General features: G+C 34.1%; 17 protein-coding genes, 1 long non-coding RNA gene and 1 other non-coding gene across 30 annotated transcripts; 10 read left to right on the top strand and 9 right to left on the bottom strand.

The window, feature by feature from the left end:
• Window positions 1-3,759: 3,759 nt before the first annotated feature.
• On the bottom strand, window positions 3,760-115,448 carry LOC125060736 (bone morphogenetic protein receptor type-1B). 4 transcript variants are annotated; one of them, XM_047665766.1, is made up of 3 exons: window positions 115,353-115,448; window positions 5,777-5,964; window positions 3,760-5,561 (listed from the first exon to the last, which is right to left on the bottom strand). In XM_047665766.1, the coding sequence occupies exons 1-3, from the start codon at window positions 115,354-115,356 to the stop codon at window positions 4,305-4,307; spliced, it is 1,449 nt and encodes a 482-aa protein (XP_047521722.1). In that variant the 5' UTR covers window positions 115,357-115,448; the 3' UTR covers window positions 3,760-4,304. The 4 variants fall into 4 exon arrangements, with proteins under 4 accessions (XP_047521722.1, XP_047521720.1, XP_047521721.1 ...); XM_047665764.1 differs by lacking the exon at window positions 115,353-115,448 and adding an exon at window positions 9,313-9,524; XM_047665765.1 differs by lacking the exon at window positions 115,353-115,448 and adding an exon at window positions 9,185-9,292.
• Window positions 23,429-23,516, bottom strand: LOC125061063. Its single transcript, XR_007118969.1, has one exon. It is a non-coding gene; the product is annotated as a U6atac minor spliceosomal RNA (small nuclear RNA).
• On the top strand, window positions 60,082-66,196 carry LOC125060735. 3 transcript variants are annotated; one of them, XM_047665761.1, is made up of 2 exons: window positions 60,082-62,052; window positions 64,932-66,196. In XM_047665761.1, exons 1-2 carry the CDS (start codon window positions 60,315-60,317, stop codon window positions 64,934-64,936), a joined length of 1,743 nt encoding a protein of 580 aa, XP_047521717.1. In that variant the 5' UTR covers window positions 60,082-60,314; the 3' UTR covers window positions 64,937-66,196. The 3 variants fall into 3 exon arrangements, with proteins under 3 accessions (XP_047521717.1, XP_047521715.1, XP_047521718.1); XM_047665759.1 differs by having other exon boundaries at window positions 60,087-62,060; XM_047665762.1 differs by lacking the exon at window positions 64,932-66,196 and having other exon boundaries at window positions 60,096-61,272; window positions 61,914-62,060.
• LOC125060738 lies at window positions 85,473-86,311 on the bottom strand. Its single transcript, XR_007118914.1, has 2 exons — window positions 86,035-86,311; window positions 85,473-85,836 (listed from the first exon to the last, which is right to left on the bottom strand). It is a non-coding gene; the product is annotated as an uncharacterized LOC125060738 (long non-coding RNA).
• A 320-nt stretch (window positions 115,449-115,768) lies between the features above and the next one.
• LOC125060902 (60S ribosomal protein L34) lies at window positions 115,769-117,188 on the top strand. The gene is made up of 3 exons (XM_047666018.1): window positions 115,769-115,875; window positions 116,003-116,074; window positions 116,862-117,188. Exons 2-3 carry the CDS (start codon window positions 116,010-116,012, stop codon window positions 117,154-117,156), a joined length of 360 nt encoding a protein of 119 aa, XP_047521974.1. The 5' UTR covers window positions 115,769-115,875; window positions 116,003-116,009; the 3' UTR covers window positions 117,157-117,188.
• An 89-nt stretch (window positions 117,189-117,277) lies between these two features.
• On the bottom strand, window positions 117,278-118,922 carry LOC125060901. The gene is made up of 2 exons (XM_047666016.1): window positions 118,591-118,922; window positions 117,278-118,522 (listed from the first exon to the last, which is right to left on the bottom strand). The coding sequence occupies exons 1-2, from the start codon at window positions 118,631-118,633 to the stop codon at window positions 117,831-117,833; spliced, it is 735 nt and encodes a 244-aa protein (XP_047521972.1). The 5' UTR covers window positions 118,634-118,922; the 3' UTR covers window positions 117,278-117,830.
• A 3,771-nt stretch (window positions 118,923-122,693) lies between these two features.
• On the top strand, window positions 122,694-124,786 carry LOC125060599 (serine/threonine-protein kinase RIO3). Its single transcript, XM_047665542.1, has 2 exons — window positions 122,694-124,132; window positions 124,237-124,786. The coding sequence occupies exons 1-2, from the start codon at window positions 122,804-122,806 to the stop codon at window positions 124,657-124,659; spliced, it is 1,752 nt and encodes a 583-aa protein (XP_047521498.1). The 5' UTR covers window positions 122,694-122,803; the 3' UTR covers window positions 124,660-124,786.
• LOC125060600 (40-kDa huntingtin-associated protein) lies at window positions 124,766-126,847 on the bottom strand. Its single transcript, XM_047665543.1, has 6 exons — window positions 126,572-126,847; window positions 126,250-126,499; window positions 125,943-126,156; window positions 125,679-125,757; window positions 125,458-125,573; window positions 124,766-125,370 (listed from the first exon to the last, which is right to left on the bottom strand). The coding sequence occupies exons 1-6, from the start codon at window positions 126,634-126,636 to the stop codon at window positions 125,201-125,203; spliced, it is 894 nt and encodes a 297-aa protein (XP_047521499.1). The 5' UTR covers window positions 126,637-126,847; the 3' UTR covers window positions 124,766-125,200.
• Window positions 126,848-126,941: 94 nt separating this feature from the next.
• LOC125060598 (general vesicular transport factor p115) lies at window positions 126,942-135,055 on the top strand. The gene is made up of 9 exons (XM_047665541.1): window positions 126,942-127,154; window positions 127,425-127,559; window positions 127,681-128,627; window positions 129,405-129,726; window positions 130,018-130,162; window positions 131,234-131,482; window positions 132,290-132,465; window positions 132,945-133,295; window positions 134,869-135,055. Exons 1-9 carry the CDS (start codon window positions 127,077-127,079, stop codon window positions 134,959-134,961), a joined length of 2,496 nt encoding a protein of 831 aa, XP_047521497.1. The 5' UTR covers window positions 126,942-127,076; the 3' UTR covers window positions 134,962-135,055.
• Window positions 135,056-136,480: 1,425 nt separating this feature from the next.
• LOC125060874 (vesicle transport through interaction with t-SNAREs homolog 1A) lies at window positions 136,481-151,850 on the bottom strand. The gene is made up of 6 exons (XM_047665984.1): window positions 151,563-151,850; window positions 151,029-151,087; window positions 150,682-150,802; window positions 150,147-150,352; window positions 149,387-149,549; window positions 136,481-137,274 (listed from the first exon to the last, which is right to left on the bottom strand). The coding sequence occupies exons 1-5, from the start codon at window positions 151,654-151,656 to the stop codon at window positions 149,400-149,402; spliced, it is 630 nt and encodes a 209-aa protein (XP_047521940.1). The 5' UTR covers window positions 151,657-151,850; the 3' UTR covers window positions 136,481-137,274; window positions 149,387-149,399.
• LOC125061050 lies at window positions 138,787-143,227 on the top strand. Its single transcript, XM_047666189.1, has 5 exons — window positions 138,787-139,083; window positions 140,012-140,222; window positions 140,602-140,819; window positions 141,121-141,339; window positions 143,169-143,227. The coding sequence occupies exons 1-5, from the start codon at window positions 138,969-138,971 to the stop codon at window positions 143,225-143,227; spliced, it is 822 nt and encodes a 273-aa protein (XP_047522145.1). The 5' UTR covers window positions 138,787-138,968.
• On the top strand, window positions 146,895-149,512 carry LOC125060872. Of its 2 annotated transcripts, XM_047665982.1 has the most exons (3): window positions 146,895-147,105; window positions 147,438-147,655; window positions 148,020-149,512. In XM_047665982.1, exons 1-3 carry the CDS (start codon window positions 147,083-147,085, stop codon window positions 148,706-148,708), a joined length of 930 nt encoding a protein of 309 aa, XP_047521938.1. In that variant the 5' UTR covers window positions 146,895-147,082; the 3' UTR covers window positions 148,709-149,512. The 2 variants fall into 2 exon arrangements, with proteins under 2 accessions (XP_047521938.1, XP_047521939.1); XM_047665983.1 differs by lacking the exon at window positions 146,895-147,105 and having other exon boundaries at window positions 147,306-147,655.
• Window positions 151,851-153,110: 1,260 nt separating the features above from the next.
• LOC125060679 (tyrosine-protein phosphatase non-receptor type 13-like) lies at window positions 153,111-156,810 on the top strand. Of its 2 annotated transcripts, none has more exons than XM_047665672.1 (2): window positions 153,111-153,291; window positions 153,577-156,810. In XM_047665672.1, the coding sequence occupies exon 2, from the start codon at window positions 153,581-153,583 to the stop codon at window positions 156,749-156,751; it is 3,171 nt and encodes a 1,056-aa protein (XP_047521628.1). In that variant the 5' UTR covers window positions 153,111-153,291; window positions 153,577-153,580; the 3' UTR covers window positions 156,752-156,810. The 2 variants fall into 2 exon arrangements, with proteins under 2 accessions (XP_047521628.1, XP_047521629.1); XM_047665673.1 differs by having other exon boundaries at window positions 153,570-156,810.
• A 1,032-nt stretch (window positions 156,811-157,842) lies between these two features.
• LOC125060680 (heat shock protein 60A-like) lies at window positions 157,843-159,931 on the bottom strand. The gene has a single exon (XM_047665674.1). The coding sequence runs from the start codon at window positions 159,778-159,780 to the stop codon at window positions 158,062-158,064; it is 1,719 nt and encodes a 572-aa protein (XP_047521630.1). The 5' UTR covers window positions 159,781-159,931; the 3' UTR covers window positions 157,843-158,061.
• A 305-nt stretch (window positions 159,932-160,236) lies between these two features.
• LOC125060681 (adenosine kinase) lies at window positions 160,237-169,998 on the top strand. Of its 3 annotated transcripts, XM_047665676.1 has the most exons (7): window positions 160,245-160,296; window positions 160,366-160,420; window positions 160,884-161,048; window positions 161,681-161,824; window positions 166,870-167,059; window positions 167,646-167,816; window positions 168,769-169,998. In XM_047665676.1, exons 2-7 carry the CDS (start codon window positions 160,410-160,412, stop codon window positions 169,129-169,131), a joined length of 1,044 nt encoding a protein of 347 aa, XP_047521632.1. In that variant the 5' UTR covers window positions 160,245-160,296; window positions 160,366-160,409; the 3' UTR covers window positions 169,132-169,998. The 3 variants fall into 3 exon arrangements, with proteins under 3 accessions (XP_047521631.1, XP_047521632.1, XP_047521633.1); XM_047665675.1 differs by having other exon boundaries at window positions 160,237-160,420; XM_047665677.1 differs by lacking the exon at window positions 160,366-160,420 and having other exon boundaries at window positions 160,277-160,296.
• A 1,942-nt stretch (window positions 169,999-171,940) lies between these two features.
• Window positions 171,941-183,525, top strand: LOC125060678 (histone acetyltransferase KAT6B). Of its 2 annotated transcripts, none has more exons than XM_047665671.1 (11): window positions 171,941-173,110; window positions 173,680-173,841; window positions 174,530-174,672; window positions 174,895-174,971; window positions 176,378-176,558; window positions 177,083-177,480; window positions 177,565-181,480; window positions 181,679-181,797; window positions 182,076-182,269; window positions 182,576-182,684; window positions 183,157-183,525. In XM_047665671.1, exons 1-11 carry the CDS (start codon window positions 172,571-172,573, stop codon window positions 183,435-183,437), a joined length of 6,120 nt encoding a protein of 2,039 aa, XP_047521627.1. In that variant the 5' UTR covers window positions 171,941-172,570; the 3' UTR covers window positions 183,438-183,525. The 2 variants fall into 2 exon arrangements, with proteins under 2 accessions (XP_047521627.1, XP_047521626.1); XM_047665670.1 differs by having other exon boundaries at window positions 174,895-175,793.
• A 2,159-nt stretch (window positions 183,526-185,684) lies between these two features.
• LOC125060964 (F-box/LRR-repeat protein 15) lies at window positions 185,685-187,204 on the bottom strand. The gene is made up of 3 exons (XM_047666096.1): window positions 186,875-187,204; window positions 186,337-186,803; window positions 185,685-186,253 (listed from the first exon to the last, which is right to left on the bottom strand). Exons 1-3 carry the CDS (start codon window positions 187,076-187,078, stop codon window positions 186,100-186,102), a joined length of 825 nt encoding a protein of 274 aa, XP_047522052.1. The 5' UTR covers window positions 187,079-187,204; the 3' UTR covers window positions 185,685-186,099.
• Window positions 187,205-193,074: 5,870 nt separating this feature from the next.
• Window positions 193,075-203,621, top strand: LOC125060978 (cytochrome P450 4g15-like). 2 transcript variants are annotated; one of them, XM_047666108.1, is made up of 11 exons: window positions 193,075-193,164; window positions 193,715-193,862; window positions 194,200-194,289; window positions 196,022-196,132; window positions 197,824-198,009; window positions 198,565-198,758; window positions 199,124-199,180; window positions 199,658-199,854; window positions 201,567-201,712; window positions 202,422-202,598; window positions 203,351-203,621. In XM_047666108.1, exons 2-11 carry the CDS (start codon window positions 193,715-193,717, stop codon window positions 203,509-203,511), a joined length of 1,467 nt encoding a protein of 488 aa, XP_047522064.1. In that variant the 5' UTR covers window positions 193,075-193,164; the 3' UTR covers window positions 203,512-203,621. The 2 variants fall into 2 exon arrangements, with proteins under 2 accessions (XP_047522064.1, XP_047522063.1); XM_047666107.1 differs by having other exon boundaries at window positions 199,124-199,184; window positions 199,659-199,854.
• Window positions 203,622-207,967: 4,346 nt separating this feature from the next.
• LOC125061049 (odorant receptor 67c-like) lies at window positions 207,968-211,747 on the bottom strand. Its single transcript, XM_047666188.1, has 4 exons — window positions 211,699-211,747; window positions 210,675-210,870; window positions 208,729-208,931; window positions 207,968-208,662 (listed from the first exon to the last, which is right to left on the bottom strand). Exons 1-4 carry the CDS (start codon window positions 211,745-211,747, stop codon window positions 207,968-207,970), a joined length of 1,143 nt encoding a protein of 380 aa, XP_047522144.1.
• Between the last annotated feature and the right edge of the window lie 32,046 nt (window positions 211,748-243,793).

Here is a 243,793-nt window from a genome sequence, read left to right as displayed (position 1 = left end):
ATTCTTAAATCGCATAAGCTGTTTATGTAGATTAAGAATAAGGTCGGCCCCAGAACACTACCTTGTGGGACCCCATATGTGACGTCAGATTGTTCGCTGATGTATTGACCTATTTTAACTGCTTGCTTTCGTTCACTGAGGTAATCAGCGAACAATGTGAGTGGAATACCCCTAATACCAATGTTCTCTAGTCTCTGCACCAGAATAGGGACAGAAACCGTATCAAATGCCTTTTTTAAGTCGATAAAAACTGTGATACATTTATTACCTTTATCAACTTCATTAACAATATGACAAGATAGTGAGGTAACTGCATCTTCGGTTGACAGACCCTGTCTAAAACCGAATTGTGAGTCTGAAAGTAGACTATACTTCTGGAGGTAGGTAATTAGTCTTTTATTAATTAATTTTTCAAGTACTTTTGATATGGCAGTGAGAACGGAGATTGGGCGATAATTTGAAACATCTTCTCTGTTACCATTCTTGTACACAGGTGTAATAATTGCTTGTTTTAGCGCAGGTGGAAACACTCCCTGTCGGAAGCAGAGATTAACCAAATGAGTAATTATGGGCACAACTAGCTCCCTAGTATATTTAAGAAACTTGGTGCTTATACCATCCCAGCCAGGAGCACTGTCAGTTTTGAGACTCACAATAGTCAGGTATACTTCATGAGGGTCAGTTTCTAGAAGCACAAAAGACGAGACCTGGGAACAGTTGGGTCTAATCACATCTGTTCTATTATGTAACGTCGTAACTGGAATTATCTCTTTAGCTAAGTTTTTACCAATGTTTGAAAAATAATCGTTTACCAAATTAACCGAATTTTGAGGAGAAACATTTAAATTTAGTAATTCTAGATTTTGCGTTTTAGGTTGGTTACGATAAGTGAGGGTATTTATTTTCTTCCACAAAGTTTTCGGGTTTTTTATACTCTTAGCAAGGTCTTCTTTTTCATATTTACGTTTGACTTTCTTTATTAAACTATTGCAGAAATTCCTATATCTCCTGTATGTAATTTTAAGAATTTCATTATGAGGATCAGCTCGGAGTTTTGCTTGCATAGCATTTCTATTACGAATACATCTAACAATTCCTAAGGTAATCCATGGTTTAATAAGGCGTTCCTTATTCGGGATAGCTCTAGTGATAGTATTGGATTGAATACACTGCTTTAAAATAGATATTAATTTATTAGTTAAGATTATAGGGTTATTATAGTAAATTAGATCATTTATGTTGCTGTTTTTTAAATAACTTAAAGCGCCTTCCATGTTGATTGAAGATTTAATTTTCGAGGTATTGTAATTCGACTTAGCGAGGTAGGATAGTTTTAAGAATAACATTTTGTGATCAGTAACTGTAGAATCAATAACGGTAATAGACGCACACGTACCTATGCACCTATCAAGTTTTAGTATGAAATGATCTATGCAATTGCTATCTCGAGTAGGCAGTGTATGACCCGGGAGCAGGCCATGCATGGCTAGCATATTGAGGTAATGTAATCGGTTCGAGCGCTCCTGAGATGGTTCACTGGATTTTTGTATTAGATTTATGTTGATGTCTCCTGTTATTATAATGTTATTCTGAGTTTGTAAAGTTACTAAGTGACTATTTAATGAATCTATAACATTTTCAGCGTTAAGGTTAGACGGGGAGCGATAAATACACAACATAGTATAGTTACCTACTTTGACTTGTAAGCAAGATGCATGTTTTAAATTTATTTCTTGAACGATAGTTTTATGGTTGCATTTTATGTAGACAACTACGCCATCACTACGATTTAGATGGCGGCTTGTAACGAAGTGAGTGTAGTTATCCATTTGGGGTATAGGCTTGTGTGGATCGATCCATCCCTCGGTCAGTGTTATTACATCAGCTTGAAATTTGAACTCAGATAAAGTTATTAAAAGATCATCAAAATTATTGTAAATGCTTCTTATATTTTGTGATATTATCGTGAAATCAGATTTTTGTATGGTTGTCTGTCTTGAAAAGTCATTTATAGTATGGACATTAGATTGGGCTATTTGTATGTTATCTAATTCGTACATGATTGTAGTCTGACTATCCATAAATGAGTAACCAGATACTTTCCGTACACTTCGAGAAATTATAATTTACTTGGGATAAGAAATTCGCAGTAAAGCCGAGATTGAATAAATGTTTATAATCACTTGTGACGTGTTTGTAGCCATGAGCCATGAGATAAAGTGAGATCGCACTAGAATAGTGTTTAATATATGTGAGTGTATCAGTGCGTGAGTGTAAATAGTATATGTAGTGTAAAGGTTTGTGACTATTGTTTTTTAGAAAAAACTGTTTAATAATGGTATAACAAGAAAAAAATTTTACAAAAAAAGGACAATAGTTAAAGAGTCATGCCTGCATGAGGCTGTGTACCTGTGATTCGTTTTTGACCTTAATTACCGGGGTGTTTTCATTCTTTCTTAGGTAAACACGTCCGTAAGAAGTCCAACAGAACTTGTAGTCTTTTGATTTAGCTAGATCGCGAGCGAGAAAGTGTAGTCTAGCGCCTTTCGCAGTGAGCTGCTCGGAGATAAACACTGCAGTTTCTTCATTTTTAGTAGCTCCCAGATGCTTCGCTCGTAGCTTTTCTTTATTTTTGATGTTGTAGGTTTTACAAGATTTTAGTAAATCTGATTTAAGAATCGAGGATGATAACTCAACAATTATTGGAGTATTCGTTTTATTAGAATCTCTTTTCCCTTTTAGCCTGTATATGTCTTTGATATCATCTTTTTTAATACCGCTATTCAGGGATTTTGATAAGCTTACAACCATGTTTATTAAGTCTTCCTTTGATTCTGTGGGTAGTTTTGGCATATTTTTTTATTTCAATATTAGCCTTACGTTGTTCCCGCTGCAATTCCTCAAGCTTGTCCTCTAAAATTATAATTTGTTCTCTGTCTTGCTTTAAACGTACTTCAAGCTGTTCTATTTTCTTCCTAAGGTCTTCATGTTGCGATGAGAGGAATGCAAGGCTACTTTCTATGTTGGTATTACTCTCTCTGATCTCTACTTGGGCAGACGTTATTTTTTTAAGCTCTTTTTGTTGTTCCGCAAACAATGACTTAATCATATCTTTCATCTCTTTTTTAAAACTTAATAATTCATCCTCAAATCCATGCTCTCTAGCCCTTTTTTGACGTTGTTGAACATAGCTCGGTGGTTCATTGTCACCGTAAAGGTCTGTGTGAAAAGTTTCCATTTTGTCGACGTTTGGCTCAGAAACACTTAAATAAACACTTAAATAAATACAATACACATATAATTTTTTATTTCAATTAAAATAGACATCTGGGAAATTTATTTCTTAAAAATAACATCATCCAGGTGTGCACCATTGCGCTGCAAACATTCCTCGAATCTGAACCTCAAATTGGTAAAAACTTGCTGGCACATTGCGCGGGGAATAAATCAGCTAAATGACTTCTGAATTTGCAAGCGTGTCGTGGTGTCGCGTGTTGGTAATGTGCACGATGGACATCGGGTGTCGACACGACACGTCGCGTCGCGTTTTAGTAGTATGTTTCCGCCTTAAATGTTAAACTATTTCTTCCAAATCAGTATTTTCAAATATAGTGATAATTTAATGTAAGTGTTGCATCATGATTCATGAATAAGGTTGACTTACCTATAATTATTTGGTCTCAATTTTCAACTTGTTTTATTAGTCGTGGGCTTAATCTGGTTATTCGTAAAGAGGTGTTTTGTGAAATAAATCAAAAGTTTCTATATAATAAATTTTATTGTAACTTATCTAGCAACATGTATTTGATACTAAACTAACACCTATATATACAAAACAATGTACATTAAATGCTTCGTCTGCCTCCGATTCGACCTTTGAAAGCGATCAAGTTCTTTTACAGTGGAATGTTTGGAAGACAAGAAAACTTTTAAACAATTCCACCTAAAGAAGTTACGTATTATATAGCTTTTAAGAGCTTTTTTCCAAGGTCTAATCGATCGCGCGGCGACCACAATACAAAATAATACTACTCGAAGGCATCCCAAAACTCATACAATAAACGTCTGCACGCCATTTTAGTCTTTTTCAAACACCTTTTAAGTACAATCCTTAGAATTATCCGTCACTGACTTGAACACTACCGCTTTTCGATTCAGGTTCTATAATACGACACCGAGTTTAAAGTTATTGTCGAAATATCACAATCGTCTCGAAAGCGGACTTCTGTCCACCCCGCTCACCTGGCGGGTGACAATAGACGCGCGGAGATTCCGGAGAGAGAGTGAAGAGCTCGCAGCCGCGGTCAGACGAGCTTGGCGGCCGGGTCCGAGTGGTACTTGGCCAGCGTCTTCTTGACGCGCAGCGCCGTGAGCCGCACGGGCGGGTTGGCGTGCCAGCACTCGGCCATGAGCGTGGTGAGCGTGGCCAGGGGCTCGGCGCCCATCCAACGCGCGGGCACGGGCGGCCTGACGCCCTTCTGGACCACGACGGCGTGCATGTCCTCGAACGAGGGGTCGGGCGGCACCCACTCGTGGTAGGGCAGCGCGTAGGGCTCCACGTACTGCGCCTTGTCGCCGGTGGCGCAGCGCCGACACATCTCCCACAGCACCAGCCCCAGCGAGTACATGTCGGCCATCTTGAAGGCCTCGAAGTTGGCCACGTCGAGCCTCTCGTCGAGCACCTCCGGTGGCATGTAGCGCCTCGTGCCCACCCTCGTGTTGGGAGCGATGTCCACCTCGTGCCGCTCTGCCACGTACCGCACGGCCAGCCCGAAGTCGGCGATGGCGCACTGTCCGTTGCGCTTCACGAGGATGTTCTTACTCTTGATGTCGCGGTGGGCGATCGCCGGTTTGCCTTTGGTGCCGAAGATGTCCATGTGCAGATGGGCGAGGCCGCTGACGATGGAGTAGGCCATCGCCATGAGCCCGGGCGGATCGAGCACCACGGCCTGGAGGTGGTCGTGCAGGGAGCCGTTTTCGTGGTAGTCGGTGATGAGCAGCATCTGCGTCCACGAGCCGGTGCCCTTGATGTCGGCGGCGATGAAGCCGAGGATGTTCTCGTGCCTCATGAGCACGGTCTGGTAGATCTCGGTCTCGCGGAACCAGGAGGCCTCCTCGGTGGTGAAGAACACTTTGACGGCCACCTTCTCGCCTCGCCAACGCGCGAGCCACACTTCGCCGTAGCGGCCTTTGCCGATGGACTCCACCATTTGAATCTGCTTGGCCACGGTGCGCTGCACGAGCAGCGGCAGCCCCGACCCGGAGCCGGATGAGGCGTCGACGAGGGGCGCGGGCGCCGGGGGAGAGGGCGGCCTCTTGCAGCCACCGCGGCGCTTGCGCAGCAGCAGCCAGAAGGCGGCAAGGAAGGCCACCAGGGCGACGCCGAGGGCGACGGCCACGAGGGCTACGGGCGGGCCGGCTTGCGTTGGCAGCAGGGCGGGCGTCTCGGGCACCGAGGGCGGCGGCTCTGCCAGTTGCGGCCTCAGATGTCGATTACAAAGGTCCTTTTCGCAGCATTCGATAACCTTGGGGTGCTGGTGTGGGACTTGCGAGCTTTTACACTGAAATAGATACAATACTCTCATACGTGAAAACGTTCGAATTAGACTTTTTCAAATCGCATCCAGAACGTGAATCAAACTATTTATTTCCTTAGATAAATAATCATTTTGGAACATAGGCTTTAGTAAAACAAAAATAATATTCTTACGATATGTTGTTATATAGTTCATATTTATTAGACCAAAATCTAATATTATAAGCGCAAAACAATTACCTGCATAAACCCAGACTCATCGGGTGGCAAACAGCCGGCGGTCCTCTCTAGCACTACGAGACCGGCATCATCCAGCACTTCTTCGACGGCGACGAAACAGTATCCACCAGGTTGCGTGCTGCAAGTGCCGTTAGAGGAGCCGTCGGGGCAGGCGCTCGCGCCCGCGCACTCGCACACGATGCCCCGACCTGCAATGCAAGATATTCATGTTAACAAAATTGCACAAAAGCTACATTAAAACGATCATAGAGCAGATGTTTAAAAACCCCATTTACAAACAGAATCAATAAAGTATAAATCAATATTACTGTACCAAAGTGTACGTAATGCAGTAAACTCATTCACGTCTCGTTTCATTATCGACATCTAACAGAACCTCAGCACGAACACTGCACACAATAAGAGCGGGGCCTGACCTAGGCAAACTTGGAGTAGTGCCACACGGGCGGAAGTGCAAACATATAAGACAAACAACGGGCCATTTCGCTCATTGTTATCGGACTATATTCCATAACTAATGTAATCGGTTTATCATTTAAATAGTTATTTTTAGATCGTATATTGAAATAAACAAAACATATTGATAACGTAGTTACGATGATAAATAAAAAATAGCACTCACTCACTATAACAAATGAAGCTTTGTGAGAAATAATTGTCCCCGACCTCCAATACAAATTCGATTTCCTACCTTAGCGGGCATTACTCTCATATTGGATTGTATTAAGCTTATTAAAGGCAACGTAAATCTTGGAATAAAGGTGGTTATAATGCCTTCTGTTCTTATATAACCTTATCAGTTATCTTTCTACTATAACAGTGATCTGATATCATTATCACCAAAGCCCTGCACAAGCTACTCGTATACAGAAATGTAACTAAAAAGTCGAAATAAACACGATTTATTTTTAGAAAAAGAGGCGCCTTTATGTTCTACAGAAATCAGATGAGTAGTTTTTGAAAATACAACGAACTCTTGTGCATCAAAAGAAGTAGGTATCTTGGAAAACAATCTTAGTTTATGAGAGGAAAACCATAATTGAAATGCGTCATTCAAACTAATGTGAAAATTTATGAGAAACATAAGGATAACTATGACTAATTGTAATCAATTATTCCAAAGGATTTAATAGAATTTAGAACTATTTCTGAATCATTATTAAGATAGCCTACTGCTGTCGATACGACTAATCCTTAAAAAAAATACTCCTTGACGATTTTGTAGAATTAACATTCCTTTATCCACCATAAAGAAGGTGGATAGAAGAAATAGAAGCGTTAGCAGGAAGCGAATGGAGAAAGAAAACCATATATAGAGATAGTTGGAAAAGGCTGGAAGACGCCTTTTCTCGTGAAGGGGTTCCGATGTGCAGGAATTAGGAAGGGAGCAGGAATATTCAACATTTGTATAGATTGAAAATTAATCGTGCTTTTATTTTTACTATTTACATTCCTTTAAAGGATGCCCTCCTTCATCGGGTTCAGGGCTCAGAACAGCAGAGTAATTATTTATTTATTTATTTTATAAGGCACACTCACGAAACACATACCAACACTTACAGAGAACACACGACATACAAAAACATAATACATGTGCATCAATGACAAGTGTACACAACATTTAGGGAGAAACATTACAATGATAAAAAAGAAAAATTAAATTAGCACGTAGTGTAAATTAATACGCTGATTGGAAGGCTTTGGCGAGGAATGTGTAGGTTCGTTTAAAATGACGTAATTACAGGTTGCATTAATTATGAAAGGAGCGGTATATAAGGTCACCGGCATTGCTTTAGGTAAAAGAATTGTCTGTCAGAACTTTACATGTAGGACCAAGTAAGACTATTCTATAACTCACTTGAAAAATCAAGGAAACTCTTGCGATCCTGTAACTCACTTTTCGAACTCTCGCAGCGGTTTTCGCAGCAGCGAGAGCAGTCGCGCTCAAATCAGTCGTAAAGCAGTTATTTTATGATTTGGCATTCTGATAAGGGGGGAGCTTGTAGTTTATTGTTTATCAGAATGCCAATTTTCTTTAGAAGTTACAGAATCGCAAGGCTGTTGTCGAAAACATCCCAATAATAATTTAATAAAAATGTCCAATGAAGTAGAACTAAGGGTGTTTTAGGATTTCTTACACTTATTTTGAAACTTGATAGATTTCCGACCTATCGTAACCATGTAAGCAATTACCAAGGTAGATATTATCGCCTCTTGATAAAATTTTCCACTACGTCTAAACCAAACGCTATTAAACGGATTTCATATCTCGTGTTATTAAATCAATTACCCTATTTACCGAATTATCATTACATTAATATTCTGTTAATTGTACCAATGTAGTAAATGTTTAGTGCCCCGTGATTGGAGAATTTCACGAGAAAATGATACTCCCTATCTGAATCTCCCTATATCACCAGAAATGTCATGTGGAACATGGTGTAATGGTTGCAGGCTGCAGCTCCTTACAAACGTTGTGTAAAAAAAAAAACTTGGCGATTAAAAAGAGTGGCGGAGAGTTTATTGCTAGTTCTTCTCTTCCGTTCTACGCCCTTGATTTGAGAACTGGCAGTAAATGTAAAATTAGAAGCATTTAATGTATATTTCTTTTTGACGTTCATAAGTGTACATTGCGTTACCTATATGAAATGATTTTTGACTTTGAATGATACAACCAGGTGATGAATACCAAATCGAACGAATTCTCTAATACGATCGTTTATGTGCAAAACCTCAAATTCCCTCGGGAGACGTCAAGTGGAAACAGTTTCATAATTTCTATTAATAACACACGTTCCAGACAGAATGAATAGGGCTCAGGTTTTTTGGCACGTTATACAGGTACCCGAGGCCCTTCGAGTCCCGACCCATATAAGGGACCAACTTATATCTTAAAAACAACAATAGACCAAATGGCAGGTAGGATTTGGAGAACATGTGTGATACTCGAACTTGCTAATTTGATCATTACTCAATTTTATTATAGTGTTTTAATACGTTTTACTTTTTAATTCACTTCATAGCTATTATTTAAATTATTACTGGAATTGAACCGCACATTGCCGTAGCAATTTTTGTACGAATTTTCCATTTTATTCATCTTTAAACTGTACAGAAACAATTAACACAAAATACTGATTAATAAACCTTTTAATTACAAGACAACATCCAATTATAAATAGTCATTAGTAAGAAATGCTAGCAATGTAGAATAGAAGCGGGCTATTATAAGATATAAACTGTTTTAGTGCTAGTAAATAACTGATATCGGATGTAATGTGAGATACATCGTAAATGTTACAAATAAACTAGCCTTATGACGCGACTCCGTGATAAAACTGAATGAACTATTGTCATTGCATTAATTCTTGGTCATTCGGACGTCAAGCATAAACTAAGCTTACTTACAAATCATAACCGACTACAAAGACAGGAAACGAACAACCACTTAGCCATAATACCACTCAACCATACACAGATCACAACACAAGCACGTAAAATATATCAACGGGACAATCTGAGATAAAATCACGTACTTAATCTCATGTCGGAGTAAATTCAAGAAGATCCAGGCGAAGCGTCCGCGCTATCATTTAAATTTAACTTGAGACAGCGCCGTCTGTCTCCGGCTATATTTTTATACGGCGTATAACTCACGACGTACGCAGTCTCAAATTGCTCCGCGTAAAACTGTACGCGTGCGTCACTCGCAACGGATGCGGTGAGAATGAGTAGACTAGTGCGCGCGTTGTAGGCTGTCCTCCTCAGGCCTCAGTCGCCACGTATCTCCCCCTCGCTTCCCCTCTACCCCGGTGCAGTATGCAACTACAGCCTCCACATGGCCGAAGCTGCGCCGGTCGGTACGCTAGCACGCGAAAGATTCATTGACTCGAGATAATAGCAACATTTTGTACACGTAAACATTAGAACGGGGCGTCCGGCCAAATAATAAATAATCAACTCTAATCAAAGATGCCGCGCTGCGAGTTTGTTTTGATGTTTGCTTATTTAGGCCAGTGTCAGACAAATTAAAACAAAGCTTTGCAGTCTATCGTATATAGTAATGTTAAACAAAAGAAGAATTTAAACTTATACATTAGTCAACGTAGTTTTATCTAGAACGAAATAGAATTAAAAAATTACAAAAACAAAAAGCCCATATCCCAAACAAGGAAGATGATTTCATCAATTTATTTTCGTCGCTATCGACAGAGAATGATTATTTAATAACACGAGTGGCTTTTGATGAAAAACAGTGTTCATTGTGAAATTATAAATTAATTGATAAGAGCCTCTTCGGTAACATTAAAATTTAAGATTAATCATACTAATGTTCTTTTATTAGATTAGTCGATCACTAATATATTGTTAATTAGTAATCATAACAATCTAATATACAGTATATTTTACAATTTTCTGAACCTACAAAAAATAAATAAATCAGTAGCGCTACAACCTCTAGGTCTAGACCTCAGATTTCTGAATCTGTTTCATGATCATTTTTCAATCTATTAAGCAAGTAGGTTATCAACCTTTAATGCCTGACAACGCCGTCGTATTTTTGGGTCTAAGGTTATGGAATGTTAAATGAGCACATAGAAAGCAAGTCCAGTGCACAGCCGGGGATCAAACCTACGACCTCAGGGATGAGAGTCGCACGCTGAAGCCACTAGGCCAACACTGCGCCATCTGTTGTCTTAACCTACCTACCTACATAGTAATGATAAAAATAATTAAAAATTAATAAAAAGATAATTAAAACAAATGTAAAAAGTTTGGTCCCTGTGGCAGTGTACCTTTAACGCTCGCAGCATTTCCTCGCTGTATTGCGATACTTATGCGTTGAGCGAAGAAAGCACCAGCCAGTACAATCTACCAGGCGCCAACTTAAATCTTTAATTAGCGCCTGTGCCCAACCCCACGGCCCAAGAGTCTCTACTCCAAAGGGAACAAAATCGAAGTTGTAGGAAAGACACTTAATTCACTAATTAAGTTAAAAACATATAACTTAAATTCTTATTGCTCTCTACCCCAATGTCAATCTAATCATGCGGCCATTAGCGTTTCTTTTACTACTGAACCATTACTTTTATTACATACGTTTCGGGCTACGGAGCGCATCACCATACAGACTTTGATGTACGAGTCAAAATAGTGATACATACTTCAATGTAATAGAATATATGTTGCAGTATTAATTCGTTACAAATTCATTCCAAGGTCCGCTCGGACTTTGTTATGACCACTTTTATGAGGTTAATTTGAAACGTATGTGTCTGATGAGGTTCCAATTTCTACATAATAATATTTTATCTTTACAAATGTTGAATATACAGTTTTGATTTGTTATTATATACACTTATTTTTAATTGTTAGTCGATATCCTTTACCACCACTTCCTCCGGTACCATTGATCGGAATCTATTTCTATCCATGGCTCTCTCTCTACATGTTGGAATAAAGTCAAATTCACGCACAGTATCGATCGATTCCACACAGCCCTGCGATTCTGTAACTCACTTTCCGAACTCACACAGCGGTTTTCGCATCGGCGGTCGCTCTCAAATCAGTCGTGAAGCAGTCATTTTATGATTTGGCATTCTAATAAACAATAAACTACAACCCCCCACCTTTTCAGACTGCCAAATCATAAAATGACTGCTTCACGACTGATTTGAGAGCGACCGCCGATGCGAAAACCGCTGTGTGAGTTCGAAAACTGAGTTACAGAATCGCAGGGCTGGAATGCTAAAAAGCATTGCATGCAAAAAATATCCCTTATATAGGCCACAGTGTAAAACAAAGTCAAATCATTTATTTCAATTAGGCCTATTAAAAAGGCACCTTTGAAAGTCAAAATTAAGTAGTTACATATGAAGAAGAATGACCAAGAAACTCCATACTGACTCTTTTAAAACAGTTTTTACATTCCATTCTTTCAGACCTCAATAAGTACTATGACTCAAACTTTTTGAATTTTATATTCAGCATAGAATATTGTATAGTATTTATAAGTTACCAAATATTTTGATTCACTGTACTAGGTTTATATATTATTAATAACGTGATCCGTTTAAGATGTGAATCACACTTAAGATTTATATTCAAACGGCCATGAATTGCTTTGGAGCCGAATTGGAGTGTTCCATCATTTAGGACAATGCGTTTCGTTTATACACATTGTTATATGTATTACTTTTAAGGCAGAGCAGTGTTGGCCTAGTGGCTTCAGCGTGCGACTCTCATATATGAGATCGTAGGTTCGATCCCCAACTGTGCACCAATGGACTTTCTTTCTATGTGTGCATTAAACATTCGCTCGGACGGTGAAGGAAAATATCGTGAGGAAAGCGGCATGTTTTAGACCCAAATAGTCGACGGTGTGTATCAGGCACTGGAGGCTGATCACCTACTTGCCTATTAGATTGAAAAATGATCATGAAACAGATTCAGAAATTTGAGGCCCAGACCTAAAAGAGTTTGTATCGCCACTGATTTATTTTATTTTTTTACTTTAAAGGCAAGGATATGGTTTATTTAGAGCGCTTAAACTCACAAAAGTGGATCGCCAATTCAAAAACCCACCAATTCAATAATAGTAAAATGACTGTAATTCCAAAAAAACATTTAGAATAAACGCATGATTGAGGGTGTGTTATGTAACCTGCGTTTAACCTGATACAGCCCAATCCTAGCCACAAAAAATGCGGGAATCCAGTTTAGAGGCGACGCGCCCGCGCCACACTGCCGCCGAATAAATTATACTGTGCATCACTAAGCCTCACTAACTTTTAGGAAAAAGCTTCAACTAAACAGGTTGTAATTTCTCGGATATTAAAGTACAATATGGATCAAACTTGAGGCTACTTGGTACCCATCGTTACGTACGCTTATGATTCTTATTAATTCTCGCTAAATTGATTTGAAAAAATAAGGATTTGTAGAAATCACTTTCATTCTAGTTATTATTTGTGCTATTCATTGTTCATGTTAGAAATTGGACTCCGGAGGAATGAAACGCGGCATTCCACAATTTTCTGACGAGCATAATTGCTTTAAAGGATTAAGAATATCCAAATCACCTGCATCATGAGCTCACCCCACATACACACCCTCACTTTCACACCATCACACAGCACAGCCGAATTAGGTATTACGTATTTAATTTAAAAAAAATCCTTTAGTATTTACTAAAAAATAATTATTAATTATTTATTTGAACCTTTTTGTATATATTACGTATTCCATCTTTAGCTATTTCTTTAGTATAATTGTTTTTTGTTGTATTTTATATGTTAGCTGTAGGATTACGAAATAAATAAATAACTGATGAACATTACGACATACTCTGGAAGGTCTGTCTCTTGTTACCGTTCGGCTGTTGTCTGTCTCGTATATCATATGAAAGTAGTTAAGAGTAGAAGACGTAAGCACCTGCACTGACGAAGGGTCAGTTGAAATGACGATGGCATTTGCAAGAGTCACGACACCGCCGATAACGGGAGCGTTATGTGCACACTGCTTCCTAATTAGTCTCAGTTAATTTACCGTAATGTACAGTTTACCTTTTAACCCATTTTGCCTAAGAGGCAGCACATTATTATAGAGATCGGCATTGTCATACTAGGATAGAGATAGACTTTTGACTTTTTAGAGTGAATTATAGTCAAAGTCAAAAATCATTTCATATCTAGATAACACAATGTACACTTATGAATGTCAAAAAAAAAATACATTAAATGTTTCTAATTTTACATTTACTGCCAGTTCTCAAATCAAGGGCGTAGAACGGAAGAGAAGAACTGGCAATAAACTCTCCGCCACTCTTTTTAAAGTTTTTTTGTTTTACACAACGTTTGAAAGGAGCATCTAAGTAATAAATATACGCTTGGTTTAATCAATAAAAAATATTAAGAATAATAATAACTTTATTCATGACATAAATACTACACTACAGCCCCTGCGTTATGGGTAACGAAAAAAAATATTCCGGGGTACATGGTACATGTTTAAAACAGTTTTTAATACGTGAATGTTAAGTATATGGATTGTGGATGTAAGTGTGTGCGTATAATATACAAAGATTGACTCATTTGAGAGTGTGGCCGAGAATTGTTAAGCGTGCGCTATCTGTGTTAGTTTTGCAGAATCGAAATCCAAATCGGCTAACATATAGTATGTACATGTGTTTTGAGAGGTTATATATTAAAAAATTATAATCGAACTTTTATGTCGAACAGATGTAGCCTTTAACATGAGAAAATCACTTCATTCGAACTTAATAACTAAAATTGGTCAAACTATAAATGTTGCGTAAATCGTTAATATACCATTTTAGTAAAAGTGTTAAAAACCCAGATTGTACAGTATCAGAAGTTAAGCACTGTAGTACCTACTAGTATAATACCCACATGAACAACAAGAAAATATTTTTTTATATTTTCTATAAGTTTGGTAATTGTAGGTATATTTTTTAAGTGTTACTAGTAATTTAAATGTTGATTAGGATATGCATTTCTTGCAATTTAGGCTTAGTATTCCTTTTTTTATTTTTCAGTTATTTACTTGCCTCGAAGAGAACGCTAGTTAGCGATAAGGCCGCCCGTTTCATACCTAATAATGTATTATTAAGATTAAATAAATGAAAAATGTTCGATCTTTCTATTACATTACATACAAGATTTAAAATAACTGACCTAACATGTGCTAATAGAGATAATAAGATGCGGAAAAAAAAATTAAAATTTGTATAGTGCGAGAAAGGAGCGGCTACCGAATACCGTGCAGACTTAATTTTTACTAGATTATTTGTTTCTGTTTCATAATCAGATAGCGACGCCATTACTCTACTGATAACGTCTAATGATAACGTTTATCAACCAGAGACAAACATAGGAAACATTAACCTCTTTAACGCTTTAACGACTGTCTAGGTGATTGAAGGGATTTGAAGTCTCTTATTTTTTAAATAACACACTTTTTTACCGGATTGAAGTTATTTTTATTATGTAAAATAATTATAAGTTTATAACAATACATAACTTCAATCCGGTAAAAAAGTGTTTCTTTAAATGTGTAAAAGTTATGTTAATAAAAGACAATACTATTATTTTTTATTTAATGAGGTGGAAATGCGCTTACGCAGGCCCGCGCCAAGGATGTCGAGCTTGACGCGGGGACTGTGGGGCTGGGTCTACACTCAAATCCCTCTGCTGTTCAGAGGGGTAGCTAGACCCCACCCACTAAAAACACCTCAGCCCTTCACACGCCCTTAAGATGGGCTCTGAGGGTTCGCTAGGCATTCTACCCAAAGAAGTCTCTTATAGTCAAGTCAAGTGAAAATATCTTTATGCATACAGGTAAACAAGTACACTTATGAACGTCGGAAAAGAAGTTAAATTAATTCTAAACTTACATTTACTATAGAAATTCTCGTTTACTTCCAACAGCGTGTTTGCAATAATTAAATTACTTAGACATATTTGTAAAAAATTCTAAGTACATATTTTAAAAAGGAAATTAAACTACGTATATTTAAACCATTTTATTTATATTTATACACACACTTGAATAAAATTATAGGACATCATTTTTTTACATTATTTGCGAGTCTGTGTAAACACGACTAAAACGATGACACATTTTACTGTTGTAAGATGTTTATGGCACACAAAATTTCATAGTTTTTATATATTTAAGGCTGTTTTGCCGCGCACCACCACTATGTGGAACCAGCTACCCACTGAAGTATTTCCGAACCAATTCGACTTATGGTCGTACAAGAAAAGAGTGTACCATGTTTTAAAAGGCCAACGCATCCTTCTGGCATTGACAGTGGCCATGGGCGGCGGTATAACTTAACAGCAGATGAGACTCCTGTCCGTTTAAATCTATTTAAAAAGATACAAAAGTCGCAAACAACCACCGAAATTTAGTATCAATTTACGAAAGTACATTAACCGCTTTATAATAGTTATCTCATTCACAACACTCCTGTACTTCGTTCAACGTTCTTCGTTCGGAGTTCAACGAAATCTCGCAAGTGAAAATCAAATATTGACAAGTACACATTTATCTGCAACGGTTACCTTTCGTGAGAATTATTACTGTGTTATCGGTTAACCGTGGGTTACACGGGAGAATTTATACCGTAATGTTCAAAGATTTCATTATTTATTTATTTAAGTACACCACATAATTTATTTATTTTTTCATCATATATAATGCTACATCAGCAGTATTAGTTACAAAAAATTCAAAGTAAATTAATAAAAATATTACACTTTAGATTAATACAGATTTCAACTTAGCTTAACGATAATCAAAAAATTACTAGTAAATAGCAGATTAGGTATCACACAGGCACATAATCTCTTTAGTTATAAAAATATTAAAAATATTACACTTCCAATTTCAGTTTTTACTAGTATTTTTTCGCTCAACAATCCGCATTACCAGATAGACGTTTAACGACACTATAAGCGCAATATCAAAAACGTAACTACTTTAGGCTAAATTTAAAAAAAAAAAACAGTCTGCAGTTAGCAAGGAGATTCTAGTTTTAAAAGTCAGTCAGTCTATTATATAAATAAATTTAGGATTTTTGAACAAAAATTATTATACAAATAAATTTATGATTTTTGAACAAAAATTATTATACAAAAAATGTGCGTGTACTAGTGTACACACGTTAGAAGTGAAACTTCTTTATGACCTTATTTTTCGAAATTTATCTATATGCAACTTTACAGAAATTGGTTAAATAAAGTTAAATTAGATAAAGTTTAACAAAAGGCTTTTAATATCACAGACTTGAATACAAATAATACAATTATTTCATTTTACCTTATTACCACTAAGATTATTACAGAATTTCATAAATTGTAATAGAATTTTTAGTATCATTGTCATCGTTATTATACATTTTTGTTATTCATGGTTTAGAATCTCTTTGAATCAACCCTGGTATGGACAAGAAAAAGACGCGCGTAACGGTCAAATGTGACGCGTAACCGAAACATGTGACGCGTAACCGAAAAATGTGACGCGTAACGAAAAAATGTTACACAAAAAAATTTTCCAACCCCGATAAAGAAGTTTCACTTCAATAAATTTAGGATGTTTGAACAAAAATTTTTACTACCCAAAAACAAATTTCATTAATCAGCACTTATTGTAATTGCGACACAATTAAAATCCAGGTCAAGTCGCAAACAAATATTTTATGTAATGTTATCTCTCTGTTATCGTGTTATAGTGATTACGCTATTATAAGTGCTAATTGATTCGATTCATAGACATTTTTAGATTCGATATCGGCTAGCAGGTAGCGATGACCTAGAGGTTCGCTGGGCGAAATTACTTTTTCTTGAATAATATTACCTCTATATATTTAATAACAAGAAATGTGACGAACATTATAACGCTCAAGTCAGCAGAATACTAAATTACACAAACTGTGTAACTATTTAAAGGAAAAGCGCATTTTCAAACTCAAACTCAAACTCAAAATATCTTTATTCAAGTGGGTAACCAAGTACACTTTTGAATCGTCAAGTTAAATTAATCGTTAATTTACATTTACTACCAGTTCGCAAGTCAAGGGCGTAGAGCGGGTAAGAAGAACTGGCAAGAAACTTTCCGCCACTCTTTTTAATCGCCAGGTATTGTCATACAAATTCTTTGAACTGGAGCAATTCAATCCCAAGGATTTTAATGTAACATTTGATTGATTAGCCTTTATTGCTGACACCCATACAATGTAATAACAATTATTTAAGTTACATAAAAAAACACTTAATTCTAACGCATAAATAAAATAAAACTTAATCTTATGCATCATATGACCCGCTTTTGGTGATCAGCGTGTCCTGTGACACGTAGGCCTCTTCCAGCTGTTTCCATTCTTTTCTGTTATTAGCTCTTCTTGTCCAAGTTGTGCCTCCTATTATCTTAATATCGTCTGCCCATCTCTTGGTCGGTCTTCCTCTTTTCCTTTTTCCATCACGTGGTTGCCATTCTGTAATTATTTTTGTCCATTTCAACCTGCTATCTCTCGTCATGTGCCCAGTCCAGCGCCATTTCAACTGCCTTATTTTCTTTATAATGTCTTCTACTTTGGTCGTTGATCTGATCTCTTCTGCTCTTTTTCGATGTCTCAGTGTTACACCCACCATGCTTCTTTCCATTCCTCTTTGGCATGTTCTCAACTTTAGAAGATGTTTCTGAGATAAAGCCCAAGTCTCGCAGCCGTATGTAACACATTGTAGGATACATAGATTGAACACCTTTTTCTTAGCTACTATTGGGAAGTCTTTACTTTTAAGTACTTCCTTGAGTGACCAAAATCTCTTCCAGGCGCTAGACACTCTTCTTTCTATCTCAAGATCCATTTGGTCATGAAATGATATTATTTGCCCTAAATATACGTAGTGATCTACATATTCGATAGCATCTCCTCCTATTTGTATCATAATAGTTTCTCTATTTGTCATTATTTTCGTTTTAGATTTGTTCATAGAAAGCCCAACTATCTTGCTTGCTTCTGTCAGCTGTTGCAGCATAGTTTGAAGCGTCTTTGCGTTATCTGAAATGATCACTAAATCGTCTGCGAATCTTAGGTGGTTCAGTTGTCTGCCGTTTATGTTTATGCCGACCTTATCCCATTCCAAATTTCTAAATAAACTCTCCAAAATGGCTGAGAAGAGTTTTGGGGACAAAGGATCGCCCTGTCTCACACCCCTGGCTATAGGAAATTCTTCACCCGTTGTCTCTAGTTTGATATAAGCCGTGCTACTTGTATATATATTTCTAATTATACGTATGTATTTTTTTGGTATACCTTGTTGTATTAAGGCTCTCCAGAGGGAATCGTGCTTTATAGAGTCGAATGCTTTACTGTAGTCTACAAAAGCGATGTATAGTGCTTTTCCGTATTCTTTGCACTTTTGTATTAGCTGTTTTATAACATGTATATGATCTACAGTTGAGAATCCGGATCTGAATCCAGCTTGTTCCATGGGTTGTTGTTCATCCATTACCTTCGTTATTCTTCGCAGGATCATTTTGGAGAAAACTTTATACATGTTGGACATAAGGCTTATATAAGGTCTATAGTTTTCTATGATGTTCCTGTCACCCTTTTTGTGGAGCAGTGTAATTATGTTCTTCGTCCATTGAGAAGGTATGTATTCCGTTTTTAGTATGGTATTGAATAGTTCAGTAAGTTTTCTTAGGTTCCCTGGTGCTGCTGATGATACTTTGATCATCTCATTAGTTATGTGATCTGGTCCAGGCGCTTTTCCATTTTTTAGGCTTTTGATAGCATGCTCCGTTTCTGAAAGGAGAAATTTAGGTACCTCTTCTTCGTCTTGTTCAAGATTTACTGGATTCTGTGAGGTATTATCAGTCTCTAGTGAGTAGAGGTTTCTGTAGAAGTCTGTTGCAGTTTTCAATATATCTTTTCTTTTTGTCTGTTGTTTGCCTACGTAATTCTTAATGTTCGGTATCCATTGTTTTGTTTCTACGAGTTCATTTAGAGCTTTTTTAACTCCTCCTGTCTTGGTTATATGGTAATTAAGTGCTTCTATTCTTCTTTCGGTTCTTTCTTTCTTAATATTGTTACTAATTTTCTTACTTACTTCTGATATCAATTTTAGATTTTGCTTGTTTTTTCCAAGTTTTAAGAGCTGTTTTCTTTCTTCCATTAGCTTTTGAGTTTCTTTTCCAATTTGTTTCTTGTTAGTTTTTGGGGGATTGCGACTTAGAGTTCCAAGTATTTCATTTACTTCATTGATATATTTTCCTTCTATCTGGTTTTTGACTTCATTGTCAGGGATTTGTTTTACTATCATTAGCTTTGTTTTTGTGTTGTATTTATTTCTACTTTTCTTTGGTTCGATACATTTTATGGTGGCTCTTACTAATCGATGATTGGTGTTGAAGTTGAGTTGATTTAATACACTAACGTTCTGGAAGGGTTTCCTATTGTTGGTTCCGATGGGCTTGGGGCTTGGGGTGGTTAGTGCGTTTTGTCTGTTGTTGTTGTGTTTGAAAGAATTATGTTGGTTCGAGCGGTCGGGGGCGCATGCTAGTTTTTTTGCTGTTTCGGCGTTGAATTCGAGCCATGCGCTTCGTAGTAATCAAGTAAGTTTATTTTTTTACTTGTTGGTTGGGGTTGATATTGTTTCGGAGATTCTGAGAAGTTTCTCTTTCTTTTTTCAGATTTCTCATGCGTATTCTCGTATATAACGAGCTTATCTTTTTTAATGTGGCAAGTTTTCCCTTTAGCACGTTCAGCTTTTAGTTCGATTTGTAATAGTTTTCTTTTTTCTAATACTTCTTTGGAAAAATCTTCTTTTACATACATGTTAGATGGGAGTTTGTTTCCATTTTTCAGTACCTCGTATTTTCTCCAAAGGCTAGTGAAGTTAACGAGGACTGGGCGAGGATTTTCACTCTTTTTGCCCAGTCTATAAGCTGAGCTTAGCTCTTTAGGGTCCAAGGATAAACCAGTTGAATTATTTATCAACTTCAGCATGTGTGTAAGCAGGTTAGGTTCTTCTTGTTGGTTTTCATGTATGCCAAAAAATACTAAATTATTTTTCCTTTTCCCATCTTCAAGGAATTTTACTTTGTCTTTTAGAACGACGATCTCCGATTTAAGTTTCTTGTTTTCTTCAGTTAATTCTGCTAACTTCACATTTATACTGCTTACGACGGACTTTGTTACACTTTCTGTTATAATTCTCGTTGATCTTCCAACTTTTCGCACAGCTTTTGGTGTATCGATTCTATAAGGTATTCCATTTCTTTTTTGTCCATACTTTGAAATGTTGTTTCTAATTTTTTTTTTTTTATTACAGAATTATTTTTCCTTTTATATTCTATCCGTTAGAGATAGATTAGATATCTTCAAGTAAAATTATAAAAACAAAAATTCGAAATTAATTGAAGTGTCAATATTCCGTGTCTAGGTTTGAACTCGGGCCGATACAAATGTTCGATTCAGGAACACAGCTTATCTGCGACGCCGAGATACTGTATGACGAAGAGGACGAATTACTTGAACAGTTTCTTTCTTGAGTGACGTTTACAAGGAGTGACTAATGTAATATTAGGTCGCTGCAAGTCACGTATACCCGTTTAACATCACTGTTACAAAGTCGTAGTTTTTTCTTCTTTTTGTAGTAATATCAACAAAAATTGACTGATCCTTGTTCCGAGTCACTTGCACTAGATTTGTACACGCACTTTTAATTGTTTTAGTCAAAACGAAAAGTCACCGTTGCAATAACACAAATTAAAACGTGAAAATGTTCTATTTTTTACACTAATAATGAGGCAGATACGTTTGCCTATGGTATATCTTCTCCTGGTTCAGTTTGATATTTACTTTTTATTGTGTATTCTCACTTATTTCTATTTTTAATTGGTTATTTTGTGAGGACTCGATATTCAACTTGCGCCTACCCGCCTTAATGTAACATATAGCCACTTTATTATAATAACTTAAAAACTTAGCTTCTCTCAATGTTAAATCAGATTTAAGAAAAGTTATAACATCCGCAAGCTTGACCGCAACGTTTGCGGAAATATTCACTATTATTGCTCATACTGTTTAACAGGCATAACTGAGACACAAAAGTCGAAGTGGGTCTGAGATATTTTTATAAAACAGGGGGCAAACGTACAGGAGGCTCACCTGATGGTAATAGATACCGCCGTGCATAGACACGCACATTGCCAGAGGGCTCGCAAGTGCGTTGGCCTTTTAAAGATCGGTACGCTCGTTTCTTGAAGAACCCTAAGTCGAATTAGTTCGGATATACATCGGATAAGGCTGCTCGCTAGTAAATAGCTTATAAAAACTCATTATGATTAAGTAAAATCGATGTACATGCAAAGAGAGTATAAAGATTAGCTCAATCAAATGTCCAAGGGCGCTCGATAACGAGGATGTAACGTTTTCATTGTAATGACCCAACCTATTGACAATATCGAGCCAATTTACCGCCACAGCAAATAACGATGTATTCTCTACAGTATTCATTTACATTTTATTCAGAAGTATTCGTAATAATCTTAGATAAGGACAAATAGCTTTATGTCTTTCTTTGACAGTCTTTGACTTTAAACCATTGCATTGGTAGGTCCTATTGAGAAGATCCCTACCGGGCGTCGATTCCACTAATCGCTAGTTCGTAAATTGTGAATGAAAACATCCGATTATCTAGTTGATAAAAGGGCCTGGGACTAGTGCTAGACAGGCTACTTCTAATTAATTTGCGATATTTGTTTTAATAAGTGTTGTTTGATGATTTGCTGTTTTAAAAGAGTACCGAGAGTTTTTTACGCCGGCTTTTTCTCTCGGCCTACCCCCTCTGTCTTCTTTGCCGATGAGTAGGGATGCCTTCAAATTTAATGACGTGGAATAAGTGATACATGTATCTTATGTTCCATAATAAACATATTTTATTTTTATTTATTTAACACAGCGGAGCTGCAACGTTTGAATCTTGAAGATTCTTGCGATTATTTCTTTGATACTTTTGGTTTAAGGCAACTTTGTCAACCTGCTTCGATGTTATTCTTAAGCAGGAGCAAGTTAAAAAAAATACAACACAGAAATATCTACATAGCTACTTTTAATATCAGCAATATTATTATTATAATTAGAAACAAAATACTTCAATTAATGCAATTTAGCGGTGACATTAACACAGAGTCAACACTGAGTACATTGTTTTCCTGAAAATTTAAAATTAACTGCGCAAAAACGTTATCTATATCTGAAATGTGATAATCTTAATGAGAGGGGCGCGGTCACATTCGGTTACGTCCCTTATCTGATAAGCCATTGCTACCTGTCATACACTGAGATGTAGATAACATATTTCCATAAATATGAAAATGCATCTTGATAATATTTTGATGTTATTTATTACTCTCAAAAAATCTATTATTCCAACACAAAATTTTTCTCGTCTTTCAAAAAGACGGTAGCATCGGCATCAATTAACACCTATCTTCATTAAAAAAAGTTGCTATGAGTTATACAGTAAGTTTTCTACTAAATTATGTTTCTTAGTTTTGCCTCAATACCTAACAAGTGTTAGATGCACTCTCATATTCAATGAATTCGATTTATATATTAAAGTAGCTGTCAGATTAGTGAGCAGAGATATTTTACGTAAATTAAACAATAATTATTGTCTAATAATAATCTATTATCTCTATAAAATTATTCCACGTCTTCCCAAATAACGCCCAAAGCGATTTTCCTCAAGTTGGTAGGCGTGAGAGGCTGTTTGAAAAGTGGTTAGGCGTCAGGCAGTGTCAAGTGGGACGTAAGTGGTTGGAGAGTTGTGATACAATGCCCGTGGGCGACATGAAGCTGTTTCATACACATGTCCATATATTACAATAGCATTTACGCGTCACTTGTTGCTATGGATTAGTTAAAAGCCTTAGAGTGTTGTAATAAGACCTCTTTTTTTAGAAACCGTGAGGGAAATGCCTCTTGCACATTTCCACTCAAAGCCCTCGAGGATTAGTGGGACTCGACTCAAAGCATACTAGCTACTCAGAGAACCAGATGAACCACTAAAATACCGCATAACTACTCCCGGGGTCGCTTTCGTATTCTACGGGGCAAAACTGTAGTCAAGTTGCCTTAAGAATTTTTGGGGTTCCATCTTCGTCGAGGGGATTGCTAAGCGTATCTCCTTTCAATTGACACTGTAACAAAACCGCTATTTGCAATACACTGAGGCCAATTCTGTAGAACTACAATTCCAAATAGCCTATTTAAATACAGCACTAAAATATATATTCGGTGGCGCTGCAACCCTATGCACACACATATGTTTCTTTCATAGTTTTAATTTGTGCCTTACACGAGTTTTGGTGAAGATTTAAATATTTTTAAAGTGGTTCTACCATTGTAACTATCACTTTCATGGCACAGTTGTTGATACAAAAGATCTATAATGTAATGAATCTCTTCATGAGGCTGGTAGTGAATTATTTTTACGCTTTGTAACGACTCCTCTTTTCTGCAAGTCAAAGTCGAAATCATTTATTCATATAGATAACACAATGTACTGCCAGTTCTCAAATCAAGGGCGTAGAACGGAAGAACTGGCAATAAACTCTCCGCCACTCTTTTTAATCGCCAAGTTTTTAGTTTTACACAATGTTTGTCATATAAAACGCAACAAACGGAATATTATGAAATATAAGGCTTTCGCGGGGACTTCCCACGTTGCTACTCATACTATGCGTATATTTAGAACCGTATAAAGATTACATTTGAATTAGAAACAACATCAGTAAGTGAAGGACGTTAAACAATTACTGTCGCTCAAGTCAAAAACAAACAAGAAACACGTATATGGCCGACTCGCATTTTTTATGCGTACACATTTGTTACGTACTCGTACATGGGAACTTGAAATACTCTTTTTAAAAAATGAACTTACTTAACTAATTGTTGAACACTGAGAATTGCCTTACCGTGCTCCCGCTTGGTAATTTTTTTTTTAAATATTTTCTAGACAATTCCCCGACTATATTTTTGCGGAGGTATTAAATAAATTGTATATGTACAACTTAAATAAATGGTATTGGTAATCCGGATACTAGGTACCTATTTTTTTTTACTTTTTGTATAAAATTTACAGTAAATTCCAGAAAGATTCCTCTTAACCTATTGTTAAACATTTTGTTCCTTTAAATTCGTCTCTGTTGCTTTTAAGACTGCCCTTTGATTACTTAGAATATTAGTTACATGCTAAAGGTATAAACAGTACGAAGAAGAATTGCAGAGTGCTGTAAGCCCTTCAAAAGTAGCTCATAATCCACCACATTGGTCAAATACCAGTTGGTCGATATACTGATAGAGATTGTTTGATCCCAGTTAAAGCTTAAAGTTACTAGGCTAACACATCTCAGTATTGTATTGCTTTTATTTATTAAATAGACTCATAAACGCGGGCTTACTAGTGTGGGCGAACACCTGTTAGCTAAAAATGAACCTTATCAGTTTAACAATACTGAATAGAATTAAATGCTTCACTTCGGATTACCAGATTTAGAGAAATGTATAGCGTTTAATGTAGATATTTCGCATAAATTAATAAGGCACGGCCGCCTACGATCGAGAAAGCAGGGCCCGAGGTGCTTTCGATAAATGGACTTTGCTGAGGTCAATGGTTAATAGTGTGGTTTAATGCACATTCAAATAATAAATGACTGTATGTAACAAAATCTTGTATTGGTCCAATGGCTAAAGCGACGTTCACACTCCAGACACTCTGGTCATGCGTTTGAACCCTAACTCCGCACCTTTCTCTGAATTTCTTATTTGGTGATTACGTCAACAGTAATTATTAACTTTTTTTACACATATGCATATACTGTCTATGCTTGAAAAAGAAATGCATTTCCGAGGATTCCTACAAAAGATTAGTACGTTTATGTACTATTTTTTTTAGAGCTTTGGTTACTTTTGCTGACAAGAGGATGGGTGGGGGATAAATTGCAGTAAATCTGCTTACGTAATACTTGACCGACCCGCAGGTAGGTTGATATTATCCTATGAAAGAAAAAACAGATGCAAAAATGTGTCTGCTCCTTGATATTAACGCTTATTCAAAGTTTAACGGTTGGGTCAATTTAAAATTATTACCAATATGACTATTCATAAAAATGCAGTATCAATATCCATAATTGGCTTTTTAATATCGAAACATGAATTATTCAGTGTTCATAGGAAACATTCCATACAATGCCCTAACGAGCTCAAGAAATAGACAAATAAGCTGTACATAACATAAGAAATGGATAATGTATGACGATTTAACATACAGAATAGACAATTCCAACAGTAAGTTAAATGCTATATTTCTAGCTTTTTTCATATTTAAAAATATAGTATTTTTTGAAAAGCGCTCGAGTACCTACTTAGTTAATTCTTTACAAACATAAAAGCATATACATCTTTCCTTTTTATAATATATTTTGATTATGCTACATACGCATTTCCCAACATTGATTTATTTATCGTTATCATATTTGGTTTTGATAATTACCGTCAAAATTATTTATATGTACTAATGAATTTTCAATACAAAATAAACTTGAACAATACCGATGAATAAACACACTATATGTGTTATAAATATATTTGTGTAACATTTATTTTTCAATTCTGTCTTTTCAGTTAAAATCACTCACATAGAATCTGCCTCGGATTTTACGTATTTTTTTAAGTATAACAGAAAATGCCTTAATAAGTTTCAAAGGAAGTAAACAATTTGAGTTACTGATAGTAAACCTACACGACGTCAATAAGCGAATTTTTCCAAGCACGCGTCACTTGATCATAAATCAAATACGTTAAGATAAATGCACTGGACCACCGGCGGTTGATATAATATACTATAGTTTGTACTCGTATTACGCTTTACTGTGAGAAAATCTCTTCCCACCGTAGACGCTGAGTATGCACTATGTAAACAACCATCTTTAGTTTATCTGACACCACAGTTATGGAACATAAACAAATATTAGCGAGAAAAACACCATTTTCAATAACGCGGTAGACCCGAACCGCGTTATAGGAAATGTCGTATTACCCGAATTTTATAAAGTTACTAGGTGACTCGGCAAACGTTGTTTTTCCATGTAATTATATTATTTCTAGGAATATTTTTTTGTAGTTTAATAAAAATAACTATCTACTATAATAAAAAATAGCGGTTGATCGTGGAGGGGTGACAAAGGTTATATGTATTTTTGTACGCTGTATCATAAAAAATAAAAACAAAAAGTTTGGTCTATAAATTAAAAATTAAAATTAATAAGAAAACGTTGGATAGCAGCAAAGCAACTTTTGGAACGAAGTTCCTTATCGCGCGTTGTGAAAGGGGGCTAGACGGAAAAAATTCTTACGAAAAGTTGTCACGACACTTGCCTGGGACCACCTCGTGATGTTGCCTTTTTTTTTCGTCATAAGATTGGTGTCGAGAAAATCTATCATACTGTTATGATACCAATTAATATATAGATTAATCGAAAGGAATTTCGTTCCATCTGGGTGTCCCTTGACACCACTGAAGTTTTTTTTTATATATTCGAGATGAAAATGCATTTTCACATCCCCTTGCTCCGTAAGTAGCAGGGGTATGTGGGACCACTTCTATTCAGAGACTGGGTGAGTATTACCCGCTAAATCACCTCGGGCCTACCCGGGTCCAGGGTCACTCTAGCATTCTACCGGGACTTAGCAAACCAACTAAAGATTAGTGATTCTGCTTCTAAATCGAGTGACATTAAATAGAATACACAGTAAATTAATAAAATGTCTATAAATATCATAGCGGAATTATTTTAACTTATAAAAGATATCTATAGTCGCGGTCCTTAAAAAGAACATCCTGTGTAAATACTATACTAAATGTTATTCCAAACCGCTATATCTTTGAAACGCGAAATGTCCTTTCAGCAATATTCTGCATATAAGATTCAAGAACTCAAACTATGATATCCGTAAATTAAGGAAAATACATCAATCTAATTGTAATTGCGTCTATTATCTTTCCCAATACACAAATCAAGTTTACGGTTTAATATAGCTATTAATACGCCATATTTATAGCCTTTCCCATTTGTTCTGAACGTGATAATAAAAATAACAATGAATTTCGTCAATTTCGATATCGTCGAAGAATGTGCGTGGGTGGGGTCAACTTTTGACCAAAACCTACGCTTGTAAAGACAGTTATCTCATTTCCGCTACCGTTAAAGACATGACAGATACTTTATATAAAAGAAAGTAGTTTTATACTTAATAATGACCACCTCCGCAACTGACCTCGGGGTCTTGTATTCGCAGAGACATAATATGTTTAAAAACTGGGAGCGGCATTATCCTATCTGTCAGTGAATTATAAACTATTACTATTATTATTAGATTCTAATTTATTTATAATTCAAAATGATAAAAAATCAGACTCCGTCAGCTCTTTTTTAAAAGGCCGGCAACGCACTCTCGAGCCCTCTGGCATTGTGAGTGTCCATGGGCGGCGGTATCACTTCAGGTGAGCCTCCTGCCCGTTTGCCTCCTATTCTATAAAACAAATATGCTATATATATATTTGGCTCATAAAATAAGCGATGGATTTAAATATAATAGCAAATAATGATTGATTGTTTTCTACACCTGCAAAATAATTAATATCAAAGCCGTTAATATAATTTTTACAACGTCGCCTATCCATAAAGTGAAACCTAAAACCGAAAATCCCCAGCTGCCGTCCGATAATGAAAAAAATACACAAATTGGAAATTCGATATGAATACGTCGCTCGAATTACAATATCAAATTGTGGTAATAAAAATCGTATTCATTAGTGTTCATTTGTTTTTACAACACCACCCACTGCGGTCACCGAGTCTGACGGAAGAGACGGCTTGTTCAGCAAAACTATTGATGATGCAATAAAATATAGTAAACTATGATCTTTATCAGAGATTATGAGCTTCAGGTAATAATACTTAAAAGGCCGGCAACGCACTTGTGAGCCTTCTGGCAATGTGAGTGTCTATTGTTCCACATAAGCCTCCTGTCCGTTTGCCCCCTATTATATATTTAAAAAAAAGGAAATCTAAAGCTTTCCTAGACCATAAAGGAATTGGATAATCGCAGAATCCGTCAGACTTAACAATCGTTTTTTTCTCATAATACAGTGGTTGCGATCTTATCTCCGTGGATGTTCAATAGAAATTACTTAAAACATATCAAAATTAAAGAAACTAATTAAATCAAGGTTTGAAGGAGAAAACCGCAAAAAAAGAAGAAAGTGCTGTTGCATCAAGACAGTGCACCGTGTCGCAAATCAATGAAAACGATGGCCAAATTCCATGAATTGGGCCTCCAACTTTTTCCTGCACTTCACCTCAAAAGAATGCTCACGGGACAGAAATTTTGCGCTGATAAAGAGGTAATTGCCGATACTTAATTTAGGCTAAAGGCAAATCGTATTATAAAAATGGTATCGAAAATTTTTATGACCTCCATCGTTGTATCGCTTTTAAAGAAGATATTGAATAATCAAATCAAATTCTATCAACAAAAAAAGTTACATACGTTACATAGTAAACCTATTATCAACGCACCGAAGATTCTGTTCCCAAACAAAATAAGTAAAATGGTATTACGATTTAAAACAAAACATACATTCGCCCGTCGCGTGACCTAGTCATATACAAAATTAACACAGTCATAAAAATCAAAAGCACGATTCGTTACGACACATCGGAAATAAAAATCCGCCCACAGACCACAGCCAACCTTTTTATAATCGCACGTATCTAAGATAAACACACATTTAAAATAACAACTGGTCAACAAATTAATAAATTGTATATTAACAAATCAACGCACACAGACGGAATAGTTATGCTAAAGAAATGTGTTATGCCAAAATGTCTTGACAAAAGACGCTTTCAGGTCAGCCAAATGTCTTACTAAAATTTAAAAAAAAAGTACGTGCGTACAAAGTACACATGTCAGAAGTGAAACTTTTTTGGAAAACTAATTTTTAAGTCTTGCTCATATTTATACAAATCTAAAACTTTAGATTCCCTTCTCACTCTCTCTCTCAATCGGTCTCAATCGCTCTCTGCCTTTTCTTCGACAAAAACGCCGCACATCATCGTTACGTTCCGTAAAACTAGTACCCTCACGCGCAAAGAAGTTTCACTTCAAAAAAAAAGGATACCTACAGTTGGAGTATCATTACCAAAAATAATGAGACTGGATAACAGTAGTACGAGATCAACATAAATGCTAAAGTAAATTATGTCTGCATCATAATAAGTCTTGCAGTACTTCTGATACCTCCTACCTGGGTCTTAAACAAATTTGACAGTCGGTGCGCAAAACGCACAAGAGATATATAAAAACAAAAGAATAATTTGTTAATGCGAGATGAAGACAGCTAGAATATTAATGGTTGAATTGGTAGGTATATCTTAAATATGATTCCATTTTCTTTTTTAAAAGACAATTCACACTAATTGACCTAGTCCCATGCTAAGCTGGTGAAGCTTGTGTTATGGGTACTAGGCAACGGATATACATACATATTATAGATAGATATACATATAAATACATATTTAAACACCCAAGACCTAAGAACAACACCAAATGCTCATCACATCGATGTTCGCCTCAGCCGGGGATCGAACCCGGGACCCATGGATTCGCAGTCAGGGGTACTAACCACTAGACTAATGAGTCGTCAAATTTGCAATGAAAAACAACGGGATTGAAACTACCAATGAAGTCTTAAGTATTTTTTTGATATGGGTAAACGTACCTAAGGGACACCCTAAAAGTGCAGTAATCGCAGCCAATGTACACCTATTTTAGTAGGTGCGTTACTAGCTTTTGAGGGAGGAGCATGCTCATTTTACAATCTCCCAGGGAACCCCATCCAAAATAAAATGCCATCCGGGGAAGACGGTAACGTGATGCAGATGTTTTTAGTTATATTTACGCTTTCAATTATATATTTGGTATATAATTAACATCGATCCAAAATTCAATAAGGCACACTGAGTTACGAAATCGGAAATGAAATCCGCCAACGCAGTCTTTTCTTATTATCGGATGGATCTAAGATTGCGATAGTCATCCCACGCCAGTTAGAGGTCACAATATGATGTAGGCTGTATGAGGATAATTACAAAAGCATCTTACAGTTGCACAATTTACATAAAAACCAGTTATCGCTAGCCTTGGTCGTCTTTGCCGTAATAGATAAAGTCTTAATGATATTAATAATTTATAAATATGTATTGGCAAACAGAAAAGATTTTTATTGTGGAAATCAGATATTTCTAGGTCCCGACATTGAGTCTGTAACAGGCGCTACGGACACTTTTTTACGATAATTTTTCATATAGGTAATGTAATGTACCTACACTTATGAACGGACAACGCCACAACTCAAATCGAGGGTATTGAACCAGAAGAACTGGCTATAATCTCTCTGTCACTCTTTCAAATCGCCAAGGTTTATTGACAAAATGTTTGTTAGCACCTGCAACCATTACATCATGCTCCTCATACCAAGTTAAAGCAGTTGTTGTAATTAAATAAATAGATAATAAAACCAAAGGTTTCAAGCTCTATCAACAAAACAATTTGAAATAAACGCAAATACGTAGTATCAAGGTGATTAAAGTTAAGAGGAATATTTTACCTAATATATCTTACATTAAAATATATATATATATATCTTACTTTAAAAGTAAATTGCAAATTCAACGAAAGAACAATCTACTGTTCTTCTTTCATAAGAGCAGCCTATAAATCTTTCACCAAAGTCGTACAAAAATAGTACTACAAAGTGTTAAAAAGCTCCTCTAGCTTTTGTTCAGTTTGACATTACTATAGCTATGTGTTCCTAAACCAACTATAATAATAAGTAATAAAACAAATGAACCGCACTAGCTGATACATGTTGGTAATAAATTGAGAATATACACACAATTCCAATTTCAAACGTAAAAGCCTTAGATCCACTTGTAATTGACCTTAACACGACTTGCAATTGCTTGTAATACCCTCAATAAATAAATGAAACCCTGCAGTAACAGCATTCTGTGTCGGTTGTGTAAACTAATACTATCACTGTGATTTATTCGCCAACTTCACATAATCAGATTGGTACAGAAACTAAATTATATTCAAGGCTTTTCAACGTAACCTCCTTTATAGGCATTATAGTAAAAATAAAGTCTGATAACGAAAAATCTAGATTAAAGCTACTGTCCACCCTTTCAAAGATATAACTGAAGAATTAAAAATGCACTATAAAAGTTATTCTCCCGGAATCCCTTTAAATTTCTAAGTATACTTTGTCGAAGAAAGCTTTGTGCTGTCGTCACTTGACCATTAAACTTCGAGTCCGAGTTTTCCTTTGTTACATATTGGCAATTGTTTTGTACGCCTTTGAAGCTTTGGACAATTAAATAAGATACCCGCCGGCGCTTAGAAGCATTTAAGATGTGTTGCTATCGTCGCACGTTTTGTATAAGCTGGATAAAAGGTCCCAAACAAGAAGGTTCTGAAACGAGTTTGAATGTCGAGTAAACTTATGCAGAACATTAAACAACGGAAAGTTGTGTACTTGGGCCACGTGATGTGCCATGACCGCTACCACCTCCTTCAATTAATTATAATGTGTATCTTAAACGGCGTGTTGGTAGAAGGAAGAAATCATGACTTCACAACGTTAGGGAGTGAACGGGTATTGCAACTGCGGAAGAGTTGCCGCATCTGTCACAGAACCAGACACGCTTCAAGAGACTGACAGCCAACCTCCAGTAAGAGAGGCACTAAAAGAATTAAGCCTTACTTTTTCACAATATCATAACTCTGTTATTCATAACCGTACAATAGTATTTAAATGTAACATAAATAATCCTAAGCAGGCTGGTATCATTTTAAAACTAAAAAATGTATGGGCGCATTAGTAACTCGCATCAGAAAGCTGTACCTTATTAAGAATATTTAAATTGATGAAATCGGCAAACTTTAAGTCTTAAGGTTAAAAAATTCCGAGATAAAACCGTCGCGTGCCGGGTCATAGGTGGGCGACATATTCGAGCATAAATAAAAATAACCTGCCTCCACATAAACGTTTAGGACGTGTCGAAATCGTTTGGAATTTTTATTTACGTACTGTGTCGACAGAGGCACAGGTTGATAAGATGATGAAAAATATGTTGGACCATGTTTAATTTTAAATTCAAGATAATGTGTTTTAAAGAGCTTTGCTCTTTCATCTGTCGTGAATAAACTATGAACTTATTCCTACCTATACGCGTGTTAATTGTATATATGTAATAATGATATTATTATAATTATTTTCTTTAATCTTACATAATTATGTATTTACAGTGTATATTATGTGATGCTTGTCGGACCCATGCAACTTCTTTAATACAAAAGTTGTGTGAGATATAGAGAGATAAGAGGTACTCGATTGAGAGGAAGTTGCATGGGTCTGGTTAGCACTGCGCCTTCTTAAGTTCTCTTGTTATTTTCACACATGTATATCTTTTCTATAATATATATTCATAAGAATCTTATTGTCCTCCTTGTAACATGTGTGATGTTTGCGATCAAAAATAAAATCTGAGATCGAAATGACTTTACACCAGAGCAAAGAAGAAGCTGCAGCCCACACATTGTACATAAGACTACATGATTGTAATACATTTACAAAATCTCATAGCCACGTATTATTAAGATGAACCAGATAGAGTCTAGTGGCGATGACCGAGAATCAATTAATATGTATGTTGGCCCCTCTGACATCGGAGCGTCGTTTGACTTTGACTTTTGATTACATAAAAAAATACATATATACATTTATACGGGTATTACAAATTCCAATTTCATATTAAATAAAGTATTTAACATACAAAATGGGCGAGCAATAAATAATAGTGGGAAAACAGTAATAATGAAATCAGAAGGAAAGTACTTTAACAACTACATATTTTACTATAAAATATACTTCTTTTATGCGGGCATCGAACCTGCAATATCCAAAATATATTACAATCGCTATTACGTGTTTACGGATCAATTCTTATATCCATGCTGAACTATACAACAAGAGATTAATGAAATCTAAATGTAATGTAACTTAGTGGCAAGCATAGTGTGGAGTTTTAAATCGCTTCCACCAAACTTCAATAAAAAATATTATCATCACTTACATTAATTAAGATTTGTAATAAAGCAGGTAAATTATACGATACAAGAAACTTCAATTAATGAGTCAGAAATGAGGCTGGATCGCGTGAAAGGTGTTCTCCACCTAAAATCACCTTATTTGGCAAATTGGTAAAAATCGTTGCGTCGGGTGCCATGAGACACCTGCTATGCGAAAACATTAAGAAATTAACACTAGTCTAGAGAACTGGTTTTCTAATTATCCATCGCTGCTTGACGCGAACTTTTAGCGAAGTTTGCATTTTAATAATGAAGCAATTAAAAATGGTCAAATATTAATATAATTTATAAATTTGCAAGTATTTTATATGGTAGTATTTTTAAATTAAGAAATGAACACTAGTCTAGAGAACTGGTTTTATGATTATCCACCGCTGCTTGACGCGAACTTTAAGCGAAGTAACATCATTTTAATAATGAAGTAATTAAAAATGGTCATCTATTAATTTATAAATTTGCAAGTATATAATGGTAAAAAGTATTTTTATGATTGTATTGGTATTTTTACTAATATAATAACTAATGGTTGTGTGCATGAATAAATAAATTATTTATTTCGTATTCCTACAGCTAACATAAATTATATACGACAATTATCCTAAAAATATAGCCGAAGATGAAATATCTAATACATATATACAAAAAGGTTCAAGTACTTACTATAGTAAAAAATCAATAAAAATTATTAAATGCGTAATACCTACTTCGACTGTGGTGTGTGAAAGTGGGGGTATGTTAAATATTATATTATAAATAAGTTTTTGAATTTGTATAAATTTAATAAGAAAATATCCCCAATATACTTTAGACAATTTAGAGTGTTACATAGCTATCGTTCGCTATATCAAAACTGGTATCGACCTCATAGCCCCCAGTTAATGAATGAAGATAGCCCACGAGGCAGATTATGCAAAGCGGCCATTGACGGCCATAACGGTACTCATCTGAGCACCGTCACTCATAATATTCATTGATAAAAATCGACAAATTATTTTTATGGCAGTTACGTGAGACTTCCGCTACAATTAGTCTGATCATAAAGATTTAAATAATTAATTGGCTACAGGATGTGAGTAGATTGGTGCAATCTAACGCGTATCTAAATCTAATTAATCAAATACAATTGGGAATCCAAAATACCGTAATATATAACATTGTAATGAATTTTAGTTTTTCTATATTTAGAAGCCCTAAAACAAAATGTATGCAAATACATGCTGATACACATACAAAAAATACGTCACAACTTTTACATACATACACACCAATTATATTAGAACATATACCAAGCTAGGAAGGAAAATTACAAGCAAACAGTAAAAAACTAAAACTGGAACTTACAGTATATATCCTTGAGTATATTATGAGAAAAGAATTAAAATTTCATATTTATTTCGACTTAGATTTTCATATACGTACACAAATTGTTGTTACATACGTGTCTTTCTCTTTCTCTAAAGCTGCAACCATTACACCATGTTCCATATGACATCTTAAGTTAATTAATAATTAAAAACAAATATTTGTCCTCTATCAGCAGTAGGCATGGTGAAATATGAGCACGCACTTACATTCTCGTGAGAACAACACAAATACATATTCGAAATAACTAACATATTTCGTTTATCAATGTAATCTGTTTTGGCGTTGTACATTGTCTGTGTTTTATTTTCTAATATGGATATGTAGCTGTAAGGTTAGTTATAAATAAATAAAATTACAATTTTATTTCTCAGAAATTATCTCCTACCTATGCAATAAAAAGTCAGTGAACCTGTCATCAGCCGTTTCTCAACCGGAGTCCATAAGAAATCTCCCCACATACAACAAAGTATCAACAACTTGCAAGCTCTCACAGTAATTTCCAGTTGATTGAGACGCAACTGATCTGACCGACTTGTACCGGAAACATTTGTCACTTGCAGACCCTAACGAAAGATAACAGCTGTATTGGCATCACGCCTGTCTTGAATTGTCGTCAAACTTGACCGTCAATTATAGTATCAAAGATAAGGTAGGAGAAATCTATTGGATGTTGATATTTCCTGACATGAACCTATCTAGATAAAAATGTCTATAGTTAATCTAGAAATTAAATTATACCTTTCTATTATATGTACGTAATACTTTCTTTTATTTGTATTGTAAACGCTAATTATGTGTTTTCAACAAATTATACAATAAAAATAATACCATTTTTTATGCATCACAATGTTGGGAACACTTTTAAGTAAAACTGAGCAGTGTTGGCCTAGTGGCTTCAGCGTGCGACTCTCATCCCTGAGGTCGTAGGTTCGATCCCCAGGTGTGCACCAATGGACTTTCTAGATGCGCATTCGCTCGAACGGTTAAGTAAAACTGGAGGCTGATCACCTACTTTCCTATTAGATTTAAAAATGATTATGAAACAGATTCAGATATCTGAGGCCAAGACCTAAAGAGGTTGTAGCGCCACTGATTTATTTATTTTAGTATAATAATATAAGTCTAAATTTAACTAAAAGTGGCATCATTTGAGACGAATCTGCGGGTTCAAAATATAAATTTGCAAACAGGAACTAGGAAGCTATTATATATTTCATCTTCCCGTACCATTTATGCTAAAATCAATTAAATACATGAATTATCGGGTCAATGGATGTTATATTCAAAGCTAAAACCCAAAAATTGTCGCAAAGTTCCTTGGACTGTCGGGTCATATAACGCTAAAAAATCGCATCTCAATATTCTCATGACAGCTCTAATCATAATCTGCAAGCGAAATTAGAAGTTGCATCCGGTGTTTTCGGTGTGTCTGTGGGAATCTCATCGTTCTCAGATGAAACTAGTTTGATTTTAGCGATAACGGATACGAATATTAGCGCTGAAGATTGATGGCCGATTAAACACGTGATCGATGTTGGTTGCGACGTATCGCTATTAAATTAGAAATTATTGATACCGTCGAGCTTGTGAACCTTGTTTGATTTATACGCACACTGGTTGACTATTTCACAGTAATAGTTCGTCTCATGAGTTTTTTATATAAATTAAATTTGTTTTTATTGTACAGATACCGGCAAGTATCTTGAACAAACGTCCTTGCCTGCAGAAGCGATTTTTATTTATCACTGGGATAGTGACGTGTCGATCGCTTGATTGGTAAATCAGTTGACGTTTGTCTCCCGCGATGCGCAAACTTTCCTCCACTCCCTTGTTTAATGCTCAAAAAGTTTCCGGTATCTGTACAATATCTGTGTTAAATGTTCATACATTTTATGTATACTTTTTACAAGCACCTTCAACTAACCTCCACCTAACTAACACCTGCAGACGCACGTATTAATTAAAGAATCTTCGTAAATTGTTTGGTCCAAGAAGCACCAAGTATCGTTCAACGGCATCCAAAACCAAAGGAACCCTGATAACTGGCACCTTCTCCTCTTTCGAGAGGAGATGGCACTTTAGAAGTTAGCGAGAAAATATCCAATAAAGGCAATTTCGTAATAATTATTACTTCTTTTACTGTATTAATATAATTTTGTAGAAAATCATCCGGAATAAGCCCTATATGAAATATCGTCATAAGTGCCACTGCGTGTCGAGGGACTTCCTTTAATATTGACGTCAAACGTTCAATGTACACATTAATAAGCGGTCCACGCAGAAATCATAACATAAATTCCCTCACATGCCAATGTGCATTCAACAAATGCTACATTAACACTAACAGTTCCACTATCACGCAATGTATGACGCAATGACGCATTTCTCATTGGTAGAATCAAACTACAAAAGGACTTCTTAAATCTGTCATATTAAGGTCATTTATTATATGATATTTTGTGACTACCCGACGGAATTCGTACAGGGAATAAAACGAAGGTACACATTTAAACAAAAACGTGTGTGTACTTATGTGCACGCATTGAAAGTTATACTTCTTTGGCGTAACAAGATAAAAATCTTTTCATAAATTTTATCCTTCGCCTTATTCTACACTTGTAGAAACGACACTAACTATAGAAAAAAGGTATTTAATACAGTTTAAGTTTTATTATAACGCATTATCTAGTTAAATAAAGTTTATTTAAATATCATATATAAATGGACATTTTTTAATTTAGCATGCAACTTATAGATATTGATATTTACTATTTAATTCACGTCCATTGGTTGGAGTTCAGTTGACATGTGAGTTACAAGAGGCTTATGATAGCTACAGTATGATACAAATATTCTTGTAGAAACATTGTCAAATATCGTACAAATACAGCATCAATAGTTGTATATACTATAGCTAACTTCAGGGTGTCGGATTTCGTGACGGTGTGCGCGTGCATCGTAAAGATTTACTCTCATCATTTTTCCCCGACGCGCCAAAAGAAGCCAAAAACCACTTTACCCCGACTAAATTGGTGATTTGAGAATTACTAATTTCATTAAATAATCAATATTTTCCCTCACTGTGCATGTAGCACACACACATACAAATTTTCCGGTCGCATCTGTGGCGATAATTTCTAAAATAGCCATTTGCTTTCTACAATTTAATCTTTGCAAACTGCCGGATATAAATTACAAATAATAGATAATAGACTAGACTTAAGAACGCTTCCACGCTAACGGTCTTATTAATAAAGGTACTTTAGGTAAATAATGTTTGTCCCGTTTATTTGTTTTAAAGTCATACGAGAGTCGTTAATTAAAACTGTGTTACAAGATTGAAATTTATTAATTTGGGGATTTGTGGAACATGTGCGCCTCAACCTAAAAGTATTCTGAACTTTAAAGCTAAAACACAACACACAAGCACAGACAAAGACTGCTTGAATAAAACTGTGTGACAAGATTTATGTAGATTGAATATTTTTTCTAGGCTGTGAAGAAAAGCGCCTCAATCTAAAAGGACCCATAACCAGTCTAAAGACAAACGTGCCTGATGGAAGTCCCGCCTGATAAACTACGAATTAGTAGATTTTATTTAAGATTCGTCCAACCTCATTTGAAGATTCATACGTTGACAGTTTGTGTCTAGGAATTGATCTATTTCGGTATGTCTACGTGTGTATAACCTGTTGTATGACAAATTCACACCCACACAACTAGATATATAAAGCCGCTCTTCCCCACTCTATAATTAACTATTTCAGACACAATAAGAGAAGCTAGACGATTCGACGCGGTCGCTAAGTACTGTCGCATCGGACTAACGCTATATCAAATATAAAAGCTAATAAAATATAAGCTGACAAATTTTAGAAAAATTATTTATCAATAAAAGTATTGCTATTTTATTTGGAATTTTTATATCAGATTGTATCCAAATATACCGTTGACAGTTGAAGTTTAAATAATGCATACTTTTTTCGATCCCCGGCTGTGCACTTATGGAATTTCTTTCTAGGTGCGCATTTAACATTCGCTCGAACTTTGAAGGAAAACATCTTAAGGAAACCGGCTTGCCTTAGACACAAAAAGTCAGCGTGGTCAGGCACAGGAAGCTGATCACCGACTTGGCTATTAGATTAACAAATTACCATGAAACAGATATAGAAATCTGTGGCCTAGACTTAAAAAGGTTGTAGCGCCACTGATTAATTTTTACATACTTTTTAAGCGTATTAACAAACCAATAAATTTTTTTTACAATTCAACTTATTTAGTATATAGTAGCTTTTTTATATTACTTTATTAGTTATTTATCGCCTAAATATCAACACACTAGCTGATGAACTATCTATACTGCAACCTACGCCCAAGAATTTACAATAGATTCATGAGAAATATATAATAAACGTGTAAAACAGAGTAAACTTTGATTACAATATCGCACTCCGCTCAATCCCGCTATATTTACACAGATTTTAGACACAATAAGACAATGTAGTGGACATTCACACGTGTCTAATTACTGAGACGGCCCGGCGCGAATGTTCACTTTGATTAGAGAGAATTATTGAGTACTGAGGGCCTGTGTTGCCAACACACCTACGCCAACGCCCACAAAACATAGGTACCAGGTAGAATCTAATGAGAGTATAAATAAATTGTGGAACGTTGAACAGGACAGTTTTAGTGCTCAACAGATATCGTTGCAAAGATTACGATCTCTATTTGATTTTATACAAAGCTAGCGGCTTGGTACACCTTCGCAAGACTAGATTTTTTTAAATAGGGATACTGTAGCATTTTGATAAACATACAACATTAATTACGTATTTATGCTATAATATGATGTATGTTAAGCTTTAAGGCACAGTTGCTGCTTTTCTTTGTTTCAAGACTAATATAGCATATAGCATTTTTATATATGTTGCTAAGCGCAAAACTCAAAGACAAAAAAAAAACAATTAGAGTATTTTTTTAAATATATTCCTTGAACTCAGAGAAAGCCTTTCATGTAGAGAAAAATTTGAAAACTTGCACAGGAAAACCTAAAAACCAGTTTTCCTTTTCTGTTATTGTGAACGCAACTATGTGTATGTGTTCAAGTGTATTAAAAAATGGTTTCGATTAACAATTAGATGATTTTTATTTACGTATACAGGATAACGTCTGTACCGCTAGTAGTTTATAAAATTGAGGTTATAAGTGTGTAGGAAACATAGTATCATTTGACTACCAGGACGTCGAACTTTTATTACTATTTCCGTATATGAAAACAAATGTTCTTCACATCCGGAAGCATATGTATATATATAATACATATATGTATATAACACTGCAATAACTAGATATTTCTTCGATAAATAAATAGTTAATTCAAAAAATAAATAGCAAATTCTCAGAATATAAGTTTTTGTTAATAAGACTCAACAACCAGGCTTTTATAGAAAATATTTCACAAAGTTAACGCATGATATAATTTCAATCACGATTCCAAAATCTACTAGAAAACTTCAAACGCACCTGATTCAAACACAAAGGCAGAGCAGGTAAGCAATTTGGACAATATCGTCTATTATACAGAGACGACACCCAGTCTGCCAGGTGTCTATTGTATTTTCCATATTCTGAGAAACTGCGATCGCACATGTGTTTAATCTTATATAAAATGTCGACATTACAATAATCAACTCTAGTGTGAAGAATATACAGTAGAAATTGCATTGCACAGAAATGCATTGTTGCCGGTCATGCTTTTTAGCTCATACCAAGTCGTAAAAGTCCTTTGTAAAATATACGTGATCTCTGAATAGATCTCATACATAAAAGTCCAACTTTATGAAGGTTTAAATTGTGTAGGAAAGGAAGTATTAATAAAGGAACAACTTTATGCTTTTATTAACGAGTTCCATTATGTTGGTTGTAAGCATAAGCTCTTAATATATAGTAACCTATAATTACACGAGTTTTCATGAGGCCGTTGGGCAGCAGATATAAGTCTTACTTTGAAATTAAAATATAGAATAACCTATAAAGCCTGAACTATAACGCTTCTAATAATAAAACATCTGACGGAAATTGTAGAAAACATTCTTATTCCTGACCATTATTATACTATGAAACAATTATTCTATATGTATACGTAACTTTTTTTGAAATTAAATATACAAAACTGTGTTTTTTTTTTGATTCACTGTCTACAATTGCTTTAATTTGTTCCATTCTGTTTGTCTAAATAATGATATATGTTATGTAGTTTTGCACTTCTTGTCTTATTTAATTTTTAAAAATCCTCACAGTGGTTTCCTGAAAGAGAACACTCGAAAGCGATAAGGCCAGTTGCCCTCCTTTTTATTTAATTTTATTACTTGTACTATATTTCTGTATTAGTGCATCGGATTTTTCGTTAACATTTTCTTATCCTCAGATCTATAAAACACTTGTAAGCAAAACGAACAATCTTGGCTGTTACCCTAAGTTTATTAATCAAAAACAAGATTACCGCTTAGTCTGATTCCTGTACGTCAAAAATGTATATGACTTTGACATTTCTGATATTCTAAATCGTGACTTAGCGCTAAGCATGACCCCGGTATGTTGTAGGGTAAGTCAAGCCTTGCAATCTATGAATCCCGTATGACAAAATCCACCAAATACCCTTACTGATTAGTAACTCATATTACTCTGCGTAACATGCACCTCAATAGGGTAACGAGATATAGCTATAAACGAGCCGTTGAACCCGTAAATCACCACATGCCCTACAATTCGGTAATTAAAGTTTGCATGTGTTAACGTATCATCATACCAATGACGCATCATCAATATGATACTACTGAAATGGAGGAGTACAAAGGTATAAAGGCATGTAGTTGGCCAAATACATGGTTGTACGTAGACGAATATAAAGGAAATTTCTTCTTCAGCAGCCCTAATTATTGCATAGACTTTTCTTTACACGAGTACTACACATTTAAACAAAAATTTGTATTCATAACATTATTTACATATCTGGGCATTTCAATACTTTTTATCATAATTACCTAGTTATCGTAAAGAGTCATTGCTGAAAAGGGGGTAGAAACGTTGTTATGTAATAAGTTTGTGTTCGATAACGGCAATTAGCGAACTAATGTCTGACCTGAAGCGATCATTTGCCGAGAATTGAAAGCAGTTTTACGTAAGAAACCGAGTATTTTACGATAAATTACTGATCGAGAGACTTCTAAGACTATAAAATCGCATTGAAATATTTTTTCTGTTATATACAATGGGAAATCCAAATCTCCGCTGCGTTCCCTTGCTTGCCTTGAATCTTTTATGTTTGTAAGACAACGTCGTAGAGACGTTTCGCGTAAGTGATTACGATAAGGATCTGCTTGTTTTGAGACGGGTAAATATTAACATTGCCATAATTGTTTCTCATGTTCCATCCTGTTTGACACATCATCTCTATTACATATTTGTTGAAAGTAACTGATGGACAAAGAGATTACCACAGAGATGGATATTACGAGATATGAAAAGAAGGAGATAAATTAAAAGAGGGGCCGTTCAAGTATTACGTAAGCACTATAGGGGTCTTTGATTTTCTTATTTAGTGATTAAGTCCACAGCAATTATTTAATTTTTTACACATATTACCCATGTTTGAAAACGAAATGCATTTACGAGGATTCCTACAGAAAAATAATACGTTTATGTACTATTATTTTTGAGAGATTTTCTTACTTTTGCTGACAAGAGGGGGGGGATAAATTGAAGTAAATCTTAGCTTACCCTAATTAAAAATAAATAAATAATTTTTTTGTTTGGTTTTTTATATGCCCCTACGGGACGCCCAAAAATAACAGTCATCGCAGCCCATTGACACTTATTTAGTGGGGCGTTGCCGGCCTTTAAACAACAACAAACAAGCAGTACAAGTTTTTAAAAAAATCCGACTTAAAAGGTCTCTGATATTTTTTTTAGAATTTCTAAAATTCTAGTTCTAAACTATAATCTCTTGATCTAAAATAAATTTGTGTATGTTGTATTTAAATACATATAACTTTGGCAATGCTCCCTTTCGGTTTCCCCATTCATTATTTTAGAGTATCTATGACACGTGATCCAAATGTTGGCTCGCCACAAATAATATTGGCATCTGTCTCAGTCTGACTAACTTTGATATATCATTCAACTAAAATTTCTTGTCTTAACTATTCTTGATTATTTCGTGTCTACAAGCTGCTCTTTTGGGAGGAAACTACATAAAGTAAATATAGAAGTCGTATTAGCAATCGTCTCCGAGATTCATCTAAACCACTTACGGTCCAATAAGAAGCATACCAATTTTTAATAGGCCGACAACGCACTTGCGAGCCCTCTTGCACTTGCACTAACATAAGGTGAGCCTCGTGACCATAAACAAGATTAAATGCTTTATACGCATCTGTATAAGTCACGGTTTGACGGCATTAACATGGAAAGGTTCACCAAATACAAAGCCAGTTAAAAATAGTCACAAAAAAGATTTATAATCCCGGAAGATCCGTGACCCGTGATCCAACTTTAAGAGTGACAAACACTGACAGCTCACGACAATCGCAATTTAACAGGAACTACTCGGGGCTCAGAACGGGCCCGCACAAATAGATATGTCGCCTATGTGTTGACAGGGTTATGCAATGTGTGAAATACCGAGCATACTTTAGCGATATATATTTAGGCTAAATACTTGTGAATCGAAAGTGTAAAAATCTAATACGAAATTCAGTAACCCGTATCACCTCGACGTCGTTTCGTTCAACTGAGCTTTTTTAAATGCAGTTTTTTCCGCGCACCACCACTGTGTAGAACCAGCTGCTGATTGTAGTATTTCCGAACCAATTCTTCCTTCATGAAAAGAGCGTACCAATTTTAAAAGGCCGGCAGCGTATTTGCGAGCCTTCGAGCGGTGTGAGTGTCCATGAGCGGCGGTACTTAACATCAGGTGTGAAGAAAATTACAATTACGGTCAAAAACAATATCAACACTGTATATTTTTAGTGCTTTTCGTACATTCAATAGCTTGTCAAAAAAAAAAACTATAAAATTTTATTTAACTGCAAGAAAAACCGTTATGTTACGAATACTCTACAATCTCTTTACAAAATCATATAATAACTCAAAATATCGCATGAAATAAGACACGCGAATCGACGAATTAATGTCGTTCCCAAATTAGAACGAGAGATTTATGAGAGATCTTATTAAATTTGGAAGACCATGATTGATTGCTTACAGAAATAACCAACAAAATGGACCAATATTCATAAAGCGCATATAATGTATGGTAAAGAAATAATGTTAACGGATTGATATTGACGACATCTTATAGAACCACGTATTTATTCACAATTGAATGATGCAATCAAAACTATGTTTTTTCCTTGTTGAGCAACTTCAAATAAGAAACAGTTTTGCAGCCTGCCACACCAGGTAGTTCGGCATCCCATGAAATATAGTCCCAGCAAATTAAAGTTTATACTATCATAAAGTCTCTTTCGGTTTAGGGTATAAGTAAAGTGATAAAAAAAAAACTACAGTTACATAAAAAGATTTTTTCAGTCTTTTCCACGACCTCAAAACAATTACTATTATATCAGAATATAGTTTATTTGGCTCTTCAATATGGCATTAACAGGACATGATGATGCTGCAACCTTCTTCGTGAGAGGCTGGTGCCTATAATAGGGCTATACTATTCCTGAGGTGGTGTCAACATTCCGTTGCGGATAGAAAATACATATACAAATACTACTACGACTACATACTCTGACGGAACTAAAATAAAAAAAATGTGCGTGGAGTCCCTCTGCGCGGAAGAAGTGTAACTTCGCAATGGGGAAATGAAAATAGGAAACATTCACCCTCACTCTGTCTCTTTCTATTCCCCCACCCCAGGAGTGTTAAACGTTTAACGCAACCGTTGGAAGTCGCATTGGAAGTTTCACTTCAACAAAGTAAAACTAAAGCATAAGTGGTTGTGGGTGTGTGAATGTGTAAGGGTGTGAAATAAACGTGTGTAAAGGAATTGAATTTATCTATATTAACCCCATATCATGTTAACATTAATGTACAAGAAATAAAATTTTATAAAACATAATAAAATCAATTCGTTATCAAAACGATCATGTTTAATGTTAAACCACAACAAAAATCGGTGACCACGTTCGGTTCGCTTTGATGCACCATTAATTATATTCACACCTTCGCACCGTTTTTTCCACTTCTCAGAAAGCACAAAAAGAGCACGGCCACATGACATTTGAGCATCTAGACATCCTTTGTTCGTTAATCTTAGAAATACGAATTCATGTCGAATTTTGCTTTGAAATAGTTTTTGTATGTTGTATTTTTTTAATCGTCTTTATTAAACTGCGAATTATGAATTGCTGTTTGAAGAATTCACTTTGCTTATTATTGTACTTTAATATAATAATTATAATATATTATAATTATAAAGACCTAACCGCTGCATTGCTTACTTTGTGTCTTCACATATATATGTAATTATTTAACTAATTTATACAAAATATTGTAAAACCTACGTAAATTTTAAACGTGTAAGTGTGGAGTTTCTTGTCCATTCTTTTCTACACGAAACTACCTTTTGGTAGGGGCAACTAGAATCATCTTTATATTTTATTTAACGTTCTCAGTGCCAATTCAGTTGGTCTAATTGGAATAAATGATTTGACTATTTTGTCTATTTTTGACTTAAAAACAGGTTGTATAATTTCTCCAAAGCCGCAAATACGCGCGTTTATTAAACTGTTACTGAGTTCATCTATATAATAATAATAATCGAATAAAATAATCAAATTTAATATATATTTATTGTGTGTTTTATCGTGTTATGATCCGACAAATGATATACGAAACCTCTAATTACCGCGTTTATAAAATACATTCTAACAACCTAATTAATACATAATCTTAATTACTTAAAACTTGATACACTTATCGCCATGTTAGACGGTATAACGAGCCGAATGCGCATAAAATTAAGTCGCGCGAAGGTATATTAGGAAATTCCGAGACATCACGACAAAGGCTTACTTCTCTGAACTGGTATCGGGGCTGGTGTATCGTGACTTTTTTGTTACAAACAAACATTTCACACTTGAGAATGTTATACATTTGAGCACACGTCGTTCGTGGTTTCTAATTGGTTGTTTTTTTAGTTCTTTAAAGCAGAACTGAAAATCCTTATCAGAATTGGATAGAAAAAAATAAATGTTTATATAGAGGACTATGGAGTACATGCTATTTGTGGTGGTAGAAGTGAAAATAAGATTAGGTTTATATTTATTTTGCCGAATCATTAAAAAAAACATCCAAAAACAAAAAACTTAATTTTGGAGTGTCCCCGGTGGGCAATAAAATTTACGACCCATTCTCAAATCTACCAATTTTAAAGCTTGGAAAAAGCAGGAAATAGGGAACAAAACCACGAGGATTTTATATTTTTGAGTATAAATTTATTAAAGTTTACCACATAAAACTAAGGCTTTAGAAACTATTTCATCTAAAATGTATGAAAGTTCAGGTAAACATAAATGTAACAAAATAAAAAATATATACAAGATAAAAAAATTACCATAAATTTTTGTTAAGCAGAAAAAAATAATATCCATACATTAATCCTGCGCCTGTCGAAACGTGAGCCGTTTTGAAGATAATCCGGTTGAATTAATTAATTCTAAAAATTAAGGTCCAAGATGAGGCCTCCAAAAAACGGGTGGACATAATCCGACTGCTCTTAATTTAATAAGTTTGAGTTTAAGAGGATTGAATGTTCAATGAGTCAATTCGTGTTCGAACTATATTGCCTTTAGACGACATTTTTATGGACTAAGTTAATTAATTGATATTAGGAAATTATATATATTCTTGCTTCATTGATATATTATGTCTGCCATTATAACCCTGGTGAATGGTGGTAACAAGGTGAGGGGAAAACACATTTTTTAGTTTGTTTCTTTGATCTTGTTAAGGTTATAATATATTAGCAGAATTTTACATTCGTTTTAGTATTTACTCCTTCAACAAACAATGAAAAATAACTTACTATAACGAGACGGAATGGTCCGATTTATCTGAACCGAACCATACCGGCCATGGACACTCACATTGCAAATTGGTACACTCTTTTCTAATTGGTTTGGAAATACTTCAGTGGGCAGCCCCACATAGTTCCTCATAGTGGTGCGCGTTAAAATTAAATGAAATAATTGTGATAAATAGATCTTGTCCAGGCCCCAATGATACACTTAATAAATTTTAGTTACGAGAAACTATAGAACTTCACAACTCTGATTACGGAATTCGAAACGGTATTAATTACCCATTCGAGCTTCTAACACAATCGCACCGTGAAGTAAAAGGTTAATATAGCAATAATGATGTATCATGGTGACCATTGGAGCGGGGAGCTGGTGATGCGTGACGGGTCGATGGCCGTCACGGTCTGTTGGTGAATAGTTTTCAGACAGCGTGTCTTTCATAGAGCCAGATAACGTATCAAAATATAGAGTGAGAGATTATTTACAAAGTTACATTGTTTATTGTACGCAAGGACTACTTATTTCAATAAATCTTTAAAAACGAACCACAGAGAGGTTTTTATTATTTGCATTGCTTAAAAACCAGGTAATTGCTTTAAGACTGCAACTAGCTTCATTCTTAATCATTAACTTGCAGTTCACAAGAGTATATTCCTAGACTAAACTATCTATTTGCGTAAAACTGTATCAGTGGAGCGGACGCGCAATATCTTCAAGGAAGATACGCTACACAAAATATGTTGGTTAATGTCTTTAATAAAATGTTTCCGTTTCCAACAAATAAAACAGCGTAAATTATTTTTGATGTCATTACTTCAAAGAAATCTGAAATTGTAAATCAAGAAAGTTTTAAGCCATAAATTTAAGGTCGTAATTAAAATCGTTTTTCGTGACTATAAATAGCCAACTCGTGACCGTGCCATCTGACATAATAGGTTGAGACAGCTTTATGTTTTGTTACAAAAAATGACTTAATTTATCCAGACCAATAGGCATTGCGTGGCAGTGGGAACAGTATCCCCAGTACAATAGTTGAATGTACGCAGTCGAAAATTGTTAGGCAGTTTGTGCGTACGCTTTTAATTTTCGCCTGTTTATTTATTTAATATTTAAATTATTTTTAATTTTTTGTTAATTTCGGTACTGAGATTAGTCTTCAAGTTGTACTAAATAACTATTATCTTAATGGAATGTATTAAAGATAAAAAATAAAAACTTTATTCATGACAGAAATATGGTAGTGAAAAAATTTATCCCCATCTCTAGAGTCCCAGTGTTCTGGGTAACTAGATTACAATTATTCCGTGGTACATGGTGGATGTTTAAAACATTAAAAAAAAGTAGTCTTAGTGTTATTATAATTATTTATTTATATTGACGTGATAACGTCTTTAAAATCGTTTTAGTCGGGTGACATGTTCAGAAACTTGTGTCACACCAAAACCTCACGAGCGCGATCGCAGGTATAACGAGAGAGAGACGGACCGATCTCCCGTCTCATCTCGAGCGCTGCCAGTAATTCCGTGAATGTATGAAGAAAAATGTATATCATAGTCGAATAAGTAAACTTGTCATTTTACACCCGAAATTTATCATCAAAAGTGTGAATAAAACGATAGATGTAATTTAAAATTTGAAAAAATTGTTATCTTCATTAATTCCTTACTTCCCAAAAACTTATATCACCAATAAGACGTTATCACGTAAACATCTCGATCGTAAACCTACTTTACAAACAACCAATATTTTTTTTGTATATTAATCGAATCAACTTAATACAGCACCGATTTCATAAATTCGAATAGAATACTTCATTATCTCAGACCAACGTTTAATAAAAATTAAAGTAGGCACTTTTAAATTAAGAACATCCTCACTGATCGAAGCTATACTAGAAATAAGATTATCACAGTCATATATTCGCAAAAAATGTCTTTAACTAAAACATCTAAAACCACTGATTTTTTTAATCGGGTAGGAGGCTCATCTGATGTTAAGTGATATCGCCGCCCATGTATAATCACATTGCCAGAAGGCTCGCAAGAGCGTTGCCGTTGGAAGGCTCTTTTCTTGAAGGACGCTAAGTGGAATTGTACCACATAGCGGTGGTGCACGTGATGGAACGACGTACGTCGATATTGAGCAATATGTATATTGGTCAAGTATTACTGCAGAAATCCTAAGAACTTCGAGGAACTAGACAGGAATTAGCAAAACAAGTAAATTATAGATTCCATATTTCTAAAGTATAGAGGGAGCTGGGAGCACGTTTACGTGCGTTTAGTATAAACGGTACGTAATGATGGTCATTACTTACCACTTAGATTAATTACCTAAAGCTTGCAGTTATGTTTAAACTCGGCATTAAGTAACTTTATAGTTACAATATATTACAAGTCGATTTTTTCGATGTATTAAAGAGGGTATGTTCAAAAGCGAACATGTGTGGGTATACCTGCACATCTATCTCTGTTATATATGTAATTTTTTTTTAAAGATTATTATTTGTCAGTCGACGCTACAGTGGAAAGATCAATTTTAAATATACTTCACGTTGGTCCATCACATGAATTTTAGTTTAATTTTTAATATATTAGTAAAAAAATAATAAAACAAATGAGGTTATACAATTTGTGTTTTGCTCCATACTTTAATTGAATATTAAATTATTAAAAACGAACTTATTTCTTCATTGATACGAAAGGCCGTCTTCTACATAGAAGAGAGCAAGTAGCTTTCTTAAAAGTTTTTCTAACTATGTCAAATATACATATATAATCAACTTAACTGTACTCATTATGATAATAATTAATATGACGTTTTTATGCCTATTATATGGCTGATTGTGCTATGGCTGATGTATTAATCAATCTGAATGTACCACTTTCTTAGCAAATAAACTATTCATTGTTAATATTGAATATGGATACAAAGAATTATCTATGTTTTGAAGGAACAAAGAAAATACTTTTCCATTAGGTATTTTATGACACATAAAGCAATAACAGAGTCATTCGTCACACACAAACATACACCATTCTTGCACGTAGCGATCTGTTCCGCATATCATAAAGTGCATTAATTTATAATATCTATCCCACGATGACCATTCAAGACTAGAGCTAGCTTCGAAAGCCCCTTTTTTTTAAAGAATATTACTCTTCTTTTGAAGAAAATCAGAATTTTAATATGTTATAAATGTGTTTTAAGTGAAAAGTTATGCAAGGGAGGATATTAAGAATATCCATAGCGCAAAATCACCAGCATCATGAGCACACCCCAATTACACACCTTCACATACATTCCCTCAATTTTACGATCACACAACACAGCCAAATTAATTGCTTAGTTAAATATATTGAACAATTTTTATCCTTTTTTCGTATTTGTAATTGTTTAAACCTTTTTGTAAATATTATGTATTCCACCTTTGGCTATGTTTTTATTATAATATGTAGTTTGTTTTTATGTATATTTTTTGTTAGCTGTAGGATTACGAAATAATTAAACCATATTTTTATCAGATAAGCAATGTTCGCCTTGTGGCTTCAGCATGCGACTGTCATCCCTAAGCTTCGAACCCCGACCAATAGACTTTGTCTATGGTACGTAAGAAACCGGCAAGCCTCAGTCAATTCGATAGTCTGTGTCAGGCACAGAAACTTACTTGTCTATTAGAAATGATCATGGAACAGATACAGAAATCTGAGGCTCAGACCAAAAAAGACTGTAGTACTGATTAATAAGTTAGTTATTATCAACTTTTGTTGTGTCGTAAAAGTTTTTCTAACAAACAATTGTTTTATTTCACATATTAAAAATCTTTAATAAGACTATTAAATAACGTAAATCAGTTCATTACTAACCAAAATAGACGCGGTTTTTACATTCTATACATGGTGTGCATAATATTCCCACAGCAATGAAATAAATAATAAAAAGCCGTCCTTACCATGCGGTCGTACTTGGGCACGATTTAATAGCAACGTGTCAATCTCTCGATGACCTTATAAGGGATGTGGAGAAAAAGGGCAAAATGATATGTCAACGACTATGAATAGGAACACCATATACCATAACTTTAATGGACATAGTTAAATATATGTGTTGTGATGATTATAGGTTTTTGTTTGTTGTGGTAATAGTGGTTGGTACTCGGTCGACGCTAGAAAGGCGGATCAAGCCAACTAAAGCAAATTTGTTTGGTTAGTTTAGCTGATGAATAAATAATTTATATTGTAACTGGTATTTTTTTGTGTCTGTTGTTTTCTTCCCAGTTCATAATTATGTATTTATATTAAATCGAAGTAGTTATACATATATTAATAAAATCTAATTGGTGTTTTAAATGAGTTTGTATGTAAATTTTGAAATTTAAAAATCAATGTTGTTGGTTAGATGTTATTTTCTTGATTTGTGTAATATCAATTCTACCATCACTTTTTATTAAATAAATATGATAATATGCTATAGCTCACATTTACAATATGGATTATACACCTAAACTGTTATTTTTTATTAAATAAATGTAATTAATGGCCAAAAATTATTACAGAATGGCAACCACGTAATGGAAAAAGGAAAAGAGGAAGACAGAGCAAGATATGGCAGACTAATATAAAATATAGTCTGCCCATATCTTGCTCTGTAAGTCGAAGTTGTGCCACCTATTCTATAAAGGGAATAGGTGGCACAACTTTGACGACTTCGACTAAGTTAGGTTATGTAACTTAAATAAGAATTAATATATTATATTGGGTAACTGCAATAAAGGCTTAATAATAATAATTTGTAATTAATAAGCTTAGAACATTGAAGATGTTTTTTATTAACTCTACATGTTAATAATATTTCAAATACAGGTTTAACCGAGATGCGTCATATTTAGCCATTTCATACGAAATCTAATATAAGTTTTAGCAACACCTTTAAATATTATTTCAAAATATGGTATTGTAATGGTGCCTTGTTTCAGGGTAAAAAAATTATTGCAGTGTGGTTTCGACGGCCTAGATTACGGCCATGGCCAAAACATATATAATATTATCGTTAAGGAGTTTTTAAGAATGACTTATATTTTCTACTTCGTATGTTTTAATAATATGTTTTGGAATTGTATATTGTGCAATTGTTTTTTATATACATATATGTGCAGCTGTAAGATTACTTATAAATAAATAAAACATGACAATCGAAAAGTTTGGCTACATTAAAACTTATCCCACGTATTAGAACTCCATATGCACTCTACTCAAAGATAATAGAGGTAAACAGACACCGACTCGTTGGTCTCGACAAACAGACAAACGTACTGTTTGCTGTGCTCGGTCACACGGACAATATTTGAACACAATTTGAAGGTATGGACAATTAGCGTGTGTCCAGGAGATTAGTATGAACGTGTCATTTGTTCGTGTACTGGGATTATTTACGGAAAATACTAATATTCTTAAACAATAAAGCAAAAGTATACTTTTATTTCGAAGCTTTAAAAAACACGCTTTATTACCTTAACGTTTACCCAGAAGTTATAGATCACAACCGTTTAGTTCAGGGGGATTAGATTTTTAAGGGAAGCTTTAATGGGAGTGTTTAAGACCATACGTTTTGACAACAATTTTAAGTATCGTAACTTATTATTATGATTATTAATATTTTTGCATGTCTATTTTATATAACTGATTAGCTGATTCTGCTGCTTTAAAAAAAACCAACTTGTACCAATATCTTTGCAAATTAACGATTTATTATTACAATGTAAACTCAATGTAACGATTTTTTTTGTTATAACGAATGATGTTATAAACAGATCACACTGTATGTAACAATCAAGACTTATTAACTATGGACTCATGTATGTGAAAGTACGTTTTTCACTGCTCCACCGCTTGCTGGTTTACATTGTCGTGTCTATTTTTGTATTAATTATTTATATTTGTGTAACTCATACTTTTATTAAAAAAATATTATGTATGTATTTCTTTACATATCTTGTGATGTGTCTGTCATGTTTACTTATTGATAAATAAATAAATACGTAAAAAAATTATAGTGAATGTCGCTGGCGGATACAATCGCTCGGTACAGCTTTTCGAAAGTCTTCGCGTTGCTAGTAAAATAATAGGCATAAAACCCGGTTATCTATACATGGAGACGACCAGTTCTAACTTGGCTTTCAAACTCTCCCATAGACTCAATATGGAGTGACACAGACCCTCTTTGGAATGATATATGAAACTGACTAAATAGCCAATATTTCAAACTAAAAATGTACTTCAATTAAACCGACTTCAATTTGTCAACATTATATACTTGGGATATAGGAAAACTCAGAAATCTGACATATTTCGGAATGACAAATTTATGTAATAATAATATTTAAGTCACGTCAAGGCAAAATACCAACGGCTTGGTCGAGCAGGAGGAGGACCTATAGGAGGTCCTGATTTGTGATATTTACTTCTAGTTCACGATTCCCATAGCTTGAAGGATCTGCTCAACAGCGACATCCCAGCCAGATCCAGCTGCCCACTGAAGTAAACAATTCGACAAGAAAAGAGTGTACCAATTCTTAAAAGGCCGGAATGGCAGCGCGCTAGCGAGCCTTCTGGCAGTGCGAGTGTCCATAGGCGGCGGTATCACTTAACATCAGATGAGCCTCCTGCCCCTTTACCTCTTATTACATAATAAAAAACCATTCAGCCGTAACTTTGGCTTCGCTAGCCTCTGTTTCCGGGTCTCTTTCCAAGAATAGTATTATATACTAAAGTAATAGTAAAGTTAACTAAAGCATCTCTTTTTTGTGCCAAAATGAATAAAGAAAAATAATTTGTTTGAGCTTTCATTACATTATAATGTTATAATCTTCACTACTTTCCGTAAGTATACGTTCATCTTGATAACGGGCCGCACACAAGGTTTTATTTGCTATTCCATGACCGCTGGTACCGCGGCGCCATACTCAATGTTAATCGCAAGACAATACGAAGGGAATAAAAACACAAGGACAAATATCATACCGGTCCCGATACAATGGAATTGATTTTGTAATAAATTCTCGACTAAGATCCCGATTTTCGATTTCAACCCCGGCGCCCGCCTTATGTCTGTCTTATAAAAGCGTATTTTGACAGTTGAGCAGCTTTCAAATCAAAGAATAAGCACCTAAATAAATTATCATTATATAATAAATTTCAAGTTATACTTCTTTTGGCGCGTTAAGGAAAAATTATGAGAGTAAATTTTTACGATGCACGCGCACACCGTCACAAAAAACCGACACCCTAATGTTAGCTACATTCAACATTTTAGTTTTTTCTATTGTTAGAGTAGTTTTTTCTACAAACGTATAATCAGTGTTTTGAAAAGATTTTTATCTTGTTACGCCACAGAAGTATAACTCCTAACGCGTGTACACAAATACACGCACGTTTTTATTATATGATTTCTACTGTGGAAGATGTTATCGTCTGATTAGCCAAAACCAAACACGATACAAAAGAACTTCAAGTTGATTGAAGTCTGAACGCTAATCTGTCAAACAATTTCGCAACAAGAATTCATCTGTTACAATTCCCACTTGAAATCGAAGGAATCGAATCGCGTTAAAATTCCAACGGAGGCGAGAAATGGCGTCCGAGAAAAACATTGTAACACAAAAATGTCAGAGGCAAGAGCAAAACCGTGTCGCTATGTTGGACAACGCACTCAGGGGGCGAGGGACGAATTGAAATGCTTTGTACCCCGCCGATAACATTACCATATAAAAACCATTAAGTTTTTAATTTCCCACTACGGGCGAATCCCTCTTGTAACAGTGTACAAACTGAAAACAGATTTAGATGTTTAAAAAAAGTTATTTACATTATTAATAATTGAATAAACACAAAAACCGATTAAAAAAAAATCATTTACCGTTAATACATTATGAGTAACATAGGAAATACAGTCAAAATCTGTTTTAACGACAAAGAATTACTCATATATGGTCGTAAAAACCGATAGTCGTAACAGCCGATGACGTTGTTATTAAGAACCTATATAATACATAGAATTCAGCCGGGAGCTTTGATTTTGGTCAATATAACCGGTATGTTGTTCTAAACGATGTCGTTTTGACTGAATCAGCCAAATAGTTTTAAGATTTATATCCAGTTGTGCGCAGCCGGAACAGACCGCTATTCATTAGTCACAGTTTTGAGTGCTTTTAAGTAAGAGGTAACTACAAAAGCCTCACCTTTCAGTGTCGCGATTTAGACAAAATATCTACCATTTTTAAAAATCATCAGGATACCAGCCACCAGGGAAAAGACAGAGAGATCACCCTCTTGCACAGTGGGCTAACGAGCTTTAAGAAGGTGAGAAGGGAATATTGGGAGAAACATGCTCAAGATAGAGAGAAATGGAGCCAATTGGAGGAGGCCTCTAATAAGAGGTCCTTGAAAAATAATATTATTTTTCTATAAAACTTAAACAGTGTGTATCATTTGTAAAGATGGATGATAGATTCAAGGAATAAATCAAGCATTATAAATATCTCAAAATCCAATACATAATACAAGGCGTCGCAAGACTATGGGACTTTAAGGGAAAGTACCTTAAATATCGCAGATAGTATATTTTGGTGAAAAACTTTATTTTGAAAAGTATTCCTGCATTCAATGATTTTCTAAAAATTACTAGTCTCGTCTGGGAATCGAACCGACTAGTTGATGTTTGATGCCAATCAAGAGAATGGACAAATAATAATTATAATTTTTAAGTAACATAGTACGCAGACTTAGCGCTAAATCTCATTTCAGAATATTTTTTTTAATATATAATAGGGGGGCAAACGGAACGCCCAAAAAGGGCAATCATCGCAGCCCATAGACATCCATTTTTAGTGGGTGGTGTGAGGTGCCTTTGAGGGAGGTGTACACTGTACACTCGAATTTTGAATAGTTGTAAGTCGTACCTCTCAAGGAAGACCCCCACCAAGAGTCGATTCCACAGTTCGCTAGTTAATAGTCGCTAGAAAATAATAAGAAAATCCTATATCCTTTAAAGAAAATTAATTTCAACATAATTCTCGCGTAAAGCAAAAACAACATTATTGCTTTGTAACAAGCGATTTAGCTTCAAATAACTCTACTGTTACGACAACTGCTCCAAATCAGCATATTAAATGCGGCGATTGTCTTTTTTGGTTTACATAATTCCACATTCCAGCACTAAAAGCTTGATTTAGAGATACCGAAACGATTAAACAATATGGTTACGAAATCTTTAATAGAGAATTTTCATTGTACAGAAATAGCCAGTCACAAAGTCCAAACGATAAAGCTTTATGGATTTACATAAAAGGAGCTGGCCGAAAATGGAATTGAGTACACAGCATTTCCGAGCATATGCATTGTTGCATTCCTGATCCACTTCCAACATATGCATGCGTATAAATATTAAACGCTTGCGCGGTTACTAAAGAGCCATTTGTCTATGGATTTAATCTCATACAAAAACTAACTATATATGTATTAATAAAACTTAGTGTAATTAATTCAATATAATCAAATTTATTTAATAATGAACGTCAATATCAACAAGGAAGATTTAATAGCAGTTCCCAAATCATAGACCTGGCCTGCGATTCTGTAACTCACTTTTCGAACTCACACAGCGGTTTTCGCATCGGCGGTCGCTCTCAAATCAGTCGTGAAGCAGTAATTTTATGATTTGGCATTCTGAAAATGTGGGAGCTTGTAGTTTATTGTTTATCAGAATGCCAAATCATAAAATTACTGCTTCACGACTGATTTGAGAGCGACCGCAGATGCGAAAACCGTTGTGTGAGTTCGAAAAGTGAGTTATAGAATCGCAGGGCAGGCCAGAAGAAGTGGAAAGAGACTCCGCTACACTTATTTATCACCTCTCACAAATATGCAGAGAGAAGAGTTATATTGCACTAAGCTCTGAATAATTAAGAACCATCGTGATGATACAGACACTTACTAATTGTTTTACGAGCTCTAAAACAGAAATAATAAATAGGACTAACTCATTTATCTTACGAAAAAGTTCGTAAGATAAATGAGTTAAATCGTATAAGGCGAACACGGCGGGAGTTATCCCCGATTATGGCAACACTGGTGGGAGACAGGACAATAGCGGATTTATTGTGTGGCCCGCTGAGCTACTTATGTTGTTTCGCACCATCATTTTACTCCCTTGCTTTTTTAACAGAGCAGCAACAATTTGAAAATAAGTAAATATGTGAGGAACATGTATACTAACCTTTTTTTTTAGTATAATAGTTGAATTCTAGGAGTACATTGCCTTCACATATAATTATTTAACTAATGTATACAAAATATTGTAAAACCTATTTTAAAAGAGTAAGTGTGGAGTTTCTTGCCCATTCTTCACCACACGAAACGACCGTTTGGAAGGGGCAACTAGAATCATCTTTATATTTTATTTGACGCTCAAAAGTGCCATCTTAGGTGGTCTAATTGAAATAAATGATTTGACTTGACTTGAAAATTAGCTTTTCTTTAAAAAAAAATTATTTGATTTACCTTAGAAAACGCTATATGAATATATCAGAATGTAGACAATCTTATCTGTGCCCTCCCAAGCCTTTTACCGTATAATGTATTACGTATTAAGTAACATATTTTGTAACATTTATGCCAAATGCTTTTCACCTAACAAATTTTTATTTAATAAAATATAGTTTGTATATTTTTACACCATACACCATCACTATCACATCAGTATTCCTCTTTTTTTATAGAACAGGGTGAAAACGGGCAGGAGGATCATCTGATGTGATACCGCCGCCCTTACGAGGAACAAGATACAAGGTTGTTTATATTTATATTTACGTATTAATAATTTCAGAAACACGTCCTTGGTCTATTAATTTAGAAGGTATCCGGACGTGGCTACTAGAATAACCTAATCACAATATTAGAAATTCAAATTAGCGCATTGATTTATCATCGACCACCTGAATGTAGCTGTCATTCGTGAATTAGTTGCTGCACTTGAGTTTTGCACCAATTTAAATCGATATGCATTTACCAATGTTGCTAAGGGCTTCAAAAAGAGAAATGTCTTTGGAAAAGACAAATCTAATTCAATTTTCTTTTCTCTCACTCGCTCTAAAGTTTGAGTTTCATCTTAGTAAGATTCTGTTCCTAAATTAACTATTGAATGATTCATTCTTATCGCTCTGGTGATATTTTGATAAGAACTGTTGCTGTGTTAATCTTTAATTATTTTCTTTATTCCTACATAATTATATATTTACAGTGTATATTCGCGGATGCTTGGATCCATGCGACTTCTTCAATACGAAGAGTCCCCTAGTGAGATGTGTGAGATATGGCGGGCTACTCGCTTGTGATGAAGTTGCATGGATCTGGTTAGTACTGCGCCTATTTTCACACATATATATCTTTTCTATAACATATATTCATAAGGATATGATTGTCCTTCTTATAACATGTGTAATGTTTGAGAGCAAAATAAACACATTCTTTGGAGTGGCAAAAAGCCTTTTTAACCATCAACCGAAATTCAAATTTAGAACTATTACACTGTATTATTTCTTTAAACGTAATACCCAACACATGAGATGCATGAACTGATATTAAGACTCCAACCGCCCCGGGTTAAACGAAATTAGGTATCCAATGAATTCGCTTAAATAATCTTTAAGGTCCCAGAATTATAACGCGTTGAGGTGTTATTAATCACCATTAAACTTTATTAGCATTGAGCGTGCAGACTCGTAATAATACACGGGAAAGAAAGTTGCAAATGATAAGTTTCATTTGCTCAGTGTTCATTATTAAGACTCGTTACTTTCTTCCCTTTACGTACGCATTTCTATTTACAAACTAGTTTTTCCCAGCGTTATAGGACCCGTGAACATGATATTTTACCTTTATTCTATTCCAGAGTTATTTTTAGAAATCAACCGTCTGTTCATTAGAATAGGAATAGTATATTTAATGAAAAAGAAACTTTTTTTAAAAAACAAATTTTGTCGCCAAATAGAAGGTTCCTATAAGGGCTTCCACATGGAATTGATTAAAGAGAAGTTTTTTACAGTACTTCGTAGTACGAACGAATTACAAATTAAAATACATTGCTTATAAAAATGTGCTAATGATCGTATACGCTAAAAATGCGCCATTCATTGGCAGTGAATGAATACTTCAAAATCTTCTTTGATCTTGATCTTCAAAAAAAATTTTTTAAATTCTTGTAGTCAGTTTTATTACAATATCGAAGTTACAAAAAACATTAAAAAAAGAACGAAGTTAGGTATGGACTTTAGTCTTTGTTGGCAACATAATATAGTTTATTTTTTGTTATCTGTAATTTTTCTATGTTGTATAATTTATTTGTCTATGGTTTTTCACTTCCTTCCGTTTTCCATTCGTTCTTGTAAAAGTGTGCTCAAATAAAGTGGTTAGTGGTGTGTTAATATCTAAAAAATAAGTGTTTTTTTCTACGCCTGACCTCATCTGCAAACAATTAAATACAGTCCACGCTCTACCACTGGAATAAACGTGTGTGTTGGGTATTTACACTAGTGCCCTACATAATGGTCCTTCTATGATGCGCCATCGCCTTGTCTGCACGTGCCGTCTTCGTTAAAGAATTCTCCCGCGAGCCGTCTTCGCCTTTAAGAATTCTCCCGCGAGGGCAGCAAGAAGCTACAACGCAGAACCCAGGACGCAGAGGTATCCGTAGAAAGAAAAAGCATCAACATCAAGTTAGTTACCGACTCATCTTTATTACATACGCCCGCCATCTTTATTACGAAGCCCTCACAAAGTCTTCAACATACTACCAAAGACAAAGAGGAAGGAGCACATCAATCAAACAAACAAGCGAAGCCGGACCGGAAAGAGCGAGTCGATAAACACAATAGCTGTCTGTCAATGTCAACTGCGATTCACTTCCTTCAGTTGGCACCACAGCATACGAGCGCCGAAACCACGAATCACGTACGAGTGTCGAGTGCAACCAGTGTCCAGTAGCCAATCACTGCGCGCCTCACCGTAGCAAACGACGCGGTCGCCGACAACGATTCGTACTGCGCCTAAGCAAGCATCAAGCGTCATTGAACTCCACCATTTTGATTTTAGTAGTAATTACTAATTACTTGTAACAAAATACACATAGTTTTAAGTATTTTTTCGGTTCAAGTGTTAACTAACATTAGGAAAGCTAGCAATATATATTATCCCTATTAGTGAACATGGCCGACACAAAAGTTAATATTGCAAAAAGGGGTTATGCAAAGATGTCTATTACTAAAATTCATAATGCACTATTGTCAGGTGAGTTGCAATCACGCTCGCTAGAACGACTTATAGTTGTAAGAGATAGGGTCGTCAGCGTTTTTCAAGAATATAGCGATGCTTGTATCCAAATATGTGCACAAAATCCTGAAGATCCGGAGGATTTTAGTAAAATCGAAGAAATATACTTCGACATTCTCTCTAATATCGATAAGACAATCAAAAAACACAATTTGAACACTAAAAATGAGACGCTTAACGACTCAGATTGTAAGCAAACTTCGAGCATTAGGTCAAAGCTTCAATTACCTAACGTAGTCATGTCAACATTCACTGGCAAATATACAGAGTATTACTCGTTTATAAACCTTTTCAGCGCAATGATTGACAAAGATGAGTCTCTGTCACCTGTTCAAAAGCTATATTATCTTAAAGGTTTTCTAAGTGACGAGCCAGCAGCTTTAATTAAAAACCTCCCATTAGAGGACGATAGTTATGCTGAAGCAATAAAATTACTTAAAGAGAGATATGATATTAAAACTAAAATCATACACGAACACATACATACACTGTTAGATTTGCAACCCATTACTCGTTCTACTCCTAACACAATCCGTAAACTAATTTCAGACGTTAAACAGACACTCGCAGCTTTAAAAAACCTCGAGGAGCCCGTCGACAGCTGGAGCAGCTTGCTTGTGTGTGTTCTAGTGAGGAAGTTAGACAACCTTACACGCTCTGCATTCCAGATGGAGAGAGACAACAAGTGTTTACCCACAGTAGGGGAGCTTTTAGGTTACCTGGAACGTCGAGCATTGTCATTGGAAAACGACTCCGTTCCCAACAAGCAACCTCAACCCCAACGGTTGACTAGTATTGCAGTAACTGCACCTGCTTCTACCTCCTGCACCTATTGTAAGTCTCCGCACAAGCTTTTCCAATGTCCAAATTTTAAAATGGCAGCACCCACAAAACGTCTAGAGTTTGTATTAGCAAATAAGCTGTGCAAAATATGTCTGTCTTTCCATAAACGCAACTGTAAATATCATTTTAAGTGTGGTGAATGCAAAAAGCCTCATAACACATTACTGCATCAAACAGATCAACAGCCATCGAGCCCATCTGTCAGTTTGTTATCGAGCGCTCCTCGGGGACAAGTGCTTTTGCCTACTGCTAGAGTTAAGCTTATTTCCCAGACAGGCACGATTATTTACGCACGAGCACTATTGGACAGTGCCTCACAAGTATCATTCATCACTGAGAAACTTGCCCTTATATTAGGCAAGGTTCCCGACAACAATGCATCAATTATAATTGGCATTACCAACACTGAGCAAACAGTTAACTTGCAAATAAACCTTGATGTACACTCTATAGTATATCCATATACGGTCAATGTTAATTGTCATATTGTTAAAACGATAACCACAAAGTTGCCTCAAGCACCTATCGACACTTCCAATCTAACATTTCCAGCTAACTGCAATCTAGCTGACGCTACCTTTAATATGCCTGGTGATGTGCATGTATTGTTGGGAGCTGATGTCTTTTTCCAGGCCCTGTTGCCACTCCATGAGTCAATAAGTAACGAGGGTCCTGCAAAAACGGGCTCAACAATCTCCGAGCAACCATCTATAATTCACACATCATTTGGGCACATAGTAGCGGGACGCAGTGCCTATGACACTGCCAACAGTAAGCAGGTTATATCTTTATTTTGTCAGGAGTGTGATAGCAATTTAAATGAGTCATTGAGTGCATTTTGGGACACTGAGCGAGTGTCTGAAATCTTCCCCGAGCAATTGCCTGAACAAGAGTATTGTGAAAAGTTTTTTAATGAGACTACAAAGCTTGACAATAATACATTTCAAGTTTCGATGCCTATTAAAGTCCCGTTACATCAAATAAACTTAGAACTGGGAGAATCATTTCACTTAGCCTATAAACGATTTCTTAATTTGGAAAAGAAATTACATAAAAACACAAACCTTTTCCACGAATACAAAAAGTTTATCGATGAATATATTGAATTAAATCATGGTGAGTACATTAATATGAATAGCTATAATTTATCGAAAGATCCTATTTACTTTCTCCCTCACCATGCTGTAATTAAAGAGAATGCTCGTTCTACAAAATTAAGAGCAGTATTCGATGGCTCAATGCGTACGAACAAAAGAATTTCATTGAACGATCTGTTACTCAATGGCCCTGTAGTACAGAAAGATTTATTAGAAACACTTATAGCTTTCAGATTAGGAACCTTTTTCTTTATCTGCGATATACGTAGGATGTTTAGGTGCATTAGATTAGATCCTAGTCAACGTTCACTTCAAAACATATTATGGCGCGAATCACCAGATGAAGACATCAAGTGCATACAGCTGTCCACTGTCACTTATGGTCTAAAGTCGTCATCTTATTTAGCCACTCGTTGCCTGATTGAACTTGCCAATAGATATAAGGAACAATTTCCATTAGCATCCTCTATTTTAATTAATAACACCTACGTCGACGATGTATTAGTTAATAATAATAACAAGCAAGTACAGTCGACTCTCGATAATTTGACACTCGTTAATTTGAATCTCTCGATAATTTGAATATTTTTTCCGGTCCCTTGAAAAATACTCGATAAATTGAATAAAATCAATGATAATTGGTCCCTTCGGTAATTTGAAGTTGAAAAAGTATTATCTTGCTCGCCAACATGCGATAATTTGAAATCCGGTCTTCCCTACTCTCTATAATTTGAAGCGTTTATCATGCACATACCTGTCGTTTATTTACATACATGCACAGACTTGTCAATTGTTTACATAAATGAGTCACTCACTCAAAAAAACATACAGACTTCTTTTCAAAATAAAAATTTGTGAATAATTGTTAATACATAATAAGAATATAGAAATAATAAGTAACAAATTTTGATCTTATTCTTATTTCCTTCCCCCTCGTGGTTATTCAAACACTTGTTATTTTGAACTCTTGATAATTTGAAATTTATCTCTGGTCCCTTGAGTTTCAAATTATCGAGAGTCGACTGTATTATTAAAAATGCAGACTGAATTAGTAGAGTTACTTGCTCTGGGAGGATTTCAGCTCCACAAGTGGGCTTCCAACTGTGACTCAGTACTCAAAAATGTACAAAATAATAATTTCAACCAAGAAAGCGAGGTTGATTTAAGCAAAACTGAAACATCTGTAAAAACTTTAGGTATTGAATTCGTTATTAATGATGATACCTTTACAAGTTCATGTCCTGAACCTTACACTAGTGTAAATGATAGCAAGAGAGACATACTTAGCTATATTAGTAAGTTCTATGATCCACTAGGGTTAATCGGTCCAATTTTTGTTCGTGCAAAGGTAATCATGCAAAAACTGTGGGCTTCTAATACAGATTGGGACTCTCCTCCCCCACAAGACATACGTCAGATGTGGATAGAATTTGTTAGGGACTTGTCACAGATGGAACCTTTAAGTGTACCTCGATGTGCCATAGCTAATAATTGTGTAGTCATTCAATTATTAGGTTTTGCCGACGCATCCTCAGTTGCATATGGCTGCTGCTTGTATTTGCGTTCTACTGACACACAAGGCAATGTACACATCCAATTGTTATGTTCAAAATCTAGAATTAATCCATTAAATAAAAGCCTTACTACTCCCAGGCTAGAATTAAATGCAGTCTTGCTTCTTACGAAATTAACTGTAAAGGTACTCAATGCATTAAGTGCCAATAATATAAAATGTGATAATACTCACCTATTTTCAGACTCACAAATAGTTTTAGCATGGCTCAAAATAGATTCCGCGAAACTACAGACCTATGTCGCGAATAGAGTAAGAGTAATAACAGAGCTCTCTCATAATTATCACTGGTTATATGTAAATACTGATGAGAATCCTGCAGATTGTCTCAGTAGAGGCCTTCATCCTAATGAACTTAAGGCTAATAACATGTGGTTGTATGGTCCATCCTTCTTACATGATAAAGATTATAAATTTTATTTGAAGTCAGAGATAGTGACACAATTACCCGAACTTAAACAAAACATTACAAGGGCAGTATGTGTCAAAGTAACAGCCATTGATTGTGATATTAATAAAATGACTCGTGTACTTGCCTATATACTTAGATTTTGTACAAATATTAATCCTAACAAAAACAACAAAATTAAAGGATTTTTATCAACCAAAGAGCTAAATAAAGCACTAATGTTAATTATAAATAATGAACAACACATATACTATGCGAGTGATATTAAATCTTTACAAGTTCACAATCGAGTAGATAGCAATTTAAAACCTCTGACACCGTTCATAGATAAAGATGGCATTATAAGAGTAGGCGGACGTTTACAAAACGCATCAATCCCCTACTCTAGCCAACATCCTGCCATATTGCCAAAGGAATCAGTGATAACAGCCTTGATAATTAAAGATGAACACATTAAGCTATTACATGCCAGTCAAAAACTATTATTAAGCTCTATTAGGCAGAGATTTTGGATCATTGATGGTCTAAGAACAATAAAAAAATTTATTCACAAATGTGTAACCTGTTGCAGATTGAAAGCCGCTGCTGCAGCTCAGCTGATGGGTTCCTTGCCTACGCAACGCGTAAACGCGTGCCGCGTCTTTGAAAAAATTGGTATTGACTTCGCTGGGCCAGTTTCGGTAAAAAATAGCCGCATTCGAAAGCCAACTATAGGCAAAGGTTACATTGTATTGTTTGTATGTTTCGTCACTAAAGCTATTCATCTAGAGTTAGCCTCAGATTTGACAACCGATACTTTTCTCGCATGCTTTAAACGATTCATTGCGAGACGAAACCTGCCCAGCGACGTCCACTGTGATAACGGCTCGACGTTCAAAGGGGCAAGGAACCAATTAGATGAACTGTATCGCTTGCACGCTTCTCGAAGTCACCAATGCGAAGTACAATCCTTCGCGGCTGCTAGAGGAATCAATTTCCACTTTATACCTAGTTACAGCCCGATATTTGGTGGACTTTGGGAAAGCGGTGTAAAAAGCGTGAAATATCACTTGAAACGTGTAGTAGGCAAGGCGTTACTCACGTATGAGCAACTCAATACTGTTCTAGTAGAAATAGAGGGCGTTCTTAATTCTAGACCGCTCACCGCAGTTACTGCCGACCCAAATGACCTCAATTACCTCTCTCCAGGTCATTTTCTGACAGGAGCACCTCTTAATTCTTATCCAGAACACAATATGTCAGATACACCAACTAATTTACTTAAATTTTGGTCTATAACCGTAAGTATGAAACAAAACTTTTGGAAATATTGGAGTAAACATTATTTGTGTCTTTTACAAAGCAGGCCCAAATGGCGTGACGTTTCTTCTAACGTAAAAATTGGTAGCTTGGTCATATTACGTAGTGATAATAGTCCTCCTTTGCATTGGCCTATGGCTCGTGTGTCCAATATCTTTCCAGGGAAAGATGGCCAGGTTAGAACTGTCGAAGTTACTCTTTCAAACGGTCATGTTCACAATAGGGCATTATCAAAAATATGTTTGCTACCTATCGATTCATAAAAGTGTTTGATTCTAAAATGTATAATTTTAATATTTAAGTATTCCTATGTCTACACAACCTATGTTGTAAAATTTATGCTGTATTTGTCAATTAAATTTTAAATTGTTCATTTTGAGGGCGCAGCTTATGTTGGCAACATAATATAGTTTATTTTTTGTTATCTGTAATTTTTCTATGTTGTATAATTTATTTGTCTATGGTTTTTCACTTCCTTCCGTTTTCCATTCGTTCTTGTAAAAGTGTGCTCAAATAAAGTGGTTAGTGGTGTGTTAATATCTAAAAAATAAGTGTTTTTTTCTACGCCTGACCTCATCTGCAAACAATTAAATACAGTCCACGCTCTACCACTGGAATAAACGTGTGTGTTGGGTATTTACACTAGTGCCCTACAGTCTTTATATTTGTCTAAGACGACAGCGAAAAAGAATTTGTCAATTCTCAGACAACTACAAGTGACGTTACGCCTTTTTTCAGTCTGACTCCTATTCGCTTGACCGACAAAGTTGGGGCGGTCAGGTCCAGTACTACACAGGCGCGAAGGCTTGCCGAAGGCAGGGGGGAATGGAGAAAGATACGCAACACCAATATCACCATCAGTAATGAAGAACGCGACCAAAGAAGAAGGTTTTTCCACACAGTTCTAAGCCACCTGAACTGCAATTCCACACAAACTAAATTGGCACACAGTGAGTTTGAACGCACCTTCAGTTCACGACAGCTTAAACACACTATATTTTCTAATAGAGAGTTAATGATATATATAGATAGAATGAAACAGCACATGTGCATTCAATAAGAAGCCAGCCGCACCCAGCATTAAATTACCGCCATCCGCCACCTATAAGGGTAATCACGCCAATTGGTGCAACTACATCAATCTCGGTCCATCCCGCATTACCAATTGAATCGGAGACAATTGGATGACCAGGGAACCGTCCGTCATCGTTGGGGAGACAGTCAATTGAAATTAAATTGGAGCAATTGGTAAATGGTTAGTACTCTAACCTGACAAACGTATAGAATATTCTTAATTAAAAACCATTATGAAAAGTCATAAATTATACATGACACTTCAGAAAGAATTCCCACACTGATAACGACATTATTTAGCGATGCGTTTAGTTTTCCAATAAAACACTTGCTATTATAACGAGTAGTTAAGTTTTTTTTTTTTTTAATTTAGAACTCGATGTGAAACTTTTTCTTCTCTGTAGTTTTGCTGATATTTTGTATATTTTCTTCAAACACATTTATTAATTATAAAAGTTCATATCTATAAAAAATGTTCTTAAACCGGTAGAATACGGTAGCCACGTCAAGTTTCCTCAGTTCCGAGTAATAATAACTTACGTGATTGATGATACTCCAACTCAGCCAAATTGTTTATTAAAAAGACTCCGTTAGCAATTAATCACCGCAAATTATATATATTAAATATATACCCATATATAAAGTTGCTCAGCCTATGTGTACAATGAGATAGTCTATGTTCGAGATTCATATTTTTTATTTAATAAATTTTAACTCGGCCGATCGTCACATTTGATTCACTTTTTGTTTTACCTATTGCTAGGTATAATCCAAACGAATTTTGATTTTATTTATTAGTTACGACCTCAATTTTATAATTCATTAGTGTATGTTATTATAGTATCAGTCTAACGATTGACAATTGTGTCTTTCTACGTGTTAAGGATATATCGAGGCGAGGTATGTACTCAGGGCTTATTATTTTAAACTAAAATTGTGTAATAACGGCCACCAAACCGTTCCTTGTGGTAGGCTTAACTTTTTAAATATTTGGATTAATACTTAATGTTATTTAATAATATTGATAAACACAACTGTATCGAACTTATTGTAAATGTTATTTTCAGCTGTTTGTATTAGCTAATTATATATAGTAAGTAAAAAATATCATAATGATATTCCCGTATTTAGTGATCTTCCAGTTCTTGCTAGAAATAAAAAATTTCCGTAATTCACAAGTTACACTTTTGATCTAGAACCATAAGGGTCATAAGAGACGTATGCATAAGAGATTTTTAAATAAGATCCTGTCACATTTTTACCCCATTCATTCTCAAAACATAGTAGTCAACCCATAAACATAAAATTTTTCATTAAAAAACCCAGTCATTTAACCTATAAAAAATTATTTTCAAAAAAACAAATTAATAAATTATCGGAATTTAGCATAAATATGTTCATAATACGAGTTTCTATCACTAAATTAACCTAATAAATTCCGTGTAAGCAATCAAGGAACGACAAGTTTTCATTTGCAAATCTCGATAATAATAATTGGATATAACCAACGGCTGTTTTGTATTAAGATAGGAATTTCTTGTATTAAATTGTATCTGCAGTATTCTAAATAACCTAAGACAAATATATTATACGAAATAATCTAAACATAATTTTATACATTGGCCACTATTTTTTATATATTAGCCATTGCGGAAGTTTTGCATCCTCTGTCTGGACTGAGTCTTGCTTTACATTTTTGTATGCATATATTTTATGTTTATTACCATTTTTTATAAATTTCCTCTTGACTTGAGAGTCTAGCTTGAGACTAGTTATAACCAAGCAAAATTTTAAACGCTTACTTTAAATAACGAATGAATCACCTGGTTAACTTTCAAATAGCGTAATAATTTTACACGGACATAATTATTATCAGATTATCATGCTTTTAGCCGTTAAGTTTTTGTCAAAATTAATACGAAAGACACGCCCTGTGGTAAAAAAATCGTCTAATACACTCACTACAACTTACTTTATCGAATCACCATGGCAATTAGATAGCAGATTGTTGTACATACCTGAAAAAAAAGATAAAATTTACACATTTTTCCAAAAACGTATCACTTATCAAACCCCTAATTATATGCAGTAAGCAATAATAATAACAAATTAACCTAAAAAAGAAAAAAACCTTATATATATACATAATATAAAATGACAGTTAATAAGAAAGTGCGCTAGCCGCCACACTAGAATTCCCTGTGTCGTGGGTAGCTAGTCTCTTCCATTTGACATATTAATAACACTTACAATATTATAATTAAACTACTCTTGCACTAGAAGAATACTTTCCGTTTCAGCCTAGAACAGGTTGAGAAGATGTTTGTGAATGTATTTGGTTATGCACTTCTTGTACTTTACCCTTAATATTTCTTTTTTAGTTTTTTCCTTACTAGGCTTGCCTGGAAGAGATCGCTTGTTAGCGATAAGGCAGCCCGTTGCATATCTTATAATTTGTTTATCTTTTAATGTTATGAAGTAAAAATAAATAAATGTATAAAGTTTTGAATCGTTAGTGAAATTTTTTTAAAGCGGTTTTTAGTGGCTTCTGAATGAGAAAAAGCGTTAATTGTAGAAAGTGTCTATAACCCGAAATTCCTGAATTCGACTCCAGGCATAATAACAGAAACAGGGGTGACGAGAGTTCTATTAGCAGACATAAAACCTACATTCCTACAGTCCCATAAAGTGAGATCAAAGTGCATATAACCATTAGACAAAGTCAAGAATTCGTATAATTCCGCCGCTCTCATCTGCAATTCAGATTATTAACTGGCGGCGATATTTCGGTCCGTATTCAAACGTTACTCAAGTAACGCTCAATCTAATTTTAATCAACTTCAAAGTGAAAATAAATTAATAATAGCGTCATGAAAAATACGCAGTATCATCGGGTGGTGAGGGAAATTCATGGATTTATTAATTGGGAAAATATAAAAATCAGGTAATTTTTTAACTTTACCAAGACTTTTGCTGATACATTCAGCAATAAGACATGTCGAGACGCTGTAAGTATTCTGATATGATTTAAAAAAAAATTGGCAATTTAAAAGACGGATGGTCGTTTTACTTGCTTCGAGAACTAGCAAATTTAAATTTAGAATAATATTTTTACTGACGTTTATAAGTGTACATTACGTTACATACTGAATCTCCGACACTATCGACGTACATATATGTTCGCAGAGTGAATTCACAATAGCGATATTATGTATATTATGTGTTTAATATTATATCCTTTATTTTATTTATTGACAACATTATCGTTTTGGCCTAATATCTAAGAATAATGCATGTAATTCTGTTAAAAAATAATGAATGATTTGGATTTGAAACCAGCAAATGTACATTTGCTGAAACCAGCAAATGTACATATTGTGCACCATTTTTGTACAAATTATCTCATAATTTGACCTGATATGATTCAAATAAAAAATAACATTAAAACTAGCGCATTAGTTCAACAAATTTCATATTGAATATGTTAACAGAAGTTTCATATTATAAACTAGTTTTAAGTTTGATTCGTGATACGGGCATCGGTAATGCGTGGGTTGGGCGACAGTTTATAATTTTGTCAACAATTATCATAAGCTTAGAAACGTTTTGAATTATTTACATATTATATGTGTTTATTTATTATTATTTTAAACAAATCGGTATTTACAAAGTGTGATAAAGTTTCTTATTAAAATATTTTTATACAATTTATAGCTACGATTACCTAGTCATTATGATATAAATTAGACTAAAAGTAACACGTCATCTTATTTATCCAAAACAAATGTAAATAAATAAATAAATCGGTGGCGCTAAAACCATTTTAGGTCTGGGCCTCAGATTTCTCGATCTGTTTCATAATCACTTGTCATTCTAATAGGCAAGTAGGAGAAATTCCATTCTTTTGGTGCCCAGCCAGGGATCGAACCTAAGACTTCAGGGATGAGAGTCGCACGCTGATGCCACTAGGCCAACACGGCTGGACCGATTCTTATGAATTTTTTAATGCATATTCAGTAAGTCTGAGAATCGGCTACTATCTATCTTTCAAATCCCTAAGTGATAAGGGGTGTCCACCCCAAAAAACATGTTTTTATTTATTAGACAATTTTTTTTGTATTGTCTTTGATTAACATAACTCATAACATTAAAAGAAAAATGCTTTTTACCGGATTAAAGTTATGTATTATTATAAATTTACAACTATTTGACATAATTTTAAATTTATCCGACGTTTCGCGTGCTTTACAGCGTGCGTGGTCACGGTGACTGAAGACAAAAGATGAAAATCTCAAAAAGAAAAACAATCCGCGAAAATAGAGGACACCGTGAGCCATTTTTGCCAAAACCCTCCATCTTTTAGTCGATACCAACTCCGGGGAAATAAATACAGATAATGCAACTTTCTCTGCAGCTGTGATACTTTTTGACATTCAACATCTTTTGTCTTCAGTCACCGTGACCACGCACGCTGTAAAGCACGCGAAACGTCGGATAAATTTAAAATTATGTCAAATAGTTGTAAATTTATAATAATACATAACTTTAATCCGGTAAAAAGCATTTTTCTTTTAATTTTTTTTGTTTTTATTTTTTATGATACAGCATACAAAAATATATGCAATCCCTATATCTCCTATAAATAATAAATATGGAAAAACAAACGTTTGCCGGGTCACCTAGTAATACAATAATATAATAGAATATAGGTAAAATTTGTTACTTTATTGCACCTAAAACTTCAACACAGAAAAAAAAATTGAAATCTAGTCTAGAAACATTATCTCAGTTTAACTACTGAAAATGTTTTAAATCTACTTACTTGCCGTAAGTTAGTATGTGATATCAATCTGCGCACGTGCAAAATCGCAGTTGGAAACCAGTTATAAACAGAAGACTTGTAAGGACACTTAACACATAAATCATACTCGCCTCAACATCGTAAGAATAAAATGTATATTTTAAATTCAGAGACACGATCTATTTAACGAATTGTCTTTTATCACAGTATAGACACACACATGTTTATAATCAAATGAAATTAAACACAGCACGCACACTGTTACATTCTTCTTTTGGTGCCTCTCCGTTACTGGAGTTTGGCCGACAGTCTCGTGAAGCGTGTCCCGTTCTGTGACAGACGTTTAAAAAGTATTTAGATGCAGCCTATGCCTGTCAACTCAAAGCAGCAGAAATCGAACTGAACATATGGAGATACGGCATGGATACGGTACAATGTCCTAAATACTGGATTTATTTATAGAACAGGGGCAAACGGGCAGAAGTATCACTTGATGTTAAGTGATACCGCCGCCCATGGAAACTCTCAATGCCACAGACTCGCGAGTGCGTTGCTGGACTTTTAAGAATTGGTACGCTCGTTTCTTGAAAGACCCTCTGTCGAATTAGTTCGGAAGTACTTCACTGGGCAACTGAGTCCACATAGTGGTGGTGCGCGTAAAAAACTCCTTGAACAACTCCTCTGAACACTCTCCGTGGTAATTACGGTAGAAGATGCTGAGTGACCCCACATCTCTACGCAACACCAAGGGATCAAACCGCTCGGAAAGGGACTGGTCGTCGACGATTCGAACCGCTCTTCATTGAATACAGTCAAATGGAAGGAGCTGGTACCCAGAGGTAAGAAAACAGTACTCAACGTTGGGCCGAAATTGCGCTTTATAAATTAAGTCTAAAATGAGATCCTTTAGTAACTATCATACTCTACAACTTTCGATTGTTACTCATCTTCGCAGAATTGCTATACTTAATACTTTGATAAGAACACGGTGTTTCATCTAACACAAATGACCGGCACCAATTTATAAATAAACAATTCAACATAATCAGAAATGACACCATGTGTTCATCAAGCGCGGCTTTCTTTGTCATTGTACACCTTTCCGCTGAGCCCACGTAACCCTATACTTTATTGGACGGCAAAGTTTCAACAATATCTTATTCTGTCAACGCTGTTAATATATAATTAGGTTCTCACAGGTATATCTGCTTCTAACTTGAAGTTTTCAGTTATGAAACAGGAAAGCTTTCGAATATCGGTCTAATAAGAGTTAGCTTTATATCCCGATGCCGTACACATATTCCAATTCAAAAGCTCTATATACGTATATGAAAGATATTTTCCATAGGAACATAAAAATAAATCATTAATCAGTGGCGCTACAACCATTTTAGGTAAGTATCTGTTTCATGATCATTTGTCAATCTAAAAGGCAAGTAGGTGATCAGCCTCCTGTGCCTTACACACGCTGTCGACTTTTTGGGTCTAAAGCAAGGCGGTTACCTCACGATGTTTTCTCGATAGGAACATATTTTTATTAAAGTAGCTAGTTGCCTATCCAAATAGCTTACATTTTTCCCGTGGAAATGGTTTTCAATTCATTATTTCACGGAAATGGAACTAGACTTTGTCTCGCCACCTTGACCCACCGTGCCTACATTATACCTTCATGCATTCCATTATTAATATTACATTAACACACATTATTTTGAGGATATTAGGTAACTGAAATTTGTTACAAATCAAAAATAAGAGTCAAACTTCACAACATCCTGTTAATTCGAATAACCTCGATACAGTTATTAGTAATAAAACCAAAGAACGCGTCTTGGCCAATGCGTTTTATATCATATTCAAATTAATGGCCCCGTTGGCAAGCTTTTGCCCTTCAAACATACACTTTAATGGTATGAAATACAAATTTCCATTTTTGGTAATACATTTTTGGCGCTGACTCAACAGTTTAAATTACAAACATAAATTCGTGTTTATCCTTATGTTTTATGGTCAATAACTCTTGGCTTAAGTACTACCAATTCGACTTAGGGTCCTTTAGCAGCGTACCAATTCTGAAAAGGCCGAGAATGTGCTTGTGAGCCTTCTGTCAGTGTTAGTAGGCATGGGCGGCAGTATTTGTTACAATCTGGTGAGCGAAAATCGTTCTTATAATAATTATTGCTAGCATATATACAATTAAACAAAGATAGTGTTTTCACAATTTTAAAGATTTAAAAAGTTTAAAAAGTTTGTAAGTTTTTATAATATTTAATAGTATAGATAATGTTCGGCTTAGACCATCTATCTATCTAAATACAAATGAATTCCTATTTCCCTTGGTCACGGCATCACGCATGAACGGCTGCCGGCTGGACCGATTTCGCTAATTCTTTTTTTGTTGGGTTTGTTACTCAGGAGAAGGTTCTTATGTAAGAAAAAATTAAGAAAATTGCGCGGAAAATTTGAAAATTTAAGAATACTCTATCATACAATTCATACTTTTTTGATGTAACCTTATGGCGTTTGACATAACATTGACAGAATGCGTGGTGCAAATATCGTCAAAGAGGATGTAAGAAAAATGAATAACTGAGCGCTGCAGTTGGTTCTATCATACTTTGTTTAATATACTAATAGCTTGAAATATCATGCAGGACAACGTCTGTCGGGTCCGCTAGTTACAAATAAATTCACTTAGCACTAAGCATAGCTAGTCGCTACCCTTTGTCAACGTATTCGTCTAGTTTAATAAACACGTTTTCGCCGTGAATCAAACACACAACCCTTTCTCATACCTGGACTTATATAGTCAGTGTGTAACAGACGAAATATTTAACGTTAAATAATACTTTAATAAGATTTATCTTTCATATTAAAGAAACAAATAGAAGAACAGTACAAAAACGCTAAATCCAATTTTGAAATTATTCGTACTTAATTGTTTACAGCAAGACAATGTAACGAGGTCGCTATGATATTACCTATTTACTAACTCAATACTAATTATGAACCTAACTATTAAATATCACACGTAAATCGTTGCACAGTCTCGTCATCAATATCTCAAACAAACTACAATTTCGAAGAACGAGCCGATTGTTCCGAGTGATTAATGAACAAATTCTAAACATTTTCTAACAATACCTTCAAACAAAGCTGCTTCGTTTGATACAAAGACCAGAGTGTGAAGTGCTACATACAGTTGTTAAAATACGACAGATTTAAAAATATATTTAATTAAACTAATTACTTTATCCATGACAGAAATAGGTTGTGACAAAATTCATCTATCGCTATTCCCCACACCAGTCCCTGTTTTTTAGCTTTATAGTATTTTAGTTGAAAAACAGATGAATATTTTTACCAGATTAAACCTATAACATATATTTTTCTATCTTTTTTTATCTTTAATTATTACATTTATAATTAATAAAATCTAACTTTTAATAAATGCAACAACATTCTATGTTAATATGTATGTATTAAATGTTTCTCGGAGTTTAAACTGAAATTTCATAATAAGTCAATGAATATTTTATTTCAAATAAAGCTCCTATTTAAATCACATGACAGAATGAGAATAGCTCAAAAATTACGAGATTGTTCTAATAATTAAATTCGTTAAAAATATGACTGTAAAGTTATTGACAGACATACAACTGTGGACAGATAATAAATCAATCCCAGCTCAATACAACGTGTGCCGGTCATTGATCATAGCCGATCGACGACAGATCAATAAAAAGATTGCAGACTTGATATAAATCGTCCGACTCCTATTAACTTAACGCTAAAAGAAATCTAGAACTTTGTTTATACCTACTGAGAGGCAGGAAATTAACATTGAATAAGCGTTGAAGTCTCTTAATAAATAAGAATTTTCATATCAATGTATATATACGTATAACATATACTTAAGGTACTTTATTCTATATATAAAAAATTTCATCAGCATCACCTTGTTGGCTGGTCTTCCAAGGTTCGTTTCACAAGACATTTTCTTTTGCGAACTAACGAACTGTGGAATCGACTCCCGGTGGGGGTCTTACCTGGGAGATACGACCTCCAACTGTTTAAAGAAATCATATTCTCCTCCGTCAAAGGCCGGCAACGCACTCACTTATCCTATAAAAAAAACTAGCCAGCTCGTTTGGCTCCTGTCTTGGAAAATAAAGCTCAAACTTCCCCTAAGGTTTTAGTTCGGATATCATCAGTTAGATTTCTTTGCTAATCAATGCTAGGGCTAAGAAATGGGTTAGGAAAAGGTAATAGAAAAAATATATCTTGCTGCTGTTGCGTTTTTAGTATGTTTAGTTAATATCTCTTTTATATTATTTTAGATTAAGGTTCTATATTTTATTATATTTATGATAAGATAGAGGTTATGCACTTCTTGCACTTTGCATGCCATTGTATCCCTTATAATTGTTATGTATTAAGTTATTTGTTTTTGTATAAATGTAACGAAGTGTGAATAAATAAATCACCTTACCCAAAAGGAAAATGAGAGTAACGAGTTTATAATAAGCTCCAACTCGACATAAGATGTTAATGTAATTGAAAACGTTTAAACATTGTTACATGATGTAAGATGGAAAACGATTTTTTTGATTACTACGAAGTATCATGACGTTTTGGCATTTTGAACACTAAGATTAATCGGTCAAGAAATGCATCAGTTATAGATATCACATCTAACACGTTCACTGGTTACGTCAAAATCCTTTTATCCTACGCCTTTCCCTTTGAAAACAACCATGCCAGTCCAAGAGAGATGTTTACACGCGGGCTTCTTTGATACTTGCTTTTGATGTTTCATTGTATCAGGCGACAGTTTCCTGGTAACGTCATTTCGTGCTCATCAAACGTAACATAAAGTCTATAACGAGCTTTAGTAGATATACAAAGTTCATTTAAGCAGAAATAAGATGTTTGCCTTGGGTTGCCGCAAACCGTGAGGGCCGATTTTAGGTACTGTGTTGTTTTAGTTGAGTCGCTGCCCCTCTGACTGGCTTTGAGTGTAGTCCCAGTTCTTAATCTCTATGTCAAGTTTGAGATCCAGGTCGCATGGGTCCATTTCCAGATTTAGCTTAAGTTCATTGGAATAATTCATAGTTCAACTTTAGAAGTCCACTCTCTCCGATTGGATTCTCGCTACCTGTTTGACCATCAGTAAAAGACTACGGCATACAGTCCCTACGGTATTGAAAAACCGAGTAAGAGCAAAAACGCAGAGTTGTGCAATAATATAATCCAAATAGACCAAATGACGCGAGAAGTTGAGAGAAGAATAGATCTAGTCTCTCTTAATATGTAAAAATATACTAAACTTAGTAACACTTTATTTTGTTAAGTCACTATAGTATAACAAACAATTATCAAAATATTCGAAAGCTTAATAACACATCTAAATTTATAATGAGCTGTGATGTTATAGGTCCACGATAAAATCTAATGTTCCAAATGGCACTGATCATAATAATCTCATTAACGCATTGTGAAATCGATTATAAACGAAATCGGCACACGCGTTTGCCCTTTGACATGACCGTTAAGAGCCAACGGCGATCAAGATAACTGCTTTTCTCCTATCTTGGGTATCTTGTTAATAATAAATTTCGCTTCCTTGTACCATTTTGAGTGTAAAAGATCAGTAGTGAAGAATTGCGTAAAAATCTTAAATTTGTGTATAAGTCTGCGAAAGAGACGCAGATATATGCCCGCCCTATACCCCATATTGGGGCAATGGAATTACATAAACTAATAAAAATGCCAGTGGCGCTACAACCTATAAGGTTTGGGTCTCAGATTTCTGTCACGTGATTGTTTGTTTTTTCTAATAGGCATTGATCAGTCTGTGTCTGACATATGTCTAAGGCATATCAGTTTCCTACGATGTATTCCTTCACCGTATTATGCGCTGATATATATGCGCAGGTGGACAGTCCATTGGTGCAGCTGGGGATTGAACCTACGACCTTCGGGATAGGACTTGGAAACTGAAGCAACACTTACACGAAAAACCTGATTAAAAACTGTCTTTCATTACTCGTTTTGCTGTTTCCGTTACTAAAACTATTTGTGGGCGGAAAGTAATAGACGTTTTATTATAAGCCCGTTGGATTATTTTAATGATCTCGAGATAACATCTTAATTGGTAAAATTAATGTTTGGAAAATTAATTAAATCAATTAAAGCTTACAGTAATTTTGTAATTACCGCTTAATTTCAATTTAATCTGTATGTTACATAGTTTTTAGTAAACAATATTTTATCTACAACACTTAAAATTAAAGATGTTTATACTTTGTTTTCTGGCTGTTTGGGTTCGCTGAAATAATGTTAACTTTAATTTTTACTGTAAGATATTTACTGCCATCCACTGAAGAATCCATGTTAGTTCCAAGAAGAATTACGAAAATAGTACTACGTTAACAATGCACATTAATTAAAGTGTTCTACTAAAACTATGTATTACTAAATATACGATTTGAAATATTTTTTTTGCAAACCTACACACGACATTGATTAATGCACTGTAATTGAGCGCTTCGGTAAAAAAGCTTTTATTTTTTGGTAGATAACCAAAACCTATGTATCCCAAAGATCCATTGGTTCATCAAATCCTGGAGAGCCCGAATATTCAAGCTTCAAGAAAAAAAAGTGAACAGCTTTTAGAACATAAATTAGTTTAAATTATTTCAAAGATCTATTTTTCAAAGTATGGAAAATACATCTCCAAAATGTCAGAGATCTTACATACGTACAATTTAATTAAATAATAATACATAATTACAATACATAAGAAATAAATACAAGATATATAATGCGTTAATTACGCAAAAATAGAATACATAAATAATTGTATTTATCAAGAATACGTAAGGTAAACAAACAGTTTTCTATTTGCTTAGTAAAATAAAATGATGTTGAATTCTGAGAAAAATAAAATGCTCTCTTTATGGCTCAGTAGTTACAGCATATGACTCGACTACAACTGCAACTTGGAATAGGTTAATCTACAATTTATAGATATTCTTAAGGAGTAGGTGATCAGCCTTCTCCTGGAAGCAATGAATACCTATTTCCCTGGATATCAATCCTAGAACCTTCAGGTTACGTTTTTCCACATTTAAGGGCTATCTTGAGTTCTGTCTTGGTTGTCTAACGACTGGACATTTTTGTTATTTTTGTAATTATATATTTTCAGTATAAGTATTTTTTAAATCGTTGTACTTTTTGAGTAAATTACATACAATTACTACTTTTAAGTTCAGAAATATAGATAATAAAACGTAACTACTAGTCTTAATTAAGAACTCTAAATAACATAAAAACCCTAATTAATCCACAATTATAGCGGTTTTGGTTGTCCTATACAATTTTTTTTAAATTTTGAAAATAAATATTACCAGTACAGGTAATATTTAAATATATATTATTTATTTGTTGTAAACAAAAAAAATCTTTCGACTACATAAGAAATATAGATAATATAACGTACTAGCATTAATAAAGAACTCTTAATAACATAGAAACATTAGTTAATGGACAATTATAGATCATAACGACTTTCTCGCAAGATAAAAGGCACGAAGCGACATAGTGATCGGAATAATCAATGAACACAAATAATTTACAGCCACGATACTGAGATAACCTAACCTAAATCGTACAATTGTACTCTTAATCACCTTCGACTTGCGATATGTTCATTGAAGAGACATCAAATAGAAAACTGTGTAAACATTCTCTACGTACAACGCGTGAGCAGTCCAATTTTACAACCCTATAAGATTATTGCCACAATTTTTAGCGAGTACTGCACATATGATTACATATATTGTTTACTTGCTTGAATGCAGTACAGTGTAAGGAAAATGTAAGGAGTTTGTTTACTTGGGCTCCATGGTGATCAGTGATAATAATCCCAGCCGAGGGATCAGTCGACGCATCATGATAGCAAATCATTTGGCCATAGTAAATATTTCCAATCGCGACTTCTCAGAAAGAATACCAAGCTTCTTCTGTACAAAACTCTACTACGACCAATGCTCACTAATGGTCCTGAAACCTGGACCCTTAACAAGAAAGACGAGCTTGCTCTGCTTATTTTCGAGCGGAAGATTCGTCGTAGAAGTCTTTGGCCCTGTTTGCGACGACGGTGTTTGGCGTATTCGCTACAATGAAGAACTTTATAAAATACTCGACAACGCCAACATCGTCCAATTCATAAAATGCAGTCCCAAATGGTTGGGACATGTGCACCGAATGGCGGAAGATACCCCAAGGTCCTAACTGAACTCACAACCTGGTGGAGTGTGAGAGAAAGAAAAAAACCCGGTAGACCGAGGCTACGTTGGTGGTATGCAGTTGTCAAGGACCTCAAAACAATAGGGGTTCGAAGTTGGACGCAAGAAGCACGAAACAGAATGCGATGGCGAAATATACCACACACACAAAGCCACAAGGGGCTGTAAAGCCCTTGATGATGATGATGATGATGAATGCAGTCGAGGTTAGCGCGGACATTCACTATTCTAAACTACTGCTTAGGATAGAGCACAGCAGATTGTTTTGTCTTCAATGTCTGTCAGTTTAATCTTATTGTACGACTTTTCATAACATTCACAAGTGTTGCAGACTAACACTGAAAACAATCAGAACAATTATCATGATATCACGTATCAAAAAATCAGGCAATCAACCCTGGGTCACGTCCATCAACAATGTTGTCACAGATACAATTACCCAGTCCTCATACAATACCGTTTACGGAAACCCGATCTCATCTACATACACCTGACCGCAATGAAAGATCCTTTAAAGGATAATCAACTTTATAATGTTCTGTTAAGGTTGTAATTGCCATAACTAGCGCTTTTATGATTTTATGATCATTCGACGCGCACACACCAAGTAATGTTCAGTGGAGCATGAATTGTTTTCTTGCATAATATGAAGGGATTGGAACTACTCATGTATAGTTAACAGTTATGCAGAGGGATGCCAATCATTGACAGCAAAGGTCATATTTTCCTTTCCTTTTTCGTTTCTTTGTAAGTCAAAAAAAAATTCAAAATCATCTATTCATATAGGTAACAATGTACACTTATTAACGTCAAAAAATAAATATATTGCTTCTAATTTTACATTTACTGCCAGTTCTCAAATCAAGATGGTAGAAAGGAAGAGAAGAGCAATAAACTCTCCACCACTCTTTTATCCTAGAGTTACTAGAACTAACTTCTATACGTGCCTCCTCGTGCCCAGCTCGCTTATCTGCTACTTTTAATGGTCCAGTGAATAGGCTATCTCGCTCTTACTTAACTTAATTGCTAACATTGATGTAAATATTGATATATTTTACAATAATCTTCCTTCTTACCGTAACTTTGTTTATCACGCTCTTAGTGACGTTTAAGTTTCTATTTAGTTTATTTTTTAAGATAACAAGCAACCATAAGGTTGCTTGTTTAATTTTTCCCTCGCTAGTATGAAATTTTTATGATTTTATATAATTGATGAGTATGTGTGTAAAATTTGTGATATTATATTTTCTTGGAGAATTCTACCTTAGAGAAATGGCAGTCAATGTAAAATTAGAAGCATTTAATATGTATTTATTTATTTATTGACGTTTATAAGTCGCAAGTACATTGTGTGTTTTGAGTGACAATCAGTCGCTATCCATCAGAATCATCAAGCCTTCAGTATGAACTGCTTCAGAACCCGCTGTCCACTAAAGTATTTCTGAACCAATTATCCATGTCCTTCAAAGAGGGTACCATATTTTAAAAAGTACTCGCGAGGCCTCTGAAATTAAGAGTGAGGTGAGCCTCCTACCCGTTTGCCCCCAATATTAATTATAGAACATATAAACAAAAAAGCGCTCTCACAAACTAGTGTCCCTAATAGCTCACTAGTAATGTCGTTTCCTAGATACTTTTTCCTATTGATATGGAACGCAATAAATCGCAATGCCCATTTAAATGCACCACTGCCTTAACTAGCATTAATTGGCTTCGAAGTGAATTTATGCGACCAGCGTCATTCACGTACTCTGAATACTGTTCGTAATAATGTATTGGTCGCACGGGTTCACTCCAAATAGTTCACGTCACACTTAAATAAAAGAGTATCTAGAATGGAAGCCGATAAAATTTCAACATTTTTGAAGTTATCCTTCTTTTGGCGCGTTAGGGAAAAATGATGAGAGTAAATATTTACGATGCTCGCGCACACCGTCACAAATAACCGACACCCTGAAGTTAGCTATAGTCAACATTTTAGTTTTTTATTATTAGTGTCGTATTTTCTACAAACGTAGAATCAAATTTTTGAAAAGATTTTTATCTTGTTACAGCAAAGAAGTATAACTTCTAACGCGTGTACATAAGTACACACGGTTTTTCTTTTAGAACTGGGCGACTATACGACCGCCGCCCATGGACACTCAATGCCAAAGTACTCGCGAGTTGCCGGCCTTTTAAGAATTGATAAGCTCTTTGAAAGACCCGACGTTACCGGCTTTTGATATATATTATATATTATAGTTTATAATGTGTAGATTTATGCTAGTCGCATACATTTAAGTAAAACTCTATTAACGGATATAAACGATTTTTTTACATTTGCGAATGACTCGCGATTGGTGTTGTGCACTTGGAACTGTTATACATATAATATTTCGCGTTTATATATAAAAGTATTTGTATTAAAATGGCTAGTTCTTGTAAAATAAATGTATTATTGTTACATATGCACGCAATGTGCTCTAGAAAATAAAAAATCTTATTCGCCCATAGCGAATGCTTTCTCCATATAAGAGCATCCCGACATAACTAATGATACGTATCGTGTTTATATTCTACCGTGTTTGTTTTTTCTGTATTTCTAGGTATTTACACCCTTTATGAGCCTACGTTTCCGCCAGACTATCTTCGGCATATCGTTCTCCTTATTCCGTTGTATTGTGAAGGTAGTTTCAAAAATAAATACTGATATTTAATTACTAGTGATGCAACGAAGATTTTCCGTATAGTAGATATTTACCGAATATTCGTATTCGCCCATATCAAACGAATATTAATTAATAACTGAACGTAATTAATGTTTGACTTACATGACAATTAAAATGTTTGACATGACTCCATGGTTCTATTAAAAAATCAATGGAGTTACAATCTTTTTAGGTCAGGGCCTCGGATTTCTCTGTCATCTGTTTCATGATCATTTGTCAATCTAATATGAAAGTAGGTGATCAACCTCCTGTGCTTGACACGTCGACTTTTTGCGTCTAAGGCAAGCCGGTTACCTCACGATATTTTCCTGCATCGTGCGCACGCACAAAGTCCATTAGTGCATTGCCGGGAATCGAACCCACGATCTCAAGGACGAGTCGCACGCTGACGCCACTAGGCCAACACTGCTCTTTTGGTTACTCAATAACTGGAATTCTATGTGGCAATACGCTCTGCGTGAAGCTATTTATAAAAATAAAAATAAAAAACTGGAATTCTATAGGTACGATACAAAACAATAACTAAATGTTTTTTGGCACTAATAAAGGTCATATGCATGCTTCTTTAAAACCCCGTAAACCTTGAAAAAGGCATGAATATTTTTAATGAGAGTCTATCTGAGCCCTAGGCGGTGCTTCGAATATGAAAATTACCGAGTAGAATGACTGTCTTTGCTTATTATCTTCCAGTGTTTACAGCTGTGCTCGTGTGTCCTGCGCAGGCGCCGCCAAGTCGCCAACACGCGAGCGCTTGGATAATTCATAAGAACCTCGGAACTAAGGTTGTCAACCCTACTTACAACATTCTCCGAAAGACAACATAATATACTTTCCGCAATTCACTGGAAAGTAAGCAATTTTCATTCTGTCAACGAACATAATATATACTTAGTTTTTTAGGAATATTATCCAAAATATTTTACATAAAATGTGCCATTTTATTTCTTTTGTACAGAACTCTATTATGTGCGTGTGTGTGTAAAATATGATTAGTAAAAAATATATTAATCATATTATTATAATAAACATGTTTTTGCCTGCATCAGAGCTAAGGTGTCTTATAAAGTCTCGTCGAATTATTACAACCTAACTATTTACCTAACATTATGCATAATAACATAACATATTAACATATAATAATTAACTAACATTATGCGTGATTATATTACATCTTTAATATACGAAAAACACCTTTCAAATTGACCACGTGCCAAAACTTGTATTTCTGACAACCCTACCCGCACGGGTCCGATTTGTTGGTGACTTCCGGCTGCCTTATCTGCCTTTATTGCTCACCTAAAATGGCAGTAATAAGACTTCAAAAGTCATTTATCACCTGGGTAGCGGTATTTAAAAAGTAATATGTGGAACGCGTACCACTACTTAGAAAATTGACAACATAATAATTAATAAAAAAGTTATTCATGAATCCGTGAGTTTAGATTTTAGTTTATTTTACATTATTTTTTGTATTATTTTACATTAAGTTTGGTAATTCTATAATTTTTCAATGTTGATTTGTACTAAGCATACTCTTTTATTTTTTAGTTTTTTCTTTTATACTAGGGTTGCCTCAATTAAGAACGCAGTATTTTCGCTAACCTATCAAGTTATATTTCTGTAGTGTGAAATTTATAATAATTTGTCAAGTCCGTAATTAGTTTTGCGTACCTTTGCACATGTTTCAATTATGTTTTAAAATTAAACTAAATAACTTTATTTAATTCCTATTCATGGTTTTTTAATTGTCAAAAAACGGTTTTACGAGAATACAACGCGATTTTCTATAACGCGGTCCGGTCCTAACACGTTATAGGGGGATTACTGTACACCGAACAGTCTTCCGCCGTCACCTTCATTGACCAATTACACAACTCAGTAATGTCCCACTAAGTGACCAGATTTTAAACAAAATTCGCCATTTTGAAGTCATTTAAACGTTCACTTATCATACACAAACAATACATTCCATTGTAAATTTTTTCCATTAAATGATTTATTATCATTTTAATTGACACTGTATAACAATTATTAAACATTTAATTAATCTTAGGAATAAAATATTGATATCTGAATTGGAAACAAGATAAAAAAATATTGAGCTCAAATTTCCAACAACTAGCTGTTCTCAGAACATAAGAAACAAACTCTAAACAGTTTTTTAACACTGTCAATAGATCAATGAAAATGGTACGTAAAATACATTGGTTATCAGATTTCCATAAGAGCTTAGGTTCGAACTCCACTAGCCATACACAAATTTTACTTCTTAGTCAAATCTGTCCAGTCACTTAATGGCGATGATGGATCAATAGCTGAACGCACCTCTCACTAAATGGGGCAGCTAAACTTTAGACTTCATACTTTTACGTTTTCATACTGTGAAATGTTTTGTCTTGGCCATTTCGCTTCAATCACTAAAAAAATGAAGGTTGAAAAGACTTTTCTGATATACCTAAAATTCAAATTCTTCTAACAAAAATTCAAGTGACAATCCAAAACTCGGGTCTTTAACCACAGACTAACTAACTCAATATAACAATTAAATAAAACGTCATTTTTGACACATGACAGATAATTAACAATCTAAAAGAAATATAATTACTTATAATAACATGTATTAAATTTTATTATTCTCTATATTATTACATATATATCTATTTTATATGTATTTATTCTATTATCTTTCCAAGTTTCCTAAATGTTTGAACCTTTTTGTAAACATATTGTATTGTTGTTATATATAATTTAATTTAGTACCAAATAATGTCGTATTCAGTATATAATTCAATAATTATCAAATATATGGAATATTTCAATCATTATAAAAGGACTCCATTTATTGCAATCAATTATAAAAACTTGAGTCGTTTGAACGATGACCAGTCTCGACTGGCGCTTATTCTTCCTAACAATGATTTATAAATCGTAAAACATTTAAATATAACGTCAAGAGATATGAACATGGTTTCACACAAAGATTTTCAGAATTCATAAATCGTGTGTTATTCACAGTATTGATCTTATTTTTATCATTGCTTATAACTTTATATTTCATGAGCATTCTTGATGGCTGGTTGGAAGTGTTCCATTGTTCCCTTTACAAGGGACTTTCTTTTGCAAACTAGCGAACTGTGGGGTTTTCCCTCGGAGATACGACCTCCAATTTTTTAAAGAAACCGTAAACTCCTCTCTCAAAAGGCCGGCAACGCACTCATGTGGATGGGCTGCGATGACTTGATTTGGTGACTTGATGACCCTTTTGGGCGTCACGTTGGACACCTATCCAATAAAAAAATCAAAACAAACTTGATGAAATGAATGCAATATTAACAAAGACTAGGTATACACTCATTCCGAAGTCTATCTACGAATCTCTTTTAACGTCTATTACCCCTTGCCCGACTAAAGTTTGCAGTTACTCCATCTCGCTAGTTAAATATAATTTTATCGAGAATAATCAATAAAAATTACGCGTACCTTTCCAAATTTCTCAAAACCCGCCAAAATGAGATTGCGATCTTGCGATCTGCGCTTTCTACGTAAAAATTAAACATTCAATGTCCGTACTCCTTTGCAAATGTAACTGTCTTTGTATCAATATAAAAATGTTGGAAAAAGCAGCTTTAAATCGTTCTCGGTAAACGATCCATTCGATGTCTTGTTTCATGGTAAAAAATGTCGTCATCCTAATAAGGCACCAGCTACGTGCTCGGACACTACCGTTTGCGATTATCTCACGGACCGAACCGGGTCACACTATAAACAGAAATATTATAAATAGATAGAATTTATAGTTCTTCATACAGGGAACTTTTATGTATATTTATTTTAATTATATTTTTATCACACATATATGCATCAATGTATTACGTAATTTTCGTAATTAGACTCTGAGTCTGAGAGTGTCAATCACCCCAGTCTGGTTAGACATACAAATTACTTTAAAAAACTTTAATTTCGTATGTTTTTTGCAACACTTTACAGGGTGTAATCCAAAATTGCAATCAAAATATAGAAGTACATAAAAATAAATAAATCAGTGGCGCTACAAACTCTTTAGGTCTTGGCCTCAGATTTCTGAATCTGTTTCAAGATCATTTGTCAATCTAATAGGCAAGTAAGTGTTCAGCCTCCAGCCGCCGTCGACTTTTGGGGTCTAAGACATGTCTTATAATGTTTTCCTTCACCGTTCGAGCAAATGTTAAATGCGCACATAGAAAGTCCATTGGTGCACAGCCGGGGATCGAGCCTACGACCTCAGGTGTGAGAGTCCCAAACCACTAGGCCAACACTGCTCAGAGAGAAGTACATCAGTCGGTAGAATTTTAATGTGCGACCCACCAAAACTTTGCAAAGTCTGTACCGTTCACTCGTGTGGGAATAAAAATACTTAATAAACCACAAGTCACGGCCCGGAGTCGTGCGATGCAAATGATAAGTTTTAGATAAAAAGCTAGAAACGTGGATAATATTACTTAACGTTATGGAACTAGTTGGTAATAATAGTGGCTGCGTGCACATAGTTTCTATAATTATTACCCTCAGATGAAGAAAACTTACGGCGTCGTAACCATAGAAATATAAGGCACAGCACACACATGATATATCGTATGAAATTGTAGGACATAAGTAATGGAAATCGTTATATTTTAAATACATAAGAGATTAATATACTATAGTACAAACATGTCTTCCCGACATATAGTACGCGATGGCACGTGTTCTACAAGTAACAAATGTTCGTTTAAATATCTCCGCACAAACATAAGTTTTTATAAAAACAAAGAATCCTATAATAATCAACAGGAAATGGCTAATGGCTTATCAAAATAATTAAAGAAAGTGGATATAAAACTTGCACTAGCTTTTTGCTATAAAATTTCATTTATAGCGTTAATACGACATCAATACCGGGTACCTTAGTAATTATCCGCTAACGTATCTTAATACGCGTAATAACAAGCCTAGCGGCGAGTTACTCAAGTTATAAATATTAATCACTCGCCTGACGCCTTTTTGACCCTACAGTATAGGAAAGTAAAATCGTGAATACTTTTAAAAAACATTTGTTTTTATTACCATCAGATTAAATCCGAGATGCCGAGACACATAAACGAAAAACGGACCGGTTTATCGATGGCCAACCGCGATAGGGGGCAAGGCGCCTGCCCGCCGACCACCGCCGTCAGAATAATTGGAAGCCACAGGACTTCACACCATCCTTGCAACCATTGACCCAAACACCTGTTGCCTCCCTTTCTCACTTAAGCGACGCGCTCGAGTTGGAATGAAACGGACTAATGATGTATCACGATAAATGGTTATAGCACTTGACGATCAGAATCGAAAATTAGAATCAACATAATGTATGATACGAGAATGGAATTTGGGAACGGGAAATGTAATCGAAAGGGTTAATCTCAATTTTAATGAGGCCTAGAGACATTTAACTCTTACAATTTACTATGTTTTATTTGGATTTTATTTTATTTTTGCTCTCAAACATCACAATGTTAAAATTAGGACAATCAGATACTTATGAAAATATCTTATACTTATAGAAAGGATATACATACATTGTTATAGCACTGATTCATATGTTTTATTAATCTTTGGCGCGGCAGTGAAAACGCATCGTAAGTATTTTTTTGTTTTTGATTACGTAAACAGTTATTATTTACTATTTTACACATATAACCCACACATTGACTATGCTTGAAAACGAAAACGGCCCCATATGTAAAAATGCAAGAAATGTTACGTACAAGAGTCAAAGTCGTTGGTTGTGTTAGTATCGTCACTGAATCTTACCCTTAGAAGTTCAAGAGAAGATTTTTAATATAGGAATTGCAAGTTCGTCGACCGAGACAGTGTGGAATCTAGCGACTGAGTATTTCTGTCCAAACTCGAAACGGATGCGCATAGGCTTCCTCACCAGTAAATCCACCAACATATAAATAACTGGATCACGCGTTTTATGACAGATTACACTGGTTCTCATTTAATAATAACGAATGAGGTAGTTGTAATTGCCAGAAAGATATCACTACGTAATAATCATCGTAAATCGTTTTCATATTGTGAAATTAAGTGTTTAATATTATTTTTGGCAATTATTCATGGCTCTCTGCTTAAAGGAAATAATTAAGAGAATAAAAAACATCTATCTATTATTATTTCTACTATTGTTCTATCTATTAAGTGGAGTTTTTTTTTTTTAAAGAATAGGGGCAAAAGGGACAGGAGGCTCACCTGATATTAAGTGATACCGCTGCACTCTCAATGCCAGGCTCGCGAGTGCGTTGCCGGCCTTTTGAGAATTGATACGCACTTTTCTTGAAAGACCCTAAGTCTAACGGTTCGGAAATACTTCAGTGGGAGCTGGTTCCACATAGCGCGCAAAAGCTGTCTTAAGAAACGCAGTTGTGAAACGACGGACGTCGAGGTGATCCAGGTGGAATTTTGTATTCTGCCTCGACGTCCGATGATGAAACTCAGCTACAGGTATTAATCCGAAGGAGTTGCCTCTAAATACTCTCCATACTAAATGCGGTAGATGTAGATGCAAATGCAGATGCATTGTTTTTAGGTCACTGTTCACCATAATTATATCTTATTTTTATATAGAGGTTAGGTACGCTAGGTAATATATATTAAAATAAAGTATTAGCTACTTTATTTTCACACAATTTTTTAAAAAAAGCTCTCTAATGAAAGAAATAGGTCAAGTAACTGCAGCTTTGTATCAATATGAAAAATCTCTCAAGCTCTTAAAAAATGTTGCCACTAGCAAAAATATTAACTAAACCATTTCAAAACCTAAACACAAACACAAAATGAAATTACTCGAAGAGAATAAATCGATCATGGTTCAACAAAATTACCCAAGCAACAAAGTGATATATTACAATTTACTAAGAACTAAGCAAAACGAATAAATACAAATTCCACTTCGAACGTTATTCACAGAACTCTTAATACCTTTAGTCGTATCGTAATATACAAGCTATAAAATACTAGTGGTGCTAAAAAAATTTTTAGGTCTGCAACCCAGATTTCTTTAATAATTTCATGATGATCTTTGTCAATTTCACATCTTTTCATTTTCAAGGACCCTAGATTAATGGGAGTAAACTATACCATAGATATTTGTTTATAAGTACCTAAATATAAAGCAAGATTTTTAGTTTTTTTTATGTAATAGGAGGCAAACGGGCAGGAGGCTCACCTGATGTTAAGTGATACCGATGCCCATGGACACTCACACTGCCAGTAGGCTCGCAAGTGCGTTGCCAGCCTTTCAAGAATTGGTACGCTCTTTTAGTTTTGCTTCTTTTAGTTCTGCTATAAATAACCTGCTTTAACAGGAGTTATTTAGAACTCCTGTTAAAGCAGGTTATTGTTATGTAATATGTATTGACCTATAAATAAAATGTCAATACATATTACATATACTAACTGGTTTCTTGATAAAACAGTGAATTTTAGGAAAATAATTTTTACTGATCATTCAATTCAATAATCATTTATTAATTTAGGTAACACAATGTACACTTATGAACGTCAATATATAAATATATATAATGCTTCTCATTTTACATTTACAGCCAGTTATCAAATCAACGGAAGAACTGGCAATAAACTCTCCACCAATCTTTTTAATCGCTAAGGTTTTTGTTTTACACAATGTTTGTAAGGAGCTGCAACCATTACACCATGTTCCATATGACATCTTAAGTAGTTATTAGTAAAAGAAATGGCACTAATACACTGGTTTCGCAATTAACATACTACACTTACTTTACAAAATTAATAACCATATAAATCAGATTTAAAGCTAACAGGTCAATAAAAAGATAAAAACGCAAAAGGAGCGATCTCAATAAGTGTGGGAGTAATCAAACGATTGTGGTTTGGAAGCTTCCTACTAATTAAAAAGATTTTGTAAGCTGTCAACTAAAGATAATCCTGGGCTTTGATGATACCGTCATCTAAAAGCTCTTTAAGCTAATTTAAATAATCCAATTCAGATACACCGGTGAATTTTTAATGACATTCACCGACGATTACATTTTATGATAGAAAGTTAACGTTAAATGACAATTACTTAATTTAAGGAGAGTTAAATTAAGTTATAAATTATTTTTAAAAGCAAGTTATGTAAGATCACATTCAAAATACTTTGACACAAACCGAAATTAAACTAATGTATAACAAACATTCAGTACAAGATACGATAAAATGAAAGTTTAAAAAAAACCCATTTGTCAATTCTCAGACAAGTACAAAGGATCCCAAGGTTGTGGTTACCAGTAAAGTGGAAAACACAACACTTCGAGGCCGACCAAGTTAATGTCGCTAAGGCCGAAGATAGGGGGGAATGCAAGAAGATCTGAAGAACGCGAGTAAAGAAAGCAAAAAACCAATACGTCAATAAGATTTATAGAATATTGAATTAAATCCGTCGGTCAGAATACAATGCGTTAGTTAAAGAATCATTCTCTGGTAAAGAATAAACGCAAAACCTGCATTACCATACCACCTATTGTCACCTTAGTTAACGATGTATTGAGGTGATAAATAAACGAAGTTTTTGTTACAATAGACCTCTAACGAAAGGATTCGGTTCGGAGTCGGGTCAGTAATGAAGGCCCTTTGAGACTTTCCGAGCCTCGGCGATCGTTATTCAACCGTAACTAAGGTACAGTCACGACGTTAAATCTAAAACTTCATATAATAAAAACGGCGCTGATGTATCGATCATAAATTATATTTATCGCCCTCACTTTTAAATTGTATGAGACTTTTCTCGAGTAAAGCAGTCTTCGAGAAAAGTGCGTACCAAATCTTAAAAGACCGGCAAGGCATTCGCGAGCCCTCTGGCATTGAGAGTGTCTATGGGCGGCGGTATCACTTAAAACCAGGTGAGTCTCCTGCCCGTTTGCCCCCTGTTCTATAAAAAAAAGTGTAAGCCTAGAGGCTTTAGCGTGCGACTCTCATCCTTGAGGTCGTAGGTACGATCCCTGGCTATATAGCAATGGACTTTTTGTCTATATGCACATTTAACATTCGCTCGAACGGTGAAGGAAAACATACTTGCTTTTTAGATCATGAAGCACAAACAGAAATCTGAGGACAAGACCTAACAAGATAATAAATGACCCCAAATAATCGGTCGTGTAGATTTGACATTTAATCAATATCAACTTTTGTAGTTGAATGTACATTAAATTTTTTAATTTACAACGTGTCCACGGTTTGTTTAGAGTGGACGTTACGCCCACACTAACTTTCATTTCAAGTTTACATGTTTCTAATAAAATTTATGTTATATTTTTGGTTCAAACAAACAAGATTTTAACGTAATTTTTTAAAATAAATCAAACAACCAAGTAATCTAATATATAAAATTCTCGTGTCACAATGTTCGTTCCCATACTCCTGCGAAACGGCTTGACCGATTCTTGTGAAAATTTTTATGCATATTCAGTAAGTGTGAGAATCGGCTACTATACCTATCTTTCAAATCCCTAAGTGATAAGTGGTGTTCACCCCAAAAAAAAAATATTTTTTTATGATACAAGCATACAACCCTTAATTTTCACCCCTCTACGATCTACCCCTATTTGTTATTATTGTAGATAGTTATTTTTATTGCACTAAAAAAATGTTGTATGTTAAAATAAACGTTTGCCGGGTCAGCTAGTTTCTTTATAATATTTACGAGAAGCCATTCTGAGAATATATAACAAAAGATGAAACTGCAACTTGTTTAATTGTGAATAGGTATGTGTCAAATCGAAGACAGGTGATACCCACCTTTGACTCTCGACATCTAGACTTCATATTTTACAATCGTTACAAGTAGGAGAATTTTTAGATAATAGATGAAAATTATCGCTTAATAAATTCAAAGCCCTCATTAAACATAAATTAATAACTTAAGCTTTTTATAAATTTGACGAATACTTAAACGATCCTAATCCTTGGGATTGATTTGCTCCAGTTTAAACAATTTGTATGACAATACTTGATAAAGAGTGGCGGAAAGTTTCTTGCCAGTTCTTCTTACCTGCTATACGCCCTTGACTTGCGAACTGGTAGTAAATTTAAATTTACTATTAATTTAACTTCTTTTTGACGATTTATAAGTGTACTTGTTTACCTATATGAATAAAGATATTTTGAGTTTGAAAACCATGCGAAATAATCACCACAATCTCTATATATCAAGACGAAAAACAAAAATATTAACAACTAGAAAGAAGTTAAAAACCCTTTAGTGTGTAAAAGATTTGGGAGGTACCCAAGTAAATGATATTGCGTTCGGTATTGTACATTACATTGTTATTAAACGCTTAATCTTAAAACCACTTTTAACCCAAACTAAATAGAATGATCCATGATCTTACCAAACTGGCGCCTCACGTCACTCATTATGACTGACAGACGTACAAATGAAGATTGACTTGGATGAAAATTTGTTAATATGGTAATATCTCATAGCACAAAGAACATAATACAAATCTATTCGGGATGTTAAAAAATTAAATATACACACTACTGATTCCTGAGAAAACGGAAAGCCGGTTAAAAAGCTGGCAACGCATTTGCGAACCCTCTGGAATTAAGTGTCCATATATTTAATAACCGTTAAGAGTTTTATTAAAATGCTACTAGCATAAATCCAACAGAAACATTATATAATATATCAAAAGCCAGCAACGCACTCGCAAACCATTTGCATTGATTGTCCATGAGTGACGGTATCACTTATCATTAGGTGAGCCAGCCTATTGCCCTTTGTTCTATAAAAAAAATACGGATCACTCTACGTTTTCACACTAAGCCCCACTATAGACTCCTCTATCACTAATAAATAATAAATTTAACACCTACAAATGGAAATCTGGCATCACGATATCATCATAAACGCCCACAAAATTTTAACACCGCTGTTTGAACGAGTTTTATTCCTACAGGAATAATGTTAACAGTAAAGTTGAGCCCACGATTTTATAACTGCTATATATTTATATTGCTATCATCTTAAATGTTCTAATCACTTCTGACTACTACTCCACCGTTGTGTCTTTATGTTGAAGCTAAACTACATTCAGGGCAGAAACTCTTACCGAAAAACTGTATAGACAGGGAACAACATAAAACATTATAACATAAACAACTTTTTTTTTATTCTTTTTAGATACAGTAAGAGAAGTGTTGCCTAATGGTTCCTCCGTGCGACTCTCCTCCCTGATTTCGAAGGTTCGATCCCTTAATGCACAATGGTAAGACCATTGGTGCACACCACTCGCTCGTACGGTGAAGGAAAACGGCGTTCGGAAACCAGCACGCCTTAGGGCTTAGACCCAAAGTCGACGGCTTGTGGAGGCACAGGCTGATCATCTACTTGCCTATTAAAACAAACAAATTATCATGAAACAGATAAAGAAATCTGGGGCCCAGACCTAGATTGTTGGTTATATATTGCCAGGCTGGAAAGGTCTTTAGTACTGTAGAAGTCAAATTTAACAAAAACTATAAATAAAAAATACAAATTCTTCAAAATTTATTCTTCTAAACATTTTTAAAGCATTTGTCGAGTTAAAAAATCAATTATTTATGTCAAATTGTAACTTACAACTTGTATTGTGTGTTCATACTTGTTTTCAAAACGTCAAACAATTTAACAAATTAATAATTCATATTGTATACCGAGCGTTCTCGAAGGTAAGCTAAAGGACAAATCATGACAGTCTGAACTCGGGTAATCCTGTCCATAACAAATTCCATCTATTATATTAATCTGATTTATGAGATCTAATATATTTTAAATTATAAACCTTTAGTATACATTAAGTTTTAGATGTTTAGCGGTATCGTAAAACATTAAATAAGCTTCTTAAATAAATATGAGTGCCTTTTTAACCGACTTCACTTTGACATTTTTGCCCTAAAAATTTGCTTTTTTCATTTACAGTTGACCGGGAGATTCCAACAGGGCTTGCTAACACACAATATTTCTGTGTGGTGCTAAGATACTTTTAAGTCAAACAGTTTTAAAAAAACAATTTAAGAGACAACGTTCTAAAACTTGCTATCAATATAATACAATGAGTTTTTAACAGAAATACACAAAGGCCGGCAACGCACCCACTAAAAATGGGCTGCCCTTTTTGGTCGTCCCGCAAGCACGTTTGCCCCCCTATTATATAAAAAAAAATACGTAATACTATTATTATTTACGAACACTGTATATATGCGCTAAAGATAATACCAATGGCGTTACAACCATTTATGTCTGGGCCTCAAGATCTGTATCTGTTCCAAGATCATTTCTAATAAGCAAGTAGGTCAACCTACACAACACACGCCGTTGACTTTTGGGTTTAAATCCGGTTTCCTCATGTATTCCTTCACCGTACGTATAAATGTACATATAAATTCGATTGGTGCACAGCCGGGGATCGAACCCTGGAGAGTCGCACGCTGAAGCCACTAGTCCATCACTGCTTATATAAGTTATACCTAGTAGGAGATTAGCCACTAGAAATATATATTAAAAAAACATATCAGGTGATTATTATTACATGCTTGCAAATCGCAAAGATTAGATGAAACCGATGCGGTCCAAATATTACAAAGCAAAAAGCATTGAGCTATTAAAATAGATTTGAAATCAAATTCTCCATTAAAACTACACAAAGTGGCATGCCAGTGATATCGATACATTTATATTGTATTCGAGAGGGCATTAGCAACCCACGTAGCTTTGGAAGTGATCTAACGTCAATCACGACATTCATGCATCCTTCATATAACTCATACATAGGTATGCTTTCGTCGAAATGTTATATTCGTTTATTATTTATATTGATTTACACTTCGTTGTAGTAATACAGAAATACTGTATAATTAAAAGGATAAAAAGGGAAAAAAAGGAGACCTTCAATGACTCTGGTTCGTACTACGAAAAGGAATTTATGAATTAAGCCTTTTAAATTTTCAATAATCTTGCTGTAAAATGCAAAATTTTATAACAGATGTAAAATTATTTGTCACTTATAATATATGTGAGTTTTCTATGTTATATATATAACAAACATAATGTAATGAAAACATCTTGCGTATAACGTTTCATTTCACGTGTAGCGCCATCTAGTTTATTTTAGTGAAATTAAATTGTATTTGGAATGTGATAATAATAGCATGATTTCCATTTCCTGACAGATAAACTATCCCTATTAAAAACAAAAATAATCTTTGACATTAAACCAATATAAAACTTTTTTTTTTTACTTTAAAAAAATAATGGGCCACAGATAGTTGATCTAGGAACAACACGAATTTAAAATGCTGTTTTATGCATTCAAATTGAATGCACCTTATTCAAATAAGATTCATGATTGCATCATAAAATTTATATTCAAAATCGTTTTAAATCTGGGCATGAATTAAAAAGGGCGCTTACAGTAGTACACTAAGTCGTTAATTAAGAATTAACGGTTACTTAAGCTGTTAAGTAAGGATTTATACAAGTTTACCACAACTCTAACCGGAAGCTCAAAGACCCTACGTTTAAATTAAACTAACTAATCGGGCATTAATATTCTTAGCTCAGTTGAACCGTTCTTAATTATTAATCCTTAGGAAAAAAATGAATGACACAGTATGCCTGTTAGATTAACGCAAAAAATGGGTAGGGTATAATGAATTATGTATTTAAACTATAACAATAGAAAATTTACCCGACACGTATAGTAATTACCCTACTGACTATAATAATTATGAAAATTAAAAAGGTATCATATTTTTTACACTTTTAAACAAGGGTTCCAGGGGATACGTGACAGTTCCATGCAATTAATAAAGTGTAGTTAGACTGTATTTATTTTTGTAAAAATAGTGATAAGTTTACTATAATAGAACATACGCTCAATGTTAATACTAGGAACAAACGCAGGCTGCAATTTCCCCGTACTAGACTATCTAAAGTAAGTTATTCTTTTTTGGGAAAAGGGATACTCTTCTTTAATAAAATCCCAGTGGCTCTTTAATCTCTGCCTTGTAAAAAATTGAAGAAATGTATTAAAGAAAAGCTGTGTAAAAAGGCTTACTATAAAGTTAACGATAATCTAGTTGATAAAAGGGTCTGGGACTAGTAGAACAGGCTTTTTCTACGGCCTGTGGACTGAAGTGAACAATTCCTTCCTATGCTATTAAACCAATATATTATAATAACAATTTTAAAAGAAGTATGATTGTCTTAAGTTTATTAAAATACCTTTGATTCTGCCGACGAATTAGCGAAACAATAATTTTATAACGTAATAATTGATTGCAGTTTCTTCAAGCTTGGGATGCTCAGTTAATCGGCAATTAAATTTTATGTTGAAGCAGGTAGCTATTAATTAGATAAATATCGTGATGAACTTTGTATAAAAGTATACATTAAATTTTATCCGTAAATTTGTGTTACAATTGTTGGAAGATGTTTTGTTATTGTCTTCTCTCTCTTCATTAATTCTAATGCTAGATGTTGATACTTTGAATAGAGTTAAAAGCAATTTTACGACAAAGAGACATTTTGACCGTTTTTTAACAAACAGTCGCTTAGCTACTTTGGCCATATTACCAGGAGATAATTTTCTTTTCTTTTTTTTTATAGAACAGGGGCCAAACGGGCAGGAGGCTCATCTGATGTTAAGTGATAGCGCCGCCCATGGACACTCTTAATGCCGGAGAGCTCGCGTAAGCATTGCCGGCCTTTTAAGAATTGGTACGCTCTTTTCTTGAAGGACTCTAAGTCGAATTGGTTCGGAAATACTTCAGTGGGCAGCTGGTTAAAATTGGTAATGGTAGGGAGGAGTGGTAGCAGAAGTCGGGGTCAATCGCCTATCCGTTGATCTGACCAAATTAAGACTTGTGCTCTACGACAACCTGAGGTGTAGTATGGAGGGATCGAGTCGACGTATGGGTTAGGGCTAGACAGGCAAAACCTTCAGTAATGACTACGAAGAATAAGAATAAATTAGGAGTGTTTTATTTTAATGAATAATCAGTCTTCCTGCGACGGCTGTAACATTTAAAAAAAAAACTCGGCACTCAAACACGGAAACCAAATTCCTTAAAGCGGTAAATTCACCTATATTTAAAATTACTTGACACAAGAATTCGCGGCACTTGTGGTCAGTGGCCCTAAAATGCGACACGGCAAATCGAAAGGCACAAATACCTTGAATAATTCACCTTTAATACTCTGCTAATTAAGTTTAGGTTTTAAGGGCAAACGTTAAATATATTTGCGGAATTAACTCTTGTTCATCGGATAACGGCTTCAGTTAAACAGATATACTTAACAATTTATTTTGATAAGGAAAATAATACTTTTATCTATTTATTAATGGCATTTGATTAGTCCATATAATAATAATAACCAATTAAAATTCCTAACAAAAAAGTTACGTTGGATGGCTCCATAGGCTTTAGAAGATAAACCACTCCTATGGAAGTTGTATTTGTTTTTAAAACAAACTCCCAAGCGAAATTAGATAAATATCACGGAACAAATTCAAAACTCTCGTTAAACGTAAATTAATCAATAAAGCTTTTTTATAAATTTGAAGATTATTAAAATTATTCAAATCATTGGGATTCATTTGCTCCAGTTCAAACAATTTGTATGACTCAAAACTTGGCGATTAAAGCGTGGCGGAGAGTTTCTTGCCAATTCTTCTTGTCCGCTCTACGCCTTTGACTTGCGAACTGGTAGGAAATGTAAATTTAGAATCAATTTAACATCTATTCTGTTGACGTTCATAAGTGTACTCGGTTACCTATATGAATAAAGTTATTTTGAGTTTGAGTTTGATGTATCTCTTACTCATAATAAATAAAACAGTCTAATTACACTGTTATCTTATCAATGGCCTATTTCTAACAAGCTATGAAGAAAATAGACAAAACATTTTTAGTTAATGAAACTGTTTTGGGAGTGGGTTTCTTTCAACTCAACTTGAAGTTAAACAATATCCAATACGTCTCTAACAGGTCAGACTTAAGGCCGATTTACATTATCTTAGTGTTTAGGAGAGTGCTTTAGGGTGGTACTTTAGTTGAAACATGTAAACGCTACTTGCTTTAGTAAACGCTAAGCTAAAGAACTTGCCTTTCAAGTTGTACTAAAGCACTCTCCTAAACACTAAGATAATGTAAATCGGCCTTTATGGTGAGATACGGGATTCACACTTGGCACTAAGTCTCGTTTCTGAGTCTTACTTTAAATGCATGGTTTATAAGATGGCACCACAACTTTTTTAAACGCCAAGATACTAATGAATACGGAAAATAGCAATCGCAAAGGGCCATATATCATTCGTTTTGATAATTATGTATATTAGTGTAAAAACACACACGTTCATATTTGATTTATAGACTTAATAAAAAGGTACCTTACTACCTCGAGTTACGGACACGGGCGAGTCTCGGGGCAGGCGCCACTCGCATTTTTTTAGTCTGAGATTTTATTTTATAATTCGATACGGGATCGGAATACCAATTACGGGTCTACGGTCACAGGTAGATGCGGTCTGTAACCATAACGCGATGGTAATGTCATTCTACTCATTGCTTTGTAAAAACTGTGCGCGTTGCAACAAAATCTATGAAATCGTTTAATTACAATTCGTACAAAAAGTATATGAATGACAAGGATTGAATTATATGAATAAAATAATATTGTTTCGTACAAATTCATACCAAGAGTAAATTGTAAAATATAGCTTGATTCCTTGCAGAAAAAAAAACAGTGGCGCTACAACATATAGGTCTAAAAAAGGTCGGGACCTCAGCATTATATTTGCTTCATGATCATTTGTCAATCTAATAGGCAAGTAGGTGATCTGCCTCCTGTGCTTGCCGTCCACATTTTGGGTCCAAGGCAAGCCGGTTCCCTCACGATGTTTTCCTTCGTACGAATGTTAAACGCGCACAATGCACATAGACAGAAAGTCCATTGGTGCACAGCCGGGGATAGAATCTACAATCTCAGGCACGGGATTCGCACGCTGAAGCTACGCAACATAATAAAAAGTACAAAGGAATACAGGCTGGTGTCGCCATCTTCATTCGCCAACTAGTCACTATTAAATCAGTGATTAATCACATAACTCGCATATTCAAGTTTTGTTCCCTAAAAGCTTCATAGTAGCAAAAGCTTCATTATAATAACTATAATAATCCAAATGATATCTATCACTGGATCAATTTTCTCATATTGTCAGCGTACCCTCACATTAGAGCATCGAAAACCTTCGAACCGTAATTTTATAATTTAACAGTAGCCGCTCCGTTTATCTGAATTCGGATGGTCATTTCGTTTTTATTGCTCCCATTGTGAAGCAACTTTGAAATATTAAATTTGATCCATCTATTAGGGTTTTTAGGAACAAATTGTTTATTCAATGGGTATTTCTATTTAATATGAACTAGGTATTGAGCAGTGTTGGTCTAGCGTCTTGAGCGTGCGACTTTCATCCCTCAGGTCGTATGTTCGATCGTTGGCTACCCTACTCACCAATAGACTTTTTTCTATTTTAACATTTTCTCAAAATCAAAGGAAAACATCGTGAGGAAACCGGCTTGTCTTAGACCCAAAAAGTGGACGGCGTCAAGCACAGGAGGCTAATCACTCGCCGCGTTAAAGTCCGGCAACGTACTTGCGAGCCTTCGTACAACGTACTTAACATCAGATGAGCCTACTGCCCGTTTGCCCCGTTATATAGATAATAAAATCGTCGCGTATTGAGAGGTATTTCGAATATCGTTTGATACACCCTTGTCTATTACGCGAGGCAATACTTATCGTCTAGAATACAATTTATCGCACTGTCTCATTACTATATCTTACACAGTCCCAACACGGTGTTAATGTTTTTTTATATAACAGGGGTCAAAAGGGGCAGAAGGCTCATCTGATGTTATTTGATACCGCCGCCCATGGACACTCACAATGCCAGAATGTATTGCTTGTATAAATCCGTAAGCTTTAAAACAAATTGAAACAAGTACCAAAGATCCGTTTATACGACACTCACGTAATCACCGTGGTCTAGAATAATAAAACTAAATTACAATAATTAATTAAATCCAGACCGAGATAAGGATTGAGGCCGCAATTACATTAGAAAAATTGCCATTTTCGCTATCAATAAATAGAAACGAGTACAAGAAATGTTTATGTGTTTTCTCTTTTCTAAAAGTATCTATATTAATGAAAGAGGTCACCCGGCAACCGCTAAGCCCGCTAGAATAATGCCTTCTATCTATCTTCTTAGGAGCTATCTGCTGTGGAATTCTGTTTTGCTAGGCTTTTTATCTTAGAATCTGTCTCAGTGTTTGTACTGGCTTTAGCTTACTTTAGAAGATTGCTTCTTCAATTTGATTATTTATTTATTTACACTTAGTAATCTTAACTATACATATAAAAATGTGAATGTGAAATAGTGATTAGGTAACGACAAGGGTTAACAAGCGATTTATTCCTAAGAAACCCTAATATAAAAAAATACCTTCTGAGGATATACAAGAAGTACATCAATAATAAACAAAAAAAAAAACAAAAAATTACAAGTAACTGAAACTAAACTCAAATTTGAAAAAGTAAAGGCTTAGGGTTAATGAGTATTTAAAATAATGATAAAGTAGTATAATATTTATTATCATCGTAAACAGTACATTCATAAAACAAGACATTTCTGTACCTATTATGAGTTTATTCTTACAAGATACTATAATAAAGAATAGTTGTTTTACGAATCGGTACTTAAAACACTTGTTGCTACACTAAAAATATTATTTCCGTAATCGACATTCCGCCGCCCAAGTTAGGACCTCCTTATAATTAATTTATTTAACTCTTGTTTTCGCGAATGTGCCCCGCGATAACAAGGTCAGCTGCGCCGGCGCCGGCCGTTCGTGCACGAGCCAGTGGCAAATTACTTCCAAGCGTCGCCTTCAACGCTGCGTATTTCTAATTTATGGATAGATAAATTTGGAACAACACCCAATTAAAATATACCTTAACCTACTCTTATCTTGAACATTGTGTCATAAATTATGTACGAACTAATTCTGTATGGAGTTAAAATAATGACAAAAAGAACGTCGTATAAATTCAAGCTGTTTACTAAGCCATCTAGTAAAATAATAAAACTCAAAATATGTAATTGGAAACGTCCCAAGCGATTCGCGCCAAGAAAATAAAACTCGACAATAACAATCCAGAAACGAAAATTCTCATCTCAAACAGAAATTTAATCAAGGCCGATGATAATCGATTGTCAACGGAGCAGCAAGTAAAATTAAACGACACTTTGGGGCGGACAAAACACCAACGCAATATATCGTTCGGTTCCGACACAAAAACACGCCCAAAAAGAGTTAAGCGTTCGGGAGATCGTCGAATACAGATTACTGGGCGCAGGTGTTAAATAAAAATAATAAACTCCAACGCGGCGGAGGTAAAAAGAAGAGTGGACGCGGCCGTTCGGCGCCGAACGAGGCATAATTTCGTTTGCAACGCCCGAACAACAAAAAACGATATGTAGCAACCCATCGAGTTAACGAAAGACATATTTTGCCGCGATATTCGCCATTGAGTCCTTTACGATAACCATTAATACCTTACAGTTTCAAAGTGCGCTTATAACTTAGCGTCGACGGCTCTTTAGTCTCCATCTCCTAATAGGGTCTATCGAGAACTATATAATCTAATAAAACTCTCGTGTCACAATGTTCGTTCCCATACTCCTCGGAAACGGCTCGAACGATTCTTATGAATTTTTTTTATGCATTTTCAGTAAGTCCAAACAGGCTACTATCTATCTTTCAAACCCTAGGTGCCAAGGGGTGTCCATCCCAAAAAAATATTTTTATTTTTTAGACTAATTTTTATTTTTTTATGATACAGCATACAAAAATACATACAACCCTTAATTTTCATCTACCCTCTGCGATTAACTCTTATTTTTTATTTATTAGTTAAGAACTTAATTTGAACTCTGAGGTTTATATAGAGAAAAATCACAGAAAAACCTAAAAAGTTTTCATTCCGGAAAATCGAAAAGTCTCTGGGGTAGCATAGCTAAATGTTCCATGTTGGTATGTACTAAAAAGGTAGGCTAAGTAAAATCACATTAAGGAGAAACTAAGTTCGTGGGGGCAGCTAGTTGTCCTATAATAATTTATCGGGAAATCGCATAGCACCGCTAATAGGCTTTCATCATATTTATAATCGTAGCTTTAAATATCAAACAGTTGTAAATATTTCGAGGGGAGAAAATTACAAGGAGTGAGCGAGTTGCGAGCTGCAATTAGGGAGGCAATCACTCCTCTCACGTACAGACAAATTGCAGGCAATAGTCGGCCCTCGATGTGTTCGACGGCAAAAACTGCTCGCAATTCCTAACACGCACAAACGCAATATAAAAGCGCTCGATATTCATATTCATTATAATGTCTCTGCATATAGGCGTGCCGATTGAATAAGGCTATGTTCACATGTAACGCGCGTTAACGCGCGTCAACGCGCGATCGAATTCGAAGAGCGTTCAGATGATGAGCGCTAACGCGCGTTGCGAGAGTACTCAGTCAGTCACTCTAGTTCGGTAGAACGTAGAAAATGGAAGTGGACGTGGAAGAGGCTATTATTTTGTGGTTATATTATAAAGAAAAATATAGAAAAAGAAAACGTACACATTGGGTTCATCCAATTTTGAAAAAAAAAAATACAAATTATATTATATTTTTTTAAATATAGCAAAAAATATAATATAATTTGTTATATTTCAACTTGCTGACCTTTTTTCTACTTCATCGATTAGTAAGTCTATGTCAATATCTTCTTTCACTCATTTTAAATGCGAGAACAAAATATAATTACGAAAATTAACAAAATTACATGCGATCGCGATGAAAGCGCGTGCTCATCTGTACAGCAAACGGACATTACAATAATATCAAAGCGCGCGTCAACGCGCGATCACCTGCGTCTAGAGACTTTTTCTCTGAGCGCCGCGTTGACGTGCGTTACCGCGCGTTGACGCGCGCTCATGTGAACAGTTGTATGAAAATACCACAATGTCTAGTCGCGCGATTTGAAAACGCGCGTCAAGTTTTTGCCATCTGAACATAGCCTAAAGCATTTTTCAACCGCAACTCGAACGAAATACGCCACGATTCATGGCATCCAAGATTGACTATCAGAATCGTTAATCGATTATAGAAGATTAAAATAAGCTCACCATACATCTAATCGGAATCTTTAAAATGGTGATTCACTGTCCCATGATTTCTGACAAATTTGAAATTCAAAATCATTTATTCATTTAGGTAACACAATGCACACTTATGAACGTCAATAAAGAAATACATATTAAATACTTTTAATTTTACATTTACTGCCAGTTCTCAAATCAAGGGCGTAGAACGAGAAGAACTGGCAATAAACTCTCCGCCACTCTTTTTTTTAAACGCCGAATTTTTTGTTTTACAGCACCAGTTGTCAACTAATCGGTTATAAAGTCGTAGCCGAGTTACTATTAGAGATAATTTATTTATTGCATTAAAAATGCAATCTCATAAATTACTTTATTGTACAAATAAATACATCCTAAAATATTCAAATGTCTAAGGATACAATCACGAGAGATGGTCGGATAATCCGAAAATTTATTCCTATCCAGTTGAACAAACTTCTCAAATATCCAAAGGTATTTTTATAAGGTTTCTCGTAATCGTCAGATGTTAAGCTTCATCTAATGACATGTTTCCGTAGAGCGGGGTTTAGTCTTTGTTATTGAAACGCATGTGGAAAAATAATAGTAAATCCCACAAGCTTGGAACACGATAAAACTGTTGATGCATTAACTCTACACCATAACGAATTCAGTCTACTAATACTTATAATACCAGGAATTAGCAGCTCAGACAGCAACCGTAATTTATCATAAATGTTCACGAAAAAGCGGTGATAATTTTAAATACTTTGTATATTTAATTAGACAATATACGGGATTCAACTATGGAATTCGGCGTGTGACTCTAACATAAGTATCATACAGAGGGTTCAAAATTACATCTTAAAACAAATATCCAACTGTCCGTGGTTTATAAAAATATCGGAGATTCATGAGCACCTCAAAATCAGGACTGTTAAAGAGGAGATCAAGACCTGGAGTATGAAATACAGAAAAAGGCTAGAAATGCAGCCTAATAAGCTTGCCACGCAACTAACCATAGCGGACCTAATAAATAGGCTTAAAAGGCGACAAATCCTAAGTCTTGATAGACACGGTTGAAAGAGAGGAGCAGTCTCGATGGAGCTTTTTCTCTAAACGCCTATTAAATTGTGAGAAATATTTTATACTGCACATCGAATCAAACTATTTTCTTTTTCAAACTAATTTACAAGTCACGACAATAGACAAACAAAACGGCACACCCACATTCAATGATTTTAATCTTGCACACTTTGTATTCCAGTTAATCATAAATATTCATTATGTAAAGAAATAGTATGTTTAACTTTTTATAAGAGTGTGTATAATGTTTTTATTAAATGCTATATACAAGAACATGCACTAGAAAAAGGTTTTATGATCGGTTCGAATAATCAAATTACCTAAATCAAGTGACTAATTTCTATTTCCAAATTGCATCAAGGGTGCCAACAAAATCCAGGAGCCTTCAAAATCAGCACAGGCGATTATTTATTTATTTACACTTTGTTGCATTATAATATAAAAATTTAACATAATTACATGTAAAGGAAAGGCGGCCTTATCGCTTTCGAGCGATCTCTTCCAGGGAACCACTGTGAGAAATGATAAAAAAAAGAAAATGTATTAAATTACAGAAAGTACAAAAATACATGTATTACTTAATCAAACAAAAAAAAACTAATCTAATAAAGGATACATGAAAAAAAAAAAAAAAAGTGCACATGAATCATAATAATTTAATTTAAGATCAGTCTCACGTCAGTTAGTAGGTAGGGGAGCGCGGGGCTTGTTGTAACAGGGGTAAATAGTAACAGATCTTTTTCAATAGGAATTTGAATTTTATTCACGTTTTTTTTTTAACTAATCTTAAACTTATATCGTGCCACGCCACTTTACCACAGCCAGGGTCCCACGAGACTGCGTAGTGAGTGGGTGTGTGCAAACGCTTTATTGTTGACAGGTAACCTATAATTTTACTTATGTAAATTTTTGGTTAGTTTTACTATTTTCGTAGCTTTGAAGTTTTATGTATTTTATTTTATGCTAAAATATAACTATTTATGATGATGTGTAACAGTTTTCGAGATTACTAAGTTGATTTAATAGTTATCGTGATAAATATTAAGAACTATATCTAGGGGCTAGTTGTAACAAAACCTCGGGGTTTGTTGTAACATGTTACAATTTGCCCCCAGATTGCTGTAAGTTACTGACGACCGATGTTTATTTTTCCCCGGCTTAAATACTCAGAAATGTTGATTCGCGGTGGATCTCAAGATTGCATTGGAGCTGGCAATTCTTCAGGGTGGATGACTAAAAAAGAATTCTTGATTTTTATAGATCATTTTATCAAACACGCGAAACCTACCATAAAAGAGCCAGTTCTGTTACTGCTCGATAATCATGGCTCACGTATGAATATTGCAGTTGTCGAAAAAGCCAAAGAAAACAATGTTATCATGTTATCGTTTCCCCCCCCATTGCTCCCACAATTTGCAACCTATGGTTGTAGGAGTCTACGGCCCTTTTAAAAACCACGTGAACAGAGCACAGACTGCATGGATGTAGAATAATCCAGGAAAAACGATGGCAATTTATGACATCCGAAGTGTAATGAAGGAGTCATTATCACTTGCCTTGAACCCTGCAAATATTATCAGTGGATTTAAAGCTTCTGGTATTTGGTCTTTGAATGTTTATATTTTCCAAGATAGTGACTTTGCGCCCTCTTATGTTACTGATCGTCCAGATCCTACAGAACAATCAGAAAATGTTCTAAATGAAAGTGAAAATTTATCGTTGAATCTTGAACATCCACAACTATTTATTAGATTCTGCTCCTGAAGTGGATATCAGCACAACAGAAATATACGCCACATTGAAACTGCGAACAAACCAACTCCAAGTGGCTCTGGTCAAAATCAATTTTCCCAATGAAAGATTAGACCATTACCAAAGGCGCCACCACGAAAAACAAATATAATTTGCAGACGCAAAAGGAAGTCTCCTATTCTGACAGATACGCCTGAAAAAGAAGCTCTGAGAGTAGAATATGAAGAAAAAGCAAAAAAAGATGATAAAGAAAAGCGAAAGGGGAAAGGAAAAGTTAAAAAATCTGCGAAAAATAAAGATTGAAGGTGTCACATTTTTGTTTTTTTTGTTGTTACTACTTGCCCCAACAGATGTTACAACTAGCCCCAACCACGGGGTAAGTTGTAACACTTTCCTTTTTTCAAAAAAATCATAATTGTGAGATAGTTACCTGTAGATTTGATAATATTTCAATTCGACTTCATAGATTAATAGTTAGAGTATCGATAAAATTTTATTTGGTAGTAATTTAGCCAATACACTTCATGATATTCAATTATTTGTTAAAATTGTTACAACTAGCCCCTCGCTCCCCTATTATTAAAGTTAGGGATACGATGATAAGGAATAACAAAATAAGAATCTAATTAAGATATTTTGAAGTAAATTAACGCGTAAAATCTAATACAAAACAGGTCCTTACAATGTACTATTATAGTTTTATGTTTTTGCAATCACATACGAGTTTGTTTTCGTGTAATTACTACACCCAATACATGAGTAACGTTTGCGTAGAAATTGTAAGGAAATCCATTTGGAATGTGATATTGTATTTTAAACAATGATTGTTTTACAACAAATATCCAGATTTAGAGGGGTAACGCCCTAGATCGTAAACTGTATTTAAAACAATACGTTCTTAGTATTTTATGTGGGGGTCGTCGACATGTAAACAGTCGTGATTTTCGTACGAGTTTGTACGGTGTCGTAATCATGACGTCGACTGTAATGCGAATCGACACACAGTCTAAATCGAGCTTGGACATTTTTTCCTGACTATTCTCTTTTCTGTCAGAGATAAGTTATTGACGCGATAATTAGAAACTGGCGATTACTAAATAGAAAAGAAAAAACTTAATTTTACATAATAAAAAGGATATTTAGGTTTAAAAAAAGTGCACTAGCCCCCACACTAGAATTCCCTGTTTCGTGGGCGGCTACTCTCTTCCATTTGACATATTAATAATAATAATAATAATAATAATCTTTATTTTCTTCTCTCACATACATAAGGTTTTTATGATTAAACTAAGATTAAAACATTAGGAAGTGTATGTGAGAGACTGGTCTCTGTAACAGGAGACCTGAGTGACAGATAACCAGCCTCTCCACCACCGGACCGGAACGCGTACAATCATGTCATTGTCAAAGGTTACAATAGAAGAAAATAAGTATTAAGTGCTAAAGAAAACATTGTGCAACGGAGTTTTAAAAATAAATTTGGTGTGTGTTTGTGTGTGTGTGTGTTTGTGTGTGTGTGTATGTGTGTGTGTGTGTGTGTATGTGTGTGTGTATGTGTGTGTGTATGTGTGTGTGTATGTGTGTGTGTATGTGTGTGTGTCTCTCTCTCTCTAAGTGTGTGTATGCGTGCGTGGGTGTGTGTATATGTGTGGGGAAGTGGGTGAGTTACAGAATGACAGTTATTAGATCCTCTGTTTCATCATAACTCAACGTCTTCAGCCAAGTAGTAACCTTTTTTTTACATTTGTATTTGGGTAGTGGGTAAATGTTAATTTTTCCGTTTAATTTATTATACAAATAAATGATATTAGGTAGGTACTAGACGTAATTATTTCTACATAAGACTTACATTTTATAATTAAACTATTGCTGCACAATGGAAGTAATCGATAAATGATAAGTTAACTGAATTAAATTTCAGATTATTATTATTAATGTACTAAAAACGAAACGCGGGCGTTGCGGCAAAATTCAGTTATGTGACTCATCTTAAAGGAAAAACTGAATAGAACCCAGGCTATCTGAATTAAACCCAAAGATGAAGTCTTAATTTCATTACTAAAAATTTTTATACAAATATTTTTTTTTTAAATTAATCGTAAACAGTGATGAGTGATTTGAAAAGAGCTTAGGGTACTTAATCTTGTGATATTCTAGCTTAAAAGCTTTCTGAAACATAATCGAATGATATCATAAAAAGTCTTTGGGGAAAATATCGAGTAACGTATTCTATTAACCATTTGTTTTGTATGTTCGTTTCGAAAATACTACTGAGCAGATTTAAAAGTTTGTCTCTACAACAATGTTTAATGTTAGATGTGACTCCACTATTAAAATGCTTTTTTTTTAATGACATGAAAATACGCTTACAGGCCCGCGCGAGGTCTATGGGGCTGGGTCTACACCGAAAGCCCCCTGTTATTCAGTGAGCTAGCGAGAACGTACCCACTAAAAACAGCCTCAGCCCTCCACATGCCTTTAAGATGGGCCCTCGGTATTCGGCAAGGCATTCAATGGACACTATTAAAATGCTACATTATAGTAACGTTAGCTAAATTCATTTCATAAGACGTCTACTAATCTACCAAAATATTCCTTTGTATGGATTCCTTCCTTCACAATTTCTGTGAAATTACAAGAAACATAAAGCTTAATCTTTTCTAATAAATTGTATCCCAGGCGCTGATAAAAACAGCTTACCTAATGTGAACGAATCGTGTAATTTTCGCCGTGACCAATCTCAAACTACTTTAATGTGTCTGTGGGACTATTTCATTTTCATGGCGGATATTTTTTATTTAACTAAATAACGAATAATAAATGTTTCACGCATTTGGTATCACGACTATAAAATTTTATTAATCGATAAAGATCGCGTATCAAAGGGACATCTTAGGGCAAAGTCCAAATTGTATGGGATTTTGACATATTCCAAGTTTTCACCCGATGTTAAGTAATGCAACTCGTGACACTGTCAGTGCCAGATAGCTCGCGAGTGCGTTTCCGGCCTTTTAGGAATTAGTACGCTCTTTTCTTAAAAGACCTTCAGTCAGTCAGAGGGACAGACTACTACTACTTCAGTAGAGTCTTCTAAGACCCGTTTTTTAATCTTTCCCTTAGCGCAGAGACAGTGAATTAACCTTTTTTAAATTCAAAAACGCAAAATAGAAGCTGGAAGCTTTTTTCCTCAATTACTAAACTTTTTATGATATCATTCGATTATGCTTCGGAAAGCTTTTAAGATCGCATTTCACAAGATTAAAGTACAAAGCCCTTTCAAATCTCAGATCAGTTTACGATTAAAGTTTTTATTTCTTATTAATGTTTAAATAAAAATAACTAATAAAACTAAGATCTTACAGTTTTAATGACTGTATCTTTTGGGTTTGAGAATCATTAATTGAATAGTTAAACAGGGAAAATTATAGAATAACTAATTTTCAACTGCAACGTGTAGGTATCATTTCGATTTCGTGTATTGGAAGATTTCTTACAAACTTTTAAATTTTTACATACAATACATTAATTATTATATTTCAGTTAATTTAATTACCGTCACCTACATACCCTCTCTTTCACACCACCACACACCCGAATTAGATATTACTTAGTAAAATATATTTAATATTTTTTATTGAATTTTTCATTTCTGTTTCGTAAATGTTTGAACCTTTTTGTATATATTATATATTACATCTTTGGCTACATCCTTAGTATATTTTTTTGTTATACATAATTTAAGTTATCTATAGGAATAAATAAATTATACACCTTTCTTAACACTCTTAGTATCAATGTTCGCTTGTTTTGGAGTTCATTCATAGGAAACATAGAAACCTATAATAATAGTATATGTAGAATTCCTCTCCAACATCTGCAGCCCACAACTTCAGTCCACACAACCATCAAACAATTAACTATATTGTATAAATTGCGTTTCCGTTCAATAATAGTTCCATCAAATAATTAATCACTTCATATACGAAACAATATATAGAGAAACATACAATTCAAATGGTTCATCTGATACGAGAGTAGAGAAATCTATCACCGCCTTTAGATACAGTTGTAACATAAACCTTGGGCGTAGGACGATGCGTTATCGACCCACGTTTCTATCTAATGAGAGGTGTTTTGTAATTTATAGGCGCAAGCATTGATTACTAGATATATCTGTATAGTATGGTTGAACTACACTAGAGGTGTTTTTGAATTACAAGAACCATTTACGTCTAATAAGTATAATCTTTCCGTTTCATTTTATGAAGGAGAAATATTTGTATGTTTGTAACGTACAACCTCAAAAACTGGACAGATTTAAAAATATATTTCCTCATTACAATGCTACTGTACATAGGACATATATAATTCAAAAATTTGTGAAAACGTGCGACGGCAGAACAGGTCGCTAGTAGAAGTCGTAATTACGTAAGAGAAATTGTTAAGAACATAAATTATTTGCTAAATAGGACCGATCTGGATCTAACAGAGCCGTCGGGCTGGTATTGTACACTGGATGCCCTTTGCCTCATCTGGGGGGCATAGGACCTTAAGTAAGTTATGTCGGGACACTTGATGTTTAATTAAATACTTTTAAAATATTCAGTCAAATATATGCTTTAAAATACTAAATAAAAATAAATTCGTGTTTAATCATTTTTAATTGCTTAACAAATTTAGCAAGGTATTAAATATATCAATGAGTGAGTGTTGGCCTAGTGGCTTCAGCGTGCGACTCAAATCCTTGAAGTCATAGGTTCGATCCCAGGCTGTGCGCCAATGGAGGTTCATTCTATGTGCGCATTTACATTCGAACAGTGAAGGAAACATATTGAGGAAACCGGCTTGCCTTAGACCCGAAAAGTCGACGGCGTTTGTCAGGCACAGGAGGCTAATCACCTACCTGCCTATTAGATTGGTAAATGCTCATGAAGCAGATACAGAAATCTGAGGCACAGACCTAAAAAGGTTGTAACGACATTGATTTATTTTATAAAATATATTTATTTTGTAAAAACTACGAGTATTTCACCTTATTTATATATTAGGTGGAATATCGACCCACCTTCGTAGACCAGCTAGCCTACTATTACAGTTAAATTCTTACTCGGACTCCCCGGCAGAAATAAATTGAACAGACTTTAAGTGCAATTCAAACATTTATTAGTAGATTGTCGAAGAACAGAATATCTCGTTGAATATCAAAGCTCATCGAACAATGGCGTATCTCAAGGGCACGCGTATTGTCATGAGGTGTTGGTCGCGTCTTCCAAAATAAGAAAAAGACCCGCCTTCTGCTCCTATCTATTAGGGTTGCCGCATCATTATTAATGAAGATCATTTCTTTAAAAAAGCGGAATCGCTAAACTTTACTATTTCATTATTAGAGCCAAGTGATTTATTTTAAAATATGATTCAATTTAAAACACTTAATTGGATACAACATTTTATAAATACAGTTTAAATTTTTTATAACAAAGAGTTTTCGTTATATGGAGGGTAGAGAAATAACACCAAATTTAACCAATTACAATAATTTATATATAGACAATAGATAGGTGACAATGGTACGTTTAGTAACTGAGACCAAAATTTCAGTGTTAATGTAATTAACAATAACAAAGGCGAGAAAGCTGTTTATGACCTCAGGTGTCTTTCTTAAAAATTGTTGTTGATGTCTAAATATGAAAATATTTCTTCGTTATAGAGAGTGGCTGTTGCGTTATAAAGAGGGAAATAATGTATAGGTTTTGTGTTACAACAAACAAATTTAATTATAGAGACATTTTCCTTATAGCGAATGAGGTTATAAAGGGTTTCCACAGTAACAACAATAATCTTACCAAATGTAAAACATTTAAACTTCCATATAATGAGGAAATTCCTTTAGCATACTTTATGAAGTAACAAAAGCTAAAAATAACGTAAATGAATAAGCGTTTGAACAATAAACGCTAGTAAACAGCGAACATTGTTATTCATTAGTGACACAATTAACTTCATTCATAAACGTTACACATTCATAAGAAAAGCATTCGTTCATTTTGTTCCTGAGCCTAAAAATAGTTATGAACGCAACGCTAATGTTTATGTCAATAATACTAATAACAATTACTTTTAAATCGCTCGGCTAAAATTCGTGAACCGAATTCATTTGATATCAAGGCCGTATTAGTGCGGTTATGGTACGGTACATAATATACTAAATTAATATTATAAGCACACAGTCAGAAAAATTTGATTAAACTACAATGAGTTCTGTAGCGAGCTTTCCCACTATTGGTGAAAACTGTACAAAAATCCGGCCGGTAGTTTATCGCGTTCCTACGGCGATAGCCGGACAATTCTCTGAACCATCCGAATTATTTTACGTTTCAAAAAAGATTTCCGTATAATAAACGTAATATTCTATTTGTCATTTCATACTTTGTTTTATATCCTAATCGCGTGAAATATCATACAGTACAACATCTATCGGATCCGCTAGTATGTATATAATATGTACAATGTACATCTATTATATATGTATAAATACCTATAGAAAAAACGTTTTGGAACTCGTAACATATGTTTATATATTATAACGTACTGAAACTGTATAATTTATTATACTATATTAGCAAGGAAAAAGCCAGGCGTTATTTCAAAACATGACCCTCAACCCTAGTGCACCGCTATTGTTATTTAAAAATGACCCATCTCAATGTCGAAGTCTTCCACGAACCGGCCCGACTTAAGCGCCTTTGAACGCTTATAAAGGCTTATTTCTGACACCTCCAATGAAACATGGCAGCTACATAAAAACTCCCTCCGAACCTCTGATTTGTTACGATCGTTTTTATTCGTGTTATTTTTGTTAATACCTTCATAAAATACGATTATGTACAGATATAAACGCGTTATCTACAAAAACATAATCGACGATACTTCAAACTGACCAAAAGGCTAGATGTAAATACATATGTATGTTACATGTATTAAATTTTGAATACATTTTTTTTCGTAATAATTATCGTATTGGCTTTAATTTAAACTTTGTGAATAAATCAAATAATTATTATACAATCTGTTCCCCGTGATCTCTCACATTATTTTAATAACTGTAGTATCTCTTAAGCTATAGATTGAATGCATTTTTTTTAACCGTTTACAGTACACAACGAAAGCTTTTAAAAATGAATATTTTACGTAGTTCACTTTGATCCTTTTCGATAAGTTGAGAAGAAAACACGAAAATATTTTTTCAAACAAGTAGTTCCTGAGATTTGTGCGATAAACATATTTTTCAGCTTTACAATATAAGATTTAATTAGATAAAATTAAAAAAAAATGGAAATCATATCCAGAAATGTTTTATGACGAAACACTATAATCATTGCGAACGTAAATACGGTGTTTGAAATAATTACCATTAAAATAATATGTCTGATAGTGATCATAAAAATATTGGATTAATATTCTTTAATGCAATTTTTCAATATATGAATTCTTGGATAATTTATAGAATTATATTTTGTCTTTATAAGTTTATGGCGATAATTTTGAGAAAAAAGGTTTGACCCTAATTAAGTAATCAAAATGTATTGTATAGCATCCTATTTTATAAACATTGTTTTAAAATTATTACACAAATCTTTCACACTACATAATTGTCAGATTAGTACAGTATTGCATTACATTAGTAGATCATGATTGTGTTTTTTATTGTAGTGCCAGCGGATTTACTTTTGGTTAATTATAAGCATTGACATTATTCATATTTTTAAATGACTAGTAGAAACAATGTGCTATATAATATTTTAAATAATAATTGACTCAGTTTACAAAGAAAGAGTGAATAGACTTTATTTTAAACTTCTAATGAATGTCTGCCTTACTGCAAAATAAGCTAAAATATGATTTAACTTGCTAACAAACACAATATGAATAATTATGTAATGCTCTGCACTGGCAATGATAATAAATGAACACAATAATTAATATAACCACCGGCAACAGAGTTGCGAGCGTTCTGGTATTGTGAGTGTCATGACTTAACATCAGATGAGCCTTCCGTCTATCTAACAGGGGCACTGTTCTTGAAAAAAAAACAATATTTCGACCACTGTACATCATATTAATTATGATTAACATATTTCTCTGTAATTCTACAATATAAAAAATATCTTATATTGCTTTGCACTAGCAATTAATTTAAAAAGCATTAAACCTAAGACTAATTGTTGATGCTTGTTATTTTATTGGGTCTTATCAAAAGACTGATATAGTCTTCATTCATAACTTAAGAGTGTGATGCAGGTCATATTTAACTTTATCTCTGAATTTGAAGCATGGTTTAATATTTACTTTACTAAAGTATATGCAACAGTAAATTCTTGTTAATAATTATTTTCTCTTCTAAAACAACTAATAATACAACAAGTTTTCGTTCTAGACAATGATTGGTTGTACGCGATAACACCAGATTTTTAAACCCCTAATGAAACAGTCGCTAATATACGCCTAAGCAGCAGAAAAGCAATAAAAATAGAATAAATTTCTATCATGTTGTTATCTGATAGGTAGGTAAAAATTCTTGTCATCTGCTACAACCCCTATTTTTAAATTGCAAATATATGTATAAGACATAGCAATTGATTTAAAAAGTTTAGATCTTAGATTTACTAAACTGACACTTACCCATTTTGTTAAAATTTTGATGAAAACACGAAAATTTATTTCAAAACACAATCACTACAAAACATTACACAAAAGCGGCCATCTTACTAAGTTTTTCAGGGTTGCAAGAACAAAAATTAAATTTAACAGCTGCGATTATTTATATAACGTCGATGTAGTATAATATATACATGTGGTTGGTCATTAATGTAAAAAATAGACCTTTTATTTTCGAAACCTTATAAATTCATCTTTAATATAAGATTTATTTTTACTAATTGTATGTATATATAAATTAATATTTTATTTCATTTAAATATGTTATATGAAATATAGTAGTACCTAGGTATTAATAATTATAGTTATTTTTAATTTAATATAAAATAATTAATAAATTAATAGACTGTTAGATTTATCAAAATAATAATAAAATATGACGTATACTTTATCAACAGTATTAACTTGACAGCTGACAACTGCCAGGGCTGCCATTAGGTGTATATAGAAAATTGTTTTCCTTTTCTTGTCATCAGCTGTCAAATAGGTACGGGTATTGTGTGTAAAATAAAATAAATCTATTGGAATCACAATAAATTTAATGAAATTATAGTCGGCGTATGGTGAAATAAGTTTATTTACTAGTGTTTAGTATAATTTCTTTCATATTTCAGCTTCAAAATGGTACAGCGTCTAACGTTTAGACGACGATTGTCGTACAATACCAAATCAAACCAGAGAAGAATGTGAGTAAAATTTATATTATATTTGATTATTACGAGTAGTGAATAAGTAAATTAATACCCTAAACGCATTTTCATAAACAATCAACATAAACCACTCTAGTTTACCACAACATAACCTAGTATCCTAAAGCCTTGTTTCTAACCTTATTCTTTGAACTTGATTTTGTATTACTAAATAAATACTACAACGATTAATTCATTTTCTAAGTTGTCGCCTTAATAATACTGCGATTGTATTACCTTATAAAATTTACACAATTCGTTGTTTACTACATACGCGATATCGTAGTGGTCCATACGAAATTCAAAATTAAAGTGTTTACTTCAAATTCTTGTAGTCGTACAAGGTTTCTAAAGATTATATAAAGAAAAATAGAATGTGTTGGAATACATTTTTATGTATGCTTAAGTGGTTCAAAATCTTATATTATTTAATGATTTAAGACTTAGACTTAGTATCAATGCTGCTGACTGTTTACAAATTTTGATTAGTAATGTGGTTACGTTTCTCAGTGTTATTTAGTTCATAGCATATAAATTTAATCAAGATAACATAAAAATCCTCTTCTAGTGTTACCTATACAAGCATATTTGTTGTTGGGCTAAGAATATGCATTATTGATGTGAACATACAACTAGTTATGTTAAGTGTCGCACTTATAATGTCATGTTAGAAAGCATAGAAAGAGCCTTAAAAGCAAATTTTATCATTAAGACATCTTAGGTACTTAGTGTCTTAATCTTTTTATATTACTATTACAAAATAATATTATTTGATATTTTTCAGAGTTCGAACACCTGGTGGACGCCTTGTTTATCAGTATGTCAAGAAGCCCAAGAAGATCCCAAGATGTGGTCAGTGCAAAAGCAAACTCAGAGGTATTCAACCTGCTCGCCCAGCTGAGCGTTCCAGACTTTGCTACCGCAAAAAAACAGTCAAGCGTGTATATGGTGGTGTACTCTGTCACAAATGTGTAAAGCAACGCATTGTCAGAGCATTCCTCATTGAAGAACAGAAGATTGTTAAGGTTCTTAAAGCACAGCAAGCCACAGCAAGAGTTGGAAAAAAGCCTGCGAAATGAGGGAATCTGTAAATTATAATAAGTAAAAACTCTAAAGTGTTTTATTTAAAATAATTTTACATGAATTTTTATATTTATAAATAAATATATTTTTATGATAAAGATATAACAGCAATCTTCTAACACTTTATAGTTGTAATTACTATATAGAATAAAACATCATCAGTAATATTTGTAGCTAAGAATAGTTTAAGGGAAATTCAGGTTGTCTATTTGTTATTATATGTATCTTAAGTAGTGAAACATATTGGTGGCTATGATGACCTAAGTACTAAGCAAGTAGCTGAGAGCACCATATGTATAAAATTTACATGAATGAACCCTTAAAGTTTATATGCATATTTGTGACAAACTACATATTTATTAATAAGCATTTAATAAATACCAATTGCAGGGAATTTCTAAAATATCAACAGAACCACCTAGGACCTTCACATACAAGTATATAATTATCTTATTAAAGTAGTATTTTAAAAAAATGCCTTAGAAATTTTAAATTATGTGGGCATGAAAATGTTCTTGCTAATTATACCTTATAAATGTGCCTATTAAATTGCTAGTACTGGACATAGACATTATTAAATACACATTTTCAAAAGAAAAGTTTCGAAATCCAATATAAAATGCTGATTAATAGTACTTATTATTACATTTCTAGTACACATATATTATTTTCAAACCTTCAATCGTAGAGTATTATATACCGAGTAACTAAATTTTATTACAGAAAGAAAACAAGTAAAATTCAGTACGGTCATACCGCCAGCCGTTATATTCAAAGTCTTTTGAGCGCTCGGCAAAATTATCGCCACAATTTTCATATTACTCCTATCGAAATTTTCCCAATTGCAATCATAGACGGCTTTTTCGAACATACATGATGCATCCATCAATTTTTGTCCAGCTAGACTTTCTATAAATATCAACACAAACGTACATGTCATTTGTAGATAAGTGTTTTCGATGCCACCTAACAATTCAGTTACAATTGAAAATATAATGCACATTAATTCTATGGCTTTTGTAACACGAAATACATCTTCAAACTCTTTAATAATACTAACGTTATGTATATGAAATAGAACTATATCTTTCAAACATTCGTTCGTAAAAATGTTCTTAATTTTGTTCTTCGTAACATCGTCTTGAATATACGATAGTGCATGAGTTTTGCAAAAGGAGTCGGCGTTTTTCCATAAGTTTTGAAGCTCAATACTGAGGGTTATCATTTGTGCCTCGACATATCCAAGAATAACCAAATTAAGTGCTGTCACATTAGCTAGGAAAAGAGCGCAGATATATACGCAAATGCCCATCACGACGTACGCAATTTCGAAATTCGGCGATTCAAACATTGGCTCCAAACCTAAAAATCGTAAAAACACTAAGAAATCTGTTTTATACTGTTTAAGTGAAATCAATGTTGTTGCCTACCATATATTACTTGATTGTCCTCTGGTAGATGTCGTCCTGGCATGGCTAATGGCAGCAGTCCATAAAAAACTGCATTTATGGTGATGGCCAACCACACGATCGAAGCACGTTTTTTTATGTGCTTCAAATGACTGTATAGGTTTTTCGAAAATATTGTTCCAGGCTTTACTAGATTGTTGAATTGCAGGCAGCTATGGATCAGATTTTGCACTCTTTTCCTATGGTGAGAATTATATAATAGTACCTAATTTCGAACATGTTATACAGGTGAGGAGATTTATCACCTCTGACTACTTGAGAAAATACTATAATAATAACATGTGTGATGTGAGCTAGAGTAGACATTAGTGATAAATATTTGCGTAGGGGACATTTACGCGATTATGCAAATCTATCGTTTTTGCTATTAATTTACTACAGGCGCATAATAAATTGTTATATACAAAATAATATATTGTGCTAATTTTTATTTAAAAAATACCCTTAATCGTTCAATTTACTCAGTCATTGAAGGTGATAACTACGTATGATACTTACTTATAAATAATTATATAAAACATTGTCACAAATGAGGGCTGACTGCATACTAAAAGAGAAAACATGACACAGGCTGTTATGAAATCCTCTGTTTGAGGATACTGGACCAGTACGAACCAAAACATCGAAAACACATACGCATAATAATAGCATATTATGCTCAATATCCATATAAGCCGAATTATTATGTTGATAGCTGTAAAAAAATAATTCATTAACCTTTACATTAACTGCCCATAAAATAAAAACCTAAAAAGAAATAATTATTTCATAAAATCTGGAAAAATTTCTTGTGTAAGTAACAAATTCTGTTTTTGGTTTTAAATGTCTACTAATTAATATGATTAATAATTATAGGTACTTAGCGACTCACGGTGATCATTGTTCTTATTAATTTTAACGTTGGAGATTCTTAACAAAAAATCGAGATTTTCGAGCATTGTAGATAAATCGCTGTAATTTAAATTGAATTTACGAAGTGTGTCCATTTTTGAGTATCTCTGAGCAGTATTGGAATAACACTTAAAAGCTAACCAATATACTACCTATCGAAAGAATTTTACGAACATATAATTTACAAATTCGTGTAATTAAATAAATCTAAATTGAGGATAATTACTACATATTTAAGGTGATAAAATAAAAAAGAAACCAATTCATGAATACTGTAAAGTCGTTTTATTTTCTTACCAATATTTAAATTTTTGTATATTTGTATTGAATAATCTTAAAAAATACAGATTATTTTAAACACTTGGTGACCTAAAGAAGACAACACAACCAACAAGTAAGTGCTTTATATTTTTTATTTTATTTATTTTTACTTCAATTACATTAAAATAAAAACAAATAACATAAATTATAAGTAATGCAACGGGCCGGGCGGCCTTATTCCTAATAAGCTATCTCTTCCTGGCAACCCTTGTAAGGAAAAACACTAAAAATAAAGAAATACTAAGTGTAAAGTGCAAGAAGTGCATAACCAAACGAAAAAAAAAATTATAAAAATACCAAACTTAATCTAAAATTAAATAAACTAAAATTTAATCTCACGGTTCGTTGATACAATGCAATAGAATAAGAAAATACATTAATTAAAAAAGTCACGATTGAGCAGTGTTTATGTAGAAGACTTTTAAAAGAGGTAAGAGAAGTAACCAATCGTATGGAGTCGGGGAGCGTATTGCACAACTTAACCGCGGAGATCCTAATTAGGTAAAAATAAACGAATTGTCTAACTCTAACCCATAATACCCCTGAGTTTGGGGATTAAAACATATTAGGTATATAAGTTTAAAGAGATCAGCGTCACATCTGTGATCTGAGTCGAATAGGTATCCTATCCTGTCCTAGCTGCCTGCAAAATTTAGACACATGGTCATATTTCCTAAGACTAAATATAAAGCGAATTCAGAAATTCAGAGACCAGCAAATCGCAAGCGATTCTGTAACTCACTTTTCGAACTCTCACAGCGCAGCGGCGGTCGCGCTCAATTGAGTCGTGAAGTAGTCATTTTACGATTTGGCATTCTGATAAACAATAAACTACAAGCTCCCTCCGCTTGTCCAGACGTGATGTGAAATTGCTTAAAAAAATACCATGAGATTCCAAAAATGGAAGGGAGCGTTGTTTACGCGAGGTGAACTCACGGATTAACAGAATCGCACGGCAGGTGCATGAGTCCGCAACAATCGAGTATAGAAGCAAAAGAGATAGCACTGTACGGATAGGCATAAACTAGGAAGACGTCTTTAGAAGCGGTGTATAATTTACGTGATAGCTAGTGTAGATGGATACAGTTTCTCATATCAATTACGATGTTTTCACAAAATACGTGACGAATACCAAACGACATTACTACCTAAATAACTAATCTGTGGTTCTCTGCATACTAAGGTCTAAGAAGCCTCTAGGAGAGAATACTTAAGAAACATAACAGAGTCGTAGTGTGTATAAAATTTAGTGTTTTTGAAGTTAAACTTCTTTAGGCGCGTTATGAAAAATTGATGAGAGTGAAATTTTACGATGCGCGCGCACCGTGACACAAAATTAACAGAATGAAGTTGGCCACGGAAGATGCAACGGCATTGGACATAATTTAAAAACAACATTCGAATAATAATAGAATTTATGTTACACTTTGACCTACAACGCACTAGCGGCTGGCCGCAATGCGGTGTGCCGCTGCGGCGGGCCGCACATCGATTATTACATGAAACCGCACGATAACAACGCACTGACTTGCGGTCAACCGTCAACCGCTCCGGTTGATCTGGAGCTGCGGCGAGCCGCACCGGTTGAATGATGCGGCGCGCCGCGTCCCTCCACGCACTCGGCGCGGTTAGCCGCAAATACCACGTCCTACCCGCCTCAGTCATCGCTTGTTCCTTGCGCTAGACACTATGCAGAGATTTTTTGACGATATTTTCTACGATTATATAAACAAATAACTGCCGCAACTTCTTCAACGTCCATCATGCGCAATATTTCAAGAAGCACTGACGAGTGACGATTGCGGCAGACCGCAATAGGGACGTTAGCCGGAATACGGCATGCCGCTACGGCAGACCGTATATACCGCGGCCTGCCGCAGCGGCACACCGCATTGCGGCCAGCCGCTAGTGCGTTGTAGACCTTAATGTAAGAGAATGATAATAAATATTTATTTATTTAATTTTTCAAATGTAAACTGAACTTGATTGACTATAATGACTCCTTTTCCAGTCTTTGATTATTTGATTGTAATTACTTATTTGCATGCAATCAAAAACTATTTTTAATATTCCCAAAGAAGTATAACTTATTACGCGCGTACATAAGTACACGTACCTTTTTTTCTGGTTATTAGTCTACGAAGTTTAATTAGAAATAATTGACATTCATGTAGGTTAAGAAAATAATAAATAATTTATATTTAAGTAAATTTAAATATTATTTAAGTAAATTTCTCTTTTTTATTGACATTTCTGTCTGTACAGTGTCATGAGTAACAAACATGACGTGCATTATTTGGTTTTCACTTTACATTAATAATCTGTGTCAGTATATATATATATTTTTTTTAATTTATTTATTAGCCGGATACAAAGTCCATTGGCACAAGTGTCAGTATATCTATAGAGTGATGCCCTGAATTTTTGGGGGTTTTCCCTCAAATTTAGGGGCAATCTAGATGTCCAGGGGGATTTTTAAAGGTGTTCTTTATTGAAGAAAACCAATTATTGTTTTATATAAAACCATACACTTCTATAATAATTAAGCCTCGAACCCAAACAACAAATTAAGCCAAATATAAACTCCAAGCGTGGCTGTAATTCAAATATAAAAAACCTAGAATACTCCATGATTAAAAAAACAGCTATTTTATACTACTTGAATGTATTTTAAAATCATAATATATCAAATTACCTCTCAAACCGAGTTAACAACAAATTCTTTAGGGATATTTGAAGTTGGTCCTAGGATGAACGTTCTATAGACACTATAGAGTATAGGAGTTGGCAACACTGATTCAAAGACCAAGATTCAGCCAATTACAATTATTTACATATATGATATAAGATTTTCAGTATTGTGCAATATATTTTTTAAGAGTTAAAATATTTAAGTGCGATATTTTAGTTATTTTATCTGTGATATATAATTTATATTAATCTAATTCAAATTATATTAAATATGTCGAATCCCTGGAAAAAAGTATCTGCAGATGTTCAGAGTTTGTCTGATATAATGTCTGAAGAATATGCCAAAGGCTTGCAAACACAAGAGGAGCTGAAATTTGCAGAGCAGATTTCCGATTGCCATATTACCACTTCGGAGCCAACCGATTTGTCTCCTGATGTCTTAAAACAGATCGAAGAATCTAACGTAAAGGAGTATTGCGATTCGGATGCAATTATTGCGAAAGTTTTACAATGCCAGTTCGACAAAGAGTTTGACGATGAGTTAAAACGAGTTGAAAAGAAAAAGAATGGAGAATCCAAGGTTTCTGTTTCTTTCGACAATTATCGTATGGTACCTGAACATTTAGTATATGATTCTGAATCTGGTGACGAAGATGTTATCGAAAAGAAAGATTGGGACAGATTTGAAACAAATGAGAAAGAATTTGCACGTCTTCCAAAAAGAGGTTTTATTATGAAGGACGGTGAAATGGTTACAAAGCATGATAGTGTAATTAATGGGCGTAGAAATGCCTGCAAAGTGATGGCTTTCCCTCCTGAAATATGTACTGGGGATGGAGCTGGTTTTGATATGAAATTACCGAATCACGTGTTCAACCAACTAAAAGAGCATACACGATGGAATACTGCCCGTAAACATAAGATGTTAGACAGAAAAGAGAGTCATGCCACAGCTGAAATGGGACTTGATGAACCAACAAGACTAATTCTCTTCAAACTTATTAACAATGGTCTGTTTGAGGATATAAACGGAGTTATATCGACGGGAAAAGAATCTGTGGTCCTTCATGCAAACAGTGACCAATCTTACCCAGACATGATACTTCCTAAAGAGTGTGCTATTAAAGTTTTTAAAACCACGCTCAATGAATTCAAAACAAGAGACAAATATATTGAAGCTGATTATAGGTTTAAGGATCGCTTTTCAAAACAGAATCCTCGCAAGATAGTCCACATGTGGGCAGAGAAAGAAATGCACAATATGATGAGGATTCAAAAAGTAGGGCTTAATTGCCCTGAAATGGTGTGCTTGAAGAAGCATGTTCTTGTTATGTCTTTTATTGGTAAAGATAATAAGCCAGCTCCAAAGTTGAGAGATGTAATACTGAAACCTGATCAATGGGAAAGTGTTTATAATGAGATTGTGGACTCTATGCACAAACTCTACAATGTAGGCCACTTAGTACATGCAGATCTGTCAGAGTACAATATCCTGTGGTGGGAAAATAAATGTTGGTTCATTGACGTCTCGCAGTCTGTACAGCCTGATCACCCAAGTGGGTTGGAGTTCCTTTTGAGAGATTGCCGTAATATGATCAATGTAAGTAACATAATAATGACTTTGTCTTACTCATTCTTAGATTAGATTGCACTATGTATTTTGTAGTTTTAATATTACTTTAAAAAAATGTTTTTTTTTTGCAGTTCTTTGAGAAGAAAGGTGTAGGAAATATGAAAACAGTTGATGAATTGTTCAAATATATAACTGGGTATGACGAAGTTGATGTTAATATGCTTGAAGGTGTTCACACTATTTACAACTCATTGTCTTCCCGATTTGAAGTATCGTTGGATGATAATCGTAATGTCAGCTATCCATTTGAATATTGCTGGCTTAAATCTAATGAAAAGCCAAAGGCCAACAACAAGGACTCTGAAAGTGATGATGAATTTGATGAAATGTGGATACATTCTCAGAAAAATAAAGTAATGGATACTGCAACTAACTTTGCTAATGAAATTAAAGTTAATAATCCTATTATTGACAAGAATATTAACACTGGCAATGTTATTGAAGTTCCACTGGTTATTGATGGAGATATGAGTAGTATTGACAAAAAATCTTAATATACAGAGCACATGTTTTGATTTGAATGTTTACTTATTCTGAGTTGATGATCAGACTGAAATTAGTCCTTATATGAAAGTACATTTAAAATGAACAAAAAAAGGAACAATAAAAACGTTTGGGAGACCCTTAGTTTTATTTAAATAAACAATAGTTATGAACAACACTTACACAATTTGTTACATATTTTGTGCATACTGGAAAGAAAAGAATAAAATTTAACATGACAACAAAGTAACCAACACTAGACATTTCCATAAAGATAAAGATTACATTAGATACTTATTATAAAATACCAACTAGTGTACAGAATAATAGTTATTATTTTAATCGAATACTAAATATTTGCATACATTTTTCTATTACAATGAATTTTGAATTACACCTAATTTATTGAAGGTAAGTAACTGTGAGATGTGGCGTCAGGTAGTCAGCAGTGGTATCGGGAAGTTTACATTGTGGACTGTATTAAAAAGGTAATTAAATATTTTTATCAATACCAATATTCTATTTAGTATTTACTATAAGCAAAATATAGATTTAATCTTCTTGTTTTTTACTGATTAATGATTGAAGTAAATCCCATTGTTGATCGGTAAGATATGGTTTTGTGTCCATACTAATAGCAATTAATGCCTGTTGGTCCTCCAAGTTGCTTGAAATTATAATAGACTGTAGCTTCAATTTTAAATCAGGGTTAAATTGTAAAGCTGAAAAAAATATTATATATTGTCAAACTGTCAACAGTCTCCAGCCATCATACTAGTTAACATTAGTAAATGTTTATATATACTTACTGTCATTTTCTTCATCATCATTAAGCAGGTCAGTAAACAGATTTTTCAAAGAATCAGTCCTATTCTTATCATTCATTTCCACATGTAGAGCTAAAAGTACTCTACTTACTTGTATCCTAAAATTAGTGTTTTTTTTTTATTGGTTTTACTTATATCTATTATTTATTCAAATTATTAACAACAGAAACAGTAGCTAGCTTTCATTATCATATTATACTTACTCAGCTAATATTCTTTCAGGTACATGACATTTCAGATCTGTTATTGAATTACCAGTTTGTAAAGCTAAATCCAGCTTTCCTGTAAAAATATTTAAATTCTTATTATAAAATATAGGGGCCTTTTTAGGTAAGGTAAAATAGCCCCTAATCCTATACTCCAAATCTTATTATTACTCTGAAAACATAATGATTTAACCTTGCAAATTAAATGCATTTACCAGGAAAAATTCTAATTCTTCTATGGATAATTTATACATATCTCACCACTGTCTATTTGCATTTTAAAAAGCTTAATCATACACATCAGTTTCATAGTTTCATCCTGTATTATATCCAAAGCTTGTTTAAAATATGTTATGGCTTCCAGCTTATGATTTATCTCCAAGAGATCATTAGCGATTTCCAATAGTATTGATGCACGGAGTGGAGATTTTTCTGGATACTTGTGTAATGCTTGCAAGAAACATCCAATAGCTGCCTGTAAAACACGACCTAAGCTTAAACAAACATACATAATCGTATATTTTGTACAAAGTGTTTTTATTTAAATTTCCATTAATATTTGCCTTACCTCCAAGTTTTCTCTATCTGGACTATCAAATTTAAGTGAGACTAGCTTTTTTTCAGCTTTCATAAATTGTCTTGCAGCTGCAATATAATTTTCAGCTTCTCCTAAAATATTTCCAGCAGAAGCCTCACATTTTGCCGCACCAATATAAGTTTGCCCAGCAAAAGTTGGTTGCTCACAGTTCTCACACTGGATTGCAAGACCAATGAACTCGTTCGTAGCTTCTGATATATTAGGTCGGCGCATAAAACGCCTGAAAAAAGTAAAATTTTAGAAGTAACAAACCATTACATTGGTGTATTGATTTGAGGTATCGCATACGCACTTCTTCAACTTCGTGTTAATATTTACATATTGTTCATTGAAACTAGCACCTAAGTCTGTCGACATGTTTATAAAATTTTATGGTTTCAATTCGATAACACCCACACTTTACTATAGCAATTCGGACTTAATTTTTGAAGACCATTTTGTTATAAGTAAATAATGATTGATTTATGATTATATTAACTTATCCCTAATAGGAAAAGCAAACGATTATATTAGTAAATAATTAATCCACACACTACACAGATTACAAAGGCTGATACATAAACAGAGTGCACAGCACGTATCATTTTAACTAGATAATTTGACTCTAAACTTAAATTGGTAGCTGATTTTGACATCTCAAACGTTAATAATCAATTGTCAAACTAAAGGAATCTTTGACGTGTACTATTTTCGTGTAATGCAAAATGTTTCAGGATATTATTTGTTGAAGTATGGTATTCAATATGAATTTGTATTTTTGATAGTTTTTTTAAAAAATACATGAAAGACGATTAAAAATGGATTTCTTTAAAAGTGGTTTAAAAACTGTATTGGGTGCTCCAGAGCCCGGTCAATTGCCTTCAGGCGCTGAAACGGTACGATTTTCTAAAATTGTAGTTATTTTACTACTTTAATAGATATTATTAGGTTATACTTTATTTAATATTAAAACAGAAATCGTTTCTTTTTCCAAAACTTAAAACCAGATATGAATTCTCTCTTCAAACGCTTATTCTAATGTGTCTGTTCCGTTTTTATAAGTACAATACTGGTTAATAATTACCATGTACAATTAAACAATTTGGTCAACATATAAAACTTGATAACATTTATATCATCTAAAATTATATTTATTATTATTATAGGTGGAAAGATTAGTGGATAGAGTAAATAATTCAACATTATTGGAAGATCGTCGTGATGCATGCCGAGCCTTGAAGGCAATGTCAAGAAAGTATAGAGTTGAAGTGGGAGCTCAGGGAATAGATACTTTGAAGCAGGTTTAAATTATTGTGTTTCTGTTAATACAATAGTAATTTCACATTGGTTTATTTAATACTCTTTAGTTAAAGCACCTGGTTTCCTTACTGTTATAAGAAAAATTAACGCCTTTTTGAACAGGTTTTAGAACTGGATCGGGCAGACAATGAGACTATTAATTATGCTCTTGACACTCTTAACAACATCATGTCACCCGCACAGTTTGAAGAAGAGGAAGACAACCCCCATGTTCCAATGAATATTGGAGAACAATTCACTGAAATGTTTATAAAGGACCCACACAATATCCAGCTACTTTTGGACTTATTGGATGAGTATGATTTTAGGGTTCGGTTTTCTACTGTACAATTACTCACTTCTCTTCTAACAAACAGAACTAAAGATATCCAGGAAATTATTCTAGTCAAACCAATGGGTGTCTCAAAAATGATGGATTTGTTGGGAGACACTAGAGAGGTCATTAGAAACGAAACTCTCCTTCTACTTATAAAGCTTACTAAAGGTAATGCTAATATCCAAAAAATTGTGGCTTTTGAAAATGCATTTGATAGATTATTTGAAATTGTGTCGAGTGAAGGATACTCTGATGGTGGAATTATTGTAGAAGACTGTTTATTGCTAATGTTAAATTTACTAAAGAACAATAGTAGCAATATTAACTTCTTCAAAGAGGGGAGTTACATCCAAAAGATGCTTCCAATGTTTAACACTCCTGAGGACTTGGAAGACATTGGCTGGTCTCCACAGAAGGTCTCAAATGTGCACTGTATGCTTCAGATTGTTCGTACCTTAGTGTCACCCAGTAACTCGGCACAAATTATATCCAGTTGTCAGAAGATTATGAAGAATGTTGGATTCTTAGATGCTCTCTGTAATATTTTAATGGCAAGTGGAGTCCCAGCTGATATTCTTACGGAAACAATAAATACTGTGGGTGAAGTAGTGCGTGGTGACATTACTAATCAGGACTTTATTGGTAGTGTTATGGCACCTTCTAACCCACCCCGTCCTGCTATAGTCGTGTTGCTTATGTCTATGGTGAATGAAAAGCAACCTTTTCCTCTCAGGTATACTAAATTTATATAACACGTTATTTTGTACTTTCATAAATTTAACTTAATGAATAAAAGGTTTAATCCATTTTAATAAAGTATAACAAAATTGGGGTTGTAAAAGAAAATCCTTTGTAGCCCTTTAGTAAAATTGCAATTGTCTAATAAATAAATATGATAAAGACAATATATTGTAGTATTAAAGTTCATTAGTTCATAGGGATACAAACAATATACTTAATTTGGTGGAGAGTTTATTGTTAGTTCTTCTCTTCCATTCTACAGTAAATGTAAAATTAGAATAATTTCATACATATTTATTTTTTGACATTCATAAGTGTATACTGTATATAAGTGTATATATATTGTTACCTATATGAATAAATGATTTTTGAATTTTGACAGAGAAAATATGACATTAGAAAAAACAAACTTATACAGATTACAAAATCAGAAATAAAGCAAAAAGGGAGCGTTCAAGTATTACGTAACGAATTTGGGGGGGGGTCATTTTGTAAAACGTTACGATGCGGGGCGGGGATTGAATTACGCGTTATTGTCAATATTATCGACTTTCCAGTACTTTACACCACATAATGGTAACGTTTAGGTATGAAGAGTCACTTTGGTGGTCACGAAACGTTTTACTATTGGGTACAGAAAAACGTTACGGCGCGTTACATGGAGGGGGGGGTTTAATAATTACCAAAAATTGCGTGACGTAATACTTGAACGCTCCCAAAGCAAAACCATTAGTCTTTTAAGATTTGCTCCTAAATATGAATCTTTCAGGTGCGCAGTCCTCTACTGCTTCCAATGCTATCTTTACCACAATGAACTCAGCCAAGCATCCTTGGTACAAACATTACTACCATCATCCACTGACGTATCCAGCTTAACAAGTGGCCAATTACTTTGCGGTGGTCTATTCTCAGCCGATGTGTTATCGAATTGGTTCTCAGCAGTGGCTTTGATGCATGCTTTGATAGATAATCCAGGACAGAAAGAGCAATTGCTAAGAGTTTTATTGGCGACAAATGTTGGAAGCACTCCGGTGTCTCTCTTGCACCAGTGTACTCTCTTATTGCAGCAGACGACTAAGTTGCAGTCAAAGGTGAATATTATGATTTTCTATTTTAAATAATTAAATTATTTAATTTTAAATTTTTATCTTTTATTAAAATGATTATTAAATGGAGGAAGTTGTAATCACACAAAAATGTAAAATATTTGATTTATTTAATTTTATAAGCTAAAGTATTTATTTGAAATTAGTAATATCCTTTTTCTCACTCATTCATTCATTCTCTCATTCTCAGTCACTCACTCATTCTATCTGTATCTCTTCTACTACTTTATTTTATTAATAATTTAAGTTTAGTAAATTATTGTGTTTTTCTTCCAGGTAGCATTGCTAATGCTGCTCTGTCACTGGATGAGTCACTGCAGTGCCGCAGTGAGTGCATTCCTCCAAGTTCCAGGAGGAATAGGATATCTGGTCAACCAGACCTGCTCCAACGAACACGATGAAAACGAATACTTGCTGCAAGGTGAGTCATCTCTTAGGGTATTATTCAGAGTCATTCACTAAGCGCTACCTTGGACTCCCGTATGCCAAATACTTAGTGCTAAGTTTAGACTCAACATCTTGTCCTCAGAGTAGTGCTGTACAAATATTTGTGAGGGCTGTGGTTAAGTTGTTTCTTATCTGAATGGAATTAGAGTAAGACCAAAATTAGATGTAAGTCCGACTCCTTTATGTCAAAAATAACTTATACTTTGACACGCCCGAGTCATTGTTCCCGCCAAATCTCGACGCCATCGCGCGTCAACGTTCTTATTCTGTAATTTCTAATAGCGATAGTGTAACCCAAATAATACAGACTGTGGTACTACTTATTACAAAACTCGAAATTTCGAGTGCTTTATTTTAGAGAGGATCTTATAAGGAAAAATGAAAAACGTCAATTTTATTTATTATACAAAGAATTTCATAGATGAGCTCATAAAAATTTATTAGTGCGAACGTGCGTCATTCAACAATTAAAAGTTTCTGGCTTTCGACCATTGCTACTCTCTCTCCTCGGTCTGAGCGTCGTGGTCACCAAGGAAACAACTCATCGAATCGAGGCTGTTTGCTGATGAGTGAAGGAAAAAATCTTTAATTTTGCATACACCGACTGTACTTACAATGAAATTAAGTTGGTTGTTACAAAAAAGCTTTATTTATTTATTAAAGCTCACCACATCATAATATATAATGCTATATCTACAGTATATGTTACAAGCTATAATAGCTAAAATACATGACAATGATGGTAAACATAAATGTTACAAAACTAACAACTAAACTACAGTGTCTCACGTAAATAATCATTTATTGAGTAATACATTTTTTCCAAAAGTCATACACCAAGTCGATTTTAAAAACTCCAGTCGGACGATCTTTTAATACTTTTGGTAAATTATTGTAAACCTTGATTGCCATACAAAAGGTGTTTTCCTTAACAGTTCCAGATTGATTTTTGGCACAGCCAATTTCTCCCCATGTCTACTTTGACAGATGTTTATTCCCGTAACGTTAAGTAACTAAGAAAATAAGGAAATAAATAAAATTTCAGGCCTTTCCTCATTCCTGTTAGCAATTTGTATCCATTTCAACGACGATTCAGTTGAGAGCTACACCAAAGATGCTCTTAAGCAATTATTGGTGAAACGAATAGGAGTGGAAACCTTCACGGCCAAATTAAGCGAAGTGTCCAAGCATGAGTTGTACAATAAGGCAGCCAAGCATCCACAGTTAAGGGTGAAGATACCAGCAGAAATACTCATAGATTATGAGTTCTGCCGGCTGTTCAAGGTCTTGGAAGGTATGTGTTATGTTGAATTTTTCAAGTGACAGTTGACAGTTTTGTTGCATTTCCAAAATTTATTTCATTTTTTATACACTCACCTGTCTTGGTCAAAAAGTTTTGCCTCGTTTTTGACGTGATAACGTCTTTAAAATCGTTTTAGTCGGGTGACATGTTCAGAAACTTGTGTCACACCAAAACCTCACGAGCGCGATCGCAGGTATAACGAGAGAGAGACGGACCGATCTCCCGTCTCATCTCGAGCGCTGCCAGTCATTCCGTGAATGTATGAAGAAAAATGTATATCATAGTCGAATAAGTAAACTTGTCATTTTACACCCGAAATTTATCATCAAAAGTGTGAATAAAACGATAGATGTAATTTAAAATTTGAAAAAATTGTTATCTTCATTAATTCCTTACTTCCCAAAAACTTATATCACCAATAAGACGTTATCACGTAAACATCTCGATCGTAAACCTACTTTACAAACAACCAATATTTTTTATTATTCATTTATTATAGGCAAGTCAAATAATCTGTTTTCGCTCTAACGATGTTAATTACACAATTTGTTCTTAACCGCACATGCCCATAGAGTAAGAAAATTCTATTTGCAGAGTCGGGTTTGAACTCTCGACCTCAGGGTTAAATTTTTTTTTACTAAACAGAACATTGACATAATAGAATCATAATTCAAGACATAACTCCCTGCGTGGTCTTGGTAGGTTGCCGCGATCGCTTTTGTATTGTATTGTCCTGTCCTGATTGTCAACAGGCTACGGTTTTTGAGCAGCGTCAGTAAAGTATAAGAATTTCTCCAGGTGTCCTCATTAACTCGATATCTGAGAAGCAAGAGCCAGACCCGAGTGAGGATCGCCAATCGCCTGCCGCAGACAATCTGGAACAGTACAAGAGCCTCATCAGGCAACAGGATGCTCGTCTCCAAGAGTTGATGCAGCAGCTAGATGGCTTGATGCAGCAGAATTACGCGTTGCAGGTGAGACTTATTAGCAGATCTGGTGAACTTTGTTTGTGAAGAGCTGCAGCAATCACAACATGCTCCTTATCACATTTGCAGCAATTCATTGGAAAAATATTATCTTGATTACACTATTATACTCAAATATATTTATTTTAGTAGCAAAGTACTATCAGATTGGTAGAATTTAAAATTTAATGTAAATTGAACGACGTCACCGAGATCGTCTGTAGGTGTACCGCAAGGCTCCATACTTGAACCTTTGCCACTTATGTACATTACCGTGTGCATAAGTGTATATATATGCATGAAATATATTTTGACTAGTTACAATTTTTGTAAAAAAAATATACATTATATGTATGGTTTCAGACCATACCGTATAAAAAAATTTAAAATATTTTTTTCCACTGTTTAGCAATTTTAGTTCATAAAATAATCACTTTATTGATTATTCATATAAATTATTACATTATCTTTTACACTTGTCATTCCAGAGTGAATTAAACGATTCCATAGCATCAAACTCTCTCCTCAAAGACGAGAACACGCTTCTCAAAGCCCAAGTATCAGCGAAATTGCCCTCCCAGAGCAACCAGACAAATCAATCGAGCCAGGCGACACCAGGGCAACAGACCCAAGCTAGCCAGGCAACCAATCCAGACAGATTACTCGAATATGAAAATAAATTGCAATTCCTAAATTCTGAAGTGACTAGACTGACGGCCGAATTAAAGGCATCCGAAGAGGGTAAGAAACATTATGAAGAGGAATTGTTGAAGTTGAAACAAGGACAAGATGACCTGAAAAAGGACCAGGACGATTTGTTGGAATTGCTTGCAGATCAGGTGAGACTAACTTTCAAAGATGAGCATAGTGTTCCGGGGCCTTAGTCAAGATGCCTTAACAGTAGTGTATGTAGAACGTCAAAAACTAAATTTGTATGAAAACTTTTCGACACGAACTGTCAATTACATACAAATTAAGTTTTCGACTTTCTACATACACTACTGTTAAGGCATCTTGACTAAGGCCCCTTGACTCAGTTTTGGATAAACAACTTCCTTTGGCCAAGAATTTCGTTTGACTTCAGTTTTAGGCTTGAAATTTTTCGGTGTTGAAATGTAATGTCTCTTAATGCTCCACAAAAGAATAATTAATTGAAAATTTTAAAATGCTTGCTTGTATTTAAGCTACGTGTTTAGTTTTTATTCGTTTCTCAACAAATAAACATAATATTCAAAAACCATTATGAATTTGTTTAAAGCGACTGGAGCGTTAAAAAAAATCTGGCAACTACTTTCATCTGAAAAAAGAAGTTGCCAACATGGTTTCATCATGCTAAAGCACTTTAAGATGATGTCATTTAAGAATCATAGTAAATTAATTGATATATCGTTTGCATTTTGACGTGATAACGTCTTTAAAATCGTTTAAGTCGGGTGACATGTTCAGAAACTTGTGTCACACCAAAACCTCACGAGCGCGATCGCAGGTATAACGAGAGAGAGACGGACCGATCTCCCGTCTCATCTCGAGCGCTGCCAGTCATTCCGTGAATGTATGAAGAAAAATGTATATCATAGTCGAATAAGTAAACTTGTCATTTTACACCCGAAATTTATCATCAAAAGTGTGAATAAAACGATAGATGTAATTTAAAATTTGAAAAAATTGTTATCTTCATTAATTCCTTACTTCCCAAAAACTTATATCACCAATAAGACGTTATCACGTAAACATCTCGATCGTAAACCTACTTTACAAACAACCAATATTTTTTTTATCTAGTAAAAAAAAGCATCTCTAAGCATCCCATCATCCCATTTGCCCCTCCTTTCAGAAGAACGCGTTTTGGCCAAAACTCACTGATATTCAGGTTGAGTATTCTTACAAACGAACTAGGTCTGGATATCCACTGTTGCTCACTTCACACTTTTAAATTAAGTTTTTTATAATTTTTCTTTTCGTGTTTGTTATGTTTGCTTTTATGTGCTTGTCACACATAACAACTATAAAAAAAAATACAAATGTTGTATATTATTTTTCTTATGTACCACTGTATCAGTGTGCCGAGCGCTGGCAAGCTTTTGTAACTTAAAAAAAAAAATTGGATAAAATGAAACATTCATATAAAATAAATGCCGTCTTATTACACCATTTTGACTAAAGCACTCGTGTTTCTTTTCATAATAGCGTAAACGCGATTTTACAGAAAGAGATAAAACAGTGCAAGACCTCCTTAGATCATAGAAAACTATCGTAGTCTATGTCTTCTTTCAAAAACGCCGGATGTTTAATTGACTCGTCGAATTGAGTAATGATACCTATCAGACAATGTTTTCATATAATATTTCCTCTACGTAATAGTGATAATATAATTGAAATTTCGAATTAAATTGAGAGGCTTCTGTTTTTCAGGACATGAAGATAAACGAGTACAAAATGCGTTTAGTCTCCTTGGGACAGACAGTGGAAGAGACACAAGCAGACACAGAATTAAATCTTACCTAATTTTATTACTTTTAATTATAAGAATTACCATTTGTTGTCAAATTATTATATTTATTATGTATTATAACATTTCTAATATATTATTATTTCACAATGTATTTTTATTTTTCTACTGGCTGAAGATGTAATCGTAATTTAGACAAATTAAACCGATTTCAAATACCGTACAATGGTACTTACCTAAGAATATATTTATTGTAGATACCTCTCCTAGCCACCTAGAAATGGGTGGATTACTATATTTTAAGTAAAAGGGAATATTATTATAATAATAATAAAGGAAAAGAAAAAAAGTAGCATATAATATAAAATTATACTTAAAATTCCTTTATCATACAAACAGAGACTATGTTTCGTATGTTCAGTCATAAACAATAAATGAAATGCCAGTTCAGCAAAATATATTATGTTAGCTAGAGTATTGACCTACTGTGAAAGACAACAATGAATAATATTATGTAGATATCAAATTACTGAGGTACGGTTTCATTTTATAACAATTATATTTAACCTAGGTCATGGTTGCATCCACCAATACTTTTTATGCTCATGATAGTTGTCAGAACGTGCTCAAGACAGGTAGTGGATACGATATTACAATCATATAAGGGTCAGGGTACAGCAGCTGAATCAGTACAGCGGCCTCAAGGGACCGGACTCCGATTATTATTATTATTATGTATGTTTATACACTAGCAGCTTAATAAGCCGATGCGCGCGTATTTTGAGATTTGGAGAAACTATCCAAACTATTTTTAAAGGAGTTCAAAGATGCACGGTGCACTGATTACACTTTGCCACTACTCGGTTTGGGAGAAAGTTATTTAGGGAATTTCTGTTATATTAAGTCTTAAGTTTTAAAGAACTACCCCTCAAATGTGTATTTTCACTTAAAATAAATAGCTTCTTAATTCCTAGAACATTATAGTAACCGGTGAGGATTTTATAGGTTTCAATGAGATTTCCTCTTAATCTCCTACTTCCTAAATCAGTAAGGTTAAGTGCAAGGGGTTAGGTAGTGCAATGGCCTATGCGGTATGGGTCCTAGTGTTAGCGATGGTGAGGTGATAATGCCGTGACAAAAAGGTGTTCACATTTCAGAAATTAGAGACTTATAAGCATACAATGAATTCATCTTGTAAAGGACTACATATTTTTTATTATTACTTTTACAGCGTAACCGAGTATATAGAATATAAGTTTAACAATTACTCATAAATGACTTCTTATTATGACATTTGCATGCCTGTTATTGTATGGCTGATTGTGCGGACTTTTCTTGTTGTTGTTTTTATTTTATTTTGTACCACTATCATTGCAAATAAAGGATTTATTTTTATTTATTTATTCATCTTGCACTTGCCTGGGGGAATATGTACGACTTGTACGAGCCAAAGCTGTACATTTTGCTCACTAAAGCTTTTTTAGTTTTATAAGCTTGGTGATTAGCTAATGTTCAGCTACTATTAAAAGCATAGATAAGATTTTTTATTAAAGGGATAAATAAAACTAGGCAGTGTTGCAGTGAACAATAATTTATTATATACGTTTCTCAGTAAATTTTTCTATTTAAATACTAGTACAGTCAGGCATTAAATTTCTCGTATCATATTATTAATACTAAAGTCGATACAATATTAATATTAACTATCCGCAGTGCTGATTTGTGGAACAGACACTATATTTAGCGTGTTTAAAATTCCAACTAAAGCTTTATTCAAAGTGACTATTTTTCAATTAAGTTTGACATTTGACAATCTTATAAACTAAAATTGGTTTAAGGTTTTTGATACCTAACCTTACCTTTATACATTCCTTGGACAAAATAATAAATATTCCTTTTTTGATAGATGATAATAAAAAATAATTTTTATAAAAATTGCAATATCCTATCTAATGTCTACAATCAATACTGACTAGGTGCAATACAACATAATTGCAATATATTTTAAACGACTTTTATTTACATAAATATCACACAATTATATCTTATATGCGCTAGTTAAACATTAAAGTAGACACGAGGTAATCTTATTTTTCCATACGCCATCGTGTAAAATTGCACTGGCAACACTTAAGCCCAGCTGTCATTTATCACGTCTGTCTACAGCACAGACTATAAAGCATGGCTTTGGTACAATTTATAATATGTCTTCCCTTTAATTACATATACTTATCGACTAGTTTATCAAAACTCTACATTTGTTTACTACCTGTTTGTGTTTGAATAAAGTGCAAATAAATTTCATTTCATCAGAATATCGGAACGCTTGGTGAATCAGGTACGATGATGTGTAGTCAAACAAGGCGACCCTATAAACAAAAAAAATATTAGTAAAATGCCTATTTAAACTCTGTGAGGTAAGAATGTAAAACAAAATAAACAATATAGCTTTTTATTTATCAACATCATACTTTTTCGTTTCTTGACATTTTTGAACTCCTGAAGTGTTAATGAATTGTATGACAGCCGTTATCTCCTAATGCGAATCGAATTTGTATGGAAATAGTGACGAGACGATTCACTTTTATATATATACTAGCTGGCCTGGCGAACATCGTACCGCCTAACAGTCGATTCTTTATTTTTTTTTTAATACTTTTTCTGCTATTCGGGACACCGGTCTAGCTAGTAAGATAAAAAAAAGAAAGTTGATAATACAACAAATATATTATGTCAAAAAATTAAATTTACCTTCCCGGAACCCCTCCACTAACACTTGATCCTCGTACTTCAAGGAATATTATAAAAAAAGAATCAGACAAATCGGTCAAGCCGTTTTTATGTTATGTCGTGACAACGGAAAATGGGTTTCATTTTGATATATATAGATATATATATATATTATATCTATCTAATAAATAATATATAGATAGATAGATATAATATATATATATCTATATATATATTATTTATTTTCTTTCTTTTGATTACAAAGATCCATTCACGTTAGCAACTTAAAACTAATTATTATAATCATCAGCAATGATTATACAGCCTCTTGTGGGCCTTAGCCTCCTGAATTACACTTCGCCATCGCAATCTACCCAGTGCTTCCCGCGTTTAAACTAATTATAGTACATTAAAATTAAAAAAAAATTAAAGTCAGCCTATACATGCACTAGTCTCGCAGAGACGACAAGCGTATGCACAAATTGCTATTGAGTCAATACTCAGGAGCAGTACACTAACTGTTTCTACTGCCTCGAAATCTTCATAATATAGCCGTCACGCTTGACAGTCACTAGTACGTATTTTTAAGTATCTTCTAGAGTCTGGCTCATGAAAGAAGATCACGAAAAAGCGCGGCAAATTAAAAAAAAAATAGTATGGTATCCCTAAAAGTCCCTGATATATTTTGTGGATTAAACTTACTTGATACTTAATTTTATGTTATTATTTTTTACATTGATAGTAACTGTATTTCTATGAAATTAAATACTTAACGTATTTAGTCTTTTACTGTTGATACTTAAAATGACTAGCATTGCATGGAAAACTAAAACTATATTTATTATAAAACACAACTTTATTCGGAATAATCAAATCCTGCGAAAGAAACGAAATATTCTATCAAATAAAACAAAGTTTAGGCTATTATTATACCTGTTAACTGTTCGGAAAAAATATAAACTAAAAATGAGTAATTGTATGAAGTATCAAGACAATAAATCATACTTACCTAAGAATTTCAATGACATTCTGTGTTGCCATCCGAAAGTTTTCAAATAATTCAATTATCTTCTTTCATTAGCCAGAAAGAATAACAGTATAATCTTTATAATTTGTTAGAACGCCTAAAACTTTGAAAAGTCTAACCGTACAACCTTGTTACAATATTTTATCATTTTATGAAATCGACTGTGTAAAGCCTGTGAAACAAATATTGGTTTTGAAACGATGAAATCGTTCGATACAATCTTAAAGCACACAACGTAGCATTTTGAAGAACCACGTCGTGTTAAATGACATTCATTTTATTATAAGGAATGGAAAATACGTAAAAATGGAAGCAATACGTAGATTTCGATTAGATTTCTGCGATTTACCAACTATGATCGAAAATGTTGATGTCTTATTGAGGATTGTTAATGTTAAAATTGTTAAATCCAATGACCGACGTGAGTAAAGTAGTTAATTTTTATGAGCGCTTGAAGTGGGATGTTTTTACTATGCAGTAGGAGAGTTGTAGATTGGAGAAATCAGGACAAACAAAAAGGTTTATAACAACGCAAACAATATTTCGTACCAGATATTTCTTCAAGAGTGTTCGCAAGAGAGCATCAAAACACAACAAAAGTTAATAAGATCATCTTATATACGAAAGAGGTTACGTAATGTTACTTTTACAGAAACAATATACTTTCAGTCTTAAGGTAACATTCACTTCTGATTTAGCGCAGACAAACTCAAAACATTTTTGAAATAAAGGAGTCGAATTTAGTACTGTCGTACCAATATATTGTGGTTCACCGCAATGTTGAACGCGGTTTTAAGTGGAAATCTGGATCATATAAGATATATATATTCATTGAAAAATGTATATGTAACTCTAGTGGAAGTCACAAAAATGCAGTCCGTGAACGTCGTCATATCAAACTGAAGCCTACATTTTATATAAAAAGCAATGGATGTAACTCTGTGAAAACCTTACGAATGGAATTCGACAATTGAACAATATCATAATCAACCAATATTGTTGCCGCATTAATTATTTCTACATAAAAATCTTCCAAGACTTCTTTACTTCCACTGTTAATTTTTACTATTATTATTATCACATTCTTTTTCTTTTTTGCGTCTAAGGCGCATACTAACTGTTGTGGTCACTGGCAGAAAGACCACAGCATAATGCTGAGCCAGGGCCAGTTACTGCCACAACACACACGTTTCACACTTAAAATGTATCTTATTCCTTTTTTTCTATATTTTTTTGTTATTCTTTTTTGATTATTATTATTATTTTGTGTGTTTCCGTGTGTGTGTTAGTAATAAATGTTATTCCATTATATTCCAAATCGCAATAAACTTCTGTTTTGTGCACAAAAGATCCTATGATTTTATCAATATTTTCTTTATTTTCAGCCATCAACATCATAATACTATTACTATGGATGACTTCTCTTGTATGCTACTATCATGCCTACGTCGTTTCGACAATATGGTTCGTGTTCATTCGGTGTCCAGAAACAGGAGACTTGATAGCCGCATCAATTATATTCTCTCTGGCTGCGTGTAGTCAGCCATCGTTCATCACCATGTTTCAAATGATTATTTACAAGTATTACTTTAATTTTATTATAACATTACGTAGTGTAAATTCTATATGCACTTGATTTAACGTCGAAATTACTTGTTTTCTTGTCTGTACAATTTAATAAAGATGTCTTCGGCTTAATGATATCTTTGATATTATAAAACCTAAGCAAAAAGTAATTCACGCTACAACTGATCTTGGTCTGTCTATATCACTTCCTTGATCATCTATCATTATAGGCAAGAAGGTGATCAGCCTGAAACACGCCATCGATTTTAAGGTCTAAGATGCGCTGGATTGCAACATAATATTAGGCGACCCGTGTACGTAGTCACTAGGCTAGGTGCTCTTATATGATGAAGAATAATTTTTTTTATTACAGAAAAAAGGTCCAAGGATTAATAGAAAATGTTCAAGGATTCAATTACTTCGTTAAGCCGGATACAACCTTTTCCAAAAACATTCACACACATTTACGCTACATCAAAAAACGTGCCATGGTCGTGTGGATTACTATGGTCGTTGATGGAATGGTGTACATCTTGATACCTATAATAATGCCAGGAAGACACCTGCCTGAAGATCTTCAAATAATCTATGGTATCTATATTACAACAAAATTTATTTAAAAGATATACATTAAAAAACCGAAAATAAGGAGGTTTTATGAATCAAGTCAGGGTTTTAGACGAAGAATTTACAAAAACCTTATTATCGTGAAAAAACTATGTGTCTTTAGTTTATGGTGACATAATAAATTAAAAAAAAACGTGTGGCACTCGGGGACTGTCGCGGTAAAGCTATTGCATAGATTTTTTTACCTATATTACGTCATCGTTTGTTAGGTTTTATTTTCGTTACGGAATTTCTTTCCTCCAGTCTATTATTTTTCATTTTTCAGGATTGGAACCTATGTTCAAGTCCCCCAACTTCGAAATCGCCATGATTATCACAGCATTAGGCGTGTATATTTGCGTATTTTCGCTAGCAAATGTAACAGCAATGAACATAGTCATACTCGGCTACATTGAAGCGCAAATGATCGCCCTCAGCAAAGAAATCAAGAATGTGTGGAATAGCGCGGAATATTCCTACAGAAAGCACGCTATCTCCTACAAAAGTTCAGGATCCAAAACAATTATAAAAAACATTTACGTCACCGAGAAATTAAAAGAAATAATTTACTTTCACGTGAAGTGTATCGAGGCATTAAAATATTACGAAAATGTATTCAATGTTACAAAGGCAATTGAGTTTTTACTCATTGTCTTGGGCATAATTTCAGAATTGCTGGGCGGAGTCGGGAGCACATATTTAGAGATGTTATTCACAGTTGTGTTAATATCGATCGAGTGTATTTCTGGACAAAAATTGAAGGACGCTTCAACGATGTTCGAGAGGGCGGTGTATGATTGTAAATGGGAAAACTTCGACATCAATAACAGAAAAACTATACTTTTTATGCTACCCAGCGCACAGAGGACTTTGAAAATAACTGCTGGTGGTACTACGCCTTTGGACTTTAGGTGTATGCTCGCAGTGTTCCGATTCAGCTATTCCACGTACAATACACTGCGGTTAATGGTGAAATAATATACGTTTAGTACAACAGTGAACATGCTAGTAGCGGGGAAATGTAGGCACGCAAATGTTTTTTGGTAAATCGCCTTTTCAGAAATTGATTTCTAATGTTTGATTATTTTACAATGTACATTTGCACACATTTATTACGTAATAAAAGGTTAAGTCATTTTTTTTAAAAGTAAATATAGATTATTTATTTATATATACTCTTTTGCAAAATAAACGGGCACTTTACATTTTTTTCTCTTCTTCAATAAATATTTCAAGAAAGGGGTTTTATTAGATTGACGATATATTGGTAGCATTGAAGCATCCTGGCATAATTACGTTATTTTTAAGTTCCAAATTTAAATTTTGCAATCAACAAAAGAAAAATAAAAATGTGGCGAATTGCTGAAACGGTTTGTTTAACTGATTAGTAAAATTTTAAAACTTTTGCATATATTCTGCATATTAAATAATTAATTCTTTATTTTTACATTAATATTTAAATACCACTTTCTGATACGACTGATAAGAGTTCGAGCGGCTAATTGTGAGTCGCTTTAATGTTTAAAGAACTTTATTTCTCATTACAAAAATTATTTTTTATTTACATGAGAAATTTAATATTAAGTATATACGAACGAGATACACGTCGTCATCAGTTAACCCAATTTTAGTCTAATGGGCCCATTCTGATGTGGGATGTGGCCTGTGGATGTGGGCCCACGCTAATGTTACGAACCTTAGACGGCAACCGATTAAACAATTGCACACCCTCATACCTAATAGATCTCTTTAAATAATTTGTGCGCGGCTTTGGCAAGATAAGCAAACTCGCTCGACGAGTATTGCGTGTAGTGGTGTATTTGATTTTATTAAATGATAAGTTACTATGTAGAATTTTTTTTTAATAAGGATACAGGTGCTATAAACATATAGTTGTTTAATCGTCATAATTTTAGTTTCTTGGTAGATTTTATTAGTAGGTGTTAAAAAATTGTATCTGAATAGTGCTTTTATTAATTTATTTTGTAGTGTTTGTATTTTAGAAATTTTGTTTTTGCATGCTGTACCCCATATTTCAATTAAGTATATGAAATGTGGCTTGACTAAACAATTATAGATCAAATGACGTACAGATTGCGAAATGCATTTAGATATTGACCAAAATCTGCCTATAAGTGATTTTAGTTTGGTAATTATGTGTGATATATGAAAGTTCCATTTTAAATTTGTATCCATTCTAAGACCCAGATATTTCTCCCATTTTTTGTTATTGATTTCAACGTCTTGAACTTTAAGCGGTTGAAAGATAGGAATGAGTTTATTTGTTGCCTTGAATATTACATAAGATGTTTTTGAAATATTAATTGTTAGAAGATTTTGTTGAAACCAAGAAGATAGAACATTTAGGTCTGATTGAGCTTGAGCAACCATAGTCTGGATATTTGAACCAAAGTAAAATAAGCAGGTGTCATCAGCGTAGAGAGTGATTCGGCCGTGTAAACCGAGTTCGTGAATGTTGTTAATATATATTAAAAATAACAATGGACCTAGTATAGATCCTTGTGGGACGCCGCATGTTATTGGTATTTCTGAACTTTGAGCATTACCTATTTTTACTATCTGGGTTCTGTTTGATAGATAAGATTTGAATAATTTTAGTGCACAATCTTTTATTCCTATGCATTCTAATTTTTTAAGCAATAAGTTGTGGCTTACGGTGTCAAACGCTTTTTTCAGATCAATAAAGACACCCAGCGCCATTTTCTTAGAGTCAATATTTTGTTTTATGTCGCTAACGAGATCGGCTGTGGCTGATAAAGTGCTGCTTTTTGATCTAAAACCATATTGGCGTTTAAAAATGAAATTGTTAGTTTGCAAGTAAGTGTCAAGTCGTGAGTAAATAATCTTTTCTAATATTTTTGATATTGTAGGTAGAATAGATATTGGTCTGTAATTGCCGGGTTCGGTTTTGGGGCCAGATTTATGGATAGGAGCAACTCTGGCCTTTTTAAGAGAATCCGGAAATTCACCTTTATGCAGCAGCTTATTAAAGCAGATCGAGAGATATTCAGAAATATGATCAATTACACATTTTATTGTTTTAGTATTGATCCCATCTATTCCAGTGCTACAATTCGTGTTAAGTGTTTTTATTATATTAGTGATTTCAAGTGTTGTGCATGGATTAAAGTTAGATAGTTCAGAGTTAAGACTTTGAGGAAGTGCTAGTGTAAAATTAATGTGAAATTGTGTTGGTATTTCATTGGCTAGTTTTAGCCCTATGGTAGAAAAGTATGTATTAAAAGCAGCAAAAATATCGGTTGTTTGAGTTAACTCTTTAGTGTCTATAATAAGTTTGGAAGGTGTGCAATCCTTATTTAGCTTGTTACTAGCCAATTTATTTATTAGACTCCACATTTTTTTCGGGTTTTTAGCGTGTTTAATAAATTCGTTGGAGAAGTAATTATCTTTACTGTCCAGAAGACTTGGCAACGGTATCAAGAGACCGGTTCGGTCAAAAGAAGACTCTTTTCGGGAATATAACGATGCATAGGACCAAGAGATCCCCGCTTTGTGGTGAGTCAGGAGTTGCGAAATCGTAAAGCGTCAAGTGTGGACTTGAAGAAGAGCCTAGAAGAAGTAAGAGGAGTAGAAGTTGTAAAGCTGTGGACGGTCAGGAAGAACCGACGCCGGCGAGTACAGCGAAGACCACGGGAACGCTATGCGCAAGTGTGTTTCAAATAAATATCTCCTTATGGCAGATTCCCCGTTATGTTTTAGGCAGCAATTAATTCTACGGACCGTACAGAGTTAGTTTTCGTAGAAAATGGAACAATAAATGCACACTAGTACATAATCGAAGTCGTATTTCCACATGACACGGCAATCCTCGCCTGCAGTTCTGGTTACATGCAAGAAGTTGGGATACGAGCTCAATCCAATTGAGCATGTGTGGGATGTTCTAAACAGACGAGTTATTTCAGAAGGGTCCTCAAAACGTCATTAAAAACATCGTAGAAAGGATTCAAGCTGTGATTTTGAGAAGAAACTCGTTATTAGGTTATTTGAACTTTATTTAATTTTAAAAAGTAAAAAAATCTTCGTGTTTATTGCCGACTTAATCTTTGCACCTACATCGGTTTTACAGAATCAAGTAAATATTTAATAACATAATTCACTCTACGGGTATTCATTTATTATTTTATGGACGAACGACGACGACGACGACGAATTTTAGGACGGAGAAATTGTGATCAATATGTGTTCCACCGTCATATAAATTTATGTATCATAATTAAAAATAAATATCTATCGTGTTGTTTAATTTACTGAATGTTATATACATATCTATTACTTGAAAATAATAAAATCTGAATTTAATCATCTGTAATTTCGGATTACAAACTACTTTTTCATAGCACTTCCAACTTTTTTCAGAGACGGTAGTCTATAATTCGCAACTACCCTGCAAAATGTTAAATTCTCCGATAGTCTTTACTATTAAACCATAGTTCACTACAATGATTTTGATTTTATGGGTTTCATCATCGGACGTCGAGGCAGAATACGAAATTTCACCCGTATCACCTCGACGACAGCCGTTCCGCAAATAAAAGTATTTTAAGGCACTTTACGGCAGCGCACCACCACTATATGGAACCAGTTGCTCACTAAAGTATTTCCGAACCAAATCGACTTAGAGTCCTTCAAGAAAAGAGCGTACTAATTCTTTTTTCGGCAACGCGAGCTCTTTGGCATTGAGTGTCCATGGGCGGTATCACTGAACACCAGATGAGCCGCCTCCTGTTCTATATAAAAAATAAACAAATAACGGTTATGATAAGAAACGAAACAAAGCCAACAATTTATTGTAATTAGTCCACAGCAACTAAAATAAATTGCTTGAAACACATACTTCATAAAATATAATTTACTGCATTGAATATAAAGTAATCCTGCCAATTAGGTGCCGACCATAACAATTAATCAAGCGTTTTTTCATGTTTGACACGACTAGAACCTTCAAGGATTTTCATTAATAGGTACTTTGACTATAATTTGTTTCATGCAAATTCTGTTGTAAACGTTTTATTTGCTTGAACACCTTGAACGCGGAAATGGAGAAATTTCGTCAATTTAATTTAAATTATTGCGATTTAAATACAATGCTGGAAAATCTGGATTTTCTTTTAAGAATCTCTAACGTTAAAATTAATAAGAACAACGATCAACGTAAGTTATTTAAGTAATTTTAGCTCAAAAAAGGCGAATATGTAAATGTGTAACTTCACACACACATAATAATAATAAAAAAAAATTGGACAAAATTAACAAATAATATTTTAATCTTTAACAATTTTAACGCTATAGAAAAAATAAACTTAATTTATGATAAACATTAAATTATACGTTAAATTCATAAGTCATTAAAAACACCAGTGTTGTTACTTGTTACAACCTCAGGTCAGTGCCTCAGTTCTGTAACTGTTCCGGGATCATATATTTTTCTTAATCGGGTGATCTGCCTCATAAACGCCTTGATTGTTATGTCGAAGGTGTGCTGTTTTTCTTCACCCTACGAGCGCCTGTTAAACGCGCACATAGAAATAAAGATCCAGTCACACCAAACAAACGGTGTAAAGGAACGATTTCACCAGTGTGCTGAACGGTGCGGCAATAACAAATTGTGCGCGAATATTTTAGGAAAGTTCGCGCACACGGCCCTAGTAGTGGACTCGTATCGACACGCACATTCGTTGTTCGCGAACTCATTCTTACTTGCACTACCAAAGCGAACACATTTAATTGTGCGCACACTATACCAAGTAATTTTTCGAATAATGAAGAATAAATTACAAACCACAACGTTTTTCTGTCCGTCCATATTAGCAACTGTCGGCAGAAACTTCTCAGCGAACAAGTGTGTGCGCACAAAAGTTACATACAGCATTGCCGGTGGAGACAGAAGCCAAACGAGCTACGTGCTTAGTACGTTCTGCTATTGTTTTGCACAACATGTTTGTAAACAAATGTGCCGCACGCTATTTTGGTGGAATCGTACCTTCAGGGTTGAAAGGCGCACGTGTCAATCATTAACTGATCGTTATTTTACAGCTATACACAAAATATTTATAATTATATGGTTCCTGGGCATTATTTGCTACTACTACGCGTATGCCGTCTCATTGGTTTGGTTTGTCGTGGTCAAATATCCGGTGACGGGAGATTTTAACACCCCATGCATATTGTTCTCAATATTAGCGTGCAGCCATCTCTCATTCGTCAACATGTTTTATATCATGATTTATAAGTAAGTTATATATTTTGTTTTCAGTATCTAATAGTAATAAAGATTCAGTAAGTTCGATTGGATAGTCTCGGAATTTAATATAAATTATTTTTTTCCCTTAACATTGTTTAGCACTTAAGACTACATGCACACTAATTCACTAATTAAAATGTTTTTGGCATGTTTTAATGAGTGTTAACCTATTGCAACCTACTCTAAATTTTAATACGAATTTTGGGAAACAAGACAGAGTCAAAAGCGTTACGTATGTCCAAAAAGATTTAACAAACGGGCATCAAAGTTATCGTCTCGAATAAGAGAACATTTCCTTATTAAAACTACATTAATCGTAGGGAAAAACTTCAAAACCTCATCCAAAGATGTCTAGACTTCAACAAAATAGTAAAGCCCGGAACAATGTTTTCGAAAAACCTTCACAATCAGCTAAGATACATAAAGAAACGTGCATCAATCGTTTGGGTCGCTATGTTCATGAACGCAGTATTTTACGCGCTAGTCCCATTTGCCATTCCGGGGCGACATCTACCGGAGGACAAACAAGTAATATATGGTGAGAAAAAGTAATAATAATTAGAATTGAATTAAAGTACAACTGGATGCACTCTGCAACAGTAAAAGTAAAAGCTAGTACTAGTACTAGCGAAGTGTTGAATCGACTCCCGGGGGGGGGGGATCTTCCCTGGGAGACATCCAATTTTTTAAAAAGAACATACTCCTCTCTAAAAGGCCGACAACGCACCTACTAAAATGTGTGTGCATGGACTGCAATGACTACCTTTTTTGTGCGTCCCGTGGGCACGTTTCCCTCCCTATAAAAAAATTATATATCTGAGTGATCACTACTCTTTACCACTTCAAGTCTCACAAATGCCTTGACGATTCATTCGACTTTTAAATATTTTATACGGTTTTAGGTCTGGATCCAATCTTCGAATCGCCAAATTACGAAATTGCATTCGTCATACTGAGCTTTGGCATTTATATCTGTGGACTTTTCTTTGCGAATGTCACAGCCCTCACATTGGTGATACTTGGCTACGTTGAGGCTCAATTGTTAGCTCTCACTACAGAGCTACAAAACTTGTGGGAACACGCCGAAATCTTTTACGAAACACACGCTTTGACCATCCACGACCACAACATAAAGAATAAAATCAAGAACATTTTCATCAACGAATGCTTGAAGGAAATCGCGCTTTTTCATATACTAAACATAAACATTATTAGAAAATTTGAAGATATATTTCGGGGTACAAAGGCTGTTGCTCTTATATCTACAATATTAGCAATTATAAGTGAATTATTGGGAGGAATCGAAACCACATATCTACAAATCACATACACGCTTGTAGTGGTATTTACAGAAACATACGCGGGCCAAAAACTTATTGATGCTTCGATTAAATTCGAAAAAGGCGTTTATAGTTGCAATTGGGAAAATTTCGATTCAAACAATATGAAAATTATTGCGACAATATTGCCGAGCGCTCAGAAGACAATGAATATAACTGCTGGCGGAGTGACGGTGCTAGATTATTGTTGCTTTTTTGCTGTTATAAAATTTAGTTATTCCGTGTATAATACACTACGGTTGCAGGTTTGAAATAGAACTGGCGCTTATTAATAAACACGTGTTGTACGAGCCAAGGCTGTACATTTTGCTCACTCACGCTTTCTTAGTTTTTTAAACGTCGCGATTACCTAAACCTTCGGATTTACGCCCCGAGAGTATAGCCAGACGCAGGCACTCTTTTCAACATTTACATTAAATTTAGCATTTGTTTCATAGAAGTAAGCATACTTATTTCGCATATACTATTTTACGCGAGTTGTTAATATAGAGTAAACATAAAATCCTCTATTAATTAAAGCACCCTGATGACCCAGGAACCGCACACATTGTTAAAATAATTGCATCAAAGTTGTTAATTACTTTGTTGTACCTGCATTTTTAGTCTGCGACTGTCAAATATGACATATAAACTAAGTTAACCTACAAGTTTTCGATCTGTCAAGCAAACACTTAAATGCACAATTTCTTTTCCGCCTGTTTCGCTGAGGGTAGTTTCATTTTTTTTACCATGATGGTGATTACATAAATTAATATATCCCACCAACCCGACTGCCAGATCACAGAGCCAGTTGACACATAACTATTATATGTTGTATTCATTATTAAATCACCTTTTTATCAATAAAAGTTATTGTAAAACAAATTGAGAAAATATTATTTTAGAATTATAGATTCTGTACAATGCACAATATTTTATTTTGAATTTACCTGGCATGCGCAGCTACGTGACGTAAAAGTATATTCCAATTACTCCTAACACTGTCATCACACCCACCACTGATGCCAATATAACCTTGTGCTGTATCGCCCTCATCATCATTCCCTTCACCAGACGAGTGGACCGGTTTAGGTCTGCATCTGTTTCTCGTAACTAGAACAAAATTTGTTAGCTAATAAAAATATAATATGTAATATGCATAATTTACTAAGGTAAGCAAAGATTAAAATCCGGTGTTTAAAAATTTAAAGAAAAGTGGAAATGATACACCAGAATACAAAGGAATATTTAATTAGAAATTTATTTATATCCATGACAAGTAAGAGACCATGTAATATATGGAATGACAAGATTAGATGAGGGACAGTGGACAAGGATGAAGTACAGCCTTAACCAAAAAAGATTATATGCAAGAAATTTATTTATTTACTTGAAATGTCTTGCAACATAAAGATGTTAGGTTATATTAGATTAGATGGATGATAAATTAATTCAGTATTAGGTATTTGGTTTAATTTTAGGTATATGTTTTGTTACAACATATTAAACTGTATCAAAACTTAATTTTTATAATATGGTCAATGGGAAATATGTTTCTCTGACTTATTTTTCTTTTCTCTCTGATTATTTGATTATTGTGGAAGGTAAAGTACAAATTTATAAATTTGATTGTGCTTTCAAAATTGTCATTAATCATATACACATTCAGTGCAAATGAAAGATTATTATTGTTATTATAAAAACACTTACCCTTGCCCTCGTCCTGTGTAAAGTTTCCCTTTGATGATGTAAGTCCTGCAAAACTGCATTGCCAATTTGTTCTGTTTCCAGAATGATACGATAGCCTTCAGTCAGGTTTTTGCCAGACCGTTCCAGCCTCTCAGAATTGTTCAATAGCTTTTGATTTTGCTCATTAACTGTCGACCAGTCATCGTAATCATCAGGATCAATATTGTCTGTGAAACAACAATATAAATAAAAAGACAATCACACTCAAGACAATTGGCTGGGTCAAAAATAAAATTGTTTTAAAAACCAATGATTAGGCAACATGAATCTTCTATTTATATTAATACTACACATTTGAGAGAAAATATAGGTAATACATTTATTTTGTATTTGTAATGTATATACTTGGAAAATTTTACCTTGGTTACAAAATAATGGACAATAAAAAACAATGGCCTAAATAAAAAATAATAAAATCTCTTTGCTTCAATAGGCAATCAATAAAGTATAATAATAATTGTTAAAGAATAATGAACTAACAAGCTTAATAACTTACAAGCTGCAGAATTGCTAATCACCGAGCGGTACTCATCTCTAACACGCTGCAGTTCAGCACGATAGGCAGCAACCCTGGACCCAACACCTGAACCACGATACTCCAATTCTAATTGCTCCAGCTTTAAACATTTTAAATATACAGACTTGCATATAATATATAATTATATTAAAAATAATATTACTAGTAGACTATATTAGCGTATAATTCAGTACATAAAATTCACTTCAGCTATCCCAGAAGAAGAATTAAACAAAGAATAAATTAATATGTATATAGTACCACTGCTGACAACTCTTTACATACAAAAATGACATTGTCTCTAAATTTCTAAAACAATGTCTTACCAAATCATTAGCTTCCTCAAAACTTGATTGTATCTCTCTCGATAATTTGTCAGGATTATCTGAAAAATTAATAATATTTTAATTTGACAATTAAATTAAACTAGATTGTTCTTGTATAAAATGAAATCAATAAATTAATGTCTCAGTACTCTGTAAAATTAAATAGCAAATAATTAAAATAAATTAATTTAAACTAATAGTACTAACTAAGGCCTTAAGTTTTACTTGAATAACGTGAGTCCTTAAGAATAAGCTGCTTAAGTTTTTCATTACTATGTTAATATTGTAATTTAAAAGCAAAATCAAATAAAAGATGCCAAAACCACTTATGCATTAAATTACTTTAATTTGTTAATTAAAGTTAATGCATGTGTGTGACAAAACATATGCACATTAACTTTGCTTTATATGTTTATAATTATATTACTTTTGCAAAGTTTTGTATTTCTTATTTGCTTGTTATGTACAGTAACATATAAAAGATTGAAGTTACTACAAGTTGAAACTCAGCTTTAACACGGTTGAATTACTTACCGTCATTTCCCAACTTTAATCGACCAATTTTAGACGTGATCTCCGCTGTTAAAACTGAATATTGTTGTTCATATGATTGAATTAAGGTAGACATAATCAGTTTCTTTCCACTGCTTGAAAACAAAATTAGTTCACTATTACACTTTTATCGTGCGCCGTCACGTAATATTCAATTATGTAGAAAGGTTTCAAAAAACACATTTAATTTCATCTTAGTTTTTTGTTAAGATTTATTTGAGCTTGAGTATGTACATAACATTTAACAATACATTGAAATCGATTGAATATTGAGTTATTGACATCTGACTAACGATTAACGAATATAACCCAGTGTTGACTGTTTTGGGTAATGAAAACTTGACAGTTGACTCAATAAAATAAAATAAATATGTTTAAAATCCGTAGTCGTACCGTACATATTATAATCAATTACACGGGTCAACACGAATTTTGAGTCTGCGTTCTGTACCTCTGATTTTGATTACTTATGCCTAACTAATTAAAGAAAAAATATTTTTATCTATTAAAGTTTGCTTTTGTAGTTAATACAACGAAATTTATTTTTTATGAAAGAGCTCTATTTACATTGTATTGTATATACATTGTGTAAAGGTACAAAAGCAAACTTTATTTATTATAAATAGAGTTTCTGCTTCTTTTTCGATGTATACAATCAGAAAATATTCACTAAATAACAGACTCAAAAAAAATATTTTTTTTGTTGACTTGTGTTATCAAACTGCAGTAACGGGCCTGTTAACAGCTGTACAATAGATAAATTTAACAAATGAGTATATAGGTTTTTTTTTGTAAAGGCTTGGTTTATGTAATTGCCTTAATTTGATTCCAAGCTAATTCTTACTAACTACAGTTTATTGTGCCAATTTTGTGTGGCCAACATGATGGAATTTTTTATTTATTTATTTTTTATATTAGAGCCCATCTGTATGCATACCTACTTTCTCCAAGTTTGAAAACAATAAGAACTGAGAAGTTAGCAGTGGGTGTGACCCAGGTACTACTTAGGGATGAACTTGGAGGGGAAAAGATCGATTCTTAATAATCGATGTATTCTCTTTAAAATAAATCGATTATAAAAAAGCGATTAACTAAAAATATCTCGATTTTATTATTAACTATTCGAAAAGTTGATTTTTTTGTACAGTAATAAACTTACTAAGTCAATAATAACTAAAACAACAACGTTCGTTTTAAAACTAAACAAGTTTTTTTTTTAAATTCAAGAGTGAAGAAACTGAACTCAAAATTATTAATACTATTTTATATAATATTGAATTAGATATAAAACATACCGATTAATACAAAAGAACTAAATAATATTTAAGTATAGTAAGAAATACAAATTTATTTAAATGTATCACTTAAGATTTAACTAGAACAAAAGAAGAAATAAAAAAATACAAGAAAATAATTAAAAGTGTAAGTAATGAAACTGATTTAAATCGATTTTTAATATTTAGATAATCGATTATTAAAAATCGATCGATTATTTTGTCACATCTTTGACAGCCGACAGCCGACAGGTACTACATTCTACAATCTACATACAAATTAACAACGTAACAAGTGCGTTAAATTTCCAAACATTCAAACAGGTGTATTTTTTGTAATTTAAATACTTGTAAAAAGACTTAACATTATTTAATCATATTTTTATTGTTGTTAAACTTTGCTTTTGATGTCTTGCTACAACTCTTTTCAAAAACAAGTAAGTTACTTCTAAGTACTAATTATTTATGTGTAAAAGCTTTGGATTTACAGTTTGAAGATGCTATTTGATTTATTATCAAAATAATTATCACCGATAAATTAATAAAGAATATCTTCAATGTTCGTTAAATAGTTCAGTTTTGAAGAATTATTATTTCAAATAAAAGTACATAAGTAAAATGTAATTTCAAACTACTTTCATTTAAAAAGTTTGAAAAAAGATTTATTTCTGTATTTCTTTTAACTAGTGAAAATTACTATAAATTTTATATATGGGTTTCAGATAAATGCTTCGTAACTGCGATGAGGATTCTGGAAGAAGTTCATGCTCAGCAGCTTCCATCACAGTTAGCCCTGTCATGGATTATGATTTTAAAGCCCAACATGCATATGAAGGTGACAACCAGCTACAATCAGACTTGGTTGTTAGTACCAAACCTAGAAACTATATAAGTCTCATTAAATCTCCAGATGACAAAGATCCTTTTCCAAGTTGTAGGCTGCCAAGCCGCCAGAGAAAAGTTATTACAAATTTTTTTGACACACCAAGAATGGGTGGCCTTAGCAATGCCCATTCTTCATTAAATATAGCTAGCAGTACTCAAATTGAAAACTCCAGTATGCAGTGTAATGCTGTCTCCATGAATGGCCTAAATAAAGACAAATATACTAAAACTAAACAAGCACTACATTTTAAAAGAACAAAACCTGTTCAAAGAGCAGCATCTAGATTATATAAGGCAGATATACAGAAGGGCAAGGAGGGATGTGTAGGTCCTGAGTTTATAGTTAGGGCCTCACAACCTGCAAAAAATATTGATTTAACTATATCAGCCCTGTGTGGCAAAAGAGTTATTACTGTTGTACTCCTTAATGGTCAAAAAGTTGAAGTATTATGTGATCCAAATACAATAACAGCAGGACAAATATTTGATGCTCTTGTTCAAAGTGAGAAGTATGAACATCATTTTATGCTTGGTATTGCTATCCTTATTGGTGGAGATTTTGTATTTTTACCAGATGACTACAAAATTAAGAAGATAGCTCCAGAAACCTGGCACAAATTACACCATAAAAAACAGAAATTACATGAAGAATGTATATCAATAACTATTTTTCTAAGAATAAAGTTTTTTTTGCCTAAAAATATTGCAAGTAATATTCAAGGAGGTGAATGGAGGTACAGGGTGTATTTACAACTACGAAGGGCAACTGTTGAAGGACAAATGATTTCAACCATACAGAACCTTATTTTGTTGGCTGGGTATGCTTTACACATTGAATTTGGTGAATTTTCTTATAGAGAACATGGAGCTGCTGATTACTTTCTTTTAGAACATTATTTGCCTGAATCTCTAATTACTAACGAAATGGCTGATGTTAAATTACAAATGAAGAAAGCTCATGAATCAAGAAGAGGTTTAGAAAGAAATAGAGCTGTGATCAATTATATCACTTTGGCACAAACATTTCGTGACTATGGTGCACATTTCTATTCTGCTGTATGGGCTACGAGAGATGGCTTTTGCAGAGATGTATGGTTATCCATTGGAACACGGGGGATAACATTATATTCTAGAACAAATCAAGTAATTGAGTCTCCATCAACAAATACAAATCGAATTGTCCTACAAAGTTTGCCTTGGCATCATATACACAATTTTTACCATAACAAAAAAAGCCTTTATATAATACCTAATGCATATTCGGGGCTATCTAAGATTGGTATAAAATATAAGTTGAAAATGAGTGAAAATAAAAGTTTCTTCATATTCTGGTTGGCATCATTACATCATAGATTATATCTTAAGCTATATGCAAAAGAAGACTTTATTAATTATTTAACTGGTGAATCAAACTGCCAATACACTCCAGATAGCCCTAATAAAATAGATGTAAGTAATTATCAAGACAGTTACAATTTAGCAGTAAGGAATCCAGTTAGATTAAGAAGGCCAATTCGAAGAAGGTTTAAAGTTGACATATTTGGTGAAAAAAAAATTCAAGGTAAAGAAAATCAAAAGCCTGACACTGAAGAGCTTTTAAGGAGAATATTATCACCCCAACACAGTGATGATAGCCTGATACAAAGTCCCAATGGTCCTGAAAACTCCTCAAATGACGGACTTTCATCTTCTGAAAGCAGTTTACCTAGAAGACATGGAGTTAAGATGGGAACAAGGGTATTCAATGGGATGAAATCATCAAACAATGTTTTCAGAACTCCCCATTATGATAACTTTATCAAATCTGAAGGCGATCTTGCCACTACACAAAGTGACTCAGATGACTTAAGTTCAGATCAAAAACAACAGTGTAATGTCAACAGTATGAAATTGTTACCAGAAAGACCTTACAGTCAAAATATGCCTCAAGCCCCAACAGCATATGTCTTAGAATCCCCAAAAGTGTATCCTGATGCTTTTAACTACAATGATCCTAATGAATCATGCATTAACAGTTCAATATTTGAAAAGTTAGATAACATGGAATGTGTTCAAAGTGAAAGGATCTTCGTTACAGCAGTTTTAAAAAGAGATCAAACTAATGCTTTGGGTCTCCAAGTAGCTGAAGGTTCTGATGGGAATGTTTACATAAAATCAATCACTCCAGATAGTGCAGCAGATTCTTGTAAGAAACTTCTACCAGGAGACCAAATTATATCAGTAAATGGACAGACACTGCTTAATTTAAAATATGATAAGGCTTTAGCAATGTTACAATCTGCTCCTAGAAATGTTGAACTTATAGTTCTACAAAATGTGAACAAAAACATTACCACTGAGTATCAATCTGCTAATGAAGGCAAAGCTAAAGAAATAAGCCTAAAAAAAAGTATAGCTTCAATGGATGCCGAATTATCTGATGATGAACTATTGAATGAAGAGGCATTAAAGACTATATATGCTCTTATAAAATTGACAAAAGAAAAAGTTGTAAATAGAATAAAAGATAATTCAAGTATAGAAGTTACACCGCGGAAAAGCAATCTTCAGAAATGTTACTCAGAAATCAGAGTAAATGACGATTCCGATTTGGGAGATCTTTCATCACAGGGTAATACACCAGAGAAAAATAATGAAAAGAAGTTTAATACTTGGAGAGGTAATGTGCTTGAAAAATATAAACGGAGACCCCTTAGTTTGAGCATTCCAACTGAAGTTAATTTGCCAGATGATTATTTAGACAAAAGTTGTGAAGATTCATTTAATAAGTCCTCATTGAAATGTATACAATCTTGTCAGATTGAAAAGGATAAAGAAGAAAAAAGTGATTTAGCAAAAAGCATTGCTTTACCACGTAATTTTGGCTTCAGTAGGCGATGGTTGGGTCCCGTAAGATATCCTGTGACTCCATGTAAAAATAGCAATATGAGTGCAATTCCTAGTGATGACGTTGTTCGCAGGCATTTTATATATGGGGCCGGAGATTCAGATGAAGATCAAATTTTTTTATAAGTTTTAATGATATTATTGACAAATGTTTTATAAATATAATAAATATATTTCTATATAAATCTCTTCTATGATTTCTATTTTGTTTTGTGGTTTTTGGTACTATGTTACATTAGCATTAGAATATATAATTTAGGAAAATCAAATGTTAAGCCTTGACATAGTTATCCAACATACTGACATAGTACCTTAACAAATATTAGTACTATTACATAACAAATCTATGCAGTGTATGGAAATATTATTCCTAAAATGTTTTCGAAAATAAGTAAACTGTTGCGAAAAAAACGGCCACCTAAGGAAATTTACGTTCTAAGGCCGATTTCAGTTAATTAAATTAATACATGAATAATATAATATATAAATTATGGCAATTTGTTTTTAAATTTTTGCTTAATTCTGAAAAACCGATGTACAAACATTAAGATGACTTAATCTAAATAATTATAAAATAAGGAAATAAAGACGATGAATTTTTAACTTATATAAAATAAAGTAAAAAATGCCTAATAACGAGTATCTTCTCAAAATTACCGCTGGAATCCATCTGGCTGCTTTCCACGATGTAACGTTTTGAGGAATACATGCCCACTCTTCTGAAATTACTTGTCTGTTTAGAACATCCAAAACATACTCAATAGGTTGGAGGTCAGGGCTTCGAGCTGGCCGATTTAAGGGAAGCATTGTCGTCTTATTTATCGACTCAAGTTTATAAGAATAGATACATACTCTAAAAATTATTGACACTATCTATAATTAACCTAACTATATAAGCAGCAATCAGTTCATTGACCTTCTCAATAATGCTTGTTCATTCAATAAGGCGATAAACTATTTTATAGGTTTCATTTATTCACTCCAATTTGAGTTAAATTAACTTAGTTTAATCTTGATTAAAATTTACTAAATTTTAGCCATCATTGTTAAGTCTATTTATTTATATAGTAATATATTATTTATTAGGCTTTTAAATAAATTTGCCCTTGATTGTTGGGAAACACATTTATTGTATAATAAAATTGTTTGTATGCTTGGCCATGAAATAGCAAAGGATTGTATTCTATCATAATGTATTAAATTAAATGAAAATACAGTTTTCGTAACATTATGTATTGTAAAAATAACACTGTGCTCCACTGAAGCAAACATTAAACTAAATAATTCTAAGACAGCCGTCTCTAATCTAACACAATCAGACTCCATAAAAATATATTCATTCACTGCACATATTAAATGCGTAACACATACATTGCAATCTTACTCAGAGATAATTGTTCTTTGTATAATAAATGCAAGTTTACAAGCAGTTTAGTTTACATCATTCCCCCCATTCCTCCCATACCACCCATTCCTCCCATACCCGCCATAGGGTTAGGTTCCTTTTCCTGTGGAATATCACAAATAACAGCCTCCGCTGTTGTTAAGAGAGATGCTACACCACTAGCATCTGTCAATGCTGTTCTCACAACCTTAGTTGGGTCAATGATACCTTTCTCAATCATGTTGACATACTCATTGTTCAAGGCATCATAGCCAAACTCAGGGCCAAGGTCTTCAACTTTGGCCACAACGACTGAACCGTCAATACCAGCATTACGGGCAATGGTCATGCATGGCATTCTTAAAGCTTTTTTAATGATTTCAACACCAGTGGCCTGGTCAGAGTTTGATGTTTTAAGGTCATTTAGCATTGGGATACATCTAAGAAGTGCTGAACCACCTCCAGGAACAATACCTTCTTCAACTGCAGCACGAGTAGCATTCAGTGCATCATTAACCCTGTCTTTTTTCTCATTGACCTCAACTTCACTAGATCCACCTACATGTAATACAGCAACTCCAGATGCCAACCTAGCAAGACGCTCTTGAAGTTTTTCCTTTTCATATTCAGAGGTAGTTTCTTGAATCTGATCACGTATTTGCTCTGCTCGTCTATCAATATCAGACTTCTTACCCTTACCCTTCAGGAAGAGTGTGTCATCTTTAGTAATAATAACCTCACCAACTTGACCAAGGTCAGAAGGCTGAACATCTTCTAGTTTGATTAGGTTAGCATCATCACCAAATAACACACCACCAGCAGCTATGGCCATGTCACTGAGGGTAGCTTTCCTGTTGTCACCAAAGCCAGGAGCTTTAACAGCAGCAACCTGAAGACCAATCTTGAGTCTGTTCACAACAAGAGTAGAGAGTGCCTCACCATCAACATCCTCAGCAACAATTACCAAAGGCTTCCTCTGTTGGTTAGCTAATTCTAGGGCAGGGATAATGGTTTGAACATTGCTGATCTTTTTCTCAGAGAACAAAACAAGGGCATCCTGAAATTCAACTTTGGCACCCTTGGATGAGTTGATGAAATATGGTGAAATATAACCTCTATCAAATTTCATGCCTTCTATGACTTCCAATTCATCATTAAGGGTCTTACCGTCTTTTACTGTGATAACTCCATCTCTTCCAACTTTTTTCATAGCGTCGGCAATGAGCTTCCCAATAGCTAGGTCTCCGTTAGCTGAGATTGTTGCCACTTGAGCGATCTCCTCGGGGGTTGTTACGGGTTTTGACATATTCTTTAGTTTGTCTTTTACCGCATCCACAGCCAACATAACACCTCGACGAATTTCAATAGGGTTCGCTCCTTTGGAAATCTTCTCGAAACCTTCTTTTGCGATAGCTCTGGCAAGTACTGTAGCTGTAGTTGTACCGTCGCCGGCTTCTTCATTAGTGTTATTAGCAACATTTTGTACTAACTTAGCGCCTATGTTCTGGAATTTGTCCTTAAGTTCAACACCTTTGGCAACTGTCACGCCGTCTTTGGTTATTTTCGGCGAGCCCCAAGATTGTTCCAAAATCACGTTTCGCCCTTTTGGACCCATTGTGACGGCAACTGCATCGGCTAATATATCCACTCCCTGGAGCATCAGAGCTCTTACATCAGCTCCGAATCTCACATCTTTGGCGTAACATCTAGAAAGATGGTGTGCTTTTTGCACTGAAACAGTTTGTCGGAGTACACGCGGCAACCTCAACATTTTCTAATTTATTTAAAAAAATTGCAAATGGAATGAAATAATGGCCTTCACAGAAGACTTCGAACTCACGCTTCTCGAAGATTCTGAAATCTCACTGCACGATTGTCGAACTCAAAACGTGATTCTATACCGGTACGAGGTTATGTCATTGGCCAAAGACAATAGAATATAGATTAATTTTATCTTTTGACAAAATTCTTTTACTTTTAACTTTTGCAAAAAGTTTATATTTATTGATTTAATGAAAATTTTAACTAATAATTAATTTAGCTAAAAATACAAAATAATACATTCCTGCACAGTCAACGCCCTTTAGTTTATAATAGTAGCTTTACTTAGTCTATACTTCTAGATATAATAAATTGACTAAACCTAAAGAGACATTGACGTTAAAGTTTGACAATTGTCAGCAGCGAATTTGAAACGCCACACTTCAACTCAATTTGAAATTCAGTTTTTTTTCAATCTGCGAATTATTTTATGTTAGTGAACACGTTTTTCTTTGGATAGCATGCGGTAATATTTTGTTACAAATTAAATCGCAATTGAATAAATTTTTTAATTTATAATTACTGTGTCTTTCAGTTTTAGTCATTATTTCTTAAATCTAGTTAAATAATTATTACATAATGGCTAAAAGGTGAGTTAATTTTCTTATTAAGAACCATTTGCGGCGTGCGTATTTCATTAATTAAAAAAAATACAGGATAAATGCTTATAAAAAGAGTAATAAGATTTATTCAAAAATAAGCTTATATCTCGATTATTATTATTATATATAATCGATATCGATTCATTTTTGTTCTATATTTTATTACGTTTTTCATTTAAAAATGTGGGGTATGTTTCTTTTGAAATAACCTCTAGTGAAACATTTGTTTAAAAACAATCACATATATAACGGCGGCTAGATAGCCAAAGGCTGGTGTAAGGTATTATAATTCAAAATAATATTTTTTACCCAAGTAAAGTTGCAGAAGACTAAGTAGAATTTTGTATTTATTTATTTCTTTGCATGAAATCTTTTATAGTATTTCATATTTCAGGACTAGTAATTATTATCATAATCATTTGGTTACACAAATAACTATATATTTTTTCAGGTGTGACTGTAGTCAAAAAGGCCTGCTAGTTGGTATTGGTAATCCCTTGCTGGATATATCAGCTATTGTGGATGAATCCCTTCTTCAGAAATATGAACTGCAAGCTGATGGAGCCATAATGGCTGAAGACAAGCATATGCCACTCTATAAAGAGCTTATGGAAAAGTAAACATTATTTATCATTGCCTAGATATAGAATAGGTTTTTTGACTTTTTAATGTTGAATGATAAAAACAAGATATAAGATCTATCTTGTGTATCAAGATTTGTCAGTCAAGAGTGCACCCCCTTTTGTGAAGAGACAATAGCTGCTATATGCCTTGCAACTTCTACTATTGTTGTTTTGCCAATAATCAATTTCAGGGCAACAAGAACCAGTACTTAACTACTTAAATATAGATAGATTAAATAGATTATTAAATATGACTTTAAATAGTCATTTAAAATGTTACCAGAATTATTAATAAACAAATCAACTAGCCAGTTGGAAGAGTGCCCGTTATGCTTAATGTTTATGAATGAATGAGTGCCATTCAAATGGATCACTTAGCAACTAAGATATTCTTTGAAATATATATTAGGGTTAATTTAATAAATATCGGACAGAATTTTCCTACTGTAAGACTATAAAGATGGCTTTAGTCAACAACATTAACTATTAAATTTAAATTATCCTTATAAATAAACAAAATATCTTGAAATTTTTAACCGCATTATAATTTGTTAGATTTAAGCTACTTGATTACAACAATTTTTTAAAAACTCGCCTTAAAATAATCAAATTGTTAATTCCATAGACACAATGCAGAATTCATAGCTGGTGGTAGTGTTCAGAATTCCTTACGTGTGGCACAATGGATCCTTAAGAATCCTAATGTATGCACATACTTTGGTTGTGTGGGCAACGACGATTACGCACGGATTTTAAGAGAAAGAGCAGAGTAAGTAAATCTATCTTTAAAAAAAAGTTGTTTGCTGTGTCAGTTTCTAACAGACACGTAAGAGAATGTTAATCGAAAGACCAACTGATGGCGCGTTTCGTTTGATTGTGATTGGTCAAACGGAAAGAGGGTCCGTGTCTGATTGGACTAGATATTGTATTGATATAAGAAGAACGAATGCGCGTGTTATGTTAGATCTAAGAAGAAATAAAAATTAAATCTTTATCATAAAAAAATTTAATCTTATCTTAGTCATCACTAAATTTTCTTTTAAAATTCTTAAATCAAGTCTATGTGGTAAATTTTATGTTGCTTGAAAAAAAAAAGTGTTACGCATTCTTATTGTCTTTTAAATTATTTGTATTTTAACCTTGACTAAAGACTTATTATTCAAAAGTGTTTTCGTTCTTACTTGCAAATTGTGTTATGAGTCAGTTTTTAAATTATTTTTATGTGTATGAAATTGTCATAATAGCAATTCTGATCAAATGTATGTTTATTCCACGTGTGGACATGATTGGATGGTATTGATAAATATGTTGATAAGCGAAATACTCGATGACGGCTGGACCAATTCGAGTATTTTTGCATTATTAAACCTTGATCTCTGACACAAGTTTGATAGAGATAAATGTTTTATTTTTTCTAGTACTAAGTACATAATTGTAGGTATTATTTCAATTAGTTTTATAGCGAACCGTAAAAGTATTGATTACATAACAAAATTTTATTGAAGTTATACTTCTTTTAGCGCGATAGGGCAAAAGGATGACAGTAAATTTTTACGATGCGCGCGCACATCGTTATAAAAAATCGACACCCTGAAGTTAGCTATAGTCAACATTTTAGTTTTTTGTGATATTTAAATAAACTTTGTTTAACTAGATAATGCGTTATAATAAAACTTTCAATGTATTAAATACCTTTTTTCTACTGTAAGTGTAGATTTTTCCACAAACGTAGAATAAATTTTTGAAAAGATTTTTATCTTGTTACGCCACAGAAGTATAACTTCTAACGCGTGTACATAAGTACACGTTATTTCTACATAAAAATATCTTATCTCCAGGTTTTAGATAGATTATACCCTTATATAATTTCAGTAGCATAATACAACTTTGTCCATAGTTTGGATTACTATCAAAATGATTTTATTACCTCATTTAGATTACAATACTATCTATGTGACGGTTTTTATCAGTTCAAATAGCCTTATCATAGACCAAGGCGTGTCATGTTACTGTCGTGTCAAGAGATAATCATGATATTGTACACATTGGACGTCTATTTAATTAATAATTAGTCAACAGATGTATAAATAACGTTATTTGCGCTCTTAATTATTATTTAGTGATTCTATGTATGTCGGTTAGGATTTGAAGGCGGAGGTTGGGTACTTGGCCTATAACTCAACAGTAAGACACTTAAGAGGCATGAGAGGATCGTGAATTTGTGGGGCTCTTACCTATTACTTGGAAGTCCCCCGTAATAGAGGCACACGCGAAAAAATACACTTTGATCTAAGGGATACCATATGATTGGATGTTTTTTTAAATTTCAGATATTTATTTTATTTGAAAATATTGCCTATGGCAATAATGGAGTCTTGGGGCCCTTTGTAGCCACGGGGCCCTGGGCTGCAGCCTAAAAAGCCCTTAAGTAGATCGCTCCTGCTCAGAGGGTTATAAGGGTTGTATGATTTCACGGAATTTTAATAAGTATTCAGAGACGAATACGTCGTAATATATAATCGACTTCAGTATTTGTTTAATTCTACGATTTCGCTCATCGCAAACAATCATTTCGACTGTGTAAATTTTTTACGGTGATAAGGTGTTTTGCATATAAATTAAACACGGCTATACTGTATTGTGTAAAATAGTTGCATTACGAATTGAAAATGAACAATAGCATGAACATATACTATTTAATTTAATATTTTAATTAACAAGCATTAATTAGACTTTCTTAGACACCCAGGGGTCGGGATCGGTCGGTCAGAGCGCAAATTATAATTAATTTTGTGCAAATTCAAATTTTAAAATAATTTATTCATTTAGGTAACACAATGTACACTTATGAACGTCAATAAAGAAATACATATTAAATGCTTCTAATATTACATTTACTGCCGGTTCTCAAATCAAGAGCATAGAACGGACGAGATGAACTGGCAATAAACTCTCCGCCACTCTTTAATCGCCAAGTATTTTGTTTTACACAATGTTTGTAAGGAACTGCTACCATTACATCTTGGTGGAATTTATATATCAACTAGCAGACCGGCCAAGCGTTGCTGTGGCTAAGGTTTTAGTTATATTACATAGTAGTAACCTAATCAAGGGAAACGGTAGGAGAACACCAGTCATGGGGACCACCATGCTTTTTTGGTGGTTATGCCATTATATTGTAGCTTATTTGAAACCTTGGTACTTTCAACACAGCGCCATCTGTTAGAATTGTGACTATCATTATTTGATAGTCACAATTCTAACAGATGGCGAATAACAAATATTTTGCAATAAAAAAATATTGCGGGTATAAATTGAGATGTAAGCTATCCTATTTTTTAAGTTGGATCAAACTACACACGGTGTGCAAATTTGATTGATATCGGTTCGGTAGTTTAGGAGTCCATAGCGGACAAACAACGTGACACGTAATTTATATATATTAAGATAAGATTATATATATGAAATGTTTAATACAGTGGTACCTCGACAAACGAGTTTAATTCGTTCCGTAATCTTGCTCTTATTACATACAATTTCCCTCATTGAAATTAATTGAAATGCCATTAATTCGTTCCAGCGCCCAAAATACAAATTCAGTTATTGAAGTGAAAAAGTGTGATTTGAAAGTCGATTTCTACACTGTATAATGCTTCCTATGAGATAGGAATGTGGGAATAAATGATATTCCCACGTTAAATCTTATAAATTAATGTGTCTGTCTCTTTTTACTGTCGCTTTTTCATTTCATCGACTTAGTTTTTATCAAAAATAAAGATTGATATTAATATTAAAATTGAAATAAAAACTAGGTACATTTAGAATTGAGATATAATTAATTATAAAAACGTTTTTAATCCTTGTAGTTTTTATCAAAATTAATAATTATATTAAACTTAAAAATTAAAATTAAATTCCTCTCATCACCTTGAAACCAAAATTTTTGAAGGTTTCACTTCTACTGTGTGAATTGCACACATTTTTTTTGTTAAGTGTTTTTGGATAAGAAAATGATTTCACGCTTTAATTCTTTAGACATCATCTTCGGACCCATGGTTATAAAAATAAATGTGATAATGTTGTAAAGCAAAAAACGCCTACCCACTTAAGAAAAATTCTTCGAAAACGAGGGAAACAAGCAAACGGACTGAGGTCTTGTCTGAGGTGGGAGCTACTGCAAGTGTAGTGAGTGTGAAGTCAAATCAGTCAATCTTGCTCTCATCTCAAAGCAAAATATCGCTCGTATATCGAGGTACCTTTTACGCCGTGTCCGGTACGGCGTTCTTGGAAATGACCTTCGAAATATAGGAGTGTTATATAAAGCAAAGTACTACAATAATAATTATTATGGGAGTCAATTAGATTCAATTTGTACCTATTAAATATAGTGGTTACACATTGAATAGCAATTTAAATACCCTTTGTTGGCGCTTTTCTATCAGTATCTCGATGCCCGCGATTTGTTGAATATTCATTCACGTTTAGACAACGAAGTTAATATTTTAATAATTGTTTTTCCCGTTATGTCTGTTTGGCGTCTCGTTGCAAATCTATCGAAATTAAATTAAAAATTACGCTACAATCTCTTATCATTTCATGAAATTTTGCAAAACATAGGTTATCAGTTATCTGTATATAAGAAGATAACGCCCCTTTACCTAACTAAAGATATACTTACACTTAGTATCTCAGCAACTATTTTAATATCATTAAAAGCTAAATTTTGATACCACTGAACTTATGAACAATTGTTTTTGGTTATTTACAGACATATGGAACAAATTCATTAACTAATACGAGTCAATTAGTAAGAGGAAAATAATTAAATACTATAAAAAAGTATTTCTTCGGAAAAAACGCGTAATAAATTATCTCTTAATCAATCTAATAAATACCTATCTTGAAACTTACTTATAAGTAATATTGCCATATGAAGTGAAAACTATCTTAGACTCGTTAACGACTGTTTTATACATACATTTTACACGACTATTTCTAACATAAAAAAGTGCGTGCTTACAAAGTATACGTGTCAGAAGTGAAACTTCTTAGTAAATTATTACTAAAGTAAAAGCCCAATAAATGAACATGTACCAGTATATTATGATCACTCCATGTATTTGTGTATCTATATTCACACTGTATACGTGCTAATGATACTATAAATAAATAAAAAACTCTGTTTACTGCACAAGACGTTATGCGACAGAATTGCCATCTAAAGTTCTAATATGTAACTACAATTCGAATTTTTCCTTTCTTTCTCAATCTTTCTCACTATAGCTCTCTCCCACCTCCTCTTCGCTCTATTTCACTGTCTCTATCTCTATCTTCCTCACTTGCTTGCTCCCTACTCTCGCTCCATGGCTATTTGCTTCATTCTACGTTCGCCCTTTCTCACTCTCCCTCAATCGCTCTCTCCCTTTTCTTCGACAAAAACGCTGCACATCTTCGTGACGCTAATATTATTATTATTGCGTTGCATCCGTAAAAATTTTACCCTCGTGCGCCTAAAGAAGTTTCACTTCAAAAATTTTATAATAAACAATGTATGATAATAAATAATTAACAAATTAATCTATTTTATATTGTGTAATATTCCTGGGTTAGACAAGGCCGGCCATTGCCCCTCGTAATTATTCACGTTTCATTATTATTTGCATTATAATACTGTACTGAATAAACACTTTGTTATTTATTTTATAAATATAAGCCTTCGCGTTAAAGTAACTTTGAACTCAAAGCGTAACTTTAGTTAACTCTTTTGTGCTTTTGTGATATTTTACTCTAATCCCCTACTTTTAATATTTCCAGGGCTGAAGGAGTAACAGTCCGGTACCAAGTAACAGACGAAGCCCCAACGGGAACATGCGCGGTACTAGTTACAGGGACTCATAGGTCATTATGTGCTAATCTTGCTGCAGCACAGAAGTTCACACCAGATCATTTGGAAAAGGAAGAGTGTCGGAGGAGTATCGAAAGCGCAAAGTTCTTCTATGCATCTGTAAGATATTGCCATAATTAAATCTTTTTAGAGATGTCTGATGATCCTATCGGTGGATTTTATCCATAGTATAGTTCTTTTTAAATAAATTTAAGAAATTTATTAAAAAAAATCTGTGTAAAAAGGCTTACGATAAAGTTAACGATTATCTAGTTGATAAACGGGCCTGGGACTAGTGCTATACAGGCTGCTTCTAATTAATTTGCGATATGTAACTAGGGATGCCTACAGATTCAAATTTAATAACGTGGAATAAGTGATATTTTATTTTTAGTAGTTATTCAACTTGGCAATAATTTAAAAAAAAAATCTGTCGGCAGGATTAAGATAATTTTATGAAATTTCAATTTAGTTTTATAGATAGATATTAGATATTGTTTTCTATCGGAGATATTGATTTTGAGTAAAATATAACATATACAGTATCAGTACAGCTTGGTTAAACTGACATATGAGAAGTAAAATACCGCTTTCAAACGATGATGACAATAAAATGTATTAAAAAGTACACAATAATTATAAATTAAAATAATCAGTACCGTCATAGTACGAATAAAATTTATTATATTTTTAATTCTATTTGCAGGGTTTCTTCGTAGCAGTATCACCAGAGTCTATTATGCAGCTCGCCCAACATGCGCATGCGCATTCACATACATTCGTTATGAATTTGAGCGCACCTTTTGTTTCCCAGTTCTACAAGGAACCATTAACACAAATTATGCCGTATGTGGATGTTTTATTTGGTAATGAATCTGTAAGTAGTATTTTTATATTTTATCTACGTTTAGATATTCTGTAATTCACTAAGAGACATTTTTGTGTCTGTTTCATTGGTAATTTTTCCTTATAGGCATTTCCTTATGACACATGTCATCTGTACCAATTCTTAATTCTTAGAGGGATTTTTAAAACGTATTTGCGAGACTTCTGGCAGTGTGAATGTCCATATTCGTTATCACTTAACATCGGGTGAACCCCATGCCCATTCACACCCTATTCGAAAATCACCATACAAATAAGTGTTAAAACATACATAGAAGAGGCCAAGGTTCAAAGGCATAACCTCAAGGTTGTGTTTTAACCAAATACAGCATTCAAACAATTTATTGCATGCAATAACAAGTAAATCAATTGGAATCTAATAAAACTATTTTCTTTTATAATAATCAAATTTTTCTTATCAATCTTGTTCCTTATATAAAAACATTATGCTCTATTATGGCTGAAGGTTCTAATATTTTGGTCTAAAGCTATTTCTTCTATCTACCTTTTTTTTGTTATAATTGTTATGTCTTGTAAAATTTATATTTGAGAGACACAAGAGTGATAAGGACTAAAAATGTAAATATGTTACAACCAAAGTAAGTTTGAATAAGACTAAGACTAATTATAGATTTTTTAATGTTCAATCAATAACATGTCATCATCAAAAATGTAAAATCAATATTAAATGGACATTGACCACAAATTTTATTCATGTTGCGGAAAATAAATCTAAGATATTTTACAATATACATTACCTTTGAGCAATACTACAATACTGATAATATTTTAATTAAGAGAAAATAAATATGTATCTGTAAATACTGTGAAAAAGTATTTAAGAAATTCTTAAGTAAATTTCTAATAAAGGTTTTAAAAAAAAACACTCAATCCATCCCCATATAACACAAAATAATGTCATATTTATAAAAATGTATTTTCAGGAAGCAGAAGCATTCGCACAAGCCTTCAATATAGCTGAAACGGATTTGCAGCAATTAGCCCTCAAAACAGCCGCTTTACCAAAACTGAATTCCCGACAACGTGTCGTAGTAATCACCCAAGGAAAGGACCCGGTGATTTTAGTGGAGGGATCCAAAATATCCTTAATACCAGTTATTTATTTGACCCGGGAACAAATTGTGGACACCAATGGCGCCGGGGATGCGTTCGCCGGGGGTTTTCTAAGTCAATTAGTTATGGGAAAGTCCTACGAAACATGTGTCAAGTGTGGTATTTATAGTGCGACTCATATAATACAGCATTCGGGCTGCACTGTTAGTGGTGAAAGTGATTTTCAAGAATAATTTTATTAAGCCACTCAAGTGTGACTTAAAATAGCTATAATTTCCATATCAACGGGTAGATTTCAAATATTGAGAGTTCATAAGATTGTACCATTATTACTTTAAATTCTTGTGAACTGTAATGAAGATTTATGTTAAGTTTTAAAATAAACTGAAATCTAAAGTAATATTGTACCAGTTTTTTAAAAGAATATCGCTTTGATATGTTAATGTGACCATTGTTATTTAATCGAAATAAATATCAATAATGTAGGTACTTTTACTTGAAAGAAATCTATATCTATTTTTGAGTGCAACCTAACAATGTTAGTGTTGTTAAAATTATTTTGTATAGTATATATATATATATATATATATACCGTAATATTCAGCAATATACATGAAAAGCAATATGTGAATTTTGTTGTAAATGTCTGGATGTTTATCATTATTTACTGTGTAAGTTTAACTTAATTTTCATTTGATTGTTATAAATTCAATAAATTTTTTGCCTAAAAAAAGAAAATGAAATAACTGGCAACATGAGTTTATTTTGCATAGAGACAATAGAGCAATGTAGACTAATGTTATATTGATAGGATTTTTTTTAATTTCATTTAAAAGAAATTGGTAACATAAGTAATTATAAAATATTGTGCTAAAAGCATGTTACCATAAAAATTAATATAGTTTTAAGCACTGTCAAAACTGTTACTTAAAGGGCCTTTAAGATTCCTTTAAAGTCTAAGTTACAATTACAGTACAGAATTTAATTTAATGCACAATATTACATCAAAAAGAAGTTGTTACCAGATCTGTAAGATAGTTTGAAGTGTTTGTACTTATGAGCTATGGATGATATGAATAAAGAGTTTTTTTTTTAATGCTTATAATTTTTATCTGGCCAACAACAAAATATGCCTACGAATCGAATTCCACCACGTTTTTAACGTACAGGAGTCAAACTTGGCGCTGTCTCGACTCTTACCTACCTTACCCTAAGGTCTACCATGAGCTTTCTTAAATTGAAATTAACTTCACAAGTATTGAAGTGATAACTTCTTATGGGACCAACCGGGTCCAACGGGTGGGTAAACCGCTTCGATACGTAACGCGTTACGGCGCCAGTGTGCTTCCCTTTCTCTCACCTATACGACAGTGGTAGGCAGGTTCCTCTTCTCTCACTCTAACTCGCAGAGTTAGCCCTCTGTTTATGCAGTTTTTTGAGTGCGTTAGACATTTACTGTTGACAGTGAGCATATCATAACCTCAAACAATCTCCGTTCTTGAAAGGGATTTGTACGAGCCAAGGCTGTACATTTTGCACTTTTGCCTGGGGGAGTATGTACGAGCCAAGGCTGTACATTTTACTCGCTCAGGCTTCCTTAGTTTTATAAGCTTAATTATTCCCTATGTAAGTACGTGTCAGGGCTCGTACATTCCGATCATCTACAACCGTGATGATTTCCTATGTAAGTACGTGCCAGGGCTCGTACATTCCAATCACCTACAAGCGTGATGTTTGTCTTATGTAAGTACGTGTCCTGGCTGTACAGTTTGATCATTTATAAGCATGACGATTTCCTACATCGTCGGAGTCACGCCCCGAGAGTATAGCCCGACGCAGGCACTCTCTTCGACTGTTACTATGCAGTCATTCGTAATTAACTAAATCGTTGGAGTTTCACCCCGGGAGCATAGCCAGACGTAGGCACTCTCTCTGTTTGTGAGATTGCACTTATTATATAGCAATTAACATAATAGTTATTATTTCGCTCATATTCTATTGTATAACGCGAGTGATAAATATAGAGTAAATTCAAATTATTCTATTATTTCGAACCCCTGATGATCCAGGAACCGTACAGGATTATAAAAAGGAAGTGATTATAAAAAATATGACGAATGAAGCAGAAGATGATCCTCGGAACATTACAGAATTAAATAGTTCAAATTAAGTTAGTTTAAGTTGTCAGTTCTGCTGGACGTCCCGAGACGAACACATTTTTTTTATTCATATAACAGCAAGCCTAATTTTGTTGTTTATTTACAATAAAAAATTATTTAAACTACATCAAAATATTTTTGAAGTGAAAACTTCTTTAGCGGCGTTGTACACTTTTTTTGGAATGAGTAAAAAATGTTAAACTCGCGTCAGGACACGTGACCTGATCGAAAATTCGTAAGACGGATGGAGAGTAGACAGCTGGCGCGGCGTATTTAATGTAATATAAATTGTCATGTTTGTGTACGATAGCGCAATAAATAAATATTGTATTCTACCACGTAAATGATAGTAATTTAAACTGATAATTAAAGCAATTCGTGCAAAATTATTCCCTAACCATTCCAAAATATCAAAAATGCACAACGTTAATATTCAAGTTTTCACTTCTGCCGGCACTCCCGGAGTGCAACCCGTCGTTTTTTTAAATGCTTTAAGGTACTTTTATTTATACATTTTGAAAGAAAACCAAAAACATGTAGAGTATTAAACTTTATGCACCAAATAGGCCAACTCTTTTACAGCGCATTTTAAAAACATATGAGTTTGAGAACTATCAACTTAGAAAAGTCATGGAAATTTAAACTTTACAAAAGTTTAAGAAAGGCCAAAAGGCTTGCGTGGAAAAACAGGCAAGACAATATTGTAATATCTGTTGAATACATATGAGCTAAAAAGGCTTGTAGTTAGATTTTGTTAAGGGCTTGATTTTAAAAAGTCGCAAACAAAGTAGCTGACAATAGACAAACAATTTTTATCTGACATATTGAATGTGTAATTAAAATGGCAATACACCGACAGGATATCAAAGTTGTTTTTTCATATAGCAAGTATTTTGATTGATGGTTTGATAGCCATTTTGAAGAGCTTTTGTTGGTGTTTTGTGAATGTTTTTGAGATAAATTAGCAGAATTTAGTAATCGAGACGAATTTAAAAGTTTAAATCACCCAAATATAGTCTCTTATTACCAAGCAACGCGTTCATGTTAATAGTGCTATTTGTTAAATAAAGACGCATTGTGACAAAAAAAAACCGGAACAAACTAGCATTCTACTATATCCAATAATTAATGTTTTCAAATATAGTTTTATTCAGTGAAGTGTGTGTATTAACTAAAAAACTTAAAAATAAATTTGGAGGCATTATTTACGTCTCGGGCCGATAAATATTCAATACGTAATTTGTGATTGTCACAAGATGGCCGCCATTGGATTCTCGCTCCGCCAAAACTCGCTTGTGAGGCCCGATGTGTCATCGGTGAGTGAACACCTTGCGCGCATGTTGTAATTTGGCGTCTCGTATCGCGGCCAAGATTCCGTGCCGCTTCCAGCGAGATTCCATTTTATAAAATGGAATTTCGCTCGGGGCGCCAAAATACGATGGGTGTTGACATAACTCAAGTGAGTATACCGTACCGTTACTCAGACGGCCGTAACAAATAAATATAGACAAAAATGAGTGAACCAGACGACGTTGGAAAAGAAGTGTGGAAGCGATGGATTCTTGAAGCGATACATAAGATACGTTCGCAAAAGCAGAGGCCAAGTGTGGAGCGCATATGTCATGCGATACGACAGCACCACAACTATCACGAAGATGTTGTATCGGAACGGCTAGAGAGAGCCGTGCGGGATGGGGCTGTGCTTAAAGTATACAACAAGGGCCAGAGTACTTACAAGGATCCATGCGGGGTGCAGAACAAGATACTGCGGATAGCAGCAGACGCGGATATAACCCGCATATTTGCTAAAGCAGTTCGTGAGTTGGGAGAAAGAGATGGTTCAAGTTTAAAAACAATTGAGAAACATCTAAGGCAAGCATTCCAAGTGTCTGTGGAAGAGAATACAGATGTTCGTGCTATACTACGGGCTACTGCCAAGCGTGCTGTAGCCAGAGGTCTACTTACAAATACATCTGGAAACTATCAGGTTGCAGACAGACCTGCTGGTGTTGATCGCCAGAAACAAAAGAAAAATTTGGAAACATCTGAAAAGGTAAGCTGTTGTCAATAACCATATTATTAATGTTAGCTTTTAGTCTAGAATTTTAATAATTATATATTTTAAAATTAGTTAGTGATAAGTAAGAATTGTTTTCATGTCTAGAATCGTAACTGTTATTTATATGGTGAACTTATTTGAAATGTTGTGCATCATTTTTAAAATTAATTGTATAAAAGCATGTAAAGCTGTTAAAACTAAACTTTAAAATTCTAAATTGATTGAACATAGCTATTTTATTTAATTTTGTTATTTTCTTATTAGTTAAGATAAAATAGGATATATGATTCTAGATTTCATCATAATGGCAGCATAATATTCCACTATGTCTGTGTTATTATTAAAACTACATTTTAATTAATTCACTCTATATTTGTCCTTTAAAAAAATATGAAATTTCTCTTTGAATTTTTTTATGTATGCTTTTAAAATATATTTTTGTTTTGATAAGAATTCATATTAATTATTGTTGAATTATTATTATTTGTAGTTTTCATTGTATATTCTGTATAAAAATATAGGTATTAAAATAGAATAATGAATCTTTTATAAAATGATTTCAGAAACAAATTGGTGGTGTCCCAGTTTGTACTGAGTGTTTGGGGACTGATGCTAAAAACAGACTCGGATCAGCTGAGGCCTTAATCTGTTGCACTCAGTGCAAATCATATGCACATCCAACATGCCTAAATCTGTTGGAATATGTTAATTTAACTACTATCAAGGTAAATTATATAGACTATTAATATATTGTTCTTAACTGTCACACATTCAGGTACTTCCCAAGGTACATTTCTTTATCCACTTGAACTTGTTTAAGTTAATCAATATTGGGTCTAAAACGACTGTACAGCTTGCTAGTTAGCGGACTGTAAAATGTGTGTGTATAATGTATGTAATGTGTGTATGAGCAAGTTGCACTAGATGACTGAATATATGAGAGGGTGAGACTTAAGAACCTAACAACCCTACGGATCCTTTAGCCCTACAGACGTACCCTAACACAATAGTGAATATATAAATAAGTACAGGATGTCTGCACCAAGAGACCAGATACAGAGCAGATGATCAATATTCAAATAATATATAATTAAAATTGCTCTTCGGCTGCTAAGATTTAGAACACACATGACCCATGTCAGCAGTTGGTTGATGTTCAGATGATGTAATCTGAACAATGACATAACCAGTTAATTTCTTTAAAAATTATGTACATGTGATAAATACCTAAAAAGTATAACTATTTATATGACATTCCTGTTCTAGGTTCTAATTAGATTTTTAAAACAACTGCGTCATTTTTGATTGCACATTGTTACTCTTTCATCTGTATTAGGCAGTTTTCAAGTTTCTGTTTTTGAGGAGTCATGTTCAGAGGTATTCCGGTGTAGTAAGAACACGGTGTAATTTCAGAGCGTGCGCTGGTCGTGCGGCGAGTGCGGCCGCTGTGGCGTGTGCGGCGCGCGAGGAGAATGGGCGGCCCGATGCCCCTCCTGCCCCGCTCTGGCCCATCCGCGGTGCGCGAGGCCGCCCCATGCCTGCGACGCCTGCGCCAGGTATGGACTCTTCATGCTTAAAGTCCAATTAGTTTGTAATTTTTTGACAGCACAACTATATTCTATTAAATAAATTCTTAAATTTATTTATTTATCGTCGAGGCACTTATAATTTTCAAATTGACACTAAACTTGTACATTAAGGTTAAGTGTTTTGATCTTAATTGAATTTATAGATAGACATTGCAACAATAATTCACATGACGAGTAACGCTTTTTCAGATCTGCGGTGAGCGGAACGCCGAAGAAGCGCAAGCCGAAGACGCAGCGGCGCGACAGCGACGACTCGCAGTCCGACGGTAATGCCTCCTCATGCCTTCCGTCCGAACAGAGAATGTCTAAGGAAAAACAAAAGTTCTTCCGCTTCTCCGCATTTAACCTCGTCAAGCGACGCCGCCGGGAATCCTCCAGCGATTGGGAGAGCTGGGAAGACTCGAAGTGGGGCGGCGTCAGAGTCACCAGGGTCCAGAGGGTCGAAGTACGTCTCGAGAGAAGATCGCCCGTCACCGAGGAGGACTCCTCGTCTTCCTCCGACGCCGAACCGTCGCCTCCGCCGCTGCCGACCGTCTTCGAACGGCTAGCCACCGAACCGACCGCGGTCTGGGTATTCGCCGCGGAAGCGCAAAAACAGAGCCTATTGGAAAAGAAAGAAGACCCGCCCCCCGAGGAGCAGAAGTCTCGGCGGCCGACGCCGCAACCGAGTCCCGAAAAGCCGAATCCTCCCCGCGTCCGACGCAGAAGGCAGAGCAAATGCAGCGACAGATTACTGACGACTCTATTCGACGGCCTCTCCGAGTTCTACTCCGTCCGCACCGGGTCTAGGTCGCAGTCGCGGCACAGATCGCGCGCCGTCGGCGGGCGGGAGGTTCGGCCGAGCGACGAAGACCGACAGGTGTTGAAAGAGACGCGGAGCACGTTCAAACGCTACCAGGCGTCGTTGAAGAGAGACGGACGTAGCGAAGCGCGCGAGACGGAGAGGGATCGGGGGCGAATGAGCGCCAGCGCGCTGGTGCGGAGTCTGGCGGCTTCGAAGCGGAGGGCGACGGGGCCGGCGACGGACGAAGCGGATAAGTTGTCGCGCGGAGTAGCGCTGGCGTCGCAGCCGGCCACCAATCAGACGGGTAAGATCGGTTCGCGGCGCGGTGAAAGTGTTTGGTGGATCCGTCTCGCTCTGATTGATGGCCGGCCTCCGCCGCGGTAAATAAAGAGCGGTATCTCAGCGCCCGATTCGTTCCACCCAGACTGACGAAGGTATTTGCATATTTACGATCCTCGAATCGGTTCATGAGATACTCCTGTTTTATTTACTGTCGCAGTTTCGCGATTGCGGAGAGCGAGTCTCGCGGTCGGCGAGGTGCGGGCGATCCCTTATTCGACGACTTCGTAACGATAATAATTCGTAATTTACGGTAATTCCTGTTCGGACGGTGAGTTTGTACGTCTTCTCTGTTCGGACGCTCGAATTTGGTGTCCGCAGTATCCACACATGCACTTTCGCTCGCGCGTCATGTTACTTTAATTGTGTGTGATTTTGTTAACATTTTAGTTCAGTCCTTGTGGTCTTAACTGCATGTCTTTGACTTGTTCTGAAGGTGGTTGTCTTACGCTAACAAAATTAACATTTCATTTGCAATCTCAAGTTGATATCAATTTCTTTTTGTATGAGATCAATCAATTAATCAAATCAATTCAAACGCTGTTTCAGAAGGCAAACGCTTACCGCCCGGAGTGACGGAAGCGGACGCGGAAGTATTCTCGGCGGCGCGAGCGGCGGGCGGAGCGGACGGCGAAGGAAGTTCTGCCGCCCGCTGCCCTTCCGCTATCGAGTTCGGCCAGTGGGAGATCGAGACTTGGTACTCCAGCCCCTTCCCTCAGGAATATGCCAGGTATATAAAGCGTGTTTCATTATTTTATATAACTAAATAATGGTAAAAAACTACTGTCAGCGATGTTCTTCAGAGAACAGAACGAAAGCTTAAATATAAATATAATAATTAGCGTAAATATAATTGTACAGATTTCTCAGAAGTTAATTTCTAATTACTTTAAATCCTTAATGGTATGATCAAAAGCTTGTTGAAGTTATATTTCTCTTGGCACGTTGAGGAAAAATGATGAGAGTAAATTTTTACGATGCGCGCGCACACCGTCACAAAATCCGACACCCTGAGGTTAGCTAACATTTTAGTTTTTTGTGATGTTTAAATAAACTTTATTTAACTAGATAATGGGTTATAATAAAACTTTCAATGTATTAAATACTTTTTTCTATTGTTAGTGTCCTTTTTCTACAAACGTAGAATAAAATTTATGAAAAGATTTTTATCTTGTTACGCCAAAGAAGTATAACTTCTAACGCGTGTACATGAGTGCTCACATGTTTTTTATGATATCCATATTTATCTTTCAGATTACCCAAACTATTCCTGTGTGAATTTTGCCTTAAATACGCAAAAAGCCGAGCCGTGCTGATGCGTCACCTCGACAAGTGCCTCTGGCGCCATCCTCCCGCCACGGAGATATACCGCTGCGGAGACATTTCCGTCTTCGAAGTGGACGGGAACGCCAACAAGATCTATTGCCAGAACCTGTGCCTCCTCGCTAAGCTTTTCCTCGACCACAAGACTCTCTACTATGACGTGGAACCCTTCCTGTTCTACGTGCTGACGAAGAACGATACCAAAGGGTGCCATCTCGTCGGATATTTCTCTAAAGAGAAGCACTGTCAGCAAAAATATAACGTTTCGTGTATAATGACAATGCCGCAGTATCAGAGACAGGGCTACGGGAGGTTCCTGATACATTTCAGTGAGTGGTGGAATTACTTTTTATTTCTATGAAATTTTGAAATCTCTATTAGCGCTAGCTCTAACCTTCTAATTATTGTCGCAGGTTATCTGTTATCGAAAGAGGAAGGTCAGCCCGGAACGCCCGAGAAGCCCCTCTCGGACTTGGGCAGAGTTTCGTATCATGCATATTGGAAGTCCGTTATTCTCGAATATCTAGACGGGGTCAGAAATAAACCGTTCACGTTCGAGGACGTCGCTCTAGGTACGGGGATGCACATGAACGACATTGCGGTTACGTTTCAACTGCTGGGATTCGTAAGACACGTCCCGAACGGCGATTCGGTTAAGTTGGGCATCTGCATAGACTGGAATAGGGTCGGCAGTCACATGAAGAAGTTGAGAGCCAAACCGCGCTTGGAAATCGACCCGGAGTGCTTGAGATGGACGCCGCTATTGGCTCCGACGGTGAATCCCTTCCGATCGCCGGAAGAGAATTCGGCCGATCAGGACACGGAGAATGATGAGGCTGATGCGAAAACTGAAAGTGAACAGACGGAAACCGAACCCGAGATGCCCGCTTTTAAATCGGAAATAACAAATAATGTAGACAAAGTTCCAGAAACTCCAGTGGAAGTTACCTCTTCCGGCAGAAGAAGAACCAGACCTCTCAAGTACAGCGAGAGCACTTATCAAACAACCCCGGCTATTGGCGACGCAAATAGAAAGCGTAAACGTGATGCCAATAGAAAAATCTCTGAAAATGATGAAGACAAAAAAGAAGAGAGCACTAGAAGGCCACGCAGCAAGAGTGTCACCCGGAGATCGTCAAGAGTTATACAAAACGAAGCGAACGAGAGTACCGAGAATGATCTCAAAGCTAATAAAATGCCGGTCTACGCTTCTGAAGACAGTCAGGACAGTCAAGAGAGCTTGGAACGAGCTACCCCCGTGATAAAAGTAAAGACCAAGCGAAAACTCGCCTGGAGAGGCAGACAAACTAAACGGCAACGACTCAATAAGGCCAAGAGAAGAACGGACTCTCCCATTGCTAAGAAAACAAAACTCGATGAAGAGGAAATCAAACACACCGAAGTTGATTCCAAAGAGAGTCCTGAACCAGAGCATGATGTTCCGACGGCGCCAATCGAAAAGATGGATGAAAATGTTGTGGAAAAGGATAAAAATTCGGAAGCTAGTTCTGAAGACTCATCGGGAGAGGCCGACGACGAGATGGATGTTGAAGAACGAGATGATGGGAAGAGTCTCGCCAGTAAACCCGCTTCACCACACCCGGTCGAGGAGAACAGTACAGATAACCACACCAGTGACATGGAGCTTGACAGCATACATATGGATTCTCCGAAATCGATCGCCGAGAATAATCAGGTTATTAAAGAAACAGAAGCGGAGAAAAGCGAATGTGCCACGCCTGATAACATCGACGAGTTGATCAGTAATAAAGAGGCTGAAGACAAAGCTAAAGAAGAAGAACAGCGGAATGAAGTAACACGAAATGGAGAGATGAAATCTCCAGTAAAACCGCTAGACGACAAGGACACCATCGTGATATCTGAATCGGACGATAACAATAGTCAAAGCTGCCCATTGCCATCGCCGAAAGCTGACGATATAGTGCCAGTGGATACCAATAACCCCGAACCGAAAGCGGTCGGGGAAAATGAAAGTCCGTCGAAGGTCATGCCCGTCGTCACCACGGAAAATGCTCACATTGTCTTAGATGCCAAGGGACCGGAAGAAGCCAATAGAAATAAATCATTAGATCTGATCGTTCCTAACGTGCAAAGGAGCCACCAAATTGAAACAATAGTCGTAGAAGGCGAATCGGACACTCCCATTTCACCTCGAACGGGTATCTCTCCAAAGAAAAACGACAAATCCGTCATCAGCGAATCGCCCAAACCGAGAAGATCTCCGGAAAAACTACAAAACGAACCGAATGACCAGAAAAGATTTGAAGTAAGAAAAGAAACTGTCATTCAACATCAGACCATGGATGACTCGAAACACGCCGAAAAGAAATCGCCGAATAAGATCGAGTCGATCATCCAGAGTCTCGATCCTCACAGAGATATCGTCAACAGCATGAAGAGGCCGGAACACAGAACCGATTCGTTTATAGAGATCAGTAACAAACTTCACAACCCGATTACTAGTAAAGAGAGTGAGATAACGTTTCGGACCGACACTCTCAACTCTAGGAAGGACGACGTCGTATCGAGAAGCATAATCGAGGCCAATATGCAAAACTACCAAGCCGCAATGGGAAATTCCATGACCATACAACCTATTAACCCAACGCAACATCCTTACATGAACCACAGGCCTCCGGTCACTAAAGAGTCTCAGGCCGTGCAGACCGATAAGGTTATGATCAAAGCTAGTGAACCGAATCGAGTACTACCCGGCATGAGCGATTCCACCCCCGTCATCAGCAAGGCTCCCACGAAACTTGAAGTTCCGCACCCGATATCCTCGCCGGTCGTGAACCCCGTCATTCCTAAAGTGCCCAACGTTTCAGACATCAATTTTTTACCCCGCTGTCAAAGCGCTAACGCCGCTATCAATTTGGGATTGGAGAGAACGGATCTCGAGTCGAACTTTACTAGTAATCCCTTACAGAGCGCTCTGGGAGGGTCCGCGAACATAATACAGGCCGGTCCACAGGACAAGAGCGATCCCAATCAACGGCCGAGAGAAAAAAGTAAATTACGCGACGTCAGAGTGAACTCTGCTCATAGTAAATTGGAGAAAACTGACAAAAAGGTGTCCAAGAACGACACACCCAGAAGCACGCCGGAACCGAAGATGTTTTTTCCAGAGCAAAGTGCGAACCCAAGAAAGCCTGAAACGTCCGTCCCAATAAACGTGATAAACACGACCAGCGTCACGAGTAAGTCGGAAACTAAAGCGGCCGAGGCACCGAAGAAGCAAGACTTCTTCAAGAAAGAGAAATCCAATTCGACTAAGTGTGAAACGAAGAACGCCTCCGCTAAACACGAAAGAACCTGTGCCGCGCAGCTAAAAATGGATCAAAACGACTTGAACAAAATGCTGCCGAAGTTTAAATACGATAATGAACTAGTGCCGAAGGCCGATTACGCCATGAATCAAATCCCAAACTACCACCATACGCCTCAGTACGCGCAGTGGCCCCCTTGGGACCCCACGCGGCTGCAGAGTACGTGGGATCACAACAGGTTCTTAGACATGAAGACCAACGACAAACCCTATCTGGATAAGTACCAGTCCTTCAATTTGCCGCATTTAGATCAGATGCAAAAGTCGCCGCAAAAGTTCAATCAAAAAGATTTCCACAACATCGCTTACGGCGCCTTATCCGGGAGTATTTATGCGACGCAGCTGCCGCACTTCAAAGAGACAAAGGCGCCTTCGTCTAAATCTGAATGTCAAAAGAACGATTGCAAATCATCAAAGCAGTCGAAGACGACGACCGCGTGTCAGACGCAATGCGATTCTAAAAAGTCGCAATCGCACAACGAACACATGAAACAAATGATGCAACGCCAGGTGAATAAGCAGCCGGAAGTGGCGACGAGTTGCGCTGAATACCGTCAACAGAGCCCGCAAGTGTTGACGTCACCCGGTTGTAAGACTCCTTTTAATCAAAACGGACCATGTCAAGAGAAAACAGAGATCGACAAACATCGCAAGCACAAGAAGGAGGAGTCTCCGAAAGACACCAGCAAGGAGGAGTTGTGCGAAGCGGTGAGTCCAGCTTTGCAGTCAATGGGAGTTTATACACCAGACTCTACCAGCAATTCGGTGCATTCCGTGCAATATCCAACCTGTGAGCTGGATGTCAGTCAGTTGGGGTTGGAGTCTCCGACCAGCATCGGTTCCGATCTGGCGTCTCCGTGCTCTATGATGCACATGCATCCGGCACCGAGCCCGCAGTACCCGCACTCTATACATATTCCATCAATTATGAGTCAGCCCAATCAACCTGCAAAACAACAGAAGATTAATAACAGAAACAGGTACTAAATGTTTACTTAGGTTTAATTGTAGACTACGTGGGCGACCAGTCTAATATCAAGTAAAAAATTATCTGAGGTGATGGAGGAAATTGAATAAAATATTTATTTTTTAACTTGATTTAAATTTAATTTCAATTATATTAATGAAATGAAATATTTTTTTAAGTACAAGTATTCTTAACATTTATCTATTTACAGGAACAGCACAGCGAGTAGTGGCAGCGGTGGTAGCGCTGAGAGTAAGTCGGCGATGCGAAGTGCGGCCACGCCCCCGGCTCGGCATCGGGCCACACCTCCAGCCCACCAGCCACCACATGGTATTTATATGACATTGATTTAGCACATAATATATAATGAAGTCTATTATTAATCTAAAAAGATTTTGGAAATGTTGATTTTGAGTTGTTTTTCTAATTAATAAAATATTCTGAATCTGATACTGTTGGATTTCAAAAAAATTTAATTAGATGTTATTTTTACGAAATCAAGCAAGGAACAGCAAGTTCAAGCAAATTGTTTATTGAAACTGGTCCCTTTAATATAGTCGTTATATGTTGAAATGTATTCTCGATTAGTAAGTAAATACCTCTTGCAGGAGTGATGAGCGGCGGAGGTAGCAGCGGCGCGGGCTACCAGGGCGGCTACATCAGCTTCCAGCAGCAACAGCAGCAGTACCACGCCGGCTGGGCCCCTTCCTGCTCGCTCGCCAAGCTGCAACAGATGGCCGATGCGCCGCAGCATCCGCCGCACACGCACACCCATACGCACACGCACACACCGCCCGCTCAGGTACAACTTACTTACGAAATAGCATATTTATCAAAACGCTTGAAATATATTCTTAGCACCAATGAAATGTAGACTGGCTTAACGGACACCGCTGTGGATAACCATTTTTAATAATACATATTTGATATACATATATCGTTTTCTAAATTATAAACATTGTGTATAATATTATAATTAATTTAATAATTTCTTTCGAAGAGAACTGATTTATTTTATGTATAATTTGTGACATGATGTGATCGTGTTTATGCATGAATTAAGTTGAATATAGAAAACATAATAACTCTTATGTTTTTGGAATTGCAGTATGTACAACAGGCGGGAACTCCTCCCAGCGGGCACTACCACGCACCCAAGTATTACGCGCCTGCGCATAACCAACTAGACTCTCCGCGGAATACTAGAAATGCTACCAGTGAGTAATGTTATGATTATTTTTCATATACAAGTTGAATCAAGTGTGACAGTTTATTTTATAATTGTGTGTTGAATTATACTACAGTTGCAACTTCAATTCTAAAATAAAAGATTGAGGTTTTATACTAAAATATTATTAGCCGTGTATTATTAATTTTCTATGTGCGCATTTAATATTTGACCGAACGGTGAAGGAAAACATCGTGAGGAAACCGACATGTCTTGGACGGCGTGTGTCAGGCACTGGAGGCTGATCACCTACTTGCCTATTAGATTTAAAAATGATCATGAAACAGATTCAGAAATCTGAGGCCAAGACCTAAAGAGGTTGTAGCACCACTGATTTATTTTTTATTTTATTATTAATTCGGCCATCTAAAATATGTGATAATTGTACTGTTTTTAATTAATTTTAATCTTAGTAATTAAAAAGTCATCTAAGTATTTAAAAAATGTATTCTCATTTCCAGGCAACCTCAGCCAAATCCAGCATGTCCCGATGGGTCCAGGCTCTCGAATGTCTCCGAACTTGAACACCCATCTTTTAAACCAATACAGCCTCAACGGCTACCGAGTGCCTCAGCAACAATTCAATAATCTCCCCGTTCAGATGATGAACGTCCAACCCAGTGTGCAATACCCCGCTCCGGACCCGAGAGCTCAGCAGCCGAATGTGTATGCATATGCGGGATACATCAATCCTCCACCTCCTTTGACGATGCAAACGTTGAACTCTACTATGCGTCGGTAGCCTCGACCGAAATTTAGGAAGTGATAGTGCAGTGATCGGATAGCCGGGTTTTCTAATTGATTACCCATACTCTATATAAGTATTCGACTGACTTAAAGCAAGTATTGCAGTGAGTAGAGTTACCTACTGCGTCAAATAAGCTTATGGGTAGCGACTGGTTGATCCGAGCCCAGCGTAGAGACAATACTCGTGGTTGGAACTGACATTGACCAAAAAGAGTGTATTTTTAAGTAATAGTACAAATAACAGTAGTTTACATGTAAATAAGAAACTATTAACACCACTTGAGTTGCCTTGTCAGTGTTGTCTTTGTTACGGCAGCTGTGCGGGTGTAGGCTGTATACGATACCGACATTCGCCAGGACTGATATTAAAATAAAATCTTGTGATTTTCTAAGAATTGGTTGTTTTTAATATATGATTCTGCAATAGTTTCGAATGTCTCGTAAATATCTTACACGTCTACGCCCGCATTTGTATCATATGAAATATGTATGTAGATCATTTCTCCATGAGGAAACTGACGAATATGCTGAGTAAAGTACAAAATTACTGAATAAATGTTTTAAGACTTTTGTATCGACGAATGTAGCATAATGTATAGTGCAATAAAGTATGATGACATTGCGATTTTTATCCGTTTACAGTTTAGATATCGGCGCGTGTACTGTGATATCTTCGATCGGACTCTTTACGGGCGTGCTTAATTCATAATTAATATTTTATAACTCCCAAAGAAGTAAGTATTAAGCGTAATTAAAGCGGAGTGCAATCGATTTCGTAAAAATGTACTGTTTTATGTAAAAATTGTTTGAAATTCTTTTATGTGTATATGCTGTTTTGTTTTTCCATCGAGATGTAATATACATACATTATGTGTACAGAATGCGTAGGAATAATTTATCGTCTGATCTGTTCATAAAAGTGCCTCTTTCTCGTCCCAAACTATGCTTAATTTTGATGTAAAATATTGTAAATGGACCGCTTTACTTAACACAAGGCTGTACAGGATCAATGATTCTTGTGTAAATGTTATGGTTGTTTTTACCTTGTGATGTATTAAGTTCTCGTTGGCGCGAATGATGAAGGGAGCCATTTAATTGAAAACAGGCCTAATAATTAGTTTATTTTTTAACAGTATGCTAATATTAATTTTACGATTTGCATTTTAAGGGTTATTTTTCGTTTTATCCTAGTTATTTATTGCCAAATGTTATTAACATTCAATTTAATTTTAAGTTTATCGACCCTTAGTGTCGGCGAGGGGCGCTCCCATACAGTAAATTATTTGTAAGATCTGCTCTTTACGTTTTAAATGTTATTTGTTACTAATGTGTAGAATATAAAATATTGTAAATATGATAAATCGTAAGACCTTGTAGCAGGTGTTATTACACAAAATATAATTTTGTGAAAAATTTTGCAGTTTTATTTTACTCCTTTTGGCTTAATCCGTATCAGATTGTTTTAGGAGTAAAAGTACTTGACGCTATTATAGATTGTTTGTAAGAGTAATCTCTATTACTATTAAACTAATTTAAACTTTATATCGATAACGATATGTGTAATATTGTAGCAAAAAATATAAGAATGAGTTTTTTTCATCTATTACTTTTAAATATTGTTATTATTAGCTGTTTGTGTATATAAAAAGATTTGTTTTATCTTTTTATTGAGACCAAAAGGCGGCATATAAAATTATAAAGTATTCATTCAAAATAAATCATATTGGTATTATTTGCAATAAAACCATAAAATAGCGTCTGTTTAGTTAACATATACTAGACGGTTTGATTATATTATAAAATATGTATAGAATTTCATAGTATATTTCTATACAGTGTTTCGCGGAACAGAAATAAAGTAAATGCCAAATGCTTTTTATTTATATAAGTACAATCACTAGTAACAAACTCTCGGCCAAACTTATGTGATGTAATTCAATAAATTTTTGGCTCTATAATGTTCGTCACGATTGAATAATAATGAAATTAGACAAAAGATGGAGGTGACTGACTATGATTTTTTTGTATTGGAAATATTATTTTGTATTGTGTTATGAATTAAAGTCAACAATTGAAATTATAGTGAAGGATCAATACCTACATATTTATTGTTTTTAATTTAAATATAGATCAAACCAAATCTACGAGAGTGATTTTGCTTAAAGCTCGCTCGGTCTTGATCAATATGAATGAATTCCTTGTTTTACATTATCTACTATTATAGAACAAAAAAAAAACAAAATAATGTATTAAAATTTTATTTAAATATTTACAAGAAACAAAAAATAAATGTATCTAATATATTAATAACAAATATGTAAAAAATATTGAGATCTTAAATACTTCTCTTACAGCCTATAAAAGTTTAAACAAATATTATAATAACAGTTTCTTACATTCTCATCAGGGGCAATTCTTACTTAACCCATTCATTTATATTTTTTATATAAAATGGTAATATCATTAAATATTTTATTTACTAAATAATTTATCTATTTAGAAAGATGGATTGGGTAATAAGCAGGAGCTATTAGTAAAAAAAAATGTAATAATAATAATAAAGGAAAAACATTATTACAATTTAGTTCCTACAATAGTCATATATTTACATAAGTCTTGATAAGTATATTCTAAATTAAGCAATAACACAACCACAATTATATTTGCACATACATAGGTAACGGCACTGCTTGCGATGGTCTTCGATCAAGATGGACTCGAGGTCGCATGAGTTGTAGGCTGTTTTCTGTGACTTTGGTGCATCCTCGCACAAGTAAACCTTCCAGCTGTGGCAAATGGAGAGCTAGAGCTCTGAAATTAACAAACGTGTTTTTATAAAATCAATATCATCAGATCATCACTGTAGTAAAAATAATCAATATTTTGTAGTTTACCTTACTCCCTTATCAGTGACATCACAACAGCCACTCAAGTTGAGAAGCTTCAGAGATTTACTATACTTCGACATTGTGTATAAACACTTATCTGTTACCTGTTTATTACCCTCCAGATTTAATGTCTTTATCTGTCGAAACTTTTTTATGAATATCAATATACCACTTTCAGATATTGAAACACAATAGGCTAAATCTATATCTTCTATTTTACTCTTATGAAGAGCTAAGGCTTCAATAGCGCCTGTTGTGAGCCAAGAACACCTTGCTAACTTCAGAATTTGTAAATTATCACAATATAGTATAACAGGTTGTAGGCATTTTGCAGTCAGGTTCTTGCATTGGCTCAAATTTAAATGAATCAATCCAGTATTTTTACGTAATATAGGTATCAATTCTGTATCTGTTATTGAATCACATCTACTTAAATTGAGCAGTTTAAGTTTCGAACATGTAGTGACAAATACCTGTAATTGTTTTTAATTAAATGAACATACATTAAGTGTGTTGTCAATACAACGTATGTAAACCTACTTACATTAAAGGTGTGAGGCGAAAACCTCTTCTTCATCAGTTTCAAAGACTTTAACTTAGAAAAATACATATTGACAATTTGGAGACAAGTCCGTGATACACTGCGAAATATAAAACATTCCTGAATAGTAAGTAGAGGCATAATTTTTGCCACTATTATGTCTTCCCAATACAAATCGAATAAATGAGTCTTCCGTTTCTTGTTCATTGTGAATGTTCTATTATGTTATACCTCGAAATAAATAAAAAGCATGTTAAATTTATAGAACTTCAATTATATATATGTTATAATATTGATCTTCTTGAAATTAAATTCACTGTTTTCTTTTAATTTTCATACTATTATTATTATATTTGAAATTTGAATATGTCAGTTGTCACTACTGAAGTATTCATATTGTTGTCAAAGCTGCTGTATGTAGCTTGCTGTTGCCACAGAGTACTTTGTATGTAATATGTATGCCGCATTCATCAGGCAGGTTAATTAATAATTTCCCATTAGGTATAAATTAATATCATCAGGCAGATTACAGTTACAGAAAATTATGTTTAAGGATCAGGATACTCTGATTAGTTTTCAATTATTAAAAATAGTGTGGTATTGTGGAATAATACTAATTATTAGGTAAAAAATCATAGAGGTTGTGTAGAATTCAGAAGATGTTACGAAATTGGGCAATATAATAAGGCAAACAGCCTTTGAAATATATACCTACACAATAATAACGTTTATCAATTATTGTATTAATTACGCAAATATTGTATCCATGAAAACGTAATCTGCTTGAAGATAGTCCAAATGCGCTATTGTTTAGAGTTGATACCTTTATCATTGAGGGTTTATATTATAATTTGATAGGTTATAGTATAATCTTCATTTAAGTTTATTTTTTACAATCTTTCATCTTTATATATATTAGTATAGATTCCAATATGGATAAATGATAGTTTACAGCCTATATTCCTACTTGCCGACCAAGGTCGGCTTTTACGTGAGTCCGAAGCAAAACAATTAAATAATTAAACATCAGTTACGTTATTTTAATACATTAAATTCAAAATATTGTATGTCTAATGTCATATTTCTCTATATCTACTCAAAGTCTTATTCAGAGTAGGTCTCGATTCTGAAAATCTCACCTTTAGTCATATGTATTGCAGTACCAGCCTGGTGAAGCGTGCGATCGTCGACCCGAGTCGTGTTCCTTCGAGTTCGTGTGCTTCAGCTTTGGCTTTTCATTTTCTTTTAACCGACTTCCAAAGAATGTTAATTCAACCTGTTATTTTATGTTCTTATTTTTTAAAATTAATAATAGATTAATCTTACCATAGACAAGGTATATAAAGTACATATAAAACAACAAGGACAAATTTTGCCAAGAAAGAAGTTAAAACGTCAACATCGTCACGGCATTGTTACTTAAAATTGTCATCTACAAATATTTTAAATACCACACGCGAATTATATGTAGTAGATTCCATACAGCACATTTATGTTTGAGATTGTATTGCAACGTAATTTCCTGTGGTTATTTTCACATTATAGAATAATTTGTTTGTATATTTTTCAGAGCCGGATGGGGCTACAGCCTCGGCGCCCCCACAATAGAGACTTCGAAAAAAAATGTTTTAAATTGCGACTAGTAAACACATTAAAATTAGTAATTTTTTACCTACTTTAAGTACATTTAACAACTTAATGCTTGAATTCGCTGGTTTTTCATATATAACTTTTAAAAAATGTACCTATGTTTTCATTATTTAAGAATCCATCCTCACTTTTACCATTAGAACAAACTATAAATTATTAAAGAAATAATCACTAAAATGATTTTATATCGTGTACTCAATACATTCTTATTACGCATAAGAGAAAAGGGGGTAAAAAAATGGACCGGCAAGATCCACATTATTATTTCTTGACATTTTCTTAACTCAAATCCGTTGGCGAAATTCGACACTCACATTTTGCATACTCACATACCTCTATCGCCCGGTCTATATTATAATATACTATACTATAGTCAAATAAGCTCACTGAATAAATTCAAAACTCTCGTTAAACGTAAAATATCAATAAAACTATAAATAAATTTGACTCATTTCACTCTCATTTGAATCCCGGGATTGATTTGCTCCAGTTCAAACAATTTGTATGACACAAAACTTGGCGATTAAAAAGAGTGGCAGAGAGTTTCTTGCCAGTTCTTCTTGCCCGCTCTACGCCCTTGCCTTGCGAACTGGTAGTAAATGTAAATTTTGAATCAATTTAACATCTTTTCTGTTGACTTGCATAAGTGTACTTGGTTACATATTATATGAATAAAGTTATTTTGATTTTGAGTTTTATTTTGAGATGTTGTCAGTTATAATTGAAATATACAATACATATAAATAATTCTATTTTATTTAATAAAGTTATGTTAGTTATGGGTACACACTAGAATTTACTAGATCATTCAATCAAAGATAATTCGTAGTTTTATAAGTAAATACCGTTCATTGTCTCATGGTAAAACAAATCAAATTTCTCTGTCCTTGATCAGTTTTCTTTATAGGCGAAGGTCGCACTTCGGTGCCTGACATACTCCTTTTTGAAGTGAAACTTCTTTAGGCGCATGAGGCGCAATTTTTACGGAACGTCACGAAGATGTTCAGAGTTTTTGTCGATTATTTTTCTTTGATAAAGATGTGCTAGTATAATATTGTGGTGCAATTATTCATACTTGAACCAATTTTTCCAACCGATTTTGTTTGTAATACATATCAATATCATTATTATTTTATTAAGTAACTAAATTACCATTTTTTTTCGTTACTTTTGTATTTTTATAAGGGCACCGAACCAAGACCTTTTTTGCTAAGACCCATTTGGCTATTTTAGAAAATGTGGACATAATTTACCAATTATGATAATAATGAATTTGTTATATTATTTGGTAATTGATACCATAATTATGGTGGTATTTCTATATACATAACAACAACTAATTTTAGTTCTGGTTTTTAAATCCTTAGTATCATTCATTAATATAGAAAGACTAGAAAAATTAAATTATGGGATTTGATAATAATTGGGCAGCTTAATTATCTACGCAACAATTAACTTACAAAGAAGATTCAGTTCTCATATGTGTACTTTGTGTGCACGCACTTTTTTTCTGGTAATAAACGTGCAGATTTCCTAACGATGTCTCTTTGTCTTTGAAATAGTAGTACGTAATCAATAAAATGAAAGGTTAAACTAACGAAAAACTAATAAATTCTTTCAGACAGCTTGTTAAAGTGAATTGATGCCGAAGAACCTTACCACGTGTTTAGGAATTGGCGCATTGTTCAACAATAATGGAAATCTTCTTGAAGTTAACACAATAAAGCGAATTATTATGTTATCTTTAATGGCATAATAAGAGTAGACTTTGCGAACGTCGTCCCTCGTGCGCGTAGTAATTAATATAATTGCTATATATTATAAATAATTTGTCAACTTGTCGTTTGTGATTTAACAGAGTACACTGTTACCCGGGCATATAATCTATTTGACGTTATTATTAGCTAAGCTTCTGTAAATCGATTAGATTGTTGTTTAAGCTATCGCGGAATATGATTAAAGGAGTATTAAGAATATCCATATCGCAAAAACACCCGCATCATGAGCATACCCCACATACACACCTTCACGTACCTTTCACTTTTACACCATCACACAACACAGCCAAATTAGGTACCTTTTTGTAAAATTTTGTACCTTTTTATAGGTAAATGTTATACATACATATATATACGAGTATATATATGCCCAACCTTCTAAATGCCGCATCTGTAATGGTCCGAATATGCTCCGCAAATAAGAGATCTGGAACAAACATAACACAAAGTCGCGGACTTTGCCTACGCGCCTATCAACTTTAGATCCTATCCTATGCTGCAGAGTATTTTATTGGATGAGGCAATTATCACTAATTACTTAATATATAGAAACATATCCTAAGATGTAAATCAAAAAGCAACAATAGAATTTGCGTAAAAGATTAAATAATACGATTTAAAGTTTACATATAGCTTTTGAACTCTATTTTGTGATAAAGAAAACTGAAGATAAAACTAGTATACTTCCTAAGAAACAGGAAACATTATTCGCACTCATTGTAGCATTCATTTTTAATTACAAGCTGTTCAGCTTAAAGTTATAAAATCTCATTAAAATAAAGACTTAAAATTATATTATTACAGTTTATTACAATATAATTATCTATCAACACGCTTTAACAAATTTCAGGTACTCTTTTAAGCGACACGAGATCACGAGTAGGTAAGTTGTCTGAGGTTTATAGAAGAATGGCCTGTCTTTTTGTTTGTGTAGATATCAAATAGTATGTAAGTAGGGTCAAAAGATTTATTTAATAAATACTTAACTGACAAAACAACGACTTATAGATTTAAACGCGAAATTATTAACATTTAGTCAGTGTCTAGTAGGAGATATGTAATAATGTAATAAATTTGCGTTTCTATGCGTTAAGAACGTTTTTTATGTGTAGTATTTGCGTAAACCACAGACTAGACATCAAAATATTAATAATATTCTATGTTATTATTACTTCGAAATTTAAATTCTCTTGGTCACAGAGTATGTGAAAAGTGAACTGTGAATTTTGGCGGTAATGTCATGAATTTTCTAAAATGCCAATTTTTTTTCATGTGCTTACAAAGTTTAAATTGGACTTGAATTTCACAAATAGTTAACAATTTATGATTTCCTTTACTCCTTGTCGTGGTGCCAAAATAAACATCTACTTACCGTACTACGATTCTACAGGTTGGTAATCATTGTATGAGGGACCCGAGAGGCTGTAACTTCGGACGACTTTTGTATATGATAATATTATGTTTTATTCCTGGGAGGAAATGTCGCCAGAGTTGGTACTTTAACTCTAGATCAGTGTTTTCCAGTGTGGGGCCCACGGTCCACAGGGGGGCAATTTGATTGTTAAGGGGTATCCCCCTATGGAAATCGGCTGGATATAACACGACGTGGAAAGATGACTGAAGCTAACCAAATTGAAACCTAATATAAAATCTCTGTGCAGCATGCATCGAGCGCAAGGATCTCACTGAATTAAAATAATAAATTAATATAGAAAAATCTTTATTAAGATTATTTGGAATTTGAATTTCAGTTTTACATTATATGTTATGAAAATTTACTATAATTACAAAAATTGTGGGTTTTCCTAGTTTGTTATTGTGTTTCTCACGTTATTACACCTCTGAATTTTGATTTAATGATGTGATTTGTTTGTTAGCTACGTAATGATAGTATAATGGACTTTTTTTCACTTTTATGTTGTCAAAAAAGTAATTGTCTGAAGTTAAATGTTTGATACAGAAGTTTATTTAGTATTTTTATTTATTAAAGTTAACTCTATAGGTTTTGCATATGCCTAATTTGTTATTATTTTATGAATGTGGCGTAAATGCGACAGATTACCCAATATACACTGATCACATGTGATCCAATAATCCAATTCATTTTCAATTTTTTGAAAAAATATCCAAATCATCATATGATTTGCTATTTTACAAGAGTACCGAGAGTTTTTTACGCCGGCTTTTTCTCTCGGCCTACATCCTCTGAGTTATTTGCCTACTACGAGATCCGGCTGCAGGATTAGTGCGCTCATCTGTTATTTGCTAATAACCAAATTTTTATGTATATTTATAATTAGGAGAATGCATATCTACCAAGTTGCCTATAAAAAATTGGCCGCTAGTATTTTTAATTAAATTATTTTGAATAGATTTTTGGGAAAAGTTTCGTTCACTTGTTATTTAAATAAAAGAATATCTAATGTATCTCTTTTCTTAATGTCTTGTACATTAATTGTAACATTTTAAACATAATCGGCCATTTTGTAAAACGTTTAATAAATAAAGTAAAACAAATATTAAACAACATTTATTTATTTTTCTTACATTGTAACCGAACGAAGGCGAGCACGATAGGACTTTTTATTCAGCCAGACGTTTTATAGAACCGATTTCATAAACATGAAATTGTTTTCAAATTTTTTTGAAATTTAAATTTCATTCGTAAGATATTCGCCGAATATCAAAACAATTTCAAAACTCCTGTTATTAGAATTATGTTGACAATTGTGTGCACGATTATACTTCATTGTACTGAGATCTTTATGATTAAGGTTTATTTGCCGTACCACTCTTGTATAATATAGTATTTGTACGGCATTTGTCGTTGAAAGTCGTGAACCTAATAGAAATATATTTGAAACGGTGAGCTGTTAATAGTTGAAGCATAGACTTTATAACTTAATAAACCCTTTAAAACTAGTGTAACCAATTTCACTTCCACCGTTTCACGTAACCTATAAAGTATGACTAGTTAATTATATTGTTAAACGCTATTTTTACTATTGACGCGCTATTCCCGTTTCAATTTTGTTTCCTCTATGGAATTAAACTATAGGGGTAGTAATTTCTATATAAATCAAATGGAATCACAAAATATGTTGCTATGGCCAAAAGTCGAAGACCGCTGGACCAATTTGAGAAAACTTTTTTTAATTTATTCTTTGATCTCTGAGGAAGGTTTTCATGGAGAGAAAAAATTGAAAATGTAGTTTTGTTTTATGTTGGTATGTAGCCACTAAAAAGGTAGGCTAAGTAAAAAAATAATATAAAGGCGAATCGAAGTTCCAGTAACAAAAATCATTTGAGTGTTTGAATTTTTAACAAAATATAATATGTAATATAATTCATGCTTTAAAATGTATGTTATATGAATTTAATTAACTAAACTACTGGTATTACGATTAAATTATAGATGTATCTTTGGGCGTGTCTACTTGTTATGATATGCTTGTGTGTTTTAACCTGGCATTGGAGAGCCAGAAAGTTCTACGCTCATTTACCATCCTATACGAATCTACCATTATTGGGTAACGCTTACAAATTGTATGGAAATTCACGGAGTAAGTATTGTTTATATTTATAACAGAAAAATCTATGAATAAAAATTGAAATTTAAGAGTCTTTTCCACAGACTGACAAACAAATTAAATGAAACATCACATTTATTTTTTATTTACTTGGGGATTGCGCATCCCTTCTGCGGCGCTACTCCTTAGTGCGTGAAGGTTATGTGAGTCTTGCTATTGTGCATACCCACTAAACCCCAAGGCACCCCAATCACCCTGGGCGGGATGTGGTAGCAGCACAGGTTTATACGCTTTCCGACACGCGACAACGGTTGCGTCCGCCTCTCCACAAGTTCATAAGTCAACCTAACTTATCTATGGTAATTTTTAGAGCTATTCTTAACATTTGAAGACATAACGAAGAAATGTGAAAGTGCTAACAAACCATTTGTGTTCTGGGCGGGACCTACGCCGATTTTATGTGAGTAATATGTATTTAACGTCAAATTTTAGTGATTAAGATAGTGTTTAATGTGTTAGTGGCTTCAGCGTGCGCCTCTCAACCCTGAGGTCGTGCGTTCGAATTACGGCACCGATGGAATTATTTCTGATTTAACACTCACGGTAAATGAAAACATTGTATGGAAATTTGCCTTCGACCCAAAAAATCGACGGCTTTTGTCAGGCATATACGGCTACCTAGTAGATCACCTAGTAGATACATAAATCTGAGGCCTAAAACTAAAGCCACCGTTTTGAAGTGAAACTTCTTTAGAATCGTTGTGATTTCAAACCGGATGCAACGGAAAAAGCGACAGTAAAAAGAGACAGACACATAAATTAATAGTATTTGGCGTGGGAGAGAGTGAGAAAGCGACAGTAAAAAGAGACAGACACATACATTAATAGGATTTGGCGTGGGAGAGAGTGAGATAGGAGGCATTATACAGTGTATAAACTTTAAATTAGTGTGTATTTGAACATTTTCTGAAATAAAACAGATTTGATGAAAATTAAATAAGTAAGTCAAGTAAGTAGTTTAATTATAAAATTAGATTATTTATCAATTTTATTTACAAATCATAAGTTATAGAAACTTTTTGAAGTGAAAACTTCGTACTAAACTTAATTAAAAGTTTATACACTGTATAATGCTTCCTATCTCATTTAATCCCACGTTGGATCTTGTGAATTTATTTCAAACTTTTATTATTTTAGTTTTTACCAAATTAAAGATTGATATTAAAGTTATAAATAAAAATTTAAATATATATTTTTTAAAAGAAAAGATAGAGAAAAGGTCTAATTTACATATTTTAATTATAAAAACTTTGTTTTTGAAGGTTTCACTTCTACCACGTGTGAATTGGACACATGATTTTTTTTTTTAATATTTCTAGGTATGAAAAATTTATTTTGATTTTATATTGTGACCTAATTAAACTGAAGTATTTTCAAACCAATTCGACTTAGGGTCCTTCAAGCAAAGAGCGTACCCATTCTTAATAGGCTACGCAATCGCCCTGTGGCATTTGAGTGTCCATGTACCACTTAACATCAGATGAGCCCCTGCCCGTTTGTCCCTGTTCTATAAAAACACAGAAGCCTTAAACCAATCTTTGCAATCATCGAACTGAATAAAAAACAACTTAGGACATAAATTGCGCAAAAACATGCAAAACCTTCCGGTGTTGCAATTACTATTAACTATCCATTATATGCTATATTCACATCTATCAAAGTTAAATAAGTTCCTAATTTGAAACCAACCAATGAATAGAATTAAAGAAAAAGTGCGTGCGTACAAAGTACTCATGTAAGAAGTGAAACTTCTTTATAAATTAATTATCACTAAGGTAAAAACCCCAATAGATGATCGTGTACCAGTATATGTATTTGTATATCTATAATCACACTGTTTACATACTGTATACGTGCTACTGATAACATAAATAAATAAAAAATCTGCATTTACTGCACAAGACGTTTAATGCGATAGAATTACCAACTTAAGTTCTAATATGTAAGTACTAAACGACCATTAGCGTGTATTTTTTCTCGACCTCCCGTTCTCACTCTCTCTCAAGCGGTCTCTATCGCTCTCTCCCTTTTCTTCGACAAAAACGCTGCACATCTTCGTGACGTTTCATCCGTAAAAATTTTACCCCCATGCGCTTTCACTTCAAAAATTTAACAATTAAAACATATTACAGTATTAAGTGACCCCGATGACATCAGGCTGGTGACAAACGCCTTCATAGAAAAACCATACTATTACAAATTTGCTAATGCTTGGCTTGGAAATGGCTTATTTACTGCGCCTGGTAAGTTACCTATATCTTAATACTAGTTTTATCATATGTTAATTCGGTCGCGTAATAAACTCAAACTCAAAATAAAATATATTCATATAGGTAAACAATTACACTTATGAACGTCAAAGAAGAAGTTAAATTAATTGTAAATTTACATTTACTACCAGTTCGCAAGTCAAGGGCGTAGAGCGGGCAAGAAGAACTGGCTAGAAACTTTCCGCCACTCTTTTTAATCGCTAAGTTTTGAGTCATACAAATTGTTTGAACTGGAGCAAATCAATCCCAAGGATTAGGATCATTTAAATATTCGTCAAATTTATAAAAAAAGCTTTATTGATTAATTGACGTTTAACGAGGGCTTTGAATTTATTTAGTGATAATTCTCTAATTTCGCTTGGGAGTTTGTTGTAAAAACGATATACCTATTGTCTTCCTCAATACAAGGAATGTTCGACACAATAATAAATTTTCGGGAGTTAAGTTCGATGGCTGTTGTTGAAGGGATGTTTAAATGTTAAATTAATCTCTTTTTTGAAGCTATAATGGGTGTCAACTGCTTATAACGAACATAAAGTTAGGGTTGCGACGCTAACAAAACACTAACTTGGCTTCTTAAATCTAAGTTACACTTATGTTACCTATAAAGAATATAAGTGTAGTCAACCTATTGGACATTTGTTTTGTTGTACCTGTGTTTTGTTTTGCTTCGTATCTTATTTTTTATGCGTGAAACTTTTCGTGGATATATCCAATGTGTTAGTTTTATTTTTTATTTTATAGACATTCATTCATTTGTTTCCTGTATAAATAAATAAATATATATCGGAAACGAGACTGTTATATTGCAATATAACATTCTCGTTAACATTCTCAATATACTAATAAATGAGTGTGGAAAAAACTTAAAGGTTAATATTGGCCTTAAGTATAATTGCTAACATTTGGTTTGCGCTTCTTAACTACTGAAGTATTTCCGAACCAATTCGACTTAGGGTCCTTCAAGAAAAGAGCGTACCAATTCTTGAAAGGCCGGCAACGCACTTGCGAGCCTTCTGGCATTGTGAGTGTCCATGGGCGGCGGTATCACTTAACATCAGGTGAGCCTCCTGCCCGTTTGCCTCCTATTACATAAAAAAAGGGTGCGTGTACTTATGTACGCGCGTAAGTTATACTTCTTTGGCATTATTAAAAATAGTTTTTGATTGCAAGCAAATAATTAATTACAATTAAATAATCAAAGACTGGAAAAGGAGTTATTATAGTCAATAAAGTTCAGTTTACATTTGAAAAATTCAATAAATAAATATTTATTATTATTCTCTTACATTAAGTGTAACATAAATTCTATTATTATTCGAATGTTGTTTTTAAATTATGTCCAATGCCGTAGCATCTTCCGTGGGCAACTTCATACTGATAATATTGTGTAACGGTGCGCGCGCATCGTAAGATTTCACTCTCATAAATTTTTCATAACGCGCCTAAAGAAGTATAACTTCAAAAATAATAATAATATTAACTAAAATATATAATATATATGTTACCTAACTAATGTTACGTTACATAACTCGGGCCTATTTTTTTATGACGAGCTGGACGCGAGGACTGAATTTAAGAATTCAGAATTCCTTTTTTATTGCTATTTAATTATTATAAAAATATATTCTCTGTATCTGTTAACAATATACAATATATTTCAGGTTGGATATGGAAGAAGAACATTAAAAAGATGGCGAGCACGTTTATAGGACCCGCTGTAGATCAATACCAAGTGTTTTTCAATGAGCAAGCGCAGAAATTTGTTCAAAAATTAGTGCGGGAAGTGGACGGCGATTTCTTTGATCCCATGCCATACTTATGCTTTTCAGCTTTGGAAACTATTTGTCGTGAGTCACTTGGTCTACTGCTGTCTCTTTGTTTGACCAGCCTAGAGGATAGATAGGCCACCCTTAGTTCGGGTACTTCGCCAAGGGTTAAATCTCAGTCCTTGAAAATATATGTAGATGAATGTTTTCTTTAAAAATTTTATTATTGGCAATTCATGATTTCCAAATGTAATCACTTGTAATGTAGTCCTATTTTAATCGTGCAAAATTATCTAATAATATTCTTAAAAGGCCGGCAACACACTGGCGAGCCTTCTGGCCATGGGCGTCGGTAACATCAGGTGAGCCTCGTGCCAGTTTGCCTCCTGTTACATTAAAACTTTGTGGAACCAGCTGCCCACTGAAGTATTTCCGAACCAATTCGACTTAGGGTCCTTCAAGAAAAGAGCGTACCAATTCTTGAAAGGCCGGCAACGCACTCGCAAGCCCTCTGGCATTGAGAGTGTCCATGGGCGGCGGTATCACTTAACATCAGGTGAGCCGCCTGCCCGTTTGCCCCCCTGTTCTATAAAAAAAAAATCTAAAAGACTTGAAATCGATAGACATTATTTTTAGAGGTTGGTCTTGGGGTATCTAAATCCAAAAATCTGGTGACGGAGGAGTACTATAAAGCTTTTCATCGCACCCTCCAACTGATTCTGGATAGAGGCACCAATATACTGCTGCACCCTGATTGGCTGTACCGTTTGACGCCAGCGTATAAGGAGCTCTTGAAATGTGTTGATGTTCTGCACAAGGTCTCAAAAACGGTAAGGGTCTAAAATCAAATCACCTTGACGTCCGTCGTTTCACAACTGAGCGTTTCTTAAGGCAGTTTTTGCCACGCACCACCACTATGTGGAACCAGCTGCCCACTAAAGTATTTCCAAACCCATACGACTTAGGGTCCTTCAAGAAAAAAGCGCACCAATTCTTAAAAGGCTGGCAACGCACTTGGGGCCTCCTGGCAATGTGAGTGTCCATGGCCATCAGGTGAGCCTCCTGCTCGTTCGCCTCCTATTACATAAAAAAAAAGAAAAATCCATTAATGTACAAGTCGTGTTCTAACTCTTATACATTGTTTTTTAATTAAATATTCATACTACGAAAATACTGTAAGGAGATTTCTTTTCAGATAATGAATAATAAAAAAATAGAACGCGCTTTAAAAAACGGCGACCTTCATATTGATAATGGTAATTATAACAAAATAATTTTTAACTGTACAATAATAGTAAAAAGAATTTTTTTTTCTGACTAACCTATACTTTTAATCGTGGAAAATTAATACGCCTGAATTATGGCATTCGCAATAAAAATATAAAAGAACAAGAAGTGGTCGGCAATAAAGACAAGAAGATTTTTTTTACTTATTTAATTAAATAAAGTTTTTTTTATTAAATAAAGTTAAACATGCGAACAACCTAAAGAGACTCGTTCTCTTCTCAAATTCACAGCTTGAATCCTTCTGGGCAAGCTTTCTATGATGATTTTAATAACGTTTTGAGGAATACGTTCCCACTCTTCTGAAATTACTCTTCTTAGCTCCCTGATGTTTTGTGGAGCATTTTGCACTGATATTACTCGTCTGTTTAGAACATCCCAGACATGCTCAATTGGATTCGAGCTGGCCAATAAACTATATTGCATTCATAAACTTTTTTTTATAGATAAAGATTCTTTTAAATCCTTATTGGATCAGTTACTGGAGCTCCGGGAACATGACCCAACTCTTACTGACGAACAAATTCTGTGGGAAACCGCAACCATCATATTGGCTGGACAGGAGACGGTTGCTACCAGTCTCTTCTATACTCTTCTCGTAATAGGCAGTAGGAAGGATGTCCAAGAGAAGATGTATGAAGAGTAAGTATACAATATTTTAATAACTTATTATTTATAATTAGTTACGAAACATATTCATTACTAAAAATAATTAAAAATTATAGTATACATTTTTTTTAAAATAATAGTATAAGTATACTGTTGTTATATTATATTAAGTGTTATGAAGAAGGTATTACTTCAACTAAATATCGTCAACTAAAATAATAAACTATCATGGCGTTACACTTTCTCATTTCATTTATTTATTTATTTATTCAGAAGATTCACAGCACAATACATAAATAGATTTATATATAACTAGCTGGCCTGGCGAACATCGTACCGCCTAACAGTCGATTCTTTATTTTTTTTTAATACTTATTCTGCTATTAGGGACACCGGTCTAGCTAGTAAGATAAAAAAAAGAAAGTTGATAAGACAACAAATACATTATGTCAAAAAATAAAAATTTACCTTCCCGGAACCCCTCCACTAACACTTGAACTTTATGATATGGTATTAAAGTTCAAATTGACTTTTAAGTATTATTACGAATATTTTGTATGGGAATATAGAAAAGTGTTGTTTTTAGACTTTTACACTCAATTTTTTTTAAATTTTTTTCTCTCGTAAGAACCATCCTCTTACTTCAAGGTTTATTATAAAAAAAGAATTGGCCAAATTGGTCCAGGCGTTGTTGAGTTGTGCGCTTATCAACACATTTTGCGATTCATTTTTATATTATAGATTACAAATCTTCACATATAGTGTTGATTGTACATCCTTTTTATGTTCTTTTAAGGCCGGCAATGCACTCTGGCATTGAGTATTACTTAACATCAGTTCTATATAAAAAAGGTACTTATTTATTTTCTTTTTAATTTCTTCTAGTCCGTGGATGGATTAGGACATAACTGTTGGACTTATAAACCACGACTTTTTAGTATTGTTCTCCAAGCCGTATCGGCCACCGCGCCTTATCTATAGGACTCTATAGAGACTCGCCTCGTACGCAAGAAGACATTCATATACTTGGAGTTTACGCGAGATCTGGCGCAGCTTGACATGGTCAATCGAGGCATGGGGGTGGATTTATTTCTTAGGAAAATGCTGCTAAAATACCGCAGAGTAATATTCTTTTCCCATACAATTGATATGGCCAATTATCAGTATCTTGCCTCTCGTATTACCCGGCCTTAATTGATTAGGCACCATTCCCAGTGAATGTGAAGGGAGGGAATAAGATTTTACGTCGTACCGGAAAGTTCGTTCGTGTATTTTTAGAGGGAAAATGTGAAAACTTGCTCGCTAGTATTGCTTTTAAATTAGTAACTTATTTTTAATTTAAATGAGATTTTAAACAAGCTTTCTTAGTTTCTTTGAATTCTTACATTAAAAATGTTTATATAATTACCAAATAATTTATTTCCAACACAATATACATACAATATTATTATCCTACATAGTTATAACAATAATTAAAAATTGATAAATGGAAAATGAAAGAAAAAAGTTTGGTCCCTGTGACATCTGTTTTAATGCTGGCAGCATTTCTTTGCTTTATTGTCATACTTATTCGTCGGCCACGGGTACTATCTACCAGCCGCCAACTTAAATCTTAAATTAGCGCCTGTGCTTTGAATCCCACGGCCCAAGAGTCTCTTCTCCAAAGGTATCAAAAACAAAATCAAATTTTGTGTGAATAAGTTATTCAAATAAATTATTAGTACCACGTAGTTATTTATTAACAGGATAATGAGGACAGTTGGCGATAGACCGATAAAGAAGGAAGACTTGGTTCAGCTAAGCTACTGTGAAGCAGTTATCAATGAAAGCCTTAGATTGTATCCACCAGCCGTCGCCGTATTACGAATGGCTGACCATGACTTAAAGATCAGTACGTTTACTTTATTATCAATTAAAATTTCTTGTTATGTCTGGGCAGTCAGTTATTCGTGGATCTTCCCTTTTGGTTGGAGAAGCACAACACCCTTCCTCCAAGACTATATACATACATACGTTTTATCTGCCATTTCTTAAGAGGCAAGTCGGTGATCTGCCTTCTGTGAATGACACGATTGTTGTGACTACCGTCTACACACGGCCTTAAAATCAGTAGCGATTTCGGGAGAATGGTGGTGGGGATGAATCGTGAGGTCACCCGAACCAATTTCTGAGTTAGGGTTGGGTGGATAACAAAATTAGGGCACGATTTGCCTACACACGAGGCGATCTAGGGTGCTCCCACACCACATCCCTGACATTGCCTCTGATTTAAGGGCCGTGTGTAGACGCTTTAAGGCGTGTAGGCTTCCTCTTGCTGTTTTCCCTCACCGGCACATTGAAAGAAAAGGCCATTGTTTACGGCCTTAATTTGATAGCACAAAAATCGTTTATGAATATAACAGTTTATAGAACGTATGTTATCTAGAAATAACTTACATAGAAAAATTTGCGTTTGCGTTTTGAAAAATTGATGAGAGTGAAATTTTACGATGCGCGCGCACCGTGACACAAAATTAACTTTGTTGCCCACGGAAGATGCTACGGCATTGGACATAATTTAAAAACAACATTCGAATAATAATAGAATTTATGTTACACAGGTTCCTGTACAATAACAAAAGGTACAACAGCAATAATAAACATATGGGGTGCGGGAAGGTCGAAGCGTTCGTGGGGTGATGATGCCGCCGAGTTCAGACCTGAGAGATGGCTCCCGCCTAACATCCCCAGCACAAGTTCTCATTTACCTTTTAGCTCGGGGAAAAGAGCCTGTATAGGTATTGTATATTCGATGTCATTATTATGGTAATAACTATTTTAAATGTTATATTATTTTTTGTATTTATAAAACAAAGGTTTATGTAGGTGGAGAGTGTTCAGATGAGGTGTTCGGACTAATACCTGAAGCTGAGTTTCATTACCAGACGTCAAGGCAGAATAAAAAATACCATCCGTATCACCTTGACGTCCGTCGTTCCACATCTGAGCGTTTCTTAAGGCAGTTTTTGCCGCGCCCCACCACTATGTCGAACCAACTGCCCACTACAGTATTTCCGAACCATGTCAAATTAGGGTCCTTCAAGAAAAGAGCGTACCAATTCTTAAAAGGCCGGCAACGCACTTGCGTGCCATCTAACAATGTGTTCATAAGCCGCGGTATCACTTAACATCTGGTGAGCCTCCTGCCCATTTGCCTCCTAAAATAATAATTTATATAATACTGCGAATACGTTCTGAGAACCTAAAAATATCTATCATTTCGGAGACAGCGTTGAACTAGAAGACGTCCACAAAGCACTGCGTCGGGTGAAGTTAGTTCACCAGTTCCTTAGTAAGACTCCAAGGACTCATTATGTCCATTAGCTAGAGGATTTAGTAACATTTTTTACTTTAGTTTTATAATGAAGCATTGAAGCTTGTATAATTGCAAGAAAATTTCATTTAATTCAATGTATCCCGTTTGTATCTTCAAATATTAGGTACGTTGTTCTCGGGTTTAACGTCCTAAAATAAACTTACGACTCTTCAGGCAAGAAGTACTCAATGGCATTTTTGAAGACAGTTTTGGTGCACTGCATACGAAGTTATGAAATAATTAGCGACGAAAGTTTCAACAGAATGGAGTTTAAGATCGATATTGTGTTACGACCTTTGAAAGACTGTTCTATGAAGATACAACCGCGTAAGTGAAATGAGACAAATTGTGGTCATGTAATATTTTTTGTAAAAGGAAATAACGAGGTAGTATCTAATTTGTTTAATTTTAAATTGAAGTTCAAGTATTAAAAAATTTAGTAAAATGAAGGTGTTTTAATGACAATAAGGTCTAATGACAAAGAAGCTGTAGCGCACAGAATGACAGAACAAAATGGTTTAGATTAAAAATCCTCTACACAGTACTACGTAGTGTAGTATAGGTTGAATATATCATTTTCAACATAGACATAAGGCAAACAAAACTCAGAGTAGTCATCCCGCCAGCCGATAGACTTAACGTCTTTTGCGAATTCTGCAACATTAACAATACCATTCTACCATTTTTTACATCAAATTTCTCCCACTTACTGTCATACACGGCTCTGCTAAAAACATCACACGCGTCTATTAGTTTTTGTCCAGTTATACAGTCCATAGTCAGTTGAAACAATGCGAAAGGCATTTCTAAATATGTATTCTCCAATCCACCAAGTAATTCAGCAATCAAACTTGTGATTACGAGTATAAACTCGATCAGAATAGCTCCACTGAACACCTTTTCGATTTGTTTCGTTATATTAATAATCGTTATGTGGGTCTTTATTACTTCTCTGAGGCGATTGTTAATGTTTAAAAATACAATTTGATCTGCTGTTAAGTGAACGTCAGAAGCTGTTTCAATTTCAGCGTTTGCGTCTTCCCATAGATTCGTTATTTCCTCGCTTAGAGCTAAAAGGTGCGATTCGGCAAAGCCAGTTACGACTATAAGAAAAGCGCTAATTGTTGAAGATAAATAGCTTGTAAAGAAAACTCCTAAAACGGTAGCAGTAAATGCTATTTCGTAGTTTGGTGATTCTAGTATTGGATCCAGTCCTGCAAAGACGATTTGAATTAGATGGATATAAGCTGGAGCTGAATGGCGTACAGTACCTATCTGGCGATAATAGTAAATTGGTAGGTATAAAGAAATTATTTGAAAAATTTCTTCATATCATAGAAGTACTAGTACTAGAGAAAACTGGTTTTTACCAATTAGATCAAAGTTGTCTTCCATAAGGTGTCGTCCTGGTAGTATAATAGGCTTCAAGATGTAGAGAATACCATTGGAGACTATGAAAATCCAATATATCAAAGCACGTTTTTTAATAATTCTTAGTTTCCTGTGCATATTCCGAGATAGGCGACTGCCAGGGAGAATAAGTGCATCTAAAGCTAAATATCCGTCAACAATGTCTTTCACGGAGTTTCTGCAAATAAAAAAAGTGTTTTTGCTACAATTTTTCTAAAAACTCTAACAAATGCATGTTGTATTTAGTTTATGTTTTCTCATTAAATATTTCTCTCTTACCTGTAAATTATCATAAATATGTACTTATAAAATGCGATCTCACTGGCAGCACCCAATGAGAAGACGATGATAGCAGCTGTTTTGTCGCCAGTCTCTCGACAACGCCAGAATACATACCATATTACAGACAAAAAATAAGTGTAAAAATATCCAATACCACTTAAAATCGTTACAATGTAGGATATAGTGGGTATTTCTGAAACAAGTATTTTGGAAGTGAAAACTTCTTTAGCATCGTTGTGATTTTAAATGAGATAGAAAGCATTATACAGGGTATAAACTTTAAATTTGTGTGTATTTGAGCATTTTCTGAATTAAAGAAAACTGTGAGATAACTAAGAGATAATTTTTTTAAATTAACCATCAATTATAAAATTAGATGAAGTTTATCAATTTTATTTACATATCATTAATCACATAAAAAAATTATAATTAATTTAGTTTTTATCAAAATTAAGCTTAAAAATTCAAATTTAAAATTGAAATAAAAAAAATAATTTAAAGAAACCTCTAATACTAGATACATTTAGTGAAAAAAGTCTAATTTACATATTATGAATTATAAAAACTCTTTTAATCATTATATACGTAGTTTCTATCAAAATTAATAATTTCTATTTTAAAATTATATTCATCTTATTATCTTGAAACCAAAGTAAATATAATATTTTTCTAATATTGACAAAAAAGGCACCTTACTTACTCTCTGTATTCCGATTGTCGATGTTTAAAATAATTAATCTTAGGAGAAACGCTATATTGCTAATGATAATTGGGAGTTCACAATGATTTAATCCAAACATTCTAAATTCCTCAAGCATTTTAGTTTCTCAAAATAATTTTATATGTAACTATTTCTCGTCCTAGCCAACCGTAATTATACACATATGAAGTATTTATAACTAAAGCAATTTCTTTGTAATTTACAGAGACTAATAATCGGCGCACTTTTAGATATTAAAATTTAAACGACCAATTCATGTAAGACGTGTATGATTGACATTCTAATCGTTTCAAATTAAAAGAAATACAAGAGAAATATAATTAAAAATAATTATAGCCGTATTAAGGGTTAAAATATACTTTTTTCAAAGCCTTTAAGTGCGAGACTGCGGTTTTAATTTCAATAATTTCCGAGTGTAATTCGTTCGACTTTTGTCCTTTTCACCGGAAACTGTGTTTTAGTTTATAATTAAATTATTTATATTTTACCTCAATGTCTAATACATTGTATATTTTTGCCGTATTTTTTATTCTGCTTGGTAATTTCAATACAAAACATACGGCATTAGTACATTTTAGGAATTTAAATTCATTACTATTAAATTTGAATTATTTATGAACAATTAAAACTTAACTACTAGGTAATATGCCGATTGAATTTTCCAATTACCCCAATTAAAGGTATTTACTAAAATTGATTGCTAATATAGTAACGGCAACTATTAAGTAAAAACATTGTATCTGTATCCCATTTAAAATATTTCAAGAATCTTTCTTATTCATTACAATTAACAAAGGTTGTATATCGCTTGCCCCGGGGAAGTAAGTCGTAAAGCACTTATGCCCGGGATACACGAGACTAGTTTTTCAAGCTAGGATAGCAGGCTAGTACTGTCCTGGCTTGCTGACCTGGCTTGGAACATGCTAGTTCTGTTTACATGAGGCTAGGATTATTTTAAGCTAGTACTGTTACACTGACACGTCCAAAATATGCTGCATGTAAAAAAAAAACTATTCAACTGAATGAGTTCTTGTCTAAATGACTTCGAAAAGTGTGCCAATTCGCACTAGACGAACTAGAAGAAGAGTTACAAAGACGGGTGTGGACAAGACCGTGGATTTTAAGAAGAGATGAACGTTGATCATCTGCTTTACTATAGGAAGAATTTCGCAATGAAGATTTTTACGAGTATAAGAGTATTTTTCGAATGACGCCTGATTTGTTGAATATTCTGCTGTAGTAGTGCTGAATCACGTTTAGATTTATCTTTATAACTTGGAAGGGTCACGGTACAGTAGTACAAACTTTAAATCCATACTTAGTTTGGGCATCTTAAAATCTTAAATAAAATAAACAAAATGCGTTGTTCCTGCTTACTAGCGAACTGAAAACAAGCTTCGCCGGCCACATGAAGCTAGTACACAAGCCAGGGTAGTAAAACCAGTGGTGGGGGGCGCTACTTTCCTAAAAAATAGAACTCCATCCTATTAAAAACTATCCTGGCTTATAAACTAGCTTACAAGCTTACGAGCTCAGAAATGAAGCTAGTTTTGTCTACACGAAGCCAGAATTACTAGCTTGCTAGCTTACTGACACTAGCTTGCTATCCTAGCTTGAAAAACTAGCCTCGTGTAACTCGGGCATTATGCTACTGGTTTAATGTTTTGTCATTTTGGACGTCATAAAATTTCCGCAGAGTGGTAATACATTATTACCATCTAGACATTCGTTGTAATGTGTACTGTGTCGTCCGTAATTATCTTTACAGTGAATTAATCGTAAAACGCTTTTGCTCTTCAGTCTAATTAGATAAATTATTTTAATATACATTCCTTGTCGTCATGTCTTGTTTCTTGTGTTATATGAAATTTTGAATTTTTGTTATAACTTTGTGAGGGTTATGTTTAATTAATTACCAATTTACGATTTAGTTTTATTTTGTTATGAAGTTATTTGAAATGTTTTATTTAACTTTGGGAAATACCATCAAATTAGGTGTCCAATTATAGAATAATAAAATAACAATTTGTTTTATGTAGTAAACATTATCACATAAAAGTAGATTGGGTAAGATAAACCTCCTGGCGCCTGGCATATTTATTAAAGTTAATTATAAGATTTAATTTAGTATATTTTAGTTATTGTATTGTGGTAGATAACTCGTTTGTGGTTTATTTATAAATATCCTGTGCTAATTTTAGTTTTATTTTACAAGAAGAACCCACAACAATATATATTTGTATAAGTAATGTCCTTAGTATCATAGTAATAATAGCATTATATTCTTTTATTTATCCTGAAAAAAAAATATAGATTTTGATTTTACGACTTTGTTCCGTGGCAAGCGATATTTTAGAAAGTAATAACACATTATCTATTTACTCATTTATTGTACTACGCAATGTGGTGTATCCCGAATAAATCATTCTTAATATTGACATAAGACATACAAAACTGAGAGTAGTCATCCCACCAGCGGACAAAGATAATGGCTTTTGTGAGTTTTGCAACATCAATAGTACCATTTTGGCATTTTTACTATCAAAGTTTTCCCATTTGCTATCGTAAATGGCTCGGTTAAAAACATCACATGCATCAATCAGTTTTTGTCCAGTTATACAATCCATAGTCAATTGTGCCAACGCGTAAGGCATTTCCAAATATGTGTTCTCCAATCCTCCAAGTAATTCAGCAATCAAACTTGTAATTACAAGAAGAAACTCTACCAGAATCGACCCACTGAATACTCTTTTCACTTCATTCATAAGATCTATGTTGGTTTTGTGTGTAATGATTATGTTTTTAAGTCGGTCGTTAATGATATTATTCAAACGCTTAGTTTCGTCTTCTGTGTATGAAGTGCTATCTTCATTTCCGTTAATTTGTTCCTTGGCATCATCCCATAAATTCTTTATTTCCTCGCTAAGAACAATGAGTTGCGATTCTGTGTACCCCGCGATGACTATAAGGAACGCGCTGATGCTTGAAGCCAGGTAACAAGTGTAGAAAATTCCTAGAGCACAGGATGTGAACGCTATTTCGTAATTTGGCGATTCTAGTATTGGGTCCAAACCTATAAAGTGAAAAATAAATTTATACTTAAATTATCATAGCTTTACCAAAAATAAAGCGGTCTTACCGAAAAGATCAAAGTTTTCTTCCATCAGATGTCGTCCTGGTAGCAGAAGAGGTTTAGAGGCATACATGACTCCATTAGAAATTATAAGACACCAGTAAATAGTTGCGCGTTTTTTGATAATCTTTAATTTGCTATCCAGGCTTTCCGTACGGGTTTTAGCGTCTAAATTAAGATAGCCTTCCACGATGTTCCTTATAGAGTCACTAAAATATATTTCCAATGTATCAAACAATACTTATCAAAGAAGTTATCTTAATTATTACTGATACGAATACGGCTTTCACAGCTAATTCATGTAACCGAATGTTTAGGTTTGGATATTATATGTTACACTGATAAGGCAAGTAAGACTTCAACAGTCATAGGTGACTGATTGCTACACTAGGGTATCCCTGTACTCAAAGTCGTTAATTAAGAGTTAACGGTTCTAAGACACGAACAAGTGTAAAGCTAGAATGAATAGATAATTAGGTTGTTTTAACTTAACCCTAGAAAGATAACGTTATTTTTTTGTACTGAAAAGATAAACATGCGCCTGAGAGGCGCACTATTTTAATAGCAGATTTTTTTAATGAATGTCAATTATTTTTATTTCATTCACTACTGTAAATTGTTGAATTATTAATAAGTAAATAAAATACATAAGTATTATCATAAATTTTTATTGAAAATATGAATATTTGTAGGTATTTATAAACCCTTAACAAAAATTAGAAGTCTTCTGTACTTAGGTAGAAATTTTTAAAAATAGGTAATTTTTATAGTGTTTTTTCTTATTAATTAATTAATTATTATATAATCAATCTCAATTTTAAAAAAATACTGGAAAAATCAACGGCTAAAGACAATTGTTGTAACCATCTTTTTTATGTTCTCCGCACACTGTCTTTTTACATATTGTGCAACTCATTTTGGACATTCTCTTCTTTTTTTGTATATAAGCTACAGTACCGTCGAATTCTAGCTGGAGGTTCCTCATCAGCTTCTTCAGACATCTCTCGGTTAGTTTGTGGGAGGATATTCTCAATACTTTCTCTTGCATAATCTCGTCAGTTGTAAATATCTCAAAGCATGTAAGTGGTTCAAAAATATTTCGAGACATGCGACTAGGCCCTCTATTGGAATGAACTATATTGATCGCAGACGTTCTTCTGTTATTTTGTCCTTTAGCAGTAGCCCAAACATGCCTATTCTTGCCCCTGATCACATCATTAGGCGGCGTTGGTCATGTCCAGTATTTTCAGAGACATTCTGCGATGAGGGATCATTCGAATGTTCATAAATCATAGCTTCATCTACGTACTCATCATCAGTATCGCTTTGCACATTGTTTTCACTTACATGGTCCTCGATCTCACTGTCACTGCCGACATCTGCGCCTTCATCTTCTTCATTCAATAAAGAAACAATTCCTCTTTCATCCAACACTCTTCTGCTCGCCATGATGCTAAAACGCTCCTAAAAACAATTAATTACAATAACTATTCACCAATAAAAAAAAAACTACCTTTAAACTTACCGTATATTGGTAAAAAATTATAAAAACAAAATCACTATGAAAGTGGCGAAAGTTACACAAAAGATAAACATGCGCCTCCCGAGCGCAACGCATCGCTCTAACAGCAAAACTGTGGTACTTACCGAACAGAAGCAGTAGTCTCTCGGAAGTGATGACCAAGGATTGAATTGGCCCGGAAACACAAACTTGTATGCGCGTCGGTAACAAAATGGCAGCGAAATATATATTTCGCGGGCGCCTCTGAGGCGCACGTTATCTTTCTAGGGTTAATGACAATTAAATTACGTTGCGTTACGCCGTCTTCGCATATTTAGTTTATATATTAAAATTAATATGACAACTATGAGTACGTCGGCTTCTAAAGTCATGTTCGCATGCGTTTATTAACTCTCAATATTTTCATTTAATTGTTATACTAAATATATACCTGTAAATATACATGAACAACAATTTGAAAGCGGAAATCTCACTGGCAACACCAAGGGAAAATACGATCAAGGCGGAAATTTTGTCTCCAGTTTCCTGACAACGCCAGAACACATACCATACAGCAGAAATCAGATATGTATAGAAGTAACCCACTGAAATTAGTATAGTCACCACGAATGATATAAGTGGAAATCCTAAAATAGTAATAAACATTAAAAAAAAATGCTGATAGTTATGCTGTAGTATTATAGCTATAGATTTACTAACAATTATTTTGACATTAATAACGTTGATTATTAGCGAGAATTATAACATTTTATGGACCTTTATGGGTTTAAATAACGTATCATTTATAACTACTTTATGTTTAGTTTAATAGGGTCGGCTTCACAAAATTCACCTTCTCAAGTCTAAATGAATTTTTTAAAATATTCCCCAAATCGGTGGCATACTTAAAGTATGCCTTTTGCTAATATTTTTCGACATTAAAAGACAACAAAGCGATAGTTTGGTATATACCACTAATATATATATGTTACTGATTCACTGAGAGGGTGGTGCCTATAATAATTGTTATAGACGTCCTGTGGTAACTGTTCACCAGTGTTTCATCGTGGTTAGAAAATATACAAAGAATTGACTACATACTATGACTAAACTAAAGTAACAATAAAACTAAATTATGAGTGGTTGTGAGTGTGTGAATATGTGTAAGGGTGTGAATGAAACGTGCGTGAAAGAATTTAATTTAAAGTCTACCTCAAATGGTTATGGATAACAAATGTTCTCTTGGATAATCAAGGCTTTTTACAAATTTCGAAACAGATATTTTAAGTTTATTGTACAATAATGGCCCAAGAAAGCAAAACGTCCTTACGCTTGTTTGTTACTGTGATAGGGTCAAACGTTAGTTGGGACTTTTGCTATAGAATTTAAGAAAAACATTTACTTACTTTTAGTATTTCGTTTATCAATATTAATGAGTAATAATCTCAGAAGTATCGAAACATTGCTTATCATACTCTGAAAATCACAGTAGCCTAAACCGAACTTCCGTAATTTCCTAAACATTTTAAAATTATTATTTTTTTTTCAATTGTTTAAATTGTTCAACTCTTAAAAGCTATTCACATTGTTAGAACTCAAGACTTTAACTGCAGTACATCGAAGGTTAATATTAATGCATCTATAATTATAATACAGTGGAAACTCCTTTTGGAGTAAAATAATTAAAGCGGAAATGACAACTTAATTGATGGAAATATTCCAATATTAAAATAATTCTTATTAATAGGTTTTTGAATGTAGAGTGTATATATAATAAATGATCTTCCCTTTTTCTCATACAACGTATCGCCAATTATTTGTGGTCGTTAATGTCTCCAGTTTAGCAATTCTCATCCCTGAGGTCGTGGGTTCGATCCCCAGCTGTGCGCCAATGGACATTCTTTCTATGTGCGTGTTGAACATTCACTCGAACGACGAAGGTAAAGATCGTGAGAACACCAAGGGAAAAAGGCAAGTTGCCTCAGACCCAAAAAGTCGAGTTTATTGCCAGTTCTTCTCTTCCGTTCTACACTTAAACGTAAAATTAGAAACATTTAATGTATATTTCTTTTTTGACGTTCATATTGGGTTACCTATATGAATAAATGATTTTTGACTTTGACTTTGACTTCGACGGCGTTGATGAGCCACTAATTTATTTGTTTAATTTTATATATTTTAGATTGATAGATTTAAATGATATAACTTTCCGCCACTCTTTTTAATCGCCTAGTATTGAGTCATACAAATTTTTTGAACTGGAGCAAGTAATCCCAAGGATTAGGATCATTACGACTACTTAAGTCGTCAAATTTATAAAAAGCTTTATTATCATAAATAGAAACAAAATCACTACCTCTATTTTAGAAATAGTAAAACTAACCGTTCTTGCGTACGTAATACGTATTGTATAAAACAGGGTTTTCTTTAACAATGAAAATAAATTCCATTTGATATCCAATTATATTTTATTATCCACAAATCAGCGAAGTTCTCAAACTATAACAAGATAAAACAAACTTGTATTGTGATCAAGACAGACCCCAATTTAGTAAATAGCTATCAAAGGATGTCGATTCCTAAACAATGAAAGATGGTACAACTTTAAGATATGGACGTCCGGCTCCGAGTTTATCTTGCGCTTTCTCAGTTCTAGTTTGTTCTTACTGACTATTCAATAAATAAAACAGCGTTTATCAAACGAAGTTTTGTCAAAAATAAGAATAATCTTAGACAGCGTCTTTTGTCTTACTTGCTAAGTAAGTGGCTATTTAATACTCAGTATTATATAATTATAATTACATGAAGTGAAATGTTAGCGTACGTGAAATTTAAGATAGCTTCCGGGAAATGATTATTTTGTTGCTTTAGACGTGACGCGCAGGATGTAGTCGGGCGAAATAAAGATACGAATAAAGAGTCCTACATATTGATAAGCTTTTTAAGAGAAATATATATTATATATACATAGTAACACAGCCGTGAATTTAATATTTATCTTTCTATATAAACAACCCCATACGGCGAATGTAAATATTGCGATGCAAGCTGCGGCCAAAACTTATATAGCTTTACGCTATTGCTTTTCAAAGTAGTCCACCGGTGGGGTCAGAAAATGGGGGTTCAATTCGTAAGTCCACGAAAATTTATCTACTTTCAATGAAGAACTAAATGTTTGTTTTTTCACCTATCAATGTAGGCAGATAATATTTTGAGTAAAGTTTGATGTAATCACTTTTTGAGTGACTTTAATTTTTGGTCTATCTACTCACAGCATCATAAATTAATCAATGAATTCGCACTTCCTATTTGAATGCTGTTTATTTCGAAGTTGGGACTCAGCCACAACGAACTATAGTTACATCTAATCATCACATTTTAAGTAGGTTCCCAATCTATGGTAGATATGTAGAAGTGGGCCCACTGAAATTTGCAAAATTGAGAAGAATGTGGTCTATGAGAATCACTCTGATTTAAACTATAGCGCTACTGGAGCTGGAATCTTTTTTTCGAAGGACCAAAAGTCTTAGAACACAATTCTCTTTGATGTGGATCAAATTTGAGCACATTAATATTGTATGAGTTTCTCTCTCTTTAATCGACAGCTCATATCTGAGCGTCGTGGTCACCAAGGAAGCACCTGGAGCGGACTATTTGTTTCCACCGGTTTCTGTCCAGCGCCTCTCTTACACCATCGTACAGTTACGTGAGGATAAAGTAAAATAAAAAACATTGTATGTTACGATTCAATTTTTATCGCAAAAGTCATAAAAATATTGTACGCCCGGATTTTTGATATAAATATACTCGTATTCTCACTTCCACATGTTGACTATGTACGAACTACAGGGATTTCATATTTCGTACTAACCTACAAATTTAGAAATACACATAAAAAGATCGCAAACTTGATTCTGTATTCACACATTACATGGTCGGTTGGAACGTGGAAACCACATCATTAAAATAGAAAATAATTTTCCCGCGAGAGTGTAGCCTTTGTGAGTCTGTTGGCATAAAATTATATTTATTGTGGGCTGCTCGAACTCATTGTAAATTACAAAGAGACGAGACAATAAAGACAGTATAATGATTTATAATTTAAAATGTCTTTATGTATATTAATTATTTCAACCGTGATTCATCTTGTTCTGTTTGAGATAACTAAACGTTTTAATTTATAAACGTTAAGTTTTTTTGTACGTTTAAGTACGTTTTTTGGGGATTTAGAAGGATAGAACAGCCGTGTTGGCCTAGTGGCTTCAGGGACTCTCATCCCTGATGTCGAAGACATTGTTGCCAGTTATTTTTTTAAAGAACAGGAGGTATAAGGGCAGAAGGCTGTTAAGTGACACTCTCAATGCCAGAGGGCTGGTGACTGCGTTGCCGGCCTATATAATATATATCTTCTGGTCTTTTCATTTCGATTTGAGAATTGGAAGTAGGTAATCATTAAATTCACTTAATAGAAGTTCAAGCCTATATGAATAAATGATAATTGATTGCAAAATTGCATGAAAAAGCCAGATTCTCTTGAATTATTTTATTTTTATTTATTTAAACAAACAAAAATGTAAGTGACGATGGAATACAATTTTTCCGTCCACCGAAGCGTCGACATTTATTACAATAGTATCATAAAAATTGGTTTACAATTCACATATTCACGCTAGTGATAGCCACCAAGTGCGACAGTAGGAACCTCTTGTTGACGCCCATGCCAAGTGTCGAGGTAGAGGGTGTCATTCAATTTCTTTTCATTCAAGTCATATTAATTTATATATGCTGTGTAAATCAAAATTATGTCTTGTCCTCCGAAATAAGAATTTTCCCGAACTGGTGCAGCTGGGGGTAGGGGGGAGGTAGCTCCAGCTGCACCAGTTCCTCCTCCACTTTGTCGATCCCGCGGTATCTAGCCTGCCTGCTACTGGTCTCCAAACACCAGGCAGGTTCAGGTAAGCAGCCCGATCTTGGCCCATGTGCTCAAGGTAATTTATATATGCTGGTTAAATTCAAAATATTAATGTCCCATCAACAATTTTGTAATAAGAATAATCTTTATGTTTTTATAAATTAACTTTTACCTCTCCTTAATATAGAAGAGACTTTATTAACATATATCATATATATGTACTTCAATCTTCTGGGATTATATTACATGGTATGCCAAACCACCTGGTGTCGCCGCATGCTGCAAAACTGTTGCATCTTTATAATTAATAATAATCTGTATGGAATCTAGTGGGAGATATATTACAGAACCGGAAATATGTTTAAAAATAATGTTTATATTTTCTTATTAAAGCCAAAACCCCTCGTCTGTCTGTTCGGATACATCTCATATCGTATGGTTCTCGCTTCGTCGCATCTTAATGGATAACTCCGAGCGGTAAGCTATTTTCGTAGTTATTACATTTTACAGAATTTTTGTAGCAATTTATTTGTTGATATCGTCTGGTGATATTATTTTGTATCAAGTTCTTAGCAATTTTTTTACACATATAAAAGTAATACAAGATAGAGACAGACACATTTATTGAACATAATAATACTGTAAAAATTTATTTATTTCATTATTTTCTATTCCTATATTAACTTAATCCTAATTAAACATATAAATTTATAATACAAAAGGTAACCTAAGAATTTAATATTACAGATAAACCAAACAAGAAAATCATAAAACCTAAATCTTTTTATAACAAATTATAAACAATGTATAGTTGTGAATTCAGAGTGCAATTAAAAATATGTATTTCTATAAATTATTTGATCAAATGCAATAGTATTCAGGGAGCGCAAGACGCGCGTAAATGGTGCTTCCCTGAGATATTGTACTCGCTCGCGGCACTGTTTTTGCGACCGCTCACCACACCGAGTGTGATTATTTGGCACTATCAGCCCCAGTCTCTCCAACATTTCCGCATCATATACCCTAAGTAGATAAAAAAAATATAGTGTGGTAGCAATTCTTACCTTGCTGTATCCATACCCAAACAAAGTTGGTACATAACCGGTTAAAATGGGTACGATCCATACAACCGCGTGTAAATATATCTCGTAAATTTATTTTGAAATCAATTTAATTTAAATGAAATATCTATTAATAAAATAGAAGACGTTCTTAGCCACGAATCACAGCAGCGGTTATCCGAACCTGAAATAATTTCCTCTGTTTTGGTACAGCTACGCTTGTGTTATGAACATTGGATTGACAGTGTTATTTCTGATAACTTACCGGAAACCTTTTAAGATAAGGGTAGAAAATGATTTAGAATTTGTGTACCTACTTTTAAACATTAAAGTGTAACTAATAACTGTAATGAGAATTTTTCCAACACACAAATGTACTCTATTTATAATATTCTTAACTTACATAGTGATATTTATAATTAAAAATTCGGTTCAAAAATACTTTATTTCTCAAAGAATAACAATCATTTAGCGGGAAAATTTAGAGTAAGTTAGTTATGTACAAACAGTGTTAAAACAAATTAATTATGTCACGAGCAAAAACATCATCTTTCCAGTTTGCTCAATAAATTATGAAAGGCGCACAGAAAGCGTCGTGCTATGTCGCGAGCGATGACTTCGTCATTTTAAAACACCGTAATTTAAAGTTCTATAGCATTTTTATTTATGTAGTGAATAATAATAAGAAAATTCAATATCTAGTAATTTTTGACATAACTCAAAAACGAAAACCCTCTAAAATAATTATTTAGTTATTTTAAGCATTGGGTGTAGCAATACAACAATTTTATATTGTTTTTAGAGGAACATTGCCAAATTCCGTAAAAATAATTTCTTTTAACAACCTATAGTAATCATATTCGTATAAAGTACGTATGTGTGTTGCGTACTATCTCTGTGAGGAACCAGCTGCTAGAAGAGGTCGATCCAAACCGATACGACATAGGGGCCTTCAGGAAAAGAGCGTTCCATTCCCTGAAACGTCGGCAAGGTGTTCATGGGCAGTCCCATTCAAAAAAAAAACATGTGTGTGTACTTACTACTTATGCACACGCGTTAGAAGTTATACTTCTTTGGCGTAACAAGAAAAGCCTTTTCAAAATTTTTATTCTACGTTTGTAGAAAAAAGACACTTATAATAGAAAAAAGGTATTTAATACATTGAAAGTTTTATTAACGCATTAAGTATCTAGTTAAATAAAGTTTTTTAACTTCAGGGTGTTGGTTTTTTGTGACGATGTGCGCGCGCATCGTAAAATTTTTCTCACCGTTCTTAACGCGCCAAAAGAAGTATAACTTCAAAAAACAAAATATGGATTCTTTCTGTCATCTGTCGAAAAATTATCAATAAAGATTTTTTACGTAACCATTATCGCTAATTAATTTGTCCAAACACATCATTATCATTTACTTAAGTAAGTTCTAGGTCGCGTACCAATAAAATAAAATACATTTTGTTTATTTTTAATTGAATATTCTTAAATAACTTAAAATTCTTACTGTATATAAATTATGTATCTGATTGTTTCTTAATAAATAGCCTAAAACATTTTTTTGCCAGGACTCTTTTCCGGTCAAGCAATCATTCTATAGAGGCCTCGTGTGTATATTATGTATATCAATCACTGCGTAAAGGTTGTATACATTCCTCAGTTATTAGAAGTTTCCTGGCACCGTTTATCTAACAGGTGTTTGAATGGAATTCCATGTGTTTTGAATATTAAGTTATTAATCATCGGACGTGTCTCAACGATGCTAACATGGATCCATAATCTCGCGTTTGCTAGAAGCCATAGAGAGAATTCCTTTAGAGGTATTTGGAGCACAGACCAGATATCTGTTGTTTTGATTTAAAAAATGTTTTTAATTGTTTCGTATAAGAACTTGAATAAATTCACGTGATTTTAAATGACGTGCGTCATAATTAGATTCGGTATATTTAGTTATTAAAGCAAAGCTGTTAAGTATATCGTAGTTTTGATATAATGTTTACAAGTGGATTCTAAAGGCCCGTAGGAGGCCCCGACATATTCTATCGGATCTGGATGATCGCCGTAGCCAATGACAATTAAAAGCGCGGAAAAGCAAAATCAAAATCAGATTACTTCGCACTTCATTCTTTCCAATGAGCTCCCGTCTCCTTGGGCAACTGTCTCCCACCAAGCTGATGTCCGAATCTTGCAGAAGATGCCCTTGCACTAGTCGCGGGAAAAACCCATATCTGACAGATGTCAAAGCTTTGAGGCAAACAGCCATATTCCATTATATATTAAGAAATTAAACATCGCATATGCCAGTGTACATTGTATTATTAATTATAACCAGTTTTAATTTAATTCTATATTATGATATAACCAAGGAAAAGTATTTCTATAAAAAAACCACATGCGAAATATTTAAAAATAATTAAGAATTCTAACATATATTTACCGAATCAATTATTAGATTAAGAGCAATATAACATATTGTCTTTGAATAAACCAATCTACTGTATTTGTCTATGAAAATTACAGTACCTACTACATTTTACAGTCACAGAGTGTATACTCTGTGGTCAGTAAATTAATAACTAGTACATATAGATAAGCCTGATCGCAGATTACATCAGTGATTTACATAAGCCCGTTTCAATGAAATATTTAACAGACAATTTTGATTGCCATTCTCAAATATTCATGATAGCTCATTGTGTTCATGTTCATATACGAAATCTTATTAAACCCCGATTCTCAGGTATTAATTTATAAGGGGGCTTAATCAAGATGTCTTAACATAACAAGTGTATGTAAAAAGTCGAAAACTAAATTTGTAGGAAATTTGACGACATGAACTGTCATTTTCATACAAATTTAGTTTTCGACTTTCTACATACACTACTGTTATTAGGGGGTTTAGTCACAGATAAAGAAAATACTACACTAGAAGACAGTATTCACAGATTATAATAAACTGAAAATTTCGGCTCAGTTTTATGAAGTATTTTATAAAAAATGTTTCTTTATAGCAAAGTTAGAGGCGTTCGAAACGATTTTTGGGTGTAAGACATGCCGATACAAACGCAGAGTTTAAACGCACTTTGCAGTAATTTTAAATACATGGTAAATTAAAACATCGCGAGGAAACCGGCTTGTAAACCCAAAAAGTCGACGGCGTGTGTCAGGTACAGGAGGCTGATCACCTACTTGCCTATTAGATTGACAACTGATCATGAAAAAACCCAGACCCAGATAATGTCAACAAACCCAGCACAATCTATGTCTATAAGACCGCTTATGTTTAGTAAATTTGTGTCTTTGTCTATGGTATAGTAGATCTGACAGTTAAACCAACTTCTTTAGTACTTTATAGTGACTCTGTAATAGAGTATAATTCATATGGACATTTTCCATAAACTAAATGGAACATATTACAAAGAGCTCTCACAAATATTTCCGTTCATATTTCAAAAATCGCAATAAAACAACATCACCCGAAGTTTAAGTGTAGTTTAAACTTGAAGAACAATAAATTTAGGATGGTCCGGCGTGTCCCAGATTTTACATTATGGGAAACAATAAATCAGCCTTCAATAAAAACAAACTTGCGAATAATTGGCACATAAACAAGCTACACGCCATAGAGCGACGCGCCATGCAATTTTGTAGAACATAGTATAGTAACAATGGTAGATAGGTATTTATTTTAAAATATTTAATAGATTTTATTATGTTTTTGACACTAATATCGGACATTGTGATATACGTAATTTGACGAAACTTGCTAGTTTTAAGAAACCAGAGTTTTAACGCACTTTGCAGTAATTTTAAAAATGTGTTTTTTATAATTTTATTCTTAAAGTTATAATTAGAATCTTAAGCTAAACTGTACATAATAATATCAAAATAATTGTGTTGTAGGTTTTTTTTGACACTTCGTTGCGTTAGCACTACTGTAGAGTTAGGCATTAGTCTGGACAGCTTTAAAGCAATCTCTTTCAGGTAACGACCGTAGTAGTAGTAGTAGTAGTAGACCGTAGTAGTAAAATATAAAAACGTTCTTATTTTCTCTCAGTTTGTAGTGTTTTTTTGTGAGGAATTCACTGTGGTGTAGCCCTTCAAGCACTAAACCCCTTAGTATTTTTCTGTACTTTCTTTTATTTCTTAATCTGTTTTATTGTATTTCTTTATATATAATATGTTACGCAATAATAAATACACAAGTGTCAAAAGCTATAGCTGTACGTGTGTAAGGGTATTTTATTTCCCTCGATAAAAACTCATTGTAGCAGAAACTGAAAAAGAAAAAAAAATCTATCGAAAAAGTCTAATCTTGGGCTAACTAATTAACAACATGCAATAATTATTATTATTACATAGTGAGTTACCGTTTAAGTATGTATGGAAGATTCGATTGCTTAAAAATTTAAAAAAAAACTAAAATTCACACTTCGTACATTATTTTTATTATACCATAAACAATTGTACCATGCATTAATATCGGGATTAAGAGGTTTGTTTGTATTACGTTGTCATGACAACCGCCTCTAGTGCATGCCGTCACGATAACACTTATTTTGTGGTGCTACGTTAATAGGATTAAAATGTGCACATCCTGAGACAAAAGCCTTTTTAATTCCCAATTTGTATGGAAACGACCTGTCAAACTAGATGATACTTTTGGTAGGCATACCTGTTATCAGAGGTCCACGTTTTTATAGTTTTACTAAGTATGAGTATTTCCCACGGAAATGTGAGTGCGTGCTCCTATTTCACCATGCTGCTGATAGAGGACAAATCTTTGCTTTTTATTATTAATTAACTATTAATTACTTATGTTGTCATGCGGAACATGGTGTAATGGTTGCAGCTCCTTACAAACATTTTGTAAAATAAAATGCCTTTGACTTTGACTTTGACTTTCTTGCCCGCTCTACGCTCTTGACTTGCGAACTGGTAGTAAATGTAAATTTAGAATCAATTTAACATATTTTCTGTTGACGTTCATAAGTGTACTTGGTTATGTATATGAATTAAGTTATTTTGAGTTTGAGTTAAATCTTTAATAAGTGTCAGTGCACCTAAACCTAGGCCCAAGTCTCTGCTCCAAACTTTTTGAAGTTATACTTCTTTAGGCGCGTTATGAAAAATTCATGAGAGTGAAATTTTACGATGCGCGCGCACCGTGACACAAAATTAACAGAATGAAGTTGCCCACGGAAGAAGCTACGGCATTCGACATAATTTAAAATCAACATTCGAATAATAATAGAATTTATGTTACACTTAATGTAAGAAAATAATAAAAAAAATTTATTTATTTAATTTTTCAAATGTAAACTTAACTTTATTGACTATAATGACTCCTTTTCCAGTCTTTGATTATTTAATTGTAATTAATTATTTGCATGAAATCAAAAACTATTTTTAATAATGCCAAAGAAGTATAACTTCTTACGCGCGTACATAAGTACACGCACCCTTTTTTTTGTAATATATCTCTTATGATTAAGGACTTTTTAGATTCTTAAATAAATATATGACGTCATGTATGTTTGTTAGTTTTATATAGTTTAATATGTCGAAACTTGGAATTACGTGGTACTGAAATTGGGATCCCTGTTGATTTTACGGAGTAATCACGCTTCATATAGTTAGATTATTATATAATTCGTGTTTCAGTTGAATAATTATACTGAGATGTATTACTGCGTTATGCAATTATGCGCAGGAGTGCGCGTGATCACGAAGAGATGAGACATAAAACGTCATAATTATGTACCGATTAAAAATATATATTTTGTATTGACCTTTTTGTATTCCTAAGTTTGGGTATTCGAATCCCGGCTTTCTTATAAAGAAACCGGCTTGTCCTACTCAAAAGACCAACATGCGTTTTGATTGTATGTTTGCAAATTTGCAATGAAATGGTTTAAAACTACACGACATAGGCCGTCAATACTTCGCGTTTAATGTATGCCGGTTATCTCATAATATTTCCATGAGTTTTAAACGATCAATAAAGTCCACAGCCAGGGATGGAACCTACAAAAAAAGAGTGGCGGAGAGTTTATTGCCAGTTCTTCTCTTCCGTTCTACGCCCTTGATTTGAGAACTGGCAGTAAATGTAAAATTAGAAGCATTTTATGTATATTTCGTGAGGTCCTAGCGCTATAACGCTTTTTAAGGTAATATCAAAAGTTAGTCGACATCACAGGAGACCGAAGAGCTGGCTACCTCGCTACCTCGCTACCTCGGACAAAGAATTAGTCTAGCTATTCAAAGGGGGAACGCTGCCAGTATCTTCGGAACCTTGCCTAAAGGGGCTCATTTTAATAATATATTTTAGTTATTATATTTTAGGGTTAGTTATTGTTTTTATTTTTAGAAAAAATAGTTTTTTTTTTCCTTTTTTGACGTTCATAAGTGCACATTGTGTTGTATGAATAAATGCTTTTTGACTTTTGACTTTTACGACTACGGAATGAGAGTCGCTGAAGCTACTAAGCCAACACTGCTATATAAATTAATCTCTGAGTAATTAAACAACACTTTTAGGATGCAATAATTTTATTGACCTAACCTTGTCAAGTATATAACATGCTGCAATCATGCAATCAGTACATTAGTGAATATTTGTGGTTTATCAATTATAGTTGGAATATGATTAGGGAATTGCAAAGATGATTGGTATGTAACACTTGTACGACTTGAATTTTCATTATGGAAACCGGCATGTCTAGATAATATTCGTGTCTTAGCGCGATTACCGTATGTTAAAAAAAAACATTTTTGACTATGGATAACAACTGGGATCACTGGCTGAATACACAATATATATTTGTTATAAAAAGGTTTAATGCTTTCTTTTTTTGTTTATATGTAATATTAGGTTCTTAGTTAATATTTTGTATTAATACGTTTTCTGTTGTTTTGATTTAACTCGTACGATTCGAACATTTCGAAATGTCTAAATTTTAACTGCATTATAATTAAAAGCATATAATTGTAATGATTATAACGTTATTGTGGTACTTTGAACATTAAAAACCCATTAAATATAGTTATGGAATTGGAAAGTTGCAAAATAAAAGATTTTCGTATAGCGGTGAATTTCGAACATTACATGAGAAATGTTTTACATAAAATTACTTTAGGAATAACGAAAAAAGAAAAAGATCTAGAATATCTAAAATAACTCCCTTTTGAAGAGTAACTTAGTGAAAGCTTTATAAATAAGATTTGAGTCTAGTTAGTTTTTAGTTGGTGACTAATAGCCAATAGACAATATTACGAGACGATCTATGCCAAGTAGACTTAATGATGGAAATGTGGAGATATTTTATTTATACTATTCACATCGTATAGGCGGGATCCAGAAGATCTCTATCGAGAAAGTTCTAAACATCAACCAATTTGCTTGGTGGAAAAAGCGGCGGTATTACTTAGCAGGCGAGCCTCCAGCCCGTTTGCCCATATAAAAACAATTAAACAACAGAAACTTGCGTACATAGGCCACGTGTTACGCTATGACCGTTACCTTCAATTATAATGGGTAAAATCCAGGGTAAACGAGTGTTGGTAGAAGGAAAGAATCATAGCTTCGTTAGAGGTGTTGCGACTACGGAAGAGTTTCTGCATCTGGTATTCTCGGCCATCGGCCTCTCCAGTAATGAAGAGGTACCAATAGAAGAATTATTTTCAATTCAGTTCAATGTCAAAACAACGTTTAGGATTTAATATGATATAATCGTAAACAAAATCAATTTTCAATCACGCACATAGTATCGTGATCATTATGAAGTATGCTTTGAGATTAATATCTATTATATATGTATACGAATAATGTATTTATATGCACACGATAAGGTCGGTAATTGCTTGATGTTTTGATTTATTTTTGCATATTAAATAGCCGTGATTGTTCTGCCTGCTTGATGTCGACCTTGTGTTCGTCACGTGGGTACAGGTGTGTGGAAAAGTTGTTCGATTTGTTGCTATGAGAAAAGTTGGTGTAAGTAGAGATGAGTTCTGCCTGGATGGCTAAGTAGAAACTCAAATAGGTTAGTGTTTCAGTCCCTAAGTATTTCAGCGTGTCATCTATGTTTTTTTTACAGGGGGCAGACGGTCTGGAGGTTATACCGCCCATGAAAATTGCCAGAAGGGTCATAAGTGCATTACCGACCTTTGAAGCATTCGTACGCTCTCTACTCTCTCTGATTTATTGCGATAGGAATCGAATCCGTCCTCGGAGAAAGATCAATGCCATTTTATTACCGAAGAAAACGATTTTTTTTGTATGTTTATTATATTCATTTTTCCTTTACTTGAATAAGATTTGTCGTCTATAGCGAGTGTTTGCATTCGGTATCTGTTATGTTTCAATGTGTCTTTAGTTTCTCCTGCTATTTCTTTGAAATCTGTGAAACAATTCAAAAACACTTCTGTAATCGTAACTTGTATATTTTTTTATATCTTGTATTTAGACATAGACATAGACATAACATTTATTACAAACGAAAACACACACACATAAACACACAAAATAACAGTACTTAAAGAAAAAATAAAATAAAATAAGACATCAAAAAACAATAAAAAATTAAAATTAAAATTAAAAAAAATTCTTTTGCCATCCGGTTCGCATCCAGTGTGCAATGTGTGTGTACTGTGGTTCACACAGGTTTGTGAGCAAAAAGTTGCACAGCGCTGGTCATTCTGCCAGAGACCACAGCAGCTAGTTTGCGCCTCTAATAAAATAAAATAAATAATAAAAATACCAAGTAGAAAAATATTAATAATAATATTAAAGTTAGAAGTGTGAGTAATTCGTGTGTAACGGTGTATAATAAATAAAATTAAATTAAAAGTTAAAAATAAGAATAATTGTAAATAAGTAGATGTATTAAACTAAATTTCGTGGGACTTTTGTTGAATAAGTATTAGTATTAATTAGTATTTGAGATGTGTCTGTCATGTTTCCTTATTGAAGAAATAAATATATTAAATTTTATGTTACATATGTCTTTGATGAAGTAACTCCGGTCGAGGCTCCTCCCTTTAGGTTGCAGTAGGATACCAGTCCTGATGAAATAAAGTTTATTTTAGATGACCCCAGAGCTGGTGCTGTCCTCGCTCAACGATTAAGCATCGCAATACAGCAAGGAAAAGCCAGCATCAAAGGTGACGCTGGGACCAAACTTTTTAAATTTGTTTTAATTTTCTATTTATAAATGTTTAATTATTATTAAGAATATTGTAAATATGTGTGTTGGAAATAAATTATTCGATAGTTTATTGATATTTCCATCAGATCAACCTAATATATAAAAACAATTTTGTTCTTACCTGTACACAAGCGTCTTATAATAGACATTACCTGATGCAACAGCTACTTATGATTTAAAATTACGTTCTTTTATAAAAAATTGCTAATTACCACGAATTAGTTTAAAGATACAATATTTCGTTTCCAAGGTCCGACCAAAACTTTTAGACACAATCCTCAAGTTTCATTTTGATTATGTCTAGAATACTGGCGATGGTACTTGTCAAGTTGAAAGGAATACTATAAATCAAAATCTGTTAAGCATGTGACAAAAAAAAGTTTTCACTTCAAAAAGTTTTTATATGAACCAAAAACAAATGATCGCGTATTTCACCATGCCTACTGCTGATAGAGGACAAATATTTGTTTTTAATTTATTTTATTATTATTAATTACTTAAGATCTCATGTGGAACATGGTGTAATGGTTGCAGCTTCTTCCAAACATTGTGTAAAACAAAAACTTGGCGATTAAAAAGATTGGCGGAGTGTTTTTTGCCAGATGGTCTCTTCCGTTCTATACCCTTGATTTGAGAACTGGCTGTAAATGTAAAATTAGAAGCATTTAATATGTATTACTTTTTTGATGTTCATTAGTGTATATTGTGTTACCTATACGAATAAATGATTTTGATTTGATTTGAAACAGATAAAGAAATCTGAGCCATAAAGATCACCACAGAACTTAAACTGTTTATACTATAGCCGCGCAAAAATACCTAACGGAAAATTGTTTTGTATTAAAAGAAACGTAATTGACGCCTTTGATGCGAAGTGCCGGGTAGTGCCATCGCCTCGGATAATTATCTCTTAGTTTATATTATGTAAGTCTGAAACCATTACAGACGAGGAAAAACTGTTTTAATGTTCAAACGAATATAGTCTTTATTTAGATATATCGGTTGCGGTTAAGATATTTAAGAGTCAGGTTGATTGTTCAACTAAATTTGATTTCGAGTACGCTCTAGATAACCCAGACATCCAGAGATCATTTGTCCCTCCTTTCCATGGGCGGATCGTAAATTTGTGGGGCTCTGGACGGGGAAGCCCGTAATAGACACGCGAAAAATACACCGACCGAAAACAAGCGACGGGGAATTCCCAGTTTCGTTCGTTAGACGCGCATCGCACATGGGTTCATTGATCTCAGGGATACCAACCTTATTATTGTTTTTTTTTGATTTCAGATATTTTGTTTAATTCAAAATATCGCCTATTGTTTTCAGGGACTTGGGGCCCTGGGCTGTAGCCCATAAAGCCCTTAAGTAGATTCGCCCCTGCTCCTTTCAAAACTCACCGATGTCCAGATTGAGCATTCTGATAAACGAGCTAGGTCTCCATAGTTGCTCCCCTTACACTTTAAAATGAATTTTCCTTAAGTTTTTGTAATTATTTTTTTGTTGTTTGCCTATAAGTGCTTGCATACATTGTGCTATTACATTAAATATAATGCTATACGTTATAGATATAGAATTTCAATTATTAAATTCGATGTTTCTGAGTCTGAGATTATAATACACAAATTAACTATTATATCTACTTAAGAATTCGTTCGAACGCAGAGACATTACATATACACGCATATTACCATGACAACTAATAGGTACTTAAGCAAAAAACCTTCATCAACAAATGACAATGGTAGAAGAAATTTTAAAATGATTATAAGAATACGGCAAGTTTAATTGTGTTATTATTTTTATACCTTTGATGTTTTAAAGCGTGTGTTCCTGAAAATAAAAAAACCTCACCTGTTTTCACCTTATACAAATGCATAATTATGTGACAAGACTGCCTAACCAATAAAGAAATTACACGCGAAACAAACAACAAACCTAAGAAGTTAATTAAAAAAACTAACAATAAGCACTAACAAATAGTTTTTTTTATTGTTTTTCTTTATTAATAGACTCGCAATTAAATAATTATTCAGTATGCATCAAGCAATTCATTATTTTAACTTTTTGCAGTCAGCATATAACGTTCATTATTTCACCTAGAACTATAATTGAAATATGAATTGTATTTAAACTGTAGTTAAATTCACAAAAACTAGTTATTTACTGCACAGTTAATTCGATTAATTTGAACGGTAGAGTCACATTAATTTGACCTCTACAGTAAATTTGCAAAACCTTGGATGACCGCAAATTGTTAAAACAAAACAATTATGTAATTCTTAAACATTGTCCAATACTGAATAATATATTTACCAAAAAAATTTGTACTCAAGCGCATCGTTGGCCTACGTTTAACACAACTGTCAACCCTGGGGTTGTGGGTTCGAAACACGGATGTTCAGCAATTGTTTTTTGTTCTAAGTGTTAATTGCTGTGTTAATTACTGGCTATTATTATTATTTTCTTTATTCCTACATAATTATGTATTTACAGTGTATATTCGCGGATGTTGGCGGACCCATGCGACTTTTTCAATACAAAGAGTCCCGTCGTGAGTTGTGTGAGATATTGCGGGCTACTCGATTGTGAGTTGTGAAGTAAAGTTGCATGGATCTGGTTAGCGCTGCATCATCTAAATTATCATGTTATTTTCACACTTGTATATACTTTCTATAACATATATTCATAAGTATAATTGTCCGCCTTGTAACACGTGTGATTTTGAAAGCAAAAATAAAAAAAACATAACTGTTATGATCGAGGAGAACATCGTCAAGGCACTATAATATATCGAAATTGATGCAATGTCAAGAGTGCAGAGTTATAGTCACTGGATTATTATGATTACATAAAACGCTACAATTTTTTCTTAAATTCTCTGCACATTAAGATATCACTTAACATTAAGATCCTAACTCAAGACTAATAAGTAATATATATGTAACCTAATTTACTATAAAGGATTAACATAAGAAAGTGTCCAATAACACTACTTACAGTCTCTATTAAGGGGAAGACAATCTAGTGTACAATTTTTTTCACTTTGTACGTAAAACTTACGTTACGCTAATTTACTAGGAAAAGCATGTAAATAATATTATATAATTATTTTATTTTATACAAACATATTTAACACGTAACTAACCCATCATTAAATCTTAGTTGTGTATTTAACTGTTAGTTTATTGATATGATACAGTTTTGAGATTCAGATACATGCATTGATAATTCAAAACGAACTCTATAGGCCTGCAGTTAGTGGGCCTATCCAATGATGAATCAAAACAACCCGTAATGCAGTGAACTAAAATTTTAGGATTGAGACAATTAAATGCGTTTTGTTCGCGTTCATCTTGTTATGTTTAGAAATTTATCACCAATCAAGACGGACAGAAGAAGTTTGCTACAATAACGTGTGCACACAGCGTATACGGGAATAATTTTAAGAGAAATGATCAATTTGTCGGCGCCACGGTCGAATAAGGACGTCAATTTCAGTTAGACGGGAACGTGAAAAACCCCGAAAGCTTTTTGTGTTCTAAATTTAATTTTCAACTCACCCGATGAGTATGTAGGTTTGGTGTTTGGAAATTTTGCATTTTACAGTGGCTTTGCTCTCGAAGTATGGCATATTTAGACGTTATTAGAACTCACCTATATGATAAGTACATAATATAATAAACGGCTCAAATATAAGTCTTTCCTCCAACTGCGATTTTGTTCCCTTTGGAGTAGAGACTCTTGGGCCGTGGGGCTAATTAAAGATTTAAGTTGGCGTTTGATTTAAGTACCGGTGATCACTGAGCTGTGCTTTCCTCGCTCAAGCAATAAGTATCGCAGTACAGCGAGGAAATACTGCCAGCGTTAAGGTACACTTCCAAGGGACCAAACTTTTTTTTTTTTTTTAATTTTTATTATTACTATGTAAGTTAAGAACATTGTAAATACTGTATATTTGATTGTATTATGATTACTAATTAACATTTTACTTTACCCTTAAACAGTATTTAATTTTTTTTTATTACCCCTTTAGGAGCCTACCAGACACGTCGATCAGGAAGATCTGTGGCCGAGAAGCTAGGGGAGTGTCAAATCTCACCTTTCCTAAAAAGGGACTTTATTAGCTTAAGCTGGTCTGGTGGGCTTCGCGTCTCCCTTGGACCCGGGCGACATCTACGCCGGAAATATCGTCTTGATGTTCAGAGAATTTTAACAAATGCCAGATTTAAAAAAATCTTGTTTAAACGTATTTAATGACAAGACGGTGGTGATGACTTTTTTGAAGTTATACTTCTTTTGGCGCGTTAGGGATAAATGATGAGAGTTAATTTTTTTGATGCGCGCACACACCGTCACAAGAAACCGACACCCTGAAGTTAGCTGTAGTCAACATTTTAGTTTTTTCTATTGTTAGTGTCGTTTTTTCTACAAACGTAGAATAAAATTCTTGAAAAGATTTTTATCTTGTTACGCCAAAGAAGTATAACTTCTAACGCGTGTACATAAGTACACACACGTTTTTTTGTCAAGATGATTACTTTCATTATAAACGTAATTTGTTCGTAACGTAATTGTATCATATACGTCATGTTTTATTTAAATTTTCGGTTAAAAACGTATTGTAGATGAAAACAATTAGATATGCAATGAAATTACGTAACCTGTTAGACAATCATAACAATGATATTTATAAACACGAATGACGCGGAACAATGGTGCAAAAATGAAAGGTGCAAATTTACTATTTTAAAGTTTTATTCATTTAAAAAGTTGACATATATATAATAGTTTTAAAAATAATATACTATAGTTCATTTGAGTCACCAGTTGTAACTAAAAAGTTTGTATTAAAAAACGCTTTGTAATTTTGCTCGCATACATACTAAATTATTTCCCAACTGTACAGAATGCGATATTTATGGTTGGAAATGCTTGTGCGTAACGGTTTTAATATGAAATCATGCAAATAAAGCAATATAAAAAGATTTCGTGTCCTAATATTCGATACTGGACGTCAAAACGATTGTATAAATAAAGAATAATAAATTTGTATTACCAAGGAGTTTTCATTGGTTATGCGCGATCTAATCTGTGAATTTCTTAACGTCAAAGTTATAGGGTATAAAAAAAAACTGTGCCCAAACAGTTGTGTTAGAATTATCTTTTTTTGCAACAATGAAGTTCTATTTTAAACAATAAGTACTAAGTATGGTACTCGTTTAAAAAATGTTTCGTATTGATCATATCCAACTTTGATTTTGTTCCCTTTGGAGTAAAGACTCTTGGGCCGTGGGGTTCAATTGCATAGGCGCTAATTAAAGATTTAAGTTGGTAGATAGTACCAGCATTAAAGGTACAATGCCACGGGGACCAAACTTTTAAAATTTGTTTTAATTTTCCATCGTAAAATATATGTTTTTTCTGCGGTTATTTGCAATCAGCCCTAATCAGGCTATGAGCAAATTTTTTCTGTCGTTATATATAACACTTTTGTTATGTTTTTTTTGTTTGAGCTGTAATATCATAACGTTTTTCTCTTTGATGCTCTGTGTAACTCATTATTCGTAGTTCAAATATTACGATACGTGATTCAATAAAGTAAGTTGTCTATACGCCATTAAAGAAAAAGGTTTTCCTAACCTCATTAAAGAATACATTTACACATTAGCCTTGACGTTACTTAAGATTGATGCCAATAACGAATTCTGAATGATATATTCTATTCATTATATTAAAAGGATTTTCTCCAAAAACAAGCTTCTCGGTGATGACTGTTAATGTTACCACAGTACTCCGTCATTTATAGATCAACAGTATTAATATTTTTATCAAAAAAAAACCTTGTGATTGATCATTTAATTTTTATTACTTATTCGTCAACGATGTCGTTGTGAATGTGTAAAAAACAATAGCAAAACAAGGCCATCGGAGTTTTGGATTAAGCCTTAATTTTTGTTTAAAATTTAAGAAGTATTGTTTACTATAGAAAGGATTATATGGATAATTTAATCCTTTCGTTGATTAAGAGTATGTTTAACTAGTGTGTGGTGAGTTATTCCAAAAGTTAGGTTATTTTAATATATTATACTGCTGATTGATTGTTGGCTTTCTTGTTGAAAATGAATTCTTATATAAAACCTTTTAACTAAACACCATTTTATTGGTAATCATAAACACACAGTATTTACAATTTTCTTAACCTACATAATAAGAATAAAAATAATTAAAAATTACAGCGAAGAAATGCTGCCAGCGTTAAAGGTACACTGCCACAGGGACCAAACTTTTAAATTTGTTTTAATTTTCTTTTAATGAATATTTAACTACACAAAATTTCGTGTACTGTCTAAATACACCAGGCATCCCACCATCCCACTTGACCCTTTCAGAAGAACGCGTTTTGGCCAAAACTCACCGCGATGTCCAGATTGAGTGAATAAACGTAGGTCTGGATATCCATAGTTGCTTCCCTCACACTTTGAAATCTATTTTCCTTTAGTTTTTATAATTTAATTCCTTTTACTTTTCGTGTTGGTTATCTTTGCCCATGAGTGTTTGTGCAAATATTGTATTTTATTTTTCTTATGTACCAATGTATCAGTGTACCGAGCGTTGGCAGACTTTTGTTATAATCTATATATATAAAAATGAAACCCGTTTTCCGTTGTCACGACATAACATGAAAACGGGTTTAAATTTTTAATTAATTGAGTGAAAAAGTCTAAACACAACACTTTTCTATATTCCCATACAAAATATTCGTAATAATATTTAATGGCAATTTGAACTTTAATACCATATCATAAAGTTCAAGTGTTAGTGGAGGGGTTGCGGGAAGGTAATTTTTTATTTTTTGACATAATGTATTTGTTGTATTATCAACTTACTGTTAGGCGGTACGATGTTCGCCAGGCCAGCTAGTAATAAATAAAGGTCTAATAAGGTCATATACAATTTTTTTCAAAATGTATCCCCTTAAATCCCCTTTACGTATGAGCAAGGGCTAAGTTTATCTGTACACATTAATGTTTATTTAATATTCACAATCTTAAAATTAATTTATTAACTTAAACACGGCCTTAATTAAGAACAAGTACCTAACAATAATTCCTTTCATTCATTCGTAGGCACGAAGTAGGCTTTCGAGGAATTAATTCACGAAATAAAAACATTTTATTTGAATTGCGTTTTGTATGTTTAGAAGAAGTATTAAGAAAGTATTTAACAAATTTCAATTCATAAAATGCATATGAACACAGCTTAATAAATGTTTAAATTTATTTTTTGTCGACCTACTTTATTCTAAAAAGTAAAAAAAGTAAAAAATTATTTAATCATATAGGTAACATTATGTACACTTATGACTCGTCGATAAAGAAATATATATTAATGCTTCTAATTTTACATTTACTGCCAGTTCTCAAATCAAGGGCGTAGAACGTAAGAGAAGAACTGGCAATAAACTCTCCGCCACTCTTTTTAATCGCCATTTTCTTTTCTTTACACAACGTTTGTAAGGAGCTGCAACCATTACACCATGCTAATGTTATTATTATTAATTACTTAATATAATAATAACATTATTATAATTACTCCTTATCAGGAGTTTTCTTTGTATATACTTACGAGTATGTCTTACTGTCGCTTTTGTTGTGAATAAAATATTATAGAATTTTTGTTTTGGAATGATTTAAAATCCTAAAATTGGTGACGGTTTTCTTGTATCTAGAAAATATAAATCGTAAAACTCGAAACTTAAAACAGTTAAGATTCTGTAAAGCTTTGATTAGGGGCAAAAGACCTTAGAAAAATGATAATAAGTAAGTTCTTGAGTTTTTATGGTTATTTGTATTTAATTTTTTTAAGAGATACTACTTTCATGAATCGATTTTGTGGTTATCAATTTATAAATTAATGATTAATTAATATTTCTGATCTATTCTTTAATCTATTTGACGTATTATATTGTTTTATTACTACTAGTGTTAGAGGAGGTAAATTTATAAATAAAGTTATATTTATACAGGGTGGCCAAAAAGTCGTGGATCAAACGCAAATAGGGGATAGATGAGGTCATCAGCGGCAAAAAATTGTTCTACGGGAGGTCTCTAAGGTCAACCCCTGCAGAGTTATGATTGATTTTGGTTTTTATATGAAAATTGACTTTTTTTACTAATTTTTATTAAAATTCGAAAAAATTCTACATCCTGTATCTTTTTCATTATATCCACTAGATTGGTACTGATGATTTCTTGCGTTAGACATACTATTTATAGTTGTTTATTGAGTGTATTGAAGATAATATTAAGTAATATGATATAAATTTTTTACAAATCAAAACTTTTTGTTTATTTCGGACCCCACTGTGAAAAAAAATTAATCTACCGAAAAGTGACCCTGTATTACAACTTTTGGCGCATTTAATAGGGATTCTGGAAAGGTATTACACGTGGCCATGAGTCGCTCTAATATCTTTCTAGGGAGAATTACAAACAACGATTGTGAAATAATAATTGTATTAAAACAATTATTTCTCAATGTGCTCAAAATTCCTGACTTTGACCATAATACTTAATCTGCACCGTCTAATCAAATTTCTACGTAACCCTCAAGCCATCAGTCCAATTTTTTGAATCTAGTCCGATTCACACAGTACTGGTCACAGGTAGGTAAATAATCTATCATAAGTCCGAATCGTTGTTGTTTTTTCGTCCTAGAAAGATATTAGAGCGACTCATGGCCATGTGTAATACCTTTTCAGAATCCATATTAAATGCGCCAAAAGTTGTAATACAGGGTCACTTTTCGGTAGATTAATTTTTTTTCACAGTGCGGTCCGAAATAAACAAAAAGTTTTGATTTGAAAAAAAAATGTATATCGTATAACTTAATATTATCTTCAATACACTCAATAAACAACTATAAATAGTATGTCTTACGCAAGAACTCATCAGTACCAATCTAGTGGATATTATGAAAATGATACAGGATGTAGATATTTTAGAATTTTAAGAAGAATTAGTCAAAAAAAGTCAATTTTCATATAAAAACCAAAATCAATCATAACTCTGCAGGGGTTGACCTTAGAGACCTCCCATAGAACAATTTTTTGCCGCTGATGACCTCATCTATCCCCTATTTGCGTTTGATCCACGACTTTTTGGCCACCCTGTATATGTAGAATTCACGTAATTAATATAATAATATTTAAATATATTCTTAAAAATATCTATATCCTTACAATTGTTTTATGTGTTCAAGGCGCCATTTTTATTAGATAGCGTAAATTGTCATCACGTAGGAGTTATGTCAAAGTGACATAAAGATTAGAATATATGCAAATTCCGTAGTTGTAACAGTTGTTTAATATTCAAACAACGTTTTCACCGTTCACAAAAACATTTGATGCAATTTTGATTAGATAAAACCTGGATACAATGAAATAAGGAACACTTTCTCAACTCTAGTGATTTAGTTTTTATTAATTTTTGTTACGCCAAAGAAGTATATCTTCTAACGCGTGTACATAAGTACACACGCATGTTTTTTACTAACTTTCCCTCTTAACAATTTTTAACACTGCATCAAAATAGCATATTTGCTAGGACGCGCGAATGTCTTCAGTGGACTAATTTTACCCTTTGTACCACTAAGGGTCGATTCGACCAAACAAGAGTAAATCTTAATCTTAGAATAAATCGTCAGTTAATCGAGAGTAAATCAATTTTACGTTTTACCAACTACAAATTCTAAGAATAGTGGGCTTATTCGGGAATTGCTAGTATACCGCCGTTTCGCACGGAATAACAGCTATTCCTAGAATAATTTAATGGCGTCAGTCAGTCCAATCAGCTGATTTCTGTCATTTCACATATATGTATTCTGTGTTTTAATTTCAAGTTTTTTTCAAAGTTTAATTTCAAATAATACGGCAAAATCGAGTTGACATGATGTATGCTCTTACACTGTCCCGTTGTAGAACAACATTTATTTGCTAAGTTTTATTTTCGTTCACCATTCTCTTGCTATTCGCGTATTGTTATTCCTAGCACAATTATACTATCGATTACGTGGACAAACGACTATGGATTTACTCGAGATTAAAATCATGGAATAGATTATTCTTGGTATAGTTACTCGTGTATAAATTGATGTTTGGTCGAATCGACCCTAATGATATTACTGCATTTCGTTTCACGTTTTAGCCTAAATACAAACAGGTTGGGTGTTACAAGTTTTAGCGCCATCTATTGACAAACGCATTGTACTAGTAATTGTTTCAGAAAACAAAATTTACGTATATTACCATAAATTGTAAATGAACGAACGTCAAAATTGCCTTCATAAGCAATTCTAAACCCGTAACAGTAGTTTTGTGTGGAAATCGTAAAGTGAAATCGATAATCGTTACGGCACTTGAACAATCGAGTCGACACATCTCACGTCACGGTTCAGCGATTAATCGAATATTAGACCTTATTACGATTATGGTAAGGTGACAGCACTCTTTCAACCCTGAGGATAGGTCATTACCATATTGTTAGGTAACCTTAGGGTTATTAACATAAATGAGAGAACTGTTAGTGTGCTAGCGGTAACTATCTGAAATATAGACTATCTGAGCTATAGATTCAATTTTTTAACATAGACTAATAAAATCTACCAAAACTATGACGATTAAACAACTATATTATGCTTATAGCACCTGTATCTTAATTTAAAAATAAATAAATAACTCTCTCCATAGTAGCTTTTCATTAAAAAAACTCAAACACACACAATACTCGTAGAGCTAGTTTGCTTATCTTGCCAAAGCCGCGTACAAATTATTTGTAGAAATCTATTAAGTATTAGGGTATGCAATTATTTAATCAATTACTGTCTAAATTCGTTAGCGCGTTTAACCAATTCAAAAGGCCATTAAAGATACATATCAGAATAAGTCTAGTTGGCCAAAATTAAGAAGGGCCTCTGGTATTCAGTGTCCATGGGCGGCAATCATGACATAACATCAGGTGAGCCTCCTACCAGTTTGTATCTGTAATAAAAAATAAAGATCATGCTGTCTCGTCTTACGTATATTATTCTGTAGAAATTTCCACAATCTTGTGTGACAAAAATATATAGAAAAACGCGACTCCAGCCATTTTTCCAGCTCCTGACATTGAGATATTGTAACATTTTCCCGCCAACAATCATGGCGTCCTTTGTTTCTTTTTCATGTCACCAGCCAGCACTTACGACTTTAGAGGTTGTATATATCTTTAAAAATTCACAACGAATATTACTGCGCAATACACAAGTGCGTTACAAATTATCACGGTCTTTTCAAAAATGGAGATTCTATATTCCATTCTTTGTATCTTTCGTTATTTGTTAATTGAAGACCGATTTTCTTTCATTTTTACCTTATATTTTTTAAAAGACTATTTTGATGTTATAAATCAAATTAAGAAATGTAAAATGTTACATAATCAATGACTCGTAGCTCGTATTATGAGATTTTAAAAGATTAACTAAATACCAGAGGATTTAGTGTAGGATTTCAACTAGAGTCGCATTTTTTTAAATGTATCAGTAGGCAAACGGGCAGGCTCATCTGATCATACGTGATACTGCCGCCCATGGACACTGACATTGCCAGAAGGCTCGCAAGTGTTGCCGTTGGTACGCTATTTTCTTGAAGGGCCCTAAGTTGAAGGTTCGGAAATACTTCATTGGGCATCTGGTTCCACATAGTGGTGGTGGGCAGGCAAAAACTCCCTTAAGAAACGCTCAGCTATGGAAAAACTTTACGGCAAGCATTTTCTTGTGGAAAAGGGAGAAAAGGCAGGATGATCAGCGATGCTATCATGAATAATTAGTTACAAAGAAACTGTCACCTAGTACATCATCTAAAGCAAGAGCAGGATCGTCAGAGCTTTGGTATCCAAAGATAGAGTAATTTGAGATGTGATGTTGGAGGAGAATGTTGCGAATAGCATGGACTGCTAAAGAGCCAATAAGCCTATTCTCAACTAAAGATTACCACAATATAAACGAGTGCTTAGCCACTTTGGCCATATTACTAAGAGAGAACCGTATATTCTCGACAAGCTGGTAATGATAGGAAGGAGTGATGGCAGGAGAAGATGGGCAGGAGATCCGTTGGTCTGACCAAATTAAGACAATTAATAGTCTCAACATACCTAATGCCTCGAGACAAGCTGAGGATATAGTGGTGTGGAGGCAGCAAGTCTACGTATCGGTTAGGATTTCTCATGACTATGAAGAAGAAAAGAGACATCAGCTAAAAGCATGTACTCTATTTAGCCTTGAGGTTAAAACTAAAAAAGATGTGTGCGGGATCAAAGACGAAATCATGGTTTCGCAAGTTATGCATCATTCATAGACCGACGACACAATCGTTTCGTTAAATAAATCAATTCAAAAAAGGAGGTCATCAATCTGACTTGTATTTGATATTTTAGGAATAAGGTTATATTATTTGTCGATAGTCAAAGTCATTTATTAATTTAGCTAACACAATGTACACTTATACACGTCAATAAAGAAATACATATTAAATGCTTCTAATTTTACATTTACTGTGACGTCCTAGGGAACAGAAAAACTGTGTTCCGTTTGTGTTTCCACCACGCTGTTATAAACTTCTTATTTATTTCTGATTATGTATACAATAAAAAAAAGGAAAGAAAAAAAAGATTTAAGTTTGCGCCTGGTAGATGGTACCGGACCCCAGAGCTGGTGCTTTTCCCGCTTAACGAATAAGTATTGCAATACAGCGAGGAAATGCCACAGGGACCAAAATTTTAAAATTTGTTTTAATTGACTTTTAATTAATTGTAATATCACGATGTAGATTAAGAAAATTGTAAATACTGTTTATTATTTGATGATAAATGTAGTTTTCCAAGAACGATAAATTTCGTAATATTTCTGAACAAATTTCTCTGAAACTACTTGAAATCTAGAATACCTTTTAGGTATAAATAATATTGATCGGTATTAGAAGCCGGCTTAATACTTATTATTACTTGTAACAATAGTATAGAAAATACATAAATGTATTCCAAGACAGAAGAGGCTTTGTGCTACACTATACTATCTGCTAATTGGGTCTCCAATGAATTCTATTTGGTAGCCATTGTACTCACGAAGTATTATTTATTGTTTTTGTCACTACAGAAACAGTAACAACGTTTCAAATATATTTTAGATATATACCATAGGGAACGAGAACTGCCGATAGCCCCGAAGTCCAATCATCCAGATCCCCATAAAGCAATTAATTAATTTCCATTGTTCAGAAATAGCCCTTGGCTGTATGTTTAAAGTATTCCTTGGGCACGAAGTTACACAGGCATATCCTATGTTACTGAGGGATAGTGTAGCAATAATCAAATCTTTCCTGTAGTTTTCGAGTGTAAATAAAATAAAAATAACTTTCAAACGCGTACTATTTAAGTTACATTAAAATCGATAACGGCCTCCGAAGGAAGGCCGCCAAATTCATTCACTTGTCTCTCATCTTTGCTACTATTTTCCAATAATTCCCCGCTCTTTTTTATTTTGTCTTCCCAAGTTTATGTTAGGCGTTCTCTTCTTTTTCTGCCTACTGGGTTATGCCCCGGTCAGAGTAAGAGTGTATCACTATACGTATTATCGTAACAAATGTACTAAATTTAAATACGTTCGTACGTACGGAAATATAAATCTTGTTACATATTTGGGATTTGAGTTTAATCGGTTCTATTTTTCACAGATACAGAACATTATCGCAAACGACCTTGGGGTTGTGAAGCACAAGGAATGAAAATGTTTTAAAGAAATAACAAAAATAAAGTTAGAACAAATGTGGCAATCAATTATTCAAAACGTGTAAATAACGGTGCCTTCATAACGATATATGCAAGCGTTTATGGAATACATTTAATATAAAAGGATTTTCAGAATTTCAAATCTTATTTGCTTCATTAGTTCACGCAAGAGTAATTCAGTAAGTAATAAATAATAATAGTACAGAGTATAATAATAATAAAATAGAAGTCTGATAATAGTAATAATAAAGTGATATAGTATTCCTACAACGAACCACTCCACCACAGGAAACGGTTACACCACCAATACATAGACTTCAGATATAAATATACATATATATATTGGGAAGTGAGTGCCTTTTTTCTTGAGGATCAGACGGGGCTCTACACAGGCAGGTTAGCAGGTTTTAATCAACCGTTCAAATGATAAAATAATATTAAAGAATAAGTCAATGTAGGCTAGAATAAAGTGTTAATTTAGTAACAGGAGGTGATTAGCTTCCTTTACGCTCTGTCAATTTTTATAATTAAATTAAATTAATTGTACGAAATTATTAATTATGTACATGGAGCAGTGTTTGCCTATCCCTGTGGTCGTAGGTTCGATACCTAGCTGTGCACTAATGGACTTTCTTGCATTAACAACCGCTCGTACTAGTAATATACGTCTTTAGGGAACCATACCTTACCCAAATGTCGATGTGTGTACGGGCACATAAATTATTTGACTATGAGAAAACACAAATGATGAATATGAAGGTTGTAGCGTCTATGTATTTTTTCATACATGCATGATCGATGTTTTTATTTATTATTAATCTAACAGCTAAACTAACATACATATTATAAAATAAAACAGATTACATACATAAACAATATATGAAAAGAGCGGCAGAGAGTTTCTTGCCAGTTCTTCTTGCCCGCTCTACGCCCTTGACTTGATGTATATGAAACAGAAAACAAAAGTAAGTTCATTATTTGATAGTATGCTTAAACCACTAGGTAAACAGTATCATTAACAACCCATGAAGGCGACAGCAGTATTTAATTAGCGTTTAAAATTACCATGTAAAAATATTAAAATATGTAAGTAGCCAACGCTTAATATTGTATATTGTTATTAACAATGGATGACAATGAGCTGACCTGAGATACAGCCTCGCAGCAAGGCCGGAGATGTGAGAATTGAGCTAAGTGACGACTTGAGTACGCTTCCTTTGACAAACAAATTTAATGTCACTCGCTATATTAGGTTTTTCAGAAACAAGGGGGGCGTACCAAGAGATCTTATTGCGAGCCTATTGACAACCTACAAATGACATGCATAGCAATTTTATGTTTAAAATATATCCAAAGAATAGGTCAAATAATTGATAGATTTTACTAGCTGACCCGGAAAACGTCGTTTTGCCATGTATAGGAAACATTTTTTAGTTTAATAAAAATAACTATATACTATAATAAAAAATAGGCGTTGATCGAAGAGGGGTGACAATTAAGGGTTGTATGTATATATTGTATGTTGTATCATAAAAAAATAAAAATAAAAATTTTTTTCTAAGAAATAAAAAAAAATTTTAGGGCACCCCTTATCACTTAGGGGTTTGAAAGATAGATAGTAGCCGATTCTCAGACTTAATGAATATGCATGAAAAATTCATGAGAACCGGTCGAGCCGTTTCGGAGGACTATGGGAACGAACTTTGTGACACGAGAATTTTATATATTAGATTTACTATTATAGGATCATCGAAGCAAGTTTGACAGTTAAATTTCAAAACTTCCCACAAACAAAGTTGTCGTTCTTTCGTTTCTAATACGTTTCAGTTTATAGGAGGTCGTGGTACAAAAAAATGCTATTGAATTTAGGAAAGCATCTCAACTGGATTTTTTAAGCATGAACGTCCAAGCGCTATGACTGCAAGTCAAAATAAAATACGTTTTTCAATTAAGCTGTTCGTTCGTAGGAGACGCGTTCGTCTAGATGCTGCGAAACTGGAATGTATTTTCTATATGCGCAGTTAATGAGTGGTAATTACGGTGGAAATTATTTCCCTTGACTGGAAAAAAACGAGTTCTTACGAGCTTCATTACGTTCTTCCTGCCTACCATCCCCTGGGTATGGCATTGGCATACATGCATGGGTATACATTGGCAGCATATATGTATATGTTAACGTAAAATTGTAAAAACCGTTAGATTGTAATCTATCGGTTATCGGTTATCGGTATTCGGTAGATTGTACTACACTAACTTAGTTATCATTCAAACTTCTTTGGTCAATTACAGATTAATTTTACTTCCCAACAATTTCATATAACTACCGAATAATAATACGTTAAATTGCAAGCAGTATGTTGAGTTGACAATCTTTCGACAGTTTACAATCTCGCGAGATAGATTACAATCTAACGGTTTTTACAATTTTACGGTTACATATACCTACCTATGACCAGTGATGTATTGGTAAAATAAGAAGTAAGGGTGTTCCCTTAAAAAAGTCCTATTTTCAGCAAACTATTTTTTTCCATGTAAGATTTCATTTTTTCGATTTCATCCCCACCACCAATGCCCCGATCACGCCACTGATTTTAGGGCCGTGTATACGCTTTTCATGATTTGAATATCTTAGGATTTAAAATCCAAAACTATTGTTACACCAGGCTACCTCATACTATTAACGGCCAATCCAACCAATTCTTAAAAGGCCGGCGACGCACTCGCGAGCCCACTGGCATTGAGAGTGTCCATGGGCGGCGGTATCACTTAACATCAGTGAGTCCCTGCCGGTTTGCCTCCTGTTCTATAAAAAAATCCTAATATTAACCTATTCAAAAGTAATCAGAAAAATATTGTGTCAAATATCCGGTTTAATCTCCCTAGAACTTCGGCCCTATAAAGATTTCTTGATGACTCTTTGACGGGACTGCAAACTATATTATTTATTTATGAGTACGTAAGAACCTGTTACTAAATGCTTATGAGGCAAATTGATGTATCAATAAACAAATGCCTTGTTTTTCCCAGTTGGAAAAATCGGTTAGATTGCCTCTCAGTCAGTTGTCAGGCGTCGGCTGTTGCGCGCACACGTCCGGTAGGTAGAAACATTCGAATTCGCGCCGCGTGTGTTTGAAATTCGAATTTGTGTTTTTATTTTTTTTATTTTATCTGTGCAGTGCAAGGATTTTGTGCGCCAGTCAAAGAGGTTCGTAACATTTATTAATTAGATTTTTATCATGGCATAGATCTATTTTGCTGTATTTTTTGTGATCTGTGTTGGATAATTTAATTTATCTGTTTTGTTTTAATTTAATAATTGATTTTATTATTTATTCGGTCCAAAAATAATGCAATGTAATGCACAATTATTCAATTGTTTTCATGCATTTCTTAGATTGTAGGCGGTCAGCTGACTTAACTGCTCATTTCCTTATTTCAGAAATGTGATGTGATTTTTTTAAATCTCTGTTATAGGGAATTTTAAAAACTTTTTTTTTCCTCTTTCTATAGACCCAGAAAGGCTTTTAAACACTATTTACAAAATAAAAACATTTTTTTAATATAATATTTATAATATTCATTTTGATTAAAAAAAATATATTCTCAATATAAATTATAATTCTCGTGTACGCTGTGTGGGCAGATTATCAAAATGTTTATTAATAATGATTTAATTATATTAATGAAAATTATTACCTTTTAAGTTCGAGTGTTACAAATATACATATTCGTAATATAATAATTATTATATTGAAAGTAAATATAGCTTTAAAATTTAACAAGGTTCGCTTTGTTTGTTAGTAGTTGTTCTAATTACGACGCAATATATGTATTTCGCTAATATATATATGTGTCTCTCACACAGTAGGTATATAGTATTATATACATAGACCAGTGTTGGCCTTTTTTTTTCTGTACATACATACGTATTAACAAAGTGCCACATTAATTACAATATTAGACTTATAGAAGTTGAAGTCCATTAACATATATGTAATGGTAGATAGTAATCTAATATATATAATTCTCGTGTCGCAATGTTCGTTCTCATACTGCTCCGAAACGGCTCGACCGATTCTTATGAAATTTTTTAAGTCAGAGAATCGGTTACTATCTTTCAAACCCCTAAGTGAAAAGGGGTGTCCACCCCAAAAAAAAATTATTTTTAGCACAAAACTTTTTGTTTTGTTTTTTTATTATACAGCATACAAAAATACATACTACCCTCTACGATCAACTCCTATATTTTATTTGTTAGTTAAGAACTTATATCTTGAACTCTAAGGTTTATATAGAGAAAAATCATGGAAAACCCTAAGAAGTTTTCACTCCAGAAAACCGAACAGTCTCTGGGGTAGCATAGCAAATTGTTCCACGTTGGTATGGACTAAAAAGGTAGGCTAGGCATTAAGGAAATACTAAGTTCGCGGGGGCAGCTAGTTATATATCTAAAGAATAGCTAGGAAATTTAGTGCTCTTAAAGACTGAAGTACATAGTTTTAAGTTACCGATTGGAGGAGTGGTGTTTTAATCACAATAGCGTATGTAGATGAAGCTTAATTAACGTTGTTAGGA

The sequence above is a fragment of the Pieris napi genome, chromosome 22 (assembly GCF_905475465.1).
Source record: "Pieris napi chromosome 22, ilPieNapi1.2, whole genome shotgun sequence".
NCBI lineage: Eukaryota > Metazoa > Arthropoda > Insecta > Lepidoptera > Pieridae > Pieris > Pieris napi.
Note: the sequence above shows the minus strand (reverse complement) of the source record. Positions and strands in the feature narration are given on the sequence as shown.

Bases quoted from the DNA above. Each gene is read 5' to 3' on its own strand.
- LOC125060901 (XM_047666016.1), bottom strand. From the start codon at position 118,633: ATGCCAGGACGACATCTACCAGAGGACAATCAAGTAATATATG. The intron at 118,523-118,590 runs GTAGGCAACAAC...TACGATTTTTAG, and splicing joins GGACAATCAAGTAATATATG to GTTTGGAGCCAATGTTTGAA.
- LOC125060678 (XM_047665670.1), top strand. From the start codon at position 172,571: ATGAGTGAACCAGACGACGTTGGAAAAGAAGTGTGGAAGCGATGGATT. The intron at 173,111-173,679 runs GTAAGCTGTTGT...AAATGATTTCAG, and splicing joins ATTTGGAAACATCTGAAAAG to AAACAAATTGGTGGTGTCCC. The intron at 182,270-182,575 runs GTACAACTTACT...TTGGAATTGCAG, and splicing joins CGCACACACCGCCCGCTCAG to TATGTACAACAGGCGGGAAC.
- LOC125060872 (XM_047665982.1), top strand. From the start codon at position 147,083: ATGTTTTATATCATGATTTATAA. The intron at 147,106-147,437 runs GTAAGTTATATA...CATTAATCGTAG, and splicing joins TTTTATATCATGATTTATAA to GGAAAAACTTCAAAACCTCA. The intron at 147,656-148,019 runs GTGAGAAAAAGT...ATACGGTTTTAG, and splicing joins GGACAAACAAGTAATATATG to GTCTGGATCCAATCTTCGAA.
- LOC125060736 (XM_047665763.1), bottom strand. From the start codon at position 6,117: ATGAGTTTACTGCATTACGTACACTTTG. The intron at 5,965-6,089 runs GTACAGTAATAT...CTTGCATTGCAG, and splicing joins ACTGCATTACGTACACTTTG to GTCGGGGCATCGTGTGCGAG. The intron at 5,562-5,776 runs GTAATTGTTTTG...TATCTATTTCAG, and splicing joins ATGAGTCTGGGTTTATGCAG to TGTAAAAGCTCGCAAGTCCC.
- LOC125060978 (XM_047666107.1), top strand. From the start codon at position 193,715: ATGTATCTTTGGGCGTGTCTACTTGTTATGATATGCTTGTGTGTTTTA. The intron at 198,010-198,564 runs GTGAGTCACTTG...CATTATTTTTAG, and splicing joins AGCTTTGGAAACTATTTGTC to AGGTTGGTCTTGGGGTATCT. The intron at 201,713-202,421 runs GTACGTTTACTT...TATGTTACACAG, and splicing joins TGACCATGACTTAAAGATCA to GTTCCTGTACAATAACAAAA.
- LOC125060599 (XM_047665542.1), top strand. From the start codon at position 122,804: ATGTCGAATCCCTGGAAAAAAGTATCTGCAGATGTTCAGAGTTTGTCT. The intron at 124,133-124,236 runs GTAAGTAACATA...TTTTTTTTGCAG, and splicing joins ATTGCCGTAATATGATCAAT to TTCTTTGAGAAGAAAGGTGT.
- LOC125060598 (XM_047665541.1), top strand. From the start codon at position 127,077: ATGGATTTCTTTAAAAGTGGTTTAAAAACTGTATTGGGTGCTCCAGAG. The intron at 128,628-129,404 runs GTATACTAAATT...TGAATCTTTCAG, and splicing joins AAGCAACCTTTTCCTCTCAG to GTGCGCAGTCCTCTACTGCT. The intron at 130,163-131,233 runs GTGAGTCATCTC...ATAAAATTTCAG, and splicing joins AAACGAATACTTGCTGCAAG to GCCTTTCCTCATTCCTGTTA.
- LOC125061049 (XM_047666188.1), bottom strand. From the start codon at position 211,747: ATGTTTAGGAAATTACGGAAGTTCGGTTTAGGCTACTGTGATTTTCAG. The intron at 210,871-211,698 runs GTATGATAAGCA...TTACTATTTTAG, and splicing joins AGGCTACTGTGATTTTCAGA to GATTTCCACTTATATCATTC. The intron at 208,663-208,728 runs GTAAGACCGCTT...TTCACTTTATAG, and splicing joins AGAAAACTTTGATCTTTTCG to GTTTGGACCCAATACTAGAA.
- LOC125060902 (XM_047666018.1), top strand. From the start codon at position 116,010: ATGGTACAGCGTCTAACGTTTAGACGACGATTGTCGTACAATACCAAA. The intron at 116,075-116,861 runs GTGAGTAAAATT...GATATTTTTCAG, and splicing joins AAATCAAACCAGAGAAGAAT to AGTTCGAACACCTGGTGGAC.
- LOC125060735 (XM_047665759.1), top strand. From the start codon at position 60,315: ATGGCCGACACAAAAGTTAATATTGCAAAAAGGGGTTATGCAAAGATG. The intron at 62,061-64,931 runs GTTATATCTTTA...AACCTGTTGCAG, and splicing joins ACACTGCCAACAGTAAGCAG to ATTGAAAGCCGCTGCTGCAG.
- LOC125060874 (XM_047665984.1), bottom strand. From the start codon at position 151,656: ATGTCTACCTTAATTCAATCATATGAACAACAATATTCAGTTTTAACA. The intron at 150,353-150,681 runs GTAAGTTATTAA...GTTGTTTCACAG, and splicing joins GATTAGCAATTCTGCAGCTT to ACAATATTGATCCTGATGAT. The intron at 149,550-150,146 runs GTAAGTGTTTTT...ATTTTGTTCTAG, and splicing joins TACACAGGACGAGGGCAAGG to TTACGAGAAACAGATGCAGA.
- LOC125061050 (XM_047666189.1), top strand. From the start codon at position 138,969: ATGGAAGCAATACGTAGATTTCGATTAGATTTCTGCGATTTACCAACT. The intron at 140,223-140,601 runs GTTTCAAATGAT...TTTTTATTACAG, and splicing joins CAGCCATCGTTCATCACCAT to AAAAAAGGTCCAAGGATTAA. The intron at 141,340-143,168 runs GTTCAGGATCCA...AATTGTTAGAAG, and splicing joins GCACGCTATCTCCTACAAAA to ATTTTGTTGAAACCAAGAAG.
- LOC125060600 (XM_047665543.1), bottom strand. From the start codon at position 126,636: ATGTCGACAGACTTAGGTGCTAGTTTCAATGAACAATATGTAAATATT. The intron at 126,500-126,571 runs GTGCGTATGCGA...TACTTTTTTCAG, and splicing joins ATTAACACGAAGTTGAAGAA to GCGTTTTATGCGCCGACCTA. The intron at 126,157-126,249 runs GTAAGGCAAATA...CGTGTTTTACAG, and splicing joins CAGATAGAGAAAACTTGGAG to GCAGCTATTGGATGTTTCTT.
- LOC125060680 (XM_047665674.1), bottom strand. From the start codon at position 159,780: ATGTTGAGGTTGCCGCGTGTACTCCGACAAACTGTTTCAGTGCAAAAA.
- LOC125060681 (XM_047665675.1), top strand. The intron at 161,825-166,869 runs GTAAGTAAATCT...TAATATTTCCAG, and splicing joins ATTTTAAGAGAAAGAGCAGA to GGCTGAAGGAGTAACAGTCC. The intron at 167,060-167,645 runs GTAAGATATTGC...TTCTATTTGCAG, and splicing joins CAAAGTTCTTCTATGCATCT to GGTTTCTTCGTAGCAGTATC.
- LOC125060964 (XM_047666096.1), bottom strand. From the start codon at position 187,078: ATGAACAAGAAACGGAAGACTCATTTATTCGATTTGTATTGGGAAGAC. The intron at 186,804-186,874 runs GTAAGTAGGTTT...AAACAATTACAG, and splicing joins TTTCGCCTCACACCTTTAAT to GTATTTGTCACTACATGTTC. The intron at 186,254-186,336 runs GTAAACTACAAA...TGTTAATTTCAG, and splicing joins GTCACTGATAAGGGAGTAAG to AGCTCTAGCTCTCCATTTGC.
- LOC125060679 (XM_047665672.1), top strand. From the start codon at position 153,581: ATGCTTCGTAACTGCGATGAGGATTCTGGAAGAAGTTCATGCTCAGCA.